We start from the raw sequence: 288,358 nt of genomic DNA, 5'->3' as shown, positions 1-288,358 counted from the left end.
ATGTGGGATCTTCCTGGACAGGGGCACGAACCCATGTCCCCTGCATCGGCAGGCAGACTCTCAACCACTGCGCCACCAGGGAAGCCCTGAAGACTGCAGTTTTAAGGAACTGCCTAGTGTCACATTTCTTAAAAGGTTGTCCATGGTATGGGCAGATGTTTGGGGTAAGAATTTGCAAACAGAATCTCTAATGTGCTCTCAATAATGTATTTGTTTTCTCTAAATTAATGTAAAGCTGATTCTGAATCAATTCAATCTCAGCTATTATTGGGTCTGACAAAGGTCCTAGAGTTTTAAACACCCCTCCCTGGTCACCGCTAATGTGAGTTCTTGGTCCAGTCCTGCCTGGACTGTTCATGTTGGTAGCTCTGTTGCCTCAGTCCCACACTGGGAACAAGGGATCTCTGCCATGCAGTTGTGTACCAAAGTGCAGTCTTCCAAGGCTTGCCATGTGGTCATTCCTTTGGGGTCTTGCCTTGCACCCAGGAATTGCCATGGAGTACCACAGATTACTAAAGGTGCCATGACGTTTTCCCCCCTTTCCAGTATCAGGAATCCCCACTTGCCACTGTCTCTTGGATGCTCTCCCCTAACTTCCCTCCTACCCAGGACACTTAACAGGTTTCATTAAGTAATTGCAACTGACAAAACAAATAGAACCCTGTCTTCATCAGCCCCTGCACGCTCCCTGGCACAAATTCTTGGAGAATGAGAATCCACAATGCCTGGCTACCTCCTGGGAATTATACAAGAAAGCAACAGGAGCAAGCCACAAATTAAAATCTCCAAAACAGTGATCCTGCTACATTCTCTGTTTATAAATCTATCTGCTTCAGCCATGAGTAAGCACTTCTCATTCCAATCTCTCCCATTGAGAAGATGGACCTAGGTTTTTATCCAGAGTTGGGGAACTCCCTCTCTCACATGTAAGAGAAGGGAGGACATTTCCCCACACTCAAATCTCCTAGTCTTGACCAAATATCAGTTTGGGCCTCAGGCTCTCTAGGCCCTATGAGAACCCAAACCTCCCCATCCCTCCCAGCACTGGTTCCAGCCCATCCCACTGGCTCTGGCTCAGCCTTTGCTTAAAGACTGAGAATTTTTAAAAAATAAGCTGTATTTTTTTATACTTTTATTATTTTCTTTTTACATCTTTATTGGAGTATAATTGCTTTACAATAGTGTGTTAGTTTCTGCTTTAGAACAAAGTGAATCAGTTACACATATACATATGTTCCCATATCTCTTCCCTCTTGTGTCTCCCTCCCACCCTCCCTATCCCACCCCTCTAGGTGGTCACAAAGCACCGAGGTGATATCCCTGTGCTATGCGGCTGCTTCCCACTAGCTATCTATTTTACGTTTGGTAGTGTATATATGTCCATGCTACTCTCTCACTTTGTCACAGAATAAGCTGTATTTTTTTTTTTGCGGTACGCGGGCCTCTCACTGTAGTGGCCTCTCCCGTTGCAGAGCACAGGCTCCAGACGCGCAGGCTCAGCGGCCATGGCTCACGGGCCCAGCCGCTTCGCGGCATGTGGGATCTTCCCTGACCGGGGCACGAACCCGTGTCCCCTGCATCGGCAGGCGGATTCTCAACCACTGCGCCACCAGGAAAGCCCTAAGTTGTATTTTTAAGAGCAGTTTAAGTTCACTAAAAAGTTGAGCAGGGGGGTACAGAGATATTCCACGTAGCCCCTACCCCACATATGCACTGCCTCCCCACAATCAGCATCCCAAATCAGAGCGGTAATTTTATTATAATCAGTGACCCTATGCTGGCACATGATAATCAATCAAAGTCTGTAATTTACAGTAGGGTTCACTCTTGGTGCTGTGAAGTCTATGGATTTTGGCAAATGTATAATGACGTGTGTGTGTCCACCACTATGCTATTATACAGAATAGTTTCACAGCCTTAAAAATCTTCTGTGAGCCACCAATTCATGCCTCTCTCCCCACTCTGATCCACTGATCCTTTTTTAAATTTTTATTTTATAGTGCAGTATAGCTGATTAACAATATTGTGTTAGTTTCAGGTGTACAGCAAAGTGATTCAGTTATACATATACATGTACCTATTCTTTTCCCTTTTACTGTCTCCATAGTTTTGCCTTTTCCAGAAGGTAGCTGGAATTATACAGTCTGTAGACTTTTCAGATTTTCTTTCACTTAGTCATATACACTTAAGTTTCCTCCATGTCTTTTCATGGCTTGGTAGCTCATTTCTTTTTAGTGCTTAATAATATTCCACTGTCTGGATGCACTATACTTTATCCATTCATCTACCCAAGGACATCTTGTTTGCTTCCAAGTTTGAGCCATTATGAATAAAGCTTTTAAGAATATCCAGGTGTAGGTTTTTGTATAGACCTAAGTTTTCAACTCATTTGGGTAAATACCAAGGAGTGCAGTTGCTCAGTCGTCTGGTGAGAGTACGTTTAGTTTTGTAAGAAGCTACCAAACTATTTTCCAATTGTCTGAAGATCTTAAGATTGGCAGAAAATCCATCTACTTCCCAACAAAATCTCCAGCCATGCCTCTTCCTCCTTGGAATCCCTGCCCCAGAGATTGGGAGTTAGTTCTCAGAACTTAAGAGGAAGAGCAGGAGAGTAGCTATCTTGAGTAGCTAGCCACACCACAGCCAGGCATTCATCACTCAGTGAGTGTTCCTCCCTTGATATGTCCTCTTCTCGATTATTGGGAGAAAGGAATACTCATGACTTGGCCTGTGCTCTTAGGAGACCAGAGTTGGTCCATGCTTTTATTCCTCTTTGGGTTTCTGAGTCCCCATCCCAAACACACACACACACACACACACGCACACGCACACGCACACGCGCAGACACACACACACAAAAGCATGCTTTAGTTTCTGCTTCATTATCTTATACATTATTAGCTGAACCAAGAGGGTATTTATGGATGTTTCCCATCTGAAGCTGGACAGTGGTCTCTCTATTTATGCTGTGGCTATGGAATTCCACCTTCTGCATAGGTACTACCAATTGATGGCAGATGAAGGGACATATAGGTAAATGACGTGCAGTGTCTTGCCTCAGTTGTACAATTAGGGAGACTCTGGAAATAAATATGTGTACAACTAACGTCCCCAAATCTAAAAAGTGGTACTTAAGGCTCTTAATTGCTATGCCAAGTCCCCAGGAGCCTTACCTGATAGGCTCGAGGCTGGTACCAGAACCATAGGGCCTGTTTCCCTTGCTTAGCAAAGGGACCCACCGTCTTCACTTCCTCATCCTTTATCATCTACAGTAGTTGGACAGAGTTCACAAGGGGTCATTTTCATCAGGGAGAGGATCATAGATCTGAGCAGGGAGACTTGGGACAAAGACCTCATGAAAAAAGAAGCTGAGTTGTGAACTTACCCCAAAGGCTTCAGAAATGTCTTGTAAAATTCAGAAAATTCAGAATTACAGTATCCAAGATTTAATTTCACCAGATAAAGGATTTGCCAACTAGTGTGAGCCCAGGTTATCATTTAAACATTTACTCTAATAATTTTGCACTCTATTTTGATTGCATCCTTCACTTTTCATAATTCTGAGCAAAGACAATAGTTGTATTACAAAATCAAGGATATTCTTGATTTCAATGTGCTCCTAAGCTGGAGTTGGAAGCCATTCTTAGAAAGTAGAAATCACCCACCCACTCCCCTTAAAACTGTAATCTATAGTTTAGTTCAGAGCAGTTCAAAGGTTGATGATTTTGCAAATCCCATGAGTAGCCTACCCATAGCCTAATTTTTCTTCTCCAATGACTTGTTTTATAATTTGGTAATGTTGCCTTTGTATGAGTAGGTTTGCCAATTGTTAATAAAATTGCTGACCACCTGAAAAAGAAATATTGAAATATCATGGAAAAACACATCTCAGAAAAGAAAAAAAAAAAAAAGCACAGTAATTAGAACCATGTACTTTTCCTTACTGTGGCATCTTTTTTTTTTTTTTTTCTAACTGCAAAAAACCCTTTAGAGTAAATTCTGGGTTTCTAAGCTTCGGGAATTAATTGTAATGTGGGATTTCATCTAAGTAGACGTAGCATGCTTTCTCAAAAACCAGAGTAATCTAAATCTATTCTGAAATTTTGATTCTTGCAGGTTAGTTCTTTTAATTTAGAAATACATCAAGTATTTCTAAATGGAATCCACTTTAAACAAACACCCCTTGGGAAATCTGGACTGGTTGTGAAATTTGGATTTTTGAATAAAAGTCAACTGAGAAGTAAACAATTTGCTTAGCCATTTGACATGGCCAATAAACCAGAAATACCTCCTAATATGATCTGAAATATTTCACAATTTTTGATGAACAGAGTGTAACTTTTTTTTTTTGTGGTACGCGGGCCTCTCACTGCTGTGGCCTCTCCCGTTGCGGAGCACAGGCTCCGGACGCGCAGGCTCAGCGGCCATGGCTCACCGGCCCAGCCACTCCGCGGCATGTGGGATCTTCCCGGACCGGGGCACGAACCCGTGTCCCCTGCCTCGGCAGGCGGACTCTCAAACACTGCGCCACCAGGGAAGCCCCAAACAGTGTAACCTTTTAATAATAATTTTAAAATAAAGAATTAAGCCCAATTTTTGAACTATTTGGATCATCTAGTCAATCCAGCTACAGAATTGTCAGAGTTAAATGGCATGAATACAAAATGGATTTTAGGCTATTCAGTCCAGTGGCCTATAGTGTTTTTCAGGGTTAAAGTCGGTGATATCACTCTAAGAAAATTAGAACATATGTGAATACATTGAGCACCTTACCTAAGAATCCTGGGGAAAGCATGGTGTCAGCTCCATTCACTGGCAGTTCTACCTTTTACAAACATTTGAGGAAGCCACACGGTGTCCTGAAATCTTAGGTAGCCATTTCACAAGGTTGTTGCATTTAAGGTATTTTTGCTATTGAAAGTAAACAATGCTTATGCCAGACTTATATTGATTACATAGTATCCTGTGACTAAAATCCAGTCTTGGGCCCTAACCTCAAAGATTCATCCTCAAGGCCGTTAGAAAACATCTAGAGAACGTATTGTACTAGAAGACATATGAGTATTATTTGTCATGAGTGTATGCATGACAAAACAGAAAATGATGTGGAATAAGTAGAGGAGAGGGATGGCAGAAGAAAGGCAGGGAGAATTTCAGGATGGGTTAGCCTTAGAGGATGACTCAAGACAAAGTAAATAAAGGAGAAATTTAGAAAGAATGAGAAACCCTTGAAAAATCAAAATGATTGTCGATTTTATACTGGTACATTTTACTAATACTCATCAAGTAATCATTTGTATTTGTGTACTGCTCTTTCACCAACAAAGGTTTAATTGTGCCCCCTAAGGATGAAAGAAGAATATATAAAATAGTCTTTCCTAAAGTGGTCAGTTCACTCTGAGTTTTGAAGGAATCACTCAGTGATTTACTACAACCTGTTCTGATTGACCTCTTAGAAATGCCCATATTCCATTTTTCCCCCAAGTGAGCTACTGGATTTTAATTTGGGAGATAGTTTTATTACAAAGTCTAGAGTGTGGGTCAAAAGATGTTTTCTGTAAAGGGATAAAGAATAAAATTTTAAGATTTCTGGGACTTTGGTGCAACTACTCAACTCTGCTATTGTAGTGCAAAAACAGCCTTAGATCAAATATAAATGAATGGGCATGACTGTGTACCAATAAAAATCTATTTAAAAAAGCATACAGCAGATTGGATTTGACGTATGGGTCATAATTAGCCAGCTTCTGGTCTAGAGAATCAGAAACTCTGTATTTTACCTTCACATCAACTTCCTTCCTGAAAGATAACAAGATTCACCCAAAGGCAGCAGGACAAAGTGGTAAAACAATTGCTATACACAGGATGGGAGCGATATATTACATCAAGACAAGCACACATTGCTCCATCTATATCACCTATTCCCTTTGTCCAGAAGAAAAGAAGTTAGTGATTAGACGTAAAGAAAAAACTTGAGTTATCAAAATGGTAAAAGCCCAGCAATTCTATATAAGAGTCAAAAAATAAAATGAATAAATCTAAAAAGAATTCATAATAAAGAGCAGATACTGAAAACTGTAATCAATTTAAGACAACACCTAAGATGTACAAATAATTATTTTACTTCTGGAGAACTGGGTGTCTACAAAGACAGTGGAAATGTGTTCCTGGCACTCAGACTCCTTAGTAGGACAGAGCTAGAGCCCTAGGAAAATTCTAGTAACTTACAAATTTTGGTGTATATACACCAAGTATTAGTCATCTTTAGTCATTCACTTATGCAGTCAGTAATAATTTGCTCTTAGTCATAAAAATGAAAATCTATGAGCTTGCACATCATCCCTCTTTCCCACAAGAACCTATAAAGGAACATGCAAATTGTTCATCAGCTCACAAATCAGGAAACCCCCAGACTGTACTTTGAGAGAGAACAGTGTAAAATGTTCCCACCTTCATGTCTTGGCTCACAGAGTTTATTTCTCCTGGAACACTGTTCTCTACTCATCACATCCTCTTTTCACTCTTCAGCTCCAACATCCACACACCTTACCATGACCATCAGCTTGCAGGCAAACCCTCCTTCTTCACAAAGCATGGCTGGACATTTCTATATTCTGCTCTTACCAACTGGAAGGACTTTGCTGGCCCTCATCCCCTCCCCAGATATCCATACCCTCCCCTCATGGCATTTTTGATGTTCAACTTTTGATGTAATGGTTCCATATGTCCATGTTTTCCTTGTAAGCTTGAAGAGCGTGGTGGTATATCATTTTGCTGTGGTAGGTCCTGTGTTTTGAGCATTGGTTTGAACACAGACAAATACCAAATACATAAATGAATGTCTTATTGGGATATATAAAGATGTTATAACCTATCACATTAAAGCTTTATGTCATTCTCCAAAGACTAAGATTGAATGTTAATTGTCCAACTAGACGACTTCATTCCATTGTATGTATATACTCACTTTCTAGGCACACCTTAGTAATTGTAATTCTTTATACAGTTATATAGCCTTTATGAAGAAATTTTTTTTTAGATATTATTTAACTGGAGCCTCACAATCACCCTGAAAAGATATCAAAGAAAGTTACAGATGAAAATCCAAACCTCAGAGAGTTTAAAAGGCATCACTGAGACACCATACTCAGTAAATGGAGGAAAATAAAGTTGGGGCAATGGAAAATAGAAATTCTCTCTTTCTCTCTCTCTCTCCCACCTCTTCCTTCTCCTCCGCCCCTCAGATAGTTTAAAAACTTTTAAGTAGAAGAAAGTACTATCCTAATAAATGCTATCCTAAAGCTAATATACTCTAAGCTAAAGTACGTAAAATTCTATTATACTTATACTGAAAATAATTAGGATCACTATGTAAAGCACCAGATTTATTGGAAGAAATTACATGAAGGAAAATTTCATTTCTTAAAATTCAGGAGCAAAGACAGACTCATGTAAAAGAATTTCATTTCAGATAATTTTTGCTTAATTACTCATCTCATTTAAGAAACTATAAACTTAGCATTGAGAATTTAGAGTGACTATCACAGTACTCTGAAAGAAAAATTGAATATACTAGGTTCTGACATAAAACTTTCTGAAATAAATTTCCAGTGGCTTAAGGTCATCTAAATTTGGTCAAGAAAGTAGTCAGTCAATATTTGAGACTTTGGTGAACTCTGGTTGGAGGACCGAAGACCATACCACATTAGCCCTCTGCCTGTCAAATCAAGTGCTCACAATCATGGTGAATTGGGTGCATTTTGTGCCCCACTGTTTTATATGGACACACCAGGAGTGGGACAATGGAGGGGTGGTCAGAGAAGGACATCTTCCCTTCATGTCCAGGAGACATTCATGTACTGACGTCATCAGTCCCTCCGTTCATAGCAACAGAAACCACAACAACAAGTGTGGAGCTCTGCCTGCATTGCTTCTTCATCTTATCCTGGCCCCTACTTCCTGCTTTGTCCAGAAGGACCTTCTCTCCCTTTGGTTAGGGCTGATGTTTAGGGAAGACCATGACTAAAGAGAACAGGTCTTGGAATCTGATGTGGATGGATTCCAGCCTTCATTTCCCCCCCCCATGAATAATGTGACCTTGGCAAAGCTACTTGACCTCTCTGCCTTTGTTTTCTTCTGCATAAGAATAAAAATACAGCTAACATAGATTGAGGGCTTATTATAGGTCAGGCATTCTTCTAAGCACTTAAAATATTAGCTCATTTAATCCACACAACTGTTACCAGTATTATCCCATTTTATAGATGAGAAAACTGAGGCACAGACTGTTTAAGTGACTTAACCCAAGTTCACAGCTAATAAGTGGCAGAGCTAGGATTTAAAAACAAGCAGGGAAATGCCAGAGTCCTGACTCTTCACGTCTATGCTTTACTGGCTCTAGCTGTTAAGTTAATACAGTTTAGAATCCTATTTTTCTGGGTGATTTGAAAATGTCTGTCTCCCTTGCTGGACTTGTCACCTAAATTTGTTCATCCTCAATCACCTCACTTGTAAAATGGGGACAATAATCATTGCACCTCCCTCTTCAAGTTGTTTGTAGGATTCAGGGAGGGAGTATACATAAAGTCTTCAGTGTAGGGCCCAGCTACAGGGAGTGCGTGTAAAATCTGTGCCTCTGGGGATAAGGATGTACTTATTTTCCTATAGTTGGTTCCTCTACCATTGATCCTTCATGCAAAGATGCCATCTCCTGTCTAAGTATGTCATTACGCCTCAGCCATCTTATTTCTTGCCTATATTCAGGCAGCCCACAAAGAAGAAAAGCTTCTGAGACAATTATAGAAAACTCTTACCATTTCAGGAGAATTCTGTAACTCCTGAGATCCACATTCATTACAAAAGCATTTTTCTTCCCACTGATCGGTCACTTTAAAGAACAGTAACTGAATCACTTTGCTGTACATCTGAAACTAACACAACATTGTTAATCAACTATACTCCAATATAAAATAAAAATTTTAAAGAGATTTTTAAAAAAAGAACAACTAAAAATGGCTTTTCTAGTTCTGTAGAAACTTCACAAGGGGCTTTCAGGGCTCAGTATGGAGAAATGAGCTTAACATAACTGACCACCGTATCTTCTAAGTGAGGGCTTATACTTTTTTGTTTGAGCCCCAGGTAATTTTGGCTTGTTTGTAGAGAAGCTGAGACAAAGGCTGAAACACAATGATGTCCATCCACATACATCTATGCTTCTGGCCAAACAACCTGGTGGATCTGTCCTAAGAGGGAAATTTTAAAAAGGGTTTTGGCATCTAACAATTTATGTTATTAGTATTTTTTTTACTATCTGAAAAACAATGGATATATGTATATGTAAAATTGAATCATTTTGCTGTATACCTGAAACTAATACAACATTGTAAATCAAGCATACTCCAGTATAAAATAAAAGTTAAATTAAAAAATAAAATAGGGCTTCCCTGGTGGCGCAGTGGTTGAGAGTCCGCCTGCCGATGCAGGGGACACGGGTTCGTGCCCCGGTCCTGGAGATTCCCACATGCCGCTGAGCGGCTGGGCCCGTGAGCCATGGCTGCTGAGCCTGCGCGTCCAGAGCCTGTGCTCCGCAACAGGAGAGGCCACAGCAGTGAGAGGCCCGCGTACCGTAAAATAAAATAAAATAAAATAAAATAAAATAAAATAAAAAATAATAATAAAAATACTTTCTTGCTAAAAAAATGCTAACCATAAAAAACAGAAGTGGTTCCTCTCACTTTGTGCTCCTAGTAAACAATCAGCTTTCAGTTCTGTCCCTTGCAAAGTTACTACTCACATTAGAGAACGTTCATAGTCAGGAAAAAAAGAAACAAATAAGCGTGACTTGGTTTTTGCTTTTGTCATAGAGTTTCTTTTCAGTAGTTGTTGCCATTGTTGCAGTAGTAGCAACAGAATTATCTAGATGGAAAGCAGTAAGAGCCAATATCACTGCAACCCTTCATATTTTATCTTAATTATCACAGCAACTCCATCAAGTAGGTTCTTTCATGTCCTTATTTTAGAAAAGAAGAAATAAGTCTTAGAGGGGTTAATTATCTTGCCCAAGGTAATATGTCTCAAAATGATCAAAAATGTAAATCAGATCACTTCACTCAACCCCCTCCTAATCCCATTCTCATAATATGCATCCTATTTTAAATAATCATTAGCTTTATGCAAATAAGTGTTAAAACAGCCTCAAGTTCCTTAAGGTTTCCCACTTGGTCCTATAGATTTCTTGATATTCTTTGTCTTGTTAATAAAAATCTTCTTCATTAATGTTGCCAAAGCTGATTCTTATATGTCATTTAATAGCTTTTGTATCTATCACTTATAGTGTAAAAATCCTGAACTCAGATGGAAAAGTTTTTCTTCCTTTATAAATGTCAGGTACACTCAGATCTGAAAGACTGCAAAAAGAAGTAGATCTAGAGATAACATAAACAGGAATTCAGTGGTCACCTCTTCTGAAAATGTCAGGTTGTGTGTGAGCTTTTGAATTTTATATGCAGAGACTTAATACAATGAATATTGTAGATGCAGGTATCCTGTGAACTGAACATTGCTTTCTGAAATGTGAAATGCACTATTTTCACCCAAGTTGCTCTGCAACTTAAGAAGATGAAAGTTGGAAGTTGCCCAACGTTTTCTTCATTCCCCCAATCTCCCTGCAGAGGATGTCAGTGAATCTGGTTGTCACTGTTAACCTTGCGACATAAGGGTGATGGTTACAGGAGATGCTCGTCAACCACCAAGCTCTGCTTCATTTTTCATAATCATTTCTTTTCTGAGCTGCAAAGCAGCATTACAATTGCTACTTGTATTCATGAGCTCAGACATTTTTGAGAGTTTTATTTTCCATTTTAATTGTAGTGTGAACGTGTAGAAAAACCAGAAATGGCCGAAATTTCCATTTAAGATATTCCTGCAAAGTGTGTGACTCAAGACTGTCTCTAAACACAAAATCCCAAATTAGTTTCCTTATAACTTTGGCCCTTAGGCAGGTACCAGCTATAAAAGGCTGTGACCATGATGAGTCTGCCTAAGAACATGCTTTCAAAAATTTCCAGATCTTCATCTTGCCATGACTGTCAGAAGACTTTTGGCATCACTTTGAAACCCATAAAACCATAAAGCAAATCTGAGCAAAACCCACAGCTGCATACATCTGATGACAGTCTTAAACTGATTTTTCCAAAGATAGGGAGCTCAGCAAAACCCAAACTCCATGATGTCAACAACACTGGACCTTTGCTCTTTAAGCCAATGGGTACTCTGTGGAAGATTTAATACATGTGTTCCTGATCTACTTACAGTTTACTCATCAAAATGCCATTTGCATAAGTGTTTCCAAAATTTCATGAGCTTTTATTTCTTGGTCTCAAATGGATACTAGTGGGAGTCAAGTTTTGCCAGGGAAACACAACTCCCAAGGTCTAAGTTGTTTTCAAAACCAAGACTTTGTAAATTTCAAGTAGCCATTTTAACGATCACTTACAACAGTTTTTTTTAATTTTCTGCAACAGCATATCTCATCATTAAAAGTGTTGTAGGAAATCAGCCTTTCACCACCCCACCAGAGTGAGAGGACCCCCTCTTTGCCAAAAAACTCCTGTGTTTTCCACTGAAACTTCTAAAACACAGTCCCTGACCTTGAGGAACTTACAATCCAAAAAGGATTTTGGGCATGAGCACAAATAACAATACATGTCATAATCATAGTGTGGCTAGAGGTCCTGTAGCGGTTCCCATCAGCTTTTTATTTGGAGCCACCAACTACTTTGGAAAGAAAAAAAGAACAAAATGAGCTTTTTAGGGGTGGAAAAACCTAAAAAGAGATAGGATAGGAACCTTGAGGAAAAACAGAGGCAACGTATGTACACCTGGTTTGTACTTTGGATTGCACCCCCTCAAAACAGCACGCAAGAGTATATATGTTATCTCTAGCCCTGAACATGAAGGCTGTACCTGTAGATCTACGGACCATTGCACCCAGCGATGCTTGGAGTAAGAACTCTTATGCTTATCTTGGGATTGCCTCAGGGTGCTTTTGTACCCCAAGCTGAAGCCAAGGTGTGGTAGAGACCCCCTACACATATTTAACTTGAACTCTTGAGCCATCCAACAGATGTATATTGAGTGACATTACAGATTAATCCTGCACAGTTTAATAGAAACTTCCCCTACACATAAAGTATAATCTCTGCCCTCAAGAAGTTTGTACTTAGAACTAGAAACGACCTGAAAAATCCAAATATCTTCTTACTTAGATGAGAAAACTGAGGTTGGGGAGGTGACGTGACCGGCTTCAGTCGCCATTCTGTGTAGAAATCAGGGTTTCTGCCTCAATTCTGTGCTTTCCATTATGTGATGCTTTGAGAACTTACCTTGCTGTGTAGATATTTTTTTCCCTCCCTAGATGGATTATGAGTTTCTTGAAGGCAGGGAGTAATGTCTCATAATTCTTCCACACTCAGCCCACCCAAGTATGTTATGCGTAATTGGGCAGATTTAAGCATTCAGTAAATGCTTGTTGGATGAACAAGTTAGTAAATTAATGAGTGAATAGGTAATACTAGCATAAGCTGGTAAGTGGGTGTGAAGGCCTCGAAAACCCACATTCCTTCCCATTCCATGCCTTTCTAGTGATTGTCCTTTGGTTTGTGGCTTAGTAGCCGTTGGTGTGAAAAAGATTTAGAGGCTTAGTTAACTCAATATGACTCAAAATACTAATGTTAACTTAGGTCTCGTTAAATGACATGTAGTATCCAACCAGTGGAAGTCATAATTCCACTCTAAAACCTTTTAAGGGTCCATGCTTTGATATTGGTTTTTAAGGGGACTTTGGCAATAGTTAATTTTCCACAGCTTTCTTTAAGGGAGCCTTAAAGACCCGTAAACGTGTCTTATTCAATCTTACCTAATGACATTCCTTCCCCAGAGTGGTACTGGAACTGAAATGTGCATAAAGGAAAGAGACCAGAATGGTGAATGTCTCAAACCATATCATGTCCTATGAAGGTTGATTGACAGAACTGGGGGAGGGAGGTGCTTTGAATGGCTGAAGCCCTGTCTGGTACAAAAGAGGTTGGATTTGTTTTATGTGCTATCAGAGGGTAGAACTAACAACAATGACTGGATGAATGCTACAGATGCTACAGGGACGTGGATTTTGGATAAACATCAATGATTTTTTCAGTCAAAGGGTTATGTGAAAATGGAGTTGAGCATCTCTGGAAGTAGAATGTACCCCACACTGATGCTGGAGCAGCTTCTGAGTGGCCCTTTGTCTGAGGTCATCTGCTGTAACGGACCCTCTGCATGATTCCTTCAAACCTTGAGATTTAATGATGATGCCGGTTGTGTCTCTACCACTGATGTGCTGTCACTCAATACCTTGCCTCTGTCATTTATTCTTATTTCTTCCTTGGCACTCACTTTTTAACAATTCCTAACCAATCCATAGTTGTCCGTGGAAGCTAAACTTTCACGGATTATGAAAGCATTTCCCCTCTCTTGCTTGTCCTGGAAAATTAATGTCACTAAGGAGTCCTATATATCTCTCCCTCCCCAACCAATTTGATTTTTAATTAAAAAGGCAACATACCATAGCGCCCAAAATGATCAGTAGAGTTCAAATCCTTGCTCCAACACTTATAATTGGGGCAATTTTCTTAACCCTCTCTATCCCTTGTTTTCCTGAACTGTAAAGCAAAGCTAATAGCATTATCTGTCTCAGCAACGTTATGAGGATTAAGTGAGATAATACATGTAAAATGCTTAAGTACAGTGCCTGAAATATAGTGGATGCCCACCCCATGTTACTGACTGTGTTCCATTGTTCATAAAGGGAGACAAATTTCATTGAGCTGCTTTGATTTAAGAAGACAGTACCATTTCCAGACGTCTCGTTCCTGGGGCCAGCTATATTAGTATTCTGTCCTGATGGGAAGGAAGAAACATCATTGTCAGTGAATAGCCAGTTTAGAAGCAGGATGGATATGAGGGGTGGATATGAGGTAAGCTGAAATGTTACCCCCTGCCAGCTTTTTGAAATGCAGATTTATCAATCTCTTTGATGTCCTGAGCCACTTGCAATGAACATCTTTCGGCATATTATTTGCTTTCTTAACCACATCTCTTTTCACTGAGTTCAACATTCCTGTAGGATTCAAAGGATCTTGGTACATTCTTCCTAAATGAATTCAGAAGGTAAGTCAAAGAGAAGAGGAAACATCTTTGAACAGGACCCTGGGTTCAGACTGGGGGCGGGAGGAGGTAGGGGGGTGCTTTGTGAGTCAAAAGGCTGACGGGAAATCCAGCCTCCGGCTTTCTGTGTGCCAGTCTTCCCTGCCAGGGGCCTGATGACTAACTGCAGCCAGGTAACTCTTTCTGCTCCTTTGAGTAAGTGGAGATGAAGTTACTGGGTCCTCCTGAAGGGTAAGCGGGGGACCACACAGGGAATCTGAGGGTCTCCTTGGGAAAATGGGAATTAAAGGAGCCATCACTTTTAGTCTTCCCTTAATCGTCTGGGCTGTTTCAGGGGCTCACGTTCATAATAGAATATTTTCCCCTTTAAAGTTAAGCACTTTACCTTTCATTTTCAAGTTTATAATCAAAACCCAAATGCAAAATACGGACCAAGAGTGGCCCTGTTAATACCTGCCTCTAATACTGCACTGGCAACACTGAAGTATACTTCTGAGTTCATGGGTCTGTCTGTTTCCTAGACGGTGTGCTCCTTGAAGACAGGAACTAGTGCTTATTCATTTTGTATCTGTAGCAGGGTAGGAAGGTCCACTGGCTACTACACATTTGACTTGCTTCACTGGATTACACTTCTTGCAGAAAATCACACTGTGGTGGAGGCCAGAAAGCTGCTGTCTTAGAGTTGTTCTGAAGACTCCCCTAGAGCTCCGGCCTACTCTGGAACCAGCTTCCACCAAGCCGACTCACCCAAATGAGGTTTAAAAACCACAGGGTCATGGGGTAGAGCCATGCTCTTGCCACCAGCACAGGCATAAATGTACCGGGCTTTTCTGTGGCAGCTGGGGTCTCAGTTTCCAGACTTTAGCTGCATGGGGATTGACCTAGATTCCTAGCTTCCAGAGCCTTCTATTGTGTCAGCACCAGATTCCATGTATTATATAGCTTTCTGATGAAATTAGTTCCCTGGTTTCTGTTATCTGCAACTGAACTTCGATTTGGTGCTCATCAAAAGTTTGTGGAACAAATACACTGAGGAAACATTGGCTCCAACCACTGGGTCCACTTTAAATCAGTTACTCACACCTGAGCTCCTGAAATCATCTGTTGATTCTCAAAGTGAATGATTCATTAACAAGTAAAGAAAAAAAAATCCCAGAAATGCCTCTATTGGGATTCTAAAATGCAGTAAAAAGAAAAAAAATTACTGCAAAATATCACCCAGACAGAAAAGTGGTTTTTTGTTTTTGTTTTTAATCTTGCTATTATCTAGAAAACCCATAAAATGGCCTATTCTTATCGCTTCGTTCTAATTAAAATGGGGTGCTGCTGTATTTTCTAAATGACCACAAAACTGCAGGCGATAAAAGATTATTTATTCAAGTTTTATACTCTGAAATAAATAGTTTGTGCAAAGTCAGGGAACTAGCAGAATGATTAGAGTGAAGCAATTCTTGCAATTCGCAGATTTGGGTCAGAGGCTTGACCTCTGAGAACATACATTTAAGATGCTGTTTATTCTTGTGAATCCCCTAAAAGGCCTTCAGAAGCCTCGAGCTTCACTGGATAAACTCGAGCCTTGGAGCAGTAAACTCGAGCCTTCGAGCAGTATACACCAGCCTAAGCATTCTAAGGCAGAACTTGACTTCTCCTTGCGTGAATAAGAAAAAAGGCAAAAGAGTTCTTCTTGGAATTCCTTTGGCGCAAGAACAGCAGCTGGTCTCCTCAAGCTAATGCTTTTCTGCAAAAGTATTTTCTTCTTGAAACTGAAGCTTCCTAGATAAGGCTTATGACTCTCACCCTGTCTGAAAAACGCCCTCCCCACAGCAATGCTGTGTTATTCAACTCTTAACGCCGACTTATCAGCACTGTCCCAGTTTAGCTGAGGATTAACGTGGCTCACCCAGATGTTTCTGTGATGGATCAATGTGTTGACTGATGAGAAGAACTGTGGTCTAAACAGAGATTGGAAGAGAGCTGACTTGCCTTTCAAGAGAGGGAAGGATTAGTGAATCCCTTCGATGATCATGAAATAATCAGCGGTGCACTTAGGACATCCCTCTCTGTTACGATTGAATATGATGCTGTACCGCAAAGAATAATAAAGCAGAGCTCTGGACCTAAAATAATGGTCCGCTTGTCTGGATTTCATAATGCCTTATGTTGGGAGAAATCATTCCTTCCTTCTTTCTTTCACTCTTTGCTAAGCGGATGTTTAGTGAGGATCTATTATGTGCCAGGCTCTGTGTTGTAGGCACTGGTTATCCCTGGGTGAACAAAAGATGCATCATTGCTGTCATGGTGATTACAGTCAAGTGGGGTGAAACAGACAGTAAAAAAATAAACAAATAGATATAAAATGACAAATCCTAGGAAGTGCCTAAAGGAAAAAAATAACCCCTTTAGGAAGGAGGAATGGAGGAAGGGATACTTTTACCAATGCTGTTCTGGGAGAGAATGCCTGTGTTATCTGGTTGTTGAGAGATGGTGGAAGGACAGATGAGGGTTTGTTCTGCTGTTGGATGAAGCTAGGAGAGGGGATGCAGAAGGAATCTTATCCCCTCTCTGTGAATGACATCACATCCCTAAAGGCCTCCCCAGGACTGCCTGTGGATGGTTCGTGGAGCTGTGATGTGATTCTTTTTGAATCAAGTTGTAGACCGAAAAAAATGCACAACCTAAACGTTGAGAATTACGCTTTATTTGGAGGACAAAACTGAAGACGTAAGCCCAGAAGACAGTCTCTCAGATAGCTCTGAGGAATGGCTCCAAGGAGGTAAGGGAGGAGCCAGGATATATAGGAGTTCTGCAAGAAAAACCAGATAGTAGGAACATCAAAAGATTACTGTTAATTAAAGAAAACCAGACATGTCAAGTTAATGAATTTAGCATTTTTCTATGTATGAGAAGATGCAAGAGTCTGGGCTCATTGAAATCATTCCTTTGATATGCACCTTAATTGTCCAGTTTTTCTCCATCCTGAATCCCCTCAGGGTGAACTGCTGGGGGTGCTTGCAGCGGCTTTATGGCTGCAACATCCTTTGTTTACTGATCTGGCAGGTGACATTCTTCATCCACACAAGAAATAAAAAGTCCAACCAAACATATCTTAACAGTAAGAGAATTTAAAAACTGAACTACAAGGTGATTCCAAGAGTGGTCCTGTGACTCAATGCTGTCATCAAGGATGCAGGAACTTTCTGTCTTGCTTCCTTCCTCAGTACGTTGGTCCTTTCTACTTCAATGGCTTTTCGAGATATTTTCCTAAACAGGGACAATTTCTTCTCTGAGAAAAAATTAATGGCAGCTATTAGATAAAATTCATCATTAGATTACTTACTGAAGAATTATTAGCCTTTGTTTAACCTACATCTCTTCAATGGGTTTTAGTTTACAATGTTATGTTCTTAATTTTAATAATAATAAAAGATCAATGGTAATTTCCACATTGTAATGTCTATTACCACCCATCTCCACTCAAGTACAGCTGTCCACGCAGTCTGCACCAGAGAACTAGCCCAGCCCTCATCTGCTCCCCTTTTAATACCCAACCCCTTTTATCACGAGCAGCCCCACACACAGATGCGTGGACACACTAGCTCACACACCCAAACTCCAACCACGGATCCCGTAAAGAGTGGCCCCAAGGTCATGGGTATGCTTTGGGGCACTCACATCAGTGATGCAGTCTGCTGTTAAAGGGAGAGACAGAGAAGTACGCAGACCTTGCAGGTAAGCTTGGGCCACTTGAGCATGGAGTTCTGAGGTCCTGAATAGGGGCAGGGCCAACTGGTCTCTAATGAACCCTAGGCACTCTTGCCTTTATGAGCCCCCTGTCTATGTAGAAACTAATTTTAAAAATTGTATCTTTGTATAGAATGGACAAACAACAAGGTCCTCCTGTATAGCACAGGGAACTATATTCAATATCCTGTGATAAACCATAATGGAAAAGAATATGAAAAAGAATGTATATATATGTATAACTGAATGACTTTTCTGTACAGCAGAAATTAACACAAGATTGTAAGTCAACTATATTTCAATAAAATAGATTTAAAATATTATATCTGCATTGGCATAGAGATAAATATTATATTAAATTATATTTTCAACCTAAAAGTTCATGTTTTTTCCTTCTGATTTTAAAAGAAATTAAAACATTCTTGTGACCCCTAACAGTATCATGGGCCCTTGGCACTGTGCCTACTGCACCTAATGTATAAATCGGAGTACCTGGAGTATAGTCTATAAGGAGGATGGAGGATGTGCTCCAGGTGGGCACATCTACTCTGCCTAGAGATTCACTGCCCCATGGGGAGCAGCACAGGTAGAGCAGAGCTGGATTGTGGGACCACATATAGCACAGGGCCCAGACTTGGGTTCCTTGTTCCCAAGTCTAAGGTTGTTACTGTTTTATAGTAGACCATGTGCATTCAGGTGAAGAGTGAATTTCTATTATTATGAAGGGCGTTGAGTCAACACCCGCTTTGCATTTGTCTTACTAAAGCACTCATTCTCATGGCTTTCCATCTGCCAGAGAGCAGGTGACCTTGAAACATGAACCAACTTCTAGGAAGGAGCTTGCAGCTTTTAAATGATAGCTCTTTTCAGCTCTCATGCATCAATGTTTAAAAAAAAAATAAAGCCCTCACCCAGGGTTTAGTTTGAGATTGGGAACATGATCCACTCTTTTCTTGATAAATGAGACAACATCACATTAATTAACCAAGGTCGCAAGAAAGCTTGAGCGGATGTGGAGTTCTCTGATCTCTCTTACTTCCAGTGCATACAGTGTGGGCTGGGCACTTAGTGCCATTCTCTGCACTGGCTGTAGTTTGCTTCTCCCCCTGCCATTTATTTGAGATGCTTGGTACTTCTCCCTGAAAAGGGACTGAAAATATCTTCCATCGGTTTCAAGAGTCCAAGTTCCTGGGCCTATCTTTGTATCACACATTCAGACATGGATATGAGTTCATAAATTAGTAAAAGTCAGAGTGTCTCAGGGCTGGGTGAGCTCAGAACAGGAATGTGTGTCCTGCCACCATGAGCTTTTGGATATCTTTCCGTATCCTACCCATCACCACACGCTTACAGCTCCATCAACATGTGACCCTTCCCTTCCTTCTCTATCCCCACCTCACTCCATCCCTCCTAAATGGCTCTCAAATCTGCCATGTCATCTGAATTTCCAAAGCCAATATCCCATTTAAGGCCCTCACTGTCTCTTACCTGAACTCTTGCAATAAGCCCATGCCTGGTCTCCCTGACTCTGATCTTCCCCCACCATATTTCTGTACCCAAATGGCTGTGGCAGTAATCTTACATAGAAAATTTGATTTGTGCTGCCAGGTACCCCTCCCAAAATGGAATTCAAGAAATGTTTCAGTGAATACAGATATATACCTCCCCTTGCCCCAGCTGGTACAGTGTTTTATCCCATTGTTTTTAGGATGTGTAACACTAGAGTACCTTCTTTCCCTGAGTCAGAAGACACTCTGATTCTTTTCATCTCAATGAGAAAAAAAAAAGGATGGAGTTCTTTTAATAGAGACTCATCAAAGAATTTCACTTGCCCTATATTCCCTATCAAATACAGTGACAAACAATATTTTTATATCATTGGCACTATGTCCAGTCCTCACCTGGAGATGTCAGACTTTGATAGTCACACCTCTATAGCAGACATCCAGGGGCACCCAAACCTAGGGTTATTCTAGAAAAGTTGAAGTATAGAATCTGCCTCTTTTTATTATCTTTTCCAAGGCAGAGTTTTGGGAAAGAGGATGGGATTTATTTATTTATTTAATCCCTGTCCATCAGAAAAGTCTATAGGATGATCTGTTATTGACTTTAGGACCTCGTATAAAGTCCTTGCATATATTCGTTATCCCACTTATTGAACATGCAAATAACTTATAGGAAAGGCCTAAGACAAACCAATTACTCTCATCTGCTCTCTACCAAGGAGAAGGAAAAGCGATTAGATGGCCTGGTCAGGTTATCATCAGAACCTACTTGGGAATTTTCCTGGGGATTTCTGCATATCAATTATAAACAGAATTCTGACTTTGCACGTAAATGTCTTTTCCACAGACAGATCAACTAGAAGGTAAAATTATTAATACCACAAAGGGATCCCTCACAACACCAAAAAGATCACAAGGACCCTTTCCATAGCATTTGCTCAAGTGTCATTTCCAGATCATTAAATAATCAACAGAAGAAACTAAAAAAGGAAGTGGTCTAACTTGCTGTCAATTAAATATCCATCAGAAATAAAATTATAACGATAAAGGGACATTAGTATGTCTGTGGTTGTTGTTTAGAGTTTAGATTTTACAGTTTTTTAATATCTTTCAACAGAAGGCTAAACCTCTGATGATAACTCTATTAATTTTGTCCGTGGTTCTCCCTTGCCTAGCCAGCACGTAAGACTCTTCATCTTGTACTTTCCTCCAACTTTATTTCTCTTAGCTCTCTGACATGCTCAAACTCTATTTTTACCTTCAAACTCATTTCTGAACTATTTTGTTTGCTAGGGTTGTTTTTCACCCCATTCCTACTCAACCTTACTCCAACCTATGGGTCTACCTGACAAACTTCCGCTCCTGCAAGACTCAGATCATCAGCTGCTCTGTGGGTACTTTTCTGACTTTCCTTAGGCATACTGGACTCTGCTTCTTTCATACCTCCTTTATACTTTTCACATACCTCCATTAGAACACAAACAACATGGAAAAATTATCTCCCCACTAGATCACAAATTTCTTGAGGACCAGAGTCGCCTTTGTCTTTTTAAAACCAGTGTCTGGGTGCTCAACACCTGCTTGTTGAACTCAGTTTCAAGTTCTACCTCTTCCAAAAGATGGTTTCCAACCTCAAGCAGCCCAAGGAATACTCCCTTATATTCCTACCCTCCCATAACAAATTGACTTCTGCAGCACTCATTTATAGTCTGCTTTGTAAACAGCACTCTTCATGGAAACATGTGACATTCAGTTCATGCTTTCCAAACATCATATTAGATATACCACAATACTTAGAACAGTATGGGCACTAGTAGGTTAGGATACTACTAAACAGGAGTTATTTCGTAAATTCTTAATGGAACCAATGTGACAGAAGAAAATGCAGGGTCTGGTATTGAGGACATTTATTGTTTGCACTGAATCTTTGCTATTGGGAGAAGCATTCCTATTGTAGCTTATGGACCTATGGCTCACATGTGACTTACTCCATTACGTGATTCCATAAATGGGCGCGTGACCCATAGGTACTAGAGTACTCACTTTAAGGATATATTGATTGGATTCGAGGAAGAGCATGGGACTCAACCTACATCAATCAGAGTCACACCTGAAACTTTCCTATGGTAATTATTCTTGATTATCTTTTTCTCAAGATAAAAATTCTGAGGAGGGGCTTCCCTGGTGGCGCAGTGGTTGAGGGTCCGCCTGCTGATGCAGGGGACGCAGGTTCGTGCCCCGGTCCGGGAAGATCCCACATGCCGCGGAGCAGCTGGGCCCGTGAGCCATGGTTGCTGGACCTGCGCGTCCAGAGCCTGTGCTCCGCAACGGGACAGGCCACAGCAGTGAGAGGCCCGCGTACCGCAAGAAAAGAAAAAAATTCTGAGGAAATGTAAAGTGAAGTTGTTATGGCCATATTGCCAATCACAATGGTGAAAGACACTTGAAATAGGAAAAAAAGAGGCCAACATGTGAAGATAATCAGAAGCTAAGAGAGGAAAATAATGAGCCCTAATATCGTCATTTGAACTCCGAGGTCCTGCTTGGAACCAGATCTACCCCTGGATTTTTAGCTGCATGAGCGAAAAACATCTCCCTTTCACTTAAGTTGACTTTCTGTCACATATGGTTTCCTTTATAGATGTCATCAAGGGAAAGGTAATAGGAAGCTTGGGTTAAGGAAAGTAGACTTGTTTTGGAATCTGTTTTTATCACTTTCTACATTTTTGATCTTTGATTATTATAAAGCATTCTCAGTTGCAAGCAGGGAGATCTGATTCTGTACGGAGCAGGACAGCAGTTTATCCAAAAGATGCTGGAATAGACGAGAAAGAGGTAAAATGATCTCTATTAGCAGATAACATGATTTGGGGAAAGCCAAAATAATAAATGGGAAAGCCACAGCAAACAATAAGAGAAATTAATTTTAAAAACACAGGCTACAAAATCAACGTAAAAAATAATAATCTCCACATGTATTCAAAAAGGCCATTTACACTCTACAGTGGAAAAGACAACTCTATTTATAATAACGAGAGAGTGAGAGCAAACTTAGAATGGAATATCAGCACTTTTATCATGAAAACCGTAACACTCATGAAAGACACAAAAGTCGACTTGAGAAAATGGAAAGACATATTATTGGAAGGAAGCCTCACCCTTTCCCCTTTGGTAACCGTAAGTTTGTTTTCTATGTCTGGGAGTCTCTTTCTGTTTTGTAAATAAGTCATTTGTACTATTTTTTAGATTCCACCTATAAGTGATATCATATTATATTTGCCATTGTCTGACTTACTTCGCTTAGCATGATAATCTCTAGGTCCATTCATGTTGCTTCAAATGACATTATTTCATTATCTTTTATGGCTGAGCAATATTCCATTGTATATATGTGTGTGTGTGTGTATATATATACATATATATATGCCAAATATATATATGCCATATATATATATATATATATATACCATGTCTCCTGTATCCATTCCTCTCTTGGTGGACTCTCAGGTTTCTTCCATGTCTTGGCTATTGTGAATAGTGCCTTCAAGAGTAAGAGGTTTTACCTGCTTCATCACCATTACTAAGAATCAGAAAGTGAGCAATTCCCAAAATATAGAAAGGAATTCAGACACTGGACACAAAAATAAATGAACAATGTTCACCTCACTAGGCAAGTAACAACCTCCCTGGGTTTCATTTTCCTCATCTGTAAAATGATTAAACACCACCTACCTCCCAAGACTGCTGAGAGGACCAAAAACGATGCTGTGTCTGTGAAACAGCACAAAATGTCCCTCAGCTATCTTTTCTCCCCCTCCTTCCTTCCTTCCTTCCTTCCTTCCTTCCTTCCTTCCTTCCTTCCTTCCTTCCTTCCTTCCTTCCTTCCATCTTACTTCAGTTACTACCTCCTTTATTTCCCCAGGATAATATTCTACTTACTTAAGGGACACAAAGTAAACAAAATGTTTTGAAACTGAATTGAATTGAATTCATATTTTCATTGGTAAAAAACAATGTTCCCTTTTCCCTTAGCTCTTCTTGTACACCTGGCTTCACAGGAAAAGAAATTAGCATTTGGAAATGCACATCTGTCTCAGCCACAGGTGAGATATTAAAGCATTCCCATATGTACCAAATCCTCAACCTTTGATCAGTATGATGGGAACTTTCATTGCCCAATAAAGCAATAGACAGACCCTCTTTTATTGAAGTCAGGACTTCTCCTCATGAAATCTCTCCCCAAGAGGAAACAGCCCTGCATTTCCCGCTGGCTCTGAGAGTCCGGTGGCCCTTCAGTCCTTGAATGCTGTGGGCTGGATTAACTCAGCAATGGTTAGCTGACTTTTAAGTCTTTTCTTCCTGCCTGTCCATTCATAGCATCAATCAGAGGGCAAGAACCGTGTGTCATAAAGGTAACCACGGCTGGTTCAGTCTCTCCCACTGCCAGTCAGCGTGGTAATTTTGGAAGACGGCTGGAGTGTCTGTCCTTATGACTATAGGAAAGTTTGGTGATGAATGATGATTTTTATCTTTGGACTTCAAAGATTGACTCATGCAGAGAATGAGCAATCTATAGGTCATATTTCCTACATCCTGATCATTTTCTTCCTTAGGTCTGGAATTCAGAGAACTAAACTCCAACCAGCTGTAAAGACATCTATCCTGTCAACAGAAAATCCTGCTTAATGGGTCCCTAAGAGGAATTGTCTAAAATAATGCTATGCCATCTCCCCAAATGTTTGTTGACAAATGAATAAGTGGAAAATTTAATGCCTAAACGATCTATACGTTATTCATAAAGCAAGGTTATTCTCTTACTTTTTCTTCCTGTGGTCCAGGTATTTTACAGCCACTTTAAAAAGCGTGACTACCTTTTATCTAGTAATTGGACAAATATTTATTGAGGGCTTTCTATGTGTTAGAGCCACGAGGCTACAAAGATAAAAAATATATGGGGCCAATGCTCATAATGTTAATGCTATTAATAACTTCTAGTATATCTATGACTTTACTTTTTTCAGTGCTTTAATATGTCCTAAGTCATTTAATAATTCTTATAATTCATTGTGATGACCTTAAGTTTTTAAAAATCAGTTTACCACCTTATTTCATCCTCTCTTCCAGGAGATAACATGTCTAGGATACTTAGCCCATAAGTTCAAGAAATAGTAGAACCCTCCCTCCCCCAGAGACTTCATGCCATTAGTACAATGAACTTAGAACAGCGTGTGTGTGTTTACATCAGACACATGTCACAAAGCTGTTTTCCGTTTTGTTCAGCTAGGAGGATGCCATAACTTAATGAAAACTTTGCACGGCACCCCCCTGTCTTGCCTTGACCTAGGTTCCTAGTTCCTTGATGTGCACAGGTGTTAAGAGTTTGCGCTACCTCGCTTAATTTGAAGTTTGAAAATCTCAATCTTTCCCCAGCCATCAGAAGACAGTCATTCCCTTATTCCACGATCATCTCAGCGGCTCTCTTGCACTGACTCCCACACCTGTTCATCCTATTAGGAATAAAACAAAAGCAAAGCCTGTTTAAAATCCCTCTTCTTCAACAAGGCCTTCTGTTTTGAAATTTTGAAATGGTCCCTGGTCTATTCTCTTACCAGCTGTGCCCTTTTATCTCCTAAAGAGAATAGCTGACATCACACAAGGCAAGGCCATTGTGCTTACAGACGCCATAAATATCTCCCCTAAATCCTCCATGATAAATTTCCCTCTGATTAGGAAAGCAGATACTGTCATGTGCACAGGGGGAGAAGAGGGGATAGCTTTGAGGATGCTAAACTAAGCCTCTGGAGATATCCCATCCCTCTCTCCAGAATTTCACTATCCAAAAACTGGACTCACAAAAACCATAGAAAATGCATCTGGATTATCCACTCCTGTTGTTTTTCTTTTTTAACTGGATTTCAGTTATGGACAGACTAAAATGTACTTATACAGAATCTAAAACAAGTTGAATTTGTTAAAGGTATAAATGGGAACATGCCTCTTATACAAATCACAATATGCTTTTTACCCCACAGCCTGAAAAGAAAGAAAAAAAAAAAAATCCTGTGAATGAAGAGGGAAATAAGGGCTTTCGGTTTTGTACGAGTTTGAAACGACTTTATCTCTGACTCCCGTTCTACATTATTTTTGATTTGGGGGAAGTCCTGTGCCTATACAGTGACTTTTTTAAATAACAAGTTTCTATTTGTAACTGTTAGTTGGTCTTTCCATAAATTAGGAAAGGACTGGAAGGACTGAGAAGGGAAAGAATATTCCTGGATCAAAGGAAACTGGTCAGTGGAAGTATACAAACTTGAGAAGGCATTTTCAATTCTTATTGCCTGACCAAAGGAACCAGATAATTCTGTATGTTTTTCTTGGTCTTCCTAACGTATGTTTATACAAAAGAAAAACGAAAAAAGTAGGCTATTGTCAGGAAAGGTAAAAATTAAAAATTATTTTTGTTTCTTACGACTTGGACCTTCATTTGTTGTAGGACATAGGTTTAAGAGTTTTTCGCCTTTGTTTTTTTTTCCTTCTTTTTACAAATTGTTTTAAAATTTTAATTTTATTGGATTATAGTTGATTTACAATGTTGTGTTAGTTTCAGGTATACAGCAAAGTGATTCAGTTATACATATACACATATTCATTCTTTCTTAGGTTCTTTTCTCATATAGGTTATCACAGAATATTGAGTAGAGTTCCATGTGCTACACAGTAGGTCCTTATTGGTTACCTGTCTTATATATAATAGTGTGTGTATGTTCATGCCTTTGCTTTTGTTTTTTTAAGTGACAGCCTTTTGTGATCTGCTGAAGAGAGGTGTAATGTAAATAATAAAATAACCCAAAGGTTAGCAAAGACACACCCACCCAGACACTCATCCCTTCTTGACTCTACCCTATAGACAGCCAAGAAGAATTTGGACAATGGAAAGAAAGCAAATGAAGCGGGAAGATAAGTGAACCATAACGGGTAACTTTGAGGTCAATACAGAGAAGCTGAAAACTTCGACTCATTTATCTTGTCTGAGCCATCCATTCTGCTTGTAGCTCAAAGCCACCACCAATTCAACTTCCGTATTTATGGTTTAGCAACGCTTTTACATTAAAAAAAAAAATCGTTCACAATTTACCCTCTAGAGAATTTTCCCTGATTAAGCCCACCTTTGTTAGCACACTTTGACATCTCTTTGTATGGGATTAATGTTTTTTTTAATTTGTTTTATTGACGTATAGTTGATTTACAATGTTATGTTAATTTCTGCTGTACAGCAAAGTGATTCAGTTGTACATGTATAAAGACATTCTATTTCATATTCTTTTCCGTTATGGTTTATCACAGGATACTGAGGGACTAATGTTTTAATAATGAACTTCAAGTGCTCAGAATTAGATTATTCATAATACTTGCCCTCCTTCCTTTATTCCTTTCTCCTTTTTCTCCTTCCTTCCTTCTCCCTTCTTTCCTTTCTATATTTTCCAAGGACTAATATAAAACTTACTCTGTGCCAGTCACTGCTCAAAGAATTTTAATCCTCATAACAACTCTAGGGGTCAGAAATTATCATCAATCCCACTTCATGGATGAGAAAACTCGGTTTACAATGTACTGTCATTATTGGTCTGTGCATGACTCTATTTCATTTTTTCATTTATTCATTTTTATTCACTGGCTCTTGCTTTGTTTGTAATAAAAACCAACCACAAAACCCAAGAATTAGAAGATGAACAATATTTACATCTACTTACATGATTCTCTCCCAGTCCATTACCGTACTGCGCTGCTGACATGCTGAGTTTTGTGTTTTTATTATTTTTTGCTTGTTTGTAAAAATAATTTTAGTACAAGTATGTTTGCTCAAAAATTGTATTATTTGGTTTTAGTAAGCTTTGAACATTTATGAAGAATATCATGCTGTGGTCATCTGAAAACTTATCACTTGACATCATATTATTATGTAGCTGTAGCTGTGTTCATTCATTTTCATTGGTATAATATATCCCATAATATACCACAATTTATTTATTTGTTTCCCTGTTGATAGTCATTTATTATCTGCTCTTGCTATCACAAACAATGTTATTGTGAATATTTTTTATGTTTCTTCTGGTGGACAAATGTAAGAATTTTCTTTGGTATACGCCTAGAAAACTGTTGGGTCGTAGGGTATATGAATATTCAACATTAAAGATAATGCCAAGTAGCTTTCCAAAGTGATTAACCAGTTCACACCAGCAATATTTAAGAAATCTTGTTGATCCATAAACTCTCTGACTTTTGGTCTAGTTTAAATTCCTAATTCTTGCCAATAAATTGAGCATAAAGTTTTGCCTGCTATAGTCTTGACTTGCTGTTCTCTATCTTGATTTGCTCGTCCATATTGCTATGAAGTGGCTGGGCATCCTTCCATATGTTTTTAGCTATATATTTTTCTCCTTCTGTGAAGCATCTGTTCCCATATTTTGGTCTTTCATTTTTAAATCTTTTTTTCTACTTAGCTGTTTGAATTTTCCTTAGTAGAGGAGTCTTTACATATTCTTGATACTAAATTTTGCCAGTTATATGTGTTACAAATGATTTTATCTTAGTTTGTAGCTTGTTTTTTCACTTTCTTTAAGGATTCTTCTGATGAACAAAACATCTTAATTTTAATAAAGTCAAAATCATAAATTTTTTCTTTTATGGTTTGCACCTTTTGTGGCTGTTTAAGAAATCCTTCCCTGCCCCAAGGTCAGAAAGGTATCCACCTATATTTTTCTACTGAGTGTTTTAAAGTTTGCTTTTGACATTTAAGTCCTTAATCCATCTGGAGTTGATTTTTGGGTATGGTGTAAGGGTGGGATCCAAATTCATTTTTTTCCAAATGGACAACCAAATTTTCCAGCTCCTTTTATTGAATAATCCCTCCTTTCTCCACTTAAGTGCCAGGCCACCTCTGCCCTCATTAAAGTTCCACATACACATGATATATTTCTGGGCTCTCTATTCTATTCCACTGGTTCATGTATCTATACCTGCAGTGTGGTATTTTGGTAAGAGTCAGAAGATCATGTAACTTACAACCAAGGGAACTTGAACAGATCACCTGACTATTCTGTTTCATTTTCTCATTTGTAACACACAAATAACTCCTACCTCACAAGGATGCCTGTGAAGATCAAAGAGATACCTGCAGAAGTATTTTATAATGTATAAAATTCTATAAAATATCCTATATTGTTATTTGTTTTATAGATGTTCTCAAAGTGTTTCTTTCTTCCTTTATTTTCTTGCCTTTTGGAACTCTTTTGGTTGTTAGTAGCAGAAGACCTGGCTGACACTGGCTATAAAAATAAAATTTAATGGCCCACATAACTTAAATATTTCAGTTGTAGAGCCGGCCTCAGGTGACGCTGTAAACAGTGACTGTTTAGAGATTCCCAGAACGATTTTTCCATTTCTCTTCCTTGAATCCTGCAGTGTCGCCTTCCTTTGGAGACCTTATGGTCACAACGTGGCCTTCAGTGGCTTCTGGGGCTGCATGCGTCCTTGTTCACATCCAGCCTTAAGACCAATTCCCTCCAGGTGGCTTTCAGAAAAGAGAGAGCAAACTTCCCCAGACATCCTGGGCGATGTTCTCGGTCCCACGTCTCATGGGCCACATGTGGGCCATGTACTCGGTCCTCATCCAAGCACTGGGCGGACAAGATGGGATGTAAGGGTGGGGTCCCCTTCTTCTAACACATAGGAACTGTGTGCAGGAGTTGAAAATCTGGTTACCATTACTACAAGGAAGCAGAGAATGAATTCTTAGGCAGGAGACCCACAGAGCAAATGGTCATTACATTCTTAATTTTTTAAATAAAATAACTCATGTATATGGTCACAGATCAAGTCATGAAGAAGACTTAGCATGGAAAAAAGCAGCAGACTCTCTCACCAACCCCAGTCCTACTCTTAGAAGGAAGTTCTTTTAACTCTTATGTGCTGGGTTCTCCTGGTGACTGTTGTCCTAACTCTAAACTGGCTTTTTAAGCTCCGTCTGTTTATGAAGTGAGCTTTATCCTCTAGAATACATATATATTTCTCCATCCTTACTACTTATTTTAAATCTGATAGCAATGTTATTATTTTAAAATAGTTTATCGTTTACCTTTGTGATTTTAAATAATATATCTACGTATTTTTTCCATCAATTTTAATTGGTATCTCACCTTCCTTCTCTGAAGAGTTTTAGCCACTTTTCCCTCTTCTCCACCCCCTCCCTCCTTTCTCTTCCCCTTCTGTCAGATCTATTTTGACTTTTGCATCATCAAGATTGTGAACATTCATATTCTGCCCTTCAACAATAAACAGTACTTTCCTGCTTCTGTATATATTACAAGTTGAATTTGCAAAAAAGTTTTTCCATCAGTCCAATTTTGTGTTAGAATAATATCTTCCTTCCTGTGTGTCCAGTGTTACTCAAAGCAGAACACTACAGCAATTAAAGCAAAACATACACTAGCAGCAAGGTTAAATGGAATCTGTTTATTGTATTTTTTCAATTGTGCTTTTAATTTTGTATTATTGGGATCACAACTTTCTACTACAGATTTCATTTTTCTTAGAGTTTCTCATTTTCCTTGCTTTCTGTGATTATCCCTTCATTCATAGCTTCTACTGCCTGGAATTCCTTTTTTCCCCCCTATATCTTTCCTTCAATTGCTTGATTAAAGTCACAACTTCAACTAACTTCCCAAAAAAAGCATAATTAAAAGGTCAATACTACCCTTCCTTGCTGTCAGAAAATATCCATATCTTTATCCTGTTCTCATACCTGATTGGTAAGTTTTTTCAGAACCTTGAGGGAACATTGCTTCATTGTCACATAATATTCAGTTGCTTATGAAAAGTCCAATATCAGTCGGCTCCTTATTCCTTTACATATGGACTTTTTTCCTTACCAGAGATTTTATGAACATTCCTTTATCTACCATGCACTACAATTCAATCAGAACATTATATATTGGTTTTCTTAAAAATTCATCTTGCTTAACAATTTGTGAGTCCCTTCAATCTAAATATTCTGGGAAGTCTCTTGTGACATTTTAAAATATAATCTTCTCCCATTTTCTACATTTTTTTCAACGTGTCATATATAATTCAATTGCGACCACCTGAATTGATCTCTTGGTTTTACTTTTTAAAATTTTTATTTTGTTTAACCATACATGCAATAAAGTGAACTAACCTTAAGTATATACACATGTATACATTCGCATACCACCACCCAGATGGAGATATGGAATACTTCTAGCCTCTCAAACACCGATACCTCATAAATCGAGGTATCATTGATTAGTTTTGCTTGTTCTCGAACTTTATGTAAATGTAATAATACAGCATAAACTCTTTTACTTGTCTGGCTTCTTTCACACAACATGATGTCTGTGAGATTAATCCGTGTGATTTGGAATATCAACAATTGGTTCTTTTTAAAATTGCTGTAGAATATTCCATGTTCCGCAAGTTATTTATTAGTCTTCCTGTTGATGAGCATCGTGAGTTGTTTGCAGTTTGAGGCTATTATGAAAAATGCAAATGCAATCATTCTTAGACATGTCTTTTGATAGACATATGTACTGATTTCTCTTAAGTATATGTCTAAAAATGAAATAGCTGGGTCACTATATTTAACTTTATAAGAAACTGTCAAACATTTTCGCAAAGTGGCTGTAACAATGTATACTCCCACCAGTAATATATGAGAATTCCAGTCACTCCACAGCCTCATCAATATGTGTCATTGTCAGTCTTTAATTTTAGCCGTTTTGGTGGGTGTAAAATGGCATTTCATTATGGTTTTAATTTGCATATTTCTGATGAGTAATGATATTGATCACTTTTCTGATCCTGTGGCCCTTTGGATATCCCCTTTTTTAAAATGTCTGCTCAAATCTTTTGCCCATTTTTAAATTGAGATATTGAATAAATGCATTTTCTCATTTTTATGTAAGACGTTTTATATATTCTGGATACAAGTGCTTTTTAGATGTACGTATTGTGAATATCGTCTTGCATTCTGGGGCTTGTCTTTTAACTCTGGTTAAAATATTGATGGTATTTTTGTGTAACTACAAGTTTTTAACTTTAATCAAATCCATGTTCTCAGTCTTTTCATTTATGAGTAGTGTTTTGTGTATCTTGTTTAATAGATATTTCCCTAACCCCAAGTTTATGAAAACATCCTCCTGTAGTTTCACCTGAAAGCTTTATTTTTTAGCTTTAAGTTTAAAATCCATCACAAATTTATTTTTGTGTGTGATGTGAGACAAAAGTCAAGGTTCATTTTTTTCCCATAAAAATATGCAATTGTTCCAGTACCATTTTTAGTGAAAAAGTCACTCTTTCTGAATCGCAGTAGCACATTTGCTGTAAATCAAGGGTCTCTATATGTGTGAGTCTCCTTCAAGACTGTATTCTCTTCCATTTATCTACTGGCCTAGCCTTAATACTGTATTTACCATGAATCACTGTATTTACTATGTATCACTGTATTTACTATGAATCCTAAAATTTGATAAGTGTTGCAGTTTTGTCCTTTTATTTTTTCCAAAATTGTCTTGGTGATTCTAGGTTTTTTATATTTCCCTATATATTTTAGAAACAGCTTGTCGATTTCCACAAACTGTCTTGCTGCTACTTTATTGGGATTGCATTAAATCTACAGTTCAATTTAGATAGACTTTAGAACTAAAAAAAACAGACTTCCGAATCCATGAATATGGTATATATCTCTATTAATCTCTCATTATTTTAGGCATATTTATCTTCCCTCAGCAATGTTTTATAGGTTTAAGTCTTGCAAATTTTGCATTAGATTTATCCCTAGGTATTTGATACTTTGTGGCTACTATTCAACATGGTAAATTTTAAATTCCATTTTTCATTTATTTCTCTGTAGTGTATAAAATATCTGAATTTTGTATATTGAGCATGTATCCAGCACTCATGCTAGCTTTACTTGTTATTCCTCATAGTTTCTTTTAGGTTTTCTATATTCCAAGAGAAATATATACATATTCCATATTCCTATATTCTTAATTCATCTGTGAGTAGCAATAGTCTGTCATATTTCTTATACTTTACTTATGATTTTTCTTTTTCTTGCCACTTTTGTTTATGTACTAGGTAATTTCCTTAGCTTTATGTTCCATGAACTTTTGGTTTTTTTTTTTTTTTTTTTTTTGCGGTACGCAGGCCTCTCACTGTTGTGGCCTCTCCCGTTGCGGAGCACAGGCTCCGGACGCGCAGGCTCAGCGGCCATGGCCCACGGGCCCAGCCGCTCCGCGGCATGCGGGATCCTCCCGGACCAGGGCACGAACTCGCGTCCCCTGGATCGGCAGGCGGACCCTCAACCACTGCGCCACCAGGGAAGCCCTGGTTTTGTTTTTAATTTAGATATTTATATTATTACTCTTTAAGACTTTCTTGTTCTCTGATTTTTTTTTTTAGATATGCTATACTGGTTTTGTACAAGCAATAAAATTTCAAATTAGTTGAATTATATTATTTTTGTTGCTTTTGTTTCCTGAGTAGTATATTTGTTTCTCTGTGATCAGGCTTTCTGTTTTGTTATTTAATCATTCTCCTTCATGCCATGGGTTCTCATATATCTATTGATTCTTTTTTTTTTTAATATCTTTATTGGAGTATAACTGCTTTACAATGGTGTGCTAGTTTCTGCTTTATAACAAAGTGAATCAGTTATACATATACATATATCCCCATATCACTTACCTCTTGCATCTCCCTCCCGCCCACCCTCCCTTCCCACCCCGCGAGGTGGTCAAAAAGCACCGAGCTGATCTCCCTGTGCTATGGGGCTGCTTCCCACTAGCTATCTACTTTACATTTGGTAGTGCATATATGTCCATGTCACTCTCTCACTTTGTCCTAGCTTACCCTTCTCCCTCCCCTTATCGTCAAATCCATTCTCTAGTAGGTCTGTGTCTTTATTCCTGTCCTGCCCATAGGATCTTCATGACCATTATTTTTTCTTAGATTCCATATATATGTGTTAGCATATGGTATTTGTTTTTCTCTCTCTGACTTACTTCACTCTGTATGACAGACTCTAGGTCCATCCACCTCAATATAAATAACTCAATTTCGTTTCGTTTTATGGCTGAGTAATATTCCATTGTATATGTGTGCCACATCTTCTTTATCCATTCATCCGATGATGGACACTTAGGTTGTTTCCATCTCCGGGCTATTGTAAATAGAGCTGCAATGAACACTGTGGAACATGACTCTTTTTGAATTATGGTTTTCTCAGGGTATATGCCCAGGAGTGGGATTGCTGGGTCGTATGGTAGTTCTATTTTTAGTTTTTTAAGGAACCTCCATACTGTTCTCCATAGTGGCTGTATCAATTTACATTCTCATCAACAGTGTAAGAGGGTTCCCTTTTCTCCACACCCTGTCCAGCATTTATTGTTTGTAGATTTTTTGATGATGGCCATTCTGACTGGTGTGACGTGATATCTCATTGTAGTTTTGATTTGCATTTCTCTAATGATTAATAATGTTGAACATTCTTTCATGTGTTTGTTGGCAATCTGTATGTCTTCTTTGGAGAAATGTCTATTTAGGTCTTCTGCCCATTGTTGGATTGGGTTGTTTGTGCTTTTGATATTGAGCTGCATGAGCTGTTTGTAAATTTTGGAGATTAATCCTTTGTCAGTTCCTTCATTTCAAATATTTTCTCCCATTCTGAGGGTTGTCTTTTCATCTTGTTTATGGTTTCCATTGCTGTGCAAAAGCTTTTAAGTTTCATTAGGCCCCATTTGTTTATTTTTATTTTTATTTCCCTTTCTCTAGGAGGTGGGTCAAAAAGGATCTTGCTGTGATTTATGTCATGGAGTGTTCTGCCTAAGTTTTCCTCTAAGAGTTTAATAGTGTCTGGCCTTACATTTAGGTCTTTAATCCATTTTAAGTTTATATTTGTGTATGGTGTTAGGGAGTGTTCTAATTTCATTCTTTTACATGAAGCTGTCCAGTTTTCCCAGCACCACTTATTGAAGAGACTGTCTCTTCTCCATGGTATACTCTTGCCTCCTTTATCAAAGATAAGGTGACCATATGTGTGTGGGTTTACCTCTGGGCTTTCTATCCTGTTCCATTGATCTATATTTCTGTTTTTGTGCCAGTACCATACTGTCTTGATTACTGTAGCTTACTAGTATAGTCTGAAGTCAGGGAGCCTGATTCCTCCAGCTCCGTATTTATTTCTCAGGATTGCTTTGGCTATTCGGGGTCTTTTGTGTTTCCATACAAATTGTGAGACTTTTTGTTCTAGTTCTGTGAAAAATGCTAGAGGTAGTTTAATAGGGATTGCATTGAATCTGTAGATTGCTTTGGATAGTATAGTCATTTTCACAATGTTGAGTCTTCCAATCCAAGAACATGGTAGATCTCTCCATCTGTTTGTATCATCTTTCATTTCTTTCATCAGTGTCTTATAATTTTCTGCATACAGGTCTTTTGTCTCCTTAGGTAGGTTTATTCCTAGGTATTTTATTCTTTTTGTTGCAATGGTAAATGAAAGTGTGTCCTTAATTTCTCTTTCAGATTTTTCAGTGTTAGTGTATAGGAATGCAAGAGATTTCTGTGCATTAATTTTGTATCCTGCTACTTTACCTAATTCATTGATTAGCTCTAGTAGTTTTCTGGTTGCATCTTTAGGAATCTCTATGTATAGTATCATGTCATCTGCAAACAGTGACAGCTTTACTTCTTCTTTTCTGATTTAGATTCCTTTTATTTCTTTTTATTTTCTGATTGCTATGGCTAAAACTTCCAAAACTATGTTGAATAATAGTGGTGAGAGTGGGCAACCTTGGCTTGTTCCTGATCATAATGGAAATGCTTTCAGTTTTTCACCATTGAGGATGATGTTGGCTTGGGGTTTGTCATATATGGCCTTTATTATTTTGAGGTAAGTTCCCTCTATGCCTACTTTCTGGAGGGTTTTTATCATAAATGGGTGTTGAATTTTGTTGAAAGCTTTCTCTGAATCTATTGAAATTATCATATGGTTTTTCTCTTTCAACTTCTTAATATGGTGTATCTTATTGAGTGATTTGCATATATTGAAGAATCCTTGCATTCCTGGGATAAACCACACTTGATCATGGTGTATGATCCTTTTCATGTGCTGTTGGATTCTGTTTGTCAGTATTTTGTTGAGGATTTTTGCATCTATGTTCATCAGTGATATTGGCCTGTAGTTTTCTTTCTTTGTGACATCTTTGTCTGGTTTTGGTATCAGGGTGATAGCGGCTTCATAGAATGAGTTTGGGAGTGTTCCCACCTCTGCTATATTTTGGAAGAGTTTGAGAAGGATAGGTGTTAGCTCTTCTCTAAATGTTTGATAGAATTCACCTGTGAAGCCATCTGGTCCTGGGCTTTTGTTTGTTGGAAGATTTTTAATCACAGTTTCAATTTCAGTGCTTGTGATTGGTCTGTTCATATTTTTCTTTCTGATTCAGTCTCAGAAGTTTGTGCTTTTCTAAGAATTAGTCCATTTCTTCCAGGTTGTCCATTTTATTGGCGTAGAGTTGCTTGTAGTAATCTCTCATGATCCTTTGTATTTCTGAGGTGTCAGTTGTTACTTTTCCTTTTTCATTTCTAATTCTGTTGATTTGTGTCTTCTCCCGTTTTCTCTTTATGAGTCTGGTTAATGGTTTATCAATTTTGTTTATCTTCTCAAAGAACCAACTTTTAGTTTTATTGATCTTTACTATAGTTTCCTTCATTTCTTTTTAATTTATTTCTGATCTGATCTTTATGATTTCTTTCCTTCTGCTATTGGGGGTTTTTTGTTCTTCTTTCTCTAATTGCTTTAGGTGTAAGGTTAGGTTGTTTATTTGAGATGTTTCTTTTTTCTTAAGGTAGGATTGTATTGCTATAAACTTCCCTCTTAGAACTGCTTTTACTGCATCCCATAGGTTTTTGGTCATCGTGTTTTCATTGTCATTTGTTTCTAGGTATTTTTTGATTTCCTCTTTGATTTGTTCAGTGATCTCTTGGTTATTAATAGTGTATTGTTTAGTCTCCATGTGTTTGTATTTTTTACAGATTTTTTCCTGTAATTGATATATAGTCTCATTGCTTTGTGGTTGGAAAAGATACTTGATATGATTTCAATTTTCTTAAATTTACCAAGGCTTGATTTGTGACCCAAGATATGATCTATTCTGGACAGTTTTCCATGAGCACTCGAGAAGAAAGTGTATTCTGTTGTTTTTGGATGGAATGTCTTATAAATATTAAAGTCCATCTTGTTTAATGTATCCTTTAAAGCTTGTGTTTCCTTATTTATTTTCATTTTGGATGATCTGTCCATTGGTGAAAGTGGGGTGTTAAAGTCCCCTACTATGAATGTGTTACTGTTGATTTCCCCTTTGATGGCTGTTAGTATTTGCCTTATGTATTAAGTAGCTCCTATGTTGAGTGCGTAAATATTTACAATTGTTATACCTTCTTCTTGGATTGATCCCTTGATCATTATGTAGTGTCATTCTTTGTCTCTTGTAATAGTCTTTATTTTAAAGTCTATTTTGTCTGATATGAGAATTACTACTCCAGCTTTCTTTTCATTTCCATTTGCATGGAATATCTTTTTCCATTCCCTCACTTTCAGTCTGTATGTGTTCCTAGGTCTGAAGTGGGTCTCTTGAAGAAAGCATATATATGGGTCTTGTTTTTGTATCCATTCAGCCAGTCTGTGTCTTTTGGTTGGAGTATTTAATCCATTTAAATTTAAGGTAGTTATCGATATGTATGTTCCTATTACCATTTTCTTAATTGTTTCGGGTTTGTTATTGTAGGTCTTTTCCTTCTCTTGTGTTTCCTGCCTAGAGAAGTTCCTTTAGCATTTGTTGTAAAGCTGGTTTGGTGGTGCTGACTTCTCTTAGCTTTAGCTTGTCTGTAAGGGTTTTAATTTCTCCATCAAATCTGAATGAGATCCTTGCTGGGTAGAGTAATCTTGGTTGTAGGTTTTTCCCCTTCATCACTTTAAATATGTCCTGCCACTCCTTTCTGGCTTGCAGAGTTTCTGCTGAAAGATCAGCTGTTAACCTTATGGGGATTCCCTTGTATGTTATGTTTTGTTTTTCCCTTGCTGCTTTTAATATGTTTTCTTTGTATTTATTTTTTGATAGTTTGATTAATATGTGTCTTGGCATGTTTCTCCTTGGAGATATCCTGTATGGGACTCTCTGTGCTTCCTGGACTTCACTAACTCTTTCCTTTCCCATACTAAGGAAGTTTTCAACTATAATCCCTTCAAATATTTTCTCAGTCCCTTTCTTTTTCCCTTCTTTTTCTGGGACCCTACAATTAGAATGTTGGTGCGTTTAATGTTGTCCCAGAGGTCTCTGAGACTGTCCTCAATTCTTTTCATTTTTTTTTCTTTATTCTGCTCTGAAGTAGTTATTTCCACTATTTTATCATCCAGATCACTTATCTGTTCTTCTGCCTCAGTTATTCTGCAATTGATCCCTTCTAGAGAATTTTCAATTTCATTTATTGTGTTGTTCATCACTGTTTGTGTGCTCCTTAGTTCTTCTTGGTCCTTGTTAAACTTTTCTTGTATTTTCTCCATTCTATTTCCAAGATTTTGGATCATGTTTACTATCATTATTCTGAATTCTTTTTCAGGTAGACTGCTTATTTCCTCTTCATTTGTTAGGTCTGGTGGGTTTTTACCTTGCTCCTTCATCTGCTGTGTGTTTCTCTGTCTTCTCATTTTGCTTAACTTACTGTGTTTGGGGTCTCCTTTTCGCAGGCTGCAGGTTTGTAGTTCCCGTTTTTTTGGTGTCTGTCCCCAGTGGCTAAGGTTTGTTCAGTGGGTTTTGTAGGCTTCCTGGTGGAGGGGATTACTGCCTGTGTTCTGGTGGATTTGGCTGTATCTTGTCTTTCTGGTGGACAGGTCCACGTCTGGTGGTGTATTTTGGGTTGTCTTTGGCATTATTATGATTTTAGGCACCTCTCTGCTAATGGGTGTGCTTGTGTTCGTGTCTTGCTAGTTGTTTGGAATAGGGTGTCCAACACTGGAGCTTGCTGGTCATTGAGTGGAGCTGGTTCTTGGTGTTGGGATGGAGATCTCTGGGAGATTTTCGCCATTTGATATTACATGGAGCTGGTGGACCAGTGTCCTGAACATGGCTCTCCCACCTCAGAGGCACAGCCCCGACGCCTGGCTGGAGCACCAAGAGTGTGTCAATCACACGGCTCAGAATAAAAGGGAGAAAAAATAAGAAAGAAAGAAAGAAAGAAAGAAGAAGATAAAATAAAAGACCACAAAATAAAATTATTATAATAAAAAATAATTATTTAAAAAAATTTTTAAAAGGAAGAAAAAGAAATAAAGAAGGAGGAGAGCAACCAAACCAAAAAAAATCCACCAATGATAACAAGCACTAAAAACTATACTAAAACAAACAAACAAAAAAAACCAGACAGACATAACCGTAGGATGAGTGTTAAAAGCAAAGCTATACAGACAAAATCACACACAGAAGCATACACATACACACTCACAAAAAGAGAAAAAGGGAAAAAATATATATATACATATATATATACATATACATATATACATATACATATATATATATACATATATATATATATGTATATATATATATATATATATATCTCGTTGCTCCCAAAATCCACCTCCTAAATTTGGGATGACTCGTTGTCTATTCAGGTATTCCACAGATGCAGGGTACATCAGTTTGATTGTGGAGATTTAATCTGCTGCTCCTGAGGCTTCTGGGAGAGATTTCCCTTTCTCTTCTTTGTTTGCACGGCTCCTGGGGTTCAGCTTTGGATCTGGCCCTGCCTCTGCGTGTAGGTCACCTGAGGCGTCTCTTCTTCTCTCAGACAGGATGGGGTTAAAGGAGCAGCTGATTCAGGGGCTCTGGTTCACTCAGGCCGGGGGGAGGGAGGGGTATGGATGTGGGGTGAGCCTGCGGTGGCAGAGGCCAGCGTGACGTTGCACCAGCCTGAGGCGCACCGTGCGTTCTCCCAGGGGAGTTGTCCCTGGCTCCCAGGACCCTGGCAGTGGCGGGCTGCACAGGCTCCCAGCAGGGGAGGTGTGGAGAGTGACCTGTGCGTGCACACAGGCTTCTTGGTGGTGGCAGCAGCAGCCTTCGCATCCTATGCCCATCTCTGGGGTCTGCGCTGATAGCTGCGGCTCGGTCCCGCCTCTGGAGCTCCTTTAAGCGGTGCTCTGAATCTCCTCTCCTCGTCCACCAGGAAACAAAGAGGCAAGAAAAAGTCTTGCGTCTTCAGCAGCTCCAGACTTTTTCCCGGACTCCCTCCTGGCTAGCTGTGGCACACTAGCCCCCTTCAGGATGTGTTCACGCAGCCAATCCCAGTCCTCTTCCTGGGATCCGACCTCCGAAGCCCGAGCCTCAGCTCCCAGTCCCCACCTGCCCCGGCGGGTGAGCAGACATACCTCTCAGCTGGTGAGTGCTGGTCGGCACGGATCCTCTGTGCGAGAATCTCTCCACTTTGCCCTTTGCACCCCTGTTGCTGCGCTCTCCTCTGTGGCTCTGAAGCTCCCCCCTCCGCCACCCGCAGTCTCCACCTGCTAAGGGCCTTCCTAGTGTGTGGAAACCTTTCCTCCTTAACAGCTCCCTTCCACTAGTGCAGGTCCCATCCCTATTCATTTGTCTCTGTTTTTTCTTTTTTCTTTTGCCCTACCCAGGTACATGGGGAGTTTTTTGCCTTTTGGGAGGTCTGAGGTCTTCTTCCAGCGTTCAGCAGGTGTTCTGTAGGAGTTGTTCCACATGTAGATGTATTTCTGGTGTATCTGTGGGGAGGAAGGTGATCCTCACGTCTTACTCTTCCGCCATCTCCTATCTTACTTGTCCATTCATATTTAAGGAATAACTGCTTAGCTAAAAGGGTTTCCTCTGCTGTTATGTCTCTTTTTCCATCAGTCTCTCTCTTGAATGAAAATATGCCTGGCTACCAAGCATGAGATACAGCAGAACATGTAGCTGGTCAACCTTCCTTTATATGAGTTAAGGGAAACACTCTCACACTATTTCCCCCCCTATTGTAAGAATGTAAGAAGAAGGACTTAAGTCTGTGAAGTCAACATCTATACTAGGCATTTTCTTATCTGGCTTTTTCCATTTCTTTAGAGAAGAAACCTCCATATTTGGATAAGAAATAAAAGCCTGGCTGCCTGTGCCAGGTGAGGGAGGTTGAGGGCAACCATTTATAATTTGATCCTACAAACATATGTACTGTCACTTCTCCAAAGCTCACTTGAAGCATATTCTAGTGGTGGTTTTACCATGCACTATTTCCCTGAAAACACCAGAGAAACAGAAATAAAATCTGTTTTAAAAAATTATTATCTTAGGGAATGGGAGCTGTCAACTGAAAATAAAAATGCACCATGTGAGAGTTGTGAGTTAAGTTTTATTTGGGGCAGAATGAGGACTATAGCCCGGGAGACAGCCTCTCAGATAGTACTGAGGAACTGCTCCCTTGGTGCGGGGGGGAGGTCGCATATATGTGATTTGGGGGAAGGGGGACGTGTACAATCCAGCACACATTTTGGCAAAGTGTTGCTGCTGGTCACGAGGAGCAGATGTCTCCTTTAATGGTTTTAGTGCTTTCTTAGATATGAGAAGATGCAAGAAATTAGGCTCATAAATTCTTCTCCTGGAAATATCTAACTAAAGGCCTGTTCTGCCAGTTTTTGCTAGAGCACAGAGTGTCTCAGTGCTGATCTCTGCCCTGAATTCCTGGGTTGAAGGTCAGCGATTGCAGTGGCTAGTGACCTGATCTTTGTCGAGGTAGATGGCAAGTGATAATTTTTAGTTGGCAGGGCTAAAGATACATGCCAAGAGAGCCTTTTTTAAAAAACTGTATTTTTTTACTCTTCCATGAAGCATCAATGTTTTTGTCACTTGCAGATATTTATTCTATATGTTGATGCCAAGATTAGTTTAAATTTGTAATGTATAGAGGGAAAAATCACTGGAAGCATAGTTACAAAACAAGCCAAACACCGAAATATGTTAAAAAGCATTATGTCTGGGGACTTCCCTGGTGGCACAGTGGATAAGACTCCACGCTCCCAATGCAGCGGGCCTGGGTTCAATCCCTGGTGAGGGAACTAGATCCCACATGCATGCTGCAACTAAGCGTTCGCATGCCTCAACTAAGGAGCCCTGGAGTCGCAACAAAGGAGCCCACGAGCGGTAACTAAGGAGCCCTCCTGCCACAACTAAGAGCCCATGCAACCAAATAAATAAATAACTATTAAAAAGAAAAAAGAATTATGTCTGAGTAGAGGGAATACTTTGGGGTGGTATTTTCCTGTATGCATAGGTTTTATCATAAAAATATTACAAATCTAATTTTGTGAGTAGGATAGTGAAGAAGAAAATCATAAAAAATTTAATGAGACCAAAGCTTTATCTAAACCAATGTCTAGGAAATATTAATATATACTGACTGCTTCAGCCAAGGCCAATGTCCTGCATCATCTTTGCCCTCTAACACAAAAATGAAAATATATGTTTCAATATTGACCTGAAGGTTCTAAAAAATCCTCAGACATCAAAGAAAGATACAGCTATGTTTACTACATGGAATTTTGCTAAGGGAATTTTATAAGGATTATTTAAAAAGTGTTGAAATAAGAATGATTTTCTGACTAGCCTGCAATTAACCATAGCATTAAGCTACCCCAAGTGTTCCAGTCCCTTAAAATTCTGTGTAATTACAATCTTCCCAGTGCCTCATGCTTACTTCCTTAGGATTCTTTGCCAGTGTGTTAGTCTATATTTTAAACCACCAAAATACAGTCCAGGGATTCAAAGCTGAAGAAGCAAACCCAACTTCTCTGTATACTTTAAGTAACTATGAGATCTGGTTCTTTGGGAATTAGTAGACATGGCCCAGTATCCTTAGCACAGGGAGTTATTGTGGCCTAAGGAGGTGAAATTAATTTACTGTTCCAAAAGCACCAGTGATATTCTTGGATATCTCTGTCCCAATCAAAATCCTAGTATGTGAACAGTCCTCTGCAAAACATGACAGAGGACACAACAGAAGAAAACAAGGTCTATCTTTGAGAAGGTTAACACTCAGGAGAGACCAGATATAAACATAGCAAACCATGAAAAAGCTTATGAACAAGTTGTGTTAGGACCCTCATCAGGATGAGCTCTATGAGAAGGTAGAGTACAAATGTTCAAGGGAATCAGAAAATACAGTCAGGAATTTGAACAATATCCAGCTTTTTATGCAACTCTAATAAAGCCTCAGCTTGAGGCTAAAAGAGATTCAGATGTGTCTGGGGGCATCTGGAAAAAGGGCAGTGTCAGCCTCCGGAAACCCATTTGCATGCAGACTGAGAAATCTGGGAGAGGACTGGTCCCGAGGGAGGGATGACCCAGGCATGATGAAGTGACTCAGTAAAAAAGCCATAGTCATTGAATGAGGAAGATGATTCTGAACACAGCAAGTCTGAGATTTATCCCCAACTTAACACTAATTGAGCTTCATTTGAATATTATGGAAAACAAAGTTCTAAGTAAATGCTGAAATAGTTGTTTTACTTTCTGACCTAAACAGCTCTACCTTGGGATTCCCTGTAGCAGAACTTAACAGAAAAGGAAAGTGTCTCTCCACCACTTTTCCTTAGGTCATCACACAACGTCGGTGCCCTGAGGACACCAGCATGGTGCCTGGGAGAGCTAGCACTGTGTCTACCATGTCTTGTCAATAGTCTAAGAGTGGTCAGTCAGGAGGAAATGCCATGCTTTCGGATCAGTAACAGAGACAAAGTACTCAGCAGTGGAATCAGCATCTGAGACAGGCTTTTATACCCAGTTCATCATTAGCAGATGCCAATAAAAGACCACTGAACCAACTGAACCACAAGTAAAAACGCCAGTCCTGGCAGAGCAGAAATGTACCTGTCATGTCCAGGAGAGCAGCAGCGAGCTCAACTTAAGAATTGCTGTGCCCAGTACCATGAGATCTGACTTGGTGGCCCCATGAGAATGCAGGGCAAGAGCTCCTGCAGGGAAATAATTACCAGGGGTCTAGGAAGTTTTATGTCCACATAAAAAGACATGAGATAGTGACATTTAAGTCTTTAACATTATCATACCTTAGGCTATCTGCAGGAGTGGTCTTGAGAAATCTAGGATATACAATTAGTTATTTCTCAAAGTATAGAAAGATTGCTTTTAGCTGTGATGTTGAAGATTAGGTTTACAAAAATGGCATTAAGCATGTATAAAGAAATAGTGTATAAATGTCCCAGGATGATCATTTCTATAGAAGGCTTAGAGAATCACAATCCTAGGAGGACACAAAGGTAGAAATCAAGTAGACCAATCATCCAGTGTTCAACTATGAGAGTGAGACCCAGGAGAAAGAAAGGCAACCACTAGCTGGTTGTGGAACAGACAGAATAACAGAAATCTTTCGACTTCAGGTCCAGGGCTCTTTGAATGGCCCTCTGAGGACTCAGGGAAACCACATGAGAAATAATAAACCTGACCTTCTGATTCCTAGATAGTGTCAGCAAATTACCTATAGCCATTCTGTACAAGTAAAACTCCAGCTGGGAATTTAAGAACTGTCAAAATGCTCTCTTCTTGAATGTGGATGGGTTTACCTATATTTCTGCCAATTTGAAAATGTAAATTCCTGAACTGATTTTTGATATGACTACTTAAAAATTAGAAGCAGTGTTAGACTTAACTTCAGAAGAGGAAATGGTTGCACAATTTTTTGTTGGCTTTTAGGAATTGATGAAGGAAACATGGAGGGAAATGAAGAAAGAAGGAACGCAAGCAAAAAATTAGAACCAGAATGAGGAATAAAAATAGAAGGGTAGGGCTTCCCTGGTGGCGCAGTGGTTGAGAGTCTGCCTGCCGATGCAGGGGATGCGGGTTCGTGCCCCGGTCTGGGAAGATCCCACATACCGCGAAGCGGCTGGGCCCATGAGCCATGGCCGCTGAGCCTGCGCATCCGGAGCCTGTGCTCCGCAACGGGAGAGACCACAACAGTGAGAGGCCCGTGTACCACAAAAAGAAAAAAAAAAAAAAAAAGAAGGGTAAGTAAGTAGACGAGAAAGAGCCAATAAGAAGTTTGGAGTCTCCACATGAGAGGGCTGGGTGGGTAAACTACACCAAGAGTGTATTGAACATGAAGTTTATCTGTTTCAACTGGTGTGATTTACTTGACATAAGTGACAGACCGAAACGGAAATAATAATCATCTGTCAAACAAATCAGTTTGATTGTTTCTTGACTGTTCTGGCTATTGTTTTCTTTTTTTAACCTAACCTAGCTGTTTCCTTAACCAGTCAAGTCAAAACAGACACCCAATTTGCACATGTCAACACAAGCTCCCTCTTGAGTTAATGGCTCGGAGTCTGACTCACTGTCCTGAGAATCCCAGATCCTAACTTTTCTCTTCCTCTAAATTAGAATGAGATGGCCTCTGTTTATACTTTCATTAAACAGAACCACATGATTACAACCTTTCCACTGGGGGGTTTTAGCCGAGAGTTTATCAGCAAGAGCCCGTTTCCTGGGCTACAGAGCTGCTTTGGTTGTGAGCCAGGAGTGGCTGAGATAGACTCTTGCTTTGCTATTTTTCCTGGTTTAATGGGTTGCTTCTAGGGGCTTGTGTCCATATATTGAAGGAAGAAAGAAAGAGATGAGTATGTCTTCCACATGGCCCAACTGTTTCTGTCTCTGAGAACTCCTATGTGATCAGAGACTTTCCTTTGAAGCCTGAAGTTTCTCTTTCACTTGTCCTGGGAAAAAAATAATGCACAGATTCCTGGGAAGTGGTGCTGGCTTTTTTTTTTTTTTTTTACGGTGTGCGGGCCTCCCACTGTTGTGGCCTCTCCCGTTGCGGAGCACAGGCTTCAGACGCGCAGGCCCAGCGTCCATGGCGCATGGGCCAAGCCGCTCCGCGGCATGTGGGATCCTCCCGGACCGGGGCACGAACCCATGTCTCCTGCATCGGCAGGCGGACTCTCAACCACTGCGCCACCAGGGAAGCCCGGTGCTGGCTTTTTTGTTCTTTGTTTTTTTTTTTTTTTTTTTTGGCTGGGTTGGGTCTTCATTGCTGCGTGCAGGCTTTCTCTAGTGCAGCGAGCGGGGGCCTCTCTTGCTGCGGAGCACAGGCTCTAGGCGCACGGGCTTCAGTAGTTGTGGCTCGTGGGCTTAGTTGCTCTGCAGCATGTGGGATCTCCCTGGACCAGGGCTCGAACCCGTGCCCCCTGCATTGGCAGGCTGATTCCCAACCACTGCACCACCAGGGAAGTCCCGGTGGTGGCTTATCAATTTGTCATCTTTTATTACATGTGATCATCAAACTGGAAGGTGTCTACCTTTTATTTCAAAGATCCTCTCCCCTTCAAATTCTCCTATATCCTTTGAGACCCAGCCTCTGTGTTGATCGCCTTGACCCACACACCTGAAAATCCACATTCTCCTTGGAATTAATCTTTCCTTCCTCTGTGTCTTTAGCACTTGACTGCATCCCCTGCTGTGTATTATGCTGTAACTACATTGTGACAGTTCCCTGAAGATAGAAACTATGTTTTAACATCATCACTTTTTAAATAGAGGAATGAATATTTGTTAAATTAAACATAACTGCAGAAGGCTAATGGGGGGAGGACCTGAAGAAGAGATAAGGCGAAAAGAAGGACAAGGTTATTAGTAGCTGAAGGGACTGCAGACAGATAAAGATGATGGGACAAAATTGCTGGTATTATCATGGAAGGGGGTAGGGTGATAGGAGGTGTTTGCAGGAAAGACAAAATGATGCTCAGAAGACGGATCACTAGGATGAAGACAGAATGGGAAGTAGTCAGAGTGAATAAAGTGCTGCAATTATAGTAAATGCTATAACTGGTGCCCTTGTGATGGTATCTCCTTTGTGGGAAGGGAAGGAAAATCAGGAGATCAGGAAAGGGCAATCATCCTACCCCAGAATACCTCTCCTTCTCCCTTCCTCCAGGCAGTCCACCTTGTTTCTTAGGCTTCAAAGCCTCAGCAATGCCTTGCTGGTTTTGCCCCCAGTCCCTATGAAGGTGCAAGCCTGTTGCTGTCCCCATAGCTCCAGCATCACATTCTGAGATAAAATTCCTTAAGTCTATCCCTCCTTTTAATATAGACATGGCATGTGTTATGAGATAACACAAACACACAATTAGCATGTATGTGCGGCCTTATTTTTCTTCTATCTCTTAGTAAAATTACAGATAGATAGATAGATATAGATAGATAGATAGACTAGGGGAGTGAATCTTTTGACTTTCTGTTGCCCTTCTCTTATGACGAAGTAATCAAATTCATTATGAAACCTTAAAATGGATGTTAAGTCCTTGATAAAATTGAGGAGAAAGGTGTGCTGTTCAGAAGCAGCAGGTGTTGACGATGAAACCAGTAGGCCAAACCATAGGGTCCTTGGAAGAAAACACAGGGGTGACAGAGAAAAGCCTGGACCAAGAAATAATTTTTGAGGATTTATATAGGATATAAGGTCTTCCATACTAAGGAGCCAGCCACTTGTCTCATCCCTCAGTAGCTTCTGTTCCTACTTCTTCATCTCCTTCCAATTTCCCTATTTTTTCCCTCCAGATGGGGACCACATAGAGAAACGTGAATAGGCAGCAGTCCCTCACCCCCACCGCTGACAAGGTTTAGAAAGGAAACAGAAGGGAAACCTGTGGTTCTGTTATTTCAGGGGAAGGTGAAATCATTTTCAAATGGCTTCCTATATGTTATCTTATTTGATCTTTGCAATAATGAACCAGTGAGGGATGAAAAACAACTTTTATTACCTGCCCTCCTCCCCCTATTCAGTTAAAGAATCTTAGGACTAAATAGATTTCTAAAAATTGTTCACAGTCACAGGATTGATGAGAGTACAGCCTGGCTTTCTCTCACCAAAGATGGTGTTGGTTTCACCCCCTTTTCTACTTCTTGGTTTACCCATGGTGGTTCTATGCTATTAAGATGAGCACTGTTTATTGAGTGCGTTACGGGTCAGACAGACTTTTGTGAACCGGGATGACCTGGGTTAACTAACCATGAGGCATGGCTTTATTTTATTAGAAAAATTTGTTCTGGGTTCTAAACAACTAATTTACACACAATATTTTAGTACACAGCTCCTTTTAAATTGAGGACTGCCTGTACTAAGCTTCTAAGGATAGAAAGATAGTCTTTTTTATTTTTCCTGTTCTGCTTTTGGAAACTAACAACAAGGGTGCCAATTAGCACCAGATGGGACAGGGACTGTGTGATGTGGAACTCCAACCACTAGGGACTGGAACAAATCCACTAATGTATTAAGCAATCGAAGAGCCAGAAGTTGGGCAGGACTGGAGTTTGGCACAATTTAAAGTTCTGATCTGTAAAGGCCTAACTTTATACACAAAATCTGTCCCTTGTCCACTCACCTTCTGTGAGGAACAGCAAGGAAACTGGGAATTTGAAACTCTAGTACCTTTGCGGCCATAGACTTTCATATGCATATTGCCTTTCCCCTTGACTCCTTTCTCCATTTTTTAAAAAAAATTATTTATTTAATTTTGACTGCGTTGGGTCTTTGTTGCTGTCTGCGGGTTTTCCATAGTTGTGGCAAGCGGGGGCTACTCTTCGTTGTGGTGCGCGGGCTTCTCATTCTGGTGGCCTCTCTTGCTACAGAACACGGGCTCTAGGCATGTGGGCTTCAGTAGTTGTGGTGCGCAGCCTCTGTAGTTGTGGCGCACGGGCTTAGTTGCTCTGTGGCATGTGGGATCTTCCCCGACCTGGGCTTGAACACCTGTCCCCTGCATTGGCAGGCAGACTCCCAACCACTGCGCCACCAGGGAAGTCCCTCCATTTTGAAGTTGAACTAATCTTTAGAGAATAAATAAGTAAACGTGCAAAGGCCTACAGTCTTGAATCCTTGGATTTTTAAGTATATAGCCTTAGCTATCTTTATCTTTATGAACATTTTGATTTTTGAAATGAGAACTTTGCATTTGCACAAAGTCAAGTGTGGAATTGAAGCATTAGATAGGTAGCTTAAACTTAAAGGTAATTCAGACCTAAATGGCATATGTTTACTGAAAACATAGAGAAGTGAAGCAATATAGGAATTTCTATTGATATTCTCTAGATAAATGTCTATTCTTTTCCTCACCTAGCTAGTTGTGTGCCTTTGCTGCAAATGGATAGACAACAGCACAGTCCATTTGGCTTGCTGAGTTCTGTCACTTACCACTCACTACATGAACATCAGTTTTCCCAGGCAGTTCACCCTGAAGACAGCTGAACACAAGACAAATTGAACACAGTTCTGCCTCAGCTTGGTACAAACCTGTATTTAATAGAAATGATCAAAGTTAGGCTTCATCCATAAAATTAATGGGTTGGATTTAAACATTTCTTCATGACTTTTTTCTCATTATAGCACACATAGAAAATGGTCTTATTCTGTAGGTGCTCACTGGCCAAAGAGATAACAGAGCTCATGGCCAGAGGAAAACAACAGCTAGAGGCTCCACAGAGCCTGCCCAGCCAATCCAAGGGCTGAGGAAATCAATATCTCAGTTCGTCTGCAACTCATCAGTAACACACCAGTGTGTCAACACCTACCACTGGGCACACAGGTTGGAAGTTCTGGAGTAAAGGATGTTTATGGACCCATTGGGGATTCCATGACTACTTTTTAGCATAAATTCACTGGGACTTAACCACTGACTTGCGATTTGAGCACCATGCCCCAAACCTTCTAGAGCATAAACTGATCCCAGAATGTTGTCTCTTTGTTAATGGCATTGATAAGCCATCTCATGCTGGGGTGACCAACTGTCCCAGTTTGACCAGGACTGAGGGGTTTCCCATGACATACATGAGATTTTCAGTGCTAAAACTAGGGCAGTCCTAGGCAAACCAGGACAGTTAGTCCTCTACCAACCATATGTTAAAATATTCTATTAAGGGGCTTCCATGGTGGCGCAGTGGTTAAGAGTCCGCCTGACGATGCAGGGGACATGGGTTCGGGCCCCCGTCCGGGAAGATCCCACATGCCGTGGAGCGGCTGGGCCCGTGAGCCAAAAAAATTCTATTAAGGAAACACAGAGGAGATACACTTTCTGCTTTCATGGGCTCAGGTGTTTGTGGTGGTCTTCCCAGCCCATTGGAACCAAAGGCAACAGCCCCAGAGCTGGAGTCCAGATCCATGGGTCATAAAGCAAAAGGCTATGACTTTTATTATGAAATGTTTTCCTTTGTAGAGTTGTTTTTGCCAGTTCAAGGAGGAAATAGTGGGCTGAAATCAAGTGGCATGACTGAATGACTAGTGCTAAGCCTTCGTGCAAAGGCTTCATTGGAAACATTCAGACTCAGAACAATAGTAGTTCTGACATGACTACCTCTTGCCTGAGAAACTCATAAACATGGCCTCTAGGCTATACTTGTTTTTCAGCAGCTGCTGGTCCTTTAGTTTAATTATAAGCTACAAGTAAGCTTCTTAAAGAAGCAATGTGTGTACCAAACAGTGTCCAGAGGACACACTGTTCATAAAATTTAAGACAGTCAGCATTGTTGGAATTACATGTTCTAATAAGAGATGGGTGGGGACTGGTGTGGGAGAAATAGGAACCACCATCCCCCTCCTCCCCTACCCAACTTCAACCAAAATTGTTTTTGAGGTTCAAAAATATTCACATGACAGCTTTCTATGTTTGGCTGGAGTGGACTAAAGTGCAATGCCAAGAAAACGGTTTCTTCTATCTTTTATGCTAATACAGATGTCACAGGACTGAAGAGATTCCACAGCCCTGGTTCTCCATACTCATGCAGAGATACTATTTTATTTATTATAAACATTTATTATACACCTATTATGTGCACAGAACCAGGCTTTGCCCTGAAGGGAATGAGAAATAAATAAGATGAAATCCTTCCCTTGAGGCACACACCATGTCCTGAGGAAAACCCATCTGAACAAGTAACTTTCACACTAAGCAGAATAAAATCAGTACAGCAGAAATGTGAAACCAGGAAGAAAGGAGAAAGTGGCATTTGAGCCAGTAGCATTTGGCAAGGTAGGATGTCAGTGAAAGAGGTGAAATTTAGAGTTCTAAAAAGAAACCACAGGAAGTCTTCTCCCTGGTGATAGCCCATCAAGACAAACATGCCTTTGCTTCCCTGACAGTCATGTCACATGGGAGCTCCCTTTTCTGAATGGACATTGACTTTGAAGCCAGATAGACTTGAGTATGAATTCCACCTCTGCCTTGTATTAGCTATGGGTCTGTGTCAGTTATTTAGCTTCTCTAAAGCCATTCCTACACTATAAAAGGGAATTAACAACAAAGAAGTTTTACCAATATAGAAAATGTCAAGTGAGATAATCCAGGTAAAATTGCCTTATACAGAGAAAGACAGAGACAGAGACAGAGACAGAGAATTCTCAGGGCCACTTACCCTTCTCTTTCTGGTGTCTTAAGAAACTTACTGTGTATACTTCAAACCTAGGTTTTGAAGTGGGATGACTTGTACTGAACTCTGAGTAGTGTGTAAAAAGCTCCCATTTCTTTTCTTATCAGGGACACCAACAAATGCATTTAAAACTTAAAGCTAGTCATGTTAGATCCATTGTTTTAGTATAAATGTCTTATTACATGGAAGATGTGGAGTTAAAGATGGGTCGAGGGAATGCTGGAAGAAAAGAGGGGAGAAGATATTTAAGTATGTAGACAGCCCCAAATCTAAAACAGGCAAGGCGTGAATTTTATTTCAGAGGACTCAGTCCTCAGAATTAAACAGAACAGATTGCATTTTTAATACCCAATATTCCAGTGAAAACCAGTACCTATGCCTCTTTGACGTGTCTTTTATAGTATCTTTGGGTACTGGTATTTGGTCTAATGTAAACAGAATGTTCGCTGAACACACCAAGCTCCACTTAATATGACACAACTTTATTCTCATGGAGAAATCGTTGAGGGTATTGCAATATGGGTTTTGCAACATGTACAACATTTTGGCACATGATAGTGATAGGATTGCAATATCTTTTTCCCTCCTGAACATATTCCAGATTCTTATTTGAACATCTAATATAGGAGAACTAAACAATGGTTCAGGACTTGCAGGTAGGATGTGATACCTGTAAAAGTCAAGTTCCTACGAACCACCGCCCCCTTTTAGCCATCGTTTCCACTGCTTAATTTCCTTCACCATTGGTAATATTTTTTTTCCAAATACCTATTTCAGCTTTTTCTTCCTCAATAAATATCTATCTTTAGCAAGGACAAAAAACCACACTCATTAAAACTGCAAAGACAATATTATGTTTTCCCTTTTAGACTCAAACATGGAAGGGATCCACCGAATAAGTAGAACTGGGAGGAAGAAAGGAGAGGGAGAAATTGGTGTGGAAGAGAGAGAGGAGAAAAGCAAGCATCATTCCCATCCCCCTCCTTTTGGGACCCACATTCCATTGCCTCCTTCAAATCTCTATCAATGACAAATCCATGCAGCAAGCTGCTATGCCTTCAACCTGGTTTCCATTACATTAGAAGGAGACCAGTGCCCAAAACACATATCAGTATGTGACTTAGAAAATTCAGGGTTGAGATACCCCAGTGGGTGTTACTGGTAGATCAGCAACAAATCACATTTCCACCAAGTCTCTTGTCTTTAAGTCTCCACATCAATTTCCTTGCACTGAATGAGTCAAAATACTTACAACTCTGGTTCTGCCATACTTGGCAGAATAACACTACATTTCTTGATTTTTTTTTTTTTAATGGTTGAGAAAAATTCTATGATCTTCAGCAAATTTGCCTCTTTCTATTACCGGCTCTATCTCTTTGAGATTTTTCTTTAAATGATCACAATATTCACTGTCATCAGTGCAAGCGGTGATTGTAGTAGGTCTATTATTTTTATGAAATGCTAACATTACTTTAAAAAACAACCTTTAAGGAATTAACTAATGAATACAACAGATGTGCGGAGAAACTAACCTACATCTATTCATTCGTTTATTTATTCATTTATACAGCAATGTTTATTGTGCTCCTACTACAGTAGTGAAAAAAAAAAGGAAAAAAAAGGCAGTCCTCATGGTTACCAAAGGGGAAAGGGAGGGGAGGGATAAATTAGGAGTTTGGGATTAAACTATACTCATTACTATATTTATATAAAATAGATAACCAACAAGGACCTACTGTAGAGCACAGGGAACTCTACGCAATATCTTGTAATAACCTAAAAGGGAAAAGAATCTAAAAAAAAGAATATATATACATTCTTTTGTGTATGTAACTGAATCACTTTGCTGTACCCCTGAAACTAACAAAACATTGTAAATCAACTATATTTCAATAAATTTTTTTAAAAAAGACAATCCTTCCCATCATGACTTTTACAATCTGCTGTGAGGAGACAGAAAATAGACATAAGAAATAATTGGATTATATAGCATTTCAAAAGTGTTAAGTGTTATAGAGAAAAATGACTTAGAATAAAAGAGATGGAAGATGGTGGATGGCAAAAGTGTCAGTTTAAATGGAATGTTCATGGGTAACTGAGAAGGTGATACTGAGTGAAGAAATAAAGGAGGTAAGGAGTAAGCCAAATGGGCATCTGAAGGAATACTACTCGCTCCAAAGACCCTGAGGTGGGAGTGTGCGGTGTGCTAGTTACAAGGTGTGATGGTTAATTTTATGTGTCAACTGGACTGGGCTAAGGGATGCCCAGATAACTGCTAAAACCTTATTCCCAAGTATGTCTGTGAGTGTTTCTGGAAGATATTAGCATTTCAATCAGTAGGCTGAGTTAAGAAGGTCACATTCACCAGTGCAGGTGGGCATCACCCAATCTGTTGATGGCCTGACAAAGAATGGCAGAGAAAGGGCAAATTCCTTCTCTACTTGTGCTGGGACTTTCATCTTCTCCAGCCCTGGGACACTTGCATTCCTGGTTTTGGGCCTTTGGACTCAAACCAGGACTTAGACTATCGGCTCCCCTGGTTCTCAGGCTGACTCAGACTGAATTACACCACCAGCATTCCTGGGGCTCCATTATATTTGAAGCTTGCAGATGGCCAATCTTGGGACTTCTCGGCCTCCATAACCACGTGAGCATATATACACATACATATATATATCTTTATATATGTATCTTTATACATGTACATAAATTTTATTCTATTGTTTCTGTTTCTCTGGAGAACGCCAACTAATCTACAAAACAATATCACCCACACTGGCTGACCATATTATTTCAGGCCGGATGAAGATTTAGAGACACGATTTTACAATAGCATTTGAAAATCAAGCTAATAAAATGTGTTCCAGCAAGGTATTACTCTATTTCCTTCATCTTAGGCTCAGAAAAATTTTATGCTAAGTGAGATCAATATTCCCTCAGTTTCAGTTTATCAGTTAGTGTGTACAAAACATCATAATAATATGACACTGGAGCAAGTGTTATTGTTATTCAAAATCAGGTTATTAGATTCTGTTTTCCATTGTGATATAATGAATATACACATACAAACAGTGAGATGTTTGTTTCTCGAAAAAAGTAAATGTTGATGTATATTCTATAAACATTGTGTAAATTATGATATAAAGTTACATTTTATTGGCAATTTTATTGGTCTTACATCCATCAGCCAAAAGTCGCAGGTGCTTAGGTTAGTGGAAAAATAATCTACTGTCTGTAGAATTTTCAATAAAACAGTCAAAAAAGAGGTTGATGTTAAAGAAAAATTGACATAAAAACTAATATTATTTTAGAGACAATGATTTTTTTCTTTTTTGCTTTATATTATGCACATTAGGCCATTTTATAAGTTTATTTCTCTCAAAGGATTTAGATTTTTTCCAAAATGTCAATTTGGCCTTCAAAGTTGAGTTTAGATTAAGATTGAAAACATGTATTTTAAACTCTATAATTGCTAATTATTTTTTAATCGTGTCTTTATTCGACATTTTGCTTATCTGCCTGAAAGATCTCAAAAACAGACATTAACAATGGTTGAAAGTGATTTTTGAATCACCAGCAGAAGGAAAACTTACATTTTTCAACAGGGACTCTAAGTAAAACTGATATACTCATCTTTCTCCAAAACAAAGTAGGAGAATTAATTGCAAATAATTAAATTGGGTTTCTAGGCTGAATGATAACTTTGGAGCTGACATCTGATCAACTGAGCTCACCTATCCAAATAAACGTAGTATTAGTTGGGCTGTTTTTCTTTCATTATATTTGAAGCTAGGAAAATCTAAATGGAATAATCAGTCTCTCGCTGACAACTCTGGTTTTTTCCACTGAAAGTGAGCTAATATTCTGCCCTCTTTTTCTCTGTTTAAACAAAACTCTAAATAACTTTTATGCTTTTGCAATTTACATGCAATTTATGTACCCATGCACACCTAACCCAAAAGTAAATAGAGTTAAACATAAATAACCTCCTTAGCTTGAAGTCCACTCACAGTATCCTGGGCCCCATGCCAATGTCACACCAAGACTCAGGGGCCTCCACAGTTACCCATGGAATTTTCTCATCCCTCCCCTCCATGAAATTATGCCTCTGAGTACCATGGTCTTTAAGTTCTACTAGGCAGCTCGCTCATTTGTTGACGGTAACCCATGCAAGCATGATACTAGTATGTTACTTCTAACATGACAATCATCACTAGGCCTTTCCTGAGACAATAATCATAGTGTTCTAAGAGAATCAAGTGAAACAGGGACATCATCATAGCGGATTGGAGAGGGTATTGACTGAACCAGTAAAATCTTATTAAGGAAAGGGGGTCAAAAAGACAAGTGATGGTCAACAGCAAGCATTCTCATTGACTTGGACCAAATATACGGGGTGCTGAAGGACCTTCCAGGTCAGGTCTCAAAAGGGACTGGAAAGACTAAGCCCGGCAGGCACTTATTTTAGTTAACTAGTTAATAGAAACTTCTAAAACTTTTAGGCCAAAAAACACTCGTCTTCCTCCACCTGATCCCCAGGCCCAGGCCCTATCCACAGAAATAAGTACTTTCAGTATAACAGTAGTAATACCTATAGGATATAGGTATTCTATGCATGTGTGTATGAGATATGTGTGTTTGTGTGTATATATAATACCCAAGATACAGAATAATATATATATTATACGAAAAAGACAGAATTTTATTTATATATAATACACATACACCGATGTATACACATAAATATTATGTATATCTCTCTATATACACTATATATATACACGTATATGGCATGCACACCCACACTAGCCATTGCTGGTGTTATTCTAAACTGACAATCTCAGACTTTGGGGTTTTTTTCTCTTTTTTTTTTTTAAATTGGAAGTACAGTTGATGTACAATATCATATAAGTTACAGGTATACAATATAGTGATTCACAATTTTTAAATGTTGTACTCCATTTATAGTTATTAGAAAAAATTGCTATATTCCCCATGTTGTACAATATATCCTTGTAGCTTATTTCGTACATCATAATTTGTACCTCTTAATCCCCTACCCCTTTGTCGCCCCTCCCCCTTCCCTCTCCCAGCTGGTAACCACTAGTTTGTTCTCTATACCTGTGAGTCTGTTTCTTTTTTGTTATATTCACGTTTCTTGTATTTTTTAGATTCCACATGTAAGTGATATCATACAGTCTTTGTCTTTCTCTGTCTGACTTATTTTACTTACATAATACCCTCCATCTCAGACTTTGAAAACATTCTCCTAGGGGTTATTGGGTCCTCTGAATTGCACTGGGGGGATTAATGAGAGAAAAAGCCTTCTAGAACAAGAACAAATTCAGAAGTGGGGTTTTCCCCCATGGAAAGGAGATGGAGATATTGATACTGAGAAATTTTCAGGATATAAGATTTTTTAAGGGATAGAAAGCAAAAACATAGATCAAGGAAGAGGAACAAAGCTAACAACTGTGGCTTATTATGGAATTCTGGCCTTCACCAGCCTCTGTGCTGCTGAAGGATACACGCACATCGTCACAGACAGCAGCCCCAGAGTTCCGGGAGCAGAATAACAGCAAAGCAAGCAGTGGCCCTCAGCGACCCTGGACATGGACCTGAGAGTCAGCCTTCCCAAGTGGATGAACTTGGGAAAGAACTAAGACAATCCTCTAGTTTCCTAAAAATACTAGAGGAAAGCTTTTCTTGGGATAGGTTGGTACGTAGTATATAAAAGGCCTACATGATTATTAGCTTACAAACTGGTGTCCATTTCACATCATATTGTATGCTCTAGAGAGAATACTTTTTCCTCTCTACAGTCTTAACTTGGTCTATGAATGTGACATGCTGCAGGCAGCTCACTTTGGTACAAGGAAGCCAATTATTAAATTTTCAGAAATGTTATAAGCCAATTGTGAAACAGTCATTGTGAAAAATGAAAGTGTATAATCCTTCAAATAACAAAGATAACACATTTTCAAAACTCAACACCTCCTAATTATTTTACTACACTTTATATTATCTATCTTGAGGTTATTTCCATCTATTTTATCTGTACGATGGAAATACTGTGCTACTGCCTTTAGTTTAACTTGGCCTTAATTTATATCATATTGTTACCTTGAAATCAACCAAGGTGGAAGTATTTATACCACAAAAATTGTCCATCGCTACAAATCAGGGCTTGATTTGTTTGTTGATTATCTAAACCACTGGTTATCAACCAGGGTCAAGTTGGCAACATTTGGCAATGGCTTGGGGAAATTTTTGGTTGTTGTAACTAGGGGTTACTACTGGGATCTAGTGGGTTGTTACATCTGGGGCATACTACTCAGACCTAGATAATCCAAAAGGATTTGCTGGCTTTTAGACCAGCGATGTTGCTAAGCATACTATAATTCACAGGACAACCTCTCACAACAAAGAATTATTCAGCCCCAAATAACAATAGCACCGAGGTTGAGGAATCCTGGTCTGGACCTAGTAAAGTGATATAGAAAATGTTAATAGTGCAGATTAAATTCAAAGTGCAGTATCTTTACCTATTACACTGGCCCTTGCCTTACCTTTCTTCTGTCATCACAGCAACTTCAGCCAGCCTCTGTCTTCAGAATTTCCCAGGCAGACATCTGTTCTCAAAAATCCCCGAACCCTAAAGAGCCCATATCAAGTGTCCTTGAGTGATCTCTCAGTGTGCTCCACTCCTGTACTGTTATCGATCTGGGTTCTTGGACTCTTTAGTCAATAGAAATTGATCAGGGGCCAGACAAGAAATTCAGGCAAGGCTTTACTGGGACTCCTGCTGTAGCACAAGTAACAGGTTCCCTTGCTCCCCCCCAGGCAGTTGTGAGCTGGTCCCTTAAATAGGGTGATGGTAGGGTGGGTCCAGGGATTGGGCAGGAGGAGCTGCTTAGGTGGTCTGCCCACCCCTTTGGTGGTGCTGTGTGCAGGGATCACACGCAGTCCCCTGCTTTCGCTCCTGACACCTCAGAAGTGGAGGTTGGGTTTTTGGTCTTTCTATATCTTGTAGTTTATTATTTGCCCCAACTGCACATGCATGCAGTTATTTTTAGTCCCTTAGAGATTCTTTGTATGTTGTTGCTGGAGGAGACCTTTGTCCAGGTACAAGCGCTGCAGCAAAGGATCCCAGGTCCCAGGTCCCAGCCTGTCTCAGGACCACAGCAATGTCTGGCACACAATTCTACATGTTGCTCTTGGGGCCCCATCTGACTTTGCTTAGGTAGGAAGGGCTGCTACAATATTCTCTTGTTTATGACTTACCTCCAGAAAAATCCTGCAATAATCAGCTAATAAGATACGGATCTTTGGACTAGTTTTGCTATCTCACGATAAATCTTAAAAAGTTGTGCTCAGAATGTACCTACTTTACAACTCATGCCTTTCAGCTTTGGAGCTCCAACTGAAATTTTAAATAGGAAAATTCTCAGTCACACCCTTTTACATATACTTGAAGAGTCCCATTGCAGGAGCTGGACAAAAGGAGGCTCTGTTTACACAAAAACATTTAACAAAACTGAAACAAGCCCACTGACATTACCAAGAAATTATGGTAGACCACAACCAGGGTTTCTAAGTTTGTACAAATTAACTTGGAAGTGGCTGATGTGGCTCAAACCAATCAAGGATCCAAAAGGAATCCCTGGCTTTTAGGGTTTGGACAGAAGGTCCCTGTGCAGATAGAAAGTGCAGAGATAGAAGCCAACTAGGTACTGTAGATTGGGGTCACTCTCCAGACACTTTAGGCAAACTGATTCAGTGGTTACACCAGGCCAGTAAATCATCCTATGGAGTGAGAAATTCACCCTGGGGCAGAGGCTGAGTTCGGATGATGTATCCCGTGTGGTTCTCTCCCCTTGGCTTCTCCCACTGATTGCCAGAGCGTCATGCCCTACCTCAGTCTGCACAGAGGTGTGCGACAATAGCCAATGTTAGCTTTCTTTGAGGAGGCAAGATAAATGGTTATTTGCACCGTCTTCTTAAAGTTCAACAAAACCAAATAATCCAAAGTGTAGGGGATAAAATAAGGAGATTTGAAAAAAATCCACATTCAAAAAAGAAAGAAATTCTGTGGATCAGCAACCTGAAAAAAATGAAAACCAGAACTGAACAAGTAAAGGTGTTCTTCCTTGTATCCAAAATGTAAGTAGTTTGTTACTTTCTTCCCTAAAGCACTCCATGAAGTAGATTTTGGTAACTGCTGATATAGAGAGAGATTTATTAGAGATAGAAAAGTTCTAGTCACTGCCTTGCCAAAGTAGCAGCATAAGAAATTTACTTTCCATGACAATTTACTTAGATATATATTTTTAAATACTGCATTAAGAACATACACTCTATGTATGTTTAATGGACTCTTTAATAGAAATGGGTATAAGACCCTAACTAAGACAAGAAATAATAAGTGTTGGCAAGGATGTGGAGAAAAGGGAACACTTATACACTGTTGGTGGGAATGTAAATTGGTGCAGCCACTATGAAAAACAGTATGAAGTTTCCTCAAAAAATTAAAAATAAGACTACCATATGATCCAGAAATTCCATTGCCAGGTATATAACTGAAGGAAGTTAAAACACTAACTGGAAAAGATATCTGCACCCTCAAGTTCCTTGCAGCATTATTTACAATAGCCAAGACATGGAAACCATCTAAGTGTCCATCAACGGATGAATGGATAAAGAAAATGTGATAGATAGATAGAGAGAGATATTGATTAGATATATTACTCAGCCGTAAAAAAGAGGGAACTCTTGCCATCTGTGACATGTTACCTATAACAGAAAGGGACTGAGATGCAAATGATTTAACATTTGCATAATTTTTCAGAGAATACTTAAGCTATTCCCTGATGTGTAACCATTACCGCAGGAAGTAACCATTGTGGCAGGAAGTTGAACAGAAACTGACCAAAAGTAGGCAAAACTATGAGGCACACTAAACTGAGTTAATATCTTTGATTACTGGTTATGAACAAGGCAGGTGATCTTTACACATATGCCTTACATCTTGCATTAAGATATTTTTAATAAGTTTAATAAGATATTTTTAATAACTACAACATGATAGTGATTCAACATGTCCTATCATTTCATTTGCTCAAAGGATGTGTGTTTCAGTGCAGCTGTTAGGACACAACAATCTCATTTTGGTGCCTGGATTGAAACTTTAGGGGAGAAAAGTTTGAGGACTGATGAATGGACACATTTCAACGAGCACTTTTAACACCAAGAAAAGGAACCTGCTTTGTGCTTATTCTCTCCTATGTAAGTCATTCTAAATCAGGGGAGATTAATGTCTTTCTCAGATGAAGGAGCTAGACAGCCTGGTAAGCTTGTTTCGCTGGCATGTAATAAAAATTTTAAAGCCAAGGACCAGGCTGCCATGTCTCCCTAGGTAAGAGAGGTGTCCCTTCTTTCTCAGCTCTTCCCCCAAGCAGAAGAAGGATGGGGAGCTTCTGCCTCACCATACCTATACTGGGGATCCAAAGTCTATGTCAACCTTCAGAGATGCCAATCTGGCACTTACAGAAGTATTAGGGTCACTTAAAGGATATGAGCAATAAAAAGAAAGGAAAAAATGACTTTGGAAAACTTTCAAAGACGCAGGAGATGGCATTCTGGGGCCAGGCAGAGAATGAGAAACGATCCTGGGTTTTATGTGCTTAAGAGAATTGAACCACATCGTTATTAACAAAGCCATGAGGAAACCCTGGCTCGAGTGCCATTCTGCCTGGAAGTGTAATTTCTAAGAGGGAGAGTGGATTCATAAGGAAGACAATGATTTGTTTGGGATTTTGCCCCCAAAGTGTAAGAATAGCTTACGCATTAGGTATTCCTAGTTTGTTATAACTTGTGAACAACTGGCTGCATTGGCAAATGTAAAGAGGCTGGGACTGCATCGGAGTCTAATAAAAGCCCTAGTAAAAGTTTTAAACTAGTTCACACATCTGCAGTCTAATGGGAGGTATTACTTAATCCATGTCATTGCCACAGCAGCCCCACCCACCTAACCGACTGGATACCTGCTAGAGAAGGAATCTGGGGAGGGTTTTGGTGCACCATTCCTTTAAGGAAGAATTTACTGCTTCTTAGAGAACCACAACCATCTTCAGAAGAACCAGGTGGGGATTTATTTAAAGAAATACAGCTAATTCTCTCGGCTTCCCATAATTTGCACTTGCAAAAATTCCTTGAAAGGGGCTGAAGCCTGCCTCTTCAATGGAGAGAGATCTTTACCAGGAGACAAAAATTGAAGTCTGGCATTTTAATGCCCCCATGCAAGCATCATCCACAATGCCCCAGGGTCCCAGCGGAGGTTCAAAGAGCCTCCAACTAAGTGTTAGGATTGTGGGATGTCACTCTGGAGCAGAGGAAGAAGCAGGGAACAAATGGCAAGAGGTGGGAAGCCCAAGATTTATTTCCACACTTTGGAAATTAATCTAGAACCTTGGGAAAATACAAAAGGTATTTTAATTAAAGGTTTAAAGCTTTGTAGCATGTTGATATTGAATGCAAAAAAAACCAAATTCTTGTTCTATTCCAGAATTAGTGTTATATTTTTTCTGAAAGTGTTTACATCGTAAGCTGACATCATGATACGTTTAATTAGGTGATTCTAGAGATTATCCTCGGAGCCAGATAATTAGCAAAATAATCTGCCTTATTCTAATAAGATTCACTGCAATGCATTTATTGTCCTAAAAAGGCATGTGCTGATCAGGTCTTTATCTGTGTGCATGCACTCTCAGACAAAGAAACACAGACCTAAGGACCCGCTTTCACTTTGGTGGAGAATATCAGTTTCCAAGTCATGCCCAGCCAGAAAAGAAGCACTATTAAATTTAAGTCCACTAAGGAACCACAAATAAAATATGTTAATCCCGCTTTAAAATCTTAAAAGCTCTGCTCTACAGTTGTTGCCGTCTTTTTTTTTTTTTCTCTCGTTCTCTAGTTCATGAAAATCAGAGTGGTCTGAATTTGAGTTATTAGTCCCTGACAATTTCATAAAGTCACAGCACATTTCTTCTTCTGTAATGTTTTTATTTGTTCTGCTTGTGCATCAGGTAGCCTGGAGTCTCATCTGCTTCTCACTTGTCTTAAGGATGTCTGAGGCGCTGGCTTCAAGTACTGGGGAAATTGGGACTTAGGAAGGTTGGTTCACACAGGGAGTGGAAGAGTTAAGATTCAAGTTCAAGTTCGTGTTGCTTCTCTCTGTCTAGCAACATGTAATAGTCCTAGAGCATCTGACTCAATGCTTCAGTATAGTCTCCAACAACTTTGTGTGCTGACTGGACCCAGACACCATAGAGAGGCATTAATATATATTCAAGATCATGGCCTTTCCATAATAGAAGATATTTTGTTGCCAAGTTACCAAGAATGTCTGGTAGTGTCAGAGTTGGGCTTGAGTGGGGACTTCAGCCAAATCAAACTTTTCTTGTGGCTTGCTACTATTATTTTTCAGTGGCAATAATGACTCAGAAAACAATCTTTTAAAATATATTTTAACACCTAGATATTTTCAATCAAGGGTCCTTGAGTGGTGATGCCTTGCTTGCCCTGAGTTGGACCCATACTCTTTCCAGTTTTCTGCAACCACCACACTTGCCATTGAGAAAAGACACCAGACACGTAGGACCCCGTTCCAGGCTAGTTCTATCACTCAGTCCCATCACTCCATCTCAGAGGTTCTCAATGCCCACCCCAACCCCCTGCAAATTAGGATTCCATAGAGATTGTAATCAGCATGAATATCAGAGTGAAAAATAGAACACACTTGGTGTCCTCAGCAAAGAAATGATTCCAAAGCGTCATCTATTCACTTATTTGAGTAGGGTTAATTTTTATGCTTACCCCCAATGTATGACAAAACTATTAACAAACAGTAAATGATGTGTTGATTTTTACTAGAAAACCAGCTGTAATATAGTACAAATGAGTAAATGTCAGAGCTCTGAATCCAAGACAAAGATGGTGAAATGTAATTTTAATCACCGTGACCTCCATGCTTACATGATCAGTCAGAAGCTATAATATACATTAACCCACAATTATGATAATGTTGAAATAAAGATAACATGTTAGGTATACCATTTTTCCATTTCAAGAACTGCTTTTTTCTTTTTTTACTTTTTCTTGGCTTACTTGCTCCTTATTCATGTATATTGAATTAGCTGTGGGAGTATCCTGCTTGACCATCTTGTCCATTATCTGCTTTTCTGGTACCTTTGTACAAATAAGAGAAAGGTGATCTCTCTGGATCATTACTTGACAAGAGGAAGATACTTTTTCACAGGAAGAAAATGGAGCCTATGTCTTCTCCAGAAAGGACTGAACACAGACTGGATTTCAGCTCCCTCTCCATTTATGGGTAGTGTTTGAAACGTGTAGCTTAAGCACGTAGCCTGGAAGGCTTGCCCACAGTCAATTCACAATTATTCTTTTACCCCAATGTCATTCAAAGAAGTCTTTAAAGGACGTTTTTGAAATCTGCCATGTGTTTTGGTTGAGACAAGGTTTGAGAAGTTTCTAGCATTTAGTGAGAAGGGACCAGGTATGTTAGATGTTTTGCAACGTTCAGGGATGTGCCAAACTACAAATAATTGTTTCGCATTCTGCAGATAACATTTTTTTAACTGGAATAATTGACCTTGACCCTTGAACCTTGACCCTAATTCCTTTATACATATAAATTAAAGAATTTATTTAGCAGTTTCTATATATGTTAAATTTTCCAAAAATGCAACTACTGTGTAAATCAAAAGAAGACTCTACTTTGTTACAAAGATTTTCTCAACATTTTGGAAAACAGCACCACTAAAAGAAACTCAGGTCATAGGATTTGCATTTCTAATGCAAAACACTTGTTATTAGTTTGTGTTAGCAGTTGTTCCATTCGTGATTGAACCTATGTATGAATATATTTCTTTAGATCTTATTTCAAAACATCAAATATAAAGGAAAGTGACAACAATATCCAGCTGACTTTTTAAATTGAGTTTTATAGTTTTGCCCATAAAAGTCATCATGGTACCTTCGATTCTTGTGTGGTTTTTTTATTTTTCAAATGAAGCAACAAAATCATTAAGATTGAAGAAACATTTTACAACAGAACATCCTAATAAAATTGTTAAAGACATGCCACATTTCCAAGTAATCTTGTCTCTGGGATGTTTATAAATAGTCTTTTAATCAAAGAAAGAACAAATCTTAGTAGTACAAATGGTTACAAAATGTGGTAATCTATAAAATATTGGAGAAAAGATAGTCGTACTAGCTGTACAAGAATTTACTAGAATGGTGATGGAAAGGAATATAAATAAAATAATTTTTTTAATTTTTCATTGAGCAATGTTACTATTTCAAGAAGAATTGATGAGATGGCAAATAGTATTGAAAAATTAGCTGTGTAATGAACTATAACAAGCAAATTTTTGACAAGTGTATGAAAGCATCCTATAAGAAAATATTTACTGCTCACTTATGTAAGATTTGCAAGAAAAGAAAAAAGTTGAAAGAAAGAACTATTTTCAAAACTCCTGATAGAGGACAAAAAAGGATGTCAATAGTTGAAATTCTTAAAAAATATATTAAACAGAAAAAAATCTCATTTTCTATATCATTGTTTGTACCATAGATAATTAGACCAGCTATCACTTGTCACCAAACAAGGTTTTATAAACAGCTTCAAGTGTCATAATATTTTAGCAGTTCATTCTATTTTTCACAGTAAACCAGTAGAAAAGGATCTTGGTGAAACATTTCAATAAATGTTTTTTGAAATAAATAATAAAATAAAAAATAAATTTATTGATTTCAAAGAAATACAAACTTTAGCAGTCTGAAGTTAATAAAATTAAGACTAATTCTTTGAATGACAGATTATTTAGAAACCTGTGACATGACAAAGATATTAAAAAGTTTATCTGACATACTAAGTAATTTTTTTCATACATTTGAATGGCTCTCAAAGGAAGTGGCTTATAAATATTTTGTTCACTATTAGATGCTGTTGTAGAGCTATTTAATTTAACCAATGAAAAATTAGTGGCAAATTCAATGCCAAAATTCAAATATTGAAAAATGATGTGTTTATTTTTCAGAGTTCTTGATGAAGTTAAATTAAGTAATCCGGATGATGCAAGGAAATGAGTTAATCACATTAAAGTGAAAGGAATTTTCATAGGAATTATCAAGAAACACATTTCTTTTAAAATAACCTTTATCACTGAGCATTTTCATTGTTCTTTGGAACAATGAAATGATGTTGTTGGATCAGGTTAAATGTAGTAATATTGATATTATATTACTCATATTGATAATATATTACTCTTATATGGCTGAACCCGAAAGATGAGATGTAAAGATCTGAATGAATTTTCATTAGTGATTGCATGGGATTTATTTATTTGAAATGGAAAAGGTCTGTCAGCCAACATTTGCAAAGTGAGTTACCTGAGAAAGAAAGAAAGGACAGGGGTCAAAGAATTTAATCAGTCTAATTACAAAGTTATGAATTTCAAACCTACCTCTTTGGAAATAAGCTAAATTACTTATTAGAGCATTTCCAACTTCATATTTAGCTGGAAAAAGTTTCAGTGCTATCTCACAGTTACTACAAAGTACAGTAACTGTAATTATATTGCAATGGTCATTGAATACGCTTAAAAACATACAGCAAAGATGATATTAACTGTTTCAACAAATTTAAAACCTAATATTATTAAATTAGTGGAGTAAGGATTCTTTTCATTTTTTAAAATAAATTTATTTATTTATTTATTTTTGGCTGTGTTGGGTCTTCGTTGCTGTGCACAGGCTTTCTCTAGTTGTGGCGAGTGGGTACTACTCTTCGTTGTGGTGCACGGGCTTCTCATTGCGGTGGCTTCTCTTGCTGCGGAGCACGGGCTCTAGGCTCTCGGACTTCAGCAGTTGTGGCACGCGGGCTCAGTAGTTGTGACTCATGGGCTCTAGAGTGCAGGCTTAGTAGTTGTGGTGCACGGGCTTAGTTGCTCCGCTGCACGTGGGATTTTTCTGGACCAGGGATCAAGCCCGTGTCCCCTGCATTGGCAGGCAGATTCTTAACCACTGCGCCACCAGGGAAGTCCAAGGATTATTTTTAAATATTTTATATTATTACTCAGATATATGTAGTAGCTCAATAATAAGAAAACTGTGCTTTAAAAAAATGCATATTTATTTTATTTGGGTTGCCTTTTTTTTCTGAGAAGTGTAGTATTCTACTGAGCCAGTTGTCTTGTTAGAAAATTAGGCTCATACATAGTTTATGTTTTGTATGAAATGTGCATTTTATCATGGTCTACTGTCAAATAATGTTGTACTCCCTTTACAAGTTACATAAGAAGTTTATAGCAGTATTTTTCTATTTTTCCCTCCAACCCTTTGTAATATTACTGTCATTTATTTTTCACTTCTGTGTATATTATAAACCACACCACATTTTTACTTACTTTGCTTTAAACAGTCACTTATATTTGGAGAAATTGGAAAATGAGAAAATGTCCCTAATATTTGCCTGATATTTGCTATTTCCAGTGCATTTAATTTTTTCACGTAGATCTGAGTTTCTAAGTGGTATCTTTTTTCTCCTTTAGACTTAAGAAGATCCTTTAACATTTTTTGTAATACTTAGAGAACAAATTCTCTCAGCTTTTGTTTGTGTGAAAATGTCTATTCCATTTTCATTTTTGAAGGCTGTTTTTGCTGATTTAGGGTTCTTTTTTAATTTTATTGAAGTATAGTTGATTTACAATGTGTTAATTTCTACTGTACAGCAAAATGACTCAGTTATACATATATATATATATTCTTTTTCATATTCTTTTCCATTATGGTTTATCACAGGATACTGAATATAGTTCCCTGTGCTGTACAGTAGGACCTTGTTGTTTATCCATCCTGTATATATCAGTTTGCATCTGCTAATCCCAAACTCCCAATCCTTCCCTCCCCCACCCCACTCTGGCCCTTGGCAACCACAAGTCTGTTCTCTGTCTGTGAGTCTGTTTCTGTTTTGTAGACATGTTCATTTGTGTTGCATTTTAGATTCCACATATAAGTGATATCATATGATATTTGTCTTTCTTTTTCTGACTTACTTCACTTAGTATGATAACCTCTAGGTCCATCCATGTTGCTGCATGTTTTAGGATTCTTGACTAACAAGAATTTTGTTTTGTTTTGTTTAGTATTTTTAAAATGTCATTCCTTGTCCTCTGGTTTGCACTGCTTCTGATAAAGTCAGTGGTAATTGTTATCTCTGTTTCCTGGTACATAATTTGTCTTATTTCCTCTGGCTGCCGTTGAGATTTTTCTCTTTCTTATCAGTTTTTAGGAATTGTACTATAATATGCCCCTTTGTAGTTTTCTTTGCATTTCTCCTGTTTGGAGTTCATTAGGCCTCTTGGACCTGTGTGTTTATAATTTTCATCAAGTTAGAAAATTTTTTGAATGTTATTTCTTCAAATATTCTTCTACTCTTCCATTCTCTTTTCATGGGACCCCAATTGACACATTTGTTAGACCTTTTATTTATTTTTAATTTTTAATTTTTTTTGCGGTACGCGGGCCACTCACTGTTGTGGCCTCTCCCGTTGCGGAGCACAGGCTCCGGACGCGCAGGCTCAGCGGCCATGGCTCACGGGCCCAGCCGCTCCGGGGCATGTGGGATCTTCCCGGACCGGGGCACGAACCCGTGTCCCCTGCATCGGCAGGCGGACTCTCAACCACTGCTCCACCAGGGAAGTCCTGTTAGACCTTTTAGATGATCAAGAGGGTAACTGGGAATCTGCTTTTTCATGTTGAGTACACTTTAATTTGATTCTGAATAGTGTGAATGTTATAATGTTGATATTCTCCATTTTGTTGTCTTCCTTTCAAGAGTGTTGACTTTTTGTTCCAGCAGCTGTTAAATTAAGTGTGAATTACCTTGATTCTTTGGAGTCTTGTTATTCAGCCTTATTAGGTCAAGCCTTGAGTAACTATTTTGGCTGTACTCCTAGGGCATGTCTTCTCTGGGGCATCTCCTAATGCTCCAGATATTTAATGAGGTCTTTTCATTCTAATTTGATCAGATTCAAACTCTTCTCAGGCCTGTGTATGCTCGCCTTATAGCTCCTGCTTACTTGTCTTTCCACAGTAGTTGTTTTTCTCCAGCCTCATGAAGTTCCATTCTAGATTCAATGGGACTTCTATGCAGATTTTCTGGAGCTGTCTCTGCATTTCTCCTTTCTCCCTGGCCCTCTTCCCTGCATATTCTAGCTCTCTCAGCCTCCCTGGTCTCTGATCTCAATCCCAGGCTCAGCAAGACGGCTGTGCTCCAGGTATGCTGTGCCTCCCCGTGCTGTGGTCCAGAACCCTGCTTCAGACCGAAAACCAGAGCAATCAGATGACATCCCTTACCTGTCTTCCACCTCTTGGGAATCTCAGTCTTGCATTGGCACGTGTCCAACATCAGAACACAGTTGTTTCCTACATTTGGTGCAGATATGTATTGTTTACGGCAGGAAGACTATTCTAATACTAGTTCTTCAGCCATGACCAGAAGCAGAAGTGAGTTCCCTGTTAATTTTGATTTTCCTCTTGCCCCAGAAACATATCCTAAAACCGTTTCTACAGCCTCCTGTGTGTATTACTCTTCTTTTTTATTAATCCACCCTCTTCTCCCTAGCACCTGCCAAAATATTTGGCCTTCAAAGTCTTAATAAATAACAGAAACTGAAAGTGTTCCCCAACACGTGGCAGCAATTTAAAACCTAAGATATGCTTTCTGTGCTACTCTGTCACGACTCTGCCCTGGGTCATTTCGTATGAATTATTCTGACTCTCCCCTTACAAGTGAGATACGGCCCATTTGTCAGACTGTCACACTTCCTCATTTCTCCACTTTGTTGCTCTGCAATTTTCCTTGGCATGTTATCCCAACTTCAATTAAGGTCATTTCTCGCTTTCCCTTATTATACATGAATGAATCCAGGTTGTTACAACCTATCCACACACTAGTTTCCATTTTAGCGTAACTCATACCTCTGCTATTTCATTTCCCTGCTTATCATATGGAGCATGCTTTCTTATCTTTTTACTTGTCGAAAATCCAAACTCACTCATCTGACTACTTCACTGCATCTTCTATCGAGAATCCAAACTCACTCATCTGACTACTTCACTGCATCTTCTAAGTAGCCCTGTCCAGGCATTTACATAATGAAATGCATACTGTTATAAATTGCTTTTCTTTTTTTTTAAACTTATTTATTTATTTATTTTTGGCTGTGTTGGGTCTTCGTTGCCAGGCGTGGGCTTTCTCTAGTTGCAGCGAGAGGGGCTATGCTTTGCTGTGGTGCATGGGCTTCTCATTGCGGTGGCTCTTCTCATTGCAGAGCACGGGCTCTAGGTGCACGGGCTTCAGTAGTTATGGCACATGGGCTCAGCAGTTGTGGCTTGCGGGCTCTAGAGTGCAGGCTCTTTAGTTGTGGCACATGAGCTTAGTTGTTCCGCGGCACGTGGGATCTTCCCAGACCAAGGATCAAACCCGTGTCCCCTGCATTGGCAGGTGGATTCTTAACCACTGCACCACTAGGGAAGTCCCTGCTTTTCTTTTATTTGTCCTTTTTGAGGGTATTATATTTACATGGAGACATATTAATGTTTTTGAAATTATGTGTGTACATAGATGATGTCATTTGTTACTTCTATTTCAGCACAGTGAAAAGCACATGACAACGTATTGGCTATAAGAGGGCCTTGGGTTCTATAGGATTGGAAACCATTGATTTACTTATTTAATACAAATTAGTAATTCCTTTCCATGTTCAAAACATTGTCCTATGTAAAATATAAAGGTGAAGTGGATTTCCTCAAGGAGTTCAATTTAATAAAAGAGAAACCCCAGAGATTCATGAATGTAGGGTTCACATCTGTTTGGTTTGCTACAGTATCCCTTTTTACTAGAACAGTTATTGACACAGAGAGGATGGTCAATAAATACACCTTGAATCAATGAAGGTAGGTCTTCAAATAGTTTAATCAAAGGCAATAAGTAAAGAATGACCTAATAGTGGTATAAACGGAATACTGTAGGAATTTAGAGAGGGAAATATCAGACCTACACTGTCCATAACAGGTCTCTTGCAGGAAGAGACTTTTCATTTAGATCCTGATGCATAAACCAGATTGACACACAGGAAGTTGACAAGGGCATTCTGAAGTGAGGGGACAAGTAAAGAAACGCAAATGCAGAATGACATGGAACGTTGGAAGAATGATCAGTAACTACGTTTGTCTGGACCTTAGTTATCAAGTTCAAGTAAAAGAGTAAGGAGAGAAGAGGCTTGAGAGTTAGGGCTGGCCAGAGCGCAGAAGGAACTACACCCCAGACAGGAGAAACCAGGGCTCATTTATGACATAGCAAAAATAATACCCAAGGAAGGTTATTCTAGCCTTGCTGTGTAAGGAAATTGTGATGGCAAGTGCAGAACTTAACCTAGAGGACCTTCTCCTGATCAAATGTCCACCAAATATGTGAACTGCAGAAAAAACTCCTTTTTGAAACTAGTAAATTTGAGAATGACATTATTATTTTTAATATCCTATACCTGCAATGAGGAGATAAAGAGAAATTAGTGGCGTTTAAGTCATATACAGGTTTAGGGAAATAATAGACAGTTTGAAGTAAAAAATTAATGTAATGAGAGATAAAGGGATCTTCCCAGGAACTTGAGTGTTTTGTCCCTCTTTGTTCTTCAATATGGACATTTGTGTGTGTGTGTGTGTTATAAATTAAAAGTTATTTTACTATGAGAATAATTACCTAATTACCAATTACATACCATTGAAATAAAAGACAGTCCTTTAACACATTTTGCATCGTAAGAAACACTTAAATTCTAAGAATCTAAAAAAGAGTGGATATATGCATATGTATAACTGATTCACCCTGATGCACACCTGAAACAAACACAACATTGCAAATCAATCATACCTTAACAAAAATTATCAAAAAATAAGTAAATAGGAAGAGAGGAACCAAGATGGCGGAGTAGAAGGATGTGCTCTCACTCCCTCTTGTTACAACACCAGAATCACAACTAGCTGCTGGACAATCATCGACAGGAAGGCACTGGAACTCACCAAAAAAGATACCCCCCATCCAAAGACAAATGAGAAGCCACAATGAGATGGTAGGAGGGGCGCAATCACAGTAAAATCAAATCCCCTAACTGCTGGGTGGGTGACTCACAGACTGGAGAACACTTATATCACAGAAGTCAACCCACTGGAGTGAAGGCTCTGAGCCCCACATCAGGCTTCCCAACCTGGGGCTGCGGCAATGGGAGGAGGAATTCCTAGAGAATCAGACTTTGAAGGCTAGTGGGATTTGACTGCAGGACTTCAGCAGGACTGGGGGAAATAGAGACTAAACTCTTGGAGAGCACACACAAAATAGTGTGTGCATTGGGACGCAGGGGAAGGAGCAGTGACCCCAGGGAAGACGGTCTCCTGCAGAGGCAGGGGGTGGCTGTGGCTCACTGTGGGGACAAGGACACTGGCAGCAGAAGTTCTGGGAAGTATTCCTTGGCGTGAGCCCTCCCTGAGTCTGTCATTAGCCCCACCAAGGAGCCCAGGTAGGCTCCATTGTTGGGTTGCCTCAGGCCAAACAACCAACAGGGAGGGAACCTAGGCCCACCCATCAGCAGACAAGCAGATTAAAGTTTTACTGAGCTCTGCCCCCCAGAGCAACAGTCAGCTCGACCAACCACCAGTCCCTCCCATCAGGAAACTTACACAAGCCTCTTAGATAGTCTCATCCACCAGAGGGCAGACAGCAGAAGCAAGAAGAACTACAATCCTGGGGCCTGTGGAACAAAACCCACAGTCACAGAAAGATAGACAAGAAGAAAAGTCAGAGGGCTATGTACCAGATGAAGGAACAAGATAAAACCCCAGATAAACAACTAAATAAAGTGGAGACAGGCAACCTTCCAGAAAAAGAATTCAGAATAATGATAGTGAAGATGATCCAGGACCTCGGAAAAAGAATGGAGGCAAACATGGAGAAGATGCAAGAAATGTTTAACAAATACCTAGAAGAATTAAAGAACAAACAGAGATGAACAATACAATAACTGAAATGAAAGCTACACTAGAAGGAATCAATAGCAGAGTAACTGAGGCAGAACAGATAAGTGACCTGGAAGACAGAATGGTGGAATTCACTGCTGTGGAACAGAATAAAGAAAAAAGAATGAAAAGAAATGAAAACAGCCTAAGAGACCTCTGGGAAAACATTAAATGCAACAACATTCACATTATAGGGGTCACAGAAGGAGAAGAGAGAGAGAAAGGACCAGAGAAAATATTTGAAGAGATTATAGTCAAAAACTTCCCTAACATGGGAAAGGAAATAGCCACCCAAGTCCAGGAAGCGCAGCGAGTCTCATACAGGTTAAACCCAAGGAGAAACATGCCAAGACACATAGTAATCAAATTGCCAAAAATTAAAGACAAAGAAAAATCATTGAAAGCAATAAGGGAAAAATGACAAATAACATACAAGGGATCTCCCATAAGGTTAACAGCTGATTTCTCAACAGAAACTCTACAAGTCAGAAGGGAGTGCCATGATATACTTAAAGTGATGAAAGGGAAGAACTTACAACCAAGATTACTCTACCCGGCAAGGATCTCATTCAGATTCCATGGAGAAATCAAAAGCTTTACAAACAAGCAAAAGCTAAGAGAATTCAGCACCACCAAACCAGCTCTACAACAAATGCTAAAGGAACTTCTCTAAGTGGGAAACACAAGAGAAAAAAAGGATGTACAAACACAAACCCAAAACAATTAAGCAAATGGTCATAGGAACATACATATCAATAATTACCTTAAATATGAATGGATTAAATGCTCCAACCAAAAGACACAGACTGGCTGAATGGATACAAAAACAAGACCCATCTATATGCTGTCTACAAGAGACCCACTTCAGACCTAGGGACACATACAGACTGAAAGTGAGGGGATGGAAAAAGATATTCCATGCAAATGGAAATCAAAAGAATGCTAGAGTAGCAATATTCATATCAGATAAAATAGACTTTAAAATAAAGAATGTTACAAGAGACAAGGAAGGACATTACATAATGATCAAGGGATCAATCTAAGAAGAAGATATAACAATTATAAATATATATGCACCCAACATAGGAGCAACTCAATACATAAGGCAACTGCTAACAGTGATAAAAGAGGAAATTGACAGTAACACAATAATAGTGGGGGACTTTAACACCTCACTTACACCAACGGACAGACCATCCAAAATGAAAATAAATAAGGAAACAGAAGCTTTAAATGACAAAATAGACCAGATAGATTTGATTGATATTTATAGGACATTCCATCCAAAAACAGCAGATTACACTTTCTTCTCAAGTGCACACAGAACATTCTCCAGGATTGATCACAACTTGGGTCACAAATCAAGCCTTAGTAAATTTAAGAAAATTGAAATCATATCAAGCATCTTTTCTGACCACAACACTATGCGATTAGAAATGAATTACAGGGGAAAAAACGTAAAAAACACAAACACATGGAGGCTAAACAATACGTTACTGAATAACCAAGAGATCACTGAAGAAATCAAAGAGGAAATCAAAAAATACCTAGAGACAAATGACAATGAAAACACGATGATCCAAAACCTATAGGATGCAGCAAAAGCAGTTTTAAGAGGGAAGTTTATAACTATATAAGCCTACCTCAAGAAACAAGAAAAATCTCAAATAAACAATCTAACCTGAAACATAAAGGAACTAGAGAAAGAAGAACAAACAAAACCCAAAGTTAGCAGAAGGAAAGAAATCATAAAGATCAGAGCAGAAATAAATGAAACAGAAACAAAGAAAACCATAGCAAAGATCAATAAACCTAAAAGCTGGTTCTTTTGTTTTTCACAGTACACGGGCCTCTCACTGTTGTGGCCTCTCCCGTTGTGGAGCACAGGCTCTGGACGCAAAGGCTCAGTGGCCATGGCTCACAGGCCCAGCTGCTCCGCGGCATATGGGATCTTCCTGGACCGGGGCATGAACCCGTGTCCCCTGCATCGGCAGGCGGACTCTCAACCACTGAGCCACCAGGGAAGTCCAGCAAGATCTTTTTTGACCCACCTCCTAGAGAAATGGAAATAAAAACAAAAATAAACAAATGGGACCTAATGAAACTTAAAAGCTTTTGCACAGCAAAGGAAACCATAAACAAGACGAAAAGACAACCCTCAGAATGGGAGAAAATATTTGCAAACGAATCAATGGACAAAGGATTAATCTCCAAAATATATAAACAGCTTATGCAGCTCAATATTAAAGAAACAAACAACCCAATCCAAAAATGGGCAGAATACCTAAATAGGCATTTCTCCAAAGAAGACATACAGATAGCTAAGAAGCACGTGAAAACCCGCTCAACATCACTAATTATTAGAGAAATGAAAATCAAAACTACAATGAGGTATCACCTCACACCAGTTAGAATGGGCATCATCAGAAAATCTACAAACAACAAATGCTGGAGAGGATGTGGAGAAAAGGGAACCCTCTTGCACTGTTGGTGGGAATGTAAACTGACACAGCCACTATGGAGAACAGTATGGAGGTTCCTTAAAAAACTAAAAATAGAATTACCATATGATCCAGCAATCCCATTCCTGGTCATATACCCAGAGAAAACCATAGTTCAAAAAGACACGTGCACCCCAATGTTCATTGCAGCAGTATTTACAATAGCCAGGTCATGGAAGCAACCTAAATGCCCATCGATGGACGAATGGATAAAGAAGATGTGGTACATATATACAAAGGAATATTACTCAACCATAAAAAGGAACGAAATTGAGTCATTTGTTGAGATGTGGATGGATCTAGAGACTGTCATACAGAGTGAAGTTAAGTCAGGAAGAGAAAAACAAATATCGTATGCTAATGCATGTATGTGGAACCTAGAAAAATGGTACAGATGAACCAGTTTGCAGGGCAGAAGTTGAGACACAGATGTAGAGAACAAATGTATGGACACCAAGGGGGGAAAGCCATGGGGGGTTGGGGGTGGGGGTGTGATGAATTGGGCGATTGGGATTGACATGTATACACTGATGTGTATACAATTGATGACTAATAAGAACCTGCTGTATAAAAAATATTCAAAAAAGAAATAAATAAGTAAATAAAATTTAAAAATTAGTTTGAAATTTTAGATTCAAAAATAAAAGAAACACTTTAAAAAAAAGTCAATATGGACAATTTTAATATCATCCCAGGCATAAGACCCTGGGAGCAATATAAAGTCACAGTAGTTTAAGCTTCAAGAAAGCTGTTGGGAATTCCCTGGAGGTCCAGTGGTTAGGGCTCTGCGATTCCAATGTAGGGGGCCTGGTTTCGATCCCTGGTCGGGGAACTAAGATCCCACAAGCCATGCAGCGTGGCCTAAATAAATAAATAAATAAAAGCTGCCTCCTATATGAGATGACAGACTCAGATAGCTTGACTTTCGTTACCAACAAAAAACATCTGAATACACATGATTGCCACAATAAGAATGTCACTTAGTGAAGTTTGCTATTTTTTATCTTTCCTGGATGCTTTATTATTTCTTCTCAGTAACAGAGAGCCTGGGTTTTTTCATCTGTTTTGGCTTTGCAGTTACCTGAGAGAAATAGACTTCAAACTGTAAAGGCATCCTATGTATACCTTCCTGAGAGCCATGGATTCATTCAACCTCTAAGGCGATGGCTAATAAGACTTTATTTATTCCGAAACCCAGGCAGCAAGAAAAAGGCCCTTCCGCAGACTCCAGCTGAGATGACACATGAAAGCTAGAGTGTGGATTCGAATCTGCCCTGGTCAGAAGAGATGAAGAATCCTGTAATCTTGTGGTATAACATTCGATCCTCATCGCACACCACAGAAGTCCATTATGGGCCCCAGAAATCCCCTGGTTACTTCTCCTCCCACACCCTAGGAAAATAATTACTAGTTTATGCTCAAAGATTAAAACAGCCACAGCATGAAACGACTTCAGTGTTCCTCTTAGCGTACTTATTTACTTAAGCCCTCTTCCAGAATATCCCATCAGTCAGAATTCCAGGCAGTGCTTAAAACGTGCAAAGTTGCTCAGCTTTCATCTCGGGCTATTTTGACTCGGGCCCCAGTCTCTTCCTCTAAGTGGGGTGTGATTTTTATTTTCATTCTTTCTTATACAAATCACACATTTCTTCCACTTAATGTTTCCTTGTTTAGCTACGGTAACCAGGAATGAGGTCTCTTCCAAATTGAGAAGAGGGAGGAAAAAATAAAAAGCTATTAAGTCTTTTTTTCTTAATCTGAAACTGAATAAATCAAATCTTTGAATGCTGAGTGGGCAAGAGGAATAACCAGCATTCTGTGAATGGATGCGGTGATTCAAATTAACTTTGGCAACTGAGATATTAATTCTAATAAATTCTAATAATTCATTTTAATTCTAATTAATTCTAATAACCTAACACTAATGAACCTTTAGTTGGGACCTAATGAAATTTTGATAGAGGTACAGTAATAATAGCATGATAAACCGACACAAGAATAAGATCTCCCAGTAAGTAGAAATGAGTTTATTTATTGATGTCAAACTGACGCAGGCTAGTATGAACTATTGTGAATGTGTAAAGTAGAACCTCAATAAAGTGTAAGATTCCATGAATTGAGTTCTTTATCATGACTTCATCTATAAAATTATAAATAACAAAAATATTCCATCTTTACTGAGCACTTACTATGTGCCAAGTGTCTTCATGCATTTTTATCATTCAGCTCTTATAGTCCTTTTATGACATAATTCTGTCCAATTTACAGACATGGAAAATGAGCCTGAGAGATGTGAAATAACTTACCTAAGTAAACTAGTGGGTGGTAGGGCCGGGGCACAAAACTAAATCCTTATTCTTAAGCTCTTTGCTATTTTAGTTACTTTATATATATATTTCTTATATTACAGTATGATTTTTAAGAATCTTGCTGATTTTTTTCATCATCTGTTGAACAGGTAGGACTACATTTGGTTGCAAGGAGCAGTAAGTACACCTAAATAACCTAAACAAATCGAGGGAGGCTCCTTGTTTGGTATAACGCAAAGTTTGGGGTCTGGTCTGGTCTAGCTTGGCAATGTCATCAAGGATGCAGGGTTTTTCTGTCCAGTCAGTACCCTTAACACAAAGGAGTGTCATCTTAGAAGTGTGATAGAAGTGTGAGCTCCAAGCATTAGGTCCACAGGCAAGTCAGGAAGGAGGGGAAAGCCTGGACCAGTGACATCTGTCCTTTTTCTTAGAAAATCAAAAGCTTTCTCAGCAGTCCCAGCAGACTCTTCATACATTCTACTGCCCAGATTTGTCACATGGTTGCACCTAACTGCAAAGGCAAGCAATATTTTTGGCAGGTTCTATAAGTGGAAGTAGGCAAGGGAGAAGGAGTTTGGGACTGGGCACGGAGTTAGCCAACCAACAGTATCTGCCAAAAGTAAACATTCAGTTACAGAGGCTCTTAATCAGTTCTAGCTGCTATAACAAAACTACCATAGACTAGGTGCTTAAACGACAGACATTTATTTCTTACAGTTTCGGACACTGGGATGTCCAAAATCAAGATGCGGACAGATTCATTTTCTGATGAGAGTCCTCTTCCTGCTTTGCAAATGAATGCCTTCTTGCTGTATCCTCATAGAGTGGAAAAAGAAAGATCTGTGTCTTCCTCTTTTATAAGGACATTAATCCCATCATTAGGGCCCCATGACTTAATCTAACCTTAATTAACTTCCCAAAGCCCCACCTCCAAATACCATCATATAGAGGATTAAGGTTTCAACATATAAATTTTAGGAGGGGGACGCAAACATTCAGTCCATAGCAGAAAAGATTATTTGATCAATATATTATAGCTTTTATTAACTGGTAATAGAATTGTTATAAAGCATATTTTTTAAGAGACAAGGTCTTGTGGAAAACAAACAGTTTTCAGAGTGATAACAGTGCTGAGAAATGCCTGTTTGCAGGTGTACGTCTGGGGCATACAGAGTTAAGTATGCATAATGTGCGCGCAGGTCTCTTGACAAGTATGGAGAGAGCATGGGGAAGCAATTCAGGTTAATACGCAAATAATCATAAGGTAACATAGGCTACAAGCTATGAAACAGTGGCAAGCAAAATGCAGACTTCAGAGGAAGGAGAAATTATTTTTCACTGGGGAAAATGTTTTGCTACAAGGAGTTATTTGCCTGTTTGATAGAGAGTGGAAAGAGAATCTTCAAATAAATGACTCTCTAATGGTAAAACTTCAAATACTGTGGCAATATGTATAAGAGGTAAAAATGCCCAGTGTAAGTTAAAGCACCAAAACTGCTGGATGGATAAGAATCTGCCTGACAGTGTTTAAGCAGTGTGGCATCGGCAGCCATGGATTGGTGCATTGGATTTCCCAAGTGGCAACATGAATATGAGCGTTCTTGATATCTCTGATGTTTAGATATCACCGTGGCCATTTCTGGGATTTTCCTCTTCCTTAATCATTTCATCAGCTTGAGATTCTAGGGTGCTTGGGGATTGAGAATTGTTTGCTGTATTAGAGAAACACATAACATTTTAATTGTGCTTGGAGACAGGGAGACTCAATGAGGGAGACTAATTAAGAAAAATAAATAAACTAGGAGTTCTGCTTTGCCTCATGTCATATCATTATGGTACAGAATGAACTTCTAAGCTTTATTATGAGTCAAAGAAGTGATCAGAGTCACTGATTTAACAACAAGACTAAGGGCTCTATGTAACATATAAAGTAAAGAATGGAGGCAACTACTATGGTATTATAATTATTATTTTTTATTGTACATACACTTCAGTTATCATAAAATACACTAATTATTTATGGGGCATACATCATGTACTCTGACATAATCCATGAATGCATTATAACATTTTTTATTTCATCTTCACACTAAACAAATGAGATAGATATTCTCATTACCTTCATTTTCTAAATGAAGAAATAAGACTAAGAATGTTCAAGTGACATACCCAAGGTTATATATTCCTCTCTGGGTGCTTGGCAGGTGACACAACTTGCTTTGAATCATGACTTATTAGCCCCCCCCAAAAGCCATGTTTTTAACCATCATGTAAACTTTGATATTTCTGTAACCCAAAGAAAAGGCAAAAGAACTTTGAATTCAAGGAAAGTTTGGTAGATTCCAGGTGTAGAGACATTTATCTTGGAAACAAGCAATTAAATGCGAACATATTTGATATGGAATGTTGAAATGCACATAGAAATTGTCCCATGATTGGATGGATTTATTAATGCAGCTAACAATACTATATGTGAATGCTTGTTTCCATAGCTGCATAATTAATGGTGCTAAATGCTCATCTACATGCAGGGGTTGGCAACAGGGGTTGGCAAACTTTTTCCGTAAAGGTCATATGGTAACTATCTTCAGCTTTGTGGGCCATAGAGTCTGTCACATTTGCTCAGCTCTGCTGCTGAAGTGCAAAAGCAGCCATAGACAGCACATAAATGAATGAATGTGACTTTATTTACAAATAAAACTATATTTAAAAAACAGGCAATGGTGGACTTGAACTACGGTCCATAGTTTGCCAATCTCTGTGCTGGAGAACTAAAATAATTCCATTTCACTGAGGAAATTCCAAGATTGCCACAACTGCAAGCAAGAAAAAAAAACAGGTGTATTTGAATTTAAGCAATACCTGAATCTTATGTTTACAAAGGGAAGAGGTCAACATGATTTTTGTTTTTACTTTGAATCGTATTAAATGACGAGACGGAGGAAATGGACTTATGGTAAATGATAAAACAATTCAGTAATTCATGAGGAAGACTTTCTTAGCTGTCAGATTAACTAAACATTGGAAGGTACTTTAGTCAATATTAACAAAAAATAATAATGTTTACAAGAACCAGAGTAAAGCTCAGTATCAATCAGTCTATACATATATAATGCTGCAAGTCCTGTTGGAGAAAAACAAAGATTAAAATAAAGTAAAACAAAAGAAATGAATACTAGAGAATTAAATATATTTAGTTCATGAGAAATTATTATGTGAGTAGTTATTAAAATTATTTATTTGGTGGTGTAGAAAATACTTCCATAGTTAAGAGTGCATAAGCTACTTCTATAATTAAAAGTCTATACGGTAGCCATCTCTAGAGATGACAAAGAAGAAAATAGATCAGCCTTAATGGATTTAGACTTTCAATCGTTTGAAATCATGGAATGGATTCATATAACCTCTTGAAATTAGTTATAGCTCTATTACTCCATAGCTTTATAAAGCACGCACCAAAATGACTACATATATACACATACATATATGTATGTATGTGTATATATATATAGTGTATACATATATATATAGTGTGTGTGCATACAGACTATGTAAGTATGTTTTATACATACATGTACATTACTTATTATTCCCTAGTCTCTGTAAAGTATATATATATACATATATATAGTGTATATTATATATAACATATAGTGTATATATTATATATAACATAGTATACACACTATACATATACTGTGTATATATAGTATATAAAGTTTATATAGTACAAAATGTAAAGCTACACGTAAATAGTTTATATATAGCATATGCAGTAGATATATACATATATATTTCATTCTACATATATATGCTAAATAGAGAATAAAGGCTAATAAGTGATGTAAGATTACCAACATCTTAACATCATATATCTCATTAGATCTTCACATCAACAGATAATACCAAAAAAGGCAAAGTAACGTGAACAAAGATAATAGTGACTAGATTTTTAAGAAGACCCCTGTTCAACTTAACCTGTACATAATAGTTGGACGGCTTGAAGCTTCCATTCTTTCCTTCCCCAACAGATGGCACAGAAGGAGAAAAATGGGACTCACATCAAGTTGTGCTCCACATCATTTATCTTCTATAAGATGTGGGGAAGCCACTGAATTGGTAAACAAGACTTTTGTAAGCATGCATAAAACGTATTCAATATTTGGTCACAAGGGATTTCCATTAAGCTTTCATGGGAGTTAATAAATCAACAGAAACCACTTACTGAAACATTTTCATGGGTCCTGTGGAATTCTAAGCAAATTTCGGGTTTAAGAATGAAAAGTCAGTTATATTTTCAACATAATCTAATGTTCAAAGGAGTGTAAAAGATGCTTAAGTATTAATATTTTATGTTTCCCCACTCTCAGCAGTAATTGCAGCTCATTAAAAAGAATGCTAAGCCATAGCTGTTAGCACTGGCACGGGCCCAAGGAAACACTGAACCGTCGCAGAAGGGGGTTAATTGCTACACGAAGAGGTAATTTATTAAGGAACACTGAAGCCCTGTATACTCCCCAACGTGAGGCTGAATGGCACAATCTTACGTGAATATTACATTTTATAATCAAGGCCTTTTCTATGGTAGATTTCAGAACAAGCTTAGCTAAACGGTACAGAGAGGTGGAGGGGAGAAAAAAAAACTCCAACGCAATTTTTCTCTATGGCTCCCATAAACTTGCCCTTGGTGCCCTGCAGTCTGTCGCTCCCACCACCAGGAAAGTTGGCTGCAACATAAAATTCCTGGTGGCTGATGAGAAAGGCTCATATAACTATCAAGTTGAAGGGCGGCTCCTACTGTTTATTTGTCCAGATCTGGTGCTTCAGTCCTCTTCTGAGGGTTAAACTTAATTTTCACCATTTGTCAGAAGTGGTGTTTTCAGAACTTTATCACATTGAAGTAGCCCTTCATCACAGTTTAGACCAACATTGTGAGGCTTATTAAACATCACGTGAAGAGAAAATTGTGGCCGCATGCATCCCTTGCCTAACGTCTCCCTTTTGGCAGAGTTTCATCTCAATCCTCTGCGTTCCTGGTTGTGTCCTGAACTTATGATTTTTTGTCCTGAACAAGAGACCAAAAGCAAGTGGGAGGGCAAGGTGGCTCTGAGGAATCCTTTTACCTAAAGTGCTGATGGTTTTCTTGGCTGTACTAACAACAAATTCTCGATTCTCAAAGGATTAGTAAAAGGGAATTAGTTTTACCTCTTTGTCTCTCTTTTCAATATTGCTAACAGCAAACTGACATTGAAGAAAAATTCCCTTGAAAAACAGGGTAAAGGCGAAACAGTGGTTTCTCTAAAATGCATCCTTGATGTGTTCCAGCTTTTTCCACTTTGTAGCTTGGTCCTTTAGACATCTCTGGTCAAACCCTCAATAAAGAAGTGTACTTATTTTGCTCCTGGCACCGGGTTAAGAGTGATGATTTAGCAGAATACAAAAGGCATACAGTACATGGCTCCACCCTTACGGAGTGTTCAGTGTTATAGGAAAGATCAAAAAAGAATTTATGTGAAGCAGAGAACAATTTTATAGAAACTGCAACAGGAATGATAGCAGAGAGAGAGCAAGATGGGCAGATTTTGATAGGTCTTTATTCATCTCCTTTGTTGAACTTCTCTCCTGCTACAGTTCTTATTTTCTCCTCTTCTGCCACTTTTTCTATAATGCAATGGCATCTTCCCTTGATCTGCAGATGATCAGAGCCATTATCTGGACCTTTCACCACTCAACACCATCCAACCTTGAAGGGCTCCATGATCAAAATTATGTCTTACACTTGAACTATTTCCCCCTAAAACACTCTCATTTCTTCAGTGTCAATCAGCTAGGTGTTTGGGACAAGATACCAATTAAATTGGCTCACACTCAAGCATCCTCCACCTTCATCCCCCTCTTCTTCAATTTTTTCATGGATGGTCCAGATCTCAAATATTCTACCTTATTCTAAGACTATACCTTGACCATGAATCAGATGATTGGGACACTCCATCTACATCAGGGGAGAGAACAAGAGACGTTTCTTTCTCAGCTTCAGAGGACTGTCTATTCCACCATCCCCTTTTCATTTACCACCAAGTTCCATTACTGTCCTTGATCCTTTTCTGTTTAGAGTTTGATGGTCAGGCTGCTGTACTTGAAACCGAGCAGGACCTTGTGGGGCTCCTGGGCACAGAAGCCTTTCTGTCCCCCATTTCTTGTAGGCAAGACTCCAGCTTCCATGACCTTCCCTGAGTTGCAAAGGGCAGATTCAAACAGCTGCTAATCAAGGGAGGAGCAGCTAAGAAACCACCTGAGGCGAGATTAAAGGGCCCAGGGGAGCTCATCAAGTTTAGGAGACCCACCACCTGAGATGAGATTAAAGGAGTTCAAGCTCTGCACACACCCTAATCTTATCTGCAGCCCCACCCTTGAACCATTGCTATAAAACTCCTCATCAGATCCTCCCGGGTTGGGACACATAGGTTTTCAAGGCAGAAGCCTGCTGTGTCCCCCTTTGCCCGGCAAAGCAGTAAAGCTATTCTTTTCTACTTTACCCAAAACTCTGTCTCCAAGATATGATTCGCACTGTGGCACTGGTGCAGAGGCTGAGCTTTCGACATCATACTTGATATGTCATCAAGGAGAGAGAAGAAACCACTTCTTTTTCAGGCTCCAGATGCGCAGGCTCAGTGGCCATGGCTCATGGGCCCAGCCGCTCCGCGGCATGTGGGATCTTTCCGGACCGGGGCACGAACCCGTGTCCCCTGCATCGGCAGGCGGACTCTCAACCACTGCGCCACCAGGGAAGCCTGAAACCACTTCTTTTTTAGAGCAAAAGGAGCAGCATGCCCTAAGTAAACATTATGTTTGCCCTGCTTTAGAGCATCCTCGGGGGGATGCGCCTGTCCACTGGAGACCCCCAGAAAGCTGAAGGCAAACAAGGTCCCTATCGGAAAGAAAGAAGGAGATTGGATCCTCCAGATGCAGATCCGTGTGACTTCCTAGGGCCTTCAAGTTACGTTCTGTTCTCCCCTCTTCCCTCTATTTGGAATTCCAAATGCTCATCCTGGCTATTTGTAATTAATACTAAGCATGGTAATTTCTATTTATATCTTTAAAATGTGTTTTTAAAAAAGAAATAACTTTTAAGTTTTTCCAATCAGTTTTTTTCATTCTTTTTGCCTCACAGGTGGTTCCTAAATCAGACCAATATATCCCATAGTTAGAGCAGCCTCTATTCTGGATAATTTTTCACTCATTCCTCATCCTAGGCAGATTTAAAAAGTCATTAAAGATCACAGCTTTATGATCACATTAAAGATTCAGCTCACAGAATGAAATCAAACATACACACACATGAACACACACACACATTGCCAGGGGTTAGTCCTTTTCCTTGGGTCTTATTTTTAAAGAAAGCCTTTCTGTATGAGATCTTATTTTTTGCAAGTATTCCATTGAGCAGTATCTTATCTTTATAATCTTGAAGTTTATCTAAAAGGAATTCTTTCAGTCATCAAGGTCAACAACCCTTTTCTTTCTCTCTCCTTGTTTTCAATTTTCTTTCTAAGGAATTGGAAGAAAATGCAGGCAGATGAGTAGTTAAGTAATCCCAGCGCTGTGCATGTCACTTGGACCAGAGCCAGGCACATGTAAAGGTCTTCACTTGCCAAAAACACACCAGGGACCTCTTAAGCAATCAGGAATTGCTACATGTGTACAAGAGCTAACATCTTGAACACAATAGAAATCTGTAATTCAATTATCCTCTCTTTCTCATACATTTGCCCTCTGAGCATCCCAACATGTAGGAGCTTGAAAGTCTAAACTGGAAGCTACTGAAAGCTCTCCCTGCATGAGGACAGGTAGTGAGGTCACTCCCTCCAGTTCACAAAGGAGCATAAGAAGGAGGAATGGGGCTTCCCTGGTGGCGCAGTGGTTGAGAGTCCGCCTTCCGATGCAGCGGACACGGGTTCGTGCCCCGGTCCGGGAAGATCCCACATGCCGTGGAGCGGCTGGGCCCGTGAGCCATGGCCGCTGAGCCTGCGCGTCCGGAGCCTGTGCTCTGCAGCGGGAGAGGCCACAACAGTGAGAGGTCCGCATACCGCAAAAAAAAAAAAAAAAAAAAGAAGGAGGAATGGAGACTTGGCTCTAAGCCCTGGGGAAATGGGAAGGAAGGGAAAGGGAAACAATAACTGAAGGAAAAAGCATCTAGACAAAGGGTAGACTATAATCAGGAAGAAGAGTTAGAGTCATGAAAGCAAAGCAAAGAGAAACTTAACCAAGTGTTAACTTCTGTTGCTCTTTGAGTTCTCTTTGGGGACACCGATAGCATTCTTGGGAGCTGGTCCTCAAAAAAAGGGGGGATTTCTTTGCGCGAGACAAGAAGAACTTATTTTTGCTGTTGGCACATTTTCTACTTAAAGGAGCTTCACTACCTCCAGTCTTTCCCACATGCAAGGGTTCTACTTCTGAAAATGGTATCCTAAAATACACAAGACATTATTCACTACCTGTGTAGGATATGAGAATCAGAAAAAAGTATCCCCCAGCAGTTCTGCTCATATTTATTAGAGTGGGCCAGGACATTTCCCATAAAAATGAGTAACTCCCAGCAGAAAAAAAATGTATAGTATGTGCTGATCCTGAACAGAGAGTATTTAAATACTATATTTTATCACCCACAGACCCTACAGAGCTAGGTTTTTCTCCTGGGATGCACTGTTAATATTTCAACCTCTGCACATGTCAAATGGAAACAAAGATTGTTTCAAAAGGTAAATACAGTGCTGTCTTTCTTCCTGGCACAATACAGATGCAGTATATTTAACTAGAGGTACTATGAAAACCGCGTGTGTTTTACAAGATGTGGCAACATTATGCAAATGGCTTAATCCAGTTAAATTCTTTTAAGTGCTATGTGTTACACAGGGTTCTTTTGATTGCAAGTAATGGAAACCTAACTCAAATTTACTTAGAGGGAATTTATCGGTTGATACTGGAACATCTCAAGTTATCAAATGAAGGGTTAAATAACCAATTCATTAGAAGGACAAGGATGCTGTTAGCCCTCAAAAATAAATGGACCAAAGTTTCAAAACTGTTGGACTTTCTTTCTGTGTCCCTTATCTTTCCTTTTCTATGTTGGCTTCTTTCTCTTTTAGTTCAGATTTCTTCCAGAGCGCAGGAAAACACAGTACCTGGCCAATCCAAGGCTTCATACCCTTCAGTTTTGAACTACAGAAGAGGCTTTATCTTCTCTTTATTCCCAGTTGGAAAATCCAGGTGAAGAATTCTTTTTTTTTTTTTTTTTTTTGCGGTATGCGGGCCTCTCACTGTTGTGGTGTCTCCCATTGCGGAGCACAGGCTCGGACGCGCAGGCTCAGCGGCCATGGCTCACGGGCCCAGCCGCTCCGCGGCATGTGGGATCTTCCCGGACCGGGGCACGAACCCGTGTTCTCTGCATCGGCAGGCGGACTCTCAACCACTGCGCCATCAGGGAAGCCCCAGGTGAAGAATTCTGATTGGCCTGTCTGTGTCTGGTGCTCATCCCGCAGCCAACGCGTCACCCTTGCATCAATTGTCAGAGTGTGCTCTTTCCTTGCGCTTGGAGTGCCTTCTTCAGATGTTGATTATCTACCAAAATGGAATGAATGTTACTCTCTTCCTTTCAGTTCAGCACCAAGAGCAGCATCATGAGAAGTAAGCTCCGATGCTGAAGATCTTGTGTGGGAATCCTGGATGGGCTACTTGTGAGCTGAGACCTGCAGAAAAATGACCCCACTCTTCGAGTTTGAGTTTCCTGCTCTGTAAAATGAAAAAAGAAGCACTTTCTCAAAAGAAGTGCAGACTGATGCAACATGTTGTGAGTCTTATGTTCATTAGGCTGAATGCAAGAAACCACAAGCAAATGAGGACAGAGTGTATCATTCCATTTTATAAAATTCTAGGAAAGGCAAAACTGTCTTACAGTGAGAGAAACTCAATCTGTCCTGGGGGGTGTGTTGGAGGATGCTGAATGAAAAAGCATGAGGGTAAAGGGTACAAGCTTTCAGCTAAAAAATGAATGAGGTCCGAAGATCTAATGTACAACACGGTGACTGGAGCTGATAACATTGTATTGCATAATTGAAATTTGCTAAGAGAGTGGAACTTAAATCTTCTCACCAAAAAATAAAAATAAAAAAAGAAGATAAATATGTGAGGTGATGAAGAATTAATTAACTACATTAATTAATTCCATGGGGAGAAATCTTTCACAACACATCGCATATGAAACCACTACAGCGCACACTTTAAATAACTTACAAATTTTATGTGACATTTATACCTCCATAAAGCTGAATTTTTAAAAAAAATATGTATGTATTTATTTGTTTGTTTGTTTAATTTATTTGGCTGTGCAGGATCTTCGTTGCCACGTGTGTGATCTTTAGTTGTGGCATGTGGGATCTAGTTCCCTGACCAAGGATCAAACCCGGGTCCCCTGCATTGGGAGCATGGAGTCTTAGCCACTGGACCACCAGGGAAGTCCCTGAAATTTTGAAAATACAAAAGAGAAAAAAGAAAAAGGCAAGAAGGATCTTTCTGGGAAAATAAAAATGTTCTATGTCTTGATTCGGGTAAAGGTTATATGGGTGTATATATTTGTGAAAACTCTTTGACTCATATACCTAAAATATAAGAATTTTATTTTGTATAAATTATGTCTTGATAAATTTGAGTTTATTAAAAGGTGTGTCTTTCTTCAGAGCGTTGAGATGAGCATCAAAATGAAGCAGGGCACAACAAAGCCTTTGCAAACATAAAGTGACATACACATTTTAAAAATTCTATTTAATTGTGTCTGTGGCTAGTTTGCTTAGTTAAATTAAAATGTTAATACAACTAAACATGGGATCAGACTCTACTACCATAAATGACTCTTGTCCCTTTGGCAATGTCTCCTCTGGGCTCTTCCCACTCTAGGAGTCCAGTTCTCTAAATCCCAGGTGGTAAGGCTCTTAAAGCTATCCCAACCCCTGGTGTCATTTGTAGCCATTTGGTCTTCAGGGAGACACAAATTGCAACAGAGAAAAGTGTACTCAGCACAAGAGGCTGAGTTTCCTCCCCCTGCAGGATGGCATTGCTTCTGACCTTGGTAAGGCTGCCTTACTATGCATTTCAGTTATTTCTTGCTGCTTAACAAAACAAAACTACTGCAAAAACAAAACTTAGAGTTGCATACAGCAATGATTTATTATTTCTCATGATTCTGTGTGTTGGCTGGGCTCAGTTGGGCAGTCCTTTTGCACATGGTGTCAGTTGGGGTCATCCATGTGAGTGCATTTAGCCAGGAACTCAGCTAGGGTTGGAACACCCAAGAGGGCTGCACTCATATTTGGCACCTCAGCTGGGGTAGCTGGAATGGCTGGGGGTTGCCTGGGCTTCTCTCTTTCCACATCGTTTCTCATAACTCATTCATCCAACCCAAGCTCCTTTCTGTGGCATCTGGATACCAAAAGGATGAAAAAAGAAGATGCAAGTCCTTCCCAAATTCTGACCTCAGTAGTCTCAGAAAATCACTTCCACGTCATTCACTGGTCAAAGCAAGTCATTAGATCATCCCTAATTTATGAGATGGGGAATCATATGCTACTTCTTGATGGGAAGAGCTCCCTTCGGTGGAAGGATGGGAAGACTTGTTGGTGGACAGCTTTACACACAGTCTACTGCACTCTGCCATTCACTTCTTTCACCCATTATAAATAATTAAGTTTAAGGTCAGTTAGCCCCAAAGACTTAGGCTACAAAAGGAGGGCCTCATTCATTCATATATTCATTCATTCAAATAACAAGTATCAAGAATCTATGTGCCATGTACATTGTGTGCTATACACACCAAACCCAAATCCCCTTCACACGATAGGTCAGGAAACCACCCAGTACCTGGAGCTGCAGTCTTGGCACGGTCAATCACACCTTTATTAAATCACATGAAGAAGAGTTCCCATTTGCCTGGCTTTTAGGAAAAATAGACTGCTTTGAAGGTCACCGGCCTATCCTCTGGATCTAAGGGGAACTTCTTTATATTTCCTCAGCTAGATCATAATTCTTTCCCTTTTGAAAGAAGACTTAGGAACAGAGTGAATAAATAGAGAGAAATAGCTGTTTGTGTACATTAGGGCAGGATCTACTGAAAGAGGGAATTGGGTTCAGTCTTATTCTATGAATTATTCCATTATTGTCATCTATCCACTCCATAAAAATAAGTGCTTGCTATCTGCTACATCATAAACACTTCTATTTCCTGATGTAGAGGAATAACCCTTTCATCTACCTTCACTTTAAGTTTAATAAAGTTTCAGGCCCAGCTCCCTACTGGCATTTGTTAAAAGTCATAACTCGAATAGGCTTAATCCTGAGGAAGGCTGGGACTGGGAGCCAGGTGGAAGCCTAGCTGGAGAGGTCCAAAGCCAGGGTATTAAGACCCCTTTCCTTCAAGTGTATGGTACCCTCCTCAGGGACACCAGGGTCTCCAGTGGCCAACTGCCAGGTCTCTTCCATCAGCTTGGTGCCTTTGAGTTCTTTTTTCTTCTCCCCTTCTTATCCTGATAAAACCTTACTGATTCTATGACCTAATCCCTCTAGGGTTAACTGAATCACAAAAGGATGTTAAAGATTGACAGCAGCTTCCTGTGTTACCTCACCAAGAGACATTTGCATTTGGACTCTCAGAGCGGAAGCAAATGATCCCATTAGGCACAAAGCCCTAATGGAATCAGGCAAAGGCATGAGAGAGAGGCACTGGGGTCAAAGTCTCAGGCCAGCATTCCTTACTTCATAAGATGTATGCAGCTTTTGTCTGCCTATCAAATAAATTTGTCTGCTTAAAAAACTCCATGCGTTTTCTCCTGGAAACTTTATTTTTTTTAAACGCTTGGTGGATGGTTGTCAAGAGACATATCAGAAGAGAGCCCTTGATTCCTTGTGGAAGCAAGTCACTGGAACACCCTCATTTGTTTTTGTCAGAGGACTCTACTACAGAACTTTGGATTCTGGGAATTGATCAAGACCAAGAGTTTGTGGGGGAAATGAGGTCAAGGTCACTGCCACACCACATGGCTGGGGTTTAGCTCAATGTTGGTGTGTGGGTTTGCTTTAACAATGTGAAGCAGATTAATAAACAGAACATGCTATATTTTGGAAAATAAATGAAGCCCAGTACTAGGAGACTCTTGGGTGGAGTGTGTGAACCCTCTCCTGAGACAGAAATGGGACCTCTGAGGTTTCTCGTGGAAATTACAAAATTTGTGGAATCGAAAACAGAGAAGTGGCCAGATCTTAAAAGCTGAATGAGAATGACTCATTTGGGTAAGGTACTTTGCAGCCTGCACAAACATTGCTCAGTCACTGTCAGGACTGGAAACGTCTTTAGGTGGGCTCTGAAAAACGCGCTGTGGTTTCAAATCATGATGACCACGGAGAAATTAATTTCTCCTCGTCTTTGTTTCCTCTGTTTTAAATGGAGATAATAAGAGTATCTACCTCAGATGCTGTGAGAAGTAAGAGAGGGTCTGGAGCATTTTGAACAGTGTGTGTCCCATAGGACATGCTAAGGAAGTGTTCCTCATTATTATTTAAGTATTGTCAACTCCTTATCATGTCTATTGCACATCAGAATAGCTGGACAGATTTTCCCAATAATGATGACTGCACAGACATCTGCCTATCAAAGAGGGGGCTGGCCCAACAATATGCTGTATGATAGGAAGAAGGTGGGCTGATTTGTCAGGCCTCTTGAAAACTGAAGATACTGTGGTTTGAGGAATCCAAGTTTCAGATGAGTAATCCACCATTCGCCTACATGTCCAATGGTGAATGAGGCATTGACTCATTTTATGAAAGCTTTCCTCCAGGCTTCCAACGCTAAGTAACAACACTTTTCCTCCTCATCCAACTAACCACCTTTCTCTCCGAGCATCAGGTATTCATTCCAGGACCGAACATCTGTGTTTCATCACCAGGTGACCCAACTGTTCTTTTATCTTTGTCAAAGTCCTCTGTGTGTTCTGGACGGTGCTCGGCCAGGAGTGTATGCATTTTTATGGCAGAATATAAAGTAAGCAAACACAAAGCTATATAAAGTATAAAATGGCAAGTTGAAGCAGCAGAAGTACCATAGGGCGGCCCCAGGCAGAAGTGTTAAAAAACAGATATTAACCCTTGAGAAGACTCAGCAAAAGCTTACAAAACAGGCATAATGCATTCATTCAACTCTGAAAATGATCTGGGTGTTTTCAGCAGGGACTCTTCAGGTAGGGCTCAGCATCATTGATAGAGTTTCTGTGAGCAGTTTTTTCAAACTGCGAGAAGTCCCAAGGACCTTCTAGATTTGGGGAGCAAAGAAGAGTCTCTGTTAATTAGAAATTAGAGGGAAATGGCATTGACTGTTGTGAATGAGCAACCAGATCAGCTTTTTAAAAATGCAAGTCAGGGCTTCCCTGGTGGCGCAGTGGTTGAGAGTCCACCTGACGATGCAGGGGATGCGGGTTCGTGCCCCGGCCCGGGAAGATCCCACATGCCGCGGAGCGGCTAGGCCCGTGAGCCATGGCCGCTGAGCCTGCGCGTCCGGAGCCTGTGCTCTGCAACGGGAGAGGCCACAACAGTGAGAGGCCCGCATACCGCAAAAAAAAAAAAAAAAAAGCAAGTCAACTGAAAAACTCTGATTTATCCATTCAACAATAAAAGCATGTTTGAGCTTTTATGGTGAGGTATCTGTCCCCAGCCCTCTCTACATGTAAGGGATGTAAACCTCCCACCTTCCTGTAGTTTAAAAATCTGGTGAAAATGACAGATAATACATAAATAATCAAACAAATATAAATTCCAACTTCAGGTAGCGCATTGAATAAAAATGAAACAGGGCAAGAAGTAGAGATAACAGGGTTGAGGGTATTGTAGAGAGGGGTCAGGAAAGACAGAATGGTCTGGATCCCTTGTTTCTGGAGTGCTGTGATTGAGTCGAGGGAAGTCCCTCTGTGTGATATTGATGGAGACAGACTCAACTCCTCCCCCCACAGATTTGTAACTATTTCTGACCTTTGGTCAAAAGGGGAAATTAGAAATGATTAACCTGCAGGCTTTCCTGAAAGCTAGCACTAGCAGACTTTTTTTTTTTTTTTTAATTTATTTTTGGCTGTGTTGGGTCTTTGTTGCTGTGCGCAGGCTTACTCTAGTTGCGGCGAGCAGGGGCTACTCTTCGTTGTGGTGCGCGGGCTTCTCACTGTGGTGGCTTCTCTTGTTGGGGAGCACAGGCTCTAGGCACGCGGGCTTCAGTAGCTGTGGCATGCAGGCTCAGTACTTGTGGCTCATGGGCTCTGGAGCGCAGTCTCAGTAGCTGTGGCACACAGGGTTAGTTGCTCCACAGCATGTGGGATCTTCTCGGAACAGGGCTCAAACCGGCGTCCCCTGCGTTGGCAGGCAGATTCCTAACCACTGAGCCACCAAGGAAGCCCACTAACAGATTTTTTGAAGTGTCTTTCAGCCCTGTAACAAACTCTCCTTTATCCATTTACCTCCAGAAGCTGAGATTCACTTGTCCCCAAGTAGCTTGAAAACTAGTCAGAGGAAACAGTGACAGTGCTTTAAAGGGTTTGCTATTCCTCGATTTGCAGAGTCAGTATAAATAGACCATGTTTTAAAAGGTGAGCCAGAAAATCCCCAAAAGGTTGAAAAATAGAGAAGCTAAAAATAAATGACTAAAAGAGAAAAGTTCCTGTAATTTTAAGTTTAAAATACGAGGTTGAGTAATCAGGAAAGTATTTTTACTGCCTTGTCAATATTTTTCCTGGAAGCTCATGTAAATAGACCTTCTTCAGATCTGCAGTGTGCGTGCCTAATGGTCTTAGGTGTCTCTAACCACAGAATAACTTTATCCCTAAGAAATAGAGCAAACAGGAACTTTGTGGTTTTAGCATTCCCCACAAATAACTCAATATATGGATGTATATAAAAAAGGTTCAGTGCCATAGGACAGATAATTTGGGCCCATTTGAGAAGTGTTTCCCCTCTAGTGGAATCTTCCATATGAACATTTCCATGCATTGAAAGGTAGTCCTTTTGCCAAGAGTGATCATCGTATTTTCTGCATCATTTGTACTCTCTTTCAATTTACTGTTCAGTGCCCAGCAGAGGTGCAGAAAGCATGAGAGGTTGTCCCTTTTCTAAGTTGAGTCCTCATTTATTTACCCTGCTGGTGAAAAACCCACTTGTTTTCATCTCCTCTGAATCTGCAGCCAGGTGAGGCAGGGGGTCACAAATGTTGAACAGAGTCTAAAAAGGAGAAAATTTATCATAAGAGCCTTCAAGCACACATTGTCCACAGTTCTAGCTGTCCCTGGGTTTTACGAGGTATTTGCCCAAAGCCCTGATGTTCAGGCCAGGGGAGCAGCACGTGGTTTTGTTGGCAGCCAGGAGCTCTGTCTCTAATTGGGACATGCTTCCACTGGCTAATTCATAAGGTTGTACTGATTCTAGGGTTTAACACAAATCCATCACTTGAGTAACTAGGACCCCTCAAACCGTGGATCCTTGATTATTTGATGCTGGATGGAAAGCAGGTGCTGGGAATTGTCAGGGGAAACGAAGGGCAGATCAGATGCCCATATATCACCTTGAAGGCCACCAATACAGTGTGTGCTTTCCAGTCAGACATGACTAATAGATCTTCAATCTGGAATTGGCCAGTGTGCAGCCTGCAGGGTTAACAGAGAGGAAGGCTCACTCTCTCTTCCAAAAAGTTCCAATATGAACTAATATCTCCATTTGTCTGATGGCTTCTGACTGAAAAGATTTGAAAGATCACTTGGAGCCTGGATTTTTTGAACTGGTAAAAATTCATAATTTCACCCCAGAAGGAAAAAATAATGTTGTTCTTCTAGATTGTTTAGCAACTTCTGACATCATCAACATGCCAAAACTTCCAGTTAATTCAGTCAAAAAACCCAGTCAGACCAGTCATTTTCAGGCAAATAAAAGCAGATACTTCTTCAAATAGCAAGTAGCAAATTATTTCCAAGACATTGTATGGGTTGAAAATATCAAATGCTCCAAGAAAGCATTAGATAAATCTATTATTAATCAACTTAATACAGTTTGTCATGGAAAAGCTAGCATATCCTATAAACATCCATGAAACAGACAACAATCACACTTTGATACAAAATGGCCCAAAAAGCCAACATGCAATGATAAATGTGAATTCCTTGATGTTCTTGAATTTGATATAATGTGGGCAAAAAATAAATGAATAAATAAATAATCATCTGAGCATTTCTCTGTTATGTTGATGTAGCCTTGTTTTCATTCCTCCCAGGACATATTTGAGATGACTATACTGTATACCAGTTTGTCCTCACCATCTGACACATCCATGACACTTCTTCCTCCAGAAAGGCAGTAAACAGTAAGCAGACAAGCAACAACTTTTTTCCCACAGTATCTTGAGTCTGGTCTTGTTTATCTTTCTATAACAATGGAAACAGATGTATTCCTATGCTTACAGCTTCCTAGATGTATTACTCTAAAATTCCATCAGCTGTTCAGAGATGTTGCTAGTTTTGAAAGGAGTGAGGGCTTTGCCAAATTAATTGCTTGACTCAAGATATTGCATTTTCTGCATGCGAAGCCCACTCTCTGCAGTAGTTGGGGTCCTGTTATAGTGGACGATGATAATAAACTCTCAGCAAAGTGGACCTCCAAGTGGAACTTAGTGTTCCTGGAAACACTGTGTGACAACAATAAAGACCTGGAGCTCAGAATCAGTGATGAATAAAATTGCCTTAATCCTGCCATCAGCTTTGGTCAGAATTGATCCCAAGGCCCTGTGCAATAGTTGGTGTCCGGTTGAGGTCGAGTATCCTGGGTTATGGGAAAAAACAGACCCAAAATCTGAATAGAAAGTAGGCCAAACGTTAGAGTCACACTCTAACTGTTAGAGAAGCCTGTTTTGAAAAGAGCATCTTTCCTTTTCTCTAAATTATAGTAATCCTTCACTAAGTGTGCTTGCATCTTCCACTAACCTCTTAGCCTTTACGAAAAAAGTATACATTTTTGTCTTTATAATTCTCTGTACTAATGTGCTGAGCAACATAAACTTAGAAAGATGTTCAATTTAAAGCTGTGTAAAACACAGCACTTAACAGCAATAGTGAAACATACACTTTTTTTTCAACTGCACACAGAGCATTCGGCAAAACTGACTATATTCTGGGCCATAAAATAAACATTAACAAATTTAAAATGATAGAAATCATACAAAGTATGTTCCTGGATAATAAAAGGATTAAACTAGACATCAATAACAGAAAGATACTTGAAAAATTCCTTAAATATTTGGAAATTAAGAACCCATACTTCTAAAAAACCCATGATTCTGATGGGCAGTCAGGGGAAATTTTAAAACACTTTAAGCTGAAAAAAATTAAACTATACCGTAACAACATCTACTGGATACAGAGAAAGTTATGCTTATAATCTGCCTACATCAGGATTGAAAAAAGAGATATCACTCAGGACCCCACAGACAAAAGAAAAATGAAATGCTACAAACAATTCAGTGCCTTCAAAATGCAACAATTTAGATGAAACTGACTTATTCCTTGAAAGACACAAGCTACAAAAATTTATTCAAGAAGAAATAAATAACAAGAAACATCTATTACAGAAATTGAGTTTGTAGTTGAAAACCTTCATACAAAGAAAACTCCAAGCTTGGATGATTTAACTGGGTAATTCTATCAAACATTTAAGGAAGAAATAATACAAATTATAAACAATCTCTACTGGAAAACAGAAGGGGAAAAAACACTCCCCAACTCATCTAATGAGATCACCATTACCCTAATATCAAAACCAAACAAAACATTACAGGAAAAGAAAACTACAAGTCAATATCCCTCATGAACATACACACAAAACTCTTCAACAAAATATTTGCAAATGAAATTCATCAATATATAAAAAGGTTGCTAGGTCATGACCAAATGGTGTTTATACAAGGATTACAAACTGATTCAACATTTAAAAATTAATCAATATGGAAGAAATAGAAAATATGAACAGACCAATCACAAGCACTGAAATTGAAACTGTGATTAAAAATCTTCCAACAAACAAAAGCTTAGGACCAGATGGCTTCACAGGTGAATTCTATCAAACATTTAGGAAGAGCTAACACCTATCCTTCTCAAACTCTTCCAAAATATAGCAGAGGGAGGAACACTACAAACTCATTCTACGAGGCCACCAGCACCCTGAGACCAAAACCTGACAAAGATGTCACAAAGAAAGAAAACTACAAGCCAATGTCACTGATGAACATAGATGCAAAAATCCTCAACAAAATACTGGCAAACAGAATCCAACAGCACATTAAAAGGATCATACACCATGATCAAGTGGGGTTTATCCCAGGAATGCAAGGATTCTTCAATATACGCAAATCAATCAATGTGATACACCATAATAACAAACTGAAGGAGAAAAACCATATGATCATCTCAATAGAGGCAGAGAAAGCTTTCGACAAAATTCAACACCCAGTTTTGATAAAAACCCTCCAGAAAGTAGGCATAGAGGGAACTTTCCTCAACACAATAAAGGCTATATGTGACAAACCCACAGTCAACATCGTCCTCAATGGTGAAAAACTGAAACCATTTCCACTAAGATCAGGAACAAGACAAGGTTGCCCACTCTCACCACTATTATTCAACATAGTTTTGGAAGTTTTAGCCACAGCAATCAAAGAAGAAGAAGAAATAAAAGGAATCCAAATCGGAAAAGAAGAAGTAAAGCTGTCACTGTTTGCAGATGACATGATACTATACATAGAGAATCCTAAAGATGCTACCAGAAAACTACTAGAGCTAATCAATGAATTTGGTAAAGTTGCAGGATACAAAATTAATGCACAGAAATCTCTTGCACTCCTATACACTAATGATGAAAAATCTGAAAGAGAAATTAAGGAAACACTCCCATTTATGGTTGCAACTAAAAGAATAAAATACCTAGGAATAAACCTACCTAAGGAGGCAAAAGACCTGTATGCAGAAAATTATAAGACACTGATGAAAGAAATTAAAGATGATACAAACTGATGGAGAGATATACTATGTTCGTGGATTGGAAGAATCAACATTGTGAAAATGACTATATTACCCAAAGCAATATACAGATTCAATGCAATCCCTGCCAAACTACCAATGATATTTTTCAGAGAACTAGAACAAAAAATTTTACAATTTGTATGGAAACACAAAAGACTCCGAATATCCAAAGCTATCTTGAGAAAGAAAAATGGAGCTGAAGGAATCAGGGTCCTGACCTTAGAATATACTTCAAAGCTACAGTAATCAAGACAGTATGGTACTATATAGATCAATGGAACAGGATAGAAAGTCCAGAGATAAACCCATGCACATATGGTCACCTTATATTTGATAAAGGAGGCAAGAGTATACAAAGGAGAAAAGACAGCCTTGTCAATAAGTGGTGCTGGGAAAACTGGACAGCTACATGTAAAAGAATGAACTTACAACAATCCCTAACACCATACACAAAAATAAACTCAAAATGGATTAAAGACCTAAATGTAAGGCCAGAGATTATAAAATTCTTAGAGGAAAACATAGGCACAGCACTCTATGACATAAATCACAGTAAGATCCTTTTTGACCCACCTCCTAAAGAAATGGAAATAAAAAATAAACAAATGGGACCTAATGAAACTTAAAAACACAGCAAAGGAAACCATAAACAAGATGAAAAGACAACCTTCAGAATGGGAGAAAACATTTGCAAATGAAGCAACTGACAAAGGATTAATCTCCAAAATATACAAGCAGCTCATGCAACTCAATACCAAAAAACCAAACAACCCCATCCAAAAATGGTCAGAAGATCTAAACAAACATTTCTCCAAAGAAAATATACAGATTGCCAAGAAACACATGAAAGGATACACAACATCATTAATCATTAGAGAAATGCAAATCAAAACTACAATGAGTTATCACCTCACACCGGTCAGAATGGCCATCATTAAAAAATCAACAAACAATAAATGCTGGAGAGGGTGTGGAGAAAAGGGAACCCTCTTGCACTGTTGGTGGGAATGTAAATTGATACAACCACTATGGAGAACAGTATGGAGGTTCCTTAAAAACTAAAAATAGAATTACCATACAACCCAGCAATCCCACTACTGGGCATATACCCTGAGAAAACCATAATTCAAAAAGAGTCATGTACCACAATGTTCATGCAGCTCTATTTACAATAGCCGGGACATGGAAGCAACCTAAGCGTCTGTCGACAGATGAATGGATAAAGAAGATGTGGCACATATATACAATGGAATATTACTTAGCCATAAAAAGAAACGAAATTGAGTTATTTGTAGTGAGGTGGATGGTCCTAGAGACTGTCATACAGAGTGAAGTAAGTCAGAGAGAGAAAAACAAATACCGTACGCTAACACATATATATGGAATCTGGAAAAAAAAAAAGGTTCTGAATAACCTAGGAGCAGGACAGGAATAAAGACAGACGTAGAGAATGGACTTGAGGACACGGGGAAGGGTAAGGGTAAGCTGGAATGAAGTGAGAGAGTGGCATGGACATATATACACTACCAACTATAAAATAGATAGCTAGTGGGAAGCAGCTGCATAGCACAGGGAGATCAGATCGGTGCTTTGTGATCACCCAGAGGGGTGGGATAGGGAAGGTGGGAGGGAGATGCAGGAGGGAGGAGATATGGAGATATATGTATATGTATAGCTGATTCACTTTGTTATACAGCAGAAACCAACACACCATTGTAAAACAATTATACCTAATAAAGATGTTAAAAAAAATACACAGCAAACGTAAGTTTTGAGCTGATGAAATTTTTGTGTATCGTGATTATGACGGCAAACACTTATTTCTCAGAACTCATAGAGCTTTATACCACAAAGATTAATTTTTCTGTATGTTAATTTTTTTAAAAAAAATCAACAAGGATGTTGTTGTGGGTACCCAAAATGGAATACAACTTAACAAATGACCGTAGGTCTATCACAAACTAACAGCATAACTACACCAAAGCGGGTAGGGAAGAAAAAGAATTAACCTAAATTACTTTGGAATAGAGTATTTTGGTCAGATATGGTAAGACTAAAGAATAAAAGAACTGTGAAAATCTGTAATTAGTAAATTTGCTTTTCTCAGGGGAATAAGTTAGCAGTTCTGCGTTTATCCTAGGGTTGAACAAATAAAAAATATATTAGAAATAATGAGAGCCAAGTTTCCCACTGTCAGAGAAGAAAGTGACAAATCAGCCAAGGGGCAAGGTTAGAATGAACATCATGGCACTGGATTGGAATGAAAGGTATCACTATCAACTCATTTTTTAAAAAATATAAATACAAATAGAAACAGAATAAACATAGATGTATGCGCATGCATGAGTTAGTATGTATACATATACTTCTAATCTCTGTACACTGAGACTGTCTAGAAGTAATGACACGCTTGTAGCAATGAGCACACCTAGGAGCCAGATCTTTGCTTTTAAAATATCAGTCTCAAAAAGGGAACCAGGGGCCTTTGGAGAAGTGGTTTGTTCTAGGGTTGGGCAGAGAAAATACAAATGAAACTTGGTGCCAGAAAGTAAGGAAATGGTCCCAGAGGATAGAAGCATGAATATAGAAGCCAACCTAAAAGAGCTCCAAATGGCCAAATCTGGACAAATTTTAGCATCAAAAATAACAACAGTATTAGATTTACTTCATAAAATATAATAAATAATACTCTGTCTATATTGATATGAGTAAATAATTGAATAAACAAATAAATGAAGAAGGGGCAGCTCTTCCTTACAGAAGAAATCTAATTAATAAACATAGAAAGAATGAAAATCAACATTAGATCCATTAACTGATGCTAAAATTCGTAGGTGAAAATTTGAAAAGAAGTTGGATATTTGTACTATGTCAAAGTATTTCTTCAAGATATTTATGTATAAAGGAAAACATGGGTGGCTTTACAATGGAGAAACCCATCCGATATCATATTAACCATGTAATCAAGGTTATCATCACCAATAATGAGGTTTATTTATTTCATATGCCCCTTGATATAATGTACAGAAAAGGACACATCTCTTCTGTGGCATTCTGGTAAAAAATTCATAACCTTCATCTAATCATGAGAAAACGTTAGACAAATACAAATAGAAGAAAATTCTACAAAATTACTGAACATTACTCTTCAGAAGGGTCAGGGTCATGAAAATCATGAAAAGACTGAGGAACTGTCACACATTATGAGGAGAATAAAGAATACAGGACAACTTGAATCCATAATGCAGGATTCCAGATTGACTTCTGTAAAAACAAACAAATGAACAAACACACAAAGAAGACATTAGTGGAAAAACTGGTGAAATCCTAAATAAAGTCTCTAGCTTACTTAACAGATTGTACCAATGTTAATTTCTTAGGTTTAATAATTGTACTATGACTATGCAAAATGTTAACTTTGTGGGAAGGTGGGTGAGAGGTATAAAAGAACCTTACATTCTTGCAAATTTTTGGTGAGTCTAAAATTATTTCAAAGTAAAAACTTAAAAAAATAATTAAAAGAGAGGAATGGGAAATACAAACCAGTCACTGGTCTATAGGAAGGATTGAATTCTGATGGGCGGGATTTTGAAGTCTTCTTGCTATGGCAACAGAGATAGTCTCAGTTCACACTGCTTCTGGTTTCTGAGAGGAACTTTTTAAAAAAATTTTTATTGGAGTATATTGGAGTATAGTTTTTACTATAAATTTTTACAAATTTATTGGAGTTTATTGGAGTATAGTTTTATTGGATTATAAAAGTTGTGTTAGGGCTTCCCTGGTGGCACAGTGGTTGAGAGTCCGCCTGCCGATGCAGGGGACGCGGGTTCGTGCCCCGGTCCGGGAAGATCCCACATGCCCTGGAGCGGCTGGGCCCGTGAGCCATGGCCGCTGAGCCTGTGCTCCGCTACGGGAGAGGCCGCAACAGTGAGAGGCCTGCGTACCGCAAAAAAAAAAAAAAAAAAAAAAAAAAAAAAAAAAAGTTGTGTTAGTTTCTGCTGTACAGCAAAGTGAATCAGTTATACATATACATGTATCCACTCTTTCTAAATTCTTTTCCCATGGGAGGGATAAATTGAGAGAGGAACTTTTTCAATCATTGTCCTTCCTTCATCTTCCCCGACACTGAACACTAATAAGTTCTTTTCTTGTTGATTGCAGATTTATTGAGGTATAATGGACAAATAAAATTGTAAGATATTTAAAGTGTACATCGTGGTGACCTGATAACATGTATACGTTGTGAAAGGATTCTCCCCATTTAGTTAACACATTCACCAACTCAATATTTATCTTTTGTGTGTGAGAGAGAACATTTAAATTCTACTCTTTTAGCAAATTTCAATTATATTACAATACAGTGTTTATGAACTAGTCACCATGTTTTAGATTAGATCCTCAGAATTTATTCATTTTATAGCCTAAAGTTTGTATCCCTTTACCAACCTCTCCTTATTTCCTCCATCCCCTAGTCCCTGGCAACCTCCATTCTACTCTCTGTCTCTATGAGTTTGACTTTTTTTTTTAGATTACACATATACCACGAAGTACTTGTCTTTCTCTGTCTGACTTGTTTCACTTAGTGTAATGCCTTCAGAGTCCACCCAAGTTGTCACAAATGGCAGGATTTCCTTCTTTCTCATGGCTAAATAATATTCCATTGCATACACATATCACATCTTCTTTATCCATTCATAATTGATGGACAATTATACTGTTTCCATATCTTGGTTACTATGAACAATGCTACAATGAACATTGGTGAGCAGATATCTCTTTGATATCTTGTTTTCATTTGGATATATACCCAGAAGTGGGATTGTTGGATCATAAGGTAGTTCTCAGTTTTTTTAAGGAAGCTCCATGTTGTTTTACATTGGAGCTGTACCAATTTATTATTATTATTTATTTTTTTTTTTTGCAGTACACGGGCCTCTCACTGCTGTGGCCTCTCCCGTTGCAGAGCACAGGCTCCGGACATGCAGGCTTAGCGGCCATGGCTCACAGGCCCAGCCACTCCGCGGCATGTGGGATCTTCCCAGACCGGGGCATGAACCCGTGTCCCCTGCATCAGCAGGCGGAATCTCAACCACTGCGCCACCAGGGAAGCCCTGTACCAATTTATATTCCCACCAACTGCGACCAAGAGTTTCCTTTTCTCCACATCCTCACCAACACTAGTTATCTCTTAGCTTTTTGATATTAGCCATTCTAACAGATGTGAGATGATGTTGAGTACCTTGTCATGTATCTGTTGACCATCCATAAGCCTTCAATGAAAAAATGTCTACTGAGGTCTCAACCCAATTTTAATTGGATTGTTTGTGGTTTTTGCTACTGACTTGTATAAGTTCTTTATATGTTTTGGCTATTAACCCCTTATCAGATATGTGATTTACAAATGTTTTCTCCCATTCAGTAGGTTGCCTTTTCATTTTGTTGGTGATTTCTTTTGCTGTGCAGAAACTTTTTAGTTTGATGTAGTCCCACTTGTTTATTTCTGCTTCTGTTACCTTTGCTTTTGGTGTCAAATCCAAAAAATAATCGCCAAGACCAATGTCAAGAGCTTACTTCTTACATTTTCTTCCAGGAGTTTTATGGTTTTGGGTCTCACATTTAAGTATTTAATCCATTTTGAGTTAATTTTTATGTATGATGTAAGGTAGTTGTTTGGTTTCATTCTTTTTTATGTGGCTGTCCAGTTTTCCCAACACCATCTGTTGAAGAGATTACCATTTCCTCGTTGTATATTCTTGGCTCCTTTGTTATAAATTAATTGGTCATATATGTGTGGGTTTATTTCTGGACTCTCTATTCTGTTCCATTGATCTGTGTCCGTTTTTAAAACTCTGGTAAATTCTTACTGGTCCATTATCCTTCTAAGCCACATCTAAAATAAGTGATGGGAACTATGTTCTCTTGGCAAAAGTACAACATTTATACCCTACTTCCTGCTGGTGCAGTTTTGATGTCCTGTAAATTGACTGAAGCTTAGACAGTCATTTCTTTGCCAATACAATTCCCTTAAAAAAATGATATTAGACTTTAGATATTTTTGCTTCCAGTTGTTTTCATGTGTTAGCAAACTACCTAAAGTTCTTTTTTGGACATATTTCTAATTCCTGCTTTATTTCACCATTTCCACTGTGACACATGCCTATTGCTCACTTGAATGATAACTGCTTTGAGGTCTTCTGAACCACAAGCCTGGTTGGAAAAGCCACTTCCTTGGTCTGTTCTTTGTCCATCCTGTGTAATATTCTCTTCTCTTTGAGGTATATAAAGAATTAGCTTTTCCTAACATGAGAGACTCCAAATTTCTAGGCACTGTCTATTTTCTTTCTTTTCTGTTTGCAAATTAGCCACTTATTTTCTGAGATTCTATCTTTTTTGAAACACCTTGCTAAAGCAGCAAAGAACTGGAAACAGACACGAAACTTCTGGCTTTTTCTTGCTTCTCTTTAACCTACAGGCTCAGTGAACAAAGGCCATAAAATGTATTATAGGAAAGAGGTTTAGCAACTGTTTTGTCACAGCATTATAAAGGTCATAAGCTCTCTGGTATATCCAGGCCAACTGCTGCCTGACCACTAAGCCAATGTCATATATACCGGTTTAGTTGGAAGAACCCCACTTTTAGTGCCAATTTCTGAATTAACTAAGATGTAGCTGGGCAACAATACAGTGTCCTAAAGATCAAAGAGGCTTAACAGCAGTGTCCTTTAGAGAATAAAGACTTCATTTCTCTCTCATACAACAGTCAAAGTTGTTGCTCTCTTGAGTTGTTCTCCTCCATCTTTCCATCTTGTTTCCCTACCATGCCTTAGTGCACTGTTCTTATCTACGTGATGGAAGTCGGGGAAAAGAGCATGGGAAGTGCATGTGCAATGTTATAAGGGTACAGCCCGGAAATGGCACGTGCCATTCTGCTCACAACCCACTTGAGGCATTTAGTATGTGGCCACACCTGGGTGCAACAGGTGTTTGCAAAGACAATCTTTTCAAACGGTAGGCATTTGCCCCGCTACACCCTAATTCTGCGGAAGAAGTAGAGAATAGATGTTGGTGGACACGTTCTCCATCACGCTGTTCTCTTGGATTATCTATCTCTGCATTTTCTTAGTTTCTCTCTCATTTTCTACACTATTTCTTTAGTCTTTTTTGCTGACTTCTGCTCCTTTGACTAACCCCTAAATAATTGTTAGAGATAAGTGCTCCAGGGACCAGACTTGGGATCTCTCTTCTTATCTTATTTCCTGATTATCTCACCCATGCTATGGTTTTTAGTAACAAAAAAAAAAAAGCCAGTTCCTAAACTCCTTTCTCCAGCCTTGTCCCCTCCACTCCACTCAAAATGTGGACGATGGCTATCATGTAACCAACTACTTGAGATCTCAATTAAGCACCTCAAACTTATCATGAACAAAACTGAACTCTTCAGTTTACCCCTGCAAAATGACTCCTTCCATAGTATTTTGTTCGTCCTGACAGATGGTAGCATCATCCAGCCAGTTTCCCAAGCCAAAACCACTTAGGAGATATCCTGGATTTATAAATCCTTCCCTCATTCCCCCATCCTATTTGTCAGCAAAGTCTTGTTGGCACTACCTTTAAAATGGATCCTGAACCTATCTATGGTAGGCTGAATAAAGCCTCCCCAAAGGTTTCCACATTCTAGTCTCCAGAACTTGTGAATATTTCACATGGCATGGACAAGGAAACGTGCAGTTGTGATTAAATTAAGGATCTTCAGATGGACAGGTTACCTGGTAGACCCAATGTAATCACAAGGGTCCTCAGAAGAGGGAGGCAGGAGGATCAGGGTTAGATCAGACAGAAGGTGACAGCGGAAGTAAAGAAAGAAAAGGCTATGTTAGACAGGCCAAGGTGTGAGGTCAGCCTCTAGACACTGGAATACAAAGGAAATGAATTCTCCCCTAGAGGGTCCAGGAGGAACCCAGGCCTGCCAACACCTTGATTTTAGCCCGGGAAAACTGATTTCAGACTTCTCAGCTACAGAACTATAAGGTAATAAACTCATGATGTAGAAGCCCTTAAAGTCGTGGCAATTTTTTTCAGCAGCAATAGGAAACTAATACACTAATTCGTGTTTCTCCGTTTCTATGGTTTCTACCATAATTGAGGGGCAGTTGAGAGCACAGATTCTGAAGTCAGACTATCTGTATTTGAATTCCAGCTCTGCCACTTAACTGCTGTGGCCAAGCCCCTCAAAATTCCTGGACCTCAGTTATCTCACCTGTGAAATGGAATTGCGGTAGGGTTGTTATGAGGAGTCAGTGAGTTGCTATACTTAAAATGCTTGGAACAGTGCTTGGCATATGGTAAACATTTTATAAGTGTTTCCTATTATTGCTTGTGTAATCTAGGACCCGGATATTTATAACATGAACCACTTGAATATTCTTAGCTCGTCTCCCTGTAATCGTCTCTTGCCCCTGTAATCTCTTATTCACAGAGCAGTAAGATTGATATCTTTACAACATAAAATCACATAATCCCCCTGATTATCATCCTCCAAGGGTTTCCCATTGCAATTAAAATCAAATTCAAAATTCTAACTATAGCCTGTGAGGCCTGATCTGATCTGGTCCACTCTCTCTGTCGTTCACTCCCTTTTACCACTCTGCCCTTCACGCTGTGCCTTAAACACACCAAACCCGTTTCTGCCTCAGCATCTCCAAGTGGGCTCTTCCTTTGCCCAGAATGTCATTTTCCCAGATCTTCACATGACTGTCTTGTTCTTGGAATTCAGTCAAGGTCTCCTTCTCAGAAAGGCTTTCCCTCATCACTCACACTAAAATAGCTACCTCTAACCAATGTTTACTCATTTATTTCATGTTTGTCCCTTGAGAGGAGCATACTGCTACATCCCCAGTGCTCAGAATGCTATCTGGCATACTGTAAGTACTCAATAAATATTTCTTAAATGAGTAAACTGTTGGCTGATGTGTCTGAAGGCCATTTTTGAGGTATCATATTGGTGACTCCCACATACATTATGAATTAGGTTAGGATAGCTGTAAATCTTCCCTCTCAGCAGAAAGGCTCTGCCTAAAGATAAAGTCATTTTTCCAGTGATGATTATGTCTCTTTTCTCACATTTAAAAATTTTTCTTCTTAACAAGTGCCTCTGAGGACATTTTCTACCAATTTACTGTAAAGGGGACTTTACATAACACTGTATGAGAAGTTGAACTATGTTTCACCTCTAAGTCCCATCCCTTTTAACTCTTAATTCAATTACATTTTTAACTTGTTTTGGTGAAGAGTGAAAATCTGTGTGGTCTAAAGTGTCTGCTTGAGGTGGTACTGCCCAGCTGCACAGCACTTCAGAGACTGATTGTTGAAAGAACTTGGAACTCACCTCTCAGAAGATGCAAAGAGAGCTGAGATCTAATAGCAAAAGGAGGGTAGATCTTCCATGGTCTGTAGACTAGCTCCCTTGATGTCCTCACACAGTGTTGGCCCATGGAGTGTGGCGTTAGTTGGTACACTTCTGTACCCTGTTCTAACATATTTGTTTTTTCCCTTTCTCAGCCTGAGGCTCTGTGCAAATAGAAAGAGGACTTTTCTCAATCTCCATCTCTCTAAACTCCTTCCAGCACCGTCCCTTAAAATTCAAGACACTTCATGAGCCTAAGGTGTATTTTCATATCGACGGGGCTTTCTGGGTGTTTCATTGTGGATCTTACTGGCTGATTTGGAGCTGGCAACCAATCTTTCGTTCTTTTTAAGATGTAATAAATTGTGACATTGGGGTTTAGGGTTAATGGGAGAAAACAGACCCCTGGAGGGTGATTCACTCTTTTTCTCCCTAAAGACCACAAAGTGTAATCCTAGGGTGGCCTCGTCCACATTGCAAGTGCATACCTGGCATTTCCACTGACAGCTAGAGAGTGCCTGCTATTACTCAGAAGAAAAGATGGTATATCTGATAATCTGAAAGAACAAAGACTCCAGTTACTTCCTCTCTCTTGCCTGAGGGCCTGGAATTAATTGTGTTTCTTTATACCCCATCTAATTTTATAAAATCATACTTTTCCATGGTAGTTTACTAATTTACCACCTTATCTAAGATAAGACTTTGCCAACAGTAATAACATTTAGAAAATTCTGTCAGACTTGCTGAGAATGGCTCCTGCCCCCCCACGAGCCCATACACACACACACACACACACACACACACACACACACACACACACACACCCCTACCCAGCTTGCTCAGACTTTAAAGCCGGTAGACTCGATCTCTGAGGACATGAAGACATCAGAATGAATGATCACGAAGACATCAGAATGAATGATCTGGTGCCTCAGAAGTTCAGAAGAAAATCAAGAATAACTGAATCTATTCAGAGACCTCTGGGTATCTGCTTCAGTTTCTTTTCAAAAGGTAGAGAGAGTAAAAAGAAAGAATTCATCTGCTTTTCAGAAAAACATATCCATGTATTTACACAATACACGTTTATTGTGTACTTACTTACTGTGTAAAAAACCACTATGGGGCTTACCTCCCCTCAGATATAAGGGGATGGGAGAAAAGCAGGGAAGTGCCAAAATTTGGAATGAGCATGGAAATACCAAGCCTGAAGATTCTAAGTAGGAAAGTTGGTGTTTGGGGGATAGAAGGGAGCTGGCGCTTTTTATATTCATGTCAACTGCATAGTCAGTTTTAGCAACTCCTGCTCTATTCTAGGCTTTAAGTAAAGCAGGCTCAGGATACAGAATTCCTCTACATTCCATCACTGGAGTGGCATAGACATGGAGACTCCGAGGAGGAGAATGGGGCAGAGGTCACCAAAATCAACTGTGCTTCCACTAGTCTCTATTCTCCGGGCCATCAGGCAATACACCCCTGATCTTTAAGTATGATATGGCGTATGTGCGTGAGACGTGTGTGCACCGTGAGCGTGTATGCTTGTGTGAGTGTGGGGTGGAGTCCAAAGCAAAGCAAAATAGTGTATGTTTCCCTTGTGGCTCAGATTCCATTTGTAGATATAATTATTTGTTTAACATAGTCACACCATATTATGTTACATTCTATGATTTATTAGCAAAAGCATGCTCTTTAAACTCCACTTTCCCAAGCCATGATCATTTCTTGACATGTTTCATTCCTGGGAAATGACATAGACATTTGTTATATTCTCAGACAATAAAATATTGCCTTGCTAAAATACCTTCATGGAATATTAAACACAATGAATGCTGTTCCCTTTCCTGTGTTTATCGTATCATATTAAAAGTGAAGACGTAGCCCTTATGTTTTCTTTCCTGATAGACAAGACATTGGAAAGAATGAGTTTAGTTTACCCTTCGTCCAACTGGCTTTACTTAGCTATGTCCAAAGCTTTCAGCAGTGCCGTTAGAATAGCATTTCAATCATCCAGCTTCTCAAAGGCCATTTTTAATGTACCTTTCTTTCAAATCATCATGAAGAATAAAATCCAAAATTTCTCCTGTAAACTTTCCCTTGGTCTCGACTCCAGATTCAGTGAGTTTCAGGCAATGATGGAAATTGCAAAAACTGGGGAGGGATCCAGTAGAAGGACTGAAGGATTAATCTCCTTAGAAACTGGTTGTGGACCAGCCTCAGAAATATGTTGTTAATATTTACCAGTCAACATACTGGATCATTCCATGTGCACATAAAGACCATATGAAACATACAGAAATATCAGAAAGTGTTATCTAATCGGCGTGAGTGATTACCTATTCACAGAGTGGTATAGGCACACCCACAACTACATAGATACACACATTCGTTTTGGAAAGTTTTTCCTAATACTATTGACTTTCTGTGTAAAGCAAGCTCATCAGAAAGACCAATAAATTATCCTTTGAGTTTCATCATATGCATAGTATACTAAGGGATTTTTCAGGGCTACATGTAAGGTTAAGTTGAATCCCTAGTATGCCTAAGTTTTTCCAGTTCTCACTGATAGAATTAGTATTAGACGAAGGGGAGCGTTGCTAAACATCAAAATTTTTAGCTAAGGAAATTTGTGTACTTTTTAAAAATTTTATTTTATTGAAGTATAGTTGGTTTACAATGTTGTGTTAATTCCTGCTGTACATCAAAGGGTTTCAGTTATATATATATATATATATTCTTTTTCCTATTCTTTTCCATTATGGTTTGTCACAGGATATTGAATATATTCCCTGTGCTACACAGAAGGACCTTGTTGTTTATCCATGCTCTATGTAATAGTTTGCATCTGCTCATCCCAAACTCCCAATCCATCCCTCCCCCAGCCTCCTTCCCCTTGGCATGACTGTGGAAATATAGCCTAAACAATCTAAAACAACCTCAAGCTTAAAGTCAAATGGTCCAGGTTCTATGCTTGTTTTTGTTACTACTTTGTTTGAACATAGACCAGTAATTATATTCTCAACACTGATTTTCCAGTATTCACTGGAGAATAGATTTGCTCTAGCTGCTTTAAAAGGTGGTAGGGAGAATAAAATGAAGTTATGCAATCAGGGCAAGGTTTATGGGAGGATAACCAGTGCAGCTGCATAGGGCCCTGCTCTCAGAAGGGCTAAACGTCTAATGCTTCCCTGTCACTGACTTGAAATCCTAAATAATTTTATCTTTGAGGTTGTGCTTTGTAAGTGAAGTTGGATGGGGGAATGAAGCATGAGCAGAGCGGATACGCCAAGTGTCAGCACACGTATGTACAGACTTGGGTCCTCTGGTACAGTGAGTATGGGGCAAAAGCATCAATTGGGGCAGCAGCAGCCATGGCCACGGCGGAGGGAGAGAGCAGGGACTGTGCACAGTGGCAGGACCAAGACCAGAGGTGAGAGGTCAGCTTGCCCATTCATCCCCAGATCCCGTCCTTACAGCATCTGTACCAAAACTAATTCTCCAGTCTGAGCCCTAGAACAGGAAATACCTCAGCTCAAGCAGTGAACTTTGTCAGAAAATTATTACAGAATAAGACTGTGCACACAGACATTGCAATAAACCATATACTCATTTATTATTAAAATTCTTTAAAGGATTTAGAATCTCTGGTTTTGAAAACTTCTACAGCATTGCAAAGCAAATCTCCACAAACTTAGATACAGGAATTAAAGATTGTTACAGTCAACAAAAAAGAACATTATTCTCACATGAAGCTTCAGATAACTAGCTATGAACAAGGCAGACAATTTTAAAATCACTTTTCCTTTGTAATTGAATATATTATAATATAATGTATAAACAAATGTTCTGAATTGTATATAAATCTTGAAGCCACCTTTGTTTTTTTATATGACCTCTGCAAGTTACAGGAAATGTTAGAGAAAACAATAAAATGCCATTGTGTACATTTACATTGAAAATTAAATTCAGACTTATATGATGTGTATAAAAAGTTAAATCTTTTCTAAAAAATTGTTCTATAAAAATCATCAGCTCTAGATGATTTATTCCAATGTTGTCAGTCTATAAAATACTATTAACAGCTCCAGTAACAGCTGCATCCACAGAAAAATTCTTCTTAAAATTGAATATTCAAGAATTATTTGCAATCTTACAACTGCCAAGAGAACTGACCCTGCTTTCAATTACATTGATTGAAAATAAAATTTCTAAAAGTATAAATTTCGATGACCTAATAAATTTGTAGAAGATTGAGTCAGAAAAACTTTATGATTAATCAAGATATCACATTAATAAAGTATTGTTATTTATTTAAAATTATGAAGCCAACATATTATCGCAATTTGTAAGTTTATGTTGTTACTCAGGCAACATTATTATCCCTATTATGTTTTACAAGTAACGGAATGTTTTTAAAGAAAAAACTTTTTACTTTAGTGCTTTTAATAACACTTTTTTCCTCCTTTTTTGAACAAGGAGCCCTGCATTTTCATTTTGCACTGGACCATGCAAATTATGTAGCCAGCCTTGGATATAATAGAGTTCAGATTTTTGCCACAAATTTGCTGAGTCCTGTTTAACCAAAGTGGGGCTCATTTTTCTTTAAACATTTTAAGCATACTCATTATATGTTATTTATCCAACAAGTCGGCCTCCTGCATATTTGTTTCTTTGTGTGTTATATAAACTTTGATTAGCGTGTTCCTGTTTAGCCTGTATATATCTCTGACAAGCCTATGCATCAGGGTTGAAATCTGCCCCTCCAGTGGGAATTTACATGTTTCTGTCAGACACCCCAGGATGCTGGTGGGCCATCATATTAATACCTTAGCTTGGGATTTTGCTGATCAGTCAAAACCCATACGATGGCGGATCTGTGTTAAACATTGTCAGGAAATTTGTTTCGCTACCCAGAACCCTAACGGAAAAAGACAAGTTTCTTTATCATTCCCTTTTTATGAGGATTTTTTTCCCAGTCCATATTTTCATAAGGGTGTGGCCTTTCAAACATCCTAATTGCCTCCCCTCCCTCCCCTCCTCCCCTCACCACCACCCCCCACCCACCGACCTTACCCTGAGTTCTCTTTCCACCTGATCTAAAACCAGCATTTAGGTGAAAAAGTGTTCAGCAAACCCAGTGATCCTTCACCTTCCGGTTTCAAACATCCACTTAAAGTTAGTCCCTGGTAATCACAGCTACTCTGTGCACTGGAGATAATGTTGATGACATTTTACATGCCTTTTAAAAGTGTTTTGTAGAAGATCATCCTGTCTGAAACAAGGCCAGAAAAGGAAGTTGGGTCTTTGTTTTCTATTATGTAATACAAAGGTGTTGAGTTAAATTAACACGAAATTACAGTTCACTCCTTCAATCTTCCCCTCAGTGTTTGTCGAACATTTACTGTGTGCTTGACACATGGTTCAAGCTGCTAAGGATGTGGAGATGGATAAGACACAGCTCTTGCCCACAGAGAGTTCACAGTTGGGAAGATAGAGACAGAAACACTAAACAAACTGTGGCAATACCATCACAGGCTTATGCACAGGGTAGCATACAGTGTGGGTCAGTGAAGGCTTCCAGCAAGAATTGAACGGTAAGCCCAGTGTGGAAGGATGAGCAGAAGTGAACCTGGTGTTTGGGGTTTAGGGGGTTGGGGGAGGGGTGCTGCTAGAGTGGAGAATGTGACTCCTAAAGGGGGGATCATAGTGATGGCTGAAATAAAAATGCACAACCTGAGAGCTGTGAGTTTTGGTTTTATCTGGGGACTTACTGAGGACTGTAGCCCAGGAGACAGCCTTTCAGCTAGCTCAGAGAAACTGCTCCAAAGAGGTGGGAGGCAGGTCAGCATAGGTGTGATTTTGAAAAAACGTGCAATCCAGCACACATCTCGGTAGACAGTTGCTGCTAGTCATGAGAAACAGATATCTTAGTTAATGATTGTAGTGCATTTCTAAGTATGGGAAGATGCAAGAAATTGGCTTCATAAAATTTTCTCCTGAAAAACTATCTGAAGGCCTGTTCTGCCAGTCTTCCCAGAGCACAGAGTGTCTCATTCCTGATCTCAGTCCTGAACTCCTTTCAGGGTAAGCTGAAGGTCAGGGACTGCAGTGGCTAATGACTCAATCCTTGTAGAGCCAGATGGTGAGCAACACTCTTCAGTTGGCAATTGCAAAAGGACAGAGGTGAAAAAACAATATGGTGGAAACAAGAGGTGACGGATCCAATGAAACAGCCTTGCTCTAATCAGTTTTTATAAAGGATACTTAATAGATCTATGAAAATAGGAACTATAATTGTCCATTCAGTTCTCCTGATTTAAATGCTTCTTAACATAACCTAAGGAGATTTACTTTAACTTAAGATTTTATTTCTTTAACTTTACTACTTTTTTGAAATTTATATAAACTAAAACTATACCCTGGAATAACATGAGCTTTTAACAGCTCAAGCATAAAAGTGTACAGCAAATTGCAAATCACTTGCAGATATAAGAACAATGTAGTTCTGGTGGAAATTAATCAAATCCCTTCTCTAGGGTATTAGTGAGCCCCTTAGCCAAGCTGTCAAGAGAAATATTTTCGCCCCATTTCCTGTTTCTGTTGTCTCGACACTGTCTCCAATCCAAATTGTATGTGGCTACAATTCTCATTGAATCAAGCTGGTCTGATTGCTTCCCTCATAGAGCACTCAGTCCTCAATTCTCTGCAACTGTTCCAGGTTTCCATCTTAAAATACAGGATTTTGGCTTCAACTGCCCTAAGATTTGCAACAGAACATTTACTGCTTTTGCAACTGTTACTCCTGTTTCTTATATTTTATTGCACAATCCCATACAACATGAAACCTGTAAGAAATGAGGTTCCTCTCAAACTCAAATGGATTCTGTCCTATGACTTTAAGTAGGAAACGCTCCTAGTATTCAGATGAGTTACTCTGTGGCTTTAGGTGACTAGAAAACATTTTCTGAGCTGAGTACTCTCCCCCATTACTCAAATGTCCTTCCTTTAAATGTTTCCTTCCCCCATTATAGATGTTCCATTGGAGAAGGAACTGCTTATCCATATTGCTGAATTGGTTTGAAGTTCTACTGCTTAGCTCTTATTGGGTCACAAATTCACTTTGAAATGGTTAACAGTGGTATATATAAATGTGAAGCACTGTTATTATATGTAAATTACTACCTACTTTGTATAATTCTTTCTTTTCCCTCTTCAAAAAATACATACTGATATTGAAGTTCAATATACACAATTTTTTCTGCAGATTTCTTTGAATAGCTATATGATACTCAAGTTGTCAGGATTCATTTCAACCCAAATGAAATTTCATCAACTTTTCATTTGCTAACAACGTAAGTGCCAAATTACTTTGTGTTTAAAGATTACATGAACTAATGTGCTATAGAATGCGAAACTTTCCACTTTGAGGGTTTTTCTTAATGTCTTTAAAGGGCAGTGTTATGGTGTTTGTAGCTTATTTTAAAATACTTCAGTATAGACATTATGATACTGTAAATATGCCATTTAATTTAAGCTTCAGTTCTAAGGACAGTCACTTCCTTCGACTGAAAATCTGCACTCTGGAAAAAACCAATTAGTATCATATCAGAAAGGCCACATGTGTCTATTAAAAGCACTTCTATTATTCATATCTTGATCAACCCCTGAGACTTTGTTAATTAACACAATACATATCAGATTCTCAGAGTCATTATTTAGATTAATGAATGTTACAACTGGGTGCTTATTAGTGAAATTTAAATATATTTGAGATATATAGATTGGGTGAAATATTTTATTAAATTAAAGTTATTTAAGCTGTGTACATTAGAAATTGGATAAAATATTTTAATTCACTCATTCTCTGGTGAATCTAGCAAGCCGACAGGGATAGTGATAGGGATACATTTCTTTTAAATAGTTAAAATCATGACTCTATGATATAAAATGGACATGTATCAAAGATTTTATTTGACTCATTAATTAGTGAGAAAATCAGAAAAGAAGTTGCAATTTGTTCAAAGGAAACCTCAAAGACCAGACAAATATGTAAGTCCATTGGTTATACTGAAATAAATTTTCTTTATGGGTACAAAATTGGCTTCTTCTACTATAGAAAAGGTAAGTCAGTTGAACCTGCACTAGAGAGAATGTATTTGCATGTATATGGACAAGAATTATTTGTATTACTATTCACTTTTCTACAGGTTGACTTAGATCTACAGAATTGTAAAATAGATCAAAGACAATGAAAGGCAGAAACCCCATAGAATCAAATAACCAAAAAAGAGTATGCTCTAAACAACCTAGTTCTCTACTAAAACACCCAGTAATCTTTTGGACTCTCTAAAAGTCTTCCACAATTTTCCTTTCAATAGGCTTATCTCCAACCACTGGTTTACAAGGATTTCTGGTTGCTGCACAACAGGTAACGGAAGGCTGCTTCCAAAATACTGTCTAGTTTTCCCTGAGCTAAAGTTTCTTGCAAGACATTGGTCAGAGTAACTAAAAGAAGAGAGAACTTGACCGCATTGAACTCACAGAACATATTGTATTGTGCTTGCTTGCTCATAAAAGTTTGTTTTAAAATGTCTGTATCTGTGATGAAATTTGTCAGAAGCTTGCTTTCATTATAACCTTGTAGCAGGAATCTATCAACCTCAAACATTTTGCGTTATTGCCTTCACCTACCAAAAACAACCCAAGAGTAGTGCGTATCGAAATTAACTTAGGTAACTTCACAACAGGCAGAAATAGGCATCAGGGTTAGCCTTTTTTTTTTTTTTTTTTTTTTTTTACCTTTGAGAGAGGGTTACAAATTCTGCTTACCAAGAGTCAGAATTAACCTCTGTAAAAGACTTGGACTGACCTATGATGGATTTTAGCATTGGTGAGGGCCCAGTTTGGCTATTTACCCTTTGTTCCTAGTTGTAATGTGGCATGGACATGACCCGCTCAACTTAACGTAAGAGGAACCAGAAGACACAATTTTCATTCTTTATCCATTCACACCATACCTCCCACCTGCAGCCCCTAGTCTCAATATCCTTGTCCCAGCCTCCCTTTAGCCTCTGTCCTGGGGAGGTGGCAGTGGGAAGAGTCAGAAGGCAGGTGTGGCCCCCTCAGGCTCTATATCTCTGAGCCAATATTCTGTGCTCTTTTTCAGTAAGACTATATCACTGGACTATAAGATTCTTTGGCAGGAACTACCTCAAAATGTAAACACACATGACTGTGAGTAAGCTACGTTTCGCTCCTCCAGCTTGGTTCCAGAATAATTAGAATTTCCATACACCTCCAAATGAACTCTTCAAGGCGGGCCTCAGTGCGAAGGATGTAAAACAAAGACTTACAACATATGGTTTATCTTTTCAGTAATTACATTTTCAAATGTAATCCTATACACTTTTTCCCCTTAAATAAAGTCTTGTTTAAAACCAAATGTTTCTCTGTTAACACAGAGTAGGCAAATGAGAGTCCACACGCGGATACTGAGATATTCAGTGGTTTCATGGTTTTGAAAAGTTTGAGTTAACATGCTGTACTTGTGGCCTCCTGCAGAATAAGGCTGTGCAAAGGGAAAAGCGGTTAAGCACTATAGGCTTGTGTCTTCCACATGGACAAGGTTTTTCAGGCCACACTCAACTGCAGAATCAGCATTTTTTTTTTTTTTCAGGGAGGACAGAGCAACCATGCACTAGAATATTTCCCTCGTGTCTACATCAGAATGGCATATTTCTGAATTCCAAGTTGCAAGGAGGAAAACTACCTTCAGATTTTCCTCCTCAGTAAAGGTAGCTTCCACTGAGCTTTTTATATCTCTAAGGTCACTCCAAAGGGAAAAACATGAATTTTACAAACCACACCTATGAATGATCATACTCCAAACATGTTTTCTGCTACTCTGGTGACACTGTGAGGTTACCACACCTTTCCTAATACCTAAGTTTTCTGTTCATCAATCAGGCAACATGTTACTTCTTCAGGGAAAATAAAATCCTCTCCACTAAATTAACTTTGTAGAGATCAATAGGACAGGTGTCCTACAGTGAACCAGAGAGATGGGCTGCTGCAGGCTGAGCGGTAGAAAGGCAGATGACATTTACAAGTCAAGAGAGTGTGCTGGGCACTGTGGTTTTGTTTTCTCAGTCTCCATTCAACCCTCTTTGTTCTGCAGAGGTTAGTGAACTGAAATCTACACTTTCCAGACTCCTTAGCAACGGAGGTTGGGGATAAAAATCAGGTTCTCTTGTATCTAAATACATTTAGATGCCTGCATTTGTCTGAGATTTAGAGATAAGTAAAGGAGGCTATTTTCGTGCCAATGTCGTGCTGGCAAACCAGGTCATAGAGATGTAACTCTTAAAAGGCCTTTTTACTGGCATAGGCAGGAGTCCAGTGTTGGATATCAAGTCTCCGGGGTATCAAGAGGCAGTTACTGTGGCAGCAGAAGGGACCACAGTGGTGTAACAGCAGCCAGCTTCCTGATGCCTTGGCCATAACCATGAATAGTCCTGTGCTGGGCCCTTGACCCCCAGTCCTTCAGTCCTTCCACTAATTTTAAATCGCTTTCTGTCTACAATAGCCAGAGTGGTTTTGCTCCCTGTGCTCCGCTCTGACTAGTATGGAGAAGACCTGTGGTCATTAGGAAATGATCAACCACAGACAGTTAGGAGCTGGAGTCTCTATATTTATAAGTTTTAGAATTAGAAGGGAGTTTACATAGCCTCCATCCCGTCCAACTCTCCTCATTTTCAAGGTGAGAAACTAAGACTTTAGAGAGGTTGTATGGCATGATTAAAAGATTTGGGGCAATGTAGCACAAAAGACAAAACAGAGAGCAGGAGTAAAGCATATCTGAGCTTGAATCCTAGAGCTGCCACCAGTAAGCCATGGGACCTTAACTTCTCTGAGCCTCAGTTTCCTTGTCTGTAAAATGGGGGTAATCAGGAACATGGTGGGCACTCAATAACCTTAGATTCTTCCCCTTCTTTTGTTCCTTTATTCATTGTCATGTGATGTGGCAGTACCTGCTTAGAATACAGGTTTCCTCATCACTAGAAATACTAAGATGAAAAGCAAGCTCTAACAATGGGCTCATGTCCTAGCACACTTTTAGTCTGTGGACAAAGGCAGAGCAGTGAAAACAGGCAGAACAGGTAGCAACGCTGAGATGAGAAGAGCTACCCATCAGGAAGGAACGGTGGCAGATGAGGAAGAAAAGAAGTTGAGATCTGGAAATGTTGTCTGTTGGAGTAAAAAAAAATAAAATAAAATAAACGAAATAAAGGGCTCTACTAGAAAAGGCCCGTGTTAGTCAACTCAGGCTGCCATGTCAAATACCACAGACTGAGTGGCTTAAACAACAGAAGTCTATGTTCTCATGGTTCTGGTGGCTGGAAGTCGCAGATCAAGGTGCCAGCCAGTTTGGTTCCTGGTGCGAGTTCTCTTTCTGTCTTATAGGAAGGAATGGCCTTCTCGCTATTTCCTCACAGGGCCTTTCTTTTGCACACGTGCCTGCAGAGACAGAGAGCTCTGGTGTCTCATCTTCTACTTATACGAACACCAGTTCTATCGGATTAGGGTCCCCCCTTAGAACCTCAATTAACTCAATTTCACAAAGTTCCCACCTCCAAATGAAGCCGCACTGGGGGCTGGGCCTTCAACACATGAATCTGAGGGACACAATTCAGTCTGTAACAAGATCCAGGTGACCTGATAACAGAAACCAAAGCAGATGATATAATTCATGAGGGAGATGGGTGTCCATGATCCAGACTGAGGAAACTGAGCTGGATCCAGCAGCTGGTGTTGGGGACTACGGCCTGCTATGCCACACTAGAGAATAGATCTGAATTCTCCAGGCAGGTAGTGAAGCGCGAACACACTTCCCAGAGTTAGAGCAGTACAAAAGCAGAAAGCAAGTCAGACCAGATGCCAGCCTCCTTTTAAGTTCTATCCAATCACGCTAAGACAACAGGATCCACCAGTAAGCACATACTGTACCTAACAGAGCCTGGGCGGCAACCTCTTTACCTGTTCGGTTCTAAAGATGGTACTTGGAGCTACTGAAGTGATAGCATAAGCTTTAGTCTCCTCTGGTTGTTTTGTGTTGACCTACACTCATAGATACGTAGCTCACGTGGCCCTTAAACCATAGATCATACGGTTTGAGACTCTCATTCTATGCCCTGTGGAAGTCCCAGTGCATCTAGAGATTTTTGCAGATTCCCGGGGACATATGTTCACCTAGTCATCTCTTTTTCTAGGCATGTTTTGGTGCTTCTCTTTCATATAACGTTGAAACAGATATAAACATTTAAGTTTCTCCATTTCCACACAAACTTCCATGAGCCTAAGTAGGCTCTACTGAAATGTGAGGGTCATGGCAAAGAGCTTAGGAAAGAGTCACATTGCCTTCTGCCACCTCTCCAACTCACCTTGCCCTCCTTCTCTGAGCCCCTACACCCCAGCTGTTATGCAGAATGGTTCAGCTCTCCTTAGCAACTTCTCCCAAACCTGTATGTCCAAACCCACACACATGTTGACTTTGGATGCCAACACAAACATATCCAAGATAGATTAAGGAGTTTACTTCAAAACATAAAATCTAATAAAAAGTAAAACTGTAAAAGAAAGAAACAAACCAACATTTATAAACAAAACAGGCTCAGACAGAGAAAGACAAATATCACATGCTATCGCTTACATGTGGAATTTAAAGAAGCGGTACAAATGAACCTTTTTACAACACAGAAGTTGAGTCACAGATTTAGAAAACAAACCTGTGGTTACCAGGGGGGAAAGGATGCAGGGGAGGGACAAATTGGGAGATTGGGATTGACATATACACACTATTATATATAGAATACATAGTTAATAAGAACCTACTGAATAGCACAGGGAACTCAATTCAGTACTTTGTAATGACCTATATGGGAATAGAATCTTTAAAAAAAGTGGATATATGGAATGTATAACTGACTCACTTTGCTGTACAGCAGAAACTAACCCGACATTGTAAATCAACTATACTCCAATAAATTTTTTTTTTAAAAAAAGCAGGCTGGTTCTCTTAGGGAAAATGAAACACTTCTCAACCTGGGTTGGTTCAGCCTAATGGTGCAAAAAAAAGTGGAGGTGGAATTAATTCAACTATCTTAGCAATCAAGAGGAAAAGAAATCAATTATGCTAAAAGAGAACCATGCTCATCAGTGCAGTAAAGTCGTCATTAAATAATGTCACTGAAAATAGCTCTGATGTGTTTCTCCTTCAACCTTTCCCTATCTCTTTCTTTTTACTTATTCATTTATTCAACACGTATTTCTTGTGCATCTACTGTGCATCAGGGACTGTTTTAAACACTGTAGGTATAGCAGTGAGTAAAAGAGGGGCCCTGCCCTCATGGAGTAACATCTGGTAGAGGAGAGAGATAATAAGCATGAAACAAATGCATAAAATAAGGTCACAGAATGGTCAGTACTAGAAAGAAAATAAAGCAGGGTAACAGAACAGAGAGTAACTGGGAGAAGTTGGGTCAAGTTGATAAGATAGACAGGGAAGCTCTCCAAAGAAGACCCTATTGAACAATGACCTTCTTAGTTAGCAAGAAAAAGACATGGAGAAGAGAATTCCAAAGGTGGGAAGAGCAGAGGGTGTGAGGAACAGCGAAGAGGCCAGTGGAAGGTGAGGAGAAGGGAAGAAGGGAGGTGATGGTAGGTGACATCAGAGACAAACAGGGCCCAGATCACCAAGACTCTTGTGAGTCATGATAAGGAATGTGGATTTCATTACCATCAACACTATTATATTCCAACCATTTGTTAAATATTTTTTGACAGAACTAGAAGTAAGTAGACCTACTTCTTTCTTTTCGTTTTTTTCTTAAGTAGCTGGAATACGGGGCTTCAGTAATAATGTATAACATTCTAATTAAGTAGAAACTTAAAAATATTAAAAGCCTTAAAGCCCATACACACACTCACACACACGTTGAAGGGGGTTAGCCTCTGTCTCATGCGTTTTTACACATAGAAGATGCACAGCATGCTTTCAGGAACCTGCCTTGCCCATTGCCATCTGCTCCTGCAAAATCTACTTGCATAAACAAGAAAATAAGTCCTTGCAGTATTATATCCCTGGCTCCTAATTTCAGACCACGGATGAAGTTAAGCACTTCGAAGACTTTGAGTTTCTTCGTCATTTAAAATCAGTAGAAGAACCATTCCAGATTTTTCTTTTTTGCTGGGTTCTTGGGATGGCTCTGAAGAGAGTACACATGATTTTTTGGAAACTGTAATCCTTTCCAGCCCCTAGAGATGGGGAGGAAGAGTCAACTGGGTGCCAGAAAAGTGAGCTGAAACAAATTATGTAGTGGGCCTAATAGAAAACCCACCATGTGATGAAATATTCTCTCTCTCTTTTTTAATTTATGAAAAGTACTCCCTTGCATGTTCCACACCCATCTCGCTTGGGACTTCCCAGTCAATTTAACTGCATCACTGAAGAATTAATTTTTTTCTCCAGAGCCAAGGCTATTAAGACAGCAAGACAAAGATCAGCATCACTATTCCATTGGTTCAGATGGAGTCCCCTTAGGGATTCCCTTCCTCCTTATCCCAATGTGATTCTAAATAACACTCGTCCACCCCAATTTTGAAATACAGTTGATCTTATCCATTTACCTAGAAGTTAGAGGTACAGAGCAATAGCTAAAGTGAAGCCACCAGCTCACAGATGAAATCGTTTTAGGAACCTTCCCCAAGTTCTACTAAACAGAATAGTGTCTAATCCCACGGTCAGGGTATGGTTTCAAGTAATGTGGGAAAACCAACCTACTGTGGGATTGTAGCCAATCCCTTCGTCTCTCTGGATCTCGGTTTGTCCACATATAAGAAAATAATTAAATAAGAGAAGAAAAAAAAGCAATATGAACTAAAATGCTCATTGAAACATGAAATATAAAGGTGAAACATTAGAAACAATTTAACTTCCAAAATGCTAAAATCATAACAATAGTTTACAGGATTTTGTTACTAATAAAAACAACTACAATTTGTAGAGCATATTACTTTATAAAACGTTTGCAAGTGCATTGCCTGATTTGTAAGCCGCCTAACAAAAAGCAGAACAATTTATGATTTTATTTATTTATATTTCACAGATGAGGAAACTAAGGCTCAAATAGGTTAAATGATTTGTTTCAGATAACACAGCTTGTATGTGACAGAGCACGAACTCAAACCCAGCATGGAGTTTGGATCCAAGCAAGTTTGGCTTTGAATATTAGCTCTGCCATCTATCGCTATATCTTTTGAAGGTTGTTCATCAGTATAGACCTCAGTTTTCTTATCAGCAAAACAGGGTTGTGGGTGTGTGATCAAACAGGAGAACATATGTATAATGCAGTGCCTAGCATGTCATTGTTATAATAAATCCTACTTCTCTTTCCCTTCTCTTTTAGTTGGTCATCCCATAGCCTTTCTACTGACTAACCAGGCTACCTCTACCATCACTGGACCTAGTTACCATGGAATTCTATTCTCCTTATCTGCCCAGTCTGGGGCAGTATATTTTCCAACAGGCCACCAACTTCATTAGTATCCCCTGGCCCAGAGCCACCCATACCCACCAGACAGAAAGAGAAAATGACCTTTCCCCTGGCATCAGCATCCACCAGTCCTGTTCCTTCAGACTCTGACTTCCTGCTTTTGCCTCTTTAAATCTATGGCACTTGTTGGCTCCTTAGTTGCGTTCCCTAGTGTCAGAAAATGTGAAAATCTTCATGTTTCTGCATGTTCAAGCTTTTTGAGTAATCTGGGTTAAAGGATGAGTGAATAGCAAACAAGACTTGGAAGTTAAAGATAATACATTACTCAGGAGAGATTTACAGATTTATCTACCCTGGAGCTATTTGTTCACATTCCAAAGGGTTGTAACACCCTTGGGACCTTTCCCTTCTCTCCTCAGAGAAGATTTGTTTACATTAAGGAGCAAAAGTTTCTGTCCTTCTCTCAGGAGGGAATAAAGACACCTGTACAACTGCTCCTATATGAGCTCCAAGATTCACAATTTCAAGGTTCCTCTCCTGTACTCTAGTCACCCTCTCCCTCCATACGTGCATGTGATGACTGCTTTTATCATATCACCCTGAGGAGGAGATGGGGCATAAGTAAATAAATCAGTCTGCCTCTGATCCAGAAACCTTGTGTTTACTGTAAGGATAAAAATAAATAAAATATAAAATATTATCTCCTTGGTTTGATTTCTTATCCATAGAAGCCTGAAATATCTTACAGCCTCCTTCCTGCTTGGTTGAACCTGAGTCATTATCATTTACAGAGTCACCTCAAATGAATGCACAGGAAACATTCATTTGATTATCAGTTCCAACCCGAATCAGGTAGAATTTAGTGGAAAGGAGAAATCTGCCTATCTTGAGCACCAGACTTAAGACCCTACACTGAACCCTAAATGTCCTTTAGGGAGGATGGGGAAGATATAAGTCAGAGGAAATGAAAACGTGAAAGAGACACACCCAATTACTATAAATACAATATCACAACATAGTCCTTAACTATTTCAACTTAAGAATGCAAAATGATCTCTCGGCTGTCCATTCCCAAGACAGATTTTAGATTTCTTTCTGGGGCCCTTCAGAGAAATCCTCGATTGTCCTTTTGTATAAAGCCTAGAGGGATCCTGCTACTCAGCTCTTTTACTGCTCCCCCATCCGAAGCACAGCCTGCTGCCCTGCTGGCGTCTCTTTGCACCCCACCCTCTTGTCCCACCTCTTCCTGCTCTATCCAATCAGTTCAGCATTTGACAAAAGTGAAAACGTGGAAAGCCTGGTTTCTCTTATCATCTCAAAGGTAGATTTATTCCATGGCTTTGGACTAGTCATTCAACCATTCTGATCTCTTTTAAAACGTAAGTAGCTAGCGTGGACTGTCAGCACATAGCTCTCCATGTTTCCAGGGATAGCATTCAGTAAATTATAAAAACCCTCTGGAACTGTTAGTTTAGCCAAAGCAGGCAAATTCCAACCTTGGAGAGGTTAATCCCTTCATAAAATAGCATAAAAATACTTCAACACTAAGTTTCAGGAGGATGGAATCTGACTCTAGGTAGATTGTTCTGTCCTAAACCTCAGCCCATGTCGTGAGCCAAAAAGCCTTAATAATTAAATGCATTTGGATAATACAGTGGCAACACCAACTTCCTGAAGGAGGGAAATTATATCTGCCCCCGATGGCTTTATTCTGTTTGCATGATGGCATGAAAACTACCATGCCAAAGTTATTTCATGAGGTAATTGACCAGTATGGCAATATATCACAGCCTCACTATTTTTCATTTTCTGGGGAACAGTAGAAAAGATCAGTGCCCTACCATTTTGAGGCATTAACAGGACTGAAAATATCAATCAATCGAATTTACTGGAAGAGGCTTCTGGATGATAAGGACAATCATTTCTGCCCATGACATTAAACAGTTTCATTACAGTGAGAAAGGCTGATTGTTTCTATCTTATCTGATTCTGTCATAGTTGTAGAGTTGGCTTCTACTAGGGGTCGGGTATCCTGGGAAACTGACCTCTTTGCTCTGGGGCTGTTAAATCACAGAAGCCTGTGGGTCTCACCCAGCTCACTTTGAGGGAACATCAAGGCAGTTCTACTCTTTACTGGGTGAGAAATTATGTGAAAAGCTTACACCCAAATTAATAATGAGCATGGTCTCTGTTCTGTAATGCATACATCTACAGAATCCTACAGCCAGCTTCAGTGATGAGGCCAGTTTTGATTTTAAATTAGACAGCACCAAGCTAATCTCATTTCCTTATATCCATCTAGGAAGAGTGGGTTGTGTTTAAGCCCAGTCCAAGACTATTTTATCGGCTGTTTTATAAGCCTAGCATTCCCTTCCCACCCAGAATGGCCAGTTAATATACCAGGGCTAAATGTTTGGAGAATTACTCTACCATATGGAAGTAGCAAATGAAGAACATAAAAAGCAGAAAGATCTATGCCCTGGTGGATAGTGGTCTCAAATTCACTCATTATTCATATGAAAGTAAGAAACCCAGGGAACAGGAGAAGGTCAGTGGGGTCCATGGAGGCCATTCCTTTCCAATATACTCTTTTTTCCTTGGGCAGCATCTAATTGCTTCTGTTCTGCTTACACTCGGGCCTGGAATTCTATTCCAAATACTTGCTATTTTCAGAAAGAAAAAAAAAGTTCCTGGTGTCTGTTCTGTATATAAATTGCTGAGTTTCAAATATTATTCAAGTTGCTGGCAGACAAGGTCCTGAGCAGAAGTGGGTTTCAGGGCAGGCTTACGTTGTCTCCCAGGGGGTCCCTTCCCTCTTGGAGAGAGAGAAAGAGCTACTTTTAACCCCAAAGTTTGTTTATCATTTTCCATTGGATGGAGGTATACTTCTGGAAAATGGCAAGGCATAGGGGGAAATCAAGTGGGATAGACATTCTTTTAAAAGAAATCATGCTCTCTGGTTCTCAGGAAAATAGAAGAGTGAAAAATGCCTAGGCGTCACCTCCTTCTCAGCCATTAAAGCATTTCTTTTCTTTTTCTTTTCTTTCCTTTTCTCCCTTCCTTTCCCTTGTTTTGTTTTTGTTTAATAGACAGAGCCCACCAGAATAAAGGTACCTTATCTGGGAAGTCATTATTTTACTCTTGTCTTCTTTGTTCCAAGGAGATTTCCAGTGCCTTCAGAACAGCTACTGGTCCTAGCTAGCATATACTCTCAGAGGTATGGGAAGCCGCCCCAACTTTTTGGCAACAAAATCCTCAGTGCCCAGGGACAGCCAAATCAACAGCTGCTAAAACTGGGGAAATGAGAAGAATAAAACTTTTGCTCACCCTCAAGTAACTTGTAGCCTTGCCAAGAAGATAATATCCATGCATATCAAACAATTAATTAAAAATACATGACAAGATTCCAAATATATGTGTTAGCATACGGTATTTGTTTTTCTCTTTCTGACTTACTTCACTTTGTATGACAGACTCTAGGTCCATCCACCTCACTACAAATAGCTCAATTTCATTTCTTTTTATGGCTGAGTAATATTCCATTGTATATATGTGCCACATCTTCTTTATCCATTCATCTGTCGATGGACACTTAGGGGCAGGACAGGAATAAAGACAGACGTAGAGAATGGACTTGAGGACACGGGGAAGGGGAAGGGTAAGCTGGAACGAAGTGAGAGAGTGGCATGGACATATATACACTACCAACTATAAAATAGATAGCTAGTGGGAAGCAGCCGCATAGCACAGGGAGATCAGCTCGGTGCTTTGTGACCACCTAGCGGGTGGGATAGGAAGGGTGGGAGGGAGACACGAGAGGGAGGAGATATGGGGATATATGTATATGTATAGCTGATTCACTTTGTTATAAAGCAGAAACTAACACATCATTGTAATGCAATTATACTCCAATGAAGATGTTAAAAAAAATACGTGACAGTATATTGAGAGTATGTGAAGAAGCTCTGAATTCACTACATTAAGACCTAGTGCTGGGCCAGTCTAAGCCTAGGTTCTGAAGTTCTACAACCAACAACTAGGAAATTTTATAGGGGTTCTTGCTTGCTACACTTAAGGATTTTCATAGCAATACGTTAGTCCTCAAAAGATGGGTAAGAGCCATACATTCTTTGTTCAATAAAATTCCTAATACTCTGGGGCTCATAATTTTCTTTGTCTAACTCCTAAGATTCCTTGGGGGCTTCATATCCTGGTATACGCAAGGCAATTATATTATCAGACAAAACGATCTCTCCTTTTTTAAAATTTCAATCCAGCAAGTAATGAAGTGATGCATTTGGGCTGGAATTCTCTCGTTCCTGGGACTGAACATTAATCATCCAATGAGCTGGTCTGTTCTTCCTCAAATCAAGGTTTGGTGCATCTAAAGCACTATTCTCACACATGAGAGCTGGACAAATTTGACCACCATGGGCTGCCTGCAAAACAAGATGTAGTTTTCAAAGAGTGCTATTCATGACCTCACGAATTCTATAGTATGTCTGCCTTGGGTTTATTAGTACAGTGAAATTTTGATGGATTTTTAAATATATATAAATAACTGTAGTAAAAAGTCTGTGTAGCTTTCACCCACACACGAACTGAAGAAACTCACAGGCACAAGTGCTATGAACACAAACACACCCAACTGGCTTTGTTTGGTGAGGTGATGATTTCACTCTTGGAAGCTCTGCTACTCTTGGATATGCTTTATTATTTTCTTCTAATATAAAAATTTTACATGCAAAAAGGTAAGGCAGAATGGCTTCTCATTGACTTATGCTTCTATAATTATGGGAAAAACAAAAAAGGGAAGCAGCTTAGATTGGAAATAAAACATATAAACCTCAATGAAAGCAAAGTATGGAGACATGAATTTTCTAGTGAATTTTATCACAATAACCCTGCACACAAATGCCAAGTGTATCTGTTGACCCCATGATGTCAGAGAGTCAAGACAGAAAAAGCAAGACAGGTAAAAGGAACTTAAAAGTAACAAGAAGAAATAGGAAAATTGAGGGAGGTGAGAAATAAGAAAGTTCTCCTAATGTTGAGGAGTTAACAGTTTCCTAAGTTCAGGCCACTGTTCCCCATGCCTTGGGTTTGGGGAGAGGGATGAGTTGTGTGACTTATCTGAACTACCAAGACCTTGTGGCTCATTCAGAAAAGAAAACAAACAAACAAACACACAAAAAAGCTTGTTATCTCTAACTTGTTAGCACTGGAGGAATCTTAGAGAAATTACGACTCAGAAGAAAAGCGGTTTTCAAAGATCTCTCAGCTGATCGGTAGAAGAGGGGGTCTAAATTCCAGATCTATTCCTTAACCCATTTTTATGTCCACTAAAATTCTTTCTTGACTTTTGGTGAGCACTCATAATCTCCCATCTTTTTGTGTACCCATCCCCATCATCCTCCAATCTGCCACCCACCATCCGCCCCCCTGGCCTTCACACACACACACACACACACACACACACACACACACACACACACACACACTTGCACATCTGCTATATGCTTGTGAAATATGAGTTCTTCCTCAGTTAGGATGGGTTGGCAAGAATTAACACGGAATATATTTTGACAACCCAATGCTTGCAAACTGAACACAAATACCATGTAAATGACCACATGGCACTCCCAGCTACTACATATGCCTGAATGTAACCTTTGGGAAACTCCTGATGGAATTTACCAGTTTTCTTCTCTCTTCTGTAGGGAAACAAGAAGCCCTGGGGCTGGAGGCACTTCCCAGTAGGTTCATGTGTTGAAACAATTGCTGTTGTCCCAGTGACTGGGAAATAGCCATTTGTTTTGTGAAAATGTGGGGATTCAGTAGACTTCCTCCAAACCAAGTAACAGATACCTAAACTCTTGGATTCCAACACTTCACCTAGTGGGCACTGTTATGCCCCACCCATGTCCCTACCTCTGATCCCATCACCCTACACACACTCCACTCCTTGTTTCCACAGTAAGTGAGTGGGATTTTGCAGTAAGTGAGTGGGTTTTGCTTCAAGACAAATCCCACTCACTTACTGCAAAAGACCAAAGTGAAATGGTAAAACATCCCTTTATTGTAAATTTTTTTAAAGGGGCTTACATGATGCAGTGTGCGCATCTTCATATGAACAGTGCTGTCATTGGCAAGCCATGAGAGGAACTTGAGGTTTGAGATGTTTTCTTAGTGATAAGGATGCATTGGACAATTGAAACTGGATGGGTAGCATGGTGGGGGCCAGGTGGAATGGTGTCTATCCTTAGAATATTTCATAATAGAAGAGCAAAAAGCAAACCTAGGATTATAAAGACATTCATGACTGCTTTATAGAAGGGGAAACTTCAGTCTGAGACAAAGAAGGACTTTCTAATGAAATAGATTATTATATGCTGTTATTTCAGTGGAGGTTGAATGACCATCTGTTCAGATATTCCTGGCAGGAATTCTGAGAAATGATGAGCCAGAGACTCTGAATCTCTCCCTACTCTCCATACCTGTGACTATGGAAATCCTTCTGATGTTTGGTTGAGAACAGGACAACATTATATGCATTTGGAAAGAACCAGACTAACTGATTGACCTAGGCATTAAAAATGGACTCATTAGCAGAATGTTCCAGCCAACTATGGAGTGATTCTATAGCTCACAGTGAACAATGTAGTTAATAAAACCTTCAGAGGCCTTCTATAATGAGTAGAAAAGAATATTTTATAAATATCGCACCAGAAATGTATTTGACTTTTCCAGTACATGTGCATACTTCAAAAGCTTATTCCCTTAGGTCATACAAATAGCAACTTTTAACCAAAAATTTGGGAAACAATAGTCCTTACTTCATAGAGGCTGTGAGGTTTAAACAAAGTCATGTGTAAAAACCACAGGACAGATCCCCTAGCAGAGTCAGTAAATAATAAATATTAAATATTAGCTGCTTATCTTATTTACAATCACATTTGATTTTCTCAGTAAGCTGTTTCTTGGTCCATGGTGCTTACATTGATAACACACACTAGGTCAGAAGCAGCCCAATCCCAGATTTCCAGAGTTGCACTATGTGGTCTTCATTGTACTGAGGAACCTTCATACTGGACACCGTATCATGTAGATATTGGATGCTTGGGTATGCGGCATGTTAGTATCAGTGTCTCTTGGTGTGACCCAGGGGGTATAAACTAAAACAGATTCTCAAAAGGCTCCATTTTTCTAAGAAAGTAAATAAAATCACAGCAAGGTGGAATCAAAGGGACAAATAGAAAGAACTGGGTCAAGAGAGACTTCATACACAGATTTTCTTGTGTGACTAATTTAGTGGGCTAGTGTTGCCTTGCAACTTGTGGTGTTTTCCAGCTGGCTCGGAGGAGTAGAGAATTTAGGGCCAAACATTTGGTGAGTTTCCTAATGAAAGAAATTAAACAATAGCTGCTCTGGCTTTTTGTAAGCAAAGATGTGTTATAGTTGAACTCCAGAGAGAGAAACAGCTTTCACTCTATTCCATATTCATGGATTTCTATAGGGTCAGACCAAGGTGAACACACCCAAAGGTCCATGTTACTGCTCTTTCCCTTCACCAGGCCAGAACAAAGGCATCAACATACACTGAGAGGGACTCTTAAAAAAACTGACCTCTGAAAAGCAAGCTATAGACACTTTTTACCCACAAAGCAAAGGTACAAATTGCCCAGAGGCAAATGGGTAAATGGCCAGCTAACTCCCATCCAGAACACAAGACCAAAGAACTGGAAAGCTTACGTACTTAGAGGACTCTGGAACCAACTCAGACTCATTGGATGATACCACCCAATTTAGGATCAACACCCTTAACTGACAATCTAGCAGAGATCTCCATTCCAGGGGCCAGCCTTGCAGTGACCGCCTGAGTCTCCTCAGCTAAAGTCTGCACAAAGAAAACTGAAAAGATGAGGTTCTATCTTTGCCTGTTCCTGGACATCAATTCTTACTGGATGTCTGGGACATCCAATTGAGGTATTCTTAGACACAGAAGAGTTAAAATGGTCTTTGGCTATGTCCACTTCACAGGTCATGAATTCCACTTTACCCAGAATGAAACAAAAAAAAAAAAAAAAGAAAAGAAAAGAAAAGAAAAAACTGCCCACAGCACACACAATGATTCTTCTTTCAGTGTAAATGGTCCAAATTGAAACCACAGAGCAGATGGCATTCTTTTAGTGGCATACCCTATGACTAGGATACTGACAGTTCCTTGGAGTCTTGACATTTTAATGTAATGATGAAATGGGGTGTGCAGTAAGCAGAGGTCTAAGATGGCCCCCCAAGGTTCCTGTCCCTCAGTATACATATTCAGTGTACTCTAATCCCTTTCCGTGAGAGTGGGCAGGACCTGTGAATAGGAAGTGATAATCACTCCAACGATTAAATGACATTCTGTGAGATTCCACTGTAAGACTAGAGAGAGATTCTCCAGTTGGCTTTGAAGAAGTTTACCGCCTTGAACTAAGAAAGCCTTATGGCTAGGACCTGCAGGTGGCTTCTAGTTGCTGACAACCACCTTCAGCTGACAGCAAGCAAGAAAAATGGGACCTGATTTCCTATATCCACAAGGAAAAGGATTCTGCCAACAACATGAATGAGCTTGGAAAGGAACTCCAAGGTCCAAAGAGAACACAGCTCAGTTGACAGCTTGAATTCAGCCTTATGAGACCCTAAGCAGAGGACTCAGTTAAACCATATGTAGACTTCTGACCCAGCTATGAGATAATAAACATATGTCATTTTAAGCTTCTCAGTTTGTGGCCATTCATTATACAGCAATGGAAAATGAATACATTGCCCCAGCTGAGTGGCCCTATGTCCTCATTTACCAACTGTGTGGCCTCGAGCAGGTTAAATAACTCTCTGGGCCTCCACTTTGTCATCTCCAAAATGTGAATTACAAACATATCGGCTCAATTGCTTGCATATGTTGGAAGAGAGAATGAAAGAGAGATATTATTTAGGAAAGATGTTATTTTGAAAATTGTAAAGCACTAATCAAATAGTTGGTAATATTCAGTGAAAATCTTTGAAGTCTGTGGAAATTCAAAGGTCGTTATGGGCTGAAGACAGGACTTTAAACTCTGGCTCCAGACTTTCAAACAAGGGTAGGATTATGAGAACCCCGGCTCCCATGACCTGTCTCCAAAGCAAATGCCAGAGGAGGCTTGGGTTCCTCCAGCAAAAGGTGTAAACATGGGGAAACTCCCTCTTTCATGGAAACTGGCAAAGCCTCACCCTGCAAATGATCTAGTTATTCTTGACAATACACATTACTGTGTCAAGCGCCAGGTAGGCAATGTGGATAAAGAGGCAGACATGACCCAGTGTCTCTGCTTAAGCCAGTTAAAGTGCTTAGGAAGACACAGATAAGAGATGAGCAAATAATAACGGCATGAAAATGTTATACTAGGTGGTAGGTAAACCATTGCGAAGGGGAGAGTATAGAAGATGAGCGCTCACTCTTCACGGGGATGTGCAGGGAGATGCCCCAGAGGAAGGCAGGCTTGAGTTGATTAGTAAAGGACAATTAAGGGTAATTAAATAGACGAGATGGACAGGGGACTGAGGAAGAGGCATTTTAGGGGAAATGGTTAAATTAAAGACATAAAGGTTCAAGGACATGACCCTTTGAAAGACAAGCCCCTTAGTGCCATCTGGCTTCATAAATGAGAACATGAAGATACATGACCAAATTCGACTTGAGAGTTGGGAAAAGACTATGAAGGATCTTGCACTCTTTGCTGAAGAGTCTCATATTCATTCTGAAGATGATAAGAAGTCCTTGATGACTTTTAAACAGATTGACCTTTTCAACTTGGACAGCAGTGTGGATAATGGATTTGAAAGAGGAAAGGCTCCCCTTTGAAGGTAATTTGAGTGTCCAGGTAAGAAAAGATCAAGATGTCAGTGCAGATGAAAAGAAAGATGAATTTAAGAGCCAACAAGAAAGGAGTACAAGCAGGACTCAGTTGGCCAGGGTGAATCTAAGAGAAAAAGAGGTCATAGTTGAATCTGAGGTTTCTTTACCGGATGCGTATTTGAAAGATTCATGAGTACTCCAGCTTTCGGCCTTCTAGAAGGGACAGAATTTAGGTAAGGACTTCAGGAGTGTCTCAAAGCTTGTCAGGAAGTAGGAGGAGAAATTATTAATACAGGCAGCCACTTAATTTACGTCCTAGATCCACTGAGGCAAAACTTTACCAGAAATTTTCCCTCACCAAGAAGAGTGGTTAGGGCAATACAAGGCCTTTCTAGAACGAGAATAAGGCAGTGTCCTTATGTGTCTCCGATACCATGAATGTCTGGGCAGCTAGATATTCAGTAAGTTCATCATGGGTCAGTTTCTTGATGGGTGTGTCCTCATCGTGGTACAAGTTAACTGTAAGCATTTAGAAGGCAGAATCAAGAACTTGTTGACCGATTGGTTTATTGGCCTAGGAATTTAAGGTAATCGTGGTTTAGCTCAACACATCTGCACTCTTTTGAAAGGAATTACAAAGTGTCTCAGATGACAAAAGAAATTTTAGCCTCAAAAGTTACTCTTGCAGTAAAGGAGTAGGGAGGGCTCAGAAGGATTGTCAACATTGTTTTTAATTCAGTTTTTAGAACCACGTCATTCAAAATGATGTTTTCAATTATTCCTGCTTTTAAATTGAATTCTGCCCGAAAATAAATACCCTCTACCACTTTTAGTGCAAACACCCTGTAAAAAGCACTGAGAATGTGGAATCGATTTTTAGGTTGTGCACGAGACCTGGTACTCGCCAAATCACACCACTCCTTTTAAAACATATCTCAAGTTGGTCATCTGCTGTGGAGCATTGTTTCATTACTATTGATCTTGCTCCAACCCACCAGCAGTAACCCGAATCCACCTTTCTCAGTGTGCATTGTTGTGGTTTTTGTATTTATCTGTCTCATGCCTATTTCTTACTGAATATATTGACTCTCTCCTGTCTCACAGATTGGGCCCAACTTCATTTTTTACTAAGTGCCCCAAAAAACATGAGATGGTCCTGTCATCATGGCTAATTAACCAATCCTTGTTTATTATTATTCAAGCAATAAACAAACAGACTGAAAAACTGCATCCAGAAAGGAGATGTTTTTTATTGTAACTTTCTTTACCTAACACCTAGAAATTGATGATTACCTTCTTTTTTTCCTCTCTTTTCCACTATAGTGGAAGGAGGGGACAAAGAGACAGAAATCTTCTTGGATTTGGAATAGAGGAGTTCAAGTTCCCACTGGAGGAGATGGACTCAGCTTGGTGAGACCCAGAGATAGGAAAAGGGCAGTCTGGGGTGGGGGTGGGCATGTAATGGGAATGGGAGATGGGAGGAAGGCCACCTATCAGTGGCTAAGCCCAAAGAATAAGGATGAATACAGCAGAATGAGCAGCCAGGTTAGTACCTGGGAGGGTCAGACCCAAGATAGAGTCAGATTTGAGGAAAGGGTTAACTGCAGTAAGAGTTACTACAATTAAAGAGAAGATCTATTTTGTAAATAAGTTCATTTGTATCTTTCTTTTTTTAGATTCCGCATATAAGCGATATCACATGATATTTGTCTTTCTCTGTCTGACTTACTTCAGTTTGCATGGTAATCTCCAGGTCCATCCATGTTGTTTGCAGAAGGCATTATTTCAGACTCAAAGACTTAGAGAATGAGCTTATGGTTACCAGTGGGGAAGAGTTGGCGGGGGAAGGGATAGATTGGGAGTTTGGGATTGATATGGACACACTGCTATATTTAAAATAGTTAACCAACAAGGACTTACTGTAGAGCACAGGGAATGCTGCTCAATATTCTGTAATAACCTAAATGGGAAAAGAATTTGAAAAAGAATAGATATATGTACAACTGAATCACTTTGCTGTACAGCTGAAACTAACACAACATTGTTAATCAACTATACTCCAATGTAAAATTTAAAAAATTTTAAAGAAAAAAACAAACAAACAAAAAAAGAGAAGATCTATTGCAGCTCACCCTTTTACGTGGTTCCCAGATCATTTTGGCCAGTGGAGGCAAGTGGAGTTAACCCAGGGAACAACCCAAGGAACTCATCTCTACTCTGTGCAATTCCAGGAACTATGCAACCAAGAGTAACTTGATTTTATTTTCACATGGCAGGTGAGGAAACACAGACAGTGGTCTCCTACAGAAGCCTGTCTGTGACTTTTCTCACTTTTCAATAATCCCATTTTCATTCAGCTCAACACAAGTCAGCCAACAGGTGCTTGCTCCCCAAATCACTACCGGATTTTTATTTTCAATTTAAGATTCTACACCAGTTATTCCATTCCCTAATTCACCACCAAAGCTTTGGCTAGGAGATTTATTTATTCAACAAATACTTGAATGACTTTAGGGTTGGGGTGTGGGGGGCAGGGGTTAGAAAGAAGAATGCAATTAATTAACTGATACTCCATCTTTAAGACACATGACTAGATTGACCATTCCCTACCTGGACTTATTATATGATCGTTCATCCTCCCTCTTCCTGATAGTCCCAAAACATAAGAACTTGCCATATGTCTTAGTATGTTTTCTAGGATTCAGTCAATTTTTTTTTCAAATATTTCTTTTAGGGTGGTTTTCTTTTTTACAACTTTGGAAACTGAGAACAATGCGGCTTCAGATGGTTTGGGCTCTCCTCTGTGAAACTTTTCTCCAACGTTGTACAAGGGGAGGCCATGCTGGAAAGCTCAGCTTACATAACCTCACTTGACAAATATGATACATGCCAAAAACTTGACATTTCACAATACAAACTTTTTATGGAGAAGCTTTATGTTTCAAACACAATACAGCATTCAAAGAGCATGCGATCATCCAACCACCTCCCCAGGTCCCAAGGGTTCTGTTAAAAATATATGGGGGAAGAAGCAAAGCGGCTCCACATCATGGCATCAAATCCTCTGCTCACCCTTTGATTCCTTCCTCTTCCCTCCTGTGTTCTCCTGGGTGGCAAGGCTAATGCCCTTGGAGATTCACTTCACCACCACCCCCAGGGGCTGGGAAAGCTCCTCCTTTGATCTGGGAAGGAGTGCCCTGAAAGAGGTGTCCAGAGCAGCCTGGTGTGACAGAATGGTCATTATCTCAGATGAGATAATTAATGAGAAAATGTTTGGTAAATCATAAAATCCTAAGTGTTAATGATTGTTTTATTATTGTTATTTATTTATTTATTAGTATCGTTGCTACTAATGATGACTCGCCAAGCTTCCTGCTTAGAGTTCCAGTTGAGGCTACAATGCCTCAGAGAGGTATGGCATGAAAAGCTACTGAGGAAAACGGGAGGAAAAGGTAATCCAACCCTGCTTCAGTCTCTGGGAAGAGTTGTCATGTTTACAAGAGCCCACTGGGACCCTCGCAGACTCTAATTTTCCATTGCTGAAATGATTCTCCTTTATCAATGATAATAACACCCATGTATTCTTATTGTGGAAGACGTTTGCGGTTTATGTTTGTCTCCAGTAATTCCACTGTGAAAAGATCACCTCTCCACACCTGAAAGGCTTAAAGACCTGACCACCTTCCCCCCTCCCCCAATACTCATGGGCTTTTCTCAGACCCCTCCCCTAAAGTTTTCCAACTATCTCACAAATTAGGATCACCCAAAAAGAAAGAAAAAAAAAAAAAACAGAATATGATTCAAGCGAAAATCTTAGTAAGCAAACGTATCTGGCACTAAGAGATGTGGAAAGTTGAGTCTGAAGCCAGGAGGTGGTTACTTGACTCTGCCCATAATTCTACACAGACAGTTACATGCAGTGAACTTGGGGGGCTCAGATGAGTGTAGTGGGAAGCACTTTCGAATTTTTACTTTTGAGTATTTTTCAATAAGTAACTCCATTTGAGCTCCAGTGGAACAGTCTGCCAAGCTACTTTTTCAACCAGGACTTTAAAAAGAAAGAAATAAAAGAAAATAATTTATAATGATCAAAGATAAAGTAAAATATTAGTCTGGAAGAAATACAATTTCAGGTTTGGAAGTTGGTTTTATGAGGGAGATAATTCTCCCCTATTTTTTCCAGGCCTATAAATGCAATTTTTATTTTATTTTTCCCCCCAGTCCTCAGGTTCCTACAAAGATTGAACATGGGGAAGATTATTTCATTTATTTTCCAGGGGGGTACTCGGCAATAACATTCTGCAGACCCACCTAGTGCTGTTTAGAAGCATAACTTGGAAACGTCCTGCTAGCTGCTGCTTGTCAGTGGATCTAATCTTCACTTTTACAGTCTGATGAAGACCTAGACCTTCTGTATCCGGGGACAATCTGTGAGTTTGGTCAGTGTCTGCCATTGTGTCTTATGCCCATTATCAACAATTAACACAAAGAACAGATAAGATCTTGGCTGTTTCAGCCTTAGGGAAAGACCAATTTTTTTTTTTTAATGCCGATTAGAATATAAAACTTGATACCAAACCACTCATATTAACGTCACAAGCAGTTCTGAAATATGTCTAATAGAAACAATAACCCTGGTTTATGACATTCTGCTCAAATCTCTCTCCTTTGTGCTTCAGAGGGTCCCATAAGGTACTCTTCCAGAACAGGAAAAGAGAGGCCGCTGTAGCTTCACCTGGGCATCCTCCTGCAGCATAAGAGCAAATTCAAGAGAATTTTTTGTTTTTAAATGTTGGGCCACATTTTTTAATTCTAATTGGTAACAGCTTATTGCGTTCCATGGTAAATATGTATAATCATACAACTTAAATGATTTACCTTTTCACTAGAAGAATGTAAATGAGAAAAAAAATGGCACTGCTTATCAACCTCTAAAATTTCCAAGTATGGAAAATTAGAAAGAAGTAGACAGAGAGAAAAGACCTAATCTTTCCTAAATGAGATTGCCAGCCATGCTGAGACGCAAGCCAAATGCTACTCGGCCCGCAGGAGAGAAAGGTGTTTATCAATACCCAGAATATTTCCAGAACATCTATCAAGAACTTGTGCCATTACAGGAAATACAAACCAAGAAGTCACCTTTTTCATTCAATCTTCTAATAACATATTTTTCAGGGACTCTCAGGACAACAGAGGTTTAATAGGACAACATGGCAAATGTACAATACGGATTATTTCCAAGTAATGGTCTTAGTAATGCAGGTGGGTTTGATTTTTATTTAATGTAAGTGCTTTGTAATCAACCAGACCTAGGTTTGAGTCCAAGCTCTGACACTAAATAGCTTTGTGATTCTGGACAAATCTCTGAGTGTGTTCCCTTATCTGTAAGAAGAGGATAATTATGGTATGTATCTTACCGTCTCATTGTTGAGATTAAATAATAGATATAAAGCAATCCAAGCAGTGTCTGACACATAGTACACTCTCAATAAATGATAGCTATTGTTATTAGCAATGTTCCCAAACCTTTCTCCTGCTGTGTTCTGATTTTCTACAGCAATCATTCATTCTAGCTGTCACTTAAAGGGAGCAATGTATGCATTTCTGAGAAACAGATCATGTCAGGAACAGACAAGCAAATAAAAAAACACTAATCAATTATCAGAGAACCCAGTCATTTACATAAGAGACAACGTTCCATTTTTCTGGAGGCCTAAAGGGAGCTGGAGAAAGTCAAACAAAATGTTTTCATTTCTGGCCCCCTTTCATGTCTGTGTACAGATTCCAATGATATGTTTCCCAATAGGGAAAGCAACTTAGTAAATTAGAGCACTGCAGAGAAAATTGCTAGAGATCTGCAACCCCTCTCCCCCTACCTACCACCACATAGACATAGCTAGGGAGTCTAAGCTGGCTGCTCATCTAACTACTAATTGTGGTAGCAATTAATATACATCTAACAATGATGGGTACGTAGTCAGCCTCTGCGTATGTTCTGCTTCCTTAGAAGGACCTTTCTAAGAACAGAGACAAGCTGAGTCTTTTTTGCTTGGTAGAGAAGCATGCTGCCAACAGATTTCAAGACCAATGCTTCCAACTTACAATGGTTAACCAAACTATCAAGGGAGGATTCCAGAAGGAATACCAGGAGCACGTTCCAGGCGTGGGCTTTCGAGACAAACAGATCTGACTTTAAATCTTACCTCGTGCTTCCATGTGTGACCTTGGGCAAGTTAGTTAACTTATTCTACCTCGTTTCCCCATCTAAGTTGCCTATTCATGCCGGTTTGCCTGAGACAGTCCTCGATGATTGTCCTTGGATGATTAATAAAAGCTGCCCCATCACTCCAAAAGGGCTTCTGTTTGAACAATAAATTCATAGCCACCTCATTCTTCCATAAAATTAAAATAATAGTCACCTCGAAGGGTGGCTGTGAAGGCTAGCCATAACGTATATTCCTCGCTACCACAGTGCCTTGCATATAGAAATGTTCAATATAAATTAGTTCCCTCTTTATCAATTTCCTTCAGATCCGCTCTGTCCAGTACAGCAGCCATTAACCTCACAGCACTACTGAGCACCTGAAATGTGGTGAGTTCAAGCTGAGATGTACTGTAAACGTAAAATTCACTAGATTTTGAAGATCTAGTACATTGAAAAAAGATTAAACATCTCATTAATAATTTTTATATTAATTACAGGTCCAAATGCTATTATTTTAGACATATTAGGTTAAATCAAGTAAATTATTAAAATTAATTATACCAGTTTCTTTTTACTATTTTAGCATGGCTACTAAAAAAAAAAAGGTAAAATGACATTTTATTATATTTCTATTGGGCAGCAGTGCTACAGATGGTTCATTTATGTGTGGACCTCATACACTTCATCCCACCTGTTGAATTCTTCCTTCGAAACTCAAGGTGAGAATCGAGTATGCGTTCATCATATTTATCAACATGTTCATAAACTTACTCTGGGCTTTTGAAGGTAAAAGGGCAATAAACTAAGGGGCAAAATAAAATGGACTCTGATTGTGCCTCTCAGCAGTGGTTTCTCCTCAGGGAGAGAAACATTGACCTTGAGTACATTAGGAGAGCTGAAGAACTGGGGCCAACTTTGGAAGATGTCAATGTTGGCAAGGAAAAAGAAGCTTGGTTTGCCAGAAAAGATCTCGCAATCTCTCCCTGGGTCACGTTTGCTAATTCTTGCGAATGCTTATGAAACATCTCTGGTCTCAAATCCGAATAACATAAAAGAACTGGGGCCCATGAGCATACTATATAGGTGCTGCCTTGAAAAGAAGCATTCCCACCATAAAAAATCACCAACTTTCAGCCCCCCAAAATCTTCTAAAAGCATTAAAACAGCCTCTAGTTTGATTCTTGTAAAAGCCCCTGACATATGGGTGGAAGACTCGCAGAACAGCAAAGTGTAGATCAAATTCACTCCAAAACAATAATTTAATTCAGTCAGTGCCCATCCCACACTGATACAACTAGCTGAAAAACATCAGCGTTCAATTTTTAAAATAGTAACAAATTGGATTTTTTAAGCATTTTAATCAAATAATCTACTTCACAAAACCTTTTCAGATATGCAATATTTTTATAAATTATTCTGTCTGGAAGAATCTTATTGGCTGAAGTGGTTGCCCTGCCATCTCATGTCAACTCTGTCATAGAGGTAAAAAGAAATGATTCAAACCGGTTTCCTAGCACAACCGAACAGGAACTGTCGTCCACATATTGAATTTTTCACATTTCAACCAGTTGCTCTAGCACCGTGCAGACATAAATGTTGACATCACTCCTCAGAGGAGCACCGTCTTTCCTGATGGCCCCATAGTTTGGAAAGAAGGTAATGACAGACAATATGAGAAGTATGTGTTGGATTGATCTAAAATTTAATGTGTTCCATGGGATGCTTTGTGTCTGAGCTCCACCAGCTCTCATCAGCTAACTCCCCCACCCACTCACCCCACAATCAAATAATTCCCCTCTCTTTGACAATGCACCAACACAGGGAGAGGCGAGGGTTTGGAACAATAGCATCTGAAGTGGAAGAAAACACAGTGGGCTTCTCCCTCTCCCTCTCTAACCACAACAAGTGGAGGTGACTTTGGCCTGAAAAATCTATCTGCTACTAAATGGTACCCAGATGGAAATCACAGCTGCTCTCCGGTACCAGCTGTACCTAGGCCCGTCCATCTTCAGAACATGCCTGCAGCTGAGCAGAGAGAAAAACTGGGTTGACAGAGCAGTTAAATAGCCTCTCTTTTCTTCTGCACACTTTTCCTTTTATCTTTCCCCCTTCAGTTTCAGAGTTTCTTGTTCTCACCTTCATGCTGTGGCAGTGCTGACAAAAGAAAACTGCAGCTCTGGAAAACCAGTGGTGAGTAATAGCCCCAGGCTTTGAATACCTAATGCCTATTGTATGCGTCTGTGGGAGGGAGGGCCAGAGGGAGGGGAAGAATTTGGTCAGATTGCCCCGGTAGGAAGAGGACCTGCGCCGGCAACCCCAGTGCATCCAGAGAGTATCTGACTTTTGATACCTGTCTTCTAATTAAATCCAAACATCTAGTATGCACAGCCCGTAGGAATGCATTGTTCAAACAGATTCGATTCCTGCCCAGAGCCTTTGCAAGCCACTGACCACTTTGAACCTAATTAGAAAAAGCAGAGGATACTGGAGACATTTAATAAAAGGAATCGGGTTGCTGCTTCATCTTCATGACCTGGGATTTATAAGGGAATTTCACTGGCTTTGTAGCAATGTAAAATAAATAGACATTAGATGATGACAGGGAAAACAAAATTGCTGCCAAAGCTAAAAAGAGCTTTGGCAAAAGAAGAAAGAACTACTACACAGTCAGTCATTATTTACTGTACAAACCTTTTCATAAAGCACAGAAGAGAGATACATAGGAATAATGGGCCCTTGCTAAAAGATGAAAAGCGCTTTCTATATCATCCCCTTGCTGGAGGGACTGACATGTCCCAATGGTTACACAATCTTATTGTTCTATTCAGCCATTCAGAAAGCTGAGTGAACAGCCCCGCTCTGGAACTTTCAAAGGCTGAAATAAACACTCCACACGTTTCTAAGGAAAAGAATAAAATGGTAATGGATGGAAAGAACTAATTAATTCGTTAATCCTTGCAGACCGCCAAGGTCCACTGCATAGGGTCTCACCCGTTAATTATTCTTTTGCCTGTAATGCTAAAATGTAAATAAGTGCCGTTAACTAATCTACCGGCTCTTGACAGAAAGATCCAACTGTTCATTATTTCATTGAAAAGAAGAAATGCTTTGCTGTTTGCTGATGGTGTTGTCTCTGAGATGTTGGCAAAACAGTGGAACCTGAAAGAGCCATCTTAAAGAAGCGGTTTGATTCTATACGTTCCCTCTCCCTGCCCCAGGAAACTGAAATCATGTGGCTTCTTTAACTAAAGTTGTGTCCACCCAATCCAACAATAGGGAATTATTTTTAAATGTTAATGAAAAAAATGTTTTTTTTAAAGACTAGCATTCTCATAGCTGTAAAGCACTATAAACTATAACTATAAACTTGGTCTAGACTAGAACAAGAGATGCGCAATGGAAAGATTTGAAGAACCAAGGTACATTATTGATTATTTGGAATTAGTAGTCTATTGTGCTGCTAGGTTGCATTTTGATAGCTAATGTCATAGGTAGACTCATTTAGCCTTTCGTGTGTGTGTGTGTGTGTGTGTGTGTGTGTGTATGTGTGTGGTAGGGAAGGAGATTGGTGGCCTGAGGTGGAAAGTGGGAATATGTGTTCCTACAGCATCTGAGAAACCTGGAGGAAGAAAGTGAAAATGTATCCAGGGGAATGCACAACAAAGGAACCATTCTAACAAAGGAAAGAACATTGACCCTATAAGCGGCAATGATATATTTTATGGTACCCAAAGCAGAGCGAAACCCCGTTTAACTATGGTGAGCAGAAAGTGGTAGATTCTAATTAATCCTACTCTCTAGAGCAGTGGGGCCATGTAAAGACAACTAACTGAGTGCCCACCATGACTTTGTATAGTTAGGACCTCAGGGTCCTGGGCAAGATATCTGTCCTTCCTAAGCCACCATTTCTTCAACAGGAAACTTTGGAGACTAACACCTCCTGCCTTACGGTATTGTAATTTCAAAGAAAAATACCAAAATGATGGGAAGGTGTTCTGGAAGCTGTAAAGCCCTGTATGAAGATGGTGTTTAACTGATTACAGTAAAGAAGTATCACATACATAAGCAACAGATGAATGTTTCAAAGAACATGGAAAAAATACTCAACACTATAACAATCTTGAACACAATTTAATCTTTCTCTGAGGGTTTAGAAAGTATTTTAGGAAGCCGCAGTGTCTCTCTCTGCCATGAATAGGCATCAATTACAGAAATAGCCAACTGAATTATATGGCAAAAATTAAAGTTCTGATGATTTCATGTGTGTGGTTGTTTGAAATATCAATTATCAGTAGCTACTATATCCCATTATGTCTTTCAACTTCATCATACAAGTTGTATGAGATATTAATCAACCTTTAAAAAGAATGATTTAGAACTATATCGTAGACTGCAAGAATTTTCATAAGATAGTACTGATTGAACAATATAAGAGGGGGATAAGGGGACATGAGTTTGGGGAATAACGAGAGATGCTGTCAATTGGAGAAAGATGCCCCTTACTCAAGAGGCTTTATTTCCATCTGTTGGGATATTCTTATAATATACTGCCATCTGCTAGAAAATCATTGCAATGAATGTAAAACTCTTCACTGTCTGCAATATGATTGGAACCCTATTAGCTGCTGTGCTCTTGTGCAGTGCACAACCCTCCCAACCATGAAGGATGGCCCTGAGATGTTTAGTTTTACCTTTTACACCTTCATTTTGTGTTATTACATTTACTGCAAAATTTATGAACTACCATTTGCAACTTGGAAAACACCAAATAGGGAACATTAAAAAAATATATTGATAGGCCCCTAAAATAAATTTTAATGGCAATGATTAACCTAAACCCCTTAGAGCAGAGTTCTAAATGTCTGAATATAGACATTGGCTCAGAGGCTATGATTTCCAGCTCGGTTTTCCAAATATTTACTGTGTGCTCGGGCCCCAATCGATTAATGCTTTTGCTTCCTTCTTACATCATTTCTAAATTTTATAATGATAGTTTTATAAAAGTACTTAATATTTAGTGACAGATAAAATGACTAGCCTATAATCTTCAATTTATATGTAATAAATCTACCAACTTATATGGAAGAACTTCATAAGTTTTCAGTTATAATATTTTAATTTTTTAACATATAAGCATCATTTCAAATTATAAATAGATTTTTGAGGCTCTGATTCAGTCAAGATAACTTTCTGTTTTCCTGCTTGTGTTGTCCAGTGTCACTTTCAATATCTGAAACAAGTATTAAAAGTGTATTAGTATTGGAAACCATCCAGGTGTCCACGAATAGGGGATTAGTTAAGTTAATTACATATGTTCATTTACTAGAATACTCAGAAAGCCATTAAAACAGTGAGGAAAATGTATATTATGTTTAAGAGAAAAAAATGAAGTTAAAAATATGTGCGTAGTATTCTAAATAGACATAGATGCTGTTAAAAGAGGGATGGATAGATATGCATATGTATCTGCAGAATAAACCTGGAATGACATACAGCACACTGTTTCAGTGGTGATTCATGTATGGTTGGAGCATGGGTAATTTTCATTTTCATATTTATACATTTCCATGTTTGTTGGACTTTTTATAATAACCACAAAATGTTTTTGTTGGGAATTTTGTTGGTTAAGTTGTGCTGGGAAAATGTCTGTCTCCTCCTATTTAAGAGGAAGGATCTTTGGACAACCTGGAGGAATAGTTAATATTTAACTTAGCAAACCAGTTAAGTCATTGGCAGAGTTTGTCTTGCTTTCAGTAAGCACCCAGGTTGACTTTTATATGTGTTCTCTATTAGTTTAGTTCTTTAATCATTTTCCTCAGGATAATACAAAGGAAAGAAACTTGGGTCTTGGCCTGCTGGTTTCAGTGGATAGAAAGGACTCAAAGGAAGTTGAAAGGAACAGCAAAGGGCATACTCATTCTCTTTAGGTGGTGGCAGCCCGGCTTAAATATGGTTCTCTATGTTATCCCTTTATTTACACTGTATCTGTAGAGCCTAGCATGTTCCTGACTGTTTTCAATCATGGGAAATATGATTGGGAAAGATGAGAAAGATTCAGTGCTGCCCTCCAGGAGCTTACAATTCATTCTGTGTCTCCACAGTCCTGAAGCTTCCAAACACAGATTGACACGACCAAGACAATTAGCAGAAGACCAACAGTTTGCAGAATAACCACTCATTGCACTAAAACCTATGAATACTTCTTTTCAAAGCATAATTCTACTTTATAGAATTAAAGTAGAATTATGACATGCCATTAATGGAGACAGCCATTAAGATTCGTGAAAATAAGTCACCCGATTAACAGACATCAAAGTTGAAAATCTTCACAGGGCATTGGCAGGAAAGATCTTTATTCTCAGTTTGTGAATGAACATGAAATGTGGTGTGTTCATGTGGGTGTCTCCCCGCAGAGCTGGCAGTAAGCAGGCGTACCCTTAGTGTCAGGGGAGAAGGCAAAGTGGAAAACACAGCAAGGAGTAGAGACGGCTAATGGAGAGAGTTGTTTAATGGGTAAGCTATTATCTGCACACACGGAAGCCTTCACGTGGTTATGAACGTGGGGTAATTGCAGGATGATTTATTAATTGAAAGTAACTGTTTTATTCTTGGTGAAACGGCTTAATGTCGAAAAACCAAACACATGATAAAAGGACATGCACAGTCAGCAGAGAAACCTCAGCTTTCAAAAATCTGCCAGGAAGAAGAAAGTTTAGAATGGATTTGTTCTCTGGCTTCTCACAACAAATAAACCACCAAGGGACTCCCAAGGATCTGAATAACGAGCCAGTCTCTTCCTCCCCCTTCCCCATCCCTCCCCAAGTCTCTCTCTTTGCCTCTCCCTAGCTCTTGCCCTTCTATCTACTCATATGTGCATGGCGAGCAAGTACCCAAAGAATTGCTATATTTTGGGTCCTCCTTCTCATGTGGCAGCTAATACCTGAAAAAAGAATGAATTCCATGCATCCCATACCCAAGAACTAGGGGCTTACTATAAAAACAAAATAAAAATTAGATTTCTGGTCTATGAGTCATTTTTCCCATTGTTAAATAAATATGATTGGCATTCAACAATTGTGTCCAGGAAGTGACTATGTGGGTATACTTGCAGACTGGGTTTCTTACACGTTTTATTCCTAGGTTCAGCATCAGGTTCCTAAGTTACACATTACACAATATGGCTGCGTTGGAGGGACCTAATGGGCTATAATGACCAAAGCCTTTGTGAAAAAAATTTTCATTTGCTACTGGGCACTACTGTAAAATGTCTGTGCTGAAGGGTGCTCCGGTGGAGATACACTGCTTTGAGCCTCCCAGAAATGAGCCCAAAGTATCCTTTCATGATGGAATAATTAGAACCACAAAAGCATTATTTCACTAGGAGTATCTGTCTTTGAACCAAAACAGTGCCAGTCTCAGGCAAAAGTCACACATATACACAACACACCCTATGGGATCCAGCACCTCCAAGTTTTTTTCTCTCTTCTCCTAGACACATATAATATGTGCCAGAATGTGAATTTAAGTCAATGAGTTACTTTCTTAAGATAAAATGTGTTAGTAAATGATGTTTAAATGTGTAAGAAAAGACTTCAATCACCCTTCCTCTTTATAAACACTCTAAGCACTAAGGAGAGGCTTGGGGAAGTAGCACTGTTGAAAACCTACACCATGTTTTCCTCTCTTGAATGAACCAGTCCCCTTTGCAAAAAAGACAGAAGTGTCAGTCCAGAGGGAGGCAAAACTAAGTGTTCTGGAAATGAAGCCCTGTCAAGAGGTTCTTCTTGGTGTTGGAAAAACTTCAACCATATTACATGTCTTTTCAAAACAAGTTTTTGAGGGCTCTGGAAAATTCTTCCTGGGCCACAATACAGAACAACTGATGGACATGATTTGGTGTCTACCATCCATTTGTCAGTCCAAGGTTAGTTCTCATACTTTAGCTTTGGAAATCTATAATCATATCACTGGACTTCCCCTGTGAGAGCCTTGGCTACACTGAACAAGAACGTAGATTTTCACTTCTTTATTCACTACTACTGTTTTAGCTTTTTCCATTTTCTTCCCATGGTTAAAAGAGAGGAAAATAAATCCTTCCGGGGAGTTCTAGAACTGGCTTTATGGTTTACAAAGGATGAAAAGGACTTGTGAGAAGCACAAGGAGAGAGAAGACAGAGCCAGCGTAGAAGATGGAATGGAATGGATAAATGTCACAAAACTGAGCACACTGGGGAGGTTCACAGCAGAGACCAGCCCAGGTAACATGGCACAGCTGAGCTGAGTTTGCTCTCTGTGCATTTCATCATGGAGATGTACACGACGGCTGCCATTTTTAATGCTGAAATGAAAGTGATTCTGAAAAAGACTATTTCATAAACTACAGGAGCAAATGATCCCCCCCACTGTGTTTTTTTTTTTTTAACCATGAACGGCATTCACTTTTTCTATTAAATAAATAAATTTAAAACACAAGAGAGAAGTTTCTCTAAGAATGCACAAATTCTAAATCCTCTGATGCTGGAAACGAGGGTGAACAACATGAAAAATCATTCCCACAGCTGTTTCTATACAGCAGCTATTAGGAAGGGAATCTCATGTGTCACTTAACCAGCTGTCATATTGAGGAAAAGTGAATGTACCGATTGATGTAATGCTCCTGGGAGGTGGGAAGAGTAGGGGTTTATTTGAGAAGAGAGGGAAGAAGGGTCAGGGAGCTATGGCTCTAACCTGTGAACAGTGGTTGAATTGTTTGGGATGTTGATTCAGCATCCTACAAAGGCCCCATTATCCCTATTCTCCAGGTGATTGTACACCTGACGAATGGTAATGGCAACATTAGCCGACCTGAGAGAGTTCTCTAGCCCTCTAATGTGTGCCAGTATTAAGTCTGATAGCCTCTCTCTCTCTCTTTCTCTCTCTCTCTCTCTCTCCCCTATTTTGATAGCTGCCTGCTGTTTAAGCAGAGCGCTGGGTTTCCTGACAGCTGAGGCCCAGGTGGCCTCAGTATCAATCTAAACAAGTTGACGTGAAATTGATCTTCCAGGGTTGGGACTAGGGGAGCTGGTGTCAACAGAGCATTCCACCTTCAGTAAAGATAATTCTTTCATCATCAAGGGTGAGGGGAGGGAGGACTTAGGAGAGCTGACACAGGTGCCCCAGTTGCCCACTTGTATTTGCTTTTGAAACTCCAATTGTGATGACATCATCCTATCAAAGGGCTGTGTTTGTTGATGTTTGTTTATGTGGGTTTTCAGTATATAACCATGCACAATTACAGCTGGGATCAACCCTGTCAATTAAAAAGATGGAAAAGTTGAACCACAAAAGAAATTCTTCGGGCAAAGAAATGTCAACGGAAGCAAACAAAGAAAATGCAACCTGGACGGAAATTTCCATAGTTTTAGAAACAATCTGGACAGTGTAGGAAGACTAGTGGTTCAGAAAAATACATATAGTTGGCTCAATTATCCCACCAATAAAATCCAACCAATAGAATAAGTAATCCAGAAATAGTTTTCTATTTAGGTTTTCAAATCAATATGTGAATATTTTAGAAGTAGACTTATTTTAACCTAAGCCAAACAGCTTAGGATTCTCTTAGTTTTAGCACTTCATTCATCTTTGGGGGCAATAATGTATGTTCAAAATAGAAGTCAGAGTGACCTTCTTGTTTGTCTAAACCTAGCGCAGTCAATGGGAAAAAAGAACAACCACCAACTTTGTAGAGAGAAAATGAGTTGTCCTCACGAGTTTAGTTTGGTGGCATGAGTGGGGCATTTCTTTCTTGAATCTCACTGAGTTGGAACAGCTAGAAATGAGGCATGACCTCGAGCTGCAATGCAAGAAGAGCTAATCCCTTATCTATAGGGGTTGTCCTGAGATGAGGCTAGATCTTCAAATCACTATGAAAACTGATTGGAAAGTGAAAAATCAGATAAGCAACTGGTCCTTTCATTTCTGCAACGCTAGAATAAGTTGATGTTGGAGAAACCCAGACTTTTCCACTTAAAGAACATTCTGAAAACTCAACATCAGCCTATAAACATGAAAAAAAAAAAGTCTACACTTAAAAAACCAACCAAATGAACCAAAGAGCATCTTCCAGTTTGGAAAATGTGAAATCAGAGTTAGCAAATGTGTAGATTTTGCAGAAGGGTTGGGTACTAGCGGTGAGAGATCTAAAGACACACATCGCCCTGGGCTTGCTCCACGACTCTACGTGGGCTGGCGCTGAACGCGCAAATTCTTTGAGCTACATGCTCCACGACTCTACGTGGCCTGACGCTGAACGCGCAAATTCTTTGAGCTACAACCTAATTTTACCTCTAAAAGTCAATGGAAATAATAAAGAACACTACAAATGTGGTAAGGGTCTTGCTACGATGACTGGGAGAATGGATGGCTGAGCACGCTGAAGAATAAAATGGGAACACTATCTGAAATCTTTATATCAGTCAATAGCACTTCATCGTCTACACACCAAGTTGCATGAGATTTTTCACCCCAACCTAGAAAGTACTAGAAGCCACAATATTTGGTGTAGCCACAAGCTAACTGAAAAACAAGATAGTTTTCATAATGCAGCTCTTCTATGCTGTAAGAGAGAGGCAGGGCATGTCTTCTTAGCACTTTGCCTAATTTCATTGTCTTGTCTTAGAGGATAACACACACACTAAGAAAGTTCTAAGAAGGCTTGTCAATATAGAAAAATCCGTATAATAAATCAAGCTTGAAGCGCTATTTACAATAACCAAGACATGGAAGCAACCTAAGTGTTCATCAGCAGAGCAATGGATAAAGAATATATATATATATATATATATATATATACACACACATACCACTTCCATTGTACATATATACATGCAATGGAATATTACTCTGCCATAAAAAGGAATGAAATAATGCCATTTGCAGTAACATGATGGACCTAGAGATTATCATACTAAGTGAAGTAAGTCAGAAAGAGAAAGACAAATACCATATGATATCACTTATTTGTGAGTCTAAAAAAATGATACAAATGAAATTTTTTGTAAAACAGTAACAAACTCACAGATATAGAAAACAATCTTATGGTAACCAAAGCAGAAAGAGGGGGAGGGATAAATTAGGAGTTTGGGATTAATTATAAACTACTATATATAAAATAGATAAGCAATAAGTTTCTACTGTATAGCACAGGGAACTATATTCAATATTTTATAATAATCTATAATGGAAAAGAATCTGAAAAAGAACGTATGTATATATGTATAACTGAATCACTTTGCTGTCCACCTGAAACTAACACAGCATTGTAAATCAACAATCAACAAAAGTTAAAATCAAGCTTGATGTAGCACTAAATATTTTCCTCTGATCACTGTTTTACAGAGGACTTGAACTAGAGCTGTAAGTCTCCTGGATCAGTTCTGCTCAAAGGCACTTGTTCTTCATATGTACATAATAATATGTATTAAAGTCTCTTTTTTGGACACCATAAAAGTACAAAATATGCAATGTAAGTGAACATTTCAGATAACTTGTTTACCACTATATTCTAGAATCAAGTTCAGTTCTTGACCAGTAGTAAATGTTCAGAATAAATAATTCAAGCTTGTCTTTTTAACAGCATGAGTTGTTTTGAATCTTAACCATTCTTACTACATACACTTCAATCTTAAGGAACAGGGCATTCTAAACGTAATTCCATGTTTTGTCAACAAATGAAGTTTACATGGAAAGCCTCCGCTGTTTAATCATGCTATTGTGGTGATGCCTTTAGAGACTGTTGATGAGTGCAAGGCAATTTTCTCCTACGCTGGATGGTCCAATCATAACATCCTTTCATAACATTGAGTTCATTAAGCCTACCTCCCTCAGGCCTGTCTTCACTCACCACGCATCTATTTCATAAATATTTATTGAGCATCTACCTTGTACTATACCGGTCCTAAAACTCTTATAGTCTATATTCCTATAGAGAAAAGTGCTTGCATTTTATGATAAAGATTTTCCATGCTGCTCGGAAACTCTTCTAGCTTATGTATGATTTTATATCTGTGTTCTAAATGACTGAGGTTTCTAGATTTCCAAATTCTAGGTTAGTGGGGCATTAGTGGAGCTCATCTTCTTGCTTTATACGTTTCCTCCATGCTCACATGTTGCTCTCCATCATGCTCTATGTCTTTGCTTCTAATGACCCGTAAGTCAGGAGGCTGCAAAAGTTTCCCTTCCTCTATAGTGGCTAAACCAGCGTTGATTCTGAAAGTATATCTGAAAAATATTTGGGGTTGGTGGAAAGTTATCACAGAGTAGTCTTTGGTTTATTAAAAGCCTCAGGTCTCACATTCGTACTCAAAGAATACAAGCCTAGCTCTTTGCAAATTGCTCTGATTTCATTCTCACTGATGTGTTCTCAAATTCATTCTCAAATCAATGCCGTTCTTCTGTCACGCTTGCACCTAATGCATGCCATGCCCAGACAGGAGGTGCACGCAACAGTATGGCAGGGCCAGGAGAACTCGAAGCAGCCCATTGCCCGTTAACTAGTTTTACAAACAACAATGAAACAGGAAATAACAAAGCATGATCCTTGAATTAGTACTTCAGCGAAAATACTCAAGAGTTTTTCCACAGTCTGTAAATCGCTCCAGCTGTGTTTTCATGGTTTATGAAATTGAGAGAGGCAAACTCTAGAGACAAATTAAAATCTTGGATCTGGTCAGAGACGATTTTATAATAAAGGTGCTCAGTTATATGGCATAGTGTATAGATACACACAGAGCTATAAGCCAAGCTCTACTGAAAATGCAAACAGTTTACTTTATGCATTGTCTACCCAGAGGTATCAGGACTGTCATATATCAAAACACAGATCAACCCAAAGAATAAGGTCTGTTTTATTGCTATGTTTTATCAGGAGAGAATGGGGGTATAATATTTTATTATGAAACAGCTAATAGAAGGGACAGAAGAACACGTAGAGATGGTCTCACTTTGGAAGGAAATGAATAATGGATGAAGAGTGCCATCTTTTGGCTATTGGATGTTTTGACAGACTCTGGGGGGGAAAAAAAAAAGGACTTTTGGCTTAGTGAATATTGAGCTTTGCAATCTAATTCAGAAATATTTCTAAAAGTTCTTTTCCAGGTATCTCTGGGTCTCATCCTGCTTGGAATGAGCCCTTTCAGACTTCCTCATGTTCTGCCCATTCAGATACTGCCCGAGAGGTTGATGTTAGCTATTTATTGTTCCCTATTGCTTCCAGAGTACCAAAGATATAGCCAGAAAACCAAGAGAACATTGAAAGGCAGGGTCCATTTTTAAATTGCAATGCACTCCTGGCCGGGATGGCACAGAACGAATGAATACAGAGTCTGATTGAGCTAACACAGTCCTTAGAGTCTAATAGTCCTGACCTTAATCCAAGCTGTGACATTTGGGAAGAGATTTATGGTACCTGGTTGGATAAGCATGGAGTCTTCCAGAGAAATAAATTAAGCATACATGTAATAACACAAATACCATGCAGGTACTGATGCATGTCACAGAGGCTCCCCACCTCAAGAAAATCTAAAAATAGCCCATTATTTGTGGCAATATGAAAAGATATTGGAGACTAATGATTGACCAAGGTTATGGGTTACCAAGCCATAGTGAGATGGAGAGTAAAACTGCTGGCTTCACGTTCTCTGGAGAGAATGAGAGCTTTGAAAGAGCACAGTGAACAAGAGTTCTTCCTCTCACTCCAGACAAGACAGAGCTAATGAAAAGAGCCAACATTGAAAAAGTCTTCCCTCCAGAAGAATTTCCTGGTAGCCCCAGAGATTTCCCCCACCCTTAATAGTTTCTTAAAAGGAAGCAACAGCATTTTGAGGTCCCATTGCCCAGGAGAGAGCATAGGTGGACTCCATACAGACAGAGCCCTGGTCTCTATCTCAGCAACAGCTAAGCATCTGCCCCGTGTCCTCAGGGGTTTACTAAGTCCCTTCTGTAGGTGCTCTATGCTTTGTCCCAATAGAGTGCTTCAGGGAAAATATCATGAAAGACCCACTCCTGTATTCCTGTAGGTAAGCAGTCAGAAACAACCCATGAGAGAATCAAAGGAACAATGCAGACAAGAGGGAAGTGAGTGCTGAGATGCTGAGGACAGGCCTGAAAGTAACAAGTTGGGAGGACCTCGTCTAGTGCTTGGTTCATATCTCACACTCAGAAAATGTTAATTCACTCCTTGTTTCCTTCCTTCCATCCACTCTCTCCATTCCTTCCTCCTAGTCACAGTGACTTTTGACGCACCTTTATCTCTGGGGCTGGGCTACCTACCACACACGAGTCTTACTTTGACAGACAGTTATTGAAGATCTTCTGAGAATTATTATCCGGCAGCACTGATTGAAGCTTTAACAGCAAAGTTCCCCAGAGGTCAGTCCTTCTTCTAATGATGTTGAGAGGTACATATCCACATTGTATCCACAGTAACAGGCAGAGCCCAGAAGCCTGAGTCACCCCCTGCCTGATCAATGATGACACAGCTACACAGCCAGGGTGAGGTGGGCATATGGACAATTCCCCTTACTTCCACTCCACTGAGTTTTTACAATACGCTCTTTCTGACTGAGCCAATCCAAGCCTAAAAAAAAGGAAAGCATTTTACCAAGAACTGATCTAGATGATAGATTTTATTTTCTCACCATCATCAAAATGGCCTCCTTGCACCTCACATTCGCAGGTTCTGGACATGGCCCCTCTTGAGCTGGTGAAGAGCTGGGTTCACAGAACCAGAACAACAAGCTGCCCAGAAAGCACTTGTTCACAAGTGCACCTGAAAATCCACTGAAGGAAATCCATTCAGTTATTCCACAAATATTTGCTGAGTTCCTATTAAGGTTCCTATGAAACTATCATCTCAAATGTATTCTCTCAATTAATCCCCCAAGCAACCCAACATGATGGGAATTATTATTATCCCCACTTGGCAGATAAGGAAGCTGAAGCTCAAAGGTGAAATCAATATCTAAACCCAGATAGAAATGTCCTTAGTGTATCTGCAGAATGGAAAGAATGGATGGGCAGGGAAAAAATGAGGGAAAAGAAGATCTGAAAGGATAGGCAAGGTGGAGGTCTGAGAAGGGCCAACAGTGAAAGGGAAGCTGAAATAAATGCCTGGGCACAGCAGATACAAGTATTCTGGAAGAGTTGAAAATAACTAAAAATCCTCCAAAAGTTATTTTTAAAAACTGTAAGAAAAGGTAATGTATTGATAACTGAAAATATTTCTATTTATGATTTCTCATCTTTGTGCCTTGTGGTTTATGTGAAATGTTTGCAACTTTTATTTGTTCCTCCCAACCAAATATGTAAGGTGGGCAAGAAAGACAGTACAGTCACCATTTGCAAGTGAACGAACCAAGGTTTAAAGCAGTGAAATCTCCTGACTAGGGTTACACAGCTCAAGAGTGCACGGTGTGAGGTACACACTGGGTTTTGCATTTGAATTCCCGTATTTGTTATTTTACAATGTTTACACACCCTGGAAAAGCCAAGCAAACTCAAAGCTGTCATCCTCGGGTGTAGTTAAAATAGATGGTTAAAAAGAGAATCAACCTGACCGAAGCCAATATTGTTACACTTTTTTTTTTTTTCTCCCAGAGAAACAAAGTACTAAACGGTAGGAGAACAGTTGAGTCACAGCCACATGCTGAGAAAGCAAAGCCAAAGACTTTTTTTTTAAGATGGGACTTTGTTCAGCACCTAAAACATATCAAACTAATTATTAATTTTTATTCAATTTTATTTTTTCAATTGATGAATTTTGTTCCAGATGAAAATGTGCATTGTAGCAAAAATGGGAAACACCACGTCATTGTCTTATTATTCTCTAAAAGAACAAATTTCACCTAGGGAGAGATTGTAGACAAATTACTTCAACACGTTAGGTTAAAATTATATACAGGTACAGATTGTGGGTTGCATTAGAGGCAACCTGTCCTTCCAAAAGACTAAGACCAGTCTCCAATTTTACACCCAAGAGACAGAAGAAAAAAAAAGTTTTAGAATAAATTATTGATGAAATGAAAATGATTGGAGGAAAGTAACCAATAGCAAGTTTAAGAAATAAGGTGCAGAATTATTAACTATTGCAGTCTTTGGAAAAAAAGTATGCTATTAAAGGGTACCTCAAAGCTAAAATATCAAGAGCAAAGGAAAAAAGGTGGTGGTAGGAAAAATGACCATTTATCTCATTTCTAAATTTAAAAGGCATTTGGTATCAGGAGATTAATAGAGCTGTCAGTGTAATCATTCTCAAAAAGCTGGCAAATTTCCAACTGGCACTGACATATTCTAGATATAATAATGGTTTTCTGGCTTCCTAACTAATTTGAACTTGGCTCTATTTTTTTTAATAGACTTTATTTCTTTTAGAGCAGTTTTAGATTTTCAGAAGAATTGCAAAGACAATACAGAAAGTTTCCATATACTCCACACCCAGTTTCCCCTATTAGTAATGTCATACAATAGCATGGTACATTTGTTGTAATTTGTGATCAACGTTAATACAGTGTTATTAACTAAGTCCATGGTTGATTCAGATTTCCTTAGTTTTCCCTAAAGTCTTTTTCTGTTCCAGGATCCCATCCAGCACACCACATTACATTTAGTTGTCATGTCTTCTTAGGCTCCTCTTGGCAGTGACAGCTTCTCTGACTTTCCTTATTTGTAAGGACCTTGATAGTTTTGAGGAGTACTGGTCAAGTATTTTGTAGAATGTCCCTCAGTCAGGATTTGTCTGACGTTCCTCTCATGATTAGACTGGTGTGAGTTTGGGGGAGGAATACTAGAGAGATAAAGTGACATTTTCGTCACATAGAAAAGGGCACACGCTATCACGATAATTTATCACAGTTGACGTTGACCTTGAACACCAGGCTGAGGTAGTGTTTTTCAGGTTTTTGGTCAGGTTTTTCCACTGTATGCTTTTTTTTCTCTCTCTCTCTCCATACTGTTCTCTTTGGAAGGAAATCACTATGTGCTGCCCACTGTTAAGGAGAGGGGAGCCATGTTCTCCCCCCTTGAAGGCAGAGTATCTACCTAAATTATTTGAAATTCTTCTGCAAGTATTTATCTTTTCTCTCTTATTTACTTAATCATTACTTATATCAATATGGACTCATGTATATTTATTTTATCCTTTGTGTTGTAAGTCAATCCTACTGTATTTATTTTGTTGCTCTAATTGTTCCAACTGGTTTTGGTGTCCCTTTGACACACCCCCATCAAGGTAGAGGTTTTTTGGTTTTTGGTTTGGTTGCTTTGTTGTTGCTGCTGCTGTTGCTGTGGTTTTTAGTACTGCCTTACTTTCTGGCACTACAAGATACTCCAGGCTCATCTTGTAAACAGTCGTCCCTTGGTATCTGTGGGATATTGGTCCAGGACCCCCCGCCCAACCCCTTGGATGTCAAAATCCATGGATGTTCAAGTCCTTTATATAAAATGGTTAGTACAGTCAGCTCTCCACATGGGAGGGTTCTGCATCTGAGGATTCAACTAACTGCAAATCTGCAGATGATTGAATGTGCAGATGTCGATATGAACATCCAGCTGTAGGATCAGCCATTTCTCCAAAGAGCCCGGGCTCTTTTTTTTTTTATTATCGGGATAATGTCAGAAAACAACTCTGAATGCTGGGTATGCTCATTGCTACTGGGCTGACTTGGTTCTATTTTTAATGTCAGTTGAAGAATTTTTAAAATATTTATTGAACATTCACTGTCTGTTTGGAACTATACTGGACACCCAGCCCTGATTAAGACACCCATGATTTTCCCTCATGAAGCTTACATTTTGGTGAAGTTTAAGTGGAAAAAAAAAAAAAAAGGAAAAAATCCGATTGTTAGTTTATTACAAGGTGATGAATACCCTTGAAGACAAAACCCCAAAAGTGGAGTAGGAGGAAGGAAGTTGCAATTTTAAATAAGTGATCAGGGAAGGCCCCCCCGAGGAAGGTAAGGGGACTGAAAGAGTTACACAGATTTTTGGAGTAGAAACGTTCCAGGAGAGGCAAGAGCGAGTGCGAAGGCCCCAAGGCAGGAGCATGCCTGGCATATGCATGGAACAGAAATGAGGCCAGAGAGCAGAGAGCAAAGCAATAAAAGATGAGGCTGGAAATGGAATGGTGTGGTGCAGCAAGGGAGTAGGAAGGAGGTGCAAGGCATATATAGCAAGTCAGCCATTGCGAAGGCTTTGGCTTTGCTCTAAGAAAAATGGGACGGGGGGACGCTGGAGGGTTTAGATCATCTTGGCTAATTATAAATGGAAACTACCATTCAAGATATATTTTTATTTTTTAACTCATGCAAGGGCCATGAAAAGACATTAGGACTCCAAGCCAAACCAAAGAACGCAACCAAGAAGGGGTTCTACATTTTCCAACACGGCCGTTATGGACAGTAGTGAATTCATCTTGAGAAACTCTAGGGGTTTTTCTTGGTCCTGGTGTATTTCTGTGAGCTCCTGAAGGCAGGGTGGGGGACCTCCCTGGTGGGGAATTCTTAGGTTCTATCTTCAAAGATCTGAGAAGGAGAAGGCATCATCCAAAACACTCCCCCATGCTCCTTCAGGATACTCAGCAAAGCGGTTTCATCATCAGCCTTATCATTAGAGTGTCTGGTAAACTGATCTAAAAGATTAAGAGTGGGTTTTAGTGGGGAAGGAGGAAAATCCACTGGGGAAGGCTAAGGAACTTCAGTGGGAGAGCACACCGGTGGCAGGTACTGCCAGCCAGCTTTCAACATGCCATGTCTGTCTCAGATTTCTGATTTTCCCTTTCTCTCACCTTCTTTCTTCATTTTTTTCTACTCTCTTTTGTAAGACCCCTCTTGTTTCACATTAGGCATTTCTAGGGTTACCTAATCGACAATGAACGAGAGTTCAAAGAGTTTGGGGTCCTTGATCTATAGCAAAGCCTTCCATAATTCCTGCAACTACAGTCAGTGGCTCCCTCCACTTCATGCCCTTCTTTTCTCTCTGCCTTTCTTAGGATGCCCCTAGGAAGCACAGGGTTGAAGCACTAACAGAAGAGAGGAGGTCAGACCCATTTCCACCCCTTACCAGCTGGTGACCTCGGTTAAGTTATTCAACCTCTCAGCTTCAAACTCCTCAAGCACTCAATTGGAAGAAGGGGGTGAATGGAAAATATCCACTTCAAAGGGTTACTGTGAGATTTAAATGAACTAAAGAATGTAAAGTGCCCAGAACACGCATGGTAAATACTACACTTTCGCTAAATTTGACTTGCCTTCCCCCTTCCCCTAGTTTGCTATCATGTAAGGTCTGTGGATATAAAGACTGTCTTGTTCATTTCTGTTTCTCCCTCCATATCTAGCAGTGACTTGCACTAGTAGAGACTCAAAAGCTGTTAGCTAAATTAGTGGATTCATGAGGCTTTATAGTTCCACTTCATATATGTTTAAGGGAGAACAAACACCCACACACAGTGGCTCACAGGAATCGGAGTGTACCTTAATGCACATGTTGTTGACTTACTCTGAAGCTTTCCACAGCTCCACAAAGAGTGGGAGTTTGATAAATGTTGTTGACTGACTGATAGCTCAGACTCCATGAGAGATGGACCACTCAGGTCCAACAGTTACCACCTGTGATTCCCAAAATGATTGCCTTACTCCATGCATGGGACGGCTAGGCAAAACCAAATACTCAAGTTGCCGTTGTTGTCAAGGGCACATAGACTTTACCCAGGACTCACATGTGCTGTATTTCTGCCTCATCATGTGCTTTTCAGCTTCTTAATTAAAGTATAAATTGAATGTGCTTATTGTAAATGGAACAAAGTCGAAATGATGGATGAGCTGCCACTGAGAGAATTGCCAGTCTGCAGCCACTGGACGTCTCTCTCTCTTACAGTGAACTTTCCAAGGGCTGTCTGTTGGCCTGTGAGATACGGTAGAACAGAGACTGCCCAGGGCTACTGAAAACCAGTGTGTCAGTGCTTGCACCCAGTCCAGATTTACACACCTCACTGGACTGACTGCCTCCATATTGATAAGGGGTAAAGTAAAGGGCCTCTGAAAGTTGACTTCAAAGCACAACAAGGCCTCCAAGAAGGGACTGCAAGACTGCAAAGAAAAGGCCCCGATGGGTTACACCAAGGCTTCTTGGTCCTGCAGGCAGTGCCCCAGCTCAGCTCAGCCTGCACAGAAATGATGCTGCCACCAAGCAGTACCCTCTCCTGATGATTCGTTCGGGAGCTGGGGAAACACTGCCACCTCTGTCATCTTGGAAGTCTGTTTGATCTAAACGTGCTTCTTAAGTTCTCATGAAGCACTGTGAGTAGTCAAAGCAAAGGAAAGCGGAGCTTAGGCTTGGAGGGGTGGGATGTATATTTACATATTCTTTCCTCTGGGCTAGTTGTGCAGTTAGAAGCAGAGCCAAGCCAACAACCAAGGTCTGAAGCCCAGTCTCTTCCACCTTGGTCTTGCTGACCATCAGAGGGAACAGCAACATGGAAAAAATTCACCCAGCCAAAGGGACAGGAGGGAGGCGTGTGAAGGGAGTTCATTTTGGCCTGTAGATCTCACGTTTTGTTGCCATTGGAATCCCCTGGAAGCTGTTTAAGCATCCTAATGCCCACGGTCACCTCCATGACCAATTAAATCAGATCTCTTGGAGTGGGTCCAGGCCCCAGCATTTTTAAAAAGACCATCCAGGTGATTCCTGAGAGAAGCCAAGTTTGAAAATGAGTGCTTTGGGCCATCGGGGTCCACTGGAAAGGCAGACATTGGAAGAAGGCTTTGAGGGGCCTCATCAGCTCCAGGCCCCTGGAAGCTAGCCGAGTCCACCGGCACCCGGCACCCCAAAGCTGACACACATCTGTTGGCACAAAGCCCATATGTTTCTCTGTTGCCTGGAGAGCAGAATGCTCCCGGGAGTGATTTGCTAAGAGGACCGATTTCACTCTGCGTAACCAGAAGGTTATAGACACATCAGCTGAGGCTCTTCTGTTTCAAGACAAAGGACTATAGGAGGAATAGACTAGAATTCGTCTCTACTCAATTTACAAGGACAAAAAGCAACTGTTGCACCACCACCAGTGTGAGCTTTCGATGCCAAAGGTTTGGTAAAGGCTGGGTTTAATTGTATCTAAGGAGAACAGGAAATATTTATTTAGGATTAGTGGCAGCTGCTCCAGTGGTACAGCTGGGGATAGTGGAAGATATAATTAAGGAAATTGCGTGAGGGAGGTCTGGAAAGCCACCAGAAGGCACAGGAGCCTTGGTAGAAGTTGTCTGCATTGGCTTTTTGTGTGGGGGCATTGGAGTGTGAATAGGCACTTCGAAAAAGATAAATACGCAGTCTAATTAGCAGCTGACTTGAGGTTGCGGGATGAAGTATAGGTAGAATCCCATTATAGCCTTCACCACAGGTCCTCAAGATTGTTTTGTTGAGTGAAATTGCATGATAATGAGTACATGTTAGAAATCATCACTCATATCTCCCTGTCTTTTCTTACCACGGTTACTCACCTAGAATACCCTTCTCACGCAGGTGCGTTTGGGAAAGGAGTGGCTGGGAAATTTACAATCACCAAAAATGTGCTAGAACTGTCAGCCGTAAAAGAAGGAAGCTGTGTACATAATGAGCAGAAGTTGTGGTTCTATTTGTTCTCTAGAAACGTCAATTTTTACTTGTTTCAGCATGATAAAAAAATAAAACACTACCATGAACAAAGGCTCCGTGCCCTTAAACCAATCGGTCAAGTCTTTAATTTCTTACTCCGTTGAAAGCACCAGATTCTTCTTTCAGGCCTGAGTGGCCAAAGCCCACCCACCCTGCCCACATCCTTGTGAAAGAAGAACTCTACCTCTTTATAGCCCCAGCCCCATATTATTTGTATGTTACCTGCACATTTATTTCATTCTGCCTTGAATCTTACTAAGCTGTCTTGTTTACCTTCCTCCCCAACGGGTTGTAAGTAATAAAAGAACAGAGCATTTATTTTATCCATCCTTTATGGGACTGTGTTCATGGTAGGTAAAGACTGAATGTTTATGAATTTGAATTATGTCAACCCAGATTCTCTCCAGAGAAAAGAAGGTTGATCTGACTATAATTTTCCCTCTATCCCTACTCTTTGGACAAAGCTAGAATCGGAATGGCTTTTAGAAAACATTAGTTCCAATGTGCAGGTGCCCTTCTTTTCAAAAGATGTTGGGATTTTAAAGGACCCCAGAGAAAAATTGCCCTGTGCAGTTAACTGGTTGGCCCCAGGATCCACAGAAGGTTAGGTCAGACCAGATCCACAACTGGAACTCAGACCCCATGAGACTTCCAGCCTCTTCTAGATGTCCTTTACCCAGGCTACTGGGTTATATGATAGCCATCTGAAAATTTGTTTCCTAGCGTTCCTTTGGTCAATAAATCTTTGTCAATTGAACTAAAAAATTTCAGAAATAACTTATTCTCCATTCTAATTAAAATAGAATTTTCGGTGTCTCAATCTACATTCTTCCTTAACTTCTCCGTTAATCATCTGTCATAAGCACTATCAAATGTCCTAGAGGCTCCATCCCTCCAATACAGCCACTAACCACAGGAAAGCCCTCCAAATTTAAATTAACTGAAATTAAATAAAATTTAAAATCGCATTCCCCGGTTGCCACAGCCACATTTAAATGCTCGAGAGTCACATGCGGCTGGCAGCTACCCTATTGGACAGCACAGATACACGGTATTTGCATCAAGGCAGAAAGTTGCTACTAGAGAAACTCCATCAGTGAAAGGAACCCTGCGATGAATAAAAGGGAAGATTCTCACAATGTGAACAAACACAGCCGAATCCATCTGCTTTAAGTCCGGATTCTCCTACCAGATTTTCTTAAAATAGGCAACTGTGTGCAGAAGCTTATCAGAGAACTCCTATACACTTAAATTTTAGATCCATAGCATATCTTATTCAATAAATACCCAAAATTCATCCCTTGAAGACTTTAAGAATTAACTAGCAAATGCTCGAAACTGTCCTTCATTCTAGAAAACCATTATTCCTTGTCATCACTGAACAGTCCCTCAGACCAAAATAGCTACTTACTAAAACAATTGTCACAGTTTGTGGTCTAAGGAACCTCCCATTTCAAAGTCTCATGGCCAGGAAAAAGTTATTACTTGAAGCCAATATTTTTCAGTTTCTGCTATGAGCCAGGTATGTGCTGGGTGCTTTATGCTTTATTGCTTTTAATCCTCTCAACGACTCTTTGGGATAAGTATTCATATCCTCATTTTATAGGTAAAGAGAATGAGCTACAGAGGGATGAAATTACTTGCTCATTTTAGGGTTGACCAACATCCCAGTGTGCAAGGGAGTGATGGGTTTTCCAGGATATAGGACTTTCAGTGCTCAAATCAGGAAAGTCCTGGACCAACTGATGGTTGTTCCCCCGTCAGGTCACAAAACTCATAATCTCAGAACAAAAATCAAACTGAAATCTTTCTAGATCCAGAATCCAAGTGTGAATACACCTAGAAAAAATCCACACATGCTCCTATAATAAAAATTTCCCTCTCTTATGTCCCTCATAATCTTGTCCTATTTTCTTCCCGTTTCTAGTTCTCATTGGATTCAAAAGTGCTTTTAAAATTTAGAGTCCATGCGATCAGATTTTCTCTTTTTGTGCATTCCCAGTTTTCTTCCTACATAAATTAAGCTTTGTGTTGATATCTCAGATATTAGAAAAATCCCACAGGGTTTTAGGAGTTTGTTTACTGGCCTCCTCCAATATAATCTAACATGTCTGATGCATTCCATTATAGGATTTGGATTGTCCTTTAAAAGACGCTAGTGAACACATCTGACAAGTCATTTTCCTCCCTGGTCTTTGCCTGCTCTGTAGGCAGGGGAGAAAGAGAGAAACGAGGCACTACACCAGTGTTACTCAAAGTTTGACTATTAGCAGCATCTCCTGGCATCTGGTGTGAAAATAAAATTTCTGAGTCCCACCCAGACCTAGAGAATCAGAATCTTCATGAATGCAGACCAGGGACCTGAGTTTTAAGAAGCCCTCTAAGACAGCTGTCTGTACATTAAAGTTTGAGATGCACCAGGCTACACTCAATGAGTACTTCTCAAATGTTGTTGAACATTAGAATCACCTGGGGAGCTTTTAAAACTACTCCTGCCCACACCACACCCACACTAATAAAATCAGACTTTCAAAGGTGGAAACCCAGAGGTAAGCATCTTTTTAAAAAACTTCCCATATTATGGACAAATGGAAAAAAATAGGACAATAGAAATTGATTTAAGTAAAAGCTACATCCACTTGCAGCAAATAAAATGACGTGTATATTTATTTTAATGGAAACAAATAGCTATTTTTAAATGAAAATACAGTTATAACAACATCATCCATTTTGTGTATAAGCTGATAGGAAACTTTTGTGAAAGATATATACAAAATATCAATGGCGGTTTTCTTTGGTGGATAAAGTGATTTGTATTCATATAGTTAAAAAAAAAAAAAACTTCCCAGATGATTGCAACATGCAGCCCAGGTTGAGAATCTATAAACTAAGGGAGATGGAATCACAATCTTTTGAGATTTTTAGAGTCATTTCCTGTCTCTGCAAAATAATGCAAAGATACTTGGAGTGATTCCTAACATGTTTTGTAAATAGGTCATCTTTTGGAATGATAATGAACAAGGAAAATAATAGCAAAATATCTTTTTTAAAAAATTTTGAGTGGAAAAGAAATGTCTCTTTCAGGAGCAGCTTGTGGTAAACGCCCAAACACAAATCGTATGTTCATAACAAGTTTCAATCCTTTCAACAAATGAATAAGCCAATACCGCCATAGGCAGGATTGTATTTTCTTCCTAAGGTCATCTCAGATGGCAAGGATAAGTTGGCAAAGAAAGGACTCGTAGATATCTGTTTTCTATTACTCTAATTATGGAAAGTGATGAGAGTCCATTTGCTGTTAACGTTTCTGCAACTCTGTGATTTGTGGCCAAATATTGAAGTTTACTTGATGGTGTGGTGATTTTAAGCACAGCCAACATGATCACAGATAAAGGAAAAGTGCTGAAATGGGGCATTTTTGAAGCACTGGGATCATGGCTCTCCTTTTTGGCAGCTGGAAGCGATGGTGTAAACTTCATAGCCCACGGTTGTGTTTATAAGCCCAACAAGTTTGACAGGATTTGACTGAATTAGTAACCGGTCAATTCATTCATCCCATATTTGTCTGAAGTTAATTTTGATGAAAACAAATTTAGTCAAATCTGTTTGCCCAGTTGACCAGATTTTTAGTGGTTTTTCTTTTTTTCCCCACTTGAAGGATAATGTGTTTGTTATATAACCTGAGGGATGATGCAAAAGTCACCAAAATTAAGTTCTCTCATTGAGAAGGCATGTACTATGGTGACATTGCAGCTCTGTGATGGTCTTCAGATGAGAAATCCATACACATCTGGCAGACAACTGGAATGAGGGCACTAGTTACCTCTTTAAAGAAGCAATGGGGACCATGCAAACCCCAGGCTGCTTTAGCAAATGGTTCTTCTCGTCCTAAAATGTAGTTGATCTTAATAGTGGGGGGACTCCAAAAAGGGAGTTAGTCTAACCATGAAAGCATGCTCAGTCTAGGTGCCCATGATCAGATCAAGTAGAGAAAAGCCATGAGAATTAAGCAATCATGCTCAAAGGAGATAGAATATCCTGCTCTCTGGGTTTAAAGGCCATATGTTTCAGAGCAGCCAGGGCAGTACCATATCCTGTGACTCAATACTCCATAAATAGGAAAAGAACTAATAAAATTGGCCTGGAGATGCTCTAAAACATAGTGTTTCTTCTTTCCTTTCTTCTTGCCAAGAAAAGCTATCATATTTTAAAGTGGTATGTACTTACCCCTCTAGAGGACACCCTCTAACCAGTGTTTTCCCAAGCATAGGATTCATGCCCCTGCTGGAACATGAGAGAATTTTAGGGACACAGAATTTTAAAATATAAGCTCAGAAAAAGCCCTGGGAAGGAGTACAGAGGCCCCCAGCTCACCTTCTTTTCTCACCCTCAATCTTGTTCTGCATTGCAAGGGTCCTCACGTGCACGTCTATGGACCCAACGAGCCACATCTTAATGCACTAAATACATCTTTCCTAACAAGCCCTCTTGCTCACCTCTCACACCGAGGTGTGTGCACATCAGCGGCACACCCCATCCTCAGGCGGACAAACATGGGGTAGCATCTGGTGGCGCTGGCTGTCTGGAGGACTAGGGTCTAGGAGGACTTGTCCCTTTGATTCTGTGGATCACTCTTCCCACGGGTACAGCACAGTTGGAAGAGAACCAACACAGCATTGTGTCCAGGGCAGGGGACCACTCACTTTCATCCAAGGGCACACTGTCCGGTCAACCTCCAGCAAGTGTTCTTCCAACTCTGGGTTCAAACAGTTCAAAGGGCAGAGTGATCATCACTTCATAAGGTGCTTCAATATTTAGTAAGGGTCACAAACTCAAAAAAGCTGCAAGAGCCAGGAAGTAACATAAATGAGTGAAGGAGGCTGATGTAGGTCCAAAGAAAGTGGTGGAGAATGTGGTGAGCTGGAAAGCACGAGTCCTTTCCAAAGGAAACAGCCTCCAGCTGGGAGGCAGAACAGGGGGAGTTTGGGCTCTGCTGCTGAATCGTTCAAATTTTCAAAAAAAGCCAGAATCTAAAATCTTGGGCCATTCCTTGATCCTTAAATGTTGGCAACTAATTCCAATTTTCTTTGAAATACTCTGTGGGTACAGCAAGCCACATCTGCTAGCAGTTTTTAACTTATGGGCTACCAGTTTGCAACCTCAGAAATAAAAACCTTCTTCATTAGATTGTATTTAAATATGTTTCCTTGGGAATCCATGCACCTGAAGTAACCAAGAATCACTATCCCTCTTCCAACATGCCTTATTTTGAAGCTAAACCTCATTTCCCCTGAATATCTCCCTTTTTTAAAAATTTATTTTATTGAAGTATGTTGATTTACAATGTTGTGTTAATTTCTACTATACAGCAAAGTGATTCAGTTATACATATATATATGTTCTTTTCCATTATGGTTTATCACAGGATATTGAATATAGTTCCCTGTGCTATACAGTAGGATCTTGTTGTTTATCCATCCTATAGACAACAGTTTGCATCTACCAATCCCAAACTCCCAGTCCATCCCTCTCCCACCGTTGGCAACCACAGGTCTGTTCTCTATGTCTGTGAGTCTGTTTTTGTTTCATAGATAAGTTCATTTGTGTCATATAATATATTTGTCTTTCTCTTTCTGACTTCACTTAGTATGATCATCTCTAGATCCATCCAGGTTGCTGCAAATGGCATTATTTCATTCTTTTTTATGGCTGAGTAGTATTCCATTGTATATATGCACCACATCTTCCTTATCCATTCATCTGTCCATGGACATTTAGGTTGTTTCCATGCCTTGTCTATTGTAAATAGCACAAATAGCTCCCTTTTTTTGAGATTAGTTAGCTGAAATATCAGCTGCAGCTCCTACAGCCTAGCTTCTGTGTCCCCCACTGTCACAGCCACCCGCCTCTGCAAGTCTCTCCTTCATCAGTTTTTATGGGCAGGTAACACCATGAGTGAAATACTTCAGCCATGATTGCTTGTCCTTGCTAGGAACTATTTTTCTTAGGTTTGCATGCCCGGCTTGGAAAAAGGAAATGATGACTCAATCACCAGGCTTCTTGTACAAAGAGGGTGATTTCAGTAAGTGGATGGAAGGCTGACGCTGCTAACAGCATTCTTGATTAGTCGGAGAGTAGAAAATGAGGTGTGTATTTGATGTACTGTCGGAGTAGCAGATGGAATGCAGCAACCACGACACAGTGGAGGTAGAACTTAATGGATCATCTTGACGTGCCTGGGGCTGATTAGCCGTGGTACAGCTACATTCAACTTTTAACTGATTGATTTGAGTTTGTGGTCAGAAAATGACTGTCGGCTCCAGCTTATCTATAATTATCAGTAATCAGAACCAGACTTCTCTCTCCTTAATCGGCCAGGGCTCCTCCAGTGTGCTTGACTTTTCTACTTTTCAGACTTTCTGTAACCACTGCCTAATAGCTTTCACTGCCATAACATGATACCTAGTGACCATCTGAAAAAAGGCTCTGGGGGCACAAATAGAAAGGTAACAGGAATGCTGCTCATTCATTAGCTTAATAGTTTGACTGTTTTGAGTGGAAGACAGTTTCAGGTTAATAGGAGTTCTCTCATTCACCATTTAGCTAGTCTGTTGTAAGCAAAACCAAATAAAGGATTAAAACAAGAATTCCTGTAACTCTGTCCAAAATCTCATTTTTAACCTAAAAATGATCTTGATGTTAATTAGAGACTGGAATTATTTCTAGGAGTCAGGGTGTCCTGGGTAAGGCATCACTCACTGTCCAACAGACCACCCAAATCAGAAACCAGGAAATCCTTCTAGACCATTCTCCTCCTCACTGCCACCCACCACCTGACACATCCAGTCGACCATGAAGGAGGACTGAGTCCACCCTTCAACTCTGCATGGCCTTAGAACAAGTGTCTTGGAGACACACAGACCTGGGTTCAAATTCTGATACCATCACTTATGAGTTGTGAGGCCCTGAGCAAGTTAAACAAGACATTGTATGTAGCACATGCAGTGTGTGGCATGTATGTGCTTAATGAGTTATTTAAAATATTATTGTTGGAGAGGAGAGTGGCTAGTTACTGGGGAGGGACCTAGGTAGGACTTTTGGGGGGAGGGGGCTGGTAATATTCTCTTTCTTGATTCATCAAGCTATGTATTTATGATTAGTGTACTTTTATGTACAATAAAAGTGAACCCAATAAAAATACATTAAAATATTGAAAAAATTAAAAAAAATAAAACATTACAGTTGATGTATTATGTCTACCTCCCCACCAATGCAGCCTAGGTCCTAGACAAGGAATCTCATGCCTACATGAAAAAGGAGGGGGAGGAGGTGGGAAGGAGAGGATGAAGGAGAAGAAGAAGAAAAGAAAGAGGAGGCGGGGAAGAGAGAGAGAAGCAGGTAAGAGAGGGGGGGACTGGATGGGGGTTGGGGCTGGGGAGATGGATATGGTGGCGGCTCCCTTCCTTGCCCCTGAAGTTGTGTGAATTCCCCTTGTGGCCACCCCAGGACCAGCCATCAAGAGGTAATATCTGTGTCAGTGGGGTCACCATTTCCTAAAGCTATAAGCATGCATCTTCCTGCTAAGGTAGAGCAGCTAAACCACTGGGCTAAATTGTCTTTTACTTTTGATTTCTCATTGCTATGTTTTGTTACTTCAGTCTCAAAGATGGAGTCTCTAACTCTTTCAAAATCCTCGCAAGATTTTGTGAGAAAACAGTTCCTTTGGCTTTTTTTTACTTAGAACCAGACTCGTCTATGACTCTAAGGAAAGGTGATTAACCCCAATTTATTTTATTTTATTTTTTTTAACATCTTTATCGGAGTATAATTGCTTTACAATGGTGTGTTAGCGTCTGCTGTATAGCAAGTGAATCAGCTATATGTATACATATATCCCCCTATCCCCTCCCTCTTGCGTCTCCCTCCCACCCTCCATATCCCACCTCTCTAGGTGGTCACAAAGCACCCAGCTGATCTCCTCAGGCGATGCAGCTGCTTCCCACGAGCTATCTATTTTACATTTGGTAGTGTATATATGTCCATGCCACTCTCTCACTTCATCCCAGCTTATCCTTCCCCCTCCCCATGTCTCAAGTCCATTCTCTACATCTACGTCTTTATTCCTGTCCTGCCTCTATAACCCCATTTTAAAAATGAGAAAACTGAGCATAAGGAAGGGTACAAAAAACTTGCTCTAAGCTACACAGCAGAACTAGGGTCCTATGACCCCAAAGGCCAGTTCACTTCACCAGATAAGATTATCTCTTCATCTCCTTCCTATGAATTCATTATTATAAATGCTGTTTTCTCTATGCATTGCCTTATTTCCTGAGAGTGGGGAAGAGTAAATGCTGGAAAGGTCTGAGGAAGGACTCTGGTCTTGATTCATTTGTCATTCTAATCTCATCAAGCAACAGGAAAAGTAGACTGATAGAAATGTTGACTGTATCACTGGTATTTACTATATGTTCCTTCCTTTAAGTAGCTCTGAGGTATTCAACATGCATAGAAGATATACCAGGACCCAGGATGAAGGTAGGCATTGGAATTCCTGCTCCTTCCCTTCTATCACTCATTATCAATTTTTCCTTAGTGGGCCAGGCCCTGCTTTGGACCTAGAGAGAGAACAATAAATAAAGCCAAGTTCTCACTCTCAAGCAGCTCATGTTCTTGCACAAAAAGAGAGGAACTAAACAAATGAAGATATAGATAAATAAATGTCAGGTGGCAATAAATACGATGAAAATGATACAGCAGACTTGGAGAGGGTGCCATTTTATATAGGGTGGTGGGGGAAAGGTTTGAAGAGGAGGTGACACTGAAGCAGAGATGGGAATGAAGTGGTAGATTTCAGGCAGAATAGATATAGCAGGTGCAAGAGCCCTGAGGTATAAATACAGCAACCACGTGTGGAAAATGGCACTGTGTGCAGAGAGGGAGAGGGAGAGAGGTAGGCATGGAGATTGGGATGATTGGGAACAAGGCGGGGGGGTGGGGTGGGCGGAGAGAGAGTGCAAATCATATAGGGCATTACAGGCCATAGTAATTACTTTGGATTTTACTCTGAGGGATCTGTCAGGGAAGTTAGACTTAAGCAGAGAAATGACATGATCTTCCTTATATATTTTTTTAAGGCTCATTTTGGCCATGACACAAGGGCTAAGGTGAAAGTAGCAGTTAGGGAGCTATTACAGTAGGTCAAACAAGAGACTATGGTGGATCACACAGAGGTGATGGCGATGAAGATGTCAATGACTGGCTATTCTTCAAAGGCAGAGACATTTAGCAGCGGGGCTACTTTAACTGAGGCAATTAGCACCTCCTGGCTTCAGTTCCCTCATCAGTAACATGAAGATAAAACACAACCAATCTCACGAAAGCACTGTTGAGGATTAAAGGAGATCATTTATAAGATGCGCTATGCCTGCGGTTGGTTTCCTTTGTTGTTTGGGGCAAAGTCTGCAACCTTTTGGAAAATCCCACTGCATAGGTACTCAGTGTCCAAGATGTGAGAATATAGATAGAACCTTGGGTTCAGAGTAGCAAAAAACAATTTTGAATCTATAGCAATTTACACATGTCTATCTCAACCTTCCAATAAGAAAACAATGATTGTTATTAATAAGTCTGCCAGCTTTTATGGTTCATCATAGGACCATGGCTCATCCAAAATTATAAAACAATAGGCTAAGTGAGGGAGAAGGGAATGCTGAGTCTTATTTGTAGAATAAAAACTGGAAATATTTGTGAAAATATCTTAATAGTGATTATATTTGGTCAGTGATATTGCAGAGCATTTTTAATTTCCTCTGTTCTTTTCTACCTTTTTCAAATCAATACAATTCAAAAGGTATGGGTAAGGGGATTTGCTCCTATATCTAATGAGCAAGAAGAGTTAGAATCTCTGAGAGGAAAAGGGAGACAAGCAAAGAAAATGGTATGTTGAAATTATAAGGGAGGTAAAAAATTGACATTATGAGGGCATCAACTATGCACAAAATACACCAAGTACCATCTAATTTATGCAAATTAATTTAATTATTGATGTCCTGCACTAATTATAGCAACAGACAGGATCCAAAATGACACTATTTAAGCAAAGGATAAAATATAGCAGAAGCATTCAAGTAAAGCTGTGCATCAGAGCAAGGGGTCTGGAGGAGCCAGGCCTGTGCTCCAGTTGTCCTCTCTTTGGAGGGCCATACCAGGGAGTGCTTCTTTCTTGATCAAGAACCACTGATGGATAAAGAAGATGTGGTATATGTATACAATGAAATATTACTCAGCCATAAAAAAGCTGAAATTTTGCCATTTGCAACATAGGTGGACCCTGAGGATATTATGCTAAGTGAAATAAATCAGATGGAGAAAGAAAAATACAAAAAGATTTCACTCATGTGAAATATATAAAAAATAAATAAAGGATCAAACCAAACAGAACAAAAACAAACACACAAAGAACAGAGTAACAGAGGGTTTCGACAGGCATGCATTCCATTCATGAGGTTTCTGTTTTGCTGAAGCCTTCCCTAAGCCGTGTGGCTGACAGGGTCTTGGTGCTCTGGCCTGGTGTCAGTCCTGAGCCTCTGATGTGGGAGAGCCGAGTTCAAGACACTGGACCACCAGAGACCTCCTGGCCTCACGTAATATCAATCAGCGAGAGCTCTCCCAGAGATCTCCATCTTAGAGCTAAGACACAGCTCTGCTCAATGACCAGCAAGCTCCAGTGCTGGACACCCCCTGCCAAACAACTAGCAAGACAGGAACACAACCACACCCATTAGCAGAGAGGCTGCCTAAAATCATAATAAGTCCACAGACACCTCAAAACAGACCACCAGACGTGGACCTGCCCACCAGAAAGACAAGATCCAGCCCCACCCACCAGAACACAGACACCAGTCCCCTCTACCAGGAAGCCTACACAGCCCACTGAACAAACTTTAGCCACTGGGGGCAAACACCAAAAACAATGGGAACTATGAACCTGCAGCCTGCAAAAAGGAGACCTCAAACACAGTAAGTTAAGCAAAATGAGAAGACAGAGAAATATGCAGCAGATGAAGGAGCAAGGTAAAAACCCAGGAGACCAAACAAATGAAGAGGAAATAGGCAGTCTACCTGAAAAAGAATTCAGAGTAATGATAGTAAAGATGATCCAAACTCTTGGAAATAGAATGGGGAAAATACAAGAAATGTTTAACAAGGACCTAGAAAAACTAAAGAGCAAACAAACAATGATGAACAACAAAATAAATGAAACTAAAAATTCTCTAGAAGGAATCAACAGCAGAATAACTGAGGCAGAAGAACGGATAAGTGACCTGGAAGATAAAGGACTGGAAATAACCACCGCAGAGCAGAATACAGAAAAAAGAATGAAAAGAATTGAGGACAGGCTCAGAGACCTCTGGGACAACATTAAACATTCGAATTATAGGGGAAGAAGAATGAAGAGAAGAAGAAGAGAAAATGAAAGGGACTGAGAAAATATTTGAAGAGATTATAGGTGAAAACTTCCCTAATATGGGAAAGGAAATAGTCAATCAAGTCCAGGAAGCACAGAGAGTCCCATACAGGATAAATCCAAGGAGAAACATGCCAAGACACATATTAATTAAACTATCAAAAATTAAATACAAAGAAAAAATATTAAAAGCAGCAAGGGAAAAGCAACAAATAACATACAAGGGAATCCCCATAAGGTTAACAGCTGATCTGTCAGCAGAAACTCTACAAAGCCAGAAGACAGTGACAGGACATATTTAAAGTGATGAAAGGGAAAAACCTACAAGCAAGATTACTCTACCCAGCAAGGATCTCATTCAGATTCAATGGAGAGATTAAAACCTTTACAGACAAGCAAAAGCTAAGAGAATTCAGCACCACCAAACCAGCTTTACAACAAATGCTTACAATAAATGCTAAAGGAACTTCTCTAGGCAGGAAACACAAGAGGAGGAAACGACCTAGAGAAACAAACAAAAAACATTTAAGAAAATGGTAATAGGAACATACATATTGATAATTACCTTAAATGTAAATGGATTAAATGCTCCAATCAAAACATACAGACTGGGCTTACCTGGTGGCGCAGTGGTTGAGAGTCCACCTGACGATGCAGGGGACACGGGTTCATGCCCCAGTCTGGGAAGATCCCAAATGCCGTGGAGTGGCTGGGCCCGTGAGCCATGGCCGCTGAGCCTGCGCATCCAGAGCCTGTGCTCCGCAACGGGAGAGGCCACAACAGTGAGAGGTCCGCATACTGTAAAAAACCAACCAAACCAAAAAAAACATATAGAATGGCTGAATGGATACAAAAACAAGACCCATGTATATTTGTCTACAAGAGACCCACTTCAGACTTAGAGACACATACAGACTGAAAGTGAGCAGATGGAAAAAGATAATCCATGCAAATGGAAAGCAAAGAAAGCTGGAGTAGCAATTCTCATATCAGATAAAACAGACTTTCAAATAAAGACTATTACAAGGGACAAAGGACACTACATAATGATCAAGAGATCAATCCAAGAAGAAGATATAACAATTGTAAGTTGTTATAACATAGGAGCACCTCAATATATAAGGAAAATGCTAACAGCCATAAAAGGGGAAATTGACAGTAACACAATCATACTAGGGGACTTTAACACCCCACTTTCACCAATGGACAGATCATCCAAAATGAAAATAAATAAGGAAACACAAGCTTTAAATGACACATTAAACAAGATGGACTTAATTGATATTTATAGGACACTCCATCCAAAAACAATAGAATACACTTTCTTCTCAAGTGCTCATGGAACATTCTTCAGGCTAGATCATACCTTGGGTCACAAATCAAGCCTTGGTAAATTCAAGAAAATTGAAATCTTATCAAGTATCTTTTCTGACCACACCACTATGAGACTAGGTATCAATTACAGGTAAAAAACTGTAAAAAATACAAACACACGGAGGTTAAACAATACACTACTAAATAATGAAGAGATCACTGAGAAATCAAAGAGGAAATCAAAAAATACCTAGAAACAAAGGACAATGAGAACACAACAACCCAAAACTTATGGGATGCAGCAAAAGCAGTTCTAAGAAGGGAGTTTATAGCAATACAATCCTATCTCAAGAAACAAGAAACATCTCAAATAAACAACCTAACCTTACACCTCAGGCAATTAGAGAAAGAAGAATAAAAAGGAAAAAACCCAAAGTTAGCAGAAGGAAAGAAATCATAAAAATCAGATCAGAAATAAATAAAAAAGAAAGGAAGGAAACAACAACAAAGATCAATAAAACTAAAAGCTGGTTCTTTGAGAAGATAAACAAAATTGATAAACCTTTAGCCAGAAACATCAAGAATAAAAGGGAGAAGACTCAAATCAATACAATTAGAAATAAAAAGGAAAAGTACCAACTGACATAGCAGAAATACAAAGAATCATGAGAGATTACTACAAGAAACTATATGCCAATAAAATGGACAACCTTGAAGAAATGGACAAATTCTTAGAAAAGTACAACCTTCCGAGACTGAACCAGGAAGAAATAGAAAATATAAACAGACTAGTCACAAGCACTGAAATTGAAACTGTGATTAAAAATCTTCGAACAAACAAAAGCCCAGGACCAGATGGCTTCACAGGTGAATTCTATCAAACATTTAGAGAAGAGCTAACACCTATCCCTCTCAAACTCTTCCAAAATATAGCAGAGGGAGGAACACTCCCAAACTCATTCTACAAAGCCACCATCACCCTGATACCAAAACCAGACAAAAATGTCACAAAGAAAGAAAACTACAGGCCAATATCACTGATGAACATAGATGCAGAAACCCTCAACACAATACGAGCAAACAGAATCCAACAGCACATTAAAAGGATCATACACTATGATCAAGTGGGGTTTATCCCAGGAATGCAAGGATTCTTCAATATACACAAATCAATCAATGTGATACACCATATTAACAAACTGAAGGATAAAAACCATATGATAATCTCAATAGATGCAGAAAAAGCTTTTGACAAAATTCAACACCCGTTTATGATAAAAATTCTCCAGAAAGTAGGCATAGAGGGAACCTACCTCAACATAATAAAGGCCATATATGACAAACCCACAGCCAACATCGCCCTAAATGGTTAAAAACTAAAACCATTTTCTCTAAGGACAAGGACAGAGAAGAAATTCAGAGAAGAAAAAGAAATAAATGGAATCCAAATCGGAAAAGAAGTAAAGCTGTCACTGTTTGCAGATGACATGATACTATATAGAGAGAATCCTAAAGATGCTACCAGAGACTACTAGAGTTAATCAATGAATTTGGTGAAGTAGCAGGATGCAAAATTATTGTGCAGAAATCTCTTGCATTCCTATACACTAATGATGAAAAACCCAAAAGAGAAATTAAGGAAATACTCCCATTTACCACTGCAACAAAAAGAATAAAATACCTAGGAATCAACATACCTAAGAAGACAAAAGACCTGTATGCAGAAAACTGTAAGACACTGATGAAAGATATTAAAGAGGGTACAAACAGAGGGAGAGATATACCATGTTCTTGGATTGGAAGAATCAACATTGTGAAAATGACTCTACTACCCAAAGCAATCTACACATTCAATGCAATCCCTATCAAGCTAACAATGGCATTTTTCACAGAATTAGAACAAAAAAATTCACAATTTGTATGGAAACACAAAAGATCCCAAAAAGCCAAAGCAATCTTGAGAAAGAAAACAGAGCTGGAGGAATCAGCCTCCCTGTCTTCAGACTATAGTACAAAGCTACAGTAATCAAGACAGTATGGGTACAGCACAAAAACAGAAATACAGATCAATGGAACAGGATAGAAAGCCCAAAGATAAACCCACGCACCTATGGTCACCTTATCTTTGATAAAGGAGGCAAGAATATACAATAGAGAAAAGACAGCCTCTTCAATAAGTGGTGCTGGAAAAACTGGACAGCTACATGTAAAAGAATGGAATTTGAAAACTTCCTACCACCATATACAAAAATAAACTCAAAGTGGATTAAAGACCTAAATGTAAGGCCAGACACCATAAAACTCTTAGAGGAAAACATAGGAAGAACACTCTTTGACATAAATCACAGCAAGATCCTTTTGACCCACCTCCTAGAGAAATGGAAATAAAAACAAAAATAAACAAATGGGAACTAATGAAACTTAAAAGCCTAGCAAAGGAAATCATAAACCATAAACAAGACAAAAAGACAACCCTCAGAATGGGAGAAAACATTTGCAAACAAAGCAAGTGACAAAGGACTAATCTCCAAAATATACAAGCAGCTCAGGCAGCTCAATATCAAACAAACAAACAACCCAATCCAAAAATGGGCAGAAGATCTAAACAGACATTTCTCCAAAGAAAATATGCAGATTGCCAACAAACACATTAAAGGATGCACAACATCACTAATCATTAGTGAAATGCAAATCAAAACTACAGTGAGGTATCTCCTCACATGGTCAGAATGGCCATCATCCAAAAATGTACAAACAATAAATGCTGGAGAAGGTGTGGAGAAAAGGGAACCCTCTTGCACTGTTGGTGGGAATGTAAATTGATACAGCCACTATGGAGAACAGTATGGAGGTTCCTTAAAAAACTAAAAATAGAGCTACCATATGACCCAGAAATCCCGCTACTAGGCATATATGTTGAGAAAACCATAATTCACAATCATGTACCACAATGTTCATTGCAGCACTATTTACAATAGCCAGGACATGGAAGCAACCTAGGTGTCCATCGACAGATGAGTGGATAAAGAAGATGTAGCACATATATACAATGGAATATTACTCAGACAGAAAAAGAAACAAAATTGAATTATTTGCAGTGAGGTGGAAGGACCTAGAGTCTGTCATACAGAGTGAAGTAAGTCAGAAAGAGAAAAACAAATACAGTATGCTAACACATATATATGGAATGTAAAAAAAGAAAAAAAATAGTTTTGATGAACCTAGGGGCAGGACAGGAATAAAGACGCAGACTTAGAGAACGGACTTGAGGACACGGGGATGGGGAAGGGTAAGCTGGGATGAAGTGAGAGAGTGGTATGGACATATGTACACTACCAAATGTAAAATAGATGGCTAGTGGGAAGCAGTCGCATAGCACAGGGAGACCAGCTCGGTGCTTTGTGACCACCTACAGGGGTGGGATAGAGAGGATGGGAGGGAGACGCAAGAGGGAGGAGATATGGGGATATATGTATATGTATAGCTGATTCCCTTTGTTATAAAGCAGAAACTAACACAACATTGTAAAGCAATTATACTCCAATAAAGATTAAAAAAATTAGTTCCGTAAATTGAACAAATGTTACATTAAAAATAAAGAGACAAATTGACAAAAACAAACAAAGAACAGAGTAGTGGTCGCCATAGGGGAAGAGCTGTGGGGGAGGGCAAAATAAGTAAAGGGCATCAACTATATGGTTACAGATGAAAACTAAATTTTTGGTGGCAAACAGAAGTAGAAATATATTGTACACATGAAATATATAATGTTATACACCAACATCACCTCAATAAAATTCTTAAATTTTTTTAAAAAAGAACAACTAAAGGGGACTTCCCTTACAGCCCAATGGTTATGACTTCACCTTCCAATGCAGGGGGTGGAGGTTCGATCCCTGGTTGGGGAGCTAAGATCCCACATGCCTCGGGGCCCAAAAACCAAAACATAAAACAGAAGCAATATTGTAACAAATTCAATAAAGATTTTCAAAAATGGTCCACATCAAAAAATCTTAAAAAAAACAAAACAAAACAACTAATGTGTGCATAGAATACCTTCGCAGCAGTGAGCCAATCATGAGCTCTCAGCCTGGACTTCATATACCCTGTTGGTCACTAAAGCATAGTCCTTCTCTGTAACCACCATATTCACAGAGCCCTTGAGGTCTGACTGAGATCAGGTGCAAATCATCAATCTTACTGTTATCAATAAACAATGCTGACCAGCTGGTACATACCCCCCAGTAATTCCTCAGATCCACAGTGACAAAGCAGCACTTTTGATCTGTCCATGTCATGCCTTTGCTCCCAAGAGCCCCACATTTTCCCCTTGAAGGCCACTGGGCCTTCTGCCCCCCATCTAGTGGATATGCCAGAAAAATTAGACCCTGCGCATTCAAGGATGGACGAAGGAAATTGACCTGCCTTGTCCAGTTTCAGAGTAAAATATCTATAAGGTTAAGCATTGTCACTGCTTCAACAATCACTTCTTAGCATAAGTCTCACACTTTATTAGGCTTAGAGCCACCACCACTTTTCTCTGCCTTGCCAAATATCTCATGTAGTTACCATATCTAGGTATGAGGAAACTGTCAGGTAGTCCAGAGAAGTTAACTATCCTACCACACGAATAAGGAATATAATACTAGAAGGTTTAAATGTCTTGCCTAATCCCTGACCCTTCTGAAATCTAACTTATTAAAGCCTTTTCTCCTTCATGAACTTTCCATCTCTAGTCTAAATCAAATGCATGCATTTCATCAGACATCACAACCTCTCTCTCTCTGATTTCAAGACAATGGCCAGGGCCCTGATTAGTTCATACAACACCTTTACATGAATCAGACAGAAACACACCCCTTCCTCTTCCTCTTCCTCTGGGCAGATGCAGCCCCATTCAGGCTAGATCTCAGCTTCCGTTCAGCTGTGAACATGATGCCCTAGTGCTGGTACAGCCTGCACCACTGTATACAAAGTCCTTCCATAGGACTGGATATTTAAGATGGCTCCCAACACGAAGAAATTTCCACTTAAATATCTTGTCGACATTTTAAATTAGAGATGTTAAAAGTTGAGGGTATTATCCTCTTCATCAAACCCTTTTCCATTTTGTCTGTTCCTATCAGTGGTGTGCTCAGACCACCTCTGCTCTCAACTTTGGAATCAATATATATTCTAGCCAGCTTGTCTTCTTCCTCATATCCAGGTCAACAGCCAATCTTTCCAATTCTCTTCTGAAAAGTAAGTATATTCTTTCCCTCCAGCTACAGCCCTCTGTTAGCCTGTGGATTTCATTCTTAGACTCCTGAAACAGATTCTCAGTCTGTTTTATATTTTAGCCTCTTACACATCCAGATCTTCCAACACAACAACAAGAATCATATTTCTTGGCCACCAAGTTTAATCATGTTAATCCCTCTCTCAGAACACTGCATCTGCTGAAAATAAAAAAAATAAAAAATTCTCAGCTTTCATACTCTTTTCTAGTTTTAACCCCACAAAAATCCCCTTGGTCGTATAGCACTGTTATAGGTTGGGTCCGGCAGCAGACCTGATATAGAGCTTAGTGTGCAGGATACAGAGTGTTCCCTTGGGACCAACACCTGTGGAAGGGAGTGGAGGGAAAAGTAGGATTGAGCAGAAGAAATACAGATTGTGATACAGACCTGAGGGCCAACCCCATAGGGAGCTCCAGAACCTGTCAGTTATCCCACCCAGGGCTAAAATGGGTGAGCTTTTATACCCCTACTTCCATCAGTCATTGTTCGTGGGCCCCCCAAGGGAAGGGATGACCTTAGGTAAGGCAGCTCTCTGCAGCTGAGACAGTCCTTGAAGGGGCTGAGAACCACAGGCTGTCTGCTGAGGATAGTAGCCAGAGACATGTCCCTCTCAGAAGGAGGTTTTGGGGTGCACATCTATGTGTCCATCACAATCTATCCCTTGTGTCAGTTGGATCCACTTCCTCAAATACATTCGGGGAGCAGTTTTTCCATCGTTCTAACCAAGCATCTCTTCCTGTGGAAAACTAAGATGAGAAGTCATTGGGATGAAGCACAGCCCCTGCTCCTGCACCTGGTCTTGGAGATGCAACTGATACTCATCATCTCTTTTCTCCATTATCCAGTCTAGAATCTCCCCCCCCACCCCGGGCAGCATCTCAGCTGGTATTACGGCTTATCTGGTGGCATACACTAGATTCTCATCTCTGAGGGATCTGGGCCCCTGGTCACCATGCCCTTATCAGGCGAGGGGTGCTGCACTTGTCCATTCACCATCACAGTGGGGCAGGTACAATGGACACCCAGGTGGAATCACTCGGATGCCACTCTCTTCCTCTCTGCAGCTGAGCCTCCAGTGCTGATGAGAGCCAGTTACTCTGCCAAGATGGTGACTCCACTTGTTGCCTATTGTCCCTGAAAACAAGAAACCCAAAGTGTCCAGGCAGGAGCCATAGAATATAGTGAAATGAGACTCTTTGTCGTGGCCCTGGCAGAAGTGTCGCCCTTGGGGGGAAAAGAAATTCTAACCCTCCAGAAATGTGGGGATGGAAAGCACAACTTGGCAGGATTTTCCTTCTCTACTGAAATGCTAACTTTAGTGCACTGACTAACCATAGTTTGCTCTCTGTTGCAACCACATGGATGTACTTTTGCCTTCTATTCATGATTTACTTACCTCTGGATGCTTCTACGTGATGTTTCTCCATTATGGGCTACGCTTCTACATCCTCCAAACCATTAACGTTCTTCCTTTCCAAAGTAAAACTGATTAAAATGGTATCAGGCTAGTAGTTCCTATTAGAGATGGCTGTCTTCAAAAAATTCCCTTTAAAACATCCGTGCAGCAATAATAACAAATGAAAACATGCAACATTGAAACTCAGCATAGCAGCTGGCTATCTGTCATTATTCCTGGAGGACTTTTCACAATGACAAGGCAGATAACAGTGGTCTATTATTCCTACCTTATCAAAAGCAAAGACTTGTGATTTGAGTGGTGACCTTTTCAAAGAACACTGTAGAAAAGAAAATAGAACTACATTCTTTACATTTCTTAAATGATATTTAATGTGAGCCAATGCATGTGTCCTGGCAACACTTCTTATATCTGCTTTTCTCTTCTTAGTACTCAACTCCATTGCTTCTGGAATCTCTCATTGGCTGACTCTCAGCCCAAGTTCTCCCTCTCCACTCTGTCCATTCAGCTTTTATTCTCAATCCTTTCCTTTTTCCTATATTGCATTATTGAGTAACTCCACTTAGCCTCACTAGTTAATTCTTTTCTCTAGTCTTTCTGTCATTTCTTCCCCATCTCATTCTCTACACTCTTATTAGGCATCACAGAGCTGTAGAAAATCACTTGGGAGACAAAGACTGTCCTCAGAGGGTAGAGAAGGAAAAAGAATAGAGGAAATAGGGAAAACTATCTTGCAAGTAAAGAATCTTCTTTGAAAAACTGGATGTTTTGGGGAGGGAACAACACTGTCCTGCTAGCCAAGAGGCAAAAAAGAAGGCATTCCAACTCTCTTTGAGTGCATGACCACAATTAGCTCAATATATGGAGTGAACACTCAACCAGAAAAACAAGCAGCTGCTTCCTTACTTAAGAGACTTCTTTGGGAGGTCCTCGAGTCATCTCCCTTAGCAGACCAGTACCATTCCATTCCATCCAGCCAGCCATCTATTCATGTCATTTAATCAGCAGTTATTTATTGCAGCTATTTATTGAGTATCTACTATGTGCCAGTTCAAAGAATGTTCCAAGATCACAGGAGGAATTAAAAACTGTTGTTTGGGACTTCACTGTAATAGAGAAACACAATGTAACAATGTTTTTGAAAACAAGAGAAACAAGGCCAAGTATCAGGACAATAAATGTAAATGTTTTCAGTTCCCCTATGAAACCTGAAGACTTTCAGATTCAATGAACAAGAGTACCCAGAGCACCATGATATGTAGAAACAAAATACTAGAAACAATAAATGGTGGTAAATTCATACTGTAGAGTACTATAAAGCAATAACTGTGAATAAACTACAGCTATATTCAACAACATGGATAAATTTCTCAAAGAAAATATGGAGAAAAAGAAGCCAGAGTTAAGATTCATACGGAGTGATTGCATTTCTCTAAAGCTGGAAAAGGGGGACAACAGAGTTACCGTGTTAGAAATGAGGATAGCGATTGCTTTTGAGGAGGAGGGAGGGAGTGGTGTTTGGGAGGGGGCATCGGAAGATTTCTGAGTGCTGGGAATATGCTTTCTTGAGTACTGTTACATATCTGTGCTCACTTTGTGATAATTCACTGAATTGTATGTGTTTATATATTGTGGATATTTCTGTACAGAATTCAATAAAATATGAAGAAACAAAATTATCTCTGCGATACCTCATATATTCACCCCATCATAGTATTGGGGGGAAAAAGATAAACTTAGAATGTTTGGGAACTACACAAATTCTGAATAGAAGTAGTCAAATATTTCAGTACATTGAACCCCAGATTCAGCATGCAATAGACAACCTGCCAGGGATCTGGTCATTTTCAATTGAGTATGAGGCATGGGTATTAATACCTCTCTTGACTACAAAAGACAGATGATTACGCAGGCTCAGTGACCCTATTTGGTAAGATGGTCAGGAAAGCGTCTCAGCAAATTCAGCTATTGTCCAGCAGTGGATAAAAAGTGTTTTGGTGGTATGATTTTCCTAGAGTTTTCAGTCAATTTTATCAAATTGGTTAAAGTTGCCATTTTTGTTTGTTTCTTTCTTTCTTTTTTAAAATTTTGTGTCAAAGTTACCTGTGACCAGACTTTGGAGGAATATAAATACTGACTCTTCAATATATCTGAAGGACTGAAACTCTACTCTGATGAATAGACCTTTAAAAAGGTATTCAGTGAACAAAAATCTATGTGAGTGGGCACAGATCCTAGAAATGTCTCCATCATCACCACTGGCTTTATCCCATCCTTGGTACTGAATACAAGATCTTCCTGGAGTTCAGTAAATATTATACAATTCAAGATTTGTGGAGAGCTCACTACAATTCCTTTAATGGTCTGACTCAGAGATATCAGATTTTAGATGCAAGGGAAAAAAAATAGAAGAGAAAGAGAAGTTGAGTGTTTTTGAATCCTTTAAGAGTTACTGAGTAGACACATTAAGCAAAGGTTTAAGGCTTTCTTATCCTGTTTTATTTATTCAATTAATACTTATTGAGTGCCTCCCTTGTGCCAGGCACTATTCTAAGAGCTAGGAACACAACAGTGACCAAAAGAGATAAAAATCCCAGATTTCATGGAGCTGATATTTTAATTAGAGGAGACATAATAAAAAATTAAAATAAACATTATATGTGACAGGTAATGAATGATATGTAGAAAAATTAAAGCAGAGAATAAGGAATGGGGGGAGATTTCAATTTTAAATAGGATAATCACTGAGACAGTGACATTTGAGAAAATACCTAAGGGAGTTGAGGGTGCATGCTTTTAAAAAAAATCTGAAGGAAAATAAATCCAGGCAGACAGTAGAAAGTGGACAGGCACTGAATAGGGAATGTCCCTAGCTTACGTGAAAAACAGCATGGAGGTCAACATGGCTGGAGTGGAGTGAGTGATGGGGAAAGTATTAGAAGATATAAAGTCAGAGAAATAGCAAGGGGTACCACCTATTGTGGGCCATTATAGGACTTGGGCTTTTACTCCTAGTGATGTGGGAAGCTCCCATTAGTTTTTGAGTGAAGGATAGCACACTCTGACTTATCTATTGAAAGGACTACCCTGGCTGGTATGTTGAGTACAGACTCAAGTTGGGTGATGACAGAAGCAAGAAGACCATGTAGGAAGCTATGACACAAACAAGTGAAAGATGAGGTGGCTTAGACTAGGTAATTTGCAGTGAAGATGATGAGAAGTGATCAGATTCTGGATATATATGGAAGGTAGAGACAAACAATATTTAACAGATTTTTATTTAGATAATTTGAACACATGATATGAGATTAAGAGAGGAATCAGAAATGGTTCCAAGAGTTTTGGTCCAAGCATCTGGAAGGATGGAGTTGCCATTGACTGAGATATGGAAAACTGCAGAAAGAGCAGATCGGGAGGTAAGCACAGGAGTTCAGTTTTGGACACATTATGTCTGAGTTGCCCAGTGGACATCTAGGTAGGGAATTGAATAAGTTTTAAATTCAGAGCAGAAATTCTGAGCTGATCCTTTTAGCATGTATTGAATCCCATCATTTTTTTCACTCTAAACCCTCCAATTACTTCCCAGATATAAACTTAGGGAACTGCCAGCATTGGGATGCTTTTTAAAGCCATGACAAAAGATGAGATCACCAAGGGAATAAGAGTACCTAAAAACAGAGATGAGGTTAAAGGATGGGGCTGTGGGTGACTCCAACATAATCTCTCACCAGCCCTACCTACAGGAAACTGAAAATATCTCCAGAGAGAGAACGAGGCCATCTGGACTTGTAGGGCTCAAAATACTCTTGGAGATCTGAGGAAACCTGGGGGCCACCTTCAGGGTTTGTGTCCATGTTGCTGGTGTCCTGCAAGGCCAGGGGAGTTGTCTACTGTCCTCTGTGGGGTTTGACAACTGGAGCCAAGCACACAAAGCAGCTGTTAAATTAAGGGACATGATAATGAAGGGATAATCTAAAGACCCCAATCAAAGGGCATCATTGCTTCCTCCTAGAGAGCCAGAAGTTTGCTTTGAAATTGGTATAAACTACAACTGGTTACAGAGATGTTGAGTTAAGGGCTGCCCAGTGAAATGGAAATATAAGAATCTGTTTGACCTTTGGATTCCTGCCCCGTCTTCCTGAGAGCATAATGTGACAACTGTGACCACTGGAAAAGGAAAGAAGCCAATAACTGAAATGAATCAGGTTACTGGGGACCTAAGACACGTAAACAAAACTTGCCTAAATGCAAAACATTTGCCTTGCCAATTTGGACATTTTTTTTTTCTGGGAATCACTCAAAGCAGCAATTCTCTAGAGCTAGTGTGCTATACTTCTTATTCCCGGACAAGGGTTGGGGTGGGGGAATAGAATCCACGTTTGTATGGAGCCTGAAGGTTATACTGTTTTGGGGGGGTGCTTTTTAAATAAAAATAATACAAAACTAGGTACAGGGTCTTGGAAGAGACCTACGCGAGTGAAGGCCTAAAGCTATAGTTTCATAAGTTTCACAGAAAGTCCACTTCTGACCCTGGAACCAGATGATAGAAACCTTGGGAGCAGTAACTGATCACTTAATCCTCGGTGATCAAGTTCATAGAAAAGCCAAGAGACATTCAGAGTTAGCCAGGCATCGTGGGGAAAACACTCCTTGATGTCTGTTTCCCCCTCAATGCCACTCATATAAAGGGAAACATTGAAAGTCATGTAGATGAAAGGAGATACAGTAAATATTCTTGTTACTTGGGATTTTATAGAGTAAGATCATCCCAACAACCCTTAGCACATCCAATAGTCTGAGCAATCTCGCTGCACTTCACTGACACTAGGGGCACTGTGGTCTGAGCCAAAGGACCAGAGACAGCATCAGAAATGATGCCCCTGGCTTTTATCCTACACGTAGAGTTGTCCAATAAAAGGCAGCATGCCCGTTTAAATTTGAATTTCAAACAAGCAATAAATAACTTTCTACCATATGTCCCAACATACTCATACCAGAAAAGTACTTGTTTATCAGAAATTCCGATTAAACTGGGCATTCTGCATTTTTATTTGGTACATCTGGCAATGCTACCTACATTGATCTCTGCTTTGGGATATGTAACAAGATAGGAATTTAGAGAGCACATCTAAGGAATGTGCTACAAATAGCGTATTGATAGATCACACCATTGCTCCAACAATGGTCCCACATTCATAGAATGTTCCACTGTGGTATCAGAATCTATAGGGAGAGAACAAAGGACTGTGCAGCATTTGTGCATATTTGATTAGCACAGAATGGATGACTAGGAAAAGCTATTCCTACGCAACTGATGGAAAGGATGAAAACACTGCTGTGTGACAGGCGACATCATTGGAAATACAACATTCCACTGTGCCCCTGGTCTCCCAGAGGGATAAAATATTTTGTTATTGCTGGAAGTGTGATAACAAACCAAAATGCATAACGCAGTCTAATTGTGAAAAGTAAACCTATACGCTCCTCTGTAAACTATTTGTTCAACAAAGTAAAAGTCACTCATTTTCTCTTAAGATAGAAAATTAGAATTAAATATAAGACCTAAGTCTCAGCTTGTGGAGAGAATTATCAGTGCTATGTCCAGTACTATGGACCTTACAACTGTTTTAGTTAGATAATGTCTCTGAATAACTAATATTTTAGTACTTTATAGTTTTCAGATATCTATAGATAAGCATACGTTCTCTTATTCCTTCCTTACAAAATCCAAAAGATAATATCTTATCATCACCCTCATTTAAAAGCTATTTATTTATTTAACGGATATTTACTGGGTATTCATTATGTGTTTAGAATAGTGAACAAGACAAAGTCCATCGTGATGGAACTTACCTTCTAGTATGGAAAATATATATTTAAAAACTAATGAAGTTTCAGAAGGCAATACTGCCATGAAGAAAATAAAACTGGGCAAGAGCGTAGACAGAGAGGAAGGCAGCTACCATTTAGATAAGGTGATAAAAGCCTCTTTGAGATGGTAGCTGAGCCAGACATACAGCTTGTGTAATAAGAAGATCCCAGGCATGTGGAAAAGGAGTAAGAATATCCCCTGAGGAAGAAATGAGTTTAACAAGTTTCTGGTACTGGATGGTACAGTGGAGTTAGTAGGGGTGTGGAAGGAAAGGAGGGTTGGATGTGGTTGAGGATTAGGTAGGCAGGGGCAAGCTCATATGGAGCCTTGAAGGGCATGGAGAAGTATAGTCTGCCAGGGCAATGGGGAGGCACCGGAGGGTTTAGAGTAGGGAACTGCTGTGATCCAATGCATACTTAAAGGATCAATCTGGCTAATATTGAAAGTAGAGCCAATAGAACTTGCTGCTAAATTTGAGGTAAGGGATGAGGGAAAAAAAAAAGCACACTGGACAACGCTTCAGATTTTTACCTGGAAGGCTGGATGCTAGTAAGTGAGATGGAAACTGAGGTCTCTTAATATTAAAATACATTCCTATATTCACACTTTAACAGAGCCAAGATTTAAATTCAGATCTTTCCAGTGTTCCAATGTTTTGGGACTGATAAACATAAATCTACTAATTTATTTACTTTCTTAAAAGTCCACCTTTTCAACTGTAAGCTCCTTTATAAATGACAGAGGGTTCTGGTAATATCTGATCTCTAGCCACAGCAGTCAAAAGCACATTGATGCTTTTTGATGGCGAGATCATTTGTAAGAAGTTATGACAAGTCTATCATCCTCCACATTGGCCACCATCCCTGATTAATTCACCAATCGGATTCTTTCAGAAGACAATACATGCTTCCTATGTTGTTGGCTTTGGAGTCTGCTATGGAAGTACTGATTTCATGTCAGAGACCAGCAAACTTCCCCTTCCTAAGAATGTATATGGGTGCAATTGCAAATATATGTTCATGGAGATAAAAACACATGCTAGTTATTGTCCTACAGGCAAAGTTGTCTTGGTGGAATCAACAACAGCCTTTATTTATTTGAGAAAATCCAACAGAAGAATATCTCAACAACTATCTTACAACATTCTGTGTTTGATTACCATCTGAAACATACTATACTCAACATGAGAGTCTTATAAATTAAAAAAAACCCTATAGTTCCCATTATCAATGCAATTCTCAGTCAATCATGGCATGATTTTGTCTTCCTTATAAATGGTTAGGAGCCACACCGTTCCATATATTTTCCAATAATCCTTCTAGAGAATATTTAAACTCAACACATCAGAAGCCTCGATTAACTCAATGATTACTATTATATTCTTCAACTGGTACTCCAGTCTTGGATTTTCAATACCTTCCTCAAATATTCAAAAGAAATTTTTCTTCACACTTCATATAATCCTCTTATTCTGTATGTAATATTAAGACTCAAGGCCCTTCTTCAAGTTATCTTAAACTGATCTACCAAAAAAAAAATCATTTGTTTCCAACTTGCCTCTTTCAGTGACAAAATATAATTCAAACTGTATCACTCTATCATTTCCAGTTTTTCTAATACCCTTCAGAGAAAATTAAAAGGTATAGGGGTGACAAAGCTAGAAGGGGAAACACATTCCCCTTGGCATTCATTCCTACGACATTCAACTATGCCTGGACCATCTACTTCAATCTGAGGAATCTGGCATTCCTGACAAATAGGGGAAAATTTTTCTGAAGGGCTCATGAAAAGAGAGATCTTTCTCACCCCAGATACTGATCAACATCAAACATCTTGGCTCAAATCTCTTTCTGATAAATACCAAGATCTTGCCATGTGATTAAGAAGCTTATTGATACGGTATTTTTTTTAATACCCACTGAGATCTCCTAAGTGAAACCTTTTGGAGATACTGTTTATGGCACACCTGTCGAGAAAGTCATTTTCAACTTGTCAGGCAAGCTCGTGTCAGGCAAGACATGAGCTAAAAGCTTCTTTATTCAATACACCCACACCCACCCCCCCACACACACACGTGAGGGACAGACATAGAGAAAGGAAGAGGGGAGAGAAGGAGAGGGATGGGGAGAGAGGTTCCAAGTTACCTAGGAGTCTGTTGGGCAACACCAGGTCTTGTAATGTTCCTCATTCTTATGATTTTATCCCCCCAAATGAGGGGAGAACAACTGAATTTTTTGCCCTACCTACTAAACCCACAGTCTCAGAAAAACATGTCTGATTTCGGGGAAGAGAGGTGATGATGGCGAGCAGAGGAGGAATGATGTTTGCAATCACATTATTCCAAGTGATTTGTGGATGTATTTGAGAAGAAATGGATTGAAGCTCCTCAAAACTACTAAGACAAGCTAAAGAAGGAAACATCGATTGTCTGAATAAATCTAAACATTTTTGGAGCAAATTTAGGGACTATCACTTCTGAATGTGATTGAAAAACTGGGAACAAATTTGTCCCCTTGCTGTAAACAATAGGAAACTGGATAAAATATATGAAACAGGTGTTTCAGACACTGAAAACAGAGCACAGGAGTGTGCATTCTGTAAACAGGGAAAGAAATGAGGTAAGTCCTATGATCAACATGGCTTTCTGGCTGGAGGCAGCCACTTCCTAGACTGCAGGAAAAAGAGGTTTGAACCCTAGCGGAGCACTGAATATAGGAAAGAGATCAGAGTTCAAGGAGGCTGAGAGAGCTGAAATGTGACGGGCAGAGAGAAAGAGCTCCAGAAATACATATAGAAGTTACCTTGAGTCCTTCGTTGAACATGGAGCCACACATGCATAAGGTGTAACGCTAAGAGGCCACTCATAAAGCAACTACTGGGATCTGTGAACCAGGAGTTAAATTGTGACCAGCTAGAATGGGGAGAACTTGCTGAATACCCTGACTATTTATTAGAGCCTCTTGAAGGGGCATGCTTTAAGAGTATAATTAAATTAGCCCTAAAGGAAAACGTTCTCCAGATTCACCCTAAGAAAGCTTAAAAACAAGCCTCACAAGGGTCATATTGAACTGCGAGTCACTTAACTCCCTGCCAAAACAAAATTCAACTTTCTAAAGGAAGACGACTAAATACACATTTTCAACAATATAGCATTTGTAGTATCCAGCATCCCAATAAAAATTATTTAAAATACAAAGAAGCAGGGATATATGACCCATAACCAAGAGAAAAGTCAGTTGGTACAAACAGATGCATAATGACAGAGATAATGGGATTAGCAGTCTAGGATGTTAAAACAACTATGACAAATATTCACAATGACTTTTAAAAAATATGAACGTAATGAGGGTATAAATGGAATACACACACATACACACACTCAAATAAAAAAAATAGCTCATTGAGAAAAATCAATAAAGTTGAAAAAATTTTATCAAGACTGAAAAGAAAAAAATAGACAAGGTATAAATTACCATAACAGGAAGGAGAAAAGAGGATATCACTGCAGACTGAAGACATCAAAAGGATAATAAGGGAATACTATGAAAAACTCTACACACATAAACCTGACAATTTAGAATAAATAGACCAATTCTTCAGAAAGCACAAACTACTACAACTCATCCAGTATGAAATAGATAATTTGAATAGTCACATAACTTTTCAGAAAATTAAATTTGTAATTTAAACCCCACCAACACCAAAAAACATCCCCAGGCCCAGTGGGTTTTGCTGAAGAATTCTACCAGATGCCTAAAGAAGAATTAACACCAACTTTCCACAATCACTTTCAGTCAATAGAATAAAAGGAAATACTTTCTAATTCATTTTAAGTAGTTAATATTATCCTGATATCAAACCAGATAAAGACAGTACAAGAAAACTACAGAGTGATATTCCCCATAAATTCATGATGATTAAATGCATAAATCCTTAACAAAGTATTAGCAAAAGAATTCAGCAATATATATAAAGAATTCTACATGATGACCAAGTGGGGTTTATTCTAGGGATGTAATGTCAGTTCAATGTTACAAAATCTCTAACTGGAACCTACCATACCAACAGACTGAAAAAGAAAAATCACATGATCATATTGATCAATGGAATAAAAGCATTTGACAAAATTCAATACCCATTCATGATAAAAAAAAAACTCAGAAAAAGAGAAATAGAGGAACTCTCTCAACTTGATTAAAAGCGACTATACAAATCCTACAGCTAACATAAAATGTCATAAATAGTTAACGATGAAAACTAAATAATTTCCTTCTAAGATTTGGAATAAGGAAAGGATGTCCACTCTTATTCAACATAATGCTAGACATGTGAGCAAGTACAATAAGGCAAGAAAAAAAAAAAAGGCAGACAGATCAAATAGGAAGAAATAAAACTGACCCTAGATGCAAATGACATGATTGTCTACACAGAAAATCCCAAAGTATCTACAAAAGCTTTTAGAATTAATGAAGAGTTCACCAAGGCTGCACAATACATAATAAATATATAAAATTAATTGTATTTCCATATACTAGCAATGAACATACAGACACTAAAATTAAAAGGACAGTACCATTTAGAATGTCAAAAAATAAATGTTTAAGTGTAAATCTAAAAAAATATTATGTACAGGACTTATATACTAAAAACTACAATTTACTGATGAAAGACTGATGAAAATACTGATGAAAGACTTCAAAGAAGATCTAAGTAAATTGAATGACTTACCATCTTCATAGAAAATAATATAATAATAAAATAATAAAGATGTCAATTTTCCCCAAATTGATACACAAGTTTAATGCAGTACCTATCAAATCCCAGCAAGATTTGTTTTAGATATAGATAAGACTATTCTAAAATTTATAGGAAGTGTATATATGTCCGTGCCACTCGCACTTCGTCCCAGCTTACCCTTACCCCTCCCCATGTCCATTCTCTATGTCTGCGTCTTTATTCCTGTCCTGCCCCTATATTCTTCAGAACCTTTTTTTTTTTTAGATTCCATATGTATGTTTTAGTATATGGTATTTGTTTTTCTCTTTCTGACATACTTCACTCTGTATGACAGTCTCTAGGTCCATCTACCTCACTACAAATAACTCAATTTCGTTTCTTTTTATGGCTAAGTAATATTCCATTGTATATATGTGCAACATCTTCTTTTTTTTTTTGTGGTACGTGGGCCTCTCACTGTTGTGGCCTCTCCCGTTGTGGAGCACAGGCTCTGGACGCGCAGGCTCAGCGGCCATGGCTCACAGGCCCAGCCGCCCCGCGGCATGTGGGATCCTCCCGGACCGGGCCACGAACCCGCGTCACCTGCATTGGCAGGTGGACTCTCAACCACTACGCCACCAGGGAAGCCCCTGTGTCACATCTTCTTTATCCATTCATCTGTCGACGGACACTTAGGTTGCTTCCATGTCCTGACTATTGTAAATAGAGCTTCAGTGAACATTGAGGTACATGACTCTTTTTGAATTATGGTTTTCTCAGGGTATATGCCCAGTAGTGGGATTGCTGGGTCGTATGGTAGTTCTATTTTTAGTTTTTTAAGGAACCTCCATACTGTTCTCCATAGTGGCTGTGAGAGAGTGGCATGGACAAATATACACTACTAAATATAAAATAGATAGCTAGTGGGAAGCAGCCGCATAGCACAGGGAGATCAGCTCGGTGCTTTGTGACCACCTAGAGGGGTGGGATAGGGAGGGTGGGAGGGAGATGCAAGAGGGAAGAGATATGGGAACATATGTATATGTATAGCTGATTTACTCTGTTATACAGCAGAAACTAACACACAATTGTAAAGCAATTATACTCCAATAAAGATATTTTTAAAAATTAAAAAAGTAAAATTTATAGGAAAAGGCAAAGGAATTAGGATTGCTAAAAACAATTTTGAAAAAGAAGAATAAATTTGAAAGAATGAGTCTATCCAATTTCAATCGTACTATATAGCTACAGTAATCAAGACTGTGTGGTATGGGCAGAGGAACAGAGACATAAATCAATGGAATAGACTTGTGAACCCAGAAATTGACTCACACAAATACGCCCAACTGATTTTTACACTTGATCTTAGCCAAACGGCTGAGAAGCGATGCCCAACTGATTTTTGACTGAAGTGCAAAAAAAATTCAATGGAGGAATGACAGCCTGTTCAACAAACGGTGGCAGAGTAATTGGACATCCAGAAATAATAACCTTGACCTAAGTCTCATATCTTATACAAAAACTAGATCATGGACTTAAAAGTAAAACTATGAAACTTAAAAAAAAAAAGTTGGAGAAAATCTTTAAGATCTAGGGCTAAACAAAGAGTTCTTATACTTAACACCAAAATCATGATCTATAAAAGAAAAATTGAAAAATTTGACTTCATCATAATTAAAAACCTTTGATCTGTGAAGGACCCCACTAAAATAATAAAAAGGCAAGGTACACACTGAGAGGAAAATATTTGCAAACCATATATCCAACAGAGGAGAGGTATCTAGAATATATAAAGAACTCTCAAAACTCAGTAAAAAATCATTCTGTTAGAAAATGTCAAAAGACATGAAGACACATTTTACTAAAGAGAATATACAAATGGCAAATTCCACTCCTACATATTTACTCAAGAGAAACGAAAACCTATGTCCACACAAAGACTTGTACACAAATATCTATAGCAGCTCTAATCATAATAGCCTAACTGGAAGCAATCCAAATACCTGTAAACAGATGAATGAATAAATAAACGGTAATGTAGCCAAACAATGGAACAATACTCAGCAACAGAAAGTAACAACACAACAACAACACGTTATAAGATACAACCACGTGGGAGAATCTCAAAAACATTATGCTGAGTAAAAATAACCCTACACCAAAGAGTCCATACTGGACGATTCTATTGATAGAAAATTCTAGACTAGGCAAAATTAACCTATAGTGACAAGACGAAGATCACTAATTGCTTGGAGTTAAGGTGGGATACAGGTGGGGTCTGACCACAATGAGATGAGGGAAATTGGGGGTGACAGAAATGTTCCGTATCTGGATCATGGTGGTGTTGGTTACACAGGAGCATACAACTGTCAAAACTCATCCAACTGGAACACGTTTTATGTGCAAATTTTACCTCAAGAAGACTGATGAAAAATAAAATCCAAAGCATCCAACAAATACGTATACTACTAACATATTTTTGTCACAGGGCCAATGAAATTCAGTAATATTCAGATATCAGAGCAGTTAAAGATTCATTTTAAGAGCATGATATAGCTTACTCTGCACAATGCCATCTGACTTCTTCTGTAGAAAATAAAACGATAAACTTTTAAACGTGACCTTGTTGTCTACAAAGTTCACATTGCAGGAAGGAAGGAGGGGTGCTCACAAGCTAGAGTCTGGGGATTACCAGTTCTTTAATTCCTGAAAATTACAGGTTAGCTTTCATTCAAGAGTTCAAATTAAGACCCTTCCAAGAATTTTTGTGAGTGTAGTCAGGAGGGAAAGAGGTTCTTCCCAAGTCAGGTATAGGAGGGAGATCTCATGATACTCAGCAGGGGCGGGGGGAGAGCAGACTTAGTAATCCCAAGAGAGAAAACTTCAGGAAGGCAAATGAACTGATGTACAATACAGAAACAGACCCACAGACACAAAAAACAAATTTACGGTTACCAAAGGGGAAAGGGAGGGAGAGGGATAAATTAGGAGTTTGGGATTAACATATACACACTACTATATATAAAATAGATGACCAACAAGGACCTACTGTGTAGCACAGGGAACTATATGCAATATTTTGTAATAACCTAGAAGGGAAAAGAATCTGAAAAAGAATATATATATTATATATATATATATTTGAATCATTTTGCTGTATACCTGAAACTAACACAACATTGTAAATCAACTATACTCCAATAAAAATTTTGAAAATTAAAAAATAAATAAAAATAAAAGGGGGACCGATAACCCACACTAGAGAGAGCTCAGAGTTTGTCCATTAAACACAAAGAATCTATAAAAGGAGCACACTGGCAAGTGATGTAAGACATTAGGAACCTCTTTGTTGAGACTTTACCTTTCTTGGTAACTAAGGGCATGTAGCACTGTCTTATTATGCAGAGGCCAATTACCTCATTTCTTGGTGGGTCTGAGGCCATCAACCCACACAATTCTGGTCAAAAACATTTTCGGAAACCAAATTTTTTTTTTTTTTTTTACAAAGAAAAGGCAAGAAAGAAACGTTACACAATGTTAAACCCAGTTGCCTTTAAATGCCAAAATTATGGATCTATTTCCCCTAACTTTCTATATTTCCAAATATTGTTTTATAAGTATTACTTTTGCAATGGAAAAAAATAGTAAACATGTCATTATGGTCAGCATTTATTGGTAATGAAAAAAAAATTTCAGGGACAACAAATTGTTCTGTTGTACTCTTCTAGCTTCTATAAATTTCTGTTACTTTTGCAAGAAAATTGCTGCATATTCTAGTCTTTTCTATTAATAAACAAAGTGTGCCTTCCTATACCACAAACAATTTTATCCCACTTGGTTTCTTTTTCCACTGCATGTGTCCAATACGTCAATGTCCCCTCCTACACACCACAAGCCACAGACCACGCACGGCCACCTGGGGAAAGTGGAAGAAGTCTCCTCTGATTTTGTCTACCTAGGGAAGGAATTCATGCTACTTCATCCCAGGCGACTTTGGTAGCTAAGATGCTCAGGGTGTTAGCACAGGAGGCGTCTTCACTCAGGAGGAAAATACCAAGTATCACAAATAAATTTAGAAAATACAAGTAAAGAATTGCATGCAATTAAAAGAAATACCTTCCCCTCCCAGATTAGGGTTACTTTTGCAACTGGTGACAATTTAAGATGGTGTCTGATTATCACACCAAGACTCTGAACACTGAAAGCATAATTTGCAGCCCTTTGCTGGCAAGAAAGGTTTTTCCATGATCCCTTTACACCTTCTTAAAGATTAATGAGCTTAAATGAATGCCAGTATACTGCCATGCCAGAACTCAAACAGGTGTGTTCAGGAGTGGAAGTTAGGTTTGGGGTTTGAGAATATTTTTGTCGCTCCCTTCTCAATAGATTATAATGGAAAAATTACTGTCCAAACTATAGCTGGATTATGGCTTCAGGCCATCATGGGTGGTGGTCTTGAGCCATCTTCATGCTTGTTACAACCATCTCATTTCTTTAAAATAACTCTCAAGAAAACATCTTTTACACTTTTTTAGCAAGCCCTCTGCTTATTTCTTAGCTCAGTAAAGATAAAGTAGCTGTTTGGGAACCTGGAATCAGACATGCCCTCTGATCTGGGTAATTTTTCTCACATTAGTGCTGCTGGTACTGTGTTACTGGGAGCCAGAATTCATTCATTAGTACATTCTGCCCTCAACTGCACTCAAAGAGGACCATGGGAGGGGTTTGCGCGTGGGTGTCTTTCTAAAAGGCATTCCATGTTATCTCTGACTCTGTGTCAAATGACAAGGAAATTTATAATGGATCCTAAAATCAAATGGGCTATTCAGCAAGGAGAAGGAAACTGATACTTACTGAATGTCTACTGTGTACCAAACACATGACGTGCATTAAACCCTTGCCACTCATGGTCGGTCTTCACCTGGGAGCTTATTGGAAATTCAGAATCTCAGACACTGTCCAGACTTGCATCGTAACAAGACCCTCAGCATTGCTTCATCAAAATTGTGGACATACATGATATTAACTTTATTTTATATTAGGAGATTAAGGATCAGAAAGGTTAAGATATTTACATAAAAGTCACACCATAGTAATGAGTAAAGCTGGATTTGGGGCCCATTTTAAAACATCATATTTCCGCTCCACTGGGCCAAATCCTAAACCAGCCTGAAGGTGCAAGACTTGGGTTTCAATCCCGACTCCACTATTAATATCTTTCCAGGCTCATATACACCAGTTAACCAAACTGGGTGTCACTTTCTTTTGTTCTGCTTATTTCATGGAATTGCTACAAAACAAATGAAATTAATATATGTGAAAACACTTTGTAAAGTATTTAGTGCTGGCCAAAATTAACCTGATAATGGAATCTTCTACGTGACTCTTTCTCCCTCGGTTTTTGCCAAGGCAGAAAAACCAAGAACAAAGCATGAGATGCCAAGAACTTCCACATCACACGGTGAGAGATCAGACTGTCTATGTTTTGAAACTGGACAGGTCAGCCTTGGGCCATCACCCACCTCAAGGGTATACAAAGTTTGAAAGAACTGGAGACTCTCAAAAGTGTTTTTATAGAGTAAGATCACTTGACCTGCATCTCAATCCTATAGAAAGGGGCACTAAGGAGAGCACACAGGGAGCTTAATATTTGTTCCCTGAAAGAATATAACTTAATCTGGTAGGAGAAATCTACTTCCCTTCACCCTAAAGGCTTTCCAAACTAAAGCAATACTATATTTTGGTATTACCATGCTGACTATAAAACTGGATGGCAAAGTTTAGTTGTGCATCTTGGGGCTGAAAGTGACTGGTGGACTTTTTATTATTTAAAAGTGTCTGAAAAGTTTTCTGGAACCTGGTCAAGATTTCAACAAAAAAAAATAAGGAAAAACTAATCCACAGATCTGGTTTAAGGGATAGTGAGAAAAAATAAGAATAATAGAGTTTGCTGCTTGCATCCTCTGGAGAACTGCTTTTCCAATGCTCTAGTTCCTATTATTATTATTATTAAAAACCAACACGAGGTTGATAGAAATTGTGTTTTCAAAGCAAAACTTTGGCTTTACAGATAAAGTCACAGGAAACAGATGGAGCAGGCAGGTAGTCTTTCCTCCGAATTACCTGTTCTTACCCTAAATCCAAAACCCTAAAGGACATCCTAGTCCAGACTCTTACAGCTGCTAATCATGCAGAGCTAAGTGAAGCTTCCCACCATGAAGGGAGCCTACTTCCATTTTTCTGTGGGAAACCACAGAGGTTTAGAAAGATTCTACCCCCCAGTCAAGTACCAGCCTAGCAGATGGGATAAGATGGGAAGAGAGCAGCCAGCTCGCCCCTCACGGGCGTGCCTATTGCGGATCAAGGTCCCTGCCAGACTAGTTAAGGTAGCGAAGCTGGGAGGAGAAGCTTAGGAAGATCCAGAATGTTGGGCAGGATCTGGGGACGTGAACAGAGGAGCAAGGTCACATGTGGTTGGTTGGAGATAAAATCACACATGGTTAACTGAGAAACCAAGAAATCAATATATGTATTGGAAAAGAGAAATTAAAAATATCCAGTTGACCAGCTTGTTCAGTTACCACATGTGTCAGGATGACTTCAAATTCGTATCTCCATCCCAAACCTTTATAGGAAGCTCAACACCCATGGACATCATCTTTGTCTATCTTCTGATTCCATCTTCCCTCATCCCCTTCCCTCTCCTGACCATCCAAACATCAAAGAGTGGACTTGTAAAAATTGTCGTACCATCACGCTCTAAAAAATCCTTTGCTGCCTTCCACAGCCTTTAAACAAAGTCTAGTTTCCTTAGTTGGCATCCAAGGTCTCTCACGATCTGACTCCCACTTACTTTCAAACTCATTTCTCACCAATTCCCATCCCACAGCCCACGCCCCACAATCCAGCCAGATGGAACTGCTCACGGTTTCCAAACACGCCCCACCTTAGAACCTTCGCGTTGCCCATGCTGCAGAGGTTTCCAAACTTGTGATGATAAGCATTACCCGGAATGCTTGTTAAAATGCAAATTTCCAAGTCCTAGTACAGACCTACCAGTTCAGAATTTCCAGGGAAAGAATATGGGAATCTGTGATCTTTATAAAGCTTCCAAGTGAAAATGATCATCCAGCAACTCTAGTGTAAGCTCTACAAGGGCAAGGACTCTAGCTGCCCTTTTCCTAGTGTTACATCCAGCATCCTGAGTAAATGCTCTTCCCTCTGTCTACAATGCTTGCCCTGCACCCCGCTTTTCACCTGGCTAAATCCTATTTTGTTCACACAATACAGATATCATGGGATTAACCTAATATGCAGTTGATATACATTGAATGAACAAACAAATAACTAAGAAAACAAGTGAGTGAATCAAATGAATGGAGCAGGAAATTTGGGGGGTGGGGTAGGCTGAGAGTTTACAAGTGGCAGGCAACGCATAGATGTCACCCACACTGCGGACAGCATCTCGGAGGCCTGAGCACAGGGATCCGGGATCAGAAGTCACATATCCAGGCCCTGGAGCATGAGCTGCCAGATAAGTATCTGGTCACTAAAAGGACTAAGGTCACAGTGCAGAAATCTTGACATTTAAGAATAATGGAGATGATCAGGGAAATTTGTTCACTAGAGAGTTGACTAGAAAATAGAGACTCAGCCATACTGGGACTTAGAAACAAGATAGAGACCCAATAACTGGGGAACTTATTGCTAAAATTTGAGTGGGACCAGCCACAATACATTCTAATAATGAATCACTGAGGGGTCCTGAGAAGACAGGATGGGGCTGGTCTGGCACATAGTTGCATATACAGGAGTTTTACAACCCAGCTCTGAAGATTAGGAGGAGATACAGAGTCTAAGAGCCTGCAACTACGTCTATCTGCTACCCACCTCCCTTCCAGGTGCAAACAAGATCATTAAAGTTAATGAGTTCTTCCTGCCTCCTCAACTAAGAAAGTGCTTTCCTAGACTTATAAGTTATTCAAGGAAATAGCAGAGTTGATTTATTTATACTTGAGAGTATGTGAGGACATAGAGATTTTAAAAATGTCCAGGAAAATCTGAAAGCTGGACAAATAGAGAAAAAAGAAAGAAATCAAGAAAACTTCAGACTGTGCTCTTTTGACATCAGACCCACCTGGTGAAGCTGGGAATGTTTATTAGTTTTCCACAGCTACATTTATTTATGTCATAAAAATTTATCCATAAAGGCTTCAGTGGTGGCAAGAAGAAAGCCAGGTGTACTTGAGGTTTTGTGAAGCTCTCAAACTCTCCCTTTTCCTTCCCAGATGTAAGTGGAGAAGTTCGAAGACTCAGAAAGAGAGAAAACTATGACACTCACAAGACATAACCACTTTTCCATTCACGCTTAAACCATGTGTACTTGAGCAGAAATGTAACCCATGTGATCCTGATTCATTTACGCGATAATCATCAAAATATTGTTTTCAGGAGCAATTTAGTATCCACAAAGATTTTTTGAATCTTTTCAGAAACATTGTGAATCCATTTTCCTCATAAAAAAGGAAGCTGCGTTTACCAAATGTCAAGTGGCTCAATCATGAAGAAAAAGTTCAGATTCCCTTCAAATTTTCAAGACCATGACTTTTAGTAGATTTTCATTATGTCAGACTAGGTTTTCTAGCCCCACAGAGAAAGGATAGTGCTTGCCCAGGCGGGTGGGTTGATTTTCTGCAGGTGTTACTGGAAGCTGATCTCAGCCAGCAGGTAGGGTTCCAGCCCATCATACACTGGCCCTCAGTTAATAATACAACAAGTTATAAAGAAAAATTAAAGTATTGTGCTTAGGTAAAAAAATCCATATTTAGATGTATAAATGCATAGCAAAGGGTACCATTTTAAAGAAGTCACAGTTTAAAAGGGACCTCAGCAAACTAAAGTGGTTTCCAGCGGGGAAAAATCTAGATGGGAAAGAATTCAAATAGCTTGATAGTATAGAAATTGGGACCATTTAGCCTGAAGATGAGAAAACTTTGAGGGGATAAGACCACTCTTCAAATAAAGTAGATGACAGATAAACAACCACAAATACATTTTATAGTCAGAATCATAGCAATGGACTAGCCTATCCCCCAAACCCTTCTAGATCTGAGATTCTGCATTTTTCCTCCACCAAGGCCTATCCAGCCCTTTTCCTTCAGAATACCTCAGCTGGTTTAGAAATTTATAAATACTAACAACCGGTTTGGAAAGCTCCAGTATAAAGTTTTCAACTTAAAAACTGGCACTGCCTTTCACATCAACTTTTTGACTTCTTTGTTTCCTCAGGCTCTTCTAAAAAGAGATGCCCGACTGCAGAGGTCACCTTCTCCAAGTTTAGAAGACGTAAGGAAATCTACACCCGAACTTGACATATCTCATCAATTTGTAATCAGCCACCTTTTATATACATTGGCACATTCCCCAAGTCTTTTTTAAAAGATCTAAGAACCAATCCCTCCACTCTTTGGGGGATTTTTAATTATTGAACTGAGTAGCAAGAAATGGCAAATGTGTTCAGTGATGGAAGAAACTAACAGCCATGATTTCTTATGACATTTAAGAGAATGGGAAACTAAGATAACTCTTTCTAGGTAACTATTCTAAAGGTTGAATATTTGGCCACTTTTTTATTTCCACACAATCATTAACCGTTTTGACCCAAAGAGTTCCAGAGTACAAGGCTGAGCATTTGGATGACAAACTAAGAGAGTGCCTGGTGATGAGAATTTACTGTGTGCTCCGTCCAAAGTATTTCATTTGGGAAAACTAAGACAAGAAAGTCAACTAACTTTACAAGAGAAAGAAAAAAAAATCAATTTTTTCTCTTCAGTTTACCACTGTGAGTATTCAAAAGACTCCACTTCCAAGAAAACTATTAATTTTTACAGCGTCAGCATGTTTTTTTTGCAACTGTATTTTTATGATACCATGCTCAGTGTTGGGAACATTTTATACCCAAGAGGAAAGTCTGAGCTTTTGCAAAGTGGAGGAATAGTATCATAGTTAAGCCATTTGATCAATTTTTTGAAAACACTGTAGTTAATCCCACATAAGAGCATCTTTTAAAGTCTTTTAAACAGTCTTTGCTAAGACATCTCCTAAGTGTTGTATCCTGTTCTGTCTCTCCTTTGTCTGAGCTCCCACCATACTCTGCATGGTCCAAGAGTGTGTGTCGTCTATGCAGTCAGATGGTTGTGTGCCACATACCAACAGAGAATCCTCCTGCCCCAGCATAAATTAATCTGATGCCTCCCACATCCTGTCTGGGCAAGAGAACAGCAGTCGGCATGATTAAAAGGATGAGAAAGAGTTCCTGCAAGGAAAGGTTAAAGGAACCAGAGGTGTTTTACCTACAGAAGAGAGAGAATGATTTGAGCATAGTCCTTCAGTCCATGGAGATTTCTTTTCTAAAAGCTATAAATGATTAAATAAATAAATAAATGTGCTCCGTGCCCACAGAGGACCAACAAAAGGAAATACACTTAAGTTATAGCCAGAGAGTTTGCCATTGGACCAAAGAAGGTCATTTCAAGGTTTGAGTGATAAAGCATTGAAATGATCTCCTCTGGGAGGTTTTAGAGCCTGTCTTCCTGCAGAGCTTCCATAAGACAAGAGCTGTTCCTTTGTCTCGGATGGTTGAAACAAAGAACATCTGTGGCTAAAATGCAGAACTGGGGCCTCGTGGCCCCATAATGCCAGACAGAGATGAATCCATCCTGCTACAAAGGCCTCTGGGAAAGTATTCCCTGAACTTCCCTTGGTAATCAATTCTAATACTTCGCAATCTTCCCTCTCAGGGAGTTCCTCTTTATAGACTCAAAGCCCATACATGAAGTTCAGGACTTTTTCCAGGCACGTGAACACACACAACACACCCTTGAGCGGTCCTTGATTTCCTTGCTGATGGGGTGCCCACTTGTACCCTGGTATAGTGGTATTCGATCTAGTTTATTCTTTCATGTGCCTGTCATGGGGTAAGCTCTTCAAAGAGCACACACATGACTGTTCTGACAGTGGATAGAAGAGGCATGTGTGCTGTTGGGTGATCTCAAAAGGTACCAGCATCAAATTCAGCTAAACTCAAAAAGGACATTTTCAGTGACTTTCCTTTGCCCAACTCTAAGCTAAATTTTGGACAGGTACACAATAAAAGTATGTCTTTTTTGCTTGAAGTCATAGATTTTAGGTAAAAATGAGATATATTCATAGTAAAGAAATAGAGTGAAAAAACCATAATGGAAAAGACTTTTTAAAAAATAATATATATCTATGTATAACTGAATCACTTTGCTGTACAACAGAAATTAACACAACATTGTAAATCAACTATACTTCAAGAAAAAAATAAAAATTAAATAAAAAGTAGAGTGAGACAGCTTTTGTTAGACAACAAGGTGACACAGTGAATAAGAAATCAGAGGTGGCAAGGACATCTGTGGACTAGGGTAGCTGGGGAAGTCCTCGTGCAGCTGATGGGACAAAGTTTGGAAATCTTGATACATCTCGTAGCTACTTTTCCATCTAAGTGACTTCCCAGATTGACCAATACTCTTTTGTCTCTGTGAAGCACACTGACCCGTACCCACAGGCAGCAGATCACTTTTAGTTTGTAGGTGGCTTGTCTTGTTTTTAAATATGAAAATTTTATACCAGCTGAATTTGTTTTGACATTGTGTTTTTAGTGTTTTCTTTCTAGTGTTTAGTTTTTTAGTGTCTAGTTTTAGTGTTTTTACATAGCAATCCAACTGGAAATCTTGGCTAATCTAAAGAAGACAACATGAGCTCTAATCCCTGGACTCATACTCAGAAAAATAAATTATCCTTGGCCATGAATGTTTTTAAGTCATTCATTATGTGTTCACTTATACATTTTCATGATAAAATAAAATGTTAATGTTAAAATATACATACCATCTCTTTTAATGATTCTCTGCTTTAAATGACTTCATTAACCTGTCAACTACTTACCCCCTAGCATTGCATAATAGGGCTTTGCTTGCCAAAAGTGACCTAAGGAACACTGGACCAGAGGAGCAAAGAAGTGGATTCTAGCTTTTACTCTCTATTGGAACTTGGTCAAGACCATTCCTTCTCTGGCCCCAGTTCTCAATTCCATAAAAAGAATTGGGGCACAGTAGGTCTCTCTATGGCTCCTTCCAGCCTTGGAATTTACAAATCAGTGATACCAGCTTTCATGAGCTCTCTGCGCACTGCAAGGCCATAATAAATACCTGTTAACCAACAATCATTTGCACTTTTTACTGTCCCAACATAGCACATCTTTAAATATTCCAAGGCTGCAGCACCCTTGGAGCTGATCTTATTTCCCCATGCGACTGCTTTTCTCAGCAGGAAATGTGGTATCTTCATTTCGATCTCCATTGGGTTTGAAACAGAATGGAGAGCAAGGTGTATGAAAAAAAACACACTTCCTACAAATGCAAAAAAATATGAGAGTTATTAGAAGGCATTAATTTGGGCAAAAACAAATCCTTGATGATTTTGGCATGTGCCTTGAGAAGAGATATGATAATTACAGTAAATTCTTTTTATAGAGAAACAGAATACATTTTTCCCAACCCAAAAGCACCCTGCAGCCCAGGGAGGGAACGGTCAGCCCTTTCTCCTACTGAGAGGGACCAGAACCCTGAAACTAATGTTTTGCTGTCCTTTCACTGAAATGACTGCCTTCCGGGAGGTCTGGATTACTCTTAGGCCCAAGGGCATTCCTGTAACTCATTGGAGTGAATTTTGGGACACAAAATACTTGCCAAAAGCCTGTACAGTGGCATGGCTATCAGCCCGGGAAGCCGGTGACTGAGTAACTCACACACGGGCAAATTATAGGATAGATATTTTCCACTAAAGAGCAAAGCGATATTTACAGATGAAGTTTCTCTGGGTCTTTTGCAGACAGGAAGTGAGGAACATTCATGGACTCTTCAGTTACCTTTTCCCTTTACATCTGAGTCTCTCCTTCCATCAAGGACTAGTAAAGCCAAAGTGGTGGGACTAAGAATGAAAGGAAAAGATTATCTAAGAAAATGCAATACTAAGGGTCTCCAGGGGAAATATGGCTACCTTAGGAATTATGGTTCATCTTTATGTCCCAGGATTTTCTACATATTCACATCATAGATTCTGCAATATTGGTTTGAGTCAAATAGAATCAGATAAAAATAGCATTTTAGCGCTAGAGTTTATCATCTCATCTGATTGTTTCATGATCTGAACACTTTGCCATAAAAATAAAATGAGAAAAATGAGTGTATCCTAGTCAGAGCTGCTAACAGGGGCAGCATCCCTCATGGCTGTTATAATCCACAAACGAATATTGACCGTGGACTGCGAAGCCTGGGAAAATGAGTCGGGGACTGGACAGATGCTGTATGGTGAGGGATGACATGCAGACGTGTCAGTGCTTACCTGGGGTGAGGCAGCCATGGACAGGAAAGATATACAGTACCATCCTCTTGGAAAACCTTGAGAGAGTCACAGCCAGCAATGCAGCTTTGTAATCGAAAATACTGTTTAATGTTGCATCGATCCCAGAACATTCACTTCAAAGGAACTGAGAAAGCCCATGCAGTTCAAATTCCAAATTGAAATATTAATAAAGACTTTTACAACTCTTACGGTGGTGCCTGAGCTGCAAAACAAATGATCTGTTGCTGCTGCACTCTCTGTCTTTTTTTTATATAATAGTTTCTTCATTGGAAATGAAAAAGTGGTTAATGGTGCAGAATGATCATATGTTATCAGGCCCCGGAGAGTCATGAGAGAAAATGGGGAATGAAAGAGAGAGAGAAAAAAGAAAAACCTCCCTCTTTCCAGGGCTTTCAAAACTCTGCTCCTCCCCAGGGAAAGCTGCCTCTGATTTTAAAAGAGACTTCTGTGGCAGCAGGCAGACCAAGGTAAGTACACCTGCTCAGGAAACTCACCAGGAGTGGCTTTATGAGTTCCTGATCTCCTAAAAGCATCTGGAGGCGCAGCTGCTTTGCAAGAGTTGAGGAGGGCAATAAGCAGGGTTAATCCCATCCCTTGGAGTAAAATAAAAATAAGAGGTGATCACTCAACTACAGACAGGAAAGTACTCTATTGCTCATGTGGGTGGAATCCAAGCATTATAGGCTGGAAACAGACATGTAAATACAATAGAGTCTATTCCTTTTTCTACTCCAAGACATTTGGAAAAAAAAATATTGTGTTCCTCGGGTTTTATCCCACTGAGGAGAATAGCTCTCTACATTAGGAACAGTGTTGTTCAAAAAACACCCTTGAGATCCATGCCCCATAAGTAATGCCACCTTATAATGAGGCCTTGTTGGCCCTTTAGGTCCTAAGTCCTCTTGAATGGTGTCCAAGAGCAGCCTGCCTCACACTGGATTCCATTTGACATGAAGAAATTAGAGTGGGGTTTTGGCATTGGTTTAAAAGTCAAAGAAAAAGGCAGCTGGCCACTTCTAGTAACATTTTATAATTTCCATCATATATAATCAGAAGGCAACTTATTTTGACCACTTTATGATATGCAGTCACTAAAACTGATATATTCAACTAGAATAGCTGAAGTTATTATTGAAACTAGCTCAGAGTCTAGAGTAAAACAGTTGCTTCTCACATCAAATATTAATTCAGGGATCATCAATCTATGACCCCTGGGTCTGGTCTACTGCTTATATTTATAAATAAAATTTTATTGGGAAACAGGCATGCCCATTCACTGACTGCATTCACAATACAATGGCAAAATCAAGTAGTTTTGCTGACCCTCGGATAAGCCATAACTTGTTCTTCTAAACAAGATTACCTTGATTCTGGAACTGAGAAAGCTATCCCTTAACAGACAAAACAATCTCTGAATGGTCATAGGTAAAATATATTTCCAGAGTTGCATGCATTATTCTGCAAATAGAATCAATTCTCAGATTATATACTTCCATCCTGATAGAAGCCTGCCATTTCGCTGTACTGGAGCCAGGGCGGTCATGAAGACACTCAATCTTCACATATTGTAAATAAAATTTGGCTCTACAATGGCTTTTGGTTGAAGAATATTTAAAACACTGTGGCTTGCTTTCATGGGTGTGCGTTTTTCTTCAGAACTAAGTTTAAACATCTCATTAAATGATTTTCATTTATTTAGAAGTCATCTGAAGATTGTGGAAAGGCCATAATGGTTTTCAATGGTTTTTTTTTTTTTTCTTAATTTTGAGCAGTCCCTTTTCACTCCCCTTTTAACTTTCAAAAGGAAAAGTAAAAAGAATTATACTCTAGCCCTCTCAGCATAATTCCCTGATGACTAGTTGACTCTCCTTTCTGACTCCAAAGCACTTTGTCTCTCTATACTATCTCTTCAGCTAAAAGAGACTGCTGAAAAACAAATAAAATGAATTCTGTTCCAGTTCAATAGTTTCTTTTCAGTTGTTTTTATTTTGCCTCACCAAGTCACTTGGCCTCACTTACCCCAGTCATGGGAACTTTGTCCATACTGGATACCCTTCACTCTAATCCCCAAAGCCTCATATCCTGTTTTTCACTCTTTCTCTTGATTTTAGCAGATGTTGTCTATTAATGTGTCTGAGAGCCTAGGATGCTTCAATTATTGACTGAAGAAACAGGCTATTTTCACTCTGTGTGTTTCCCCACAGCTACTGTCCATTTGTCACTTGCAAGAGTGTAACCACCAGGATAAATCAATCACGAATTGAAATATGTGGAATGATCAGGCTCTGAAGATTTGGATTCAGGGCATCAGAAAGCAGAAATGCTACAGTTGTCCCATTTTACTAATCACAACTTATAAACTCTCACTTGTCTAAATAAATCCAGGCAATGCTTCCTTGTTTTTAAAAATCTGCCATCCACCTGACCCTCCTTGTTTGAGTGTCAAAACATAGTGTAAATCAACGGCTAAGGTCTGAATGTGTACTAAGCGTATGAAAAAAATGACCGTCTGGTTTGGTTGAATGTAAGTTCACCAGGGAAAATTGGTATAAGCCAAATCTAGAAAAGGTAGGGTAAGCCCTGATCACCTTGGTAAGAAATTTGTGCTTATTCTCAAGGCCACAGAGAGCCAGTGAAAATATTTAACTAGTACGGACTACTGGGTTCTGGAAATGCATTCTTTCTCATTAGCTGATTGATTTTAGCCATTTGATTAGTTTGTCCTCAAGTTTTACTAGCAGTCAAAGTAAAACCTACTTTATATAACTCAAAATATGGTTCAGAGGAGCAAATGAGATACACTTGCAAAATGTGTATAAGGATAAAGTTTTATGATTATCATCATATTCATCATAATGGCCCAAGTTATCCCACCAATTTCAGTTCATTGAAACCAGTTTAGCAGAGTACACTCAAAACACCTGAGCCTGGATTCTGGCTCCACCATGTACTATGTGGTGACTTACCTTACTGAAGCTTCAACTTTGTCTTCCCAAACTACTGTGATAATAATAGTACCTACTTCACAAGCTACTAAACAATAAATAAGGTAACTCATAAAACACTTAAGACAAGGTTTGACAGATGGTAAGAGATAAGAGCTAGCTTTATCATCATCTTCATTCATAGCTCACAATGGGAGTGTTAGTTGGGTATGAGGGACAGAGCAATAACTTCACCCCACATCACCAGGGAGTGTGTGCAGGGTCACTCCAACGAAGGAATTTTACCAGTTGAGAGATGACTTTCTTAGCTTGATATACAGTGCACATAGTAGTGGTTCAACAAACATTAGTTCCTTCATTCAGTAAGCTTTCAACAAATGTGTGCTGAGGACCTAATTCATGCCACACAATGTGGAATATAACATTGAACAAGACACTGTAGAGTTTGGATTTCACAAACCAAACAACAAACCGGGCTAAGTGGAGGGTTCTGAAGGAATGCATTGCAGAGCCACTTAATCCAGTCCAGAAGGGTTAGAGAGGGCTTCCTAGAGGAAATAATGTCTAAGCCAAGACTTGAGGCAGGAGAAGGAATTGGCCACATAAAGCAGTGTGGGGCAGGAAGGTTATTTCATCAGAGGCAGCAGGATGTGGAAAGTCTCAGCGATCAGAAGGATCATGGAAATCCATAGACTGAAAGAAAGTTAATATGGCTGGAGAGCAGAATACAATGGGGAAATGTGATGGAGGTAAGAAAAATAGCTCATGGCAGAGGGTACTGAATGTAGACTGAAGCAGTTGGACATCATCCGAAAGCAACAGAAAACAAAGGGTTTCAAGCAAGGAGTGTGATCTGATCACCTTTACATTTGAAAAAATTATTAAAATAAATGAAATCACTCTTGCTAGAGAATGAAGTTGTCTACCTGAAAGATGATAAGATGATGATGATTTCTGTTTTGTTTTGTTTTGTTTGGCCAAGGGCATGCGAGATCTTAGTTCCCTGACCAGGGATCGAACCTATGTCCCCTGCATTGGGAGCTCGGAGTCTGAACTACTGGATTTCCAGGGAACTCCCGTGATTCTTGTTTTTAAACCTTAATGTTCAGCCATTAAAGGCACTGGCAGAAGGGCAGTGGCAGATAAGTTTGAGATATCCAGGGAAATGGAGAATGGTGAGGGATTGAGAATTCAGCCACAGATTTCTAGGAGTGGAGGGAGTCCTTGTTCTTTTCTCTGAGTTTCAGTTGTGTCCAGTGATCAAGAACCATATTGTTCCAATTTATAACTACTGCATGTGACAGGGACTATATATATATATATATATATATATATATATATATATATATATAAAGTTATGTGCTTGCCATCTTTCCCACCTCCTCCACCCTCACCTGTCTTTCAGGAAAGATAGCTTCTTGCTTTTGTGTTCAGCTTTTATAACCTCCTTTGCTGCAAAGAATGCAGGGAGAAAAACTCAAGCAGAAAATTTAAAAGACATCTGAGAAACCAAGTGGATTTACCTAATAAGTAGTTGATCCAGAAAGAGGAAGAAAGAAGCAAGAAACATAATAAGATTAGTAAAAGTTTGGGAAAGCTTGACATGGTTGTGGAGATATATTTGGGGATGCAGGATAGCGTAGGAGATATTCAGAATGAAAAAATGAGGAAAAACATTTTACCAAGTGTTCCTGTGTTATAAATGATGTAATCACAAAAAAGTGCAGTAAGATTTAAATTGTTTTTCAATTATTTAAAACACAGAACAAGCATTTATTATATTGCAACACCAAGCTGAAGTGGGGCTGCAAGACTTCTAAACTATGCAAAAGTTACCTGTATGATGAGGAGGCTTCCCTCAAGACATAGTGATCCATTTCCAGAAAAGTCTGTTTAAAATTCTTACCAAGGAGGAAAGGAAAAAGGGGGTAAAAGGGTCTTTCTTTTCACATCCACATGTATAGGACGTAAAGTAAGAATTTTGACACTGTTTTTTCCCTTCCAATTATGCTCACTTAATAGTATTTAATAGGAAAGGTCTTAGGAAAGATGAATGAAAAAGAAGCTCCAAAGAAAAAATGCAGACCTGGAATACCCTAAGCAGCTGCATAAGAGAGGGAAGAGATACTGTGGTATAATCATTATTTGCTCAGAACAGAGCAGAGTAGGGATTTGTGCTCTGTTTCCGCTTAAAATATTTCACATAAATGAATCAACCAAAGAGTGGAAGCTAAATCAGACAATTTAGCAGACTAGAGTAGGGTATCTAAGACCACAGAAATAAGAGGAAAATACTGCTTAAACTGACAACAATTTAAGCGTGATTTATAAGGAATCCAAATGTATTTTTACTTTTTATTATCAGATAGCAAAGATTTCAAGGAAATGATTGCTCAACCTGTTTGAGAACAAGGAATTTTGGGAGCCTGAGACAGCAAGGAGCCCAAGAGGTACATGGCCAGGGCATTTGAGAGTGTGGGGCAAGAAGGGGACTTTTCTTTGCAAAATTACGTCTTTGAATCAAAAGTTTAAACTTACTTTTTTTACATAGGAGGATTAGGGCTTGGGGTGATTTGCTATTTTCTTTCAAAAACCAATAATGAGCTTGTCACTGAACAAACATACTATCTAGTCTATTGTACAGGCAATAGAAAATTGGGTGTAATTGAGAATGCTGCATACAGCGTTCATGCAGCCAGCCAAATGGCTAAAAGCCTGTGTTTTCATTCTAGACCCAGACAAAGGGGAATTTGTGGGAAAGGGGAAATTGTATGTGGAAAAGAAATATATCTGGATACTGGATCTTTATTCAGTATTCACTTTTATGGAAAAAACTGAGATATCCTATTTTTAAACCTCAAAGTCCAGCTATAAAGGAAAATCAGTTTTGAATATGCATCATTGGAATACAGTTTCTTCAATTTGTTCCATACGTTAAGCACCAATTACAGCTCAATCTGTAATGGGTAGCTGTTTGGCAGCTTCCATCAGAATGCCACAGCAAGACATTTATACTATGTTACAATTATTGAAACAATAGTGTGGTACTAAGTACTTCATCAGCAGGGTATGCCAGTACATGAACATGCAAGGAACTCCTTTCTCTCCATAGTCCCCAGAGAAGGATGGAAAAAACAAGATCTAATCCCTGCATGATCGCAACCCTGGAGACCAAGTGAGCTGTCAGAAAGAAGAATGCTGAAACAATTACCGATCATTCAATCCAGGCATCACCAAAAGAAGATGCAGATGATTATTAATCTGTATGTGCTAAAGATGAGCAATACATTCTCTCCAATACCCTACTGCCCACAAGAGAGAATCAGAATCAACAACAGTGTCATCTAGGGTTGTAATTTCACTCCACCTATATTTCTAGATGATTATCTCAACTTCATAAGACAAAGGGGGAAAAAAATTTATCATTTTTATATATAAGTAAGCTGAATAAGGGAAGCTGCCCTTCCACAAATTTCCTGGGCTATTAAAGAACACCCAGATGCAGAAGTCCAAATTCCCAGTCCAATATTTATCCCATTAGACTACGGAGTTTCCTGTGGTCATGTCAAGGGCCAGAGCAGTTTCTCATTGTTGATATTATTGATATTTGGACAAGACAATTCTTTGTTGGGAAAGGGAAGCTGTCTTGTGCGTTGTAGGATGTTTAGCAGAATCTTTGGCTTCTACCCACTAGATGCCAGAAGCACCTTTCAGTTGTGACAAACAAAAATGCTTCCAGACATTGCCAAATGCCAAATATTCCCTGCAGTGCAGAATCACCCCGCTGAGTATCACTGGACTAGAACAATATTAACTTACCTCTTAAATTATTAACGAAGTATATAAGTTCATCTTAAGAATTTAGCCATACTCTTTTAAGAATATCATACAATTTGTTATTAACACTATCATAAACCCCTATTATAAAAGTCTAATCTGTACTACAGTTTAGTGGTGAGTTAAATCATTTCTTAGCTACTCATTAAGCAACACAGAGGATCCTTCTCATACACACAGGCATTAATTTCAAGTTCAATAGCAACAAAACACTGATAGTCTACCTGTCTGTTAGAAGCTGTGAAAATATACATTATCTCATTATTAATCACTTGGCATTACATAGACATTCTCAAAACACTGATATCCAGCCTGTCATACCATGTTATATGTAGATGAAATGGGACTTGGGAACACTTTGAGGAAATATTAAATTCTGGGAACCTCTAGATAAATAAAGATATCAACCAGGAAAAGTTGGATTGTTCTAAAGTCAACATACTTACAATTACCCACTAAAGCCAAATGTAAATTCCAAGTCAGTGAGCCTAAACACCTTCTATACTTCATGAATCCTTTAGTAATTATCTTCCTGGACCCATCAAGTTCTTGGGAAGATGTCATAGATAAATTATGGAGCATACAATTCTCCACTTAGAAAATTTTGTCTGAATTTGATAGTCTTTGCAAAATTGAGGCAGGCTTATTCATCAAAGATCACTGAAATGGAAAGATCACTGTTTGATCCATCACTTGGATCATAATTACGTAAAGATATTAGTTGAAGCCTACCGTGGTGCTCACCTTTCGTTGGGGTCTTTTTTTAAAGGACATCTTCCTTATGGACATAAGAATTTAGAAATTGGGGCCAAGAATCTTCCAGGAATAACACTGCCACAGGACATCTAATGGAAAACCGTTATTGTTTCTTCAAGCAATATGATTGTGTGAGGATTGGATGCATACAAATGAAATATTTTAAGAATTACTCAAAACCATGACGCCTTGATTTCAAATGAGATCATTTATTTAGAACTTGAATTTCTGTTCTTCCTGGAACACTACTTCCAAAGAGAGACATTTTCTGGGGTTGAAAATCAGAGTAGATGAACACTTTTTGGAGGAGTGCCAGGTTAAGTTGTCTTTATTCATATAATGCTTTTAAATATAAGATCGTCCTCCGAGTGATCACTCTGTGTAAATTCATCTCCATTCTTAGAAAAAGAATTATAGATGACAACACAGGGTCATAGTGAAAAGAACTATCTCCCAGCAGACATCGCCCTTGGTGATTATCAGCGTGAAAGTTTTTAGCTATCTTTCTGAAATATACCAGAGCTGTGACCACAGTAAACTGAAAAGATGGTCAGAAGTGTATAAATATCATCACCATCCCTACCACAACCTGCTAAGGATTGGAGTTAAACACTAGGATTAAACAATGTCCAATGATAATTCCCAAGAGCCTCTTCTGCTTGTGCACGGTAGAAATTACAATGGATGATTCCAAACCTAAAATAAACAACTGTTCCACTATTGGTGAATTTAGAAATTATTGGCTTATATAAAAGATTACAATTTAGGTCTATTAAAATGAAAATCTTGAGCCCACGGGAAAAGAAAGGATAAAATGTATTTGTAACATAGGAAATTTAGTGTTTCTGTGACATGACATAGTAAAATAGTCACAACTTATCCTCAAACAAATGTCACTTTACTAATAAACATGTTGCAACCAGGTTGGCAATGATAGCATGAGAAATCTTCTAATCTTGCCTGGTTTTGTATATTAAATGATTCTCCTTCATAGGGAAGAACAGTGGGTACAAAACCATGGGAATTTGGTTGGTGTTGGACATTTGCCCTAAGCACATTTTGCAAAGAAAAGCCATTTGTGTATGGAAAAATAATAATCTAGTCAAGAGCAAACTCCTATGTGTTTTGCAATCAAAGAGATAGTTGCAGAGTTCTAATTTGCTTGCCAATGTTACAAGGAGTCTTTAAAAATGTTAAAACAGATGATAAAGTCCACATGTTGGCTGACCTGTTTCTTCCTTGCCCTTCTTATAAGAGCAATGGAAGTTAAAGGTAGGCAGGAGGGTGTGTTGCAGTAGGTGGGTCATGGATATTGGACTTACATTTGGTTGTTTTTGTACTTCCATTAAATGAGAACTGATGGAATCCCTAGGATAATACTAGAAACATCTTTTTGGCACTTCGGAACAAGAGTCATTTGACCAAGAACTATCCCATGACACAAGCATGGATATAATAAGATCCAGGCACATGAATGTGAAATATAGTAAGACCTTGAATATAAAGACGACTTAGAACTGGTTACAATGGAAATATGGACATTATCCTGAGAAATATTTTGGGACCCTACTTCTTCAGAGAAAAGAGGAGAAATCATTTGTCTTCACAGCAAAGGAATTGAAGGAATCATTTAGTGGCTGATACAACACAATGAGATATCTATTCTCCAAATATTGGCTTCATAAGGCATAGATTATCCGTGAAGAGGTGCTGCACCAGTTATCTACTGCTGCATAACAAACTTCCCTGAAACTCGATGGATTACAAGAAATGTATTTCTCAGGATTCTGTGGGTCAATGGGGCTGAGGTGGACAGTTCCTTTCTACCTGGTATATCTAAGGTCACTCATGTGGCTTCATTCCTCTGAGCCATCAGCTGGGGCTGGAAAGTCCAGATGGCCTGTTGTGTTGCACAGTCTCTTTCCACGTGGTCTCTCATTCGGCAGTTTAGCCCAAGATTCATGACAGCATGGTGATTAGTTGCCAAGAGGAAGACCTCCAAGATGAGAAACCTCACTGTGCAAGACCTTTCCATGTCTATGCTTGCATTAAGTTTACTAATATCCCATAAGACAAAGTGATTCACATGACTAAGCCCAGATTCGCTGTGAGAAGAGGTTACCAAAGGGCATAAATACTGGAGGCAAAGTTCACTGGGACCATATATATAACAGTCTATAAGAGACGCATAGGAAATTTACATCCTATTACGTTGCATTGTATTTGTTTTATATTACATTATATTTGTGGGATTAAATTGGTGGAGAAATTCAAAATCAAACCGCAACTGCATTAAGCAACAATAACTGTTTGAAAAAAGTGCCTTCCAACTACTGGGTAATTTGGTTTACAAAATACCAATTTAATCTCATTCCCCACCCCCCAACCTCCACCCAATGTAATCTCCTCTTTTCACAATACTGAAAGACAAGATTCATCTTGAAGAAATGATACCAAACTAATGGTAGGAGTAAGACGGCTGCCATCAGATAGCCGAATTATTTTGTGATGTTCTATTTTATTACTATGAAGCAATCATTAGGATAGAAATACCTGCTTCAATTTTCTAACACATTTATAAAGCCCAAACTCATCTGAGTCCTCTTGGCTGCTTTACAGACCCCAGGCAATCCCCATCCTGAGCTGGGTCCCCACCTGAGACTAGGCCAAATGCTGCTTCCTGGGATCCTTAGTCAATTTTGGAACCAAAATATTATGTGCCAAAGTCAGGTACTTAAGACCAGTCATTTCTAACTAGCCCCTCATTCCTTTGATCAATGAAAAACAATTTCCCTCCGGCTCATCCCTGTCCCTTATGTTCTCAATTTTCTCATTCCTTAGCCATTGCGGGCTTTCTCACTACTTGTTTTCCCACTACTGACTTGTCACTGAGACCACCTTCAACCATCCTTCTAATACCTTCTTACTATTGAAAATAGCTTCGAAAATCTCATTTAATTCTACACCTACCTCTTTGATTCAGCTCCACTCTTTCCAATGGAATATATTACATGTCAAAAGGTTGAGATTTTTCCTGCTTTCTCATCTCTGCTTTGAAATAATTACCCTTCTACTCTCATGTAAAAGTTCACCTTTCTATAAGATTTGGACTATTTGCAAAACCACTCTCCAACCCTGCTGTGGCCATGACAACTTCAGTAATGCTGACTCCAAAGCTCATTTCTCAAGTCAAGTCCTCCCCTAGCCCAGGCCTTCAGACTTACAGCTACCAGTCTACAACTTGAAATTTTCACCTGTTTATACTGAAGGTGTCTTAACCTCAATGGATTGAAAACCAGATCCACTACCTCTCCCTTAAATTTTTGCTTACTTCATTATCATCTATATTAGTATCACCCATAATCAGGTAAGTTAAAAAACTTGGAAGTCATCCTTAATGCTTTCTTGTTCCTCACTCCTCATCTTCATCACTCTTTGAGTCCTGTTGATTTTCCATTTGAAATATTGTTAGAATCCACCTCCCTCTTTCCATCCACTACAACCTATTTCAGTTCTCAGCATCTTTTACCCACACTACTGAAGCCATATCCCAACTAGTTTACCTGCTTCTAATCTTGTTATCCTTACATCCTTCCTCTGCACAGCTACCAGCATAAGGATCGACAAATCCAACACTGTCATTGCTAAGCTTAAAAAACATCAATGGGTCCCTATTCATTTATTCTGCAGAGTGTTGAGCACTTCCTATACGCCAGGCATCACTCAAATGCTGAGGGTACAAGAGTGAACAAAACAGACCACATCTTAGTTGACTTTCACAAAACTACATTCTGCTGAAGAAGACATGAGTAAAATAACTTTTTAAATAGGTATGTAATATTATGTTAGAAAGTCATGCATGCTCTGAAAAAAACAATAAACAAACAAAAAAGGTAAAGGAAGAGAAGTTGCCAAGAAGTACCACTGTAGATAAGTCCTTCAGGGAAGGCCATTGAGGGAAAACAGAATGACGGAGGGGAGCCAAGGGACATTCAGGGGAAGATAAACCCCTCAATTTCAGGATAAAGTCTAAGTTTGTAACGCCATAGACAAGACACTCTGTGCTGACCTCTGCATCCACTTCCCTCTACTTACTATCTCTCACTTTCCACCAACAACACAAAGCTGCCCTCAGTTCTCCACAGTCATCATCCCACTTTTTACTTTTGCTCCTTTTCTTACACTGTTCTCTCTTTTTGAGATATCCTCTCCATTTGTCCCTCCACCTCAAACTTCACCACCTCCAAGCAGTTTCCCCTGATGTTCTCATCTACATATACATACCCCAAACACCTTGAGCTTACCTCGTATTTTTTAATATGGAAATAACATTGGATGGTAATTCAAAAGATGCAAATGTGAAATCTTGTAATTTAATCAAGTTTTATTTTATTTGAAATAATGCACCCAATTTGACATAATGCACAGCATCAATTTTTCTTTTGATTCATTGAGCTGTTTAATTTCAAAGTTAACACTCTTTGTATTTCCACCATTAACAAACGGCAGTGCCATATTTGATTAGTAAATAGACAGAGCTGCCATCTTTTTGGTCAGTTTTATGGGACAAATTGTCTTGAATTCTTTTAGTTGTTTGGGGGATTTTCTTGGTGTCCCTATTAGATATTTATAGTGTATTTTTAGTTCCTCCCAGTCCAAATGCAGTTTACCAATTAGGGTTCATTTTTGCCATGACAATATTGACTAGAAACATAGGAAACATGCTTCTTTATGAGGTTTCTGGAGGAAGTGAGTTAGGAAGTTAACTAAAAGTTAACTGAAGGTCAAATACACATGCATAATAGGAAAGGGTTTTGTTACTCTTCTTCTATAAGCAGCTTTTGAGGTATAATTGACATAAACTAACTAAAGGTTTTTATAATATAAAATTTGGTAAGTTTTGACAAATGCATACATCTGTGAAACCATCACCACAATCAAGGCAATGAATATATGTATCACCCCCAAATATTTGCTTGTGCCCCTTTGTAATCTATCCCCTGACCCTTCCCCAACCAATGCCCCTGTCTCCAGGAAACCACTTACCTGCTTTCTGTTAATATAGGTTAGTTTGTGTTTTCTAAAATTTTACATAAATAAAATAATACAATATATACTTTTTGGAGGAGGAGGGAGGAAAGACTGGTTTATTTCACTGAGCATAATTATTTTAAGATTCCTACTTTTTTGTGTGTGAATCAATAGTTCATTTCTTTTTATTGCTGAATACCATTCCATTGTAAGGCTATACCACGATTTGTTGATCCATTCACCATTTGAGTTGTTTTCAATTTGGGGCTGTTAATTTGTTGCTGTTATTTTTTGCTTTTATAGTGTAGTCATTTGAAGCAAAATCCAAATAAGATCACTACCTAATTCTATAATTCCTACTGCATTTTTTTAGCTGGATTGTATCTATAAAGAGAAATTTCCCCTCGTCAGTATTTTGGTTACACTAAAATATACTTTGTACTGGAAGGAAAGCATTCATGCTTGATTGTACGTGAGCTTCAGAGTAGCATATCTTTGCTCCCACAGGAACAACTGGCTGATTTGGATTAGGGGTCTTTCCTGACCAATAAAACTCTAGAGCTGAGCTTCCACTCAGCTGAGCACCAGAGACAAGAGGAAAATGTTCCAGGACATCTCTGATTAGCTGTGTACTGCAGCTCCTTGAAGTTTGAAGTTTTGAATTATGAAGGAAGACATCCCTCATAATTTAAGTTTATATATCTATTTCTCTCACTAGCCTGTGAGCTCTTTGAGAACAGAGATTTAGTCTTCCAGAGCTGTATGTCTACAGCATTTAGCATAGTGCCAGGTACATGGGTAAGCTCCCAATAAGTGTTTCTTAAAAGAACAGAACGATTGAATTAAATTCTACTGCAAGACTGTAGGATCTGGTGCTGAAAGAGCTGAAGCCCTGATTCTCAATAACACTTTAGCAACTGGGAGGAAGAGACTGAACTCACCTGGAAAAGGAGAAAAGTTTTGTGTCCTTTCTGCTTCTGGCCCAACCTCTCATTTTACTCCTGAGTCCATTTATTGGTAGGTTATTGTTCTGTTTTTGAGCTTATTGAGAAGTATTTAAAATCAACTATACTTTCAATTTAGTGATGAACTGTTGGGGATTAATTGCTATATTGCAATTTGATGGCAGATACATACATACATACATAGACAGATAGATAGACAGCTATAACACATGTCCTCTTCATTCTTGTCTTCCTGACAACCATATAAACACAGTGACTCATGGTTGATAGGGCCCCTCAAAGTGCAAGTTCATTTAATGCAGAAAATTCATTGTATCTAGAATAATTTGTTTTCTTCATTGTAGTCAGAATAATTATTTAAAAAACAGAAAACAAAAGTCAACATGGACTTTGGAGGGAGACAAACTAGGATGAGACCAGGATATCAGTTCCACCCACTATATGCCTTTGAATATAACTTAACCTGTCCATTTTTCAGTTTCTTAAAATAAGAATAATAAAATGTATGTTCATGATTTTTGTGAAGATGATAAATGACATATGCAAAATATGTAGTGTAGCCCTCGGTAAATGATAACAACTCTCATGACAAAGCATGAAGAGCTTGATCCTACAGAGGACAGGATTTGGAAGGCCAAATCCTGTACTAGGGAAAACCTAGATTTTAGAGTCAGACAAACCAGGGCTCAAATTTTAGTTTTTTTAAATTTCTATATTCTGTCATCTTTAGTAACTTACTTAACCTCACTGAACATCAGGTTCTTCCTCTACAAGATAATAACACATAGGTTAGTTGAGAGGAACAAATAAAATAATGTTTGTACAATACTTGGCATATAGCAGGGATATCATAAATTTTAGTTCTCCTCTTTGGGCAATAATATTTATTATAATACTTTTCACCTATATCTATATACAAAGACAGCCTCCTAACTTTCTAAACATGTGTAATTGGTATTTGCTGGAAGTAAAACTTGAACAGTGACTTCAGTCAGAATTATCATCTGAAAAGTGAACCACAGCTACCCACATACTCAGTTCTTAGATCTATCTAGGGAGCACAGCTCTTGTTCCTTGGGCCAAACCATACTTTCTTTAAGCAATGATCTCATTCAGAGCTTCCCTCTCACTTGTCTCCTACTCGCCTCCTACAGTGCCCATCTATTTCCATTATCCTGAATGTCTTGGCTAATACTCCGTGGAGTCAGCCAGCCCTACCTCAGTCATCTTCAGATCTGGAATTTGTTCTTCCACAAAAATATTTATTTTGTTAAAGCAAACCAAAGGATTCTCAAGTTCACCCAAACAGCAGGTTTCTGTTTTTGCCAAAAATGCTCCTTTCATTTTAAGGACATTGTTTCAGGCACCAGAAATAGAAATGATGGAAAACCTGAGTGCAGGTCTGTGTGGTTCCACTAGGTTTAGGTTATCACCGGACACTGAGCAAAGAACAAGGAACTGGATAGTTCATTAACCCTTCCCACTCTTACGGTAGCTGTGAAGAAGAGATCTTCTTCAGCTCAAGAAGACTGGAAGTTTAGAACTGTACTCCTTACTCTGATACTGCTGTGTGACATTTGTACACAGAATTTAGAATTCAAACTGCAATCCCAAAATTAAAAAATCAAAAGGGGAAGTGGAGGAGAGATTTTAAAAATGGAACTTAAGTAATGGAAAACAGTTGGCTGCTTCTTCAAATATTAAAGCTCTGTGGAGAAAAAGAACCAGAAACTCAAGAAGACATAGAATAAATCATGAACAGTGCCTGTAGGTGGCTTAGACTTCTGAGTTGAGATGCAAAATTAAGGTGATATTATTTGTAAATGTACAGAGGGCTTGGAAATAAAGATGCTCTCTAGAATGCAGAGAAAAGGGAAACTTCATACACTGTTGGTGGGGATGTAAATTGGTGTAGCCACTAGAAGAGTTCTCACAAAATTAAGAATAGAACTACCTTATTATCCAGCTATTCCACATCTGTGTATTTATCTGAAAACTGCAAAAACACTACTTCAAAAAATATGTACACCCCTATGTTCATTGCAGCATTACTTACAATAGCCAAGATACGGAAGCAATCCAAGTGCCCACTGACGAATGGGTAAAGAAAGTGTGATATATATGTAGATATGTGTGTGTGTGTGTGTATATATATATGTGTGTATATATATATACACATATACACACACACACAATGTATACATATACGTATATATGTAGATGTGTACATATGTGTAAATATATGTATATATGTGTGTGTGCATACACACACACACACTGGAATACTATTTAGCCATGACAAAGGGTGAAATCTTGCCATTTGCAAAAACATGGATGGACTTGGAGGGTTATGGTGCTAAGTGAAATAAGCCAAATGGAGAAAGACAAATACCACATGATTTACTCATATGTGACTTATATAAAAATAAATAAATGAGTAAACCAAACCAACCAAAAGCAAACGCATAGATACAGAGAACAGGGTAGTGGTTACCAGAGGGTGGAAGGGTGAAATGGGTAAAGGGATCAACTGTATGGTGACGGATGGAAACTAAACCTTTGGTGGTGAGCACACTGTAGAGTAGACAGACTTTGAAATATACTATTGTATATACAAAACTCATATAATGTTACAAGCCAATTATTAAAAACGATGCTCTCTAATGTTCTCATTACATAACCATGTCAATCAACAATCTTTTAATACTTGGTAAACATCTTTTGCTCCTAATTGATTCATGTGTCCTGGCCTCCCAACTACCAAGCAGTAAGATCTGAAGAATATCACCTCATTTCTTCTGTATCCTCCACAACACCTACCATGATTCCAATAATTTATTGTGGAAAGGGAGAATAAATGAGCGAGTAATAGATAATGTACTACATATTAATGTCCTAAAACACAATTGTGTTTGGGTTATTATAATGAAGATTGATAACTTCTACTGTTCAAGATGATATTTTGAAAGGTTGACAATAATTCTCCAATAAAGAAAAAAAGAGCTAAGTTACCATTCAGGATGATATGAAAGTTATAAGAAAGCTATAAGAAAACTTTAGAATAAACCAACCAATATTTATCTACAAAGAGGATATAAGGTAGGCAAATTCTGTATTCTCAGTCTTATAAATTGTCAGATAATATCACATTTCATTTGTAATAATTTCAGTTTAGAAAGCACTTTTCTATCTTATCTCATTTAGGTGTTTTTGCAACTCTATGAGGAAGGTATTTATTATTAGCTGATTTTACTAATGAAATTTAGATTCAGAGAAGTAAAGTGTCTTTCACAAACTCACAGAATGGGTAAGTTGTGATGCCAAGACACATCTGGTTTCCTCACCTCAGGTTCTGTGCTTTCCCAGCTCTCCAAAGTGGCTAACTACAGACTTTGGGAGGGGTTGAATAGACAGATAGGTATGGTCCAGACAGGGAGTGATGTCTCCTTTGTGACATATGACAAACAGGAGTGACTAAGAAAATACAGTCAGAGCTTGAGAATCTAGACAAATACCCAAGATCTTCAAGAATCCCCGAACTTAAGAATAGCATATAATTTACCTCAGAAAAAAATCCCCAGGGCAATGAGCAAAGTACAGTTGAGTCCATTGAGAGGCTGACGCTGAGCCGTGAGCTGGGCCCCCCTCACTAGCTCTGTGGCTAACAGCAGAGAGACCAACATTCCTGTTTCACAAAACCCCATGCCACAGATCTCCTAGAGCTCATAATTTCAGACCATGAAATCAAAATGACCGCCTGTTTTCTGTACTAACTCTGAGGGAAATTTTTAGAAAGCACTGACAATTTTATGGATTTGCACCTATTTATACTTTTGGAAAACTTCACACAAAAGTCAAGGTGAGAGGCAGCAGAGACCATATTTGAGGGGATAATGGCTAAGAAATCGCCAGAGTGGATAAAAGCTACTGATCTGTAGATTCAAAAGTACCAATGAATCCCAAAGAGGATAAATATAAAGAAATCCATACCTGGACAGATTTAAACTGAAATTAAGAAACATTTGTGGTAAAACTCTAAAGAAAAAAATAAAAGATTGCTATATATTTCAGGATACTGGTCACAGAAAGACCACTTGGAAAAATATCTTGCGGATTTCTGGAGCTCTGACTAGGTATCATTGCTTGATTTGAGTAATTGTTCCATGAGCATTTTTATCATAATAATTACACATCATGTTATTTTATGTGTGGTTTTTAGAATTTTTTAGAGCTGTTTTAGGTTCAGAGCCAAACGGAAAAGAAAGTACAGACATTTCCCATATACTTCCTGCCCTCACACATGCGTGGCCACCCCCATCACCCATATCCCCCCATAGAGTCATACATTTGTCACAACCGATAAACCTACATTGACTCATCATTAACACCAAAAATCCATCGTTTACCTTAGGGTACACTAGTGGTGTTGTGCATTCTATGCGTGAGGACCAATTTATAATGGCATATATCCACCATGACAGTATCCTACAGAATATTTTCACTGCCCTAAAAATTCTCTCTACTCCACCAGTTTACCCCTCTATCTCCCCTAGTCCCTGGAAACCACAGATATTTTTACTTTCTCTACAGATTTGTCTTTTCCAGAATGTCATATAGTTGGAATCACAACATGTAGCCTTTTCAGACTGGCTTCTTTCACATAGTAATATACATTGACGTTTCTTCCATATCACTTCATGGCTTGATAGTTTTTTAGCCCTGAATAATATTCTATTGTCTGCGTGTGCCAGTTTATTTACCCATTTACCTACTGAAGGGCAATTTGTTGCTTCCAAGTTTTGACAATTATGAATAAAGATGCTATGAACAAACAAAAAAGTCAAGGTGGATTTTCCAGAATGTATATGGTACTTTAGATGGTTACAGATTGTTGGATGGATACAAACTGTTGCTAAAAATTGTCCTTACAACATATACCAGACCTCTCATCTGACAGGGCACAGAGGGATAGTTAGTCAGTACGTGAAAGTTTCTCTTCACAATATCATCTAGCACCAGCAATGATTCCCTGAAACTTACCAACTTCCCTCTATTTGAGCTGGAAGTTGTATCACCAACCACATAGCTAAGTGAGGCAGCTACCAGAGCTGATACGGAAGTCACAGATCTGAAAATAAGGAAGGAAAAATGCTGGATGCTGGGGGGTACAGGAAAGGATGAAAAAAAAATCTAGTTCCTGGAATTAGAATTCAGTAAGAAGGTAGGTGGGCCGGGGCTAGAGTCTGACATCAGGTCAGCAGAGAAGCCATGCTGAAATCTGATGTGAGAGCAGAGAAGAGGGAGATAAGAGAAGACACTAGTACAAACATCAGGTCAGCCTGAAGAGATACCCATAGATGGGAAACCCACACCATTTTTAAAGGCTCTGTTCTCTGAAAGACATATTTGACACTAGAAGTGGCTTTTCATGAGGGCAGGAACCAAAATTCTATAAGAAACAGGGATCTACAAATATCAATTGTTCCTGAGGAACTGAAATAGATGAATAGACTCTATGGCCTGAAATGCTACAAATATGACAGAGAAACACTTTATTTCACAGAAAAGAAATGATTTATTATTTAGACTCTCTCTGCTTTCTAAGGAGACTGCTTCTAACATGGGGCCTTCCTAATTGGAGATGATGGTTGAAGGTGAAGATAGGAGAAACTGTGAGAAGATTCAGTTGCTTTACATGGGGGAGGGTGGCGGAAGTTCTGCAAGGTAAGAAAAGGTGGATTCAGTGAGGCTGTAGAGGCTGTAACTTGGGGGCATCTAAGAGTGAAAAGAAGTAGATGATGACTGCAGAGGCACTGGAGGGGGCAAATTATTTGACTGAGATTTTTATTAAGTTTTGCTGGATGGTGTTACCATCTCTTCTCTTGCCTGTGACATCTTCAGTAAAGTTAACGTTATTCTCTAATACTCCATTGAACTGGATTGACTTTTGGAGATTTGACAAAGAGATAAGTCCTGCTCAAAGGGGAGAGAAAGGAGCAATGATATAAGTTAATCCTGGAGGCAGAATCATATTTGAAATATACAGTAAAGCTCTTTTATTCTTTAGTCACAATAACAGGGAATGCTGATCACAGAGAGTTCTGAGCCATGTACACTCTAGGTTGCAACTGATCTGAAAACTACTGAAGTCACTACGTCACAGGTAGCCTCAAAATTGCAGAGGACCAACATAAAAAGGATGATCTTCTCACCTTCAAGTCTCATTATTTTGAAATTAAGTGATAAAATAGTCCGAATTTAAAACAAGAACAGAAATTATTTTTCAGAATTGAGTTAATTTTAATAATACTTCAAAGATTGTCAAGATACCAATCACTGTTATTAAACAGTAATTTGATCTTAAGCCAACCATGTACCAACTCTGGTCCCAAGTTTGTTCATGAGAAAGATGAGGGGGATGGGCTTGAGAGCATACATTCCCCTTCCAGCTCTCACAACCCGTAATGTCATGGGTCCAACCCCATCTCACTCTGATTCCAAGACATCAGTCTCTCAGATTTTTAAGTCAGATTCAAGCCCTTGGTCTCGGGGCAGGATAGGAATAAAGACGCAGATGTAGAGAATGGACTTGAGGACACGGGGAGTGGGGAGGGTAAGCTGGGACGAAGTGAGTGAGTGGCATGGACATATATACACTACCAAACGTAAAATAGATAGCTAATGGGAAGCAGCCGCATAGCACAGGGAGATCAGCTCGGTGCTCTGTGACCACCTAGAGGAGTGGCATAGGGAGGGTGGGAGGGAGACGCAAGAAGGAGGAGATATGGGGATATAAGTGTACATATAGCTGATTCACTTTGTTATAAAGCAGAAACTAACACACCATTGTAAAGTAATTATACTCCAATAAAGATGTTAAAAAAAAAAGTCCTTGGTCTCACCCATCAGAAAAAGGATCATCATTAATAAGACAGATGGTAGGCTCTTTGTCGATATATAACTGGTTTATTGAACGAGCTCATCTCAGTGGGAGTTTCTGTTTTTCTTTTTTCTCCTATTACTGTGTTCAATGCTTCTCTCTTGAAGCTCTCTTTCTTGTCCCCAAACAATGTCTTCTGAAGATTCCATTATTTTCCTTTGCTTTCATTTACAGGACTCCACTGAATTTCAAACTCAAAACTTCTCTTCCAGGCATGATCTGCTCTTTCATTTCTCCTCCATCCCTTCTCCTTAGAGTAGATAGAAGCGTATTCTGGGTTTGGCACCTCTCCGCCTTCGCCCTCCCGAAGGTGTTACTCCACTTGGTATTGAGGGTCGGAAGGGTAAATGGGTAAGAAAGAAACGTCTCTCTTACTTAATTGAAATCCTCTCTCCATTGCGATTTTCCCTCTGTTGGGTTCTGCCACATATATGCCTGCTGCTGATCCGCACCAGTGCCCTCTCAGTGATCAAGCATTCAGTTATTGCTCTTTCATAAGACAAGAGAAATTTCTTTGGGACTTCTGCAAGGCCATCCACACGGCACGATGCTCTGAAGTGAGCTTCTGGACCTGGCTCTGCATCTTCCAATTCCTCACATTTCTTAGCCCTAGCAGAGCATCCCACAGCCTCTTGATGCCAGACCCCTACACCGCATAGCCCACTCTCTTGAATGGGGAACTGGTAATAAACTTCAATTTTTTAAACAGAGTCCATTTGGCCCATGGGAAGATCCCACATCTTTTTTTCCCCTGCCTCTTTGACATTCCAACCACTGTGAGTGTGGACTACTCCAACGCCATCTCCTCTCTTTGCCCTGCCATCGCTCTTCAAAAATTGTCTTTTCTGTGCTTAGACACAAGGGGTACTTCACTAAGTATTGCCTAGCCTGGTAACTTATCAGGGACAGTCTTCCCTTTTTCAGTGACCCTCAGTCTCTACCAGTGAATCTCAGAGCTCTCATTCACCTGATTTTGAAAAGGTGAGGGAAGTCAATGCATCCCCAAGTATGTTAATGACTCTACTGCAATAACTATTGATTCTCAAAGATTTCCATGTACTGCTCTACATTTCTCAGACTCCTTGAAGTTAGGCTAACCATGTGACTAATTCTGACCAATAGAATAGAAGCAGAAGTGACATGTGTTCCCAGGATGATCTTAGGGAACACACAATGGTAGAGCCACAAGATGGAATTAGCAGCATCTAGAAGTCCTAAAGGAGGTTTATGGTCCCAATGGTTGGTTTTTCTTTTTAGAATGTGAAATTCTTAATGTCTCTTTGTCCTCAGTTTTGAGCTCTATTTGAAGGCAGTAGAAAGAAGTCATCCAGTTACAAATGTTATTGCCTTTGTCTTCTCATTTGGTGATCTGAACACGAAGCTGATGACTCAACAAGGCCATGCAACCACAAAGAACATACTCTGTAAGGTTGTGATCCAATGTGTTTGTGTTTCCTTCCATGATAGCTCTCTTCAATTCAATAGCTCTCACAGACTTGGGCAATTGTAACATCTTCAGTCTGGACTGTATATCTCACCATCATGTACTGAAATGCAAAGTTGAAGTTTTATGTTTAACACCTATTAACTGAAATACACAAAGCAAGAAAAATTGGATAATGACTGCAATGTAAATTCTGAGAAGTTCCCAAGTATACAAGGGTTATTTGAGTGATAACCCCTTTCATCTGTTCAACTCAGTATCTGCCTGGTCAAAACAAATAAATGTTTTTCACAGTACTTTACAAGGAGGTGCTTGACTTTAAAATTCACTTTTATCAAAGACATGGAGCCAATTGGTTCCCATGGTGCTTTGAGTTCTTGTGCTCCTTCCTATTTGCATTGCTTCTTTATGGTGTCAGAAAGGAACAAGGTGAGAGCCTGCGATATATGCCCTGAGGAAAGGACATTTGCTAGAGTTCCTTGTGAGTGTTTTTCTTTAACTGAGGTTTCCTAGCACAAAACCATATAAAGTACAAATGCCAACTTATAAGAATTTCACCCACAAACTATATTTAAACACAGTATAGTTACCAAATAAAATAAGACTACAGAAACGGCTTTACTGCTTAGGAGAAAAAAAAAAGTATGCTTTCTGAAGTTAACCCACAATAGCACAGCTGACAACTTCAAATAACGGCCACAATCCTGTGAGCCTGTAACTCAATTTTACATAGGCTTGGTGTAGTGTTTCATGTCAGGGATAGAGTTTCTTTACTTCTTTTAATGGTGGACTTTAGAAGCCTTCTTCCTGCAATTAGTATAATGGAGGATATAAGAATGGAAATAGAAGACTTTTCCCCTGTTCACCCAGGCAATGAAAAAGTTTAAAATCATAAATAGTCCCAAGGTTAAACAGAGGTCACATAGATTATCTCCTTGACTCTATAATTGTGCTTGTGTTTGAGAGAATTTCCTGCTTAAAAATTATTCTGGTTAGATCACGTCTTAAAAAGATAGACCCAGTCCATTGTCCACTGACTAATACATGGCCCTGGAGGAAATTCTCAGCTGTGCAGGAGTTACTGTACTTGCCATGGACTGTGTAAGCTTCTCATCCCAGGGGGAGGCAGTGCACTTTCTGAAGACTTTGACAGTCAGTGCTGGCCCCTCCATAATCTTCCTTTTAGTCATGCCCACTTGGCCTCCAGGTTACCAGTGCATCTGTGATTCCTTGCTGTTCTATCTAACCCTGGACTATAAGTTCCCTCCACAAAGATGGTGCTGCAAGACTTCTTGACTCTCCAGCCAAAGGTTCTTGGCCTATAGCAATCTCTCACTTTAAAATATTGAACAAGTGGTGACAGTACATGTTTCTTCCCTTATCGACTTTCCAGATAGGTAACTAGTGCAATAAATTATTCAATCTTAAAGTTCTGAGGATTTCATAGATGATATGTTTCATGCATTAGCTACCACCAATGAATCTAATTTCAAGAAAACTGAAAAGATTCTAGTGCCCTGAAAATACACATTTCCACCTATTGGACAAGGCTTGAAATTCCCATTCCACATTCTAGTTCTTCATGGAGAGATTTATTATCTGTTAACAATTAAATAGTCTCAGGAAGACTGGCACATTAAACTATTATTATTTATAAAAGTATAAGTAAGGACTCTTAAGGAAAGTAAGTAGAGTAGAAACATAATTTGGTCACTGGATTTCTGAGGAAAGTCATGCAGTGAAAAGAGAGGAAGAGGTAAAGAATCAGAAGTTTGAGGGCACAAAGGAATTTCATCCATTTTTTTTGAATGAGTAGTATTTCTGTTCCAGTCATTCCAGAGAGCCTCAATCTTCATCGAAAACTAAGCACACTTTTTAACAGCTCTTTGGAAAAATACTTGGGAAGACGAGGGCTTTCTAAGGCATATCTTAAAAATCAAAAATAGCCTACTATCAAATACCTACCGTGTTCTAGGGAGTCTACATGAATATATTCTCACTTAATTCTCAAGCAAGTCAAGAGCTCCCATTTTATAGATACAAAATCAAAGATTCAGAGAGATTAAACAAGAATTGGAAAAACAGAGATTCCAACCACATAATATACTGGACCACCTACTCCAATGCCAGCAGCTTCACCACCGCCACTATAAAGCAAGTCTTCCCCAAAGCAGCACTGTGCGTGTGATGGTAAACGTGATCCTGTGTGGTCCTGATCCAACTAAGCAGTCTGCCAATACTGCTGCTGGTCCTGACTCAGCAGTGCCACAAAACTGTATGCTGCCGTACCCTAGCACAGAACTTGTGTTCAGAAGCGATCTGAATAGAAAGTGGCATTAATATTAATATAAATCAATATCTGTTGAAACTCAGAAAGCCAGACCTAAGGAGCAGCCAAAGGCTTGCACTAAACCTGACTCTTGGTGCTTTGTACGTTCATGCCTAACCATCTAAGCAATTTACAGTCTCTGCTCCCAGTTGGTGCAACCCATTCCCAGCAGCTTGGATCAAGTTGGTGGTGAGTATCCAGTCTTCAGAGCTGGAAATGGACTCAGCACCTCTTATGAGCCAAATTATGACTTCATGCAAGGACTTTTTTTTTTTGGTTTGTTTCTGTAGCTGTAATGATGCATTAAAGAGGAAAAAATGAATGAGAACAGTCAGTTCAACAACTGTGTCTGAGCACCTCTTATGGCAAAAGCCCCACGCAAACTAGGCACTAAAGGGACAAAGAGATTTCAACATGTGCTCTCAAGAAACTTATCTAATTGTTGGCACGAATATTTAAGGGAAAATGGGCTGCACTCACCTTCCAGAGTAAGACTATCAGGCATTCCACTTCCTGAGTGAAAAACAATATTATCCATATTGAAATAATGTCTTGGTCTTCTCCTGAAGCATCAAACCCTTTATTTTTTATTCGACAAAATTGATACCCGTTGCACAGCAAGCTCCTACCAGAGCTGAGAGGTTTCCATCAGTCACCGACTGAGAAAATTACTGCTAAATCTCTCTTCAGATGCTGCCTCTTAACATCTTTGCACCCTTTGCTTGAACATAACGTAAGTTCATGTGTAATTCTAAGATTAATTTAATATCTACATTCCATATCTCTGCCTTATCAGCTCCCTCACCATGCGCCCCCCCCCCACTTGGTCACCACATCTGTCCACTTACTCCACTCAAAGTACAATCCTGCCCATCACTGAGGCCAATTAATGTGATATAGAGTGACATTTTCCTTTTCATCCTAGTGGGCAACCTGGTCCTCATTAGGGCCAATTAAATTAGAACACCACCCTGAAAGTATATTTAAAGTTTGTTCTGAGAACAAAAGAGCAAATGCAGTGTTATCTGTCAGTTTACTAAGCAATATTTTTGTTGGGTTTGCTTAAGGAAGAAATTGCTGTTAACTCATAAATAAGCCATTAGCAAAAAGATAACTACCAATTGACATAATCTCCTAATCTGCTCATCTCTGTTTTGACCACAGAGTAAAAAGGTCAATAAATCTGTTGATTGATCCACCATAGAGATAGAAGGAAAGCACTCAGGTCATTCAGACTCCAGAAGAAGAAGAAAAAATAACTTTTTTTGTCTCAATTACCTCAAAACTTTGCACTAAAAATCTTGCTTTGGGGTTGACTTCTTTGGTTCCTTGCCTTACCTCCCACTTATTTTATGAACAGACATAACCTTAGGGCTTAGAGCCCATTTAGCCCAATTCCCTCATTTTACAAATGAAGGACAGGAGTCCAAGGGAGGTTAAGGGAGGCCCCCAGGGGTAGAGCTGGGCTGAGAACTAGGTGTCCTGCCTTCAGCTGCTCCCAAGATTTCAGCTCCGTCGGCTCACTTACTTCTGCAGGAGAGGGGAGCGATGCTTAAGTTAGCACTACCCAGGCCAGTCACAGAAGTTTTGTTCCTGCAGAGCGTGAGGACGTCAGTGCGGGCTGGGGGTCTTCCTAAAGGAAACCTACGGTGCTGTCCAAGCTAATCAAATGGCAGAAGACCCAAACGGGGGCGGCGTGGGGGAGGAAGGGGTGTGGCTGGAGAAGAGAAGAAGACCCGAGGCCAGGACAGCTGCAAAATGACTGACATCCAGAATGGGACCGTGTGACATCAAGCTTCCTCTCTTTGGAGTCCCCTGAAAAAAATACGTCTTAAGTTCTTCAGCTGCATATATTTGGTTCTCTGGCGCCCTTTGTATTCTGGATGATGATTCTTTTCTTTTTCCTTCCCTACGTTTAAAAAGGGAAGGGGAAGGGGGATGGAAGTCGGGTACTGTTGCGACAGCTTCACACCCTGCAGCCAGCTTGACGCGCTGCAACCTGTCTTAGAGCGCCCCCTGCCGTTCCTATCGTGGCTCTTTGTCTTAATTTTTCTAGGGATTCCATCGCAACACCTGAAAGAGGTTACTGCTCTGTGTGTTAAGTTCTGCTAATAGCCGAATGTCACCGCAGTATCTCTGCAGACACCGTGCTTCTGTATGCTCAATGGGAAAAGCTTGGAAAGTAGCAAAATTAAGTTGATAAAAATTGTTTCCTGCAGGAGTATCTCCTAATTCCAGTGGAATATCGCTCACCAGTGGGCTTAAATAAACCCTTAAACATCCACTTTATCATGAAAATGGCACTGTTTATTCCACTGGAAATATCTTGTGTCGAAATCTGAACAGTATTTCTTCTCTAATGGGAGTGAGACAGAAAACCCTGCCAATCAAACAGGAAAAAGTAGCCTGCATCAGACAGCAGGCCTCTGTTTTCAGGGATAAAAACCCATATTCATTCACACAGGACCACTGCAACTTTAAAAAACAATGTCACGAGGGAAAGAAGTTAGAGTTGCAAAGAAAGTTCTCTGGGCGCTTTTTTTGTTTGTTTCATCTCTTTTCTCTCTCACTTTCTACCCTTAAGGAAAAAAAAAAAAAGCAGGCATAATTTCTTGTTTCCTTAAAGGCTAATGTATATTTACAAAAGCATCCAAGCCATAGATTGCTTTGAATTTAGTAGCTTTCAGATATACAATAGGGTTACTGTGTTTCAAAGGATTTGGCCACCCATCGTGACCCACTATTCAGTCTGTCATCCATGAATCTAAACACAGGCTCTCTCAGATAGATCCAGATGCCCAAGAACCTTTTACATTTTTTGATACTACTTTCTGGTTACTGTACCTAAGAGGGAAAATGTTGCTGAGAGATATTCCAGTGTCTCCCAAAGGGTTTTTAAAAAGCTCCCATCCACTTGCCATACACAACCATACACACACACACACACACACACACACACACACACACACACAAAACCAGGCTCTCTTTTCCCTTGTCAAGTATCCATTTTTGTATCAGTAGATACAGACTAATGCTAGAAGCTGATACAATAAAAATGGAGCAGCCCACAGTGGGGAAAGTCTTCTCACTGCAACCTGATGAGAAAGTCTTCTCATGCAATCTGATGAGGATTTGGTTTGACTATGTAACTCTTTTTTAGAGCAGCTTCTAATCAGCAGAAATAAAGTTTCTTCTGATGCTGTAATAAATAAATGACATCTATAGAACTTTAGAAGCATGAGAATATTAAAAAGAAAGAAAGAAAAAGGAAAAATGACTCCTGAATTTCTATGCCAATTAGTCAGTTTCCAGCTACATTATTAGTTCCTTCCCCTTGCCTCACCAAAAACTACATCACCAGTCAGGTTTCCCAAAGAATCTCCTTCCTTTCCCCCACCCCTGGATCAGGGGATTCATGGAATTCACCAGTTACCATAAAATTTCCTTCTACCATACAGCAGTGTGGAGCCACATTTCATGTGGAACCCTCTTGCTCCTCAATTTCACTCATGAAATCCTCTTGATCTAATACAATGCAAGAAGAAAATCACCTATTCTGCCTGAAATTCATTTATTTATCTGTAATATAGGACCACTGCCTCCTCTTCTATATTCATAATTGTACTGGGGCTGACCAAAAGGGAAAACAAGAGTATTTGTGTTCCCCATGATCCCTTATAATTTTATGGAGTAGAAGGAGTTTTGTGGCACTACCTAATTATTCCTCAAATATCCAAATCTAAAATATCCAAAACATCTAAAAACCTCAAGTGGGTGAAAGCCTACCTTATTTGGAAAATATCCACGAGAGGAAGAGGGAGAGACCTCACATCCTTATTTTAACCTGTTGCTAAGTCCAAATATCCACAACTACCAGAGTCTAAGCTGAATTCTTCCTAATCAGCTCAGCACTGGTCATTGGAACAGAATTTGACATCATGATTAACTAGCCCAGTGATGACTGTTTCTATTTATCACTACCAGGACTATTTGCAAAATTAAACTTCTAATCTATCCCTCACTTTCATCCAAATGATATCAGAAAACATTCTGACCCACTTATTCACTGAAACTCTTTAATTATGGCCAGATGTTCTCCAGAAATTACTCTTCTTTCTCTAACTTTATCACCCACAGCTTTCCTTCAACCACCCTTTAACCACCTCCAGTGACATGGAAAAGCTAATGCTCCAAACATATCACAATGATCCATAGCTCTGTCTTTACACATGCTGTTGAACTCCTACGCATCCTTCAAAACCCAGAGTTCGTACCATATGAAGTGATTGTGAAGCCTCTCCTGATTCCACCCCTAAACAAAGGCTTATCCCATCTCCTCAATGTTGTTTCTGCATCCTATATACAAGAACTCCTCCATGAACATCCTGCATAAGAATTACCCAGAGTGCTTGTTAAAACTGCAGAAGGGCTTCCCTGGCGGCGCAGTGGTTGAGAGTCCGCCTGCCGATGCAGGGGACACGGGTTCGTGCCCCGGTCCGGGAAGATCCCAAATGCCGCAGAGCGGCTGGTCCCTTGAGCCATGGCCGCTGAGCCTGTGCGTCCGGAGCCTGTGCTCCGCAACGGGAGAGGCCACAACAGTGAGAGGCCCGCGTACCGCAAAAAAAAAAAAAACTGCAGAATCCCAAGCTCCATCCAATTCTGCTAAATCAGAAACTGAGGCAGAGGCTCAGGAATCTGCATTTACTAAGCTTCCCACCCTCTCCCCAGTGATTCTGATACAAATACAGACATTTATTTTATTGCCCGCATAATTCTGAAGAGCACCTAATATTTACTAAGTGCCTAAGTTGTGCCAGCCAGTGGTCAAAGCACTTCATATGTGTATTAACTCTTTCATTATAACAATATCAACTCAATTAAATACCCCAATTATCTTTATAAGAAGAGAAATTTTTATCTCCATGTACATGTTGATTAACTTCTCTGAGATAAAGTGAAATTAGGAAACTTTCCCAAGAGCACATAGCTAATAAATGGCAAAGAAAAGATTCAGAACCAAGCAGAACCCAAAGCCCATCACCAAATCATTGGGTTTTACCATCTTGAAAATATTTGTTTTCTGTCTCCTGTACTAGGCTAAGAATTCTTTCAGAGAAGGAATTATATCCTTTCATCTTGATAACAGCAGCACTTACCATAGTGCATGATAAAATCAATAGATATTTATTGAATTGCTTAAAATGTAGAATAAACCAAGATACCATGTTTTTGCCTATGGATAATAATATCAGTGAGGTGAAAAAACCTTCATGAACCACAAAAAGCAACAAATAAGTAAACGTGGCAGTGCTTCGGTGAAACACCAATGAGATTATGTCTGGTTTTCATTTAAAAACATAAGTAGTATAATAAATACAGTTAAATTAACTCATACCAGAAACCATACCCTCCTCAGCGTCACCACATGGCAGAAAGCAGAGCTGGGGACCATGAAGCGGTCCCCAAGGAATTACTAGTGACTCCTTAAACCATATTTTCCATCCCTTAGTCTAGGTGTAATGTCAAACAATTAAAAGATATGTAAGGTTATGCAGCTGCTTCATTTTGAGGAATGGTATATAATTGCACTCTTCCTTATGAAACACCTAGAGCCTTCAGCCAAACAGCTTGAATAAGTAAATTTTTCCAAATCTTTGAAGAAAGATCCAGCTCTACAAGGGTGGTAACACCTTGCAAGTTAGGCTCCGCTCCCTCAAAGGGATATCCTATGCATTCGTCCCTTACCCCAACGTGGGGTATTGACAGGTAGACCCAAGTGCATCAGAAAAGCCACAGATGTTACCAACTACTTCTTCAGAAGAAGAAACATAAAAGGTCTGGACTCTGAACTATTAAAAACTGGCATGTTTTTACATAAATGATATCAGAACTTACATGCTGTGTCTACACTTAGCCTAAAAACCCAATGAAAACTGAAAAAATAAGAAACCATTCAGCCATATAGTTTGCATTATAGAGCATTATATACACAGATAACAAATGAGATGGTTTTCCATTTTTTTATCCAGATGTTTTGCCGCTATGTATACAAGCAGATATGTCCAAATGGCCACAGTCCCTACATTTCTAATCTGTTGTGTAACCTCTCACATCTTCCAAGCTTTGGCTCTCAGCCAACGTCACAGGTATCCAATGACAGGTGCACATCCCCACACACACACACAGAATCCTGATTCTGATGGGATTTTAGATTATTCTAAGTGGTTCTCCCACCTGAGCCAATCTGAAAACCCCGTCAAAAGAAATCTCTGGGCGCCGGAATTAAACCCCGTTCTTGCTTCCAGACTTGCTGAGGAAACATTTTCCTCTTTAAAAAAAATAAAATAAAATAATTATACATATATATATATATATATATATATATATATATATATACACACACAATACCCTACAAGAGCATATGTCATCTAAACTGTTCAAGTGTAAAGGATAGTTTGCTGGTGGTGACTTCAAAGTTCAGGGCAAACACTCAGAACAACATTTAAGGACAAGTTGTTACCAGACACGTGTGTAACTGTGGTACACAGACCTGCTCCGTTACTGACAGCTTGCTTCATATGCTTACAACTCCGGGATGCTCCGGAATTTTGGTCTTGTTGGGCTAAGACCAAATGTCAGACAGGGTAAGAAGTGGTCCTGCGTGTGCAGAGAAGCAGAGTCGTCAGCCTTCCCATTACTTTTAGCAGTGGAACATTTATTTCCCTTTCATTTCAAGAGGAGTTATGAAAATGGTGATGAAAGATGTGGCCATTGTCAGCTCCTCCAGGACCAACAAGAAAAAGTAGAAGTCTCACCACCACAAGGAAGATTTTTGCATGATTTCTGTTTCCTTTTGCGATTTGCCTACATATTCTCCTGCCAAGGAATGCAACACTTTACAAACAGTGACATGAGGACGTAGCTGGACTTTCCAGTGGAAGTCAAAAGTGGTTTGCTTTGGACTTGCTAAGGGGAAGCACTCTGTGTTCAGTCTCATCGGTTCGCTCAACCCTCCGTCAAAGGAAGTCTTATCCCCAACTTTCAGAACCGCAAAACATGAAACCATTCATCTCTCGCTTTAGAACCTTGTCTGAGCCACTCAACACCCCTAACGGAGGCATGCGTCTCTCCATCCAGCGAAGCGTGTTTCTCTGAGCCAAGCATGTTTCTATAAATGCTTTACGTGGGAAGGAACAAAACCAGTAAGTCAGAAAGCTGACTCAGAAATGATTAGAAGTGTTTCCTTTCCTCCCCCAGTAGTGATTTGCCTGTGCGATCGCTACGCGAGGCTTGACTGACTGTCAGTAAAGGACAAAGTATCCAGCTACCAGTATCATGACTGCCCAGCAAGGAGTCCTTATGGGCAAACTCCAGATGTTTGGGAACCTATGGCCAAGCCTCATTGAGCTTTCTCAACAAGGGAAGCCAGCTGTGAGGGCCATCACTTTGGAAGCCTGGGATCCACCCCCCTACCCCCCGGTCAATCAGCAAAGACTGAGATCACTTATGCCTGGACCAAACAGCACCAACTTTTTCAAAGAGCCACCACTAAAAATAACCTTTGCATTTATAAGATAGTGCAGCATACAAAACACTTTCCAATGCAGCGTGCTCTTGCAGTCCTGACAACAGCATTGTTAGGTCACCACTAGCCTTGTCCTCATGGACCCATGAGAAAACTCTGCCCTAGAGGAGTTAAATGCTGTGCCCAAATCACAGATGTTAAGAGCCACACTTAGGCCTGGTGTCTTTCCAGTACCCCTCAGCTATGAACATGAACTAGAAACCAGTTCCGGTGTCCTCCTTGGAAGAATCCCATGCCCCCAGGGGTGCTGCCAAGTTCTGTGGGAATCACACAGTGGGGCACAGGGTTGAGGGGGCGAGTGTTACAGGAGGGGAGGGAGAAGCCCCTGTGGTTACCTGCTTATCCAGAGGCAGCCGGACCTCCTTGCTGCAGTTGCTTTAGTACCTGCCGTCAGCTAGACCATTCTTGGGCTTCCGTGTCTACTTCTCCTTGTCAGGAGAATTGGAAGGTGAGAAAAGACTTGTGTTCGTGGCAGCGTGTTTAGTGCATTAGCTCTGGAAAAAAAAGAGACCAGCTTGGAATGCTAGCTCTGCACTTTTTGCTGTATGACCTTGGGAAGTTTGGTCTTTTTTGTTTTTTTCATTTTGTTTCTTTACCTTCGCTTCAATGTTCTTGCCTGTGACCCAGAAATAACTAAGGTGCCTACTTCAAAAGGTCATTTTAAGAATTAAATTATAGTGAAAGCAAAGCCACATATCGCCTGGCATATGTAAACACTCAATAATAACTACTAATATTGTTACTGTTATTAATTGTATATTTATAAAATACTTGGAGACTAATTTTGTTCCAAAATGTATATACTCATTTCCTGTGTGAAGATGGTCTGATAAGCATTAGTGGAGCGCCTGGTACTGGACTAGGCCCCAGGGACAGGAAGAGGCATTGGACACAGTCTCTTCAGTAGAGAAAGGAACTCCAATATAGCAGGCGCTTGATTTATAGGAAGAGGAAGTAGGCATTAATTACAACTGAGAAGGGTTTTTTTTAATTGTTCAAAATTTGGAAAAGGAAGCTTCAAGCAGGCCCATGCACGCATGCATGACACACACTGAGTACCTCCAAGCCCTGACAGTTCTGGATCTGTCACCTTTTTCCCCAAAATAATGCCTTACTTCTGTCCCATTCTCTTGGGCTTTTGCTAAGTGACTAGCTATTTAAAAAAAAATTCACACTGAAGTATCAGTAATTTCAGTTTACTGCTCTTAGAAAATAAAGTTGAATTTGATTGGAATACCAAAATCTCTCCACTATAGGAGCTTCAGATAATACTGTTCCAAGGAGTGGATATCGGGTTGGGAGATGGAAATTCATTCATTCGTTTATCCAGCCAACCGACCAGCCAGCCAGGCATTTGTTCAACAAATGTGCCAGGTTATAGGTACTGAGCAACACAGTCACAGCCCTGACTTCACTAGACTTACAACCTAGCAAGAGCAACAAACATTACTCGAGTGATGTAACAAAGAACTAGATACAAATAGTGGTAATGGTGAAAAAAATAGGTAAAATGTTAAAGGAGGGGGCAGAAAGCATTCATACATAGAGTGACGTCAGGAAAGCTCTCTCTTTATTTAAATGAAGTTTGTGGATGAATTTCTTTTTAACTTCTTATTTTATATTGGCGTATAGTTGATTAACAATGTTGTGTTAGTTTCAGGTGTACAGCAAAGTGATTCAGTTATACATATATCTATTCTTTTACAAATTCTTTTCCCATTTAGTTTGTTACATAATATTGCGCAGAGTTCCCTTTGCTATATAGGTCCCTGTTGGTTATATGGATGAATATTTAAATTGAGGCTTGGGGCTTCCCTGGTGGCGCAGTGGTTGAGAGTCCGCCTGCCGATGCAGGGGACATGGGTTCGTGTCCCGGTCCGGGAGGATCCCACATGCCGCAGAGCGGCTGGGCCCGTGAGCCATGGCCGCTGAGGCTGCGCGTCCAGAGCACGTGCTCCACAACGGGAGAGGCCACAACAGTGAGAGGCCTGCGTACCGCAAAAAAAAAAAAAAAAAATTGAGGCTTAAAGAAGGAGCCAAGTCAATCATTTTGCAATGGAGACAAATATCAAATCATTATGCTGTACACTTGAAAATAATATAATGTTATATGTCAATTATACCTCAATTTTTAAAAATTTTTTAAAAAAGAAGGAACCAGCCCTACAAAGGAAAGGCTGGGGAGCAGGTGAAATGGCAGCAAAAAGCCCAAGGAAAAAGAAAATGGTTTGGATTGTAGGACTCAAAAGAGACTCACACTGTGAAAGCTTGGAATGGAGAGCCAGGGAGAGATCACACATCACCTTGTAGATCCTGGAAGGAGTTTGGATTTTCCTGAAGGACTTGACCAGGAAAGCTTTCCAGATCCCTTACATGTATTGGATGCTTTAATATATATTTTTATTTCAAGGAAATGTAAATTCATTTTTCATTTAGGACAAAATCTTAGTTCTCTTGATTCTTGGCCAGCACCTTCTCTCTCCTCTGTAATTTCAGACTCCTGCCCCTGCCCCACACCCGGTTCTGGAAAGAGTACAGGGTGTCTTCGTTCTGGTGCTGGCACTGCAGGGCGCTGGCACTGCCGGTGGTGTGACCTTGACCAAGTCCCTGCCATTGCAAGCCTTGACTCCATCAACAAAGGAGGTGGGGTCAGATGATCTCAAAGATCCTTTTGGCCCTAAATTAACTTGATCAAACATGTGAAAAAAATGGTCTTACTCTCTCAGTGCTTAGTACTTACCCTTCCTGCTGTAGGCACAGATTGGGATGTGGGTTAAGAGTCTGAACCGTGGTGTTAAAATCTAGATTCTAATCATGACTCTGCCTGCTAACTTTTCAATCTTGAGCAGCCAGCTTTATCTCCCTAAATCTCCTTTTCTCTGTCCTCATCTGTAAAGTGTGGATAATAGCCATACCAACTTCATAAAGCTCTTAGGAAGAACCAGGGGCATCGTTACCACTATGCCATCAATACTCACCGGGCTTCCCGTAACGGGATGGCAAGACTCGGGCTGGGGAAAAATAATGCATATGAGACTTCAGGCATAATCCCAAGCAGGTCTTTGGAACCTGCTCTCATGAATCAGCATCTATTATGCCAAAATTAAGGGTGAACCAACATGAAGTCAGGCTGGATCTGTTTGGAGCCCAGAGGTAAAGTCTGGTCTGGAAACTTGAGGCCGTTGAAAGGTTTTTCAGCTGAAAAGGTATTTGCTCGCTTGATGTGAAACACATGGCCCATTGGGAACCTCAAAAAAACACCAGCCATCCACAGTTCCCATCTCATGTGTGTAAGGAATGAGAGCGGGTGCTTGGACAAAGCTTTATTCTATTAGATATAGTCACTGCCAGCAAAAAAATGGAGAAGAAAAAAACAATTAAACTTCTAACATGAGCTAAATCAAATAAGCCCACCAACCTCTTAGTAAAATATACAGGCTTTAAGCCAGGCTGTCCTGACACGTGTTTAAAGACTACCCAACTTTCAGAGGAACTGAATAAATAGACTTCAAGTCATGCGCTCTTGGGAAATTTTCAAAAGAGTAAACGCCATTAGGTGGCATAGCTTTCCTCCTCTTGTTCATTAAAAATCACAGAATCACAGGGTTGGAAGAGGAATAAGAGGTCATCTCACCTCAGCCGGATTTCTAACACAGTTGTGTCAGGAGCAAAACGATTCTGGGTAAAACGATCCCCAAGTTTAAATTCTGACTCAACCGCATAACCAGATGAGAAGAAATCTGAAGGGAAAATGGAGACAAGGGAGCAAAAGAAGAAGCCCAATTGGGACAACTTCTTATTTCAACAACTTATTAGTCAGCTTCACTGTGTGCGATTCCGAGAATATTCTGCCTTTGTAAGTGCTTCCTTGTCAAACACATCTTTTGAAATCATCCCATATGTTTCCTGAACTTGGCTCTGTCCAGTTATTAGCCCTGTGGAAAGTTAAGAAGGAGTGAGGTTGGGAGGGAAGGACATAGGGCTAGAGGGTTTTCAAATCCAGCTCCATTCCTGACTCTGTGGCAAAGGAACAGAACGACAAACAGGTATCGACCAAAAAATCAGTGAATAGGGTATGGGGTATGGGGCTCTACTCAGTAAGGATTACTAGGTTTAAATCCTGTAGACAAAATATCTATGATAAGTTGGTTATCAATTTGTATGTAGTCTATGGTTTATATGTTGGAAAGAAGGAGGGACAGAAGGAAGGAAGGGGTGGGAGGAGAGAAGCAGGGTGGAGGCAAACAGGTAAACACGCAGAAATACACTAAAATATGCATTAAACAGTACACGCCTTTATTGAAGGCGAGGCCCTGCGTTCTCTATGCTTTAAATATCTCATATTCATCCTCAGAAAAGTGTAAGCTGTTTTTCCCATTTTACAAACCAAAAAACCTGACAGTTTTTTTTTAAGTACGTCAAAAGTTTCAAAGAACTTTTTTTCTCTTCTCTTTTTGGAATACGGAAAGATAGTTCTGAAAAGAAAAAACAAATGTTTACTGCTTATGGTTGGTCTGTGGATGTAAATGCAACGAACGAGGCAGCTGACCACCCAGCAGACAGAGGACTCAGAAGGAAGACACTAAGGAAAATGCAGAGCAGGACTTAGCCGAGGATGGGCGCACACAAGAGACTTGGAGAATTCAGCAAAGGTTGCCAACCTGGCAGAAATCCCTGTCCTTAACCTACTCCCCTCTCTGCACACAGAAGTGCAGCTCTCACCTCTCTGAAAAGGGTAGTTAAAATTCGCATGAAACCTCTCTCACTCAACCTACTCCTAGATGGACTATTTCATCTAAGTCAGCTTGTCACTGCCAAGCACTTATAGAGAGCCTTCTTTTGTAATATAAATAACATTTAAACATACACAGATTTCCTTTTTCAAAAAAAAAATTGTCTTATACTTTGGGATTACAGTGGTGGAAGTATTTACAAGAACAAGCTTGTAACAACAGAGAAGCAAGAGAACAATCTTCTCTAACTGGGAGGGAAGTTCCTCGTTTTTCCATGGTGGCATCTACATTACATGTCCAGATGCATGGCCAGATTGCTAACTCTACACCCCAAAGCATCTGATTTTGGCAAGCTGAGATCAAGACACACAACTAAAGCCAAAACTGCGTAGGAGCCATGTGAATAAGGACCAAATCTCAATTAGCAGGTCAAGAAACAAACTAATCAATTAGCAGCCTGGCGTTCTCCAACTCACCAAATTAAGATGCCTTTAAAAGCAAAACTGATCTTTGTAAATCAACTTTCCCCTCTGGTCCCTCCTCTGGGAGGTTAGATATAAGAAAATAATTGTATGAATCATCTATATTTCTGGAAAATACTGAGCACCTCCAGGTGTGACACAGATGGTGGAAAATAAAGGGGGAAAAGCAATTTTTCATGAATAAGGCACACACATCCATGCACTTGCATAAACAGCAAATCCTACTTACTTCCTAGCAAGACTCCCCACCTGTCCACCAAGGCCATCAGCAGTACCAATGTCCCCATGCCCCACACCCAGTAAAACTGTCTAAAGGGAGAGAGAAATCTAACAAAGGCAAAAAACCACCAAAAAACAAAAAAAACAGTGCCCCAAAAGGGCTCTGGAGTCAGACTACCTGGATTCAAGTACATCCCATATGGGATGTATAATATTGGATAAGCAATTAAACCTCTCCAAGCCACAGCTTCTTCATCTATAAAATGGGAATAATATTAGTATTTCCCTCTAGGAATTATGAAGATTGCATTAATGTCTGAAAAGTAACTAGTATGGTTTTATAATAACTATAATTGGAATATAATCTTTAAAACTTATGAATCAGCATATTGTACACCTGTAACATATAATATTTTACATGAATAAATAAAAATAAATAAATAACTTCCTTTAAAAGTAGCTAGTATGGTAGCTGATACCAAGCTTTGTAGTTTGAACATAATTGTTAACCTGCACTATTCCTACGAGGAAGAAGGAGAAGGAAAAGAAGAAGAAGAGGGAAGGGGAGGAGGGGGGAGAAGGAGGAAAGGAAGAGGAAAGAGAGAGGGAGAGAGGAAGAGAGAAATATGGAGAAGGAGGAGAAGAGGGAGGAAAGGACAAAGGGGAGGGGAGGTTGGGGGAGGGGAGAGGAAGTTTAGTTTATCCCTTCCTCCTTCCGTGATGACGGAAGAAAGTTTAGCTGGAGATCTTTCAGAGTACGTCACAGCCAGGAAAAGGGAGATGCTCCTTAGAAGAGGGAAGCCAGGAAGAAAGCTAGGGAAGCTGCACTCCCTGAACATCGATGACGTACCAACGATTATACGCACATCACGTCACTTTCTGAAGAAGCGTGCACTCAGGACCCTCCGTGACCTGTTGCATGTCACATTGTCAGCTGAGCAGCAGAACTGAAATTCAAACTTAGGTCTATATTTCTCTCAAAGTCACTTTCTTCCCATGTCACTACCCTAAAACATTCACCCCCTGCCGAGGTAGCAAATTTGATCTGAAAATTATTCGCATAGTTTCTCTCATTCTGAGTGTGCTGTCCTGCCAGACAATGCTGGTAGAGAAACACTGAAGCTGCAATATTATTTCCAATTAGTGCTGCACAATCTCTACTTTCAACTCAAACTCCAACTGACATACTAAGCAGTTGTGGATTTCGGTGGTGGTGGTGATGGTGGTTTTTTAATGTCAGACTCTGGTCTAAAGGAGGAATTCAGCTTCTTAGGAAACATTCTGAATAAAGGTTTAACTTTAAAATAAGAGCTGTCTTTCCAGATAACTCAAACTCCACAGGTTTCAAATCAGTCTGGGTACCTGGTGGCCTGCATGCCGAAGTGCGGAAGAGCTGGAGGACCGATTTTTGTTGATCCAGTTAGGAAAGAGGTGAGCAAAACGGTGGAAGAGGTGCTTACTGCACACAAGGCCGTCGGTGGATTCCTTCCCCACCTCTCTTGCCCAGATTATTAAAAAGCCTCTGTGCTGACCTCCCAGCCTCTGCTCTTGCCCACTTCTCATCTGTCCCCCACATAGTGGTCAAAGCGCTATTAATAGGCATCAAATCATGTCACACCCTTGCTCCAAATTCTTCAGTGTCTTCACACTGCCCTTAGAATAAAGCTCAAAATGCTTATGAGGGGCTTCAAGGCACTGTATGGCTGGCCCCAACTTGGTCTTAGGTCACACTGCTTATCCAGGTCTTCTAAACCAGGACCAAATTTGGTTTTCCTAACCAACTCTCACCAAATTTTTTCTGCCTCAGAACCTTTGATTACTGTGCTCTATCTAGAATGATCTTCATGATACCCTCCCACACTCCTACCCCACCAACACACACACCCATCACCCCCCACACACAGCACTGTTCCCTCTGCCACCTCCTTCTCATAATTTAGGTCCTTGGAGAAGCTTTTCTAGACCCCCGTCTAATGTGCTGCTTGGGACCACACATGACTTCATCCAAGCTCCTGCTTCTTCTTAGTCTTAGCCCTTTATTTTCTTTATAATACTCATCATGGGTACCATCTCCATCAGGTCCTCAGTGCCTGGCACAGTACCTGTCACATTCTGGGTCCCCAATAAAATTTTGCTGGGCAAATAGATAAAGATATATGGGGCATGTTATTTTCATTTTGCTTTTCTTCAAATCTCTCATCACTCCCTAAAATTATATTGTTGGTTTCTTTGCTTACTTTTTTATTGTCTGACTTCCCCAATAAAAAGTAAACTTTGTGAGAATAAATACTTTGCCATTTTATCCGTGACGTTTAAAACCTGCCTGGTGCGTAATAGGCTCACAGTATTTGCTGAATAAACAAATTAATAAATAAATGAATTCTTGAATCCCTAGTATCAAGTGCATGCCTAGATCAGAATAAATGCTTAATAAATGGCAACATACTCTGATTTCTTCTTATAATTTAGTAACAATTCAATTTTGATCCACACAGTGGGTAAATTGATTTTTCGTATCGTTAAAAGCAATAACAGACTAAATTCTGTAGATAGTTCACTTTCAAGAACAGGGAAGTATCTTTTCCGTCACCAAATCTTTACAGTGGTCCTCTGCTTCAGGTCCTGAATTGAAACATGTCCTCCTGGTATAGGTTTTGGATCACTTTTGCCTTAATGGTCCCCCAATAACTTCCCTCGAGGCCAATGATGACCAAACTTGGGAGATGTTCTTTTGAGAAATAAAAGTCATGTGCCCTTCAAACAACTGTTTTCATGACCAAATCCCAGTTCAACTCTTTCAAGTATTGCCTATAACACTCACAAAGGAAAACAAATCTCTCTTGACACAATTTTGACAAAGTTCAATCAGATTATTCATGTTATTCCAACTTTTTTTGGTAGAAAAGATAAACATAGTCTCTAAAAAAAAAAACAAAAAACACACAATCAAAAAAGCACTACCCAGGCCCTTCCAAGGCCCAGCCCTGGTTTTCAGCTTGGTTTAATGAAAGCTTCATATGTCAGCAACCCATCAGCCTCAGGTGTGATTCAGATCGCCCCAAAGCATCAGAGAGCTTGCCAAACTACCCAAGCATGAGAGCACAGTTGAGAAATGTACTCCCTAGAACAAAGCCCGTCATTACAAGGGAAAGGCTTGTTGGGAGGAGAAGGAAAGTGATGATCTCCATCCCTGCTTTGGATTTAGAAACATAACAGAGAGAACTTGGTTCAAATTCAGTCCGTGTCTTAGATCAGTGACAATGTTCTTGAGGGAAGCACAAGATTTCTGAAGTCTAACTCTGGACTTGGCTACCTCTCAAACTATGGTCATGGAATGCAAAAGATGCTGAGAACTCTAGTGCGCCTGTACCCTCACACAGTAGAAAACTCACAGCATGCTTGTTTATTCTTCTTCTTTTCCTCCTTGGTGTGTCAGATCTGAACTTTTTATAGTGCCTCTGGGTCTGTAGTTAGACAAAAAATGCAATTAGCTAATGGAGTTTGCTGGCTGCAGTAGCCAGAAAATGAAAGATAACTCCCAACATGATCCAGTCTTAGATGAAAGCCAAACTCCTGTGGGAGACGGGGAGGGAATTCTCTTTGAATAAACAGGGCGTTTGCTCAAGAATTGGAGCCCAGAGTGCACAAGCCCTCCAAAGACAGTGAGGAAGCATGGAAATGCTCCCCCAGTTCCACAGTATGGGATACTGGGTCCGCGGTTACATGAATGGAAAGCTTGGCTTAACTCGAATTTTATTTCATGCAGCTAAAACAGATGTAAAACAAAAGTGGTACCTACACAAAACCAATTCATTCATATATAATTCTGGAAATCACTAAGTATCTTTCCTCCACCACATTTCCAAGAGCTGTAACCAGAAGTTTTAGGTATTTTGTGAAGGCAAGAGTAGCTCATTAACATTTTTGTGATCTATGAGCTTTCGGAACAGTAGATATGAGTGGCTCATGCTCTGGACTGAATGAATTGACTGGTTGTCTTCAGATCACGAAGAGAAAAGCTGAGCATCTGACAGCTCACAGTGATGCATGTGAGTCAAGAGGGATCTCCTGGAAGCAGTTTCTTTTTTTCCTTTTAATTCTGGTACCAGTTTATTCATGACACTTTGAGATTCAATTCTGAAATGATAAAGTCTGATATGCCAATTTGACATCAGAAGATAACATCTATTATTTTTTAAATGTGGTAATTTTTACTCAGTAAGTTTTCCAATGTATTTAAGAGTTGACCTTTATCATGATTGTTTTTTTTAATCTTTATTGGCATTGAATTGCTTTACAATGTTTTGTTAGTTTCTGCTGTAAAACAAAGTGAATCAGCTATACATATACATATATCCCCATATCTCCTGCCTCTTGCGTCTCCCTCCCACTCTCCCTATTCCACCCCTCTAGGTCATCACAAAGCACCGAGCTGACCTCCCTGTGCTATGCAGCAGCTTCCCACTAGCCATCCATTTTACATTTGGTAGCGTATTTATGTCAATGTTACTCTCTCACTCTGTCCCAGCTTCCCCTTCCCTGCCATGTCCTCAAGTCCATTCTCTAGGTCTGCGTCTTTATGCCTTCCTTGCCAGTGGATTCACCAGTACCATTTTTTAGATTCCATGTATGTGCGTTAGCATACGGTATTTGTTTTTCTCTTTCTGACTTACCTCACTCTGTATGACAGACTCTAGGTCCATCCTGGAAGCAGTTTTTATGGTATAAGTTGCATCTTGAAACATGCTGAGAAGCATGTAAAAAACAAACAAAACCTGAATCTCCTAGAGTGGCCTTGATACACAGAATAAAGAGCAGTGTGCAACTAGATAGTATGGCTCATCACTGGAATGTGGGATGTTGTTCCTTAGAAGGGCCACGAAAGCTACTGTGCTAATCAATACGCTATAACATTTTCTTGATTCGACCTCATCAACACATCAGTCTAATGGGACGGTCGCAAGACATAGCAGGAACTGTACTGGATGCATCAGGAGGCCTGAATCCTCCTCCTAATTCTATTCCAACTTGCTAGATGACCTTGGGAAAGTCATTTTATATCTCTGTTTCAGTTTCCATACTTGAAAAATGAGAATAATAGTATCTGACCAGTCAACCCTAGAGAATTGAAAGAAGGTGATATATGCAAAAACGCTGTGGTCCTAGGTATATGCCCCAAAAAACTGAAAGCAGGAACTCAAACAGCACACCAATTTTTATACCAGCCTTCTTCACAAGAGCCAAAAGGAAAAAACAACCCAAATGTTCATCAGTAGAAAACTGGATACACAAAATGAGGTATATGCATAGAGTGGAACATTAATCAGCCTTTAAAAGGAAGGAAATTCTGACATATACTATGATAAGTGAAGACACTGTGGTAAGTGAAATAAGCCAGACATAAAAGATCAAATATCGTATGATTCAATTTATATAATAGAATAGGCAAATTCATAGAGACAGAAAGTAGAATAGAGGTTATCAGGACTGGGGAGAGGGGGGAATGGGGAATTATTGCTTTTGGGGTCGAGTTTCTGGGATGATGACAAGTTCTGGAAATAGATAGTGGTGATGGTTGTACAACACTGTGAATGTACTTAATGCCACTGAATTGTATACTTGAAAATGATTAAAATGGTATATTTTATGTTGTGTACTACAATCAATTTTTTAAAATGTATTCGAAAACTAAAAGTTTGAAAGAAGTGCTAAGACTTAATTTTTAGAGTCCTAACGTTTCCTGTATCAGTTCACCAGTGCCGCTTGTAAATGGAATCCCTTTAGGCATTATATGAAAAAAAAAAGTTTTTTTTAAGAGTTCTCAAGTTTTTATCACCTTGTTGAAGAAGCTTTTGATCACTAGGTATTACCTGTTGGAAGCACTGGGAGGACATATAACGTAAAGAGCTAACTGGAAAAATTTCTTCACAACCTTTTAGCAAAATACTATTTTTCCTTAAACATCACTGTTCAATGATGTCTAAGAACTGCTATCAAGAGAATTTAGAATCTGGGGCTTCCCTAGTGGCACAGTGGTTAAAAATCCATGTGCCAATGCAGGGGACACAGGTTTGAGCCCTGGTCCAGGAAGATTCCACATGCCACATTGCAGCTAAGCCCGTGCACCACAACTATTGAGCCTGCACTCTAGAGCCCGCGAGGCACAACTACTGAGCCCATGAGCCACAACTACCGAAGGCCACGCACCTAGAGCCTGTGCTCCGCAACAAGAGAAGCCACTTATGAGAAGCCCGAGCACCGCAAGGAAGAGTAGACCCTGCTCGCCGCAACTAGAGAAAGCCCATGCACAGCAACGAAGACTCAACACACCCAAAAATAAATAAATAAAATTTTTTAAAAAGAGAGAGAGAATTTAGAATCTGTTTCAACCAAGATCAACCAGCACAGAGAAGTCAGGAGAAGACAGATCTCAAAGCTCCCACAGAGACACTTTTGTCCATAGATGGATGCCAAATTGTTATTTTTAAGGGGGGGGGATTTGAGCTGTCTTAGTTGGCCATCTTGCTGTGCATACTATTTTAGCCCAGACAATGATACCTTAAAGTTATATTAGAAAGTTTTGATTGTCTCTGTTCTTGGGGGAAGGGTGAGGGAGATAAGGGTATGGGGCAAAGCTTTTTCTCTCTCTCACATTTTCTTCTTTAGTCTAAGAACTCCAAGGACAAAGTCTTTTTCTTTTCTTTCCTATATACCTTTATCAGAGCTGAGTAGTGTTCCACCCATGATTGATGAGGGATAAATCAATACTGCAAATTATTGAAATACTATCCAAAAAATATGGAAAGCTTACAGAAGAATATTTCATGACATCTATTATATTTTGAAATTTATAATAGATCATCTCCCATGCTACCCCACACAGAAAACACAAAAGAGGACACACCAGCATCAAAAGGATCACTGTCTCTGAAAAGAAACCAAAAAGGTAATATTATATGAGGATAAGTTGGTCTAAATTGTAACTTATGTTGTCTTTGAAACGAAGAAAATTTTAATACACTCCTCATTGTAAGGCTAAATAAACGCTAGTTAAAAAGTAAAAGTATGGGGTCTTATTTCTAATTATGGGCCTTGTAGAGTTAATAGAGAAGAAGAAGCCACAATACCATACCCTCAGGGGATTCCTACTTGATAATCCTAGACAGCTGTGCAAAATGACACTATTTCTCTCTGGACACACTGGAGATGAGAAAAAGAGGTATTATGGTTACCAACGGGCAACTCTCTTGTCAAGCTGTTATTAAAATAAGTTAAGACATTTATCCCAGTGCTTCCCACTAGCTATTTTACATACCATAGTGTATATATGTCGATGCTACTCTCACTTTGCCCCAGCTTCCCCCTCCCACCCTGTGTCCTCAAGTCCATTCTCTATGTCTACATCTTTATTCCTGCCCTGTAACTGGGTTCATCAGTACCATTTTTTTTTTTTTTTAGATTCCATATATATGCGTTAGCATACGATATTTGTTTTTCTCTTCCTGACTTACTTCACTCTGCATGACAGACTCTAGGTCCATCTACCTCAGTACAAATAACACAATTTCATTTCTTTTTATGGCTGAGTAATATTCCATTGTATCTATGTGCCACATCTTGTTTATCCATTCATCTGTCGATGGACATTTAGGTTGGTTCCATGTCCTGGCTATTGTAAATAGTGCTGTGATGAACATTGCAGTACATGTTTCTTTTTGAATTATGGTTTTCTCAGCGTATATGGCCAGGAGTGGGATGGCTGGGTCATATGGTAGTTCTATTTTTAGTTTTTTAAGGAACCTCCGTACTGTTCTCCATAGTGGCTGTACCAATTTACATTCCCACCAACAGTGTAGGAGCGTTCCCTTTTCTCCACACCCTTTCCAGCATTTATGGTTTATAAGGTCTGTTCTTAACTAGATGTGCCAGGAGTGCCATAAATTTCATTTCCATACTTCAAAAATGAAGACTTCTAAAGCATGGTACCTGATAAGGCAATGGCCTCAGAATATAGCTGAGGATTGTTTAGAGACTGCTGCCAGTTTCCTATTTCTTATATTACAGGAAAGCAGTGGTTTGGGCATGAAGTCCTTTAAAGAGCTCTAATTTGTAATGTAGAGTTTTACCTCAAAGGTATTCATTTTATCTAATTTAATCATAATTTGGGCCTTCCCTCTTCCTTGGATAATTCTGAATATTTTGGGTTTCTTTGGTTTTATTGCCCAGACACTGGAAGTTAAAAAGTATAGTCTTGGCCATCCTTATAGCAATGAAGGCAGAGTGTCATCTTTCCTGATTACCGCTCATTCCCAACAAAAATCACTGAGATAATCTGTTGTGCTGGTCCCAGCATATTGATGGTGACAGTCTCAGCTAGGAATGCTGGGGCCACTCGCTGAGCTGTATTACTCTTAGCAAGTCTCATAGACATTTATTCCACCGGGGCCAATGTTGTGTCTAGGCTCGTCCTTGTGGTTCTTACGATTGCAGGATACACTTCAGCAAAAACCATTAGGGAACTTTGAGGAACAAAATTTATTACTCACAGGTCCTGGAGAGTACACCTCAGAGCCTCACAGTGAGGTAGAGGAAGAGAGACACTGTGGACCTGGGGTTCTACATTTATTAGACTCTGAGGCGTAGGTGTTTAGGGTTTTGCAGGGTCCTTCATTATTGACTAATTTGAAGTATCAGAGCAGGAATTAGGGCACAGGAGAGTGAAGGTCACTAGGGTCACTAGGTTGCCCAAGGTTTCATGAAAGAACTTCATGGGTGTGGGTGGCCTAGTTTCTTATCTGGTTGTTTTGCTAGTAGCCATATCATACAACTGGCAATATGTTCAAGACAGATGTCTTTTGAAATGAATGCCTTGGCAGTCAAAAGCTTAATGTCAGGCACTTACACTACATAATTGGAAAGGAAAAGTTAATTTAAGAACAAAATTTTCTAGGTTTTAAATCCATCCACATTTATGCAAATCAGCAACCATAGCTATGCCTCTTTCATTTGTTAACACTTACTAGGTACCAGGAACTATATTATATTATATTACTCTTGCAATGATGATGCAAGAGTAAATAGGACACACTGCTTTTGGTAGGAGAGTCCTGGAAGTAAAGGGGCAATCACAATATGATGTGAGAAGTACCATGATAAAAGTAAGAAAAGAGGGAAGGTAAGCCCAAAGTTTGAAGGTGGAAAAGAAGTAAACAACAGTAGTCTTATAGAAGATGCTAAGTAGCTTTACATTATTCTGATAGCAATAGAAACTCATGGCAAAGTTTAGGAAAACAAAGACATTCTATTATGACAGTTTTCAAACATACAGAATGGTTGAAAGAATTTTACAGTGAACACCCATATGCTCTCCACCAAGATTCTAGGACTAATAATTTACTGTATTTTATCACATTTCTATTATCTAACCACCCCTCTATCTATTCATCAAACCATTCTGTTCATGCATTTCAAAGTTAGTAGTAGATATCAGTACACTTCCTCCCACACACTTCAGCATGTATATCATTAGAGTTCAATATTTGTTTCCTTTGAGATAAAATTTACATATAGTCAAATCCCTTTCAACATACAAGATATTACATTAAACCCAGAAAGATACTTCATGTCCCTTCCCAGTAAATCCCTGCCTCCACCCCCAGATGAAACAATTGTTGTTTTTCCACAACAGTTTGGTTTTGCCTAGTCTATAATTTTCACTCAACTTAAACTTTTCCAGATTCATGCACGTTTCCATGTGTCAGGAGTTCCCTTTTATTGCTGAATAGTATTACACTGTATGGATATACCACAGCTCTTTTGTTCTCCTGTTAATGGATTCCTGGGCCATTTCTACTCTAGGCAATTATGAATAAAGTTCCTATGAACATTATTTTACAAGTCTTTTGTGGACATATGCTTCCATTTATCTTGGGTACTACACACCTAGTAGTGGGATTGCTGGGCGATAGGACAGGTATATGTTTGGTTTTCTAAGAAACTTTCATAACTTTTTCAAAAGTGATTGTAGCATTTTACACCCCCCACCCAAAATGAATGAGACCTCCAATTGCTCTGTATCCTTGCTAACACTTGGTATTATCAGTCTTTTTAAATTTAGCCATTTGGGTCCATGTATAGCAGTAACTCGTTGTTTTAATTTTATTTCCCTGATGATTTAATAATGTTAAATGAGCTGTTTATGTATTTTGGATACCAGTCCTTTGATAGATGTCTTACAAATATTTTCTTCCAATGTGTAACATGACTGGTTGTTTCCTTAATGATGTCTTTTGATGAGCAGCTTTTCATTTTTATGAAATCTAATTATTAATTTGTATATAGTTATTGCTTTCTGTGTCCTGTCTATGGAAGCTTTGCCTATTCTAAATTGTGTCTACCCCAGATTGCAAAGATATTCTCCTATGTTTCTTTCTAAAAGCTTTACAGTTTTAACTTTTCACATTTAGGTCTAGGATGCATCTTGAATTAATTTTTGTATATGGTGTGAAGTAATTCAAGGTTCATTATTTTCCATATGAATTTCCTGTGGTTTAAGAAACACTTGTTGAAAAGATATTTTTCTCCATTGAATTGCTCTGCTGCCTTTAGTAAAAATCAAATGACCACATAAAATGGAATTATACCTAGCCTACATCTTGGTCTATTCTGTTCAATTAACAGATTTATTATCCTCATGCCAGTACCACAGTGTCAGCTAGAGTAGCTTTGTGTTTTATTTTAAAATTTTAAATTTTATATAGCCAGGCCATTCTATGTCCTTTAAATTTTTAGTGTCCTCTTATATTCAAGCTTTATAAGAAGCTATTAGGACTTGGATACAAACTCTAGAAGACATCTTCCACAGAAATATTGGGACCAAAGGCACTGTGTTTATTGGTTTCTTCAACAGACCCTTTTAAAAATATTTTAAAATTTTTTATTTAGATTAAAAACACTTAATATGAGATTTACCCTCTTAATAAAGTTATGTGTATAACAAATTATTGTTGATTATAGTTACAATGTCACACAGCCGACCTCTAGAGTTCATTCACCTGGCTTAAATGAAAGTTTATGCCTGTTGATTAGTAACTTCCTATATCCCCCTTCTTCAGCCACAGCATCAAATCACTCTTTGATTCTATGAATTTGAGTATTTTGAATACCTCATATGTTAAGTAGAATCATGAAGTATTTTTCTTTCTGTGACTGGGTTACTTCATTTAGCATAATGTCCTCAAGGTGCATCCATGTTGTCACATATTAGAGATTTCCTTTTATTTTAAGGCTAAGAAGTGTATGTATACACCACATTTTCTTTATTCATTCATCTCTCAGTAGACATTAGATTTTTTAGGTTGATTTCAGATCTTGGCAATTGTGAATAGTACTACAATGAACACAAGAGTGCTAACATCTCTTCAAGATCCTAATTTAAATTCTTTTGGATAAATACCCAAAAGTTGGGATTGCTGGAACATATGATGGTTCTATTTTTAAATTTCTGAGGTGTTCCCATACTGTTTTCCATAGAGGTTGCACCATTTTGCATTCCCAAAACATCTACTTAAGTTCTTTCCTTAGTACCATTCTTTCAAATAAAGTAATTTGATACCACCCATAAAAGAATTATTTAAATGCAAATGGATTAAATGCTCCAATCAAAAGACTTAGGGTGGCTAAATGGATAAAAAACAAGACCAAAATATATGCTGCCAACAACAGACTCACTTTAGATCTAAAGACACACATAGACTGAAAGTGAGTGAATGGAAAATGTATTACATGCAAATGGAAAAAAAAAAAGGAAAGCTGGGGTAGCAATACTTATATCAGACAAAATAGTCTTCATTTTTTCTTTTTTTAATATTTTAATTTTATTGGAATATAGTTGATTTACAATGTTGTATTAGTTTCACATGTACAGCAAAGTGATTCAGTTATATATATAGACACACATTCATTCTTTTTTAGATTCTTTTTTCATATAGGTATCACAGAACACTGAGTACAGTTCCCTGTCTATACAGTAGGTCCTTGTTGGTTATCTGTCTTATATATAGTAGTGTGTGTGTGTTCAACCCAATCTCCTGATTTATCCCTCCCCCACCCCATGTTTCCCCTTTGGGAACCATAAGTTTGTTTTTGATATCTGTAAGCCTGCTTCTGTTCTGTAAATAAGTTCATTTGTACCTTTTTTTAGAATTAGATTCCACATGAGTGATCTTATATGATATTTTGTCAGACAAATATCAGCCAAATAGACTTTAAGACAAAAACTGTCACAGAGACAAAGAAATACGTTACATAATGATCAAGTGATCAATTCAAGAAGAAGATATAACTGTTGTAAATGTACATGAACCCAACATAGGAGCAACTAAATACACAAAGCAAATATTAAAAGACATAAATGGATAGATATATTGACAGGAACACAATAATAATAAGGGACTTTAACACCTTTAAATATATCATGCCACTCCTTTCTGACCTGCAGAGTTTCTGCTGAAAAGTCACCTGATAGCCTATGGGAGTTCCCTTGCATATAACTTGTTGCTTTTCCCTTGCTGTTTTTAATGTTCTCTCTTTATCTTTAATTGTTGCCATTTTAATTACAATATGTGTTGGTATGTTCCTCTTAGGGTTGAGCCTTTTGGGGACGCTCTGTGATTCCTGGACCTGGATATCTGTTTCCTGTCCCAGGTTAGGGAAATTTTCAGCTATTATGTCTTCCCCTTTCTCTCTCTTTTCTCCTGAGACCTCTATTATGTGAATGTTAGTACACTTGATGTTGCCCCAGAGGTCTCTTAAACTGTCCTCATTCCTTTATATTCTTTTTTATGTTCAGCTTCAGTGATTTCTACTACTCTTTCTTCCAGCTCACTAATCTGTTCCTCTGTATCATCTAATCTATTGTTGTTTCATTCTAGTGTATTTTATAGTTTATTGTAGTTTTCTAATGTTTTTGGTTCTTCTTTATATTTTCTAACTGTTAAAAATTTCTAACTTCTCACTCTGTTCATTCAGTCTTTTCCAGAGTTCTCTGAACATCTTTATGATCATTACCTTGAACACTTTATCAGGCAGATTGCTTATCTCCACTTCACTTAGTTCCTCTTCTGGGGTTTTATCTTGTTCCTTCATTTGGAACATATTTCTCTCTCTCCTCATTTTGCCTAATTTGCCATTTTAATTTTTATGTACTTGGTATGTTGTTACGTAGGTCCTTGGAGAAGTGGCCTTTTGTAGGAGATATCCTATAACTGCCAGCAGTGCACTCCCCTCTGGTCACCAAGCTATATGCTCTAGGGGTGCCCCCTATGTATGCTGTGTGAGTCCTTCTGATTTTTTGGGCTGACTACTGTGGGCAGTCTCGTAGGGATGGCTGGCACCCAGTCTGGTTTGTTGCCAGGCTTTGCCTTGTGCTAAGGTTGCTGGCCACTGGTGGGTGAGGCTGGGTCATGAGGTGGCTGGCTGCAGAGCCCAGAGCTGTCCCCAGGCTACAGCTGGCCCACTGATGGGCACGGTCAGATTCTAGGGTGGATAGTGGTGGGACCGGGAAGTCCCAGAACTAGTGTTGGCCTGCTGGTGGGCAGAGCTGGTTCCTGACATGACTAGGTTCAGGGTCCAGGATGTCTCAAGGCTGGTATTGGCACACTCGTGGGTGAGGCTGATCCTGAGGCTAGTGCCAGCCCACTGGTGGGTGGAGTCACATTCCAGGGTCACTGACTTGTTGGCATATAATTGTCAATAGTAATTGTCAATAGTAATCTCTTCTGTTCCTTTTTACTTCTGTGGCATCAATAATGTCTCTTTTATTTCTGATTTTATTTATTTGAATCTTCCCTCATTTTCCTTAACCTAGTTAAAGGTTTGTTAACTTTATCTTTTCAAAAATTCAGCTGTTAGTTTGATTTTTTGTTTTTCTAGTTTCTACTTTCTTTATTACTACTCTCATCTTTTTTTCATTTCCCTTCTTCTGCTAGATTTAGATTTAGGTTGTTTTCCTTTTTACAGCTCCTTGAGGTATAAATTTAAGTTGTTTGAGATCTTTTGTAATACAGGTATTAATTGCTAAGAACTTCCTCTTAGTACTGCTTTTGCTGCACCTCATAACTTTAAGTATGTTGTTTTCATTTTCATTTGTCTCAAGATATTTTCGAAATCCATTTTAATTTTTTTCTTTGAATGATTGTTTAAGAGTGTGTTGTTTAATTTTCACATATTTGTAAAATCTCCAGTTTTCCTACTGCTACTGATTTCTGGTTTTATTCCATTGGGGTCAGAAAAGATACTAGGTATGAATTCAACCTTCTTAAATTTGCTAAGACTTGTTTTGGGACCTAACATGTGATCCATCCTGGAGAATGTTCTGTGTGCACTTGAGAAGAATGTGTATTCTGCTGCTGTTGGGTGGAATGCTCTGTATGTCTAAGTCCATTTTCTCTATAGTGTTGCTCAAGACATCTGTTTCATTATTGATTTTCTGTCTGAAGATCTATTATCGAAAGTTGGCTACTGAATTCTCCTACTCTTACTGTAATGGTGTTTATTTCTCCCTTCAGTTCTGTCAGTGTTTGCTTTACATATTTAGGCGCTCTGATGTTGGATGCATATATGTTTATAATTATTATATCTTCCAAGTGGATTAATCCTTTCATCATTACATAATGTCCACCTCTGCTCTCTTTTGGTTACCGTTTTCATGAAACATCTTTTCATTTTTGGCCTATGTTTGTCCTAAATCTAAAGTGAGTTTTTTGTAGGCAGCATATAGTCAGATCCCATGTTTTAATGCATTCAGCCACTCTATGTCATTTGACTGGGGACTTTAATCCACTTACATTTAAACTAATAATTGATAAGTAAGGATTTAGTATTGCCATTATCTTAGCTCTTTTCTGTTGATCTTGTGGTTCTTTTGTCTGTCTTTTCCTCTCTTGCTTTCTTCCTTTGTCTTTGTTGGGTATTTTTGTATTGATATGCTTTGATCTCTCGCTCTTCTTTGTCTGTGTGACTTCTGTAAGTATCTGTTTGTGTTGTTACCTTAGGGCTTACATGAAATGTCTTATAGGTACAATATTTTATTGTACACTAATAGCACTTAAGTCCAATGGTATATAAAAACTCCATACTTTAACTCACTCTCCCCCCCAGTTTATGTCATTGTTGTCACATTTTACTTCTATTTCTATTTTGTATCTTTCAGCATATTTTAGTTACAGTTATTTTTAATACTTTTTTCTTCAATACTTTCAATTTTTATACTAAAATTAAAACTGATTTATTCACCACCTTTACAGCAGTATAGTATTCAGTGTTTCTCTATATATTTACCTCTACCAAAGCAATTCATACTTTCTTATGTTATCATGTTGCTGTTTAGTGTCCTTTTATTTCAACTTGAAGAACCCCCTTTAGCATTTCTTGTAAGGCAGTTCTAGTGATGAGGAACTAGCTCAGCTTTTGTTTGTCTGGAAAAGTCTATTTTTCCTTCATATTTGAAGGACAGTTGTCAAGTATAGCATTCTTAGTTTGAAGGTTTTTTCTTTTAGCACTTTAAATCAATCTTTTGGTCTGCAATATTTCTGCTAAAAAAAAAAAATCTGCTCATAATCTTTTGGGAGTTTCCGTGTATGTGGAAATTGGCTTTTCTCTTGCTGTTCTCAAAATCTCTTTTTCTTTGACCCTTGACTTTGACAATTTGATTATAATGTCTCAGTGTGCATTTCTTTGGATTCATCTTATTGGATATATTTTAAGATTCTTAGATCTGGAAGTGCATTTCCTTCCCCAGATTTGGGAATTTTCAGCCATTGTTTCTTTGAACAACATTTCTGATTCTTTCTTTCTCTCTCTTCTCCTTCTGAGGCCCCCATAATGCACTTATTGGTCCATTTGATGGTGTTCAACATGTTCCTTGAGCTTTCTTAACTCTTTTTCATTCATTTTTCTTTTACTCCTCTGACTGGATTATTTCCTGTGCCCTGTCTTGTGTTCATTGATCCTTTCTTCTGCTTGATCTAGTCCGTTGTTGAACCCCTCTAGTAAATTTTTCAGTTCAATTATTACATTCTTTAGCTCCATGATCTCTGTTCGGTAATTTTTCATAGTTTTTATCTCTTTGTTAAAATTCTCCATTTGTTCATGAATTTTTCTCTTTACCTTGGTGAGCACCTTTATGAGTTATTTTGAATTCTTTCTCAGGTAATTCATATAACTCCATTGCATTAGGGTTAGTTTCTGGAGATTTCTTTCTTTCTTTGGAACATTTTTGCTTGATTATTTATTTTCCTTGACTCTCTGTGTTGGTGTCTGCTCATGAGACAAAACAGACACCTTTTTGGTCTTCATGAACTGGCCTCATACAGAAGAAAACTTGACCAGTCAGTCCAGCCAGAGAGTCTGGGGACTTCTACCTCTCTCTCCCTCCCCAGAGAGAATCAGGTAGCTGTGCTTTTTGTGTATTTGTACTGTGCTGAGCCAGTGGGTAAAGCTACAGCATCTACCAGTCCAAAATGTTGTCTTTATTCTCCCCTGTGGGGCTAGACTCTGCTAGACTTATTTGCACTCCAATACTGACAAGCCATATGCCAGTCTGTTGGACAGTCCCAGAGAAGTTGGGGGTGCTAGATACAGAGCTCAATTCTTTTCATCCCCAAGAGGTAGCTGAGAGCTGATATTTTTTCATCCACTTACCCTGTACTGAGCAGGGGGAGGATCTATGTCATCTAACCAGCAACAGCTGCCATCTCCATTCTCTCTCAGGTGGCTAAACTGCCAGACCCATTAGAGCTCCAAAACTGGTAAGACAGAAGCCAGTCCTCTGGGGACACCCCTCAGAAAACCTAGGACACTGGACACATAAACCAACACTTTCTCTCCCCTAGGAGAAGACAGAAACTTGGAGTTCTTCCTTCCAATCACATGGCACTGTGCCAGGGGCAGAGATTCTAGTGAGAAGGTGTCACACATCTCCCTACTGGCTTAGATGAGTCTGGTTTTGTGTTTACCTGTGATGCAATGCAGGAGCCTTTGATTAGTTTCTCACAAAGGGAATTTGTGAATTGTTACTGAAATCAGTGTGTTTGTGAGGGGGTGGGGAATTCAGGGCTTCCCACTCTGCCGTCTTGTTGACATCATCCTTCTGGTAGCCTTGCCTTCACATTAAGTAAAGTATGCGAACTTTGCTCTTATTTTTCAATATTTCTTTCGTTATTCTAAGTCCTTTGCATTTCCAAATAAATTTAGAATTGGATTGTCAATTTTTACCAAAAAAAATATGGTGGGATTATTATTGGGGTTGTATTGAGTCTGTACTTCAATTCTGGGGAGAAATAGTGGAAGAATTTTAAACAAGTGAGGCAATATCAATAGCTTTGTATTTTATTACTTACTCTAGTGTGGAAGATAAATTGGAAGAGGCAGGAAAATCGTCAAGAGGCTGCTGCAACAATGCAAGTGAGAGATGATGGCCTGAACTAAGGTAGTGATGATGTTGATAGAGAAGAGACAAAGTTGTAGAGATATGAAGAATGTCAAATAAAAAGTTTCATTTTAAGAAAGTGTTTCACAACTTTAAAAAAATACTTCAAAAACAATAATTTGAGTATAATGTTCTTACTTCACAAAATAAGGAAATGTATATCCACGCAGCAAAAGTAACTTTATCCATTGCCATTAAATATAAATTGATTGAAGTAGTTTTAGGTATAGAAAGCAAGGATCACTGAGGAGCAGACATTTGAGTACAAAAGAGTAATAACTGTGATGACTGAAAATCGGGAAATCACTACTATACAGCTGAGCTTCCCAGTGCTTTACTGGAACCCCACTAGAGCCCATTTTTCTATCATCAGTTTACCAATGAGGAAACTGAGGTGACTTTTGTCATGGTTACTTTGTAGACTGTTTTTTGTGAAGAAAAAATTGGACTTCTAACATCTGGTACTACACTATGCCACAACTTCAATTTTATTCTGGATAAAAACCAAAATTAGCTCATTGCAAAGAAATAACCACACTCTGACTTTTTGTACAAATAAACACTACAGTTTGCCATTTAAAAAACCATTACTCCAAGATCATTTTTCAGAGTTCAAGCAAAAAAAAGGACCACTCTCTTAAGCAACACACTGTTGTGCCCCAAAAATGTCTAAAGGACACAATGGTCTCATGCTTTACATAAAGTATTGCCACATGGATCACACCCTGTTGGCTAGGGGAGAACACTAAAGGATGAGGATCAGTTGAGTTGCAAGCTTCAGAAACCTCCTGTTCTTCTCTGTTGAAAGCAACAGAAATGGCAAATTTAACCTGATTTGAAAATGATTTGAATCCTCACTGATCTGGGGAATCTCATTAAGACAATATACCCTAATATATGTAAACAGGTTTGTATAAACTAAAATAAAAGATCCCTATCGTGAAAGTTTGGTGTCAATTTCTTGACCCTGGGGCTAAGTTTCAAATAACCCATTAATTGAGGAAGGAAAATACTCTGAGGTTGGTTGTTTTGCATCATTTAGCCAGAACAACCAGTTGATTGTTAGATGTATTTGCTTGTCCATTAGTCCTTTTGGTACTTGAAAATAATGAATCAATACAGACTCTGAGGGGCTTGGTGCATCTGTCATCACAGAAGAGATTGGAAAAACTATATAAAATCCTGTTGAGCTATTCACAGGGCCATGTCAATTTGTTTAAAAAAAACAACAAAAAAACGGAGTAGGAAGACTGTACAAGTTGAAATATGATATCCTCAGAGGGAGCTGTTAACTAAAATGAGATGTAATTATTACATTAAAGTATTACTTTATCCCTAAGAAATGGGACTACAGCTAACTTTTAATTTCTTCTTATACTTTTCAGTATTTTCAAAGTGTCTGCAAATGTACAGCAAATTGCTTTTAAAATAAAATCTTTTAGTTAAAGAAATAACCTTCAGATTTTATTTAAAGAAATGACTTTCAGATTTAAAATAAATAAATAAAAATCGTCTATATAATTTAGAATACTGAGTGGAAAAACAAGAGTGAAATCTGACAAAGTCCTGTGCTATATTTCTGAAAAAAACATGGCAAAATAGATGAACAAGGCCTGACTGAACAAGTTTGTACTAAAGGGGTCAGTAGAGAGGAGTTGGGAGGAGATAAAGAAGTAAGCAAAGGAGGACCTTCAAGATGGCAGAGGAGTAAGACGTGGAGATCACCTTCCTCCCCACAAATACATCAAAAATACATCTACATGTGGAACAACTCCTACAGAACACCTACTGAACGCTGGCAGAAGACCTCAGACCTCCCAAAAGGTAAGAAACTCCCCATGTACCTGGGTAGGACAAAAGAAAAAACAGAGACAAAAGAATAGGGACAGGACCTGAACCTCTGGGAGGGAGCTGTGAAGGAGGAAAAGTTTCAACACACTAGGAAGACCCTTCACTGGTGGAAACAGGGGGTGGCGGGGGAAATCTTCAGAGCTACAGAGGAGGGCACAGCAATAGGGGTGTGGAGGGCAAAACAGAGAGATTTCCACACAGAGGATCAGTGCCAACCATCACTCACCAGCCTGAGAGGCTTGTCTGCTCACCCGCCGGGGCAGGTGGGGTCTGGGAGCTGAGACTCTGGTTTCGGAAGTCAGATCCCAGGGAGATGACTGGGGTTGGCTGCGTGAACACAGCCTGAAGGGGGCTAGTGCACCACAGCTAACCAGGAGGGAGTCCGGGAAACAGTCTAGAACTGCCTAAGAGTATTGTTTTGGGGTGCATGAGGAGAGGAGCTTCAGAACACCACCTAAACGAGCTTCAGAGACAGGCTCAAGCCAAGGCTATCAGCACAGACACCAGCGATGGGCATGAAATGCTAAGGCTGCTGCTGCAGCCACCAAGAAGCCTGTGTGCAAGCCCAGGTCACTATCCACACCTCTCTTCTTGCGAGGCTGTGCAGCCCACCATTGCTAGGGTCCCATGATCCAGGAACAACTTCCCCAGGAGAACACATGGCATGCCTCAGGCTGTTGCAATGTCATGCTGGCCTCTGCCACTGCAAGCTCTCTCTTTTTTTTCTTACTATTTTTATTTTAATAATATTTTTTAAATTTTTTATTTTAATAACTTTATAGTATTGTATTTTTTTATTTCTCTCTTGTATTCTGAGCCATGTGGCTGACAGGGTCTTGGCCCTCTGGCCAGGGGTCAGGCCTGAGCCTCTGAGGTGGGAGAGCCGAGTTCAGGACATTTCATCACTAGAGACCGCCTGGCCTCATGTAATATCAACCGGTGAGAGCTCTCCCAAAGCTCTCCATCTCAGCGCTAAGACACATCTCCACTCAATGACCAGCAAGCTCCAGTGCTGGACACCCCCTGCCAAACAACTAGCAAGACAGGAACACAACCACACCCATTAGCAAAAAGACTGCCTAAAATCATAATAAGTTCACAGACACCCAAATACACACCACCGGACACAGCCCTGCCCACCAGAAAGACAAGATCTAGCCTCATCCAACAGAACACAGGCACCAGTCCCCTCCATCAGGAAGCCTACACAACTCACTGAAACAAACTTACCACTAGGGGCAGACACCAAAAACAATGGAAACTACAAACCTGCAGCCTTCAAAAAGGAGACCCCAAACAAAGTAAGTGAAACAAAACGAGAAGCCACAGAAATGCACAGGAGGTGAAGTAGCAAAGTAAAAACCCAGCAGACCCAACAAATGAAGAAAATAGGCAGACTACCTGAAAAAGTATTCAGAGTAATGATAGTAAAGATGATCTTGGAAATAGAATGGAGAAAATACAAGAAACATTCAACAAGGACCTAGAAGAACTAAAGAGCAAACAAACAGTGATGAACAATACAATAAATGAAATTAAAAATTAAATTAAAATTAATTTTTAAAATTAAATTAAAAATTCTCTAGCCTTCTAGAGAATCAGGAGAAGAATAACTGAGGCAGAAGAATGGACAAGTGACCTGGAAGATAAAATAGTGAAAATAACTACCACAGAGCAGAATAAAGAAAAAAGAACGAAAATAATTGAGGACTTCTCAGAGAACTCTGGGAAAACATTAAACGCACCAACATTCGAATTATAGGAGTCCCAGAAGAAGAAAAGAAAAAGAAAGGGACTGAGAAAATATTTGAAGCGATTATGGTTGAAAAATTCCCTAATACGGGAAAGGAAATAGTCAATCACGTCGAGGAAGCACAGAGAGTCACATACAGGGTAAATCCAAAAAAAAACACGCCAAGACACATAGTTATTAAACTATCAAAAATTAAATACAAAGAAAAAATATTGAAAGCAGCAAGGGAAAAACAACAACTAACATACAAGGGAATCCCCATAAGGTTAACAGCTGACTTTCAGCAGAAACTCTGCAAGCCAGAAGGGAGTGGTAGGACATATTTAAAGTGATGACAGGGAAAAACCTACAACAAAGATTACTCTACCCATAAGGATCTCATTCATATTGAACGGAGAAATTAAAAGCTTTACAGACAAGCAAAAGCTAAGAGAATTCAGCACCACTAAACCGGCTTTAAAACAAATGCTTCAGGAACTACTCTAGGCAGGAAACACAAGAGAAGGAAAACACCTACAATAACAAAACCAGAACAATTAAGAAAATGGTAATAGGAACATACATATCGATAACTACCTTAAATGTAAATGGATTAAATGCTCCAAGCAAAAGACATAGTCTGGCTGAATGGATACAACAACAAGACCCGTATATATACTGTCTACAAGTGACCCACTTTAGACCTAGGGACACATACAGACTGAAAGTGAGGGGATGGAAAAAGATATTCCATGCAAATGGAAATCAAAAGAAAGGTGGAGTAGCAATTCTCATATCACACAAAATAGACTTTAAAATAGAGACCGTTACAAAAGGCAAAAAGGCCACTACATAATGATCAAAGGATCAGCCCAAGAAGAAGCTATAACAATTGTAAATATTTATGCACGCAACATGGGAGCACCCCAATACTTAAGGCAAATGTTAACAGCCATAAAAGGGGAAATCGACACTAACACAATCATACTAGGGGATTTTAACTCCCCACTTTCACCAATGGACAGATCATCCAAAATGAAAATAAATAAGGAAATACAAGCTTTAAATGATACATCAAACAAGATGGACTTAATTGATATTTATAGGACATTCCATCCAAAAACAATAGAATACACTTTCTTCTCAAGTGCTCATGGAACATTATCAAGGATAGATCATATCTTAGGTCACACATCAAGCCTTGGTAAATTTAAGAAAACTGAAATCGTATCAGGTATCTTTTCCTACCACAATGCTATGAGACTTGATATCAATTACATGAAAAAATCTGCAAAAATACAAACACATGGAGGCTAAACAATACACTACTTAATAACCAAGAGATCTCTGAAAAAATCAAGGAGGAAACCAAAAAATACCTAGAAACAAATGACAATGAAAACACGATGACCCCAATCCTATGGGATGGAGCAAAAGCAGTTCTAACAGGGAAGTTTATAGCAATACAATCCTACCTCAAGAAACAAGAAACATCTCAAATAAACAACCTAACCTTACACCTAAAGCAATTAGAAAAAGAAGAATAAAAAGACCCCAAACTTAGCAGAAGGAAAGAAATCATAAAGATTACATCAGAAATAAATGACAAAGAAATGAAGGAAACGACAGCAAAGATCAATAAAACTAAAAGCTAGTTCTTTGAGAAGATAAACAAAATTGATAAACCATTAGCCAGACTCATCAAGTAAAAAAGGGAGAAGACTCAAATAAATTGAATTAGAAATGAAAAAGGAGAAGTAACAACTGACACTGCAGAAGTACAGAGGATCATGAGAGATTACTACAAGCAACTATATGCCAATAAAACAGACAATCTGGAAGAATGGGAAAAATTCTTAGAACAGAACAACCTTCTGAGACGGATCCAGGAAGAAGTAGAAAATATAAACAGACCAATCACAAGCAATGAAATTGACACTATGATTAAAAATCTTCCAACAAACAAAAGCCCAGGACCAAATGGATTCACAGGCGAATTCTATCAAACTTTTAGAGAAGAGCTAACACTTAACCTCCTTAAACTCTTCCCAAATATAGCAGAGGGAGGAACACTCCCAAACTCATTCTATGAGGCCAGCATCACCCTGATGCCAAAACCAAACAAAGATGTCACAAAAAAAGAAAACTACAGACCAATATCATGATGAACATAGATGCAAAACTCGTCAACAAAATACTAGCAAACAGAATCCAACAGCACTTTAAAAGGATCATACACAATGATCAAGTGGGGTTTATCCCAGGAATGCAAGGGTTCTTCAATATACGCAAATCAATCAATGTGATAAACCATATTAACAAATTGAAGGAGAAAAACCATATGATCATCTCAATAGATGCAGAAAAAGCTTTCAACAAAATTCAACACCCATTTATGATAAAAACTATCCAGAAAGTAGGCATACAGGAAACTTACCTCAACATAATAAAGGCCATATATGACAAAACCACAGCCAACATCATTCTCAATGGTGAAAAACTAAGATCAGGAGCAAGACAAGGTTGCCCACTCTCACCACTATTATTCAACATGGTTTTGGAAGCTTTAGCCACAGCAATCAGAGGAGAAAAAGAAATAAAAGGAATCAAAATTGGAAAAGAAGTAAAACTGTCACTATTTGCAGATGACATGATACTATGCATAGAGAATCATAAAGATGCTACCAGAAAACTACTAGGGCAAATCAATGTATTTGGGAAAGTAGCAGGACACAAAATTAATGCACAGAAATCTCTTGCATTCCTATACACTAATGATGAAAAATCTGAAAGAGAAATTAAGGAAACACTCCCATTTACTCTTGCAATAAAAAGAATACTTACGAATAAACCTACCTAAGGAGACAAAAGACCTGTATGCAGAAAACTATAAGACGCTGATGAAAGAAATTAAAGATGGTACAAACAGATAGAGAGATATACCATGTTCTTGAATTGGAAGAATCAACATTGTGAAAATGCCTCTACTACCCAAAGCAACCTACAGATTCAGTGCAATCCCTATCAAACTACCAATGACATTTTTCACAGAACTAGAAGATAAAATTTCACAATTTGTGTGGAAACACAAAAGACCCCGAATAGACAAAGCAATCTTGAGAAAGAAAAACGGACCTGGAGGAATCAGGCTCCCTGATTTCAGACTATACTACAAAGCTACAGTAATCAAGACAGTTTGGTACTGACACACAAAAAAAGAAATATAGATCAATGGAACAGGAAAGAAAGCCCAGAGATAAACACACGCACATATGGTCACCTTATCTTTCATAAAGGAGGTAAGAATACACAATGGAGAATAGACTGCCTCTTCAATAAGTGGTGTTGGGAAAACTGGACAGCTACATGTAAAAAAAATGAAATTAGAACACTCCCTAACACCATACACAAAAATAAACTCAAAATGGATTAAAGATATAAATGTAAGGCCAGACACTATAAAACTCCTAGAGGAAAACATAGGCAAAACAATCTATGACATACATCACAGCAAGATCCTTTTTGACCTACCTCCTAGAGAAATGGAAATAAAAACAAAAATAAACAAATGGGACCTAGTGAAACTTAAAAGCTTTGCACAGCAAAGGAAACCATAAACAAGATGAAAAGACAACCCTCAGAATGGGAGAAAATCTTTGCAAATGAAACAACTAAAAAGGATTAATCTCCAAAATATACAAGCAGTTCATGCAGCTTAATATGAGAAAAATAAGCAACCCAATCCAACAATGGGCAGAAGACCTAAATAGATATTTCTCCAAAGAAGATACCCAGACTGCCAACAGACACATGAAAGGATGCTCAACATCACTAATCATTAGAGAAATGCAAATCAAAACTACAGCGAGGTATTACCTCACACTGGTCAGAATGGCCATCATCAAAAAATCTACAAACAATAAACGGTGGAGAGGTGTGGAGAAAAGGAGACCCTCTTGCACTGTTGGTGGGAATGTAAACTGATACAGGCGCTATGGAGAACAGTATGGAGGTTAAAAAAACTCCATAAAAAACTTAAAAAACTAAAAATAGAGCTACCATATGACCCAGAAATCCCACTACTGGGCATATACCCTGAGAAAACCATAATTCGAAAAGAAACATGTACCACAATGTTCATTGCAGCTCTATTTACAATAGCCAGGACAAGGAAGCAACCTAAGTGTCCATCAACAGATGAATGGATAAAGAAGATGTGGCACATATATACAATGGAATATTACTCAGCCATAAATAGAAACGAAATTGAGTTATTTGTGTTGAGGTGGATGGACCTAGAGTCTGTCATACAGAGTGAAGTAAGTCAGACAAAGAAAAACAAATACAGTGTGGTAATACACATAGATAGAATCTAAAAAAAGAAGAAAAGGTTCTGTAGAACCTCGGGGCAGGACAGGAATAAAGACGCAGACATAGAGAATGGACTTGAAGACACGGGGAAGGGGGAAGGGTAAACTGGGATGAAGTGAGAGAGTGGCATTGACATATATACACTACCAAATGTAAAACAGATAGGTAATGGGAAGCAGCCACATAGCACAGGGAGATCTGCTCAGTGCTTTTTGACCACCGCGAGGGGTGAGATAGGGAGGATGAGAGGGAAATACAACAGAGAGGGGATATGGGGATATATGTATACGTATAGCTAATTCACTTTGTTACACAGCAGAAACTAACACAACACTGTAAGGCAATTATACTCAAAGATGTTAAAACAAAAAAAAAATGAAGTAAGCAAAAAAGAAACCTTTTAAAATTAGTTGACTGCTATTTCAAAATGAGCTTACCAGATTAACATGGTTGTTAAGGCAGTTAATGGAATATAAGATTCCATTAGCAGATCAAAGAAAGGAAGAATTCCCATATCCTCTGCACTGTTCAGCCACATCTGTAGCAGCACATTTTGAGAACACTGTCAAAATGGATTGTATTCAGAAGAAAGCAACCTGGATGATGAAAAAGTTCTGGAAAACATCTTTACAAAAGGATTGTTAAAGGAACTCAGCAAATGTAACCTGAAAATAGGAAATATGCAGTAGCTGTCAAATGTAGTCTACACAGACACACAAGGATCAGGCTAATTCTAGATTGATTTTTCCTTAGAAAATGAGTTTGTCTCTCCTAGGACTATGAAAGGTAATGCAGGGAAATACAGGCTCAGTTCCTGGAGCTCGGTGTTAAAAGCAGCTCTCCAAAAAGAATATTCACTCACCCTTCTGCTAAGGCCACTTGTGACTGAGTTGCTTTCCTTCCTGATTCTGGCAGTTCAATTTTCACCAGCTTCTTGAGATATATCATTACCCTTCTTACAAGTATCTCTTTTTGCTTAAACTATCCAGAGCCATTTTCTGTTGCTTCCAAAACCCTAAATAAAATATATCTATTTAGGACTTGCTCCTTAGGCTGTTCTCTTCTTTCTGTCTTTAATAGATAAGAAGTTTTAAGTGAGAAATTATCAACATGTGTTAACAGAACCTAACTCCTTTGAGGTAGTATCCAGTATATTCATTATCATGTAATAATAAATGACAAATAATGACTAATAACAACAGAATAACAACAGGAAACTTTATTTCTGTACACAGTCACTTTCTCAAACTGCCACAGTGAAAATATGCAACAAAAATCGTTTTAAAAAAAGCCTCTACTTGTGACCTTGAGTTCATATGCCAATCATACAACAACCTATAAGTCTTCATTTGCAGCAAGTGAGTCTGTCATTCTAACTGCCTAATATACCCACTGATTGCTCCATTAAGGAAAGATTTCTAATTCCCTGTATATGAGATTTATGTAGACAGTTTAGTGGATCTTGCTCATTGGCCTACCATCAAATAAAAGCTTATTGTTTAAAATAATCAAACATGTTTGACAAATCAAGAAGAGGGAGGAGATGAGAAGCTTTCTACTGGAAAGGCAGTCTATTGTATTCAGTGGGAATCTTTTACAAAGTAGCCCTATTGCAGAGTCCTGCTATATGAAGGCCTAATGATGTGTTTCCCTGTCCTGTTAAAACAGAATGTTTGAAAGATATATTCAGAAAACATGTCTTGGAAAGTAAGCAAATAAATATTAAATCAAAACCCTAAAGCAGTATGAAAAATAATATTTCACAGAAACAGTTGGACCACTCAAAATGGACTACAATGCAAACTTAGGGAGAGGTTTTTATAATGCTCATATTTACGTTAAATGGCTACTTTTATCTAATGAATTGAAAACACCCAATAAAAATAACCCATTGAATCCCAACGCCATATGTCATACTCATTCTTGTCATCCTCCTTTCTCATTAGCTTCTTCCGTTGACTCTCACTCCTTGTCAAGCACTATTGGCTTGTTTTCTCCATTTTTTTAACTCCGCCTAATTCTAATGGCACACAGTCTGAAGACATACTTGTCCTTCTCCACTTCAAACAGTACAGAAAAAGGACTTTATTTTGGAAAATGTAATTAAAAATTAAGAATATAAGCTTACCAATTTAACCTATTTTAGGTTATAAGTTCACTTATATGCTATTACTTAAATCAAAGAACAAATCAAGCACTGACTTTTGGAACATAAAATTTCCTTCCACAGGGCATGACAGCATGCTAGGACAATTTAGCTCTGCATTTGACTTTCACTACACAATTATAATGAGGATTGTTGTTATAAAAATATTTGAGAGCTTCTTTAGGTCTCCTAAGGACAGCTCTTAATCATTTGGTATTCAAACCATTTTCTTTAGAAGCATGTTGCCATTTGCCTTGTTGACTTTCTCTCCTTCATTTGTTAATCGTTTTAACTCTATCAGATCCTCATTTGTCAATGGCTTGGCAGGTGATTCAAGCACCTGTTCAATATCATTTTCACTGACTTTAAGTCCTCCATCTTTTTCCAGATTTTACACTCACATTTGCAGTTGATTTTCACTGTATAATAAGTAAGTTATAGTAAGCAAGAGACTAACTGACAAAGAAATTGGCTCTAAGGATCAGGCTAGATGCTGGTATTTAAGGGAGAGGTCGAATGGGGCTAATTTGATGTTTAGTGTACCAGTTAAAGTATTAATAAACTGCTGTAACAGAAAAAAAATTTCTGATATTTCATTGGCTTCCAAGGTTATCTTGGGCAATGCCACCAATCAGCAGATTAAAAAAGAAAAAGAGAATTGCACATGGACAGTTTTCATGAGCCACATCTGGAAATGGGTGCACAGCAGATCCACCCACTTTCTGTTTGCCAGAATTCAGTCATCCTTAACTGCAAATCTCCCTGGAGAGAACTCCCTTGTCCATTGTTCTTGTTGCCCCTGGCTCTGATCTCAGAGACAGACTTTCCTAAATATTATCCTCCAAAGAATCACACAAAGTGGGAGAGGATGGTCTCTTTAGGAAAGCACAGTTTTCACAGTCCACTTCCTGCCCATTCTTGCTGGTGATCCAAGAGGTCTAAGATTAGTCCAAACTCATGGTTTCTTTGGCAGGATAATTCCCTCAAAATTTGGTAGGTTCATATCTGTTTGCTTCCAGTCAACATCATGTGCCAGCAAACACACTCAAATTTTTTTTGCTACATATAATTCTCAAGCCTGTTTTATCTCTTTGATTTGTTGCCACCCTCCCTGTCCCCACTGTCCTACTTCTCTCAACTTAATGGCAGTTCTATTGAGGCCATCAGATCTGGGTGGAAATTCACCTTCACTAGACCTTTGCCACAGAGCTGAGTTTTTAATAGGTCTTTCTCACTCCAGCGATTTCATTCTATGGTGGGCAGAGTCTAGAAACAATCGGCTTTTACAATGTGTGAAGGCTCCCCAGTTCTGTTCTGTATGCTTTTCCACTTGTTTGCAAACTAGCTGATTCTTGCTTCAACTTGTCTCTTTCTTTGAAAAACCAACTAAGTGAAGCCAGTAATAATCAACATACTCTAGTAACGTTCTATTTTCCATCCTAGAGCGATATACTTTGTCTTCCCTTTGTCTGCTTTCCAAATTCTTGTAGGGTAATGGCTTTACCAAATGTTTTGCCACTAAATAGCATGGGTCTTTATCTTTCCAGATTTCAGTATCAATTTTCCCACTGCCTGTTGCCAGGAAAACAAATGCTAAGTCAGTGCCACACATTTTGACTTTGATAAGGTCACACCACTTTTGGTACCAACTTCTATATTAAAGTGTCAGTAGCTTCTACGACAGATAAACCCCCAAACCTCAGTGGCTTTACAGGTTCCTCTGGGTTTCAACAGCCAACTAGCCAATGATGGAGGAGAGAGAACACTCTCTGTGGAGGAAGGGTTTTATATGGAAAAGACCTGATATGGTACACATCATTGCTACCCAAATTCTATTGGCCAAAACTCTATGTGGTGACTCCTAAATGCAAGGGATGCTGGGAAATGTAGTTCTAGCTATTTATCTAGAAGGAATAAGAAGAAGTTGTGATAAACATTTGTTACCATTTATGAATATTTTTATGTTGTGGCAAATTCAGTTACAAGTAAAGCTGTGCTTAGGTAACTTTTTTCTTTTTCATGTTGTCAGCAATTATTGAGTCCTTGTCTTGTTCCCCAAATGATGAACCATCTACCACGTCTGCCTTTGTCCTTAGGATAATCCAAGAACAGAGTCCTATGCATCCCCCCTGCTTCCTTTCCCGTTCTCCCAGATATTATCATGCCTTTTCTATTCATCAAAGCTAGTTCCCAGAAGATATTTAAGGTTTACAAGTTTATTCACATTGTAGTATAAATCACTGAAATGGCTTAACATGTAAATCATCTAACCAGTATTTACATTTCAGGCAGTACAGGAATGGTTTGTCTTTCCTTGGAATTTCAGGAGACCACAGCTTCACTGTCTGAGAGAGCTATTCTGATCCTGAAATACTTTGTCAGCTAATCCTTCCTCTTTCGATATGAATTACTTTTCAATTTTTCAGAGTGTTACTGAACTCAGGTGTGGCTGCTCGTTGCTCAGGAATCCAACACTGAGAGACAAGTGTTGGATAAAAGAAAAGATAGCTTTATTGAGGAAGGTGGCACTCCTGGGGAGAAAGGGGACTCTTGCCCTCAAAGAACCAACTCCCAATTGCCGATCAGGGGCCAAGAGCTTTTAAAGGAGGGCTTCAGGGGAGCACAGGCGAGTGGGGCTACGTGCAGAACAGCACAGTCAGCTCCGCCAATCATCTTGAAATTGGTCATGCAGTGATCTGATCAGCGTCATCTTGATTGTTTTAAGTACAGTTAACCTTCAGTTCCAGGGTCAGCTTGTTCCCATTTCCTTGAAGCCAGTTCTTGTAATTGTGTAAGATGGAGCAGCTTATGTCAGACTATAGTCTGGTCATCATGCAGTTAACTTCTTCCACCTGGTGTGGGTTTCAGATTCTGCAAAACAGCTCAAAGGATATGGCTCAGAATATTATAATATATAGACTTGAGGAGGAATTAAGGGTCTTTGACTTTGCTTAATGACCAAACCATTATTATTTCATCTTGTTTGACTATTTTCCTTTGCTTCTGCATTTTCTCATTTCTCTGATTAAATGTATTCTTTAACTAACGTTTTTCTACAAATAAGAGGCAGGTGGAGGATATAGGGATTGGGGGGTTTGTCCTGGGAGTGCCCCATAGGGTCCTGCTCCATTACAAGAAGACAGAAGTAACTGTGATCTGATATCCCTAAAAGCCCTGCCCAGCAATCTAGCATATTAGAGTCCTACTCAGCTGTCATTATGTAACCAAGGCCAAGCTTGTACCACTCACCACACAACAAGCCAGTGAACTGAGAGACAAGGTACTGGGGCAATGAAAAGTGACAGCAAACCAAGAAGATGGCAGACTAATGTCCTAAAGAACTATCCTGATTTGCTGTAGAATTCAAGCTTCTTTTAGGCTAGGGAAGGGGGAAGCAGGAGGGGGTTAAGTTCAGGAAGTGACTAACGACCACAGATATCTGGGTGCCAGCAAGGAGGGCTGTGAAAACTCTTTGTTCCTAATCAGTTGACTTCAGTTGACATGAGTCTGGTCATGATGTTCCTACAAATCTCGACAAGACCATCATTATTTTTGTTCGTACTTCTTTATCTCCCCGTGGGAGGCAAGTTTCAGGTAAGGGGCTGTTAGCACAATCTTAAGCTCTAAGCAAATCTTAAGCTCTAAGCAAAATTCCTTTAGTGATTAACATGTCTACGTGCAGGGCTAAGCAGAGGCTATGACTCAGAGGTTAAAGCAGCAGAAGAGATAGATACAATATGGAGTCAGAGATGCTAAGCTTATTTGATTAAGTTTGCTCTTTGGAACTTGGGGAAAGCCCTGGAGGCTAACGCTTTTCTACAAACAAAGGGGACATAGGAGTCTGTCCTTGGGAAGGCCCCTCAGCCTCTTGCCTGGTTTCAATGATGAAGTCAGAACCACTTAGGTAGGAAAAAAGAAAACCCTTAATATTTAAAAACTCCATTCCTATGCTGTGTAGGAGGTTTCTATATCCTACTTATCTGACATGGCAACTCAACACTTTGGCACCACAAGGAAAAGTCAGCAGCCAGGAGAGAAAGAAAAGAGACTTGTACATTACATGAAATAATGTTATTCCACTCAACAAAGGGTAACACACATAAATCCAGTCATGTACACTCCAGGAACCCTAAGCATTCTGTACACAGACGGCCCACAAACATTTTTGAACACTTATTATCTACCAGACTACATGTGTATATATCAAACTATATGGTAATATATATGTTAACTCATTTCGATTTTTGCAGTATACAATATCAGCCTAATTTTTTATAGATACAAACACTGAGAAGTTAAATGATTTCCTAAGGTCATAGCTAAGTAAGGGAAGTAAGAGAAACACCATTTCAGTCCTGGTAGGTTTAACCCTAGAATTTGCTATTCCCTCTCTACCATGCCTTTCATTATTCAACCTTCTAATATACTTGGTACTCTCATAAACCAATACCTGATTTCCCCCACTGTTACCTATCCTCGGCATGTAACTTCTGGGGACGTAAAGGTCAGAGGCAAGAGCTTTCCCAAAGGATCTTTTGCTTCTTGTCAAACTTAAGTTGAAAAGTCAGCATCTAATTTTCCCACAATAACAAAAAAGACAAAGCAAAACCAATACGCGGTAAGAAAAGGCAGAAAGAGGGTGCTAAGAGATATCAAAATGATGCCTTTTTTTGGCATCTTCTTTCTACATACTTTAATGAAGGAGAGGCTACCTAGATACTTTCAAAGATTGTCTCTTACTTGAGGAGTGGGGGTAAAAGAGAAGAGCAAAGGTAAAGAACAACTCAACAGCTGATAGTGTATCTTGTGCCTTTCTATATGCGATCAAATGTGTTGTATAAGAAGAATCATCTACCTCTTTGCTGTAGAAGACACAACTAACCATGTGAGTTAAGGGTAATAATACTTTCTCTATTTTACTGTAAGCATTACAGCCAAGATATCCCAAATGGGTCCATCTCTTGCAGCCTACACCTAGTGAAATGTATAGAAATAGGAGCTATTTACATCATCAGAAATGTATGTACCTTGCTATTTGAAAATCCAACATAAAGTTTCAATCATGCAAGATGAATCAGTACTAGAGATCTGCTCTACATTGTTGTGTCTATAGTTAACAATACTGCATTGTACACTTAAAATTTTGTTAAAAGGGTTGATCTCATGTTAAATGTTTAACAGCATTTTAAAAAACCTAACACTGGATGACATGAAGGGATGTTGTCAAAAAGTGGCCAGGACATTCTTGCCTGGAAATTCGAGAGGTCTTAAAATTGCATTTTAGGGGACCAATAATGGCAGCCTGCCTAACTGGAAATCTTCCTCTTCATGGAAGAGGAAGTTCCAGTTCATAACTGGAACTAGATACTAAAAGAATCTTTTAACATCTTTTGTCAAAGCAGAAGAATTTCTAAGAGGTGAATGCCAATCAGTTTCTTTTCATGCCCACAGAGATAAAACAAAGGGAGAAGGTTTAAATTACAGTTGGAAAGCTTTCATATCAACCTAGGAAAGGGCCTTCACGAGAATGATAAAGCACTTGTTTAGAACACTGAGAAATGTGGTAAAACCTCTGTGTTTAGACATCTTCAAGAAGAGCAAACAGCTGCCCTAACAAGCAACACTTGCTAAAGTCAGGGGAAAACCAAAATATATTCCCGAGGTTCCACCCAGCTCTGACTCCATAAAATGAGTATCTCACAAAGGTTCATGAAAGGAGATGCTTTTTTTATTTTATCCATAAATTCAGGGCTGAAATATAAGCCTTAAAAAAAGTGATTCCAATGCCTATATTTTTTCTTTCTTTTTTACATCTTTATTGGCTTATAATTGCATTACAATGTTGTGTTAGTTTCTGCTATACAGCAAAGTGAATCTGCTATATGAATACATATATCCCCTCCCTCTTTAGCCTCCCTCTCACCCTCCCCATGCCACCCCTCTAGGTCATCATAAAGCACCGAGCTGATCTCCCTGTGCTATGCAGCAGCTTCCCACTAGCTATCTATTTTACACATGGTAGTGTATATATATCAATGCTATTCTCTCAATTCATCCAGCCTCCCCTTCCCCACCGTGTCCACAAATCCTCTACATCTGTGTCTCTATTTAATTATACTTGACAATGACCAAACTGTCCTCCTCTGAAAGTCACTACTCTGAAAATAAAATTTTAAATATCAATATGCTCATCTTGTCACAGAAAGCAATGTTCATTCACGTTTCCCCTCAATGGTGTAGTAGAGCAGGCTCATATAGGGTCCTAAAAGCCGATCGTGCTCATCCCTTCCTAACCCCGCAGTCAGTGACTTCACAGTGGTAGTTTGATATCAGCCATAGTGTAAATAGTTACACCATGGAAATTAGCAAACACCACAAATCAGGGATATTTTTTATATTGCTGCTGTTGTTTTCAGAAATCTAAAGGTTGTTAAACGTTTACCAGTTCATCACTGTTTTCCATTGTTTTTTTTTGTTTTTTTGTGTGTGGTACACGGGCCTCTCACTGTTGTGGCCTCTCCCATTGTGGAGCACAGGCTCCGGACGCGCTGGCTCAGCGGCCATGGCTCACGGGACCAGCCACTCCGCGGCATGTGGGATCTGCCCAGACTGGGGCACGAATCCGTGTCCCCTGCATCGGGGACTCAACCACTGCGCCACCAGGGAAGCCCCCACTGGGTTTATTTTTTTAATTAATTTTTATTGGAGTATAGTTGATTTACAATGTTATATTAGTTTCTGCTGTACAGCAAAGTGAATCAGTTATACATATACATTTATCCGCTCTTTTTTAGATTCTATTCTCATAGAGGTCATTACAGAGTATTGAGTAGAGTTCCCTGTTCTATACAGTAGGTCCTTGTTGATTATCTATTTCATATACAGTAGTGTGTATATGTCAGTCCCAGTCTCCCAATTTATCCCTCCCCCCTTTCCCCCCTTGGTAACCATAAGTTTGTTTTCTACATCTGTGACTCTATTTCTGTTTTGTAAATAGGTTCATTTGTACCATTTTTTTTTAGATTCCACGTATAAGCGATGTCATATTCCATTGGGTTTAGGAAGAGAACATCAACTTTCTGCCCAGCAGAAATTCTAGCTATGTGACATTTGACAAATTACTGACTCCCTCTAATCCCTCTGCTTCCTGATCTTTGAAATGAAAATGATCATTCTTGCTTCACAGGGTTGTTGCAAGCGTTCACTGGGATAACTCATGTGAAGTATCTAGCACAGTGCCTGCACATAGGAAGCACTTTGTTGTGGCGATGTTGGCAGTGGCACCGGGGGTGATGTGCTAGCAACAGGCATTGTTGTGTCAGCAGTATCCATCTTGATACAGTCTGGCTTTTTAAATTTGGGAATTGAGTTTTTAAAACTTACTGTAAATTTAGGGACCAGTTCTACATAATAGGCAGCATAGAGTTGAAAAATATTCTTTGCTTTGCAAACTCCTGTCTGAAATTTCCATACTTTGTAAATAATTGTACCTATTTGAGTGGTTTAAGTGAGTGTTTCCAAAATTACCGAATAGTGAATATTACCTGAAGAATTCCCAGGAGAGAGGTGTAAGAAAGTTTCATTCCTATCACACTCTTTTTTAATCAAACTTTCTTGAGCATCAAAATCATTTGGAGGGCTTGTTAAAAGGTAGATTGTTGGGCCTTTACCTGTAGAGTTTCTGATTCAGTAAATCCACGGTGTGGCCCAAGAACCTGCATTTCAAACAAGTTCCTGGAGGATGTTGATGCTGCTGGTTCTGCAATCACCCTTTGAGAATTATTCCTCGATCTCATTCTCCACCATTATCCTTGAACAAAACTAGTGCATGTTCATGTCGCCCATCTTTAGAACATTTGGTTTCCCAGGAGACATCTTAGTCTCTGTATCAGTTATGTACTGTTGCATAACAAACCATCCCAACATTTAGCACATTAAGAAATAAAAATTAATTATTCATAATGAGTCTATCATTTAGCTAGATGCTTCTGCCAATTTGGGCTGACTCAGTTGATCTCCAGCTGGGCTTAATCATGCAACTGGGGTCAACTGGCTGGAGATTGGCCGGTCTAAGATTGTCTCACATGACTGGTGGTTGAGTGACTGTCAGCTGTGGTGACAAGGACAACTGGGCCATGGGTTGCTCGTCATCCAGTAGGCTAGCCTAGACTGGTTTGCAAGTGGTGACAAGTTGCTAAGAGAGAGAACAGAAGCGCTCACAATCTCTTGACACCTAGACTTAGAACCAACAGAATTTCATTTATCTACATTCTGCTGCCCAAAGCAAGTCGTAAGCACAGCCCAGATTCCAGGGGTGGGGAACTAGATTCTACCCCTTGACAGAAGGAGCTATAGACTCACATTGCAAAGGGTGTGGCTGAAGGGAGGGATAGAAAATAAGAGCCACTTTTGTGATCAATCTCTCACAATCCCTTCTGCAAAGAAAACACTGAGTTAGCCCACTTGATATTCTGAGAAATGTCCAGATACATCTAAACACTAAGGTAAAAAAGCTTCGGTTCTCCAGCTGACATTCCTACTACATAGATTACAGCTTGAGTATGCATTACCTCTTCCTAAATCTGAAGATGAGAAAAACACCCCCCACAATATAGATACCCATAACCACGTATTACAGAGCCAAACCTCTGCTTCCCAGGTGTAGCTGGATCCTGTCCACTCCCACATGTACACATTAACCACTGCCAGTTGTCTGGTCTTGGAAGAAGGATGTTACATAATAGGTTTACCACACAATTAAGAAATATTTTTCTTGGACCCCTGTATCTCCCTCCTCTACTTTGCCCTTAAATACATTTTATATTTTAATAACATTTACCCAAGACATTGCACTGAAAGAAACTGAGAGAAGTGTTTTTAAAGAACACTTTGATCTAACTTTGCAGATGAAATCTTCCCCAATCCATTTAATTCTAATTTAGTAGTATTAAAATGCCATGTATTGTTTCCTTAATAGAAACAGTGCCAACTCTACCACGGGAAAAGGTCAAAGAGATGAGAAGATTCAGACAGCTACGTCATATTTATGTTACATGTGGCTATTTTTTCTTCTTTATTCTTTCACTATTGACATTACCCTTTAAAAATGTTTGAAGGGATTTTAAATTATAGCTCTCTATTGGGACTTATTAGACTCTCTATGGAAGCCAGAACTCATTTCTAATGCTTGGTGCTCTTCTAGGAAAATCATACCTAAGTTTAGGCTGCAAATGTTAATATTGCAGAAAACGTCCATAAATAAATGAATTATGAATGTGGCAACCCTGGAAATTTGCTTATGAACATGTCTAGAAGGTGTACACCTGAAATAAATAAAGCTATCGGATCTCTCCTCTTTTTTCCTTCCACTTCTCCCTCTCTGTTTCTGTCTTTTCAGAAAAATGAATATCAAGATTCATCTTTGGAGGGGAGAAAAAAGAAGTCACAAAGAGCAGCATGTCACCTAACACAGGAATCTGTGTGAATGGGGTAGACCAGTCTCTCCAATTTTGCTTCGGTGACACTTGAAAGGGAATATATGCGCTCATTGTATATGTAGTTTCTTTGTTGCAACAACGTTACAAAAATAAAGCTCTATTTTCTATTACTAATCTCAAAGCTGGATCCTCCATTTCAGATCAGCAAAAGAAAACCTAATCTAGCCCAATATGATCGAACTCAAAACTCAATTTAAACTCAGTTGTTTTCTTAAAGGAGTTTTTCAATGGCTTCTGTACTTTCACTCACATCACCCTCTGCTGAAAGCATGGAGAATTTAGGCAGTTGGGTACTAGTAAGGGTCTGGTGGGAAAGACAGGGAGAGGGGTAGTGTGTTCCTATTCTTGGTATGGTTTCGTTCTCATCTTCTCTGATGTATGGGCGTTTGGCTCTATAAGAAGGGTAAGCATCTGACACAGGCTCAGTCTGGTAGCATTTTAGACGTCTATAGCCACCCTATTGGATTCCTGTGCAGCTTCCTGGCCTGAATTATCCCTTAAAGGCAGACCCCACCTCCAGAGAGAATTCTCCATAAACTTCATCCATCCAGTGTGCTCAATTTGCCAGGAAACTCCTTGGATCATGGTCACAGCTAGTATCCTTTCTTTATATTCTGGGTCCAAAGGAAGCTTATGGACCTTTGCCAACCATGTGAGGACCTCAGGTTATCCATTGGTCCAATCTCTTATCAACTGATACCACCATCTTTGTCAAGCTCCCCAACTTTATGAGGATCTATGTTCAGCCTCATTCCAACCCCATGAGACAACTGGTTTGTGTGTGAAGATGAGTTTAAGTTTTTAAATTAATTTTTGAAGCCACATTTATATATGTATACAGTCTAAACGAAGTTAAATTCAGAGGGAAAATTATTGCTATAAGTTTTGACCCAAGCACCCCCCCCAAAAAAAAAAAACCAAATCTATTACTATATGGAGAAACCTTGAAAAACGAGAATTCACTTTACATATTAGCTATGAAAAATGGACCAAAAATTGACCAAACCAATGTTTATAACTGAACAAAACATCCTAATTTTGCTTTAACAGATTCACATATCGTTATAACGCCAGAGAACTCCTTGTGTATTCAAATTGATTACGGTAGGCAAGTGAGTAATTGAGAGTTCAGTAAAAAGATCATCTCACCAATAGGCTTGAAATACATGATTGCTTTGCTAAATAAACTTAGGGATTTTGTTTTGCTATGAATTCCAAAACCTAAGGTTTATAAGTTGATTTTTTACTCCAATTGTTTAGTGAGTATCCATGATTTCTCTGCAGCAAGACTATAAGCACCAGTGAGACGGTACAATGTCTCATCCTTCATATGCCTCAGCAACAAATATAAAACTGTGTTTTAAATGTATTAATAAATACTGATAATTGCTTGAAAACCTCAAATTCAGAAAACTCTTAAAGAAAAAAAAAAGAGATCTTTTGTCAGGATGGTCTTATACCTGGGTCATATTCTCCTTTCTTGGTCAACACTTCATCTCTAAATTTAGGAAAAAATTCTTTCTACATTTGTGGAATTGGATTAAGATAAGAGAAAATAGTTGATGAGCACAATATTTTTAAAGAAAACACAGTAATCATACAGATGTGGAAATCCCTATCCATGACCAGGGACTGATTAGACCATATCAATGAGCTATCTGTTAAGCAATAATAATAACAAGCAATAATAATAATAAATAAAGGCTCTTTCAACAAAATAGAGAACTGCAAATATATAGCAATGCATAGTCTATTTCCATTCAGGTCCCAGAAGCTCATAAAATAAAATGGTATAATTCTTGTACATGGAGAAAGCTGCAAACTTAGGAAGCAAAACGCTTCACAGCAATCATTAAAATTTTTAGCATACGTTGGAATATTATTTCCCAAGTTTCATTTGAAATAGTCATTATGTGTAAAAAAAGACTCCATGGCCAAATAAGTTGGGAAATACTGGATTAAATAAAAGTAAACAGACTTCTTAACTACGGAACTTTTCAAAGCTTTAAATATGCTAGAAAGAGTGATAAGCCTCAGAGAGGGTATCACATCGTGTTCATTTCCAAAATTTACTCAGCCTCAGAGTGAAAAGTCTGTACTTGTGAAGAAGAGGAATCTAATTTGTGAAGCCTAGACATTAAAAATAGTGTACATGGTTCACTTGCACATCAAATAATTTGTTTTAAGGCTTTTAGGTATTAAGCCCATCCAAATGGTTTGAATACATCTGTCAAGTAGCTGGACATACACTATCCTAAACATTTAACATTTCCAAATATCTGTATATCTTCTATTGTTTAAGTAAAAAAGCTTAAATGGTAAGCTGAATTTTTTACTTCAGTTGCATATACAATCTATATAATATATGCCATTTAGAGAGAGAGAGAGAGAGAGAAAGAAAGAGGGGAGGGAGGAAGGAGGGAAGGAGAGTGGAAGGAAGGAAGGAAGGAAGGAAGGGTGGGTAGGTAGGGGATCTATTTAAGCCTTAGTTTTCTCATCTAAAATTTAGGATTATAATAGTTTCTACTACATAAGACTTATTCGTTCACTCATTCATTCATTCAACAAGTATTTACTAAGCACTTACTATGTACCAGGCATTGTTCCAGGACTGAGGCTACAGAGGTGGTGGTGAGGAACCAGGGAAGAGACAGCTGGTGAAGAAGGAAACAAGATAATTTCAGATAGTAGAATGAAGACAATAAAAGAGGTGTGCAAAGAGGGAGGAACTGGATGGATACTTTAGTTTGAATGATCAGGGAGAGCCTCACTGAGGAGGTTATAACTGACATGGAATCTGAATGACTCAAATGAGCTAACCAGCAAAGATATGGTAGATGAAACAGATGCCAAGGCCCAAAGAGAGTAACATGCTTGGACTTTTCCAAAGATCAAAGAACTTGGCCCGTGTGGCTGGAGCATAGTAGGCAGAGACCGATGGAAGGTCCTAATTTAACAAGTTGTGTGCAGGAGACTTAGAATACTATATGACCCACGTAAGTGCTCAATATATGAAGGTTAGGGTGAGGATGATGATAATGGTGATGGCAATGCTGTTCTACGAATCGAAATAAAGTAGAGTAAACTTCCAAATGTCAGAGTCAGAAAGTATGTTCTTAATAAACTTAGAGTTAAGATACATACCACTGGTTCTTAGCCAAGAACCAATGACACAGATGATATAAGTACTACTCAGGGTAGTAACCCTAGTGACAAACAATCTTGAATCTCAGGAGTTTGACAAAATAATGTTCATTTCTCACTCACATCACAATTTGCTTTGAGTTCTCAGCTGCCCCCCAGGTGGTACCTCAGTGATCCAGGCTTTTTCCATCATGCTTCTCTGCCATCTTGGAATCCTTCAATTCTTGTGCCAAGATAGGAAGGGGAAGAGAGAGTAAGGAAGGTACACTAGGCGCTTCTTCATCTCCCAGAAGTGATGCACATGACTTCAGCTCACATTTCATTGCCTGTATCAGTCACATGATCCTAACAAGATCCAAAGAGCCTGGGTCATATGGTCCCCTGTGTACCCAGGAGGGAAGTGGCAGAGTTTGGTGAACACCGTTGAGCACATTCTCATTGTCTCTGCACAGTATGCTTAATGTCATGAGCATAGCCGGAGTTTGAGAAAAACTCCCCCTCGAATTGGCAGAGAAGTAAAACAAACAGTGCAGCAAATTTTGAGAGACTGAAAAATCTCTCACTTCAGGCTGTGAAAATATTAGGCAGATACTGGGCTATCCTACCATCTTCCCCCTTTTCCTCCCATTCAAGAAAGTTTATCTAATTGTCAGTGGTTGTGTTGCGTTACACTATAAGTGTTATTTTTTTAGAAAGCCATTGAAAAACTTTGTTTTAACAACAAATTATTGACCAAGCCTCATGATTGCTACACAGTGTTGCCTCTACACATCATGGTTAGGAACTGCTAAATGTACCATATCGTAGTATAATACACACAACAAACATAAAAGACTGGACTGATCATCGTTCAGTTCATCTGTCCATTGAGTCAGATTATTCACCTAGCACCCATTATGTGCCTTCAGCGGCCACATCAGGACCTGCGCTTCTTGAGGATATTTCTATCATCCCCATTCTGAAGGTCCAGCTGGAGTCCTACCCCTTCCCTGTAGCTTCCATGATGATGTTTTGAGGGTAGGCAATAATGGGGGGAGTGGGGGATGAGCAGACAGAAGGCTCTCCTAGACTTCCAGGTATGAGGTGATTGTGGAACTCCAAATGAAGAGATTAGGACACTTTTGTATGGGAAAGGAGGTAATAGTGGACACTGTTTAGGAGCACAAGTGTTTTTGAAGTAGTGGGACATTACTCCAGTTAAGTTAATTCTCCCTCAGCCTGTTTCTTTACCCATAAAACAGATGAGGGGGTTATGGTAAGATTAAATGAGAAAATGCAGGCAAAACACTTAGCTAAGTATCTATTTTATAAGTGGTAAATGTCTGCACGTAGTATGGTAAATTGAGGCTATATGTACGTATCCATGAAATGTAGTCTGTGGGATTAGCTGAGGTAACCTATGAACAGCATCCAAGAACAAACTAAGGGAAGGATGACTAACATGATGAAGTGAACAGATTGCAAGAAACCACAGGGAGATAACATGGTGAATGTTTTGCCTGGGATGACGGCAGACAGGGAGGGTGGGGAGAAGCATCCGCAAGTCTGCCCTGCAGGAGAGCTCAGGGTGTGAGCTGGGAGTGCTCCATCCCCACCATACTGTCAAAAGGAATCTTCTCTGAATTCAGGCCACCCACTCCCTAACATGGTCCAGTCCTGCCAGGATTTCTGATACAATACACCAGCTATACCACCCACATCCTGTGGTTAGAACACCCTTGAAAGAAGAGGAAGGGACAGACTTACCAAAGAAAGAAAGGAAGTCACAGAAGAAAATGGAGTGCAGGGAGAAACAGCATGTCCTGGTCTTAGCTCTATTGTTAGGTGCTCATGCTTAGAAGGGGTAGGAAGCCAAGTGTAGACAGTTTTCCATTAAACCAGATTTAATTAGTGTAATTAAATACAAATAAATGTGTAAGTATAACTGATGAATACTAAATCAATTACAGTATACCGTGCAAAGCCTATGGTTATTACCTGACCTAATGGGGCCATGATTAACAACTCAAGTGGTCAACAAGAACAAGATTCTAACAAGTCAGACAGATTTCCCTAAAAGTTAAGCAGGTATTAATTTAGTACTTGGAATCTCGAATCACCAAATGTATTTCAAAAGCCATTCACTAATTTTTGACACTCTGAATCTGAGAAAAGAAAACATATTAAAGCGTATTCATCATCCAGGAGACCTCGGCCACAAGGAAAAAGACTAGGATTATACCCCACAGTATCTCCCCAGATGTCCCAGGGAAGGGTAACATATGAAAATATTCTCAGTTGCTTTGGTTGTTGCTGTTCTTTGAGTTTTTATTAGGCCACGCCACACGGCTTGCAGGGATCTTAGCGCCCTGACCAGGGATCGAACCTGTGCCCCCTGCAGTGGAAGTGCAGAGTTCTAACCACTGGACTGCCAAGGAATTCCCAAAACATTCTCTGCTGTTGAAAAGTAAATACAAGCTATTATATGAAATAACTAGAAATCACCTTAGAAAACAGAGGATAGAGCCCTGAGCCAATGTGCAGGAAGAACGGCTACAGAGGAAGATCCAATTTAGCCCAGAATCAGGGGGTGGTGAGGGGATGACTAGCACCCAGGGAAGAGAGAGAGCGTCCAGGCAAGGAGAAAAAGGACCCAGAGGCAAACTTCTCCGTAACTTTGTATGAGCCACGCCTGTGCAAGATAGATGAACACACACAGCCCGGGAAAGCTGAGTTCAGATCCCACTGCAAGAGGCAGATTAGACAACATGGGAGATATATGGCCCCACACGTAGGTGTAAGAATGCTCTATTCCATTGGGAAGGTCAATATTTTTATTCAATTATATCAGAAAGCTTTGGGTCCTAGTTCATAAATATGTAGAATTCTCCCGAGTTTTTGTAAAGCTCTGTTATATTTATCGGAATGTTTCCAGGCTGGTGAACATTTTGGTGAGTCCAGATCCTTCTAAAATCTTTCTGCAAGTCTGATTAAATCCACCTGGCTCTGATTAATTTACAATTAACCTGCCAAGTGTTGTCTCGGAAGAACAGCAGAGTCCAAGCCCCTCTGAGCCATCATCTTGCTAAAACTAGATTTGAGAAGAGCGTGTGAAACCCAACAAAAGTTCAAAGGAGGGTGATATCACTGGGGGCTGGAGGCATCAAGAGGTTCCATGAAGGAAAGCAAATGTGGGCCAAACTGGAAGGAAGCAAGAATTTCTATTCTTCTGTAGCCACCCCTGGGTTTAACAATGTCTTACAAATCACAGATACATAATAACTATGTGATGACTGAGGAGGCCAAAATAAGGACTAATATGCTTCTCCATAAATCATCAACAGCAACATCTCTGAGATTTCAGTTAGTTAAAACATCATCCCAAGGTTTCATGACCCCAGTGAGAAAACGTGCCTTCCTAAGCTTCTAGCAACCGGCTGGAATGCAAGTGGAAGCACTGATATTCCTAATCAGGACTGACTGAGACTTTTGCCGGAATTCAATTAGTCCACACATTGAGAGTCAAAAATCCTTTCTTTATAGGTGATGGGGCAGGGAGGAGAAGAGGTAAGAATTGGTTGTTTAATTAAATTAATCAGGATTATTGGTGGGTTCTTGTTTCTTTCTTTCTTCTGATTGCAGCCCAACCTATTTCTGGGTTTTTTTTTTAGCCTCTGAATCCAATGCCTACAAGACTAGGGGGAAAGAAGGAAAGAGGGACAGATTCTTGTTTGTCAGGGACAAATCTGAGTCTGGCTGGATGTCTGATATTGTTCAAACATCTACTTTTTCACTTTTGAACAAGTTATTTTGCTACTTCATAGATCAGCCTTTGGTTGTGTCAAGAGAGAGAAGTGTTTTCTGAAGACTGGATGCTCAATGATTCTCTCTTGTTTCTCTTGGAGGCTGAAACATATGCTTCATTTAACGTCTTCAGGGGCTTTGCATGAGGAGGATTCTCTTTCCCAGCCTCCCAGGATGGCTCCTCTTTCTTGGCCCTTCCCCTCTGCACCGGCATTGCCCAAGCTTCTGTCTTCAATCTTCTTCTCTTACCCTACGTGATCTTCCTTGCTTGTCAGACACATTCCACCCTTGCATTTTGACCGTTACTTGGAGGCTGATGACTTCCACATTATAGCTTCACCAAGATATACTCCTGAAATCTAAAACTGCTTACTGAACATATCCACCTAAATGTCCCACAGGCACGTGTCCGTGTGAAGCCACTAATATTCCTCCCTTACTATTCCTTTCCCTATGTTTCCCATTGCAGAAAATACGGAAGAATCATCTACCCTTCACCCAAACCAGAGACCTATGAGTATACCCTTTGTCTCACTCCCTGTTTCCAAGATATGACCAAGTCCTGTTGAGTCTAACAGGTAAATATCTCTCAGAGTCACCCACACCTGTCTTTTATGCCATCACCCTAATTCTAGCTACCTCTCAGCCTCACCCTGACTATCACAATAAGCTTGACTGGTCTCCCCATGTCTCCACTCTTGTTCCTCTGCAATCCATTCCCCCAATTGCAACCAATGTGATCTTTATAGATTTGATAAAATTCAAATGTGATCAGATCACACACACACACACACACACACACACACACACACACACACACACACCACTTCACTTAAAACTCTTCTCTTATTTCCACTTGCCCTGAGGATAAATACCAAAATCCTGGCACAACCTTCAAGGCCCTGCTGAGCTTGCTCCCATGTCCTCTTAAGTCTTATCTCACATTTCTCTCTACTTTTACTTTACATTCCAGTGACACTGCTCTTCCTTCAGCAGTACCTCCAACAGTCTTATGTTTCCCATGGCCACAGGATCTTTGTACATGCTGGCTCTGCCTATACCCTCCTCTCCACCACAACATCCCCCCAAGCATTTGGCTGATTGCTATTTACCCTTTAGGTCCCTATTCCACCCTCCCTCCCTCAGGGCATCGTTCCCTGAACTGTAGACTAGGTCAGGCTCTCTGTTATATATACATAATGTATACCATCCTGCTCCTGTGTTTCAGACCACTAATGATTTTATATTTGTGATGACCTGATCAATAAGACCCCCTACCAAAACATAATGTCCATGATCAGGGACTGTATCTGTTTTACTCACCATTATTTTTCTAGAGCCAAGAAATAAGTAAGTAAGTACTTCTGTAAGTAGCCAATAAATGTGATGAATAAATGACCGCATGAATAAATGAACAAATTCTCTATTCCTCCTCCAAACAATAGATAACCAATGGTTTTCAATTCTACTTCTTTGACATCCCTCATCTTTATCTCTGCCTCTCCATCCCCAATGCTATTTGTTCAGAACTTAATAATCTTTCATCTATTACAGAGGTCCCCTAAAGATCTTCATGCTTCCAGTCTTACAGCATTCCAATCCAACCTACATACTTTGAGAAGAGTGAAATTCCTAAGATACAGATCTGAGCATGACTCTCTCCCATTCAAAATCCTTTGGATGTTTCTAAAAAACTGTGCTGATTCCCACCTCTGTCTCTTTGCTTTTGCACCTCCCACTACCCTTCCCTCTTCCCACGTGTCAGCTTAGCAGTGATCTTCCACATTTTTCATACCATGGCACATATTTTAAAATGGCAACATTTACACAATATATTGGAGTCTATAGAGAAGGTTCCAAGAGCCCAAAGACTAAGGAATTTAACAGTTTAATACAATTATAATCCATGTGCCCTGTCACCCAGATTGGGAAGCTCTGATTTAGGAAATACCAGTTCAACATTCAAGTCTTGCTGAAGAGTGGCTTTCTCTATGAAATATTTCTCTCACTTTTGTGACTCAACTACTGTGTAACAGACTTTTTAATAGTACTCTGAATACTTATTTTGTTTACATTCCTGCCTTTTTCTATGAAACTGAAAACCCATTTGAAACAGAGAATTTCCTACAATCATCACATACATATGTATAGATAGATAGATTTTTTTTTCTTAAGCGAAAGTTATTTCTTTCCCTTTCCTAAGCCTCTTTTCGTAGAGGTAAAGCTTCCAAACTACAACTATGACTAAGCAAAGTGCTGGCATTTCGAATGATAAATATCCCAAAAAGCAAAATATGGCTATTCTGTGAAATTGAGTCCCAAGTACCCAACAGGCTATGATGCTTTTTGCTGCCAGAACATTTTCTGTCAATTGATGCTTCCAAAATTAGATGTTTCTCATCCCTAAGAAGAGAGAGATTCCAGAAGGTGAAGATTTTATAAAGGCATTGGAAAAGGTCAACGTTTTTGGTTCAAGTTATGATTGAAATGAGTATAACCTCATACTTTAGAATGCTAGGAATTCTCTTGAAGTGGTGAAAAAGCAAAGGGAGCACTGAGGCTGCCAGGAGAATTTTTTGATTTCTCAGATGGATTTGACAGCAGAATGAGCATGGCCAGGAGTTCCCCTTCACCTGGAAAGCTCTCATGCGCTTACTAAGAAGCCAGTGACCATCATCAAGCTAATAGCCAGTTCCAAGGGCATCCCATCCAAGAAAAGATGGTCCAAGCAACATGCCCAAACTCAACAATGTCCTTCAGATTTCACTTGTGACAATTTATTGCTACTGACCTAAAAGCCAAGGAATTACTTCTTTATGGTAATAATGTCCCTGCTTCTTTCCCAACCTCAGATTCCCTGGTGAATAAATACCCCAGTGGCCTCAACTGTAAAACACAGAAGATATAATGCCTATCTCTCAGGTTTGCTGGGAGGAATAAGTGAGAAATAACTACAAAAGCTCACGGGTCTACACATTTTAGTATTAAAGGCCAGCTGAATCAGAAGCCAATGTCACCCTCTCTTCTAGGACCACAGAAGAATTCTGAGGAATATGGGAGATCAAGGCAGCTCTGAGGATTCCTTTGAATAGTTAGGTGAAAGAAGGATCCCATGAAGACGTGGTTGGTGACTTTGTACTGTGTTCCCTGAGATAAGCTGGACTACATTTCTAAGAGTTTCCTTCCCTACGTGGTGCCAGGTTGTGACTGTCAAGGAGAAATTTCCCTACTTTTTATAAGGCAGAAATGAAGCAGCAGCCTTTATACTCTGAAGGTCGGTAAATGTCGTGAGATGCAGTGGCAGCTGGTGAATGCTGTCACTGATCTGCCAGCTCACCTGGATGACATGGAGCTCTGCCAGCCGACAGCAACTCCTGTTCCTGCCACAGAGCTTCCTTCTACTTCCTCAAGTCCAAGGTAGTTTGTCCTTGAGGAGTCTAGTTTAACCACAGGTTGGTTTTTGCTCTCTCCCACTTCATGTGCAGTTTTCCTTTCTTCCAGACAGTTAGTCCTCCAGACCCACAACAATTTTGGGCTCACATCAGGTACATCAGAGACAACAGTCTTCTGCAGATTTCTTTGCCAGGTCCTGCAATTGTGTAAAGTCTTAAACCCCCTATCTCATCTCACTCATTGTGGTTCTGCTTCTCAAATTAAACCTAACTGCTAAAGTAGAATTCCTTAGCACCTTAGTTTTCCCTTTAACTTTCCTTAGGAGACAAAAAGAATCTTCCTAAAGAAATATACCATCCTCTA

The sequence above is a fragment of the Pseudorca crassidens genome, chromosome 2 (genome assembly GCF_039906515.1).
Source record: "Pseudorca crassidens isolate mPseCra1 chromosome 2, mPseCra1.hap1, whole genome shotgun sequence".
NCBI classification, from domain to species: Eukaryota; Metazoa; Chordata; class Mammalia; order Artiodactyla; family Delphinidae; genus Pseudorca; species Pseudorca crassidens.
Note: the sequence above shows the minus strand (reverse complement) of the source record.